At 37.7% G+C, this 287547-nt stretch overlaps 1 protein-coding gene, 1 long non-coding RNA gene and 1 other non-coding gene across 8 annotated transcripts; 2 read left to right on the forward strand and 1 right to left on the reverse strand.

Annotated features, from left to right (window-relative positions):
* Positions 1-81993: 81993 nt before the first annotated feature.
* On the reverse strand, positions 81994-177961 carry ACVR1C (activin A receptor type 1C). 2 transcript variants are annotated; one of them, XM_053597724.1, is made up of 9 exons: positions 177547-177961; positions 137607-137837; positions 109684-109923; positions 104640-104870; positions 101875-102042; positions 100497-100653; positions 98203-98327; positions 94147-94277; positions 81994-89687 (listed from the first exon to the last, which is right to left on the reverse strand). In XM_053597724.1, the coding sequence occupies exons 1-9, from the start codon at positions 177617-177619 to the stop codon at positions 89562-89564; spliced, it is 1482 nt and encodes a 493-aa protein (XP_053453699.1). In that variant the 5' UTR covers positions 177620-177961; the 3' UTR covers positions 81994-89561. The 2 variants fall into 2 exon arrangements, with proteins under 2 accessions (XP_053453699.1, XP_053453700.1); XM_053597725.1 differs by lacking the exon at positions 101875-102042.
* LOC128591011 (U6 spliceosomal RNA) lies at positions 108655-108759 on the forward strand. The gene has a single exon (XR_008381463.1). It is a non-coding gene; the product is annotated as a U6 spliceosomal RNA (small nuclear RNA).
* Positions 177904-224599, forward strand: LOC128590372 (uncharacterized). Of its 5 annotated transcripts, XR_008381264.1 has the most exons (6): positions 177904-178013; positions 179454-179526; positions 181708-181779; positions 189248-189359; positions 210957-211053; positions 216991-217065. It is a non-coding gene; the product is annotated as an uncharacterized LOC128590372 (long non-coding RNA). The 5 variants fall into 5 exon arrangements; XR_008381263.1 differs by lacking the exons at positions 189248-189359; positions 216991-217065 and adding an exon at positions 224257-224599; XR_008381262.1 differs by lacking the exon at positions 189248-189359.
* The last annotated feature ends 62948 nt before the right edge of the window (positions 224600-287547 follow it).

Genomic DNA, 287547 nt, shown 5'->3' on the forward strand with positions numbered 1-287547 from the left:
ATTATTTATCCTACATATAAAAATTCTTCAATAAATGGTAATTATAAGAAAAGGGGATAAGTAGCAGATATTGAACACAATGAATAAAACAATATTGTTCTGAAGCGTCAGTAAAGAAAAGCCAAACTGGCAGGAAATAGACACACTATAAGCTCATATTCCAAAGGGCTACACTATTCCCTTACTAGTTATCTGAGAGGTAAGGACAGAATCTCTTCAAAAATATATTTTTATGTGCTCCAAAACTAATATTCCATTGTTGGAAGGGGAGAAAATTCCTCTTATTTGGAACATTTTGTTCATAAATATGTAAATACTCTTGGAAGGAATCAATCTTTAGTACAAATGAGATAAACTGTGATTTTAAGACAGTTTTCGAGTTTTTTATTTGTTTTATTTTTGCAGCTTGCCTTTATTTGCACAAGAAGACTTTATTTGGTTCCTGGAATATCATAGGATATTGTTTTGATTTGATTTGATTTGGTTTGCTTATTAGTTTTATTTTGGCCTTTTGCGGGATAGGAAGCCTTTATTTAGTTTCCTGGACTGATGTAGGACATGTGTTCAAGTCTCACAGACAATATTTGAACACTGAGTTTATATAAGGTAAATTTAGTTTAATAAGGTTATACTCAGATAGAAGGGCTCACTAACTGTAGCAACTATTTTCTCCTATTTATTACCTTATTTGAGTGATGGAGCTCAGTAGATAGATGCTCCCATCTTACCCAGTCTGTAGTCTGAGTCATTGAGACCATGAGCACCATCCTCCAAAGAGGAGTGGCCTTCTTCAGCAAAGGGTAAAAGAAAGCTCTATGACAGGATTGGTTTTTAAAATTAGCTAGCTCAGGAGAGGGAAGTAGAATAACAGCAGCAAACATCATAAAAGTCCTATACGTGTATTAGAAATCTTAGCAGAAATACAAATCAAATAGTACGTATTGCCTTGGAATTGTGAAAGATATATTTAAAGCAGTACAAAAAAAAAACTTCAAACCTAATATAGATGATAGTTTAACAATAGATCATATCCATGATGTTTTTATTCCAAGTACAAGGAAACAATTTTTCAGACCTAATTCAAGTTTAATTCAATCAAAGCATGAAGCTGTGGGTAGATTACAGCATCATCCAAGGGATTATGCCCCTAGATTTATTGAGGGCTTTAAATAGATTATCTAGATCAGATAATTTTAAACTTTCTTCTCAGTGTAACAGTAGACGTCTGTCTTTACACATTCATTTGTTACACTTACCACACTAAAACATCATTAACTGCATTTTTTTAAAATTCCATTTGCTTCTTTGACTACTTTAGACTTGGGTATAGGACTAAGCATGGCAGCATACGGTAGATACGGGTCTCTAAGAGACTCCACATTGAAGGTACAAAGAAATATATGGGCCACTTGCAGACAATTAGGGTATGTGTAGGTTCTAAAAGGCAGCTGCACCTATGGACATATCCATGTATGTGTACAAAATGCTCTGTGAGTGCACTGGAGTTGTATGAGTCTCAATGGGCAGACCGTGAAATGACTTTAAACTTCATGTGGGAATGTCAGGAGATTCTTCCAATTGCCTGGGAAAGGGAGGGAAGAGGAGGAGAAAGAAGATGCCAGGAGAAGAGCATCCTGACGTTCCCACAGGAATCCCACCACAGTAGCTTTCCTTTGAATTCCTTTGTATTGTGTTCCTAGTCATGCCACAAGATTCACTTGGGTTAAAAAATAAAAATGGAATAAAACAGAAGAGAAAAAATAGTCTGCATATGGTATGTGAAGACCAGTAGCTTACTGAATCCTTCCACAAAAAAAGTGTCTGTCCTCTCATGACCTCCCCTGATTCTCATTCATGGTCCTTTTTAAAGAGATAAAACCCTAACAGTAAAAATTCCCTTTAAAAATAAATACAAAAAAAAAAAATTAAAAAAATAAAATAAAATAAAAATAAATACAAAGTGGTTGGTGTAACCACTGGATAAAGGATCTCTAATCCTGGGTTTGTGGAAAACTCTTTTAAAATATTATGTATCTATTTAGACAAAAGTAAAGAAGGTTTAAGTCAACTGAACAACATTGACAACCCAAGATAAATGTCCTATAATAAGGAGATGCCTTTCTGAGAAAGATTAAGGCACTATGACAAATATGATTGGTTGACCACTTATTCCCGGAATACTTTTCTTGCTTGAGGACAATACCCTACCCCTCCCCAACCAAAGTAGCTGTTTTTCTTTTAAGGTTACTTGATTAATGAAATATTTAGTAATATTTTCAATCGAGTATAAATCTAAAGATTAAGATTACACACACACACACACACACACACACACACACACACACACACACACACACTCTGCCATAACAACCATTAAATAAATGTATTACTATCAGCCACACCTAATAAAAATTACTTTAGTAAAGTGCTATTTTTGCCTTTGAATACAGGAATAATTTATTGAAATGAGTTCATTCATTTGAAAACCCATTTGAGTCAAAGAGCAGGAACTTAGAAAGAAAATAAAATATATAAAAATAAATGTGTAGATAGGAGTGTTCGTGTGTGTGCATCATGAGATAGATATCTTGAATATATTAAAATTATAGAAAATATTATAAAAAGTAATCAAATCTCTATCCTTTAAAAAATTATAAGATCCAGCTTATTTTACCAGTGTTATACCAAATTTTTAAGATACAAATAAGTCTTTCATAAATTATTCCAGAGCATAAAACTAGTTCTTTATAAAGTAAATAACCTGATCCCAAATTGGTCAAAAATGGTGAAAAAGAAGGCAGAAAGGGAGGGTAAGAGAGAGAGAAGAAAGGAGGATATTAAGCCAATCTCACTTAGTACTACTGATACAAACGTTTTAATTAAAGTATCAAATTGAATCTATCAGTGTATTAAAAATAACACCTTTCAACCAAATAGGATGTCTTCCAGGAATTCAAGAACAGCTCAACATTAGAATATAAAATATTAATAGAAATCACTAAGTTTCTGTTTTGAAGAAGTTCTATGCAACAGATGTCAAAGTTATCCATATTTATTTTTGCTTTTAAAAATCCCAAGTAAGCTAGGGATAGAAGGAGAACTGTGTTAGCACAGTGAAGCATAGCTACCAGAAATACCTATCAAATATCACCCTTAATATTGAAACATGTTTCTTTTATTATAAGAAGGAAGACTGTGATGATGACCACAACCATCCTACTTTTCATTATTATACTCCATATCACAAATGAGAGGTGTAGATTTTCTAAAGAAACAGAAAGAACTGTAAAGTCTGTTGATTATATGGTTTTACACTAGACAATTCACAAAGAACAGACTCAGCAAGAATTTTTCAAAGTGGATTCAAAAGACAACACACAAAAATAGATAAATTTTGTATGCAACAGAGAGGATTATATTTTGTTGATTAATACAATAATTAATAAACACATTGTATTATAATAATAGCATGATGTTATTATGAAAGGACATAATAATGGGGGGGGGGAAACATTGAAATAGTCAAAAAGCCTCAGGAATGAACCTAGCAAGCATTTTTAAGACTTAGAAGAAGAAATAATAAGTCCACACTAAAGGAAAGGCATGCCATGTTCTAGTACAAAAATGTCTTTTCTTATAAAAATGTTTATTATCCCCAGAGGTTGTAAAATATTCAATGTACTGCAACTCAAAATACTTATAGGTTTTGCTTGTTTGTTACTAAATTTGGCGCACATACTTATACTCATCTGAAAGAGCAAGTTCACAAGACTAGGCCAGATGAACTTGAAAATAATAATGATAGAGAATGGAGGTGAGGATGAGCACCAGCAAGACTGTTTTTGCTAAAAATATGATATGTGTTGGAACTGTACTCTTAAGTAGAAGAGGTCAGCAAAATGGTTGGCAAATACAGCGTTGTCAGATGAATAGAGAATCCAAAAAAACCCATGAATAGGAGTTTCTTTTAAGATGAAATTATTTCAATTTATTAGGAAAAGATTAGATGTTCTAATCAATGAGGCTTGATCCTTTCTGGACCAAAAAGAAAAAAATTTTTAGCCTTTTATCACAATGTAATAGGAAATATTACCTTTAAAAGTTAAATGTAAAAATGATTAAAATATATAAAAGAGAACAGAACAGAAACTGTAAGCATTCTCAAAAAATTGTTGGAAAACTCTTATAGACATTGGCATAAGTAAAGAATTTATGAAGGAGACCCCAAAAGCAGTAACAGCAACAAAGTAAATAAAAGGGACCTGATCAAATTAAAAAGCTTCTGAGATGCATCTGGGGACACAATGAATACAGGCAACCTGCAGAATAGGAAAACACAGCTGCATGCTGTATACCTAATGAAGGGCTGACAACCAGAATCTACAAAGAACTCAAGCAAATCAGCAAGAAAAAAATCAAACAACCCCATAAATAAGTGGACAAAAATACATGAACAGAAAGTTTTCAAATGAAGATACTAATGACCAACAAATACATGAAAAAATGCTCAGCATTTCTGTCTAATCATCAGGTAAATGTAAATCAAAGCCTCAAGGAGGTATCATCCAAGTCCAGATGCTGGCTGGCATGGATGTCCCTCGGAGAGAAAGGAACTCTTCCATGCTGTTGGTGGGGCTGCAAACTAGTACAACCTATATGGAAAGTTGTATGGAGACACCTCAAAGAACTAAAAGTACAGCTACCATTTGATCCAGCAATCTCACTATTGGGCATTTATCAAAAGGAAAAGAAATCATTTTATCGGGCGGTGCCTGTGGCTCAAGGAGTAGGGCGCAGGTCCCATATGCCAGAGGTGGCGGGTTCAAACCCAGCCCCGGCCAAAAAAAAAAAAAAAAAAAGAAATCATTCTATCAAAAAGATGTGAAACATGTGAACGTTTACAGCAGCACAGTTCACAATTGCAAAGATGTGAAAACAGCCCAAGTGCCCATTAACACAAGAGTAGATTAGTAAAATGTGGTACATTGGTAGAATATTACTCATCCATACAAAAATGGTGATCTAGTACCTTTGTAACAACCTAAATGGAACGGGAGACCATTCTTCTAAGTGAAGTTATCACAAGAATGGAAAAACAAACACCACCTGTATTCAATACTAAATTGGAACTAGTCCATCAGTACTTACACAGACTGGATGCAGTGGCTTACACCTATAATCCTGCCACTCTGGGAGGCCAAAGGGGTGGTTGCTTGGGCTCAGGATTTCGAGACCAGCCTGAGCAAGAGTAAGACCCCCATCTCTATTAAAAATAGAAAAAATTAACTGGGCATTTTGGTGGGCATCTGTAGTGACAGCTACTCAGGAGGCTGAGGCAAGAGGACTGCTTGAGCCCCCGAGTTTGAGATTGCTACTGCTATGATGCCACAGCACACTACTCAGAGTGACAGAGTGGGACTCTGTCAAACAAAAAAAAAAAAAGAAAGAAAGAAAAGAAAAGAAAAAACACTAATGTGTACATATGGAAGTAAAACTCAATGAAAATCAAGCATATGGGGGGTGGAGGGGGGAGAGTGGATGGGTAAATTAACACCTAACAGGTATATACACTCTATCTAGAGTGAAGGGCACTCTTACAATTTTGACTCAGTCTGTACAAAACCTAATTATGTAACCAAAACATGTGTATCCCTATAATGTTCTAAAAATTTTTTAAGCAGAAAATATATAATATTTCAATAAGGTTAGGTCGGATGCTATAAATATATGATACATATAATAAATAGCAACACATAATAGCCTAGAGAGTATTAGTAACATTGAGATGAGTAACTTCTACTCCATAAAAGCTAAAATGTGTATAGTTGAAGCTCAGTGACAAATAGTAAGAAATTATTTGTGATAGACAACTGCTTAATGGCTGTAATATTCAGCATGCTGAAAACTTTACTTCTCAGAACAGTATTTTTAAATAAGAAAATGCTATAAACAGATAATTTACAGAAGAAATACAAATCAACAAAACATTTATTAAAGTAGTTCAACCTCATTAGTAATCAGGAAGATAAAAATCAAAATAGTTAGATACTGTTTTTTGCCCACCAAAAGGACAAAAAATAAAGGTTGGTGATACACAGTATGTGTGATATTGCAAGAGAATGGGCATTAAATACTTTTGGCAGGAATAGAAATCAATAAAGACTTATTAGTGGGAAAACTTTGATAGTACCAAAACACAGACCACAAAACACATAGCATGTTGCACTTCTAGTGCTTAAAAGCAGCAATTGTCCTTTGAAGAACTGACCCTACAGAAGCATTCCTGCCTGTGCAGAACATGACACAAGCATGATTCCCGTGGCATTGTAATTTCCCAAAACTGGGGGTTTAAATGAATATAAACTGGAAGATAGTTAAACAACTTATAAAATGTATTTCATTTAATTCTGTGAATTATTGTGTACTCATTTTTACACTTTTTGTGTAAAACAAAGATCTGAAAACAAGAAGTGGAGGGGAAGGTAGACGGCAGCATGTGTAGTGTGATTGCACTGGGGCTTTATTCTCAAAGAAAGATCACACGCACACACGCAGAACCCCACACTGACAGGTGCAACCTCTTAATGGATAGTGGGAACCTCTGGAGGAACTGTGAGAGAAGGCCCCAGAGAGAGTGAGGGAAGACTTTCCGAGTTTATACCATTCATGACTTGAACCTTTTACAATAGGTATATATTCATACGTTATTTGGTACCACCAACAATAATTCACAGAGAATTTTTAAAAGCCCATCACAATGTGTTGACAATAATATCTTCCAGTTTTGCAGGCCTCGTGCTTCTGTTTATGCTTACTAAGACAATTACTGATTGATGTACTGGATGTTTGTTATTTGCTGACAGGCTAAGATTTTGTTTGGCTTAATAGGATTTCTTTCATATTTCTTTTCCATTTTCTTCCGACCAAGTAAAGGGACTCCTCAGAGAGGTTTGCTGAAGCCTCCACAAAATAATACAGTGAAGTTGAGGAACACAACCACGGGCCGTTAATTTTTGTGGAAAGACCATTGGTCTGTCCTCTCGAAGTCCACTGTTTTTCTTCGGGTCTCTACTGTCAAATTCGTTCCTCATGAGTCGCATTCCCTTCTCCACCACACACACGTCGTTCCATGTCAAAAACCAAACCTTTTATCAAAATTCAGAGTAAACAATGACAGTGCTCCTTCCTCTTCCCTTAACTCACACCCTGTGTCACCATCGGCGCTCGGCCTTTACTTCATCTAACCCTTACCCAATAGGTGTGGGCAGGCAGCTCCCCAGAACCGGGAAGGGCTTCCGGGCTTTAGAAAGTAACTTCTTAGAAAGCAAGAAACCTCTTCAATGACTGGAATTTCGTGTAATACTTGGAGGAGCAAAACATGCACACAAAATCTAGGTGATTTCCCCCTGGCCTTTGAATAAAATTCAAACTTCTTAGCCTGTCTTTCGAGGTCTTGTCTGTTCTAGCACAGCCTATGACCTCCTATACCACACCCTGGTCATGCAAACACACCCTCTGTCCCTTCAACAGAAAGCAGTCGCTCCTCAGAGCTTTTGCACTCGCTATTTCTTCAGCCCAAACACTGCTCCCTTTGACCTGGTTCACTTGCCTGTTTCTCTCTCTCTCTCTCCCCGCCTTCCAAATCTCAACTCAGACAGTACCCACTAGAGAGGCCCCAACTCAACTAACTGAATGAATAGGGTGCCAAGCCACATTCACTGGAACAGCTGCGGGAGTAGCTTTCCCTTCAGGATTCCCCCAGGGCCCCTCTCTATTCTAGTCATCATCTTGTAACAGGCCCCTGAACAAACACGGAATGAACCCATATACATGTTTTCCCTATATCTCTCTCATGCTTTGGATTCCCAAGACAGTAGAGCTTGCTGACCAGAACCCTGTTACTTCTATCTACTTGACCTTTTGTGTTGTTTCCCAGAAATGGCAAAATTTCTGCAAGAGAAAGGAGTTGAGATTCCTGCAGCCCCTGCAACAGACTTCCTGGGGCCAAGACTTTCCATTCCTCACTGACTTGGAACTTCTGAATCAAACTACCTGCCTGCATTAATTGCAACACAACCTGCCCTGACGCATGTAGTTCCTCAATAATTTCCACATTCTGTAACCCTTTATAAAAGCATTAGTCTGTTAGTTGGGGAGAGAGATTTGAGCCTGCTTCTCTGTCTCCTGGCCGATGTCAATTGTATCAAAATTTCCTTTCTTTCTTGGCAATCCTTGATGTCTCGGTAATTGGCTTTCTGTGCAGCAAGCAACTAAACCTAGGCCAGACCCTCCTTGTGATGTGATTTCAGTAACAATCTGGAGCTGCCTGGATTAGCTCTGCCACCTGGAGAGGACTTGCCTTCAGTAACAGTAAGTGAATCAGCAGAGAAGGGCCAGCAGGGAGCGGCTGAGGATGTCACGTTCCTCACCTTCTTCGTTTTTGTTTTTAGAGTCTAGAAAGGGGGTGGGGGGGTGGCAGAAGGAACTACAGAGGAGCAAGGAAATAACTTCTTATAAAACCAGAATTTTCTATTTTTTACATATCTGCTTTAAAAAGATATAAATGTTCAACTGCTTCAATATGAAAATGTACCCTGTTTCCCCGAAAATAAGACAGTGTCTTGTTTTAAGGTGTGCTCCCAAAGATGCGCTAGGTCTTATTTTCAGGGGACATCTTATCTTTCCTGTAAGTAGGTCTTATTTTCAGAGGATGTCTTATTTTCGGGGAAACAGGGTACTACAGAAGAGAATACTGTAATATTCATTTCTTCATGCCCATAACCTAGCATAGAGCCCCATCTACAATAGGCAGCAATAAGTAGTTCCCAAATTATATTTAATTAACATAATAAGTCAAACAGATACAGTGAAATAGGGCAAGCACAAGAAAGAAACCAATAACCAGGGTGGCACCTGTGGCTCAAAGGAGTAGGGCACTGGCCCCATATACCGCAGGTGGTGGGTTCAAACCCAGCCCCAGCCAAAACTACAAAAAAAAAGAAAAAAACCAATAACCAATCCTCTTGATAAATCCATGCTATTCATTAGAATCCTTACAGAATCAACTGTACATAGAACTAATTTTCTCTCTCAGTATATATACAGAGAGAGAGAATCATTTCTCAATATCCATGGCCCCAGGATCCCCCCTGACACCAAAGTCCATGGATGCTCAAGTCCTTTATATAAGGTGGTGCAGTGTCTGTATGTAACTTACACACATCCTCCTACATACTTTAAGTCAACTCAAGATTACTTATAATACCTAACACAATGTAAATGGTTGTCATACTATGTTATTCAGGGAATAATGACAAAAAAAAAAACTGTACATTTTCAATACTGACACAATCATCCGTTTTTTTCCCCAAATATTTTCAATCCATGGTTGGTTGAATCCATAGCTGTGGAATCCAATGATACAACCAATTACATATATTCTTGAAATCATAAGAAGATACTAACTGAGTTTACAAATGTCAGACTGGAGGAACCTCAGAGTCATCTCACTTAACTCTTTCAATTTTCGTTTATAAAAACTAAGGTCCAGAAAACATAGCAGTCTTGCCCAAAGAGGCAGAGTGATTTAATAGCAGAGCTATGACTAGAGGGCTTGGTCTTCTTCAGGTCAATTCCACAAGCATTTACTGAGCGTATAGTCATAATAAGAGTTAGGCAGTATGCTAAATGTGTCTAATTACATACAAACCGTAGAATAATAAGATGTTTATCATTCTTCTCCAAATGAGGTTACTTCAGCTAACACATTTGCACAAGGTTATGTAGCTACTTGCTTGGACAGCCAGGATTAGAATCCACACCATCCATCTCCACTGACAACAAGGTCATTTCCTCCCCCAGCTTCACAAACTGCCAGCCATGGGGCTTTCATAAGGTCAATGCCTGTTTGGGGTATTTTTCCCCATATACCCAATGCAGGATGAAGAGCCACATCATTCATTATGAGGATCAAAATAAATGAAATAGAAAATGGAAAAGAACTTCAAATGCTAAGTCTTATAATAAACACTTACAGGTTTAAAAGTTCCCCAGAGAATGCCAGAATTTGGCATACAATCTGCACTTTACTGGTAACATATTACTAAAGACCATTATGGTCCCCACCTCACACATCACAATGATGGTGACTTAGTGGTCCAGATCCAGAGAATTCTGTCACTACAGCTATGGAATAAACTTCAAATTCCTTCACATAGCAGGTAACACCTCTCACCGGTGTCCAACATCCTTTCATAGCTACATGAAAGGGGCACGTACACACACCTATGTGAGTCCTGCTTAGTAGAGGAGTATGTCTAACTGGTTACGTTTGGGCTCCTACACCCTTGAACTTAACTGATCTGTGCATCAGTGTCCTCAGCTATAAAGCAGAACCAATCATATTACACATCAGCAAGTCTTATGAAGCTTATAACCCCATCCCTATTTTTGTTTTTCCTTTCCTCTATCTTATTATTTATTTAATTGACCAAATAATAATTGTGTGTATTTATGGTGTATCACATGATATTTTAAAATACGTCTCCAGTGCCTCACACATAGTAATTGCTCAGCAAATACTTCCTCCAATCATCATCATTATTATTTTTATTATTATGACACACATCATAATAATAGTGCAGACTCCAGCTACTCTGGGCTGCTATGTTCTCTGAACCCCGATGGCCCTTTCAAGTTTTTACCTTGGCTCACAACACATCGTTCTCCTAGATCCACCCACTTTACCTCTACCTGTAGAAATCCTACCCACTCAACCATGGCAACCTAAATGCCCCATTTTCCTTGAAGCCTTGACTGATATTCACAAGTTCCTCCTCCTCAAATCATTCAAAGCAGACCTTGGAGATCTCTCTTAAGACTATTTACATTTTGCCTCATTAAAATTATGTACACCTATCTTTTCTTCTTGTGAGCTCCACTGCCCCTCTCCCAATCCAAGACAGAATTCTTTTCTCATTTATTTCATATCCCTCTAGCACATAGAAGAGTGACTTTTTTTATAAGCGCTACTTGGTAAGCATTTGGTGAATACATTCATCACCCCAAAGCTCTGGCAGTTGATTTATTTTCTCAGTGATTCTTTACTTTGGGTAATGTAGGTGTTTGTTGAATAATATTTACTGTGTTTTTAATATTTAAATGGAATTTGTGCATACCAGGGTGTTTGGTTTAATTGCAATGAGTATGGAATAATTTTGTTTTGAAAGCAAAACCTAAAATGATAATTTTGTTTTGAAAGCAAAACCCAAATACAGTGATAATACACATTTTACTATATTTCTTTGATGATAACGTGCCATCAATTAAAATATGCACCATTGATTTACTAACTGCTTTTCAAGAAAACTTTCTACATGAATTGTACCTGCAGATGGTAAGAGGCATCTGATTTCAGAAATGTGAAGTTGGGGGAGATGCATCAGAATTGAGAAAGGCAGCGCGGGCTCTTCTCTCTAAGCACAGCCCCCTCCACAGCCCGAGATGCACATGACGCATGAGAAAGAGCGAGACAGACAATCCCGCAGGGAAGAACAGATGTTCTATCTACAAACCTTCTCCCCATCCCTATTTTTGTTTTTTCTTTCCTCCATCTTATTATTTATTTTATTGACCAAATAATAATTGTGTGTATTTATGGTGTATCACATGATGTTTTAAAATACGTCTCCATTGTGAATGGCTATGTGAAGCTGATCACCATGTACATTATCTCACACACGTGGTGAGAACACGTACTACCGCTTCTCTTAGCATTTTGCAAGTATACAGTACCTTGTTATTAATTATAGGCATCATGTTGTATGATAGCTCTCTCGAACTAATTCCTCTAGAATTAGTTATATATATTTTAGCCAATATATCACCACCCTCACCTCTATTCCTTGTAATTCTATACACTGTTGGGATCTGCGCTCAAATGCTACTTCCTCTGTGGAGCTTTCCCTGATGACAGCAGCTACAATCATTACATCTCCTGAATGCCAATAAGATACAGGATCTGTGCTACTCTCATATCCCTGAGACGTCTCCATACTACCCAGGCATTTGTTTGTATGGCCAAGCTCCCAGGAGGACAAGAACCCATTTTACACACATATATATTGTGATCCCATAGGTTTAAACCATGTCCTGGTTTAGGAGACTGGACAAACATGTAAAATAAATAAAGCATTTGTTACTAATCATTCAGTTATCGCATGTCATATGGAGATTTCTGAGGTGACCTGGGGGAGGTCAGTGCAGATAAAAATGACTGAAATTAAAAATTTTATTTTAAGCTATTTCACACGCTTATTCACTGAAACACCTGAAGCTTGGTGGAGGAATGCTGGGCAGATTTAAGAGTGCACTGGGAGACAAATCAGCCACTCCCCTACAAATCGTTTTCTTTAGACCACATGGAACAAATGCAAAGGGGAAATGACAAAATGTCCACTATTCTTAGGGCCAAGGAGAGGTAGACTAGAGTCCAAGCAATCACCCAAATACCAGTGTTTTAGGTTGGCAGTATCAAAAAAACTATCTCCTCACCCATTTTACAGGAGGAAAGAACAAAACATCTTATGACTTTTCTGCTGGGGGAAAATCTTCAACGAAAAAGCTCTCTAACAGGGAGAATTTCAGCACCCCTCTTCTCCATAACACAGAATAAAAATGAAGCATGTGTAAGCAATGCATCTGGAAAGAGACAGTGATTACTGGCCAGGACTGATTAAAATTCTTACTAGGATTTCAAAGAAGTGCGCTGATCATGGCCATGCAATGAAAGGAAAACACAACAGCTGCTTCCCAGAGCACGTGTGCAGTGAGGAACAAAGACAGCAAAATATATCCCTGGCTTCCAGCGACAGGCTAAGGAACTGAACGAAGGAAAAGCCAGATTTTATCGATCTGTGACTCCTGTCTATGAGATACTCAACTCCATGATCAGCAGCGTGTAGGATGATGCTTTACCCACTGAGAAGGAAATTGTTGATATTCCTTAGTCTTTCACATGCTGCTGTATTTTAGCCTCCGAAATAATAGTTATCTCAAGGGCAAAGTGAGTTTGCCCTTTTTTGTCTCTCTCAGAACACTTTGCAAAAAATTCTGTTTTACACACAGTCCATAACCACAGAGGGAATGTTTCCTTTCCTCTTCACTCTGGGAAACAGACCTATTGCCTTAGCCCCAGAACCAGGGGTTGTAAAGTGTTTTTTTCTGCCAACTCATTGACTCTAATCTTTCACTGGTGTAAGACAGTAAGTTTACTAGCTGGCTTTTAGGGATTTTAAAAAAACAAATTCTTTTGAAATCCTTTCTAAAAATGTAAGGGTAACATTATCAATAATGTTCACTACAATTAACTTTGTTTTCCAATTACCACTGACTGATGAATTTACTGTATTTATGTCTTTGAATTGTTCAAAGGGCAAAAATTCCCTTAAATAGTAAATAGTTTCCAAGCGTATATACTTGTGTGGAATGTTGGGAATGTTTAGGGACACACTCCCAACAAGTAAATAGCTTTTGCCATTTTTCAGGTGACAAGTCTGAACTTCCCCTTTTCCCACTTTTGAAATGCACATTCCCTGAAGGCAGGAATAATATCCTGGTACCTTTGGACTACGGGAGAGGTCGAAGATCATCTGGTGCTTAACAAACCCTGAGGCCCTCTGTGTCACTCTCCCAGTGAGTAGTAGTTAATTATTTCCTTGCCTTCCTGGGCTCCTGAAGGACTTGGACACAGAGGGGAATTTTTTGTTATTCTGTTTTGAAGTACTGGTAGTCTGTTAGTTTTATATAGTTTTGTCATTCTTATTCGTTTCCTTTTCTTTTTATAACTTTTTTTTTCAAAACCCTAACAAGATTTTCAGAGAAACACAACAAATTGGCACGCAAGCCAGGTTTGCGAAAAAGTAGGGCAGGCTTAGAGGAAACCAGTGGACTCTCCAGACGACCTTGGACTTGCATTAATTTTTCTATGTTCATTTGTTTTTAGAGTTGGTATTTGAACTCTGCTAAAAATAAACAAGACACAATGGGCTTTGCAAAGGGAAGGAAGAAAAGATAAGCACAGAACCCAAACACCAACATTATGAAATTTGGAACAAAATTTGTCAAATCCTGTGAGTGTTTCACTTCCTAGCTTTAACATGCTGTACGTTTTTCTTTTTCTTAACGAAGCTCATTCAGTACACCCTGAACATTTTTTTTTCTTGTTTTGTGTTCCCCGTAGATGAGAAGCCATTATGAAATCTGAGCTAGGAACTTTAAAAGTCACAAGACAATGTCCTCATTTTACTACCCTGTTTCCCCGAAAATAAGACATCCTCTGAAATTAAGACCTACTTACAGGAAAGATAAGATGTCCCCTGAAAATAAGACCTAGTGCATCTTTGGGAGCACACCTTAAAATAAGACACTGTCTTATTTTCGGGGAAATGGGGTAGTAGGAAAGCTTGGATACCAGCAGTGAAGCAACCAGCAGGAAGAGAGAGGGATCACGGAGCATAGCAGTGTGATTACGCTCCAGCCTTCTGGTTTCCACATTATTGACCCTCCCTCCAAACCACATTATCTTTCACTGAAAGTTCATCATTAGAATTTGGCCTTGTTCTCATCTTTCCTCATAAATCTCGACTTTCAGACTTACAATCATTTTTATTCTCTTTTAACTGATTGCTAAGATTCCACATGGCATAAGAGAGAACTTTTCAATTAAAAAAAATCAGTTCACCATGATCATATCAATGTACACAGCTATGATTTAGTAAAAAAAAAAAAAATCAGTTCATTTACTCATAAATGGTATCAAGTATTCCAAATTTTAAGCTTTGTTTCTTTAAAAATTTTTCTAGTAAAAATAATTCTTCACTGCTATTTTCTGAATAGAGACCTAATTCTCATTCGTATTTTCGTTTTTACTTTTTTCCTCTATCTTTTCACGTACAGCAATCAGATTGCTAAGATTTCTGAAGCCTAACGCAAGAATCCTTCAATATTCCATCTGCTGCCCACTGCCTGTCATCTGTCCATCAATTCAAAAATGAATGTGTGGAAGTGTATTTCATAGTCTAGATAGGACAACTGTTTTTTTTTTTTCTTTTGGATTGCAGTTGTCATTGTTGTTTTAGCTGCCCAGGTCGGGCTCAAACCTGCCAGCTTCGGTGTATGTGGGCTGACACTCTACTCACTGAGCTACAAGGCACTGAACCGATAGGATAAATTTTTTAAAGACTGATGAATTTTATAACATTTACCAACTTGCTGGAAATTTACTCTGACAGATAAACAAAGAACCCTCAATACAAAAACAGAACCCTCCGCCCCCCCAGAAAAATAGGTCATTGTTCTTCACATACGTGGAAAAATCCTTCCTCGGGTACATGGAAAAGATCCAAGTGAAAACAGCACTAAATGAAATACTAATTTCCTTTTTCCTGTTCTTTGAAATTAAATAAACCTAAGACACATTTTTGTGGTCAGTTATTTAGGATGGGTAGGAAAAGAGATAGAACATAGGTTTAATCATGGTGGCTGGAATTTCATTGGAAAGTGAGATAAATATATCAAAGCAATAAAAATCCATTGTACTCAATGTGCACACTTGAATTAGCATGTCCTTTTTCATGAGAAGTAGTAATTACATGGATATGGAAGGGATCTCACACTCTAATAAACATTCTCCTCGTAATCTCTTACTATCAAAATGGAAAACTGGGAAATACAAAGTTAATTTAATACAATAATAGTAAAATTTTAAAAGCACACAAGGATATAGTCTTTTTGCTCAACATCAATCAGTCTGTAAAAGAGCAGGAATTTGGGAAAGTCATTACAAAAACTAAGTGTGTAGGCTAGGAAAATGTTGCCTTCCCCACCCCAAGAACAAAGAAGAAGGAGGAGAATAGGGGGAAAAAGAGAAAAAAAGGAGAAAAGAAAGAAGGAACAGCACTAGGATGGGGAGAAGGCTGAAGGCTCTTTCTATGTGGTGCAAAATCCTCCCTCAAAAGAGGATCCATTTTGACTCCCAATTATAATTCATGTCTTTTTGTTCAAGTGTCCCTTCTAATCATCTTTCTACTCACACTGAAGTTAGAATCAGAAAATCAAAAACTATGATTAAGGCCAGACACAGTGGATCACGCCTGTAATCCTAGCACTCTGGGAGGCCGAGGCAGGTGGATTGCCTGAGCTCAGGAGTTTGAGACCAGCCTGGGCAAGAGTGAGATCCATCTCTTAAAAAATAGCTGGGCATTGTGGCGGGTGCCTGTAGTGCCAGCTACTCGGGGGGCTGAGGCAAGAGAATCACTTGAGCCCAGGATAATTTTACCCAATAATTTTAGGGTACCCCCCCAGTTTTAGCCTTTTATAGGTTGTGGAGATCTGGAAGATAATTCAGAGAAGGGAGTCAGGAAAAAGCTAGGGCTTCCAATACAGTATCTGGACTGGCCAGGTGGGTGTGAAGACTGCTGAATGAAAGTCCCTGGATTGATTATTGAGGATCTTGAGGTTGAGAGCTATGACACGATGGCACTCTACCAGAGACTATGAGTGAGACTATGTCTAAAAACAAACTATGATTAGTGTTAAGAACATCCTTGGAACAATCAGCCTCCTCTGCTTCATTTTACAGACAAGGAAACTTAGGTAGCAATAGGGCATTCAAATTGCACAAGAAAACATGGAAAATTTTCCTAAGTAAATTAGAAAACATAAATTTATTCCAAAACAAATTATTCTTGGTAATAGTGTGTGTTAGGTAGAGGGATGTTCCTTTAAATTAGTTTGATAGTAATTGTAATTTACATTTGAATATTTAGAAAACATTAATTTCTTGTCCTCAGGTTTCAGAATCCCATGCATATGAAAACACGCACATGGGGAAACTAATAATTCCCTTTAGTTAAAGCTGTCACAGGAGCATCCCTTCCAGAGTCTTGAATTTCTTAACTGGGAGAGCTGGAGCTGAGCTGGCTGGTGAAAAGCAAACATCCCCCACTCAGTTTATTTCTTGTGGGTGAAACTTAAATATAAACAATTTTAGGGTAACCCCCCAGATTTAGCCTTTTCTAGGTTGTGGAGATCTGGAAGATAATTCAGAGAATGGAGTCAGGAAAAGTCCAAGGCTTTCAATACAGTATCTGAACTGGCCAGGTCGCTTGAAGATATGCTGAATGACAGTCTTGGATTGATTATTGAAAGGACATGACCAGCCTGGACTCCTCCGGCCTGCAGATAAGAACAAGCTGTTTATTATGCCTCACATGACCTCTGAGAGCCACTTTCCTGAATGGGAAGACAGTTCAACATCAGTGAGGATTGCCAAGGGAATTGATGGAGCGTCTTCTCCTGAAGTTTTACGAAGTTAACCAAGACACCTGGCCAAGAGGAAAGGATAAAATCCAGTGGCTCTGCCTAAGATCTGAGTAGAAGCATCAAGAACCCATCTAGCTCTAATAAATTAAGCAAAGGAGCAAAAATGTAGAAGGAAAATACAGCCTCTTCTTTCCTTTTGTTTCTTTTTTTTTTTTTTTTTTTTAAGACAAAGAGGAAATTGTCTTTGTCTGTCTCCAGCATTGGCAGGCGCAAACAAGCTGGAACACACTATCAAAACTCATCAGTTTGTGGGGCCACAGTTCCTGCCAGAGTAACCTAATTGTCTTTGACTCACTTTTAATCTGGGTGGATGTGGTGAGAATGGCTGATGTTGCTTAACAGCGTTTAGCCTTGGTGTTAAATATAGAAAATTTACAAAAAGATTCTTATCTAAGGAGGAGTGGAAAATATTGTCAAACAGAGATGAAAAAGTGCAAGAGAGGAAGGTGGGAAAAATCCCCTTCCTGCCACATTTCATCTGGCACAAAGCTCCCACCAGCTTCAAAGGAGGATATACACCCAAAAGAAACAGCTAAGTTCACGGTGGGGATAGAAGAGGTGCTGGTGATGAATAGCGTTACAACCCCCCACACAGACGCATATACACATGACCTGCAGGTACTGATGGAATAATGACAAACTATTCAAAACTGAACAGAGGATACTAAAACATCATTCCAAGGTGCAAGGATAATCAGTTCTGAACACTCTAACCTTCAACACAATTGAGAAAAGATTTGGAATAACAAATCTTAAGAAAGAGCGTTTCTTTAAGAAGTCATAAGGCCAGTTTTAGAACTTTCATATACAATTTTCTGTGGCCCTAGTTTGCACATCAGTTGGATCTTGTTAGTACATTGAAGATGGAAAGAAGCATTGTTGGTTTTAAAACTGCCTTTTATAAAATTAATAAAGGGCCACAATGTGGGAGCTGTGGTAGGGAAAATAAAAAATGTATACATATTTTAAGAGAAAGGACTATCCTATTCATGCCTGGCCATATGGTAAAATGGTAAAATTCATTTAAATAATGCCATCTTTTTTTTTTTTGAGACAGTCTCACTTTGACACCCTTGCTAGATTGCTATGGCATCATAGCTCACAGCAACCTCAAACTCTTGGGCTCAAGTGATCCTCTTGCCTCAACCTCCTGAGTAACTGGGACTACAGGTTCCCACCATAAGACCCAGCTATTTTTTAATGACTGGCATACGACACATTGCTACCATAATTCAATTAAACTTTAAAAAGTAGGTCTGGGCATGGTGGCTCACACCTGTAATTCTAGCACGCTGGAAGGCTGAGGTGGATGGATTGCCTGAGTTCATGAGTTTGAGACCAGCCTGAGCCAGAGCAAGACCTCCTCTCTAAAAAGAGCCGGGTGTTGTGGCTGGCGCCTGTAGTCCCAGCTACTTGGGAGGCTGAGGCAAGTGAATGTCTTAGTCCCAAGAGTTTGAGGTTGCTGTGAACTGTGATGCCACAGTACTCTACCGAGAGTGACAAAGTGAGACTGTCTCAAAAGCAAACAAACAAACAACAATAACAAAAAACTTCAAAAAGTAATACATGGATAATATCTCTCAAAATGCGTATACAGTTTTGGCACCCCCAATGTATGCATATGTGTGTGTGTTTATGTGTATATATGTATGTATAGCTCTAGCCATTGTCTCCAGCTTGTTTTTCTATAATTCCCTGCTACTCAGGAGTCACATAGCTGATGGCCATACAGATTCTTAGCTTTCTTCTTTCTTCATTGCTCCCAGAGATAACATCACCCTTGTGAAACTTAAGTCTAGTTTGTGAGATATCTTCCAGGCCCTGCATTCCAGCTGAATGGCTGACCCATTCATATTAGTCACCCATACCAAGGAACTGACTCAACTGTTCTTGTAACCCCCACCCAAGAAGCAACTCAGCAGAGAATTTCCACATCCCCATGGTTCTGCCCTAATCTAGCCCATTAGGAGACCTGATTGCCTAGCCTTTTGCCTGCCAAACTATCTTTTTTTTTTTTTTTTTTGTAGAGACAGAGTCTCACTTTATGGCCCTCGGTAGAGTGCCATGGCATCACACAGCTCACAGCAACCTCCAACTCCTGGGCTTAAGCGATTCTCTTGCCTCAGCCTCCCAAGTAGCTGGGACAACAGGCGCCCGCCACAACGCCCGGCTATTTTTTGGTTGCAGTTCAGCCGGGGCCGGGTTTGAACCCGCCACCCTCGGTATATGGGGCCGGCGCCTTACCGACTGAGCCACAGGCGCCTCCCCCCTGCCAAACTATCTTTAAAAACCCTTTCTCCCAAATTCTTAGGGATAAGGGTTTGAGAACCTCCTTCCTTCTCCTCATATGGCACCTGCGATATTAAACTCTTTCTCTGCTGTAACACCTGCTGTCTCAGTGTACTGGCTTCCTCTTGACAGCAGGCAATGAACCTGGTAAGGCTATAACAGTTTCTCTTCTCATAAATGTACCACATTACAGAGCTCACTTCTAAAAAGAGATGAACAAAATAAAGGCAGAAGATGTACATACCAAAATATTTAAAGACTTTCCATGCCAGCACATTGGGTAAACAACCACTGGCATTACTATGTATTTGTAGCTTGTATCCACATGTATAAGAATCACTAGAGCTGTTAAGCTCTAGCATGTGAAAAGAATCAAATTTCAGATATCAAAATTTTGAGGAAACCATCCTATTGTCCTTTGACAATTAGATGTTTTAAATATACTTTATAAACTCACATTTTAATTTTTAATTTAGAAAACATGATCAGAGTAATCAAATACAAAATCAATGATACACTTTTGACCGCATTTGCTTTATACATTTTATATACAGAAAAACGAGTTGGTCTAGATCAAACTTAACTTTTTCCCACAGAGAATCTGTGAAAATACAATTTAAATCAACATTGCTTTACAATTTAAATCAACAAAGGCCGACTACATGCTTGCCTCTGAGTGTGGTGGACTTAGTAAAACCTGATCTCTGCCCTGCATGGGCCTCCAGCCTAGAAAAGAACTCAGCATGCTCACCTCTACAGAGCACAGGAGCGAAAACAACACAAAGAACTTCAAAGGACAGAATGGAAAGGTTAATTTCTTCATTTTTTTTTTCCTTTTATTAAGTCATATACACATAGATCATGAATGCATTTATGCCTTTGTGGGGTTCAATGTGTTGATTTTTTGTACAAATTGGAGTGCTTACATCCTGCTAATTAACATAGCTTTCGCCTCATTTACTTAATCAATGGGTTAAGACATTTGTGTTCTATACTTGATAGATTTGACTTGTACCCTTGCAATATGCTCCATAGGTATGATCCCACTGTTTACCCTCCCTCTATCAAGCCACCCCCCCACTTCCATCCTTCTTCCCTTCCATTTCCCTCCCCTTCCCCCCTTCATCCTGGGCTATAGTTGTGATTTATCTTTCATATGAAAGATAAATGATTATAAATCATTTGAAAGATAAGTGATTATAAATTGGTTTCACATGGATAATTTCTTCTTTGAATGAGGGCAGAGGTTGCTTTGGAAAATACAAGGCAAGTTTAAAGAATTAGTACAATTTCAACAGTTAGAAATGGTGAGTGTGAGGAGCGGGGAGACCAGAATTTTACATGTGAATGAATTTTACAGGTGGCATAAGGAAAGCCATCAAGAGGAAAGGAAATTTTCACAAATCGGTTAAAGAGGCTGATGTGCCAGAAGTGTGGGCAGCTTGGTAAAAGATAACTACCAAGCATCTTACTGGGGCTGCATGAGTGAGGGCCCCTCTTGTCTACTATGATAAATACTTTGAACTTGATTCAGTCGTAAAAAAGCAACCACCAATTTTTTGAGCACAGGCATAAAAGTTAACTAAATGAAATTCAGGAAAATTGACGAGGCAATGGTTAATAAGATAATTGGAGGGGAGAGAGAAGTCCAATTAGTGCAATCATCTAAGACAGTGGTTCTCAACCTTCCTAATGCCATGATGTGTTTTCATTGTTACAAAAGGGTCGCGACTCACAGGTTGAGAACCGCTGATCTAAGAAATAGGTATAAAAGCTTGTACCTGAGACATGTCCATAGGGAAGAAAGGGAGAGAAAGGGAAGGAAGAAACACTGTGGAGAGACAAGCAAGTTGTGACTCCAAGGCCTAAGGAGCTGTGGAAGAGGGACTTGAGGACTCTGAACCATCCTGGGAAGCAGGAAGGATGATGCTATCATGAGCAATGATCGGAGGGAATTTAAGAAATTTCCTCAGGGTGATGCCTGTGGCTCAAAGGAGTAGGGCGCTGGCCCCATATGCCAGAGGTGGTTGGTTCAAACCCAGCCCTGCCCAAAAACTGCAAAAAAAAAGAAATTTCCTCTGCTGTCTGACCCTAATTTTATTGGGTTAAGCTCCAGCGTATCGTGCTCAAGCTCTGGGCTCCAAAATTTAAGTCACAAAAGCCTTGCCACATTGGGAAATATAATTTTTCTCTTTAACACTGAAGAAGCCATTGGCAATGGAAGGTCAACAAATATCAAGATCTTGTAGCTTTCCAAAAACAGTAATTCTGAAAGTACACTGAATACAAATTCTGACTCAACTAGAAAATTGAATGTCTGACCATCCCTTCAGACCCATGTCCCACTGAGGCACTTGATCTGACATGAAAATGTTGTCATAAAATTCATGTTTTAGTCACCTTCCTCTTCCTACATCAGACAGCCTCCAGTGTTCCCCATTTTGGGGGCCAAGGGAAAGCTTCTCCTTTGCCCTCTGAAATTTCAGTGAAAATCACTGATTAATAAGAGGCAAATTTAGTAGTTGAAAAGAAATACAAATGAACTTAAAGTGTGTGTAGGGATCTTTAAAAAGAAGATCCAAAGATTTAGGGGAAATTGTCCTTTTTTTTGAGACAAAGTCTCAAGCTGTCACCCTGGGTAGAGTACCGTAGCATCACAGCTCACAGCAACCTTAAACTCTTGGGCTTTAAGTGATTCTCTTGCCTCAGCCTCTGAATTAGCTGGGACTACAGACACCTGCCACAATGCCTGGCTATTTTTGTTGTTGTTGTTATTGTTGTTGCAGTTGTCATTGTTGTTTTAGCTGGCCCAGGCCGGGTTCAAACCCACCAGCCTCAGTGTAAGTGACCAGCACCCTACCCACTGAGCTACGAAATTGTCCAGTTTTATGTTTAGGTTTAACAAAGTATGAACAGCTCTGTATGAATAGGATTGGGCCAAAAGGTTTATGATCTAACTGAATGGAGAAATCCAGCAAGGTCTAGACTTTTCCTAGCCTCTCTGAACATGTATTCCTTCCTATGGGCATAGGGAATGACCCTCTCTAGAATGAAGGCATTATGACCTACTAAGAGAGGATACCAGGAAAAAATAAGGTCTAAAAAAAAGTCTTCTCATGGGAGCCCAAGGACACTCCTACAAAGTCCTCTCTGTGGTGACTCAGCTTTTCAGAATTTGTAGAAACCTAACTTTCTGGGACCTTGAAACAAATGCTTGCTTCCGCTTCTGTAAAAACCTTCACTGGTCTTCTCCAGCTCAATTCAAATCAAACAATGAGAAGGGTACCCATGGACAAGGAACCTTTGACTAGAGATAAAAGGAAAATAACAGAGCCAGTTAGCGAGCCAGACATTTTTGGACTTGAGTCTACCATGGCTCCACCAGCTGAAATAAAGCCCTTTCTCCTTTAAACATGGGTGTTGAGGTGTTTCTTTCTCTCCATTGTGCCTCTTCTTCCTGTAACACTACGGTCAATCAAGACAGGTCAGACAGCTTTTTTTCTATGGCCAGTTTTTATAGAGAGAGACAGAGGGAAAGTTAGAGCAATATGTTTTTTATTATAACGGCTGGCTTTGAATAAAAGGGGGTCTGGTCTCTATGACCCTCCTTGGGAAAGAAGATTCTAGTTTCTATGAGCTAGCCTCAGTTGAGAGTGGGACTGAGAGATGGGAGAGAAAAATTTTTGCTATGGAGGCTGCTTCTGAGGCCTTATGATGGGTATTCTTTTCTGAGTCCCAGCACCATAAGTCAAATGTTGCTAGTGAATCATATCAGAAGGGGAAGTGAATGGACAGCAATGGGTAGGCAGCAGGAAGTCAGCCTGTAAGGACCTCCTCAAATAAATGGTTTAGAATAACTTACATTATTTAAATACCCATAAATTATATTAATAGGAAAATGGAGGTAGTCAGTACTAGAGATACCTACTTGAGCAGAGAAACCAGTGTAGGCAGCATGGAAGATATCTCTTACAAGGAGCCAAAAATATTTAGCAAAAGATAATAGGCCTTGGCCCTCCAATAGATGTTTTCCAAGTACATTTACATATAAACATAACCATTGCTTTTTCAGTTGTGTCTCTGATTCTAAACCTTTGTAAACACAGCATTACAGAACATAATGATTGTTTGCTCTGATGCTATGGGGGCCAAACTGGGATGGGGAGCAGAGCCCTGGGATTTGAATATCCAACTGAGGACCCCTGAGGGAAGACCTCTGAGGAAATATGTGGGAGTGGGAGCAGGGATGGGGCTATTCCCAGGGCCTCAGTTCAAGGGATATGGTGCCAGGAGAGATCAAGTGTATCAATCCCCAGAGAGGAGAGGTTGAGAGTTGACCAGGAAACCAAGTGTGACACTACAAAGGACAGTGCACTGGAGAAGACAAAAGAGTAAAAAAAAGACAAAACAAAACATATCGGAGATGAGTTCTGAGACAAATTCTCAGCCTTCCTTCCTGCCTCGGCATCATTCTCACACACAGCCTCTTTTGCTCTGCTAGGACAGGAGATGTGTTCTTCAGCATCAGACCTCATCTGGTGGTGCAGACGTAGTGTGAGCACCAGGAAGCCAACATCGATGCCATCAGTCATTCAGGACCTGCTCCGATAAACCCTATAACACTTATCAACATCAAGTCTGAGAGCAAACAAGATGCACACTGCACACGCAGCCCTCATTTTTTCTACCCAGAGTTTCACCTTCATAATAATTTACTGACTGTCAAATATGGGCAGCTACTGAGCCATTCTGGAGAGCTTCCCTAGAAAGGGGCAAGGCTTCACACACTGGCTGAGGCTCCCAGAGGAAACACAGTCTCACCAACCTGTTCACGGGAAGCTCAGCTTAGCACCAGCCCCTGACTCCCCTTCATAATCAAAAGGTCACTTTCCAGAAGGTCCCTGGATAAAGAAAACAGCTCAAAAAATCCACCAGTTACCACAGAAGAATATTTTTATGAGCACCTTTCTAGCAACTATTCCTGGTAGGATTGTACTCCCTGAATCCTACTCTTGAACCATTTTTCCTCCCCTGTTAAGTCACTCACTGCAGAAAGCTGCCTTCTCTTAACTCTGATTCAGCAATTCATTTTCCTGGACATTAATTGACCACCTACTGTACACAAACTGTATGACAAAGGTCTGAAATGAAAAGATACTTGTGACAGCTTGACTTTTCCAAAATTATTCTCATCAATATATCCTATCCCATGTGGTCTGCTCACAGTGTAATTTTTGAGAGGTAGAATATGTATTCTCTTTCTTTCATTCTGGGTACACCTGTGGACACTGCAGAAATGATACTATACATTGTCCAAGTGAAGTTAAATTAAGGTTGATGCAAAAGTAACTGCGTTTTTTTTTACATTGTTGAAATTTGCTGTTTGATACTGGAATACATTCTTACACAAATGTGGTTATGTTATATATCATTTTTTGTATTAAATCATAACTGTATACATTGATGCATTTATGGGGTTCAGGGTACTGATTTGATACAATGTGAAATGTTTCAATGAACTAACTAACACATCCATCACAATTATACTCTTTTCTTCATAGTTTTGAAATGTACCATTGCATCATGCACATTAGGTGAGGTCCCCCCAAATACCTTCCCTCCTCCCACCTTTCACCTCCCCTCCCCTCTCTCTCTTCTTCCCTTCTACTTTCTGGGCTATAGATATGTCTTACCATTCATGTGAATGTGTAGGTGATTATATATTGATTTCATAGTAGTATTGCGTACATTGGATACTTTTTTTCCATTCTTGAGATACTTCACCAAGAAGAATATTTCACATTTCTCATTTTACTTTTTTTACTAATGACTTAATTCTTGCTGTTTATTTTATATTTATTTTGATGATGTTAGACAAAAAGCAATTTTCTTATTCAAGTTCAAAATGGGTCTCCAAGCAGAGGAGACAACTTGCAACAGCAACAGTGCATTTGGCCCAGGAACTGTTAATGAATGTACAGTGCTGTGGTGGTTCAAGAAGTTTTGCAAAGAAGAGGAGGGCCTTGAAGATGAAAAGTGTTGTGGCCAGCCATCAGAAGTTGACAACAACTGTTGAGAGCAATCACCAAAGCTGATCCTCTGACAACTACACAGGAAGTTGCCTCAGAACTCAACATCCACTATTCCATGGTTGTTACGCATTTGAAGCAAATTGGAAAGGTGAAAAAGCTTGATAAGTGAGTGCCTCATGAGCTGATTGAAAATCAGAGCGATGGTTATTTTCAAGCATCTTCTTCTCTTATTCTACTCAATAACAAAGAACCATTCCTCACTCAGATTCTGGTGTGCAATGAAAAGTGGATTTTAGACAACAGCTGGTGACAACCAGCTCAGTAGTTGCACCAAGAAGAACCTCCAGAGCACTTCCCAAAGCCAATTGGCACCCACAACAGGTCACAGTCATTGTTTGGTGTTGTGCTGCTGGTCTGACCCACTGCAGTTTTCTAAATCCCAGTGAAATCATTACAAGTCTGCTCAGAAAATCAATGAGATGCCTGAAAATGGCAATGCCTGCAGCCAGCATTCACCACCAGAAAGGGCCCAATTCTTCTCCTTCACAACGCCTGACCACATATTGCACAGCCAGTGCTTCAGAAGTTGAACAAATGGGGCTACAAAGTTTGCCTCATCCGCCATACTCACCTGACCTCCTACCAACTGACTACCACTTCTTCAAGCATCTCACAACTTTTTGTGGGGAAAACACTTCCACAACCAGCAAGGTGCAGAAAATACTTTCCAAGAGTTTGTCGAATCCTGAAACACAGATTTATACACTACAGGAAGAAACAATTTATTTCTCTTTGGTGACAATATATTGATTGCAATGGTTCCTATTTTGATTAATAAAGATGTCTGATTGATAATGATGTTTGGACCATGATTTACAATTCATAGTCCAAAGCCGCAATTAATTTTGCATCAACCTGAATAAAAGGCAATACAGTTTCTGCCCCATTCTCTCAGGATGCTTGGTACTCAGCAGCCATGCTCTGCGAAAGACAAGCAGTTCCATGGAAAGATCAACTTCAGTGAAAAGACTTTTCCAGCCTCAGTCTTACTCAAAAAACCAACTGAGAGCTAGCATCAAACTGTGAGCAACTGAGACTACTTATGATTCCTGCCCCCAACTGCTCAGCCACCGTAGCTGACACTAAGCGGAAAAAAAGGCAAGGTGTTCTTGCTAAGTTCTGCCCAAATTGCACATCTCTGGACAAAATAAACATTGTTGGCGGTGGGTGTTTTAGGCCAGTAAATCTTGCCCGGTAAGTCTTGTTACTTACCAGTAGGTAACCAAGACAGTATACATAACCTGACTTCCAAGAGCTTACAATCAATTCAGAGAAACAAGCATGTTCACAGATGATTTCAGCACGTCAAGGTGTAACACAAGTATCTTAAGAAATCCACAAGCGAAAAAGAATGTTGATGCGCATGTGTGTATATCCTCATTTAGGCACAGAAAATCTCTAAATACATAGGGAAGTTAATAACCGCTCCCTCCCTAAAGTAGCCCCGTGTGTTAGGGGAAGAAGACTTCTTTTTGGTTGTCTATCTCCTTGGATATTTTAATCCTTACTTTGTACATGAACTTCTGTAATTTCAAAAAGTTTAAATTTTCTAGATAATAATCTAAAAAGAAAAAAGTTGGAAAGGGCTACAGGTACCAGAGAAGGACTATATTAAAGATGTCCTTTTAGGATAGCATGCAACCAAGCTATTGGTTGCTTTCTCTCTACTCCTCAGTGTTCACATCTACCTAAAAACAGCCCCCACCTCATAGCGATTGGAGGAACAATAAAATGCTATCGAACTACCTGACACAATTGTAAGCACTCAATTATATTAGTAAAAATACCTAAGCTGCTGAGCTGCTGAGCGCTGGCATGGCATGTGGACATACAACCCCAAGTGGCAAAATTAGATTGTTACTTTGGAGAGAAAGATATTCTTACTCCTCCTTATAGAAAAGGATTGAAAGGAATCCACATTTTAGGTGCAATTGCAAGGGAGGATATATGATGGGTTCAATAACAATGTGAAAACTTCTGCAAATGCTACATTGACTTATATTTTCCAGAATGCTAAAAGACCACTAACCTTAAACCTGCCATCCCACTTCCCCTTTCTGCTTCCCCTTCTTCAAGGTTTTCTTGGGGTGTGACAAGCTGTCTGCGTATTACAAATGACTGCCATCTGGGCAGCTGAAGAGATGTTTAGAATAGTTTTGCATCTAATGTTAATCTTCTCTCTGTATTTTAAGAAACTGAGCACTGTGGCACTTATGTCAAAGGGACACTGATCTTCCGTACGTTTTCATATGTAGTTTTCCCATTCACATTATATAGGGTGGTACAGGTCATTTCGACAGATTGAGCAGGGTAATTCATCTTCTCCCACAAAGTGCCTCATGTTCTAAAAATGTTTGCAAAAACTTGATCTAGTTCCAGAGGCAAGAAGAGTTGCAGCACTGGTTGGAGAAGTTTGAATTACCCACAAGATTACATGACATGAGAGCATAATCATAGTATTTTCATAATTGATAATGCATTATCTTAGATTTTGTAGATTTCAGATTAACAGCATCATCATTGCCTTGCAAAGTCAAATGAGTAATGAATAGTTCCTCTCTGACTCAAGAACTATGTTGTAGTTTCCTGTTTGGTTTAACTTAACCAAGTATCTTAGAGACAGATGAAATATTATTTCATGCTGTCTGGACTCATTTTTTTTTTCGTTTGTTGTTGTTTGTTTGTTTTGTTTTTGTTTTTTTCCTTATGAACCAGGTGTTTTACCTCATGCAAATTTCTGGCATTTCAGGAAAAATTTTACATCTGTTTTTCTTTCTTTACATCTCTTTAGAGATGATACTTGCAATATAAGAGTATCCTTACAATGAATTTTTTGAAAAAGGGAAATTATGCTAAGTATGGTCAAGTGATATCTTGTTGAATATCATTAATTAGTTAATATTATTAATTTAGCCACTTTAAATTCCTCTTGGTATAAACTGGGATGAGAATAAATAAACCAAGAGATTGACTAAAAAACAAAATCTTTCTGATGCCATCCCTGTGCAGTGAATGTGAAATTCTCAGTGACACACTGGATTAAATCATGCAGGGACATGAAGAGTCCCTTATTAGTTCTATACGAAATTTTAGGGTTTTTTTTTATTTGTTTTTTGTTTTTGTTTTTGTTTTGAGATGAGAGTCTCACTCTGTCACCCTGGGTAGAGTGCCACTGCATCATAGCTCACAGCAACCTCAAACTCCTGGGCTTAAGCAATCCACTTGCCTCAGCCTCCCGAGTAGCTGGTGAATATTGGCACCCACCACAATGTCCAACTAGTTTTTCTATTTTTTAGTAAAGACAGGATCTCACTCTAGCTCAGGCTGGACTTGGACTCCTGAGCTCAAACAATCCAACTGCCTTGAGCTCTCAGAGTGCTAGGATCACAGGGGTGAGCCACAGCACCCATGCTATGTGAAGTTCTTGAAAAGAGAAAAATCATCCACAAGTATTTTGTGACAACCCTTAGCTGAGACTTTTGCATGCTGGTTCAAATCATCAGCAAAAGCAAACTGATACACAGGATTTATGTAGTACAACACTGTCAATTTATGTTAATAAAAAATAGTCAGCCTTAGGTCTTTTAGACCATTTCCCCTAATTTTGGAAAAGGAAACCAACCTCAATAAGCAATGAGCCAAGGACTCTCTTTGATACTTTCTAAGTACACTTTTATCATACGTTATTAGCACAAGGGTTGCTTCAACAGGAAGGCTACTAAGGTTCTCATTACTTCAAGACAAGCTAGACAGCTCCACTACCCCAGAGCCTGTGGCTAACCACTCCTGCTGCACTTGGCCTCCAAGGCCCTCTCTCTTTCTCTGCTATTTAGTGTGCCTCAGTGCTCTGACCTGGAACAGTGGGACACTTGCTCCAACTTCATCTCCTCTACGTAAGAAATTTCAACACTATTTTACTCATCTGTAAAAACACACAAACAGACCATACAGTCTGTTTCCTAACATAGAGAGTAAAACTTTTAAGTTGTTTCTTCTGTGCCATTTCTTACCCATCTGTGCGGGTCATGCATGTTTATCAACTCCGTGTGCTGTCCACAGCAGTGATTGTCAACTGGTGTGCCGCCAGAGGATTTTAGGGGTGCTGAGAAAATTTTCAAAGATTAATAGTTAAATTATTTTGGAACGAAGTTCAAAGTACAGTAAGTATATTATTTTTAATTTTTTTTCTTTGATCAACATAGTTTTAGTGTGCCACAGAAGTTTAACTACAGGTTCATGTGTGCTGTGAGATTAAAAAAAAAAAAAAAGGGTTGAAAAACACTCTTCTAGAGCCTGGAATGCAATGGAAAACTTGAGAGGTCTTCTCTAACTCACTTTAAATAATGATACTTGCCCACACAATGGAAGTTTATTAGTACATGCAAACTCTACTTACTCAGGACTCAAATAATTGAAACACTAGAATAAACAATTCTAATGCTGTGGCAAGGAGAGAAATAATAAGAAATATTTTTAACATAAACATTTTTGTTCTGATACTAAATCTTCTAGAGCATGCCAAAGGGTCAGTGTATTTGCAGCGTCATGTAGGGATTGCTGATGTTAATTTTGACCTGATAATCCAAGCACTTTTTTTCCCTCTCTCCAAGAGAGGTGTTTGCAACTATAGGACTTCAGACAATTTTTTGCCAAGAATTAACAGCCCTAAGCCCATAACAACCAACACCCAGCAGTCAGTACAAACAAAAACAGAACAAAAGAGAACACCAGTACCTAGTGACTCTCTGCCCCAGGATGCCAAGGCCAGGCCTCCCTGCAGCTGTTGACTCTGGAGTCTGGCACACTGAGTTTCCCCTCCAGCAGGGCCTGCCGCCCTCAAGAGCACCCTTTGCTTGCCTTGAAACCTGCACTAGCTGTCGAAGCCTCCAGGCCCTTTTGACTATTACAGCCACATTGCTGGCCGCTGGAATGGACCGACTGAACCCAGAAAACTGTAAACACAGCACGGTGCAGTTTGGTGTTGAAGATGGTACATTAATTTTTGAATGTTTTCCATGTGCTGGGCATACCATTCAATGAACCAAAGTTTCTTAAATTCTTTGAGCCTCAGTAACTTCAACCACAAAATGAAGATAATAACATTTATTGTTTTGCAGGGCTGTTCTGAAGGCAAGGAAAAATGTTTAGGATAGGGCCTAGCAGGTAAACACTTAGAAACAAAAAGCCTCCACAGTGGCAGCAACCAAAAATGCAGCCACGAGTAAACCATAGCATCAACCCAGATACTCCTCATGCTATTAGAACCACAAGGAGAGGGGAAACAAGCTGAGACCAGGACTTTACGGACTGGCCAAGCTAAAGAACAAGCACAGCAAGCAGCAGGCTGCTAAAATGCAACATATTTGAGTTAGTGGAGTCTGTTTCAAGGAGAGCAGAGAAGCAGCTACAGAAGGTGTCCTGGAGAAATGCAGGATCACTTCAGCCTTCCCCATACAGATCGTCTCTAATGAAGCTATTCAGGATTGGGTCTATTCTAAGAGGTCATTCTACTGGCCTCAAGCCCACCTCCAGGGAAGCTAGACTTGAGGACTGACCTGAGAGGGGTCCTTAGATCCAATGAGTCCCATTAAAGATTTTTGTTCATGAAAAGAAATCACTGTTTATGTGTATGGTTGTAAAAAATTTTAATTTTTTTTAATTTCAGATTAATATGAGATAAAAGATTAGGTTACAGTGTTTGCATTTGTTAGACAGAGTCACTATTATAGTTGGATCCCACACCCAGGAAGTGTGCCATATACCCTTACATTGTGCCCATTAGGTGGGAGCACAGCAATCCTCCTCCTCCCTCCCCTCACCCCCCCTCCTCCTTCCTACCTCTAACTTGAATTGAATTGGGTTTTTCTGTCATGGTCGTGTATAATTTTTCTTTTTCTTTTTTTTTTTTCAGACTGGGTCTCACTCTGTTTCCCAGAACAGAGTGTCAGGGTGCAGTGGTGTCATCACAGTTCATAGCTACCTCAAATTCATGGCTCAAGTGATCCTCCTGAATATATAGGACTACGGGCATGCCCCACCACACCTGGCTAATCTTTATATTTTTTTGTACGGATGGAGTCCCGCTCTTGCTGGGGCTGGCCTCAAATTCTTGACCTCTATCAATCCTGCCGTAGCTTCCTAAGGTGCTATGGAATATAGGCAGGCCCCCACACCTGCCTTATATATTTTTCTTTTTAATACATATTAAATAACATCGAGAAAACATGCCTCAAATTTGAACAATGCCATTATCACCAAGAGCAAACAGAGAATAAAGATTGAAGATTTGTACTTCTCCGGGCCAAGCCTGGTGTGGATGATTCACTGCTCTGTCCTCCGGTATTTCTGGAGTCACGGTGCATCCGATGAAGGAGGACCTGGGAGCGTCAGACCTACCGAGCTTTAAGCTTTTCTCCTTGAGGTTTGAAATTAATTCTGCAGGAAACTTTCCCTGATCACCTTCCCCAAAAGCCAACACAAGTGTCCCTCCTATGTATTATGTCCTGCCACAGCATAAGGGATTTCCTTAACACACGGCCTTGTAGTTAGCTATCGTTCCTCTATTTGCTCTAGACTCTAAGCTCTGTTACGGTAGAGTCTCTTTCTTCTTTGTCACTTTCCATCTCCAGCACCTAGCAGAGTGTCTGCAATGGTTGGTACTCTCTCTAGGTATTTGCTAAACAAATAGACGAATGACAGAGCTAGTGACAAGGGTGGCAGAATATACATCAGAGGTTAATGGCAACAAGGATTCCAAGAGGGAGCAGGGAGGCTATGTGACCTGTAGTGAAATCCTAGGCTGATACAGCCCCGTGCATCTGAGCCTCCCTGTAGACCTTCTAGTTTCATATTAACGCTTTACCCTTCTGCTTGTGACTTTTATACTTACAAAGCAGCCACCAAAAGCATACCTATACTACATTGGGTGTGTACTCACTGAGAAGTGAACTGGCCTAAGTGACAAGATGTTCCTGTAAATAGGCAGGACACTATTTGCATTTGAAAATGTGGCACTTGGGGTAGAGTATTTGGTGGCAGCCAGCACTGCCTTTGGGGAGAAAGTGGAGATGGAAGGAGAAAGAAGGTGAGAGTGGGCGAGTGTGAATGCAAACGCATTATCTCCTTGGCTCAGCAGAGCAAAGTGGCAAAATAATACATATGCCTCGGACTCAGTGACAGGTGCTTGGGACATCAAACAACCCCTATCTCATCTCACATCCTGGGCTGTTGGAGAACCTAATGTAATCCTACTGAGACAAGGTGGGAGGAAATTCTCGTCTTTATAAGACAACTCAGCAACAGCACAATGGGAAATACGATTTTAAATATATTTCATCTCTGTAAAAGTTTATTAGGCATAAGTATTTATGTTTATGTTTTAACCAAAATATATCGATACCTCCTAAAAAGAAGGAAAACAGCATTATTTGCCACCAGGTCTACATAAGCGGAATATGGGATTAGGTAGTGCGACCCCAGGATAGTTTGAGGAGACAGGTAAAAAGTCAAAGAATGAACTTGAGTGAATGGACCAAGGATCCAATATGCTGAGAACAAGTACATAAAGGTCTGACTCTAAGAGGGTTTGCTTAGGACCAAGAAACCCAAATGAGAATTAAAAATAATGTATAGGCTGGGCACCATGGCTCACACCTGTAATCCTAGCACTCTGGGAGGCAGAGGCAGGAAGATTGCTTGAGTTCAGGAATTTGAGACCAGCAAGAGTGAGACCCTGTCTCTACTAAAATAGAAAAAAAAAAAAAAATATATATATATATATATATATATATAGCTGGGTGGTAGGAGCTTGGAGTCCCAGTTATTCAGGAGGCTGAGGCAGGAGGATCACTTGAACCCAGAATTGTGAGGTTGCTATGAGCTAGGCTGATACCACAGCCTGGGCAACAGACTCTGTCTCATCAAAAGAGGGTGGGGGGGAAATGGAGGACATGAATCCTACTGGCCATGAAGCAGATACCATAGGCCAGAAGTAAATACATCCAGCTTCCAGAGGGAGAAAATAGTTGAAGAACTATAATTAGACTGTCAAACACTTGTAAGACATCTGGGGAAGTCCAACTGAAATGAGGGTAAGGAAAGTTGGAAACTTCCATATATTCAAACGACAGAAAATTAAAGCAATAGCTAATAAACGAATTACATCACCATTTGCTGCCCTTCCCTGCAAAATTTATACCACAGCATGACTGGCAAGGTCATGGACTTAAACGAAATAAAGTGTTGGAGACTGAATTCCAGGACTCATTCTTTTGAAAACATTTTAACAAACGTTTCAGAAATACATTTGAAAAGCCATCTAATGCCTATTTAAATGTTAACTAGAACAGAGAACTGATTTTTTTTTTTTTTTTTAAGAAAAACACTGGCATTTCTCAGCATATTTCAAGACAGAGAAGCACAGGTCTCACTTTGCAGTTGTTCTGTGCGCTCCAGAGCTTTGAAGGCACTAGACAAAAGCATGAATTATTGGAATATTTGTATCTGCTCGGAACTCCATCCCAACTCTGCACCACTTCAGATTTGAGAAAAACCACCAGGGATGCTGGTCATAACCCCTCTCATCTTTTTTTATTATTAATTTTAACTAGATAAAATGATTATGCATAATTTTGCGTCCTGTGACTCTTAGAACACTATCTCAAAACATTATTTTGCTATTATTTAAACATCAGCATTATCAACTGTCATTCATTTTCATCACTAAGAACTATTCCAAAAATGATTTTAATTGCAGTACGATAGCTCATCCCAGCTATTCCGTAATTTTCCAAGTATCGCTTACAAATCTCATTGTATTAAATATTAAGTTATTTTCTAACATTTCGCTGTTAGAAATAATAATGTGATAATATTTGAACATAAATCTTCACCCAGATAACTATGTTCTTAGGAAAAATCCTGACATGAAAAAATATTGATTTGAAGATATAGCTGTTTTTAAAACTTGAAGGATATTGCTAAATTGTTGGCAGGAAAATTGTACATGAAATCGCCCATCTTGCAGAACTCCTGACAACCTTAATTATATCAGATAAAAATATTTGCTAAAATCTTCTCTGTAGAAAATGCTACCTAATAATTGCTTTAATTTGAATCTTTGAAATTTTGCCTTTCTTATATTCCCAAAGAAATTATTTTTCATAGTTTGTTCATATTTTATTAATTGCTTTTGCTTTCTCTTCTTGTGAAAAAAAATCACAGTTTTCTGAATGAGTTCGTTGTTATTTGTCTTTTCATTTTGTTTATAATATACAAATATTTTTTATTTTATCATCAGTCTTTTCCTCTGTGATTTACTTAATTGATTTTAAGTTTGGAAAATTCTTTTCCATTCAGATATCAGATAAATATTCAACTATATTTCTTCCAAGTTTTTTGGTTTAAGTAATTACATTTAACTCTATTATCCATTTGGAATAAAATGAGTAATTATTTTGGGGGGAAGCTAAACTGAATTTTTTAATTCAAAGAACTTATTTCTCCAAACAGTATCATAAAATTACTCAACCCCTGTCTCACTGATTTATGGTGCTTTATTTATAATATTAAATTTGCCTTATTCCAGTTTCTATTTCCAGCCCATTTATTTTTATTACATTGAAATGAAAAACCAGTGCAATGTTGTTTTTACTATTGTGGCTTTTTGTAACCCAAGAGGATGATTAAGTATCCAACTCTGAAGCCAGGGGGCTGATACTCAGATCTCAACTTCCTACCCCTTATTAGCTATCGAACATTGGGTTGTTATAGCCTCTCTCTGACTTAGTTTCCTTATCTGTAAAATGGGCATACAAATATAACTTCCCTTGTGAGGTTGTCATGAAGATTAACAACTATTAAGATTAGATCGTTGTATAAAACCTCGTACTTTTATAGAGGAAATTCTAAAAGACCAAGACACAGAATTGGTGTCTGCAGCTAAAGAATAACATAATGGGAAAATATCAGTTTTGTGGAAGTGGTTACATTTCTTCCAACTATACCATGTTCAACTTCAATTTTATCTTTCTTTGCTTCTTAAACCTGGTTTAAAAACCAACTAAAGTTGTGAACAGAAAAGAGTGTCCTAAGAAAACAGAGTCCCAGCTTTCAGGGACTCCTGTTTTTCCCCTAATTAATAGTCACTATAGCGTTACATCACTCTGAACAGTATCTGTGATGGACAGCTCTCTGCGGCTTTGAAAGTAGATTCACTATCAAAGATAAGGCTTTTAGCAAGAGGTGGCCTCTCCCCACCCACCTGTGAGGCTCGCTAGTCATCTCAGCATCAATATTTGTGAGTATAAAATACAGAAAGAAGGGAGAAGATTGAACTGTGTACACAATTTGCTAAACATTCTCTGACCAAGGAACGACATCATAAAACAAAACAAAATCCATACAAAAGTGAAGAAATCTGCTATTTATTTAGAAAGCAGATTTCTCTGCTTTGCTTACCTGTGATTCTTTAGAATAATAATTTTACTATAATAATGGTTTATTCTTAGAGTAGTTTTAGGTTCACAGCAAAATAGAGTGCAAAGTGCAGAGTTCCCATGCCCACATATGCACAGCCTCCCGTAACATTCAGCACCAGAGTGACCCATTTGATACAACTGGTGAACCCAAAACTCTGTCCATAGTTTACATCAGAGTTCACTCTTGGCAAGGCATAGTCTAGGGGTTTTGACAAATGTGCAATGACACGGATCCAATGTTATAGCATCATGTGGGGTAGTTTCATGGTCCACAAAGCCCCCATGCTGCAGGCATTCATCTTGTCCCCTCCCTTAATCACTGATCTTCTCACTGTCTCCAGAGCTTTGCCTTTACCAGAACATCGTATAATTGGAATCATATAGTATAAAGCCTCTTCAGATTGTCTTCCTTCATGTAATAATAAACACTTAAGATCCCATTATGTCTTTCCATAAATCTTTTGATGGATCATTTCTTTTTAGCACTGAATAATGTTTTGTTGTATAAATGTACCCCGGTTTCTTTCTCCATTCACCTACTGAAGGACATCTTGGTTGCTTCCAGGTTTTTCCAATTATGAGAAAAACTGTTTTATAAATATCCATATGTAAGTTTGCGTGAGGACAAAAGTTTTCAACTTATTTGGGAAAATACCAAGCAAAGTGATTTCTGGATCCTTTGCTAGGAGTGTGTTTACTTTTGTATAAAACTTCCAAACTGTCTTCACAGTGGCAATACCATTTTGCATTCCCACCAGCAATGAATGAGCTGCCCTCATGCTCAGTCTACAGCAGGCATCCTCAAACTTTTTAAACAGGGAGTCAATTCACTGTCCCTCAGACCATTGGAGGACCGGACTACAGTTAAAAAAAAAAAAAACAACTATGAACAAATTCCTATGCACACCGCACATATCTTATTTTGAAGTAAAAAACAAAACGGGAACAAATACAATTCACATGGCTTCATGTGGCCCGTGGGCCACAGTTTGAGGATGCCCGATCTACATCCTTGCCTGTATGTGGCGTTGTCAGTGTTTGAGTCTTGGCCATTCTAATAGCTGTGTCATGGTATCTTGTTTTAATTTGCATTTCCCTGACGACATATGATGTGGAGTGTCTTTTGATGTGTCTGTTTGTCATCTCTCACTCACTTTGATGAGGGGGGTGTTCAGATCTTTGCACATGTATTAATTTGGTTGTTTTGTTCATAGTGTTGAGATGTATAAGTTCTTTATGTAGTTTGGACTAATAGTACTTTATCAACTACTTTCTGGCAGTCTGTGACTTGCCTTTTCAGTCTCTTGACATTGTCTCTCACAGATCACTTTTAATTTGATATCTATTGTTGCCCTTCAAAGGGCACAAATCTAACACGCTATTGAGCGTAAGTATCCTGTTACCCTAGAAGTGGCCTTTGGGGCCCCAATATGGAGTTGAAGAAGCTGTATAATGGCAAATAACCAAACCCACCCATCTTCTTTAAGGCTTACCAAGAGACAGGCAAGAGGTTCTGCTACTCTCAACTGTCACCCCGAACTGCACCTTCCTCTTCTCTAATCAAGTCTAAAAGGAAGACGTGGTGGGAAAAGAGAAGACTCAAAGGTGTGAGGTGGCCTTATGAGAAGCTGTAGTTTTCATCTGCTCCCCAAGGACAGTACTCTCATCACTGAGCTGAGTGCAGGGGCTACCAGGAGATCCATTCCTAAAACCGTGGGGGGCAGGTGCCTACAAGAGGGGAAAGCTAGCCTTTCATTTCTAGATTTGACATCTATGCCTGCAGTGGCCTTGCGCATCCACTCCCTGTACCTACTGAACTGAGTGGGGAAACAATGCAGAGAAGAATAAAAAAACAACCCTGGGCCAACCCATATCTGCATGTCCATGGACCATCTCGGGGGGGGGGGAGTAGCTGGGTTTGTGTTATCCCCCCATGAGTGCTAGCTGCTAAGCAAGCGGACCCCAGCAGCAGGAGGCTGAGGTAGTTTACACCCTTGAGACTTGACTAGAGCTGGAGCTGCCAAATGAATGATGATGCAGTGAGGCCCCCACAGAGCCCTTCTGAAAACTCCCAGTCCTCATTCACCAGAGAAAGTCAAAAACTTGCAGAGGACAAACGACCATTGCATAATTAAATGTAAAAAGCTCATCCTTTTTATCTCCTCCAAATTATTCCAAACCATGAAGGCCTAGAAGAGGGCCAAGGAAATGGTATCCCAGAGGTAGACCACATGCCTATCTTGCACTCCTGAAACCTCATATCTGACCTAGGATGTCAGAGGAGATACCTTTAAATTAGATTGAGATTGAAGATTATGTAATAGTAAATTGTTGCATTTTTGTTTTTTCAAAAGGTAATAATAAAACTGACCAAAAGATAATGGTCTCTGCTGAGGGAAAGGGGAAATTTGTCAGGCATTAAGTAATTAGAGGAAAAAATATTGTTACTTTCACATATATGCCCCAGGCAAATTCAGACTATTCAATAAACTCATTGTTCAAAGTAAACAAAAAAATAAGACATTGCCATTAGGAAGAGAAGCACTCAGTGGAAACAAGTGGAAGTTAAAGGAGAAGGGCACTAAATATGCACTCCACAATGTATTCTTTTTTTAATCAAAATTAGGATACTCCAAGTCAAAAAGCAAACTAGACAGAATTAATAATGATGGCACTCAGCATAGCATATTTGTAGTATATCATAGTAGTAGAATATACTATGGATATACTATAGAATATAACATATATGGATATATACTCATGATAAATTGGGACAATAAGGTAACGACATGATTCAGATAATATACAAAGGCCATTATGATGTTTAGTATCATCAGAAAAGATTAATTGAACAGGCAGAATTGGAGATAGGCTTTGCAAGACAGGGGAAACATTGCTAAGTGGGGAAGTCGAAACTTTACCAAGAGTCTGAGCTAGGAATATATTGGAAGTAAGAATACACTAGATGGTATGAAGATGCTAACATGATATTACCCAGCAGATTCTTAAATCCTTTCACAAATATCTTATTACATTCTAAAAATATTACTGTGATGCGGTTGTCATTATCTTCCTTTCATTAATGAAATTAATTGAGACATAAAGGAATAATTTTTACTAGATCATTCATTCTGAACAGCATTTGAAGTCATATTCAGATTATTTGTGTTTATAATTTTATTGTCTTTTCTTTTTTTTTCTAGTTCAGTATGAGGGTACAGACAATTAGGTTACATTGTTTGGGTTTGTTAGGGAAAGTCCAAGTTGTAGTTGTGTCCCTCACCCATGACATGTGCCATATACTCGTATATTGCACCTGTTAGGTGACAGCACACCATAATTTTATTGTCTTTTCATTATATTTTTAGGATTTTCTAGCATTAACTTGATATAAATTGGTGAAGCAATAAAAAATTAGTGCAGTTTTAAAAATTCTGGTGTAATTGTTACCTCTGTGATCTCTCAGAATCCATGTGGAAAACAGCCAATTACCCACAACAATTCTCCCTAAAGGTTACTGAAAGGATAGTGATGAAATGCATCCTAGGAGCTGGTAGGTGCTCAACAAGTGGCAGCTACTATTTTCAGTGTTTCTTCATCATTTCTTCATCGTCACCATCTGTCATCATAGTTGTTTACTGAGATGATAGCAGTAACATCCAAAGATGTAAATATATTTAAATTGAAATTGTGATTTATGGAAAAAAACAAAAAAATATATAGTTCCGGCTAAACACCTTCAAACTAGCTGGCATTTGGGGAGAACTTAGGTACCCTCATTCGTACATGTTGGGTTTTGCGCCACTCTCTGGGCCTTATCACAGAGCATCAGTACTGAATGGCATAGGGAAGACTATGGCCCAAAGAGGCTAATTGATTTCCCCCCAGACAGTCTCATCACACCTCACCCCTATCTGTCTGGAATATCCCCTTTCTATTAACTTGTTGTCCATCTCCATCTTATTATACACTTATGGGGCACTAAATTTCATCTTTGCCTAAGAGCTCTCTGCCCTTAGTGCTTCCTTCTGGGGGGCACTTGGCCTCACCACATGCGAGCCAGCCATCTAGCTCAGTTTGACTTAGCATTGCACTGAATGACTTGTCAAGTATTTAACTTATTCCAGTCTATTTGATTTGTGACACCTGTTCTCTTCCTTTCTTCAACCATTTTTCTCTTCATTCATTGTTCCTTCCAAGCAGGATGGGTGGCAGATAGGAGCAAATCATACCATTTGATACATTTCACTTTGTTCTCCTTTAGAAGTTCTCATAATGGTTTGTCTGACAAAAATCAATTAAATGATTAACTTTAATACTATTGTGACATCAGTCATAATTCAATTAACTATGCCATCTAGGTTGCTCATTACCGGTCTTAGAAAAAACTTGTAATGATGATAAAGTGTGTCTGCTATTCTCGTGTTTACCTGTCTTCAGGTCTAGGATTCACTTTTAGACCCTGGCCCTAGAGCCTCAAGATCCAAGAACTTACCTCTTGCTTAGTGATGCCCTGGTCTGCCTACCCCAGAGCATTTTCCAGGCCATAGGAGACTTATCCCTGACAGGCTCTTCTCTCCCTATTGCTACTGTTAACTTTACTAATTTATTACGTGCCACTCACTCTGCTAATGCACTTTGGATGCATCACTTCTTCAAATCTCTTGAAGTAAGAAGTATTGTTTTTCTCTTTCAAGAAAGAGGAATCTGAATTTCAGAAAGAAAAAGCCCCTTTTGGAGGTTGAGGCTGGAAGATCACTTGAGCCCAAGAGTTCAAAACCAGCCTGGGCAAATATAGGAAGAACTTGTCTCTTCAAAACGTAAGAAAATAAAAAGTTATCTGGGCGTGATGGTGCACTCCTATAGTCCAGGCTACACAGTAGGCTGAGGCAGGAGGATTGCATAAGCCCAGGAGTGCAGTGAGCTATGATAGTGCCTAAGCAACAGAGCAAGACCCCATCGCTACAAAAAGAGAGTTGCCCAAAGCTCCAGAGTTTTCAAACTCAGATTTCTATGACACAGCCTTTTCATCTAAGCTGCCCTAAGTCTCTCTCAGACCCAGATTCCTGGTATGTTCTACACTCAAAAGCTTCAATAAACAGGCTAGGGAAAACCCAGAAGTTTTTCTCAAAAGTAAAATCCTCCAATACTAGCATCTTCTACAAAATAAAGATTCCCAGAGACACACATCTCACCACCTTAGACTTACTAAATCAGCTCGCTAGAAGCAAGATCCAGGAACCAACACGGAATACTCTCCAGGGGGGTTTACATATATTAAAGTTGGAAATCCCCTCTCAGGGTCTATCTTATTACACACCAAGTATACTTACCAAGGGCTTTCCAGAGACAATGCCCTGACTGACTCATGGTGGTCTAACCCCAAAGTATAACTCAGCTGTGATGAGGATTTGAGGGAATACTCTGTGATACATTCAGAGCTTATCTGAAGGCTGGCAACTTATTTGATTACGTTTCAGCAGCCTCTGGCTGGGCTTTGAGACCTATCTCAACCTAAAGCACACAAAAGCAGTGAGGTTCTGACCATTTTTGTGGCAGCCACAAAAATGTTCTATCAAAATGTTTATTGGTTGTCTATTATTTGTAGAGATATAGGGTTCCTGTCCTTAGAAAGACTAGAGTGGATACAGATAAGAAAACAAACTATCTCTCTCTCTCTCTCACACACACACACACACACGTGCACAAGCACACACACTCAGAAAATGTCCATGAACTGCCTTACCCTATCTTCATAATTAGAATATCATGTTTGAGCTCTAGTTCTCAACTAGTTTAAACTTGGCTTCTCACCAACTCCCTACTGGTCTTTTCTCAACTTTTTGAACCTTCAACTTTCTAGACTAACCTCCTGTCTTTTCTTTTCTCCTTGAAATGACATTATACTCCTTATTTCTTGGACTTCTATTACTAAAAAATTATCTAGATGCCATGAATTCAACATCTGCCTTGACAGAAAACATCCCTACAGCAAATCCACTGACTATATGAGCTAAGAAAAACAAGAAGAAACCCAGTACCCACCAGTGGGAGTCCAACATGCTTAGGAAACAAAAACACCCATGAGCCGACCAGCTTAGTGATTAAACACTTGAATAAAGAATTTCCAGTATATTTATCTTAATATATAACACCTCATTAAAATGTGTTCACTTCCTCCCCTCCCCCAGATCAAAGAAAACAATGCATAATGAGAACCAACTCACACATTTCAAAGTCAAACTCGCCATAGAACTTTAGCTGGCCAACCTCAGTCAGCAATTCCTCCTGGTTTCCAAGCCAGAGCATCTAAGGTTTTGTTTGCTCAGCCCCCTACAACGCAACAGGTCACTAATATACTAAAAAGGAAACAAGGAAACAACGTCTCACCCAAATGCATATGGCCCATCTTATCTTTGCTGAAGCAAGCTCCCATCTATTTATTGCAGGACATGAACAAACTGTCTAGTACCAGATACTCACAAAGAGGGAAAAAATAAAAATTCAGTGATGCCTATATGATTCCCAAGCCCTACGCAAATAGAAAATTCATGCGCTAATGAATCAAGTAGAAAAAGAAACCATTTTTTATCTGGAGTCACTCCCAAATAATTGTTTCATATGTAGTTTTTATGTGAACTCTAAGCTTTCAGCGTTTCAAATGCTACTTAGTATAATCTCACACAAATTTTACTTCTCTTGTTTTTATTGTCAGGGAAATAATGAATGCAATTTAGTTAAGAGAAATTTTCCGACTAGAATTTTTTCAAACAAAACATAAGGCTTACTTTTGGTTCGCTTCATGCTGTTCAACAAAAGCTGGACTTACCTTAGTTTTTGTTGTTGTTTTTTTCCTTGAAGCAGAACAGATATCATTTACACAGGCTATCTTTTTAACAGAATACCATGTTGGCTTTTTTCCACATGACATTCATTTCTAGTCCCTAGAAACAATTTGTAGAGAGAGTAAATCTGCCACATGTACAGCAACTAGCTTATAAATATGTATCGTGGAAACTTTTCCACACACTCAGAAAACCTTGTGCTCTGGTTCAGAAAACAAGTTGCTCCCAAGCTGTGGGAAGTAGGAGCTGTTTTTGCCTTTAAGGCAAGATCTGCTAGCGATAGTCATTCTAGTTCTGAACCTGTCACTGGCTCTCCCTGGAATACTTTGAGATACTCATTGTGTGTAATCAGTTTTAAGTTAACAAGCCATAAGCTCAAAAAAGAAGGAAAAATCTCTTATTTGAATTCGTTCGTAAAGGACAACTATTCTTATTAGACAGAAAACATAGCTTTTGTTTTCCAAGTCACAAATTAACTATTTAATTATGGAGTTCCTAAAATAGAGGGAATTTTAAATAGCAACGAATACATGGAAACCATCGCAGCCTCCGCCAACCATAGGTGAGAGGGCACCCCTGTGTTTGCTATCATCAAAACATTAAAAAACTTATGGAGAAAGAAATCATGAGCGTTGAAAGTTTTTCCCCTGTAAAAGAAATCTGGTCTGTCTTATGGGTTCCTTCTAACAGAACTGTAATATACACCTAAGCCACATAAAATTGAGAAAGCAGCTGCTTTGCACATATCCCTGATCACCTGCAGGACACTTCTGTGTCCCCTTTTAGGATCTATCTTGATGTGTCCTCATGGATGGGTCTGTCTTTCCAATAGCTTCTTCCCCGGCTGGCCACGCACCCGCACCCCTCTATATAGCAACCTCTCTAAGAATGATTATTATCGACCTAAATTCCATTTCCCCAGAGTCTCCTCAGAGGCCTTAAAGAAATGCCAGTGTTTGCTGTTTCCCTACCTGTCCTGTAGTGCTGGAGCTGACTGCAGAAAGGCGGGAGAGGCTGCCCTGTGGGGGATCCTGGTCCTGCAGAGGAGCTGGGGGAGGGCACAGTGTAGGCAGCTAGAGGAAGAGGAGGAGGAGGAACTCATGTGAGCCACTGCAAACAATGATGGTGCCAACAAAAACACCATTCTTTTTCCCAAGAAGTTCAAAGCGCTTTGCAAACATTAACTCCTGAGCTCAAGTATAAGTTATGGAGCATTTATTACTTTACAATACCCTTAAGATAACCACTGCGAGCAAAGTCACTTGCAAAGAAAAGGGAGTCTATTCCTTGTTCAATTATTCTGCATCTACTATTGAGCACCTACTACGCGCTGGGCACCAGAGGTGGAGAAGCTCCTTCCAGGGCTCTTCACACCATTCCTGCCCTTTTGCTTGACCAGTCAGGGCTCTAAGCACCTGGTTACAGTACTTATTATGCTTACTTACACTTTATCTTTGCCCAAATTGTTTAATGGAACATATTCCAGTCTTCAAAATGCCGGTAAAGTACTAAGTGCTGAGCAAACACACAAAAGAAAAAACTTTTAAGTAACCTATAAATCTCATCACAATTATAGGGACTGAGAGGATATCAATTCAAAGTGCTTTCTTTTAAGATGTCATAAACAAAGCTATAATTTGAGCGCTCCTTGTCACTTTCTATGTTGGTGAGAATGGGGAACAAGGAGAGCAGAGATTAGTAAAATCATGCCAAGCAGTTTATATACATAATCTGCATTTTTAAAATCATTAATCAGATGAGCAAACATGTTTGGTGGAGCAAAGAGTCTTCATCCATGTATCCTTTTTATGATTTCTTCTTTATTTTATTTGACAAAATGGCAGGTAAGATATGGAAAGTGATTAATGTCGTTTCTAAATCCTTTTCCTCAGGCAATGAACTCCAGAAAGTCTGAGTATATGGTTATCTAAGAATAACTGGACAAAAGAGGCTGGTGGCTGCGTTTTAAAAATACATGACTTTCTGATAAATCAAAAGGACTCAAGCTGTTGTCTTTTGAAAAGGCAAACTTAAGATTCTAGTCTGTTTAGGGAGTCACTAACTCAACCCAGTTTAGACTAAATGTTGCAAGTTATTGAAGTGCTCATAAACTCACACATATTTAAAAATTCATGGAATTATAATACCACTTAAAACCCAACTTTCCATCCTAAAAAACATTTCACTAAAAAACAAAAAATGGAGATATAATATTGATCCACCATTCAAATGTATGGATTAATACACAGGCTAATGAAATTCAAACCCCACATCTTACCAATTAAATAGCATTTTCATGTGGCCTCAAAGTACCTTTCCAGCTTCAGCCTCACCCTCCTTATCAATCTAGCCACAGCACAAATTTTCACAGTAGTGTATAATGCTCATCTGGTATCTCCATCTCGAATTCTGACCCTGCCCAACTCTAACAGACACACACACACACACACACTTTGTCCACCTGTAACACTTAATTCTTCTTGATCAGATGACACAGAGAAATACAAATCAAAACTACACTGGAATATCATCTCACTCCAGCTAAAATGTCTTTTACCACAAACAATAACAAACGCTGGTGGGGATGCAGAAAAAGAGGAAGCCTTGTGCACTGTTGGTTGGGAATGTAAATTAGTGCAATCAGTGCAGAGAACAGTATAGAGGTTCTTCAAAAAACTAAAAATATAACTACCATATGACCAAGCAATCCCATGGCCGGGTATGTGAGGTCAGATTCATTCTAGTTCACAAACTCATTCTAGTCAAGGTGCTACCGACCTCACTGCTGGATAGTAATGGGATGGCCCACAGGAGTACTTCAGAGGTGACTGCAATGGGGTGTGTAGCATTTTTTATTTGGATGAGTTCACAAACTTAATGTTACACTTCAGACAACGACAGTTCTGATGGCCATTCCAGAAAAAGAGTTCCAAGATTGCTTGAAGAGTGGACTAGGTGCTGGAATCAGTACATAACTTCCCAAGGGGAGTGCCTCAAGTGGTGACCACAAGATGAGTTGGCGAAATTATTCAGCCTCATATATCCAAAGGATGGGACTCTGCATATCGGAAAGATATCTCTACTTCCCTGTTTATTGCATCACTATTTACAATAGCCAAGATGGGAAAGCAGCCTAAGTGTCTATCAGTGGATAAATGGGTAAAGAAATTGTGGTAAATACACACAATGGACTATTACATAGCTACAAGAAACAATGAAGTCCTGCCATTTGCAACATGTATGGGATGTGAGAACATTGTGTTAGGTGGAATAACCCATGCACAGAAAGTCACCTCTCACGTGTTCTCACGCACATGTGGGAATTAAATATTAAAAACAATTGTTCTCGTGGAGACACAGATAAGATGATGTTCCCATACTAGAGGATGGGAAGCGTAGCAAGGAGGGAAATAGAACGTAGGGAAGGTTAATGGGTGCAAAATATGGTCAGGTAGAGAGAATAAACAGTATTTGATAGCACAACAAAGTGACTATAATCAACAATAAGTTAGGGTATACTTTAAAATAACTGGAAGAGTGGAATTAGACTGCTCCTAGCACAAAGAAGCGATAAATGCCTGAGGTGATGGATATCTCAATTACCCTAACTTAATTGATTCACATTGTATGCCTGTATCTAAACATCACATGTCCTCTATAAATAGACAATTATTATGTACCCATAATAACTAAACATTTTAAAAATTTTCAAAAAGATTACATGACATCTTCTCATTATTTCCTCCCCAATTCCTACGCCACTGTCTTATTATATAATAATTAATTTAGTTATATAGGTAACTAACTAAAGCCTAAATATCATATCTTATTTCTTTGTATCTTCAGCAACCAATATTACATCTTTGTCAAATGTGAATTTTCTAGAATGCATCCATGTAGCACTTCTGGAGGCCAGCAAGGTGATCAATTAGATTTGGGTTTACTCTTCAACTGGTTACACATATGGAATTTTTAAAAACCTTTTAATTAAGAAGAGTTGCTAATGAAGAGAATAAAATCAGTTAAGTGAATTATTAAGTTAAAAACGGATCTATCATTCTTGATTTAAGAGCTGTACCTTAATGCCAACACCACTGTCGCTCAGCTTCTCACTGCTCAGATGGCCAGTAGCATAAGAGCCGGGACCATGTTCCATCTACTCCAACTAGCAGTCAGGAGGAAATGGTATCCCTGTGAAATTGCTCTAGGATGCAAGAAGTGGCGAAACAGCAACAGTGGCGAAACTACTTATATCTGGTTTCAAGTTAAATGAAGAATGGAAAAGAAAGAAGCCTAGGGAAAGGCCCAGAACAAAAGGGGAAAGGAAAGAAGGATTGGCTGCTGCAAAAGATTATCCTTAGAATTAATTTTTTTCCATTTTCCTCCTTCTAAAAATGAGAAATAGAGACATTTGTATAAGTTGTACAGAACATAATGACAGGCAGTTGAAGATAAATACTACTTAGTAAAAAATGTGTTCTGTCTCCAGAGGCTCTGGCAAAAAAGTATTTTTAGAGTATCCTGCTTTCTTTTAATATGTTTAGGAAGATTCGTTCATTATCTAGATGTGAGACATTGAAGTCTGTTTTCCAGTTTTATCCAACATAAATTTCAGGAACTCATTCATTCTGCAGTGTTGCTAATGGGGAGCCCTCTGCACTCTGGTGGGACTCTGTGCATGGCCTGTGTGTGTAAACTCCCCACTTTTAAAGGGCACAGTAAATTTCTCTCACATACATTACTAGTTCACTTGATCCACACAGCAATCTTTTAATGATGATGTGGCATCCTTTTACACATAAAGAGACTGCGTCTCAGAGACATTTAGTATCTTGAAGAATTAATACATATGTAAACCCAAGCCTTCTAATGGTACTCGTGGGACAGTCATATCACAATACTGTGTGATACTATGAAAATTATTATTGACAAAGTTTTGATTCTTTTTTTTAAAAATACGTATAAGCTCAGACAATTAAGTTAACGATTTCATCCAAGAATCACGATGGTGACCTTCAAAGTACTCCCCTTGGCCATCTGGTGACTGGAGTGATATTTAGCCATGACATATGCAGCAATTTTGCTACGATGAGTTCATGGACTTAATTGTCCAATCCCATATATATTTGTTGTACCTCAGTTTACTGAGCAAGAGGTATGCATGGAATAATACTCATGATTATTTTCCTTGATATCTGGAAACCCCCTCAGAATCCACATGTTATTCAACAAATGTATTCTCTGGTTAATTAATCCTCATCAAGATGCAAACAAATATTTATTTTCAGATAAAACTGAAAACTTTTAACTTTAATTCTTCAGCAGACAATGCAAATTCACGTTTCTCATCAAATCCAGCAGAGGGCAGGCTGCTCCCAGCAACGGCCAGCTGGCTCGTTCCTCTGGTGAAGTCAGGGCGGTTACTTGGTGGAGAATATTTCCACCATGAGAGCAGTCATCCTTTCTCACCTGGATCTGAAAAGGAGCGCATAGACTTGAGTTCAGTGTCGGGGCTGTGGGACATGGCCTTGGAAGAGTCAGGAAAAGTTTTGCTTTTGAGGTTGCCCACATTTTGTTCGAGATTTGATCTTCAAGATAACTGGAAAGCAGCCAGTTCCAGTTATCTTCCTGGAATATCTTGCTGAGTAAACTACACGTGGGAATTAATTTAAGAAGTACCACGTACTATGATCATTTCTGTTTCTGACCTTAGGCCATCTCAGCTCCTAGCTGGGCTGTCCACTCTTGGGCCCCACACCGTACCCACACATGTTCTCTCTGTATCCTTCAAAACTCTTCATAGCTCCCCCAGTACACGACCTCCTCTGTCTGCCATCACTGCACAGCCCCACTAGTAGGGGATCATGAGCTCTTGCACACCAATTCAAATTCTTCCCAAGCCCAACTCAGTGGCCACCCCCTCCAAGAAGTTTCTGCACATCTTGGCCCCACTGCTCATCATCAAGAAACATTTGCCAAGTGTCAAAGTCAAATAAGATATAAAGATGAATCTCTAAATTGACATTTTATGTGAGAATCACAGACTGCATTTCAAGACATACACCACACATGCTGCGGTGGTCTACAGAACAAAGAGAAGATTGGGAGTTTTTTTCTTTTTCTTTTTTTCTCAGAGAGATAGGGTCTCTCTCTGATGTTCAGGCCACAATCACAGCTCACTGAAGTCTTGAACTCCTGGGCTCACATAATCCTCCCACCTCAGCCTCTCAAATAGTTGGGTCTACAAGTGCACACCACCATACTTGACCAGTTTTTCTTATTTTTTTTCAGAGATGGGGTCTCAAACACCTGGCTTCAAGGGATCCTTGGCCTCCTCAAGTGCTAGGATTATAAGTATGAGCCACCATTTGAAAGAGAAATTTATTATTTTGAAAGAAAACTCATTGGCACAGCAAAGTTTTGGGGAACTGGCCAGTTCTTATTGGTGAATGACAGTGGGAAGTAAAATTAGTCTCCGATTCACAGCACATCATTTCAGTAGCTGGGCTTGCACATAATTCTTGAAGCTGTTGTTATAGGTACCTAGTGCTTTTCCCTGACTCCTTGACCCTCATTTAGTTGGATAAGATATAAGAATAACCCTATTTGTGTAATTAGCCTTTACACCAAGTAAGCTTCTATGTGAAAGGTTTATACCAGACTGTGGTATGTCCACAATCTTTCTAAAAGGTATGCCCCATTCTTTCTATTCCAGATAGTAGCATGGGAAATGCAAAATGGAAGAACAAGGATAAATGCCATAGTTCACAGGTGAGAACAGTGATTCTGGCAGTGGAAGAATGAATGTGACAATTTTCTAGCCTACAGTTTTCAAACGGTGGGCTAGAAGTTTTTCATCAGTACCTCAAAGGCTCCCAGAAGGAGGGGTAAGGATGGGTGGTTGGCTTTGCCCTAGTTCCAACTCACTTTCCTTCTCTTATTTCTCCCAACCAGATGACAGCAATGCCATTTTAATGTGTATTATTGTCTATATCTCTAGGTAGTACATAAAGATTTCCTTCAAAGGAGGGGGGAGAGTGGTGAATGAGATAGATGCAACACTTTTGTGTTCACAGAACGTACATGAACATAGAGAAGGAGAAAAAGACATATAATTATAACTTGATAAATACTACACTAGAGAGTTACAGGATAGTATGAGAGAGTCTTATACTCTATGACCAGCACCAACCCCCGATTATTTATTTGGCCATGTCTAATTAATTATTCAAATACTCAATTGTCCCAATAGCATAAAATCCAGGCTGGTTCTCCTGGGGCTCTCCAGGATCTAATCCAGTATCTCACATTGATTTTATTTATCATGTATCCTTAATCTGCAATCTGGAAGAGTTCCTCAGTTTTACTTTTTCTTTTTCATGACCTTGACACAATTGAAGAGTCAGTTTCACAGAATGTTCTTCAATTTCCGTTTGTCTGATATTTCCTATTGATCAAGTCAAATGTGTATTTTTGGCAAGAGTATTCACAGAAATGATGTCAGACCCTTCTTAGCACCTCATATCAGAAATTGCGTGTTGTCAATATGTTACATTTTTGATGATGTTAACTTCGATCCCTTGGTTAAGTTAGTGTCTGTCAACTATCTCCAAAATAAAGACACTACTTTGCCTGTATAGTTAGTGAGATGAGATAGTCTGAGGTTATACAAATATCTTGTTTCTAATTATATTTTTGCACACTAGTTTTAGCATCAAATGATGGCACAATTATTACTGTGGCATTTACCAAATGGTGACTTTATTATTCAAATACTCAATTGTCCCAGTAGTCCCACTCCAGAGGTTCCAACATGTGTTTTGGTCATTCCTTTTACATCTACTGCTTGGAATTCTCCTATAAAAAAGACTTGTTATTTCTCCCTCATTTATTTACTTATTCAATTGTCTGTTTTTGTCAGTATGAACTCATGGATATTTGTTTTATTCTATAAATTATAACCCAATGTTGTCATTCTTTGTTTTGTTGCTCAAATTGCCCCAGCTCTGCCTTTAGGAGCTCCTTTAGGTCGGCTTCCTTTCAATTTGCTCCCATCGTTGGTGAACATTTACTTTCTGGCACCATGAGATGATACAGGCTTAGCTTGTACTTTCTGCATTCCAGCAAATGGTGCTTACAAACCACGTTCTGGGTGCTGACTACACTTGTTGCTGCGAGGGCATCATTGCTTCTAGTCATTCTAAGTGAACAGCTAAGAAACATATGTAACAGCAGTCAGCCTCCGTACCTATGGATTCCGTATCTGTGGGTTCCACATCCCCACATTCAACCGAGAAGGACTGAAAATATTTTAAAACAATAAAAATGCAACAATAAAACAAAATACACATTTTAAAACAATATGGTATAATAACTATTTACATAGTATTAGATTACATTGTAGTAGGAATTATAAGTAATCTAGAGATGATTTAACCTACAAGAAGTCTGTAAATACTACACCATTTTACATAAGAGACTTGAACTTGATGGTCCCCTACATATACAAAAGGACTACTATATACATACACATAGACATGCACATTTATGTATCTATGTCTATATCTATTTATATAACCACCTCTCTCTATATATGTATACACACACATAATTTATATAAATATTCCCATTTGTGCATTGACAAACGGTGGTCCAATGAATAACACTGTGCATATGTATTTGTATTGCCGGAGATATGACTTCAGAATGCATTCCTAGAAATAGGATTAGTGGGTCAAAAGATTAATGCATGTGTACCCTTATTAGATATTGCTAAATTTTCTGAGGGAGCCTTAGAACCTCTCCATGTCCAAGTCCCACTCCAGAGGTTCCAGTAAATTGGCAAAAGGTGGGGACCAAGCATTGGTATCATTTTTTTAAACGTTTATTCCTTTATTGAGGTATAATTTACATATTGTAAATTAACACACTCCAAGTTTACAATTCAATAATTTTAAAGTAAATTTATATAGCTATGCAGACATCAGCAGTACTGGTATCTTTTCAAAACTCTCCGAGTCTAATGACAATTAAGGGTTTAAGATGACTAAAGTGGTCCACTATTGCTGACGCTTTTTGCTACCATCTGGTGTCACTATTCTTCTGCTGGGAGGCACAGAGTTTTCCTACATTGCAGTGTACCTGCTGTTTTCCATCCAGTGGAAACTTTCACATTGAACAAAAGCATACAGCTCAAAATCTGTCTCTTTTCTTCAAAGTCACTTCAGAACCACTGGGCTCTAAAGGCTGCATGTGAGCAGGTGTCCAGCATAGGACATATACTTGTCCAGTGCAGCTCTCTTTCACCAGCCCTTCATGCTGAAACTATGTCATTAAACCAGCCTTTATTTGTGACCTCTTTCAGGGTACGCTCTTCATTGTGTCAATTCACTTCTTCTGTCCCAAAAGCCCAGCTGAGCACATTCCTAGAAAGGAGAAGCCAACATAAATTTTAAATCTCTCCTAGAGGAGATAGGCTTTTGAATGACTCCCTTAGGAAGCACTCAGACTCTTCCATGTATAAATCAGAGACCCAGTCTGGGAAGTGCTGGGAATGGTTTCCATAGGCAGGTAATACTTGAGATGAGCTTTCACTGTTGACAGATTAACCTGTGAAAGCCAGGGGGTAGAGGATGGCACATTCCCAGCAAAGCAAGTAGCATAGACAAAAACCCTGAAGGACCCTGAAGGAGAAGAGAATAGGAAGGCTAATGTGCCTGGTGCACATACAGATGAAGGTGGAATATGCTGCTAGATAAGTCTAGAAAGGTAGAGCTGAGACCAAGTTCCAAGTTCTTTTACACCTGAAGAATTTTGGTCTTAATTTTACAAGCACTAGAAACCCACTGAAAGTGCTCAATTCAATACATAGGCTTGTATGACATAATCAGATTTATTAAGAAAAGTTCTGTGAGGGTGCAGCAAAGAAAATAGACTGGCAAAAGTGACTCCTGGAAGACTAATTAGAAAACCAGTACACGGAAACAGGGAGACATGAGTTTTTAAATCCTACTGGTGACTGGAACGGTGCTAATATCCAGAAAAGCAGTAGCCTAATAGGATTTACTAGCTGCTCGATCTGGGCGGGGGGGGGGGGGGGAGGGATGAGATAAAGAAATATATCCCAGATGACCCACAGTAACAGACTAAACTCACTTCTCTCTGCAGTGACCTAAGGCCCTCTCTTCTTTATCCTCCCCATTCTTTTGGAGAGCCCTTGGATCTCTGTCAGTCTCCATACCCTGACATAAATCCTAATTATTTCAATATATATGCAAGATGTTTATATATATGTGTGTGTGTGTATATATATAATTATTCCATTATCCTAGTTGCTCAGTGCCTTGATTTCCTCACCTTTAGGCCCTGACTCCTGCAGATATACCCTTGATCTTTTATTACCATTAACTGAAATTCCATAATCTCATTGCAAATACCTCTTCTAGTAGCCTCATTCCAACAATCTTTTGACCCTAGCAGGTGCTAAATTCCATTGATTCTACCACAATTACACTGTCCCTCGTTCTATCATATTTCATTTTCATCAATAGACAGTTAAATTACAGAAATCAATCATTACAATCACTCTTTCATACATCCTCAACTCATGTGGAATCTCTTGACCAGGCCACCATTGTTACAACTAAATGGCGCCCTGTGTAGTTGAGTAAAAGTAAGATGTATGCCAGATATATTTTATTTTCCTCTGAAGATCCACTTTCCTGCCTCCCCCGCTCCCTGCCCCCCATGCTTTGGGAAGCTGACATATAAGGACAATATCTACAGAGCCCCCAAGCCTTCTGGTTCTCAATGGTTCCAACCAATGGAGAACTCTAGCAGGAAATAAGAGGATAGAGGAGAATTCCAATCAATATATTAAGCATTTCCATCAGACCAGAAACTTGTCTCATGCTCTTTTATTTCATTGCTTTCATTGAAATAATTTTCATTGGTTCCAATTCTTACAAGTTCATCAAGGATTGTCTGTGTCCCTAACTGAATTCAGTTCACTGGCCTGATGAAGCCGCCTCACTCTTGTTCTGCATTTTGGAAATTTCTTCTCCCACACAGGCTCCACTGGTAGTAAACCTGGGTTCTCGCATTATCCCTGTAGTTTGGCTGCATCCACAGTGAAAGGTATGTGAGCCAGTTACCTTTAACAAATGTATATACCTGAAAAATCCCACATTCCAATCAACATTTCCATTAAACCAGAAACTTTTCCCATGCCCCTTTCCAAAGAGTACATTCTTGACCAAGGTAAGCAATATTATGATTTCTGGCACCACCAATCAGTTTTCCTGCATGGAACGTCTACGAATTGAACCATATAGTTTTTATTCTTTTGCATCTTACTTTTTGCTCTCAACATTATGTCTCTGAGATTCATGATACAGTTATATATCATTATAGGAGTGTACTATAATTTATCTGTTCTCCTACTCATGGACATTTGGCTAGCTTTTATACAAAAAGATGTATATATATTCTTGTACACTCTTTTTGTGGGCATATATTTTCATTTTTTTGGATAATTAGAGAGGAGCAGAATTGATGGATTATAAAGAAAATGTACTTTTATCTTTGCAAGAAACTGCCAGTTTTTCAAAGTGGCCGAGTAGTTTTATTTTCTATAAGTAAAGCATGATAGTTCCCATAGCTTTGCAATTTTGCCAACATTTGGTGTTGTTAAAATGCCTTTATAATTGTAGACTGTGTAGTAGTATCTCATTGTGGTTTCCACTTGCATTTGTACTACTGAGCACATCCTCATGTGTTTATGGACCATTTGTCAGTCTTCTTTTATGAGGTGACCTAGTCTTTGGTCCAATGAGGAGGAGGGTATTTATCTTCTTATAATTGAATTATCAGATATTGTTATTGTTAGGCTCGAAATACATCTTTGCCAATGTATATTTTGCCAGTGTTTTCTCTCTTTTGGTATCTTGTCTTTCCATTTTCTGTGGATTAGATTGTACTGCATCGGTGTTAACGTCTTATTTGATCATTGTATTATGTTTATCTAGGAGAATGTCCCTATGTTTAGAAGATACATACTGAAGTAGGAGAGAAGTAAAGAAGCATCATGTCTGATATATATACATACATACATACATACATGCATATATACATATATATGGGGAGAGAATGGTATAGCAAATGTGGTAAAATGTTAACATATGGGGAATCTGAGTGAAGGGTAATTAGGAATTCTTTATACTAGCAACTTTTCTATAAGTCTGAAATTATTTCAACATAATTTTTTTAAAAGAATGTATGATTATCAAAGAAATCATAGGAAGAAGGCACGTTAATCAGAAAGAAAGTCTTATGGACTGAATTTTTTTGGCCCTCCCAAATTTATATGTTGAAGCCCTAACCCTGTAATGGTATTAGGAAGTGGGTATTTTGAAAGGTAATTAAGCTTAGATGAGATCTTGAAGGTGGAGCCCCCAGGATAAGATTAGTCCCGTTAAAAAGAGGAAGAGACAACAGAGCTTCCTTTCTCTGCCATGTCGGGGTACAATAAGGAGGCTGCTGTCTGCAAACCAGGCAGGGCTCTCTTCAGAGACTGAATCTTCTGATACCTGAATCTTGCACTTCCCAGACTCCAGAACTATGAGGAATAAATGTTTTCTGTTCAAGCCACCTAGTCTATGGTCTTCTGTTTTAGCAGCCCTAACTGATTAAGATGGAAGGGTTCATTGGACTTATGTGCTAGTAAGAAGTCAAATCAGGTGAAAACAGAAGTACATTCACAAAGTATGAAGAGGCTAGATTGCAGAAGTCTGAAATGCCTCACTAAGGGGTAACTGACAGTTTTCCTGAGGACAATAGGGATACACTTCCAGTTAGTGAATACTGAGACATGTGTGATGTATTACTTTAGAAAGATTAATCTGGCAAAGGCATTCTTGGGAAGTTGAGAGATTACTTAGAGACACCAATTAATAGATAATTGCAGAAGCCCAGAAATTAAGATCTAGACCTGGGTGGTGGTAATGAGAATGACAGGGGACAGAAATGGTGACTATTATGGCACCGTAGCTCTAGATGGGCCTTCAACTCTGTAATTTTCAAAAGCTACTCACAAAACCCTGATTGACAGCCAGACGTGGAAACTTTTTGAGAATAGAGTGGCATTGGCATCATATGTTGACATTAATGGAGACGTGACTCAGGGACAGAGAGATTAGTGGCAGTCTTAGTTTGTTTTCATTGCTATAGAAAATACCTGGGGCTGGGTAATTTATAAAGAGAGGTGATTTATTTGGCTCATGTTTCCGCAGGCTGTAAAAGAAGCATGGCATCTGCTTCTGGTAACAGCTTCAGGGAGAATCCTCTTATGGCAGAAGGGGAGGAGAAGCAGACATGTGCAGATCACGTGACAAGAAAATAAGAGAGAGGAAGGAAATGACAGACTCTTTTAAACAAGCAGTCTCATGACAACTAAAAGTGAGAACTTACCTGTTACCATAAGGATAGCACCAAGTCATTCATGAGGAATCCACTCCCATGACCCAGACACTCCTCTAGGTATCACCTCCAACATTGGGGATCAAGTTTCAGCATGAGATTTGGAGGAGACAAATACCCAAACTATATCAGAGATCAAAGGGAACTAGATCGAGGCTTAAGAAAATGGAAGGTTAGTATGGTAAATTGTAGGTTTAATTATTCTAAGATAGAACAGCTGAACAAAAGGAAAATTTGATATAATACATCTAAAGGGAATATAACAACTTAGATTGGGTTAATGACTGAAATTAACCAGAGATTTGGATAGGGGTTCTTCAATATCATTTAGTAAAAATATGTTTATATCTTTATTAAATTATAATACATTTTAAGTTTTATTTCATGTATTTGTGGACATTACAAAAATATGTAATACAACATGAGCTCTATCCAATCCTGTTCAACTCCCTCATTATCCTGAGATATAAAAATCCCCCATGTGTATTTCTTAGAGTGAATCAAAGACCCTTCAGTTAAATACTTATTCTATGAAATTTCTGCCTCATGATCCCCCACAGCACAAGGTAGAGAAATGCTATGTGCTTCAATGTCAAACAAACTGGAGTGAAGTTTCTGCCATAGTCAAACGAACAACAGAATTATCTTTTTCTCTCCCTCCTCCTTCTCAGATAGAATTTAACTATTTGTAATCAACAATAGTGAATATACTTTTAACAAGATAAAATTTAGCTAACACAGGGTCAGATGATGGCATTAAATAAGAATTGCATTCTGGGCTTGTTGCGTCAAGGTGGTCAGTAAATGGAAGCATCTCCTTCAGCAACGCCATCCACCATTCAAGGAGGGCGTGGTGTAGGAGACAAGTTGTCACGATGTCAAAATAAAGTTCATTTGTGTTCTCCTGCCCACCTCAATTTCCTTGCCACAGGTAAAAATTCATTACTTCTCTGTCCTGTCAGGGTACAGAGTATTTCCTAAAAGGGGTATAGAGAGGTCATAAAGTAGCTTTCAAGAATATTTTTTGCTTATTGTGGGAGGAGAGAGAAAGTGTAGGCAAGGAACTCTGGGAACAAAATTGTCTCTCCCACTAATTCTATCAATTAGAGATTCAAAGTTGCTAATGAGCTGTTCTTTCAAAGTATAAAGGTCTCATAGGGTTACGCCTCATTTGCACTCAAGTGTCATTAAACAAATAATCAGGGTTGGTGAAATTCCTAGGTAGAAAAGTTTGTGGTAGAAGAAGGAGATGTGCAGAGCCTTTTTGAACTATAGAGGAACAGCTGAATTCAGGTAAATAGAGGCTCTGAGAGCAGTGAGCATCTGAAGGCAGGGGAGATGTGGAGGTTGGTGAGCATCAGAAGACAGCGGGGACATGGCGTATGGTGAGCTAATGAAGGCAGGGGAGGCATGGAGGACAGTGAGCATCTGAAGGCAGGGAAGGCGTGGAGGGCTGTGAGTATCTGAAGGCAGGGGAGATGTGGGGGGCAGTGAGTATCTGAAGGCAGGGCAGACATGGAGGGTGGTGAGTATCTGATGGCAGGAGCGACCTGGGAGGTAGTGAGTATCTGAAGGCAAGGGAGATGTGGGGGGCGGTGAGTATCTGAAGGCAGGGCAGACATGGAGGGTGGTGAGTATCTGAAGGCAGGGGAGATGTGGAGGGCAGTGAGTATCTGAAGGCAGGGGAGATGTGGGGGGTGGTGAGTATCTGATGGCAGGAGCGACCTGGGAGGTAGTGAGTATCTGAAGGCAAGGGAGATGTGGGGGGCAGTGAGTATCTGAAGGCAGGGGAGATGTGGGGGGCGGTGAGTATCTGAAGGCAGGGGAGATGTGGGGGGGTGGAGAGTATCTGAAGGCAGGGAAGATGTGGAGGGCAGTGAGTATCTGAAGGCAGAGGAGATGTGGGGGGCGGTGAGTATCTGAAGGCAGGGGAGATATGGGGGGTGGTGAGTATCTGAAGGCAGGAGAGATGTGGAGGGCAGTGAGTATCTGAAGGCAGGGGAGATGTGGGGGGTGGTGAGTATCTGATGGCAGGAGCGACCTGGGAGGTAGTGAGTATCTGAAGGCAAGGGAGATGTGGGGGGTGGTGAGTATCTGAAGGCAGGGGAGATGTGGGGGGCGGTGAGTATCTGAAGGCAGGGGAGATGTGGGGGGTGGTAAATATCTGAAGGCAGGGGAGATGTGGGGGGTGCTGAGTATCTGAAGGCAGGGGAGATGTGGGGGGTGGTGAGTATCTGAAGGCAGGGGAGATGTGGAGGGTGGTGAGTATCTGAAGGCAGGGGAGACGTGGGGGCGGTGAGTATCTGAAGGCAGGGGAGATGTGGGGGGTGGTGAGTATCTGAAGGCAGGAGCAACCTGGGAGGTGGTGAGTATCTGAAGGCAAGGGAGAAGTGGGGGGTGGTGAGTATCTGTAGGCAGGGGAGATGTGGCGGGTGGTGAGTATCTGAAGGCAGGGTAGATGTGGGGGGTGGTGAGTATCTGATGGCAGGAGCGACCTGGGAGGCAGTGAGTATCTGAAGGCAAGGGAGATGTGGGGGGTGGTGAGTATCTGAAGGCAGGGGAGACGTGGAGGTTGGTGAGTATTTGAAGGCAGGGGAGATGTGGGGGTGGTGAGTATCTGAGGGCAGGGTGATGTGGTGGGTGGTGAGTATCTGAAGGCAGGGAAGATGTGGGGGGTGGTGAGTATCTGAAGGCAGGGGCGACCTTGGGGGTGGTGAGTAACTGAAGGCAGTGAACATGTGGAGAGCGGTGAGTATCTGAAGGCAGGGAAGATGTGGAGGGCGGTGAGTATCTGAAGGCAGGGGAGATGTGGGGGCTGGTGAGTATCTGAAGGCAGGGGAGATGTGGGGGGTGGTGAGTATCTGAAGGCAGGGGAGATGTGGGGGGTGGTGAGTATCTGAAGGCAGGGGAGATGTGGCAGGAGGCAGCAGCATTTCAAAAGGGAAAAGGGCAATGGCCAAGCTTAGTGTTGACACCGTTTCAGAGGTCAGAGAACAGTGAGTGTGTGCCACACACATTCCAGCATAACTTTCACGTGACTACTTTAAGAAATTCAGACATAATAGTACTATAGTTTCCCTTATTTCTATATCAAGGTTATAAACCTAAGTCTTCAAAAGATATTATATCCTCATTTCACCACTAAAAAAATTTACACACAGAGAAAGTATATTGCATGCTCAAGGTCCCACAAAGACTCATAAAAATACATGCACAACATTTGACCATTAAATTTCTTAGGGCGGTGCCTGTGGCTCAAGGAATAGGGCTCCAGTCCCATATGCCAGAGGTGGCAGGTTCAAACCTAGCCCCGGCCAAAAACCATAAAATTTCTTAAACCACAAAACATCCCTTGTATTCAAGGAAGACCTCTGCTGGTTACAGGCTACAGATTCCATCTTTGTTATACTGGGCTCAGTCTTCTCAGGCTAGACCTGGATGCACTTTCTAGTTCAACTCAATGTCTTTCTGGTCAACATATGCCCTCATACAAGAGTGTGTCAAAGAGTAGAAAGAACACAAACTTTGAATTCAGACACACTGGTTCATAGCTCAGTTCTGCCCCTTACATGTTTTGTAATTGTCAACATCTCTTTTTATTTGTAAAATAGAGGACTGTACTTACCTTACAGTACTCTTGGTGGGTTATTTATTGCTACATAAAAAACTATCTCATAATTCAGTGGCTTAAAAAATAATATTTGTTTTGCTCATAAATTTGTAATATGATCAAGGTCCATGAGGGACACCTCATGTCTGCTCCACCCAGTGTCTGGGGCAGCTTGAAGGCTAGAAACAGCATCCTCTGAAGGCACAGTTACAAGTCAGGCAATTGATTGCAGCTGTTGTTTATCAGCAGCTCTTAGCTGATGGTGTCTTCCAGAATAGCTACATGTGGTTATCCCTATAGCTTGGGTTTCCTCACAACATGGGGCCTGGATTCCAAAGGCAAGTTTTCCAAGAGAAAGAGCAGTTAGGTGGAAACTCTATTCTTTTTTATGATTTGTCCTCAGAAGTCACACAGCATCACTTTGCAGCATTCTGTTCATTGAGACAGTCACAAAGACCCACTCAGGTTTCACAGGGTGAAAAATACAAAGAGTTTGACAATTAAGTTCATGAATTCGCCACCATGCCCTTAAGTTGGAAGCATCATACACACAGTTCAGTAAAGTTTCATAACCTTGGTATATCAGTGTCTCCCAGTTGTGTTCACGTCGACATGTGGCAGTATCTTACAAAATGGTGTTCATTATTGTTGTTGCGTGTTTCTGTGTGCCATTCCAAGAGTGATGGAGCTTGAATTAGAACAATGAATAAACATCAAATTTCTTGTTAAATTTGGCAAGAGTGGAAGTAAAATCAGGGAAGTGTTAGTCTTAGTTTATGGGGATAATGCCATGAAGAAAATGAGAGTGTACAAATGGATTAAATGTTTTTCTGAGGGGAGAGAAAGCACCACTTACGAAGAAAGAGCAGTGTGTCCACAACAAGCATTACTGACAAAATCATTACAAAAATTCATCAGATTGTCAGCTGACTATGAGAACACAGAGAAACAGTCAGGAAAATCTTAACTGAAAATCTTGACCTAGAACTCATGGCTCTTGCATCATGAAAATGTACCAGCTCACATGGCACTGTCTGTGAGAGAGATTTTAGCGAGTAAACAAATAAGTATATTGGAATACCCTCCCTTCTAATGGGTATATAAATAAGTGTATTAGAATACCCTCCCGACTAACACCCTCCCCGATCTGGTCCCTAATGACTTTTTTTTCTCTACCCAAAGATAAAGGAAATATTAAAAGGAAGACATCTTGATGAAATTCAGTACATCAAGGGTAATCCAATGACAGCTTTTTTTTTTTAGACAAAGTCTGACTTTGCTGGTGTCATAGCTCACAGCAACCTCAAACTCTTAGGCTTAAGTGATTCTCTTGCCTCAGTCTCCCAAGTAGCTGGGACTATAGGCTATTTTTTAGAGATGGGGTCTTGCTCTTGCTTAGGCTGGTCTCAAACCTGTGAGCTCAGGCAATCCACCTGCCTCAGCCTCCCAAGTGCTGGGATTATAGGCGTGAGCCACCATGCCTGGCTGCAATGATAACTTTAATGTTCATTCCAGAAAAACAGTTCCAAAATTGCTTTAAAGGATGGACTAGGTGCTGGCATCAGGGCATAGTTTCCCAAGGGGAGTGCTTCAAAGGTGACTGTAGTGATATTCAGCAATGAGGTATGTATCACTTTTTCTAGGATGAGCTCACAAACTTAATTGTCAGACTTTATATATTCCATAAATAGAAAGGGCAAAGGTTCTGGAAGAACATGTGGGACAAAAAATATTGTGGAGGTTGTTACTGGAAACTTAAATCTGCCACAATCAACTTTTAGGCCACAAAAATTCATATCTCTTCCACATGCAAAATACATTCAACCTTCTCCCCCAAAACCCCACACCCAAGCTCATTAGGCTTAGGCCTGAGGTCTGGTCCATTATCATCTAAGTCAGTTGAAGTTCCTTGAGTGTAATCCTTTAGGTTTAGCATCTTGAGTGCCGTTTCTCTTTATCTGGAGACCTGTGAACAAAGAGGATGATTCACCTACTCCACACGTCACTGACATACAAGGATGTGATCCACAGAGAGAAAATACCTCATGGCTGTTAAGTTACACACATTCCAAAAGGGAAAAATGGACGAAACAGCTACTGGTCTATAAAAGTTCTGAAATATAGCCAGGTACATAATATGAATTCCTTGATTAAGGATCAGTGACATGAATTCTCCATGGCTCTTTCTTTGTCTCTTGGGCTGATTTGACTTACTGAGTTACCTTTCCTATTCTATAAAATGTAGGTCATCCTGGTAGCTGGGTATTCTGCCTATAGAAATTTGGGCACTGAAAGGCCTCTTTTATTTTGTGCTGCCTCTATCTCTTTCAGTACAAGGTGATAAAATTCCTTTAAACACTTTGTGGGTTACTTATGAATCAATTTATAATCCACTCCATTAGACAAAAGCCACATGCCCAAGTCTCAGAGAGATAAGCCTTTTTCTAACCTGGATACTCTTTAAGAATATCTCCTTTAAGATTCTTAGAAACCTTATTGTTTTTATGGAAGGAATCTCTGAGGCACCCCTTGGGTGCTTAGAGGGCCCTTTGTTCATTTAAAATGGTCTATAAGGCACTGTCTCAAAACTTTATGAGGCCTTAACAAAAGGTTTTATCTTTAGACCATGTTTTCCTGACAGCACCCTGGATTTGATCTCTGCTCAGAAGCCACATCTTAATTTTAGCATCATTTGCCATCTGGAGAGGCTGGGAATGAGAAACAGTTTTCTTTTCCAACCCAGAAAGTCCTGGAGACTTTATATTTAACAGCGCTTTCTTTAGCTCATCTCTCTTCCTTGCATTTTACTACAGGCAGCTAGAAGCAGACAGAAGGCATAGCACTTTCAACCTTCTTTCTGCAAAACTCCTTAGCTAGAAAATAGGTATATTTCTTATTTTCCACCTTACTGCAGGAGACATTGTTGCTAAGCTTTCTGCCACTACATAACAAGAGTCCCTTTTTCTCCAGCTTCCAGTAAATTCCTCCCTTTCCTTTGAGTCCTCTCCAACAGTCTTTTCAAGGGCCATAAGGCTTCCTCTGATAGTTTCCTTGAATTCCTTTAGACTTTCAGTAACACTCTTGTGAAGACACTTCCCATTTCCACCTGCCTCTAATCCTAAAGCTATTGTCACATATATTGGATTTAGTTTTGGCTACACTTTACATATTGTAACCAGAATGTGTTCTAGCTATCTACTACTACTATAAACCTATAAACCACCTTAAAACTTAATGGCTTGAAAGAATGACATTTATTTTGCTCAGAAGTCTGCAATTTGAGAGGGATTCTGTGGGGATTGCTCTCTTCAGCTCAGTCTTAGAAGAAGTAGATCAAAAGTTGGACCCTGAGTGAACATTGTGTCTGTGCTTCAGCGTGTTTAAGACCTTAGCTGGTAGACAAAGTCTATGGATAACTTGTAGGCTGGGGTCTGAAATCATCTGAGTGCTTGTTTACACTCATGTCTAATGGTCTATACTGAATTTTGGATAAGATCTTTACTAGGGTTGTTGGCTGGAATGCCTACATGTAATATTTCTATGTGTTCTGGGCTTCCAAACAACATGGTGGCTGAATTCCAAGAGTGAACATTTTGAGAGAAATAGTGAGCCAGAAAGATGTACTGCCTTTCATGACTTAGCCTCAAAAGTCATGTATGTCACTTCTGATGTATTTTTTTCATTGAGACAGTCACATATGTCCCATAAGTTCAAGTAGAGAGAAAGCAGATCTCACAGGTGGGGTAGAGATAACATAGTAAGATTCCGGAAGAGTGTGCAAAACCAAAAATGTTATTGCTGCTATATTTGGAAAACACAATCCACCTCAAAAGGGTTAAATAAAATAATTCACATTAAAAAATAAATGCTCAACATATGTCAGTTCCTTGCCTCAAGCAAAATATACATTTTTACTCCATCTCAATCCAAAATTTTGCCTTAACATGAGGTGTATGAATGGTCTTTAAAGACACCTTGTATTGAATGTAAAATATTGTGAGTATATATGTGCATAATTTTTTTAATGTTGAGATAACTCATCAGATTCTTAAAATATAGTGACCAAGAAAAAAAAGCTATTACTGTGACCTGTAATATTGACAACAATATTTTTAAAATATATTTTTGGGGAAAAGACCTGTTTTCTGTAATGCCGAAGGGCAACTTCTTCAGAAAAAAGGGCCATTAATACAAAAAAGTTAAATTTTATATCTTTTCTATCATCCAATAGATACACACTGCATATATTTAAGCAAACACATGGTTTCTTTGCCCCATCTTTTCCCTAAATAAGCTCCCAATGGAAACAGAAATCAATTTGCAATAATTCAGCATTCTTATTTTCTTAGAGTAGGCATCAAAGAAGGTACTTTGTGACAAAAACTGGAAGACACTGGTGATTGTGTCAAACTGCCCCTAGAGGTTTTCTATCTCAAATTTCAATAAACCAGCTCTGGTTTCATGGAGGTAAGTTCAAAAGAGCCTAAATTTAGCTCGATACCAGATTTATATGGGTCATAATTCAGAGGTGACTGAGGAGGAAATAATGAAGCAAACCACCTTTCCCTTCTAAACCCATCCCATCCACTAGTTTCCTCATTATCTACTGCTTCTTGAGTAACGAAGACTGGGGAGTGGAAGAATACACAAATTCACAAAGAAAAAGAAGAAAAGGTGGGAGGAAGAGAAGGGAGTGTAAGTGTCACCTTAGGGGGCATGTCAGGCACCTGCCACTCCAACCCCTAAAATTCCAGAGGGGGGAAAAGTGTAACTGTCAGAAATAAGATAAAAATGTCAAAAGTATATATAATTACCTACATTCATTTAGAATAATAATCAATGGTTTTGTTCTAGAGTTCTGTAAAAGTTGCTAATTTCATAGAGAAGTAACACTAAAGATCCAAGTATAATAATATAAGCACCATACAAAAGATTAGGTGCAGGGCGGCGCCTGTGGCTCAGCGGGTAGGGCGCCGGTCCCATATGCCGGAGGTGGCGGGTTCAAACCCAGCCCCGGCCAAATTAAAAAAAAATATTAGGTGCAATCTATACCTACAGTAAGATTGAACGTTGTAGGAATAATTTTGGAGACTGGTGCACTGCTTACAAGTAGTCCATATGTTAAAAGTTATTACCGTTCACCACCACTTACTATCTGTCGATATGAACAAATAATTACAAAACTCTAATGATACTTCTTTCTCTTTCTCTCTGTGTGTGTAATAGAAACACATCTTAATGAACTGAATATGCCCCAATTTTTATGTTAATTATTTATTATTCTGTTGCATTTGATTTGATTCGGTCTCAAAAGACCCAGTCCACAGAATGAACAAGTTTTTAAATAAATAGCTGAAGAAACAAATATAACACACTAAAAGCCTTAAAAATTAAAAAAAGGGACTTTTGCTTCCATTTGTGACAGACTATCTGATACTAAAATTGCCCTCCTGCCATAAACAGCTAAAAATCATGGGGAAAAGAGATATATACATATGAATGAAACGTATATATATGTGCAACATATGTGTGAAATATATGTGTGAAATATATATATAACTATATATAAAAAATAAAACTCAAGCATTCAACAACAGGTGGCAGCATAGGATTATAATCTCTAAAATAATGGAAACACGTGAAACAAGCCCCACTATTACCCATTACCCAGGATCTTTCTCTTCTTTGGAAGCACTTCATGAGGGTTCCTGAGGAGACAAGCAGAATCAAGCCAGGTATAACAGTCTCGCTGAGTGAAGGAGACAGATACTGAAGTTTGAGAAGGTTAAGACAACTGGTATTTGCAGAACAGGAGAAAGAATCACAAACAAACAGCTTCAAAAGCCTGCAGTGAGGTACCCTGGAGTCATATTCTGAATACCATACAGTACCTACTTCAGTGAATATTCATGAGACAAAGTAAAGAATAATTTTTGAGACGCTATGAAGAGAACAATTTCTATAGTTCACAAAGGGCTGGAAGATGTTTGTGCACTGACCAGGAAGAGTGTAGAGAAATCTGGGGAATTCAGTGAAATCCCAGGAAGGTCACACCTTTGTAGTGTGATTAAACTAGCCCTACCACTGGTTTAAGGTTACTCTAAACCAGTGACTTTCAACTGGTGTGCCCTGAGATGATCTTAGGTGCACTGTGAAAATTTTTAAAGATCATTATATTATTTTTGAAAGAAGTTCAAAGCACAGTAAATATGTTCATTTTTTATTCCTTTCCTTTTTTTTTTTTTTTTGATCAACATAATTTAAGTATGGACAGCAGTTTACCTATAGGTTCAAGTGTGCTGTGAGATAAAATAAAAAAAGGTTGAAAAACACTGCTCTAGACCTTCCCTAATAAAAGTCAAAAACAAGACTTGAAAGAATCAAACAATTCTTTAAGCTCCTTAAATGCCTTCCTAATCAGATTTAAACTGTCTTAACAGAATGACAATAAAATCTAGGCATTCAATAATGTAGTCTTTAAGATATCTAGTATCTAATAATAAATTCCTGGGTATACCAAGAAGTGAAATATGATCCATAAATAAAAGAGCAATTAAAAAAGCAGATTCAGAGGAAGACAAATTTTAAAACAGCTATTGTAAATAAGCTCAAGCACTAAAGCAAATATGAAAATAATGAGATAACAAATGGAATGTATAAGAAAAAGACAAGTAATACTTCTAGAGCTGAAAAATACAATATCTGAAATGAAAATTTCATTGGAAGGATGTATCAGGAGATTAAAAATTTCAAAATAGGGGGCGGCGCCTGTGGCTCAGTCGGTAAGGCGCCGGCCCCATATACCGAGGGTGGAGGGTTCAAACCCGCCCCAGCTGAACTGCAACCAAAAAATAGCTGGGCGTTGTGGCGGGCGTCTGTTGTCCCAGCTACTCGGGAGGCTGAGACAAGAGAATCGCTTAAGCCCAGGAGTTGGAGGTTGCTGTGAGCTGTGTGATGCCACAGCACTCTACTGAGGGCCATAAAGTGAGACTCTGTCTCTACAAAAAAAAAAAAAATTTCAAAATAGGTCAGGCTTGGCATCCTAGCACTCGGAGAGGCAAGGTGGGAGGATCCTTTGAGATCAGGAGTTCAAGATCAGACTGAGCATCAGCAAGACCCTATCTCTACTAAAAATAAAAAGAAAAAAAATGGCTGGACATTATAGTGGGTGTTTACAATCCCAATTACTCCAGAAGCTAAGGCAGGAAGCTAACCCAGGAATTTGAGGTTGCTATGAGCTAGACTGAGGCCAAGGCATTCTAACCTGGGGCAACAATGATGCTCTGCATGAAAAAAAAAAAAAAAAGAAAAGAAAAATGAAAAAGAAAAAGAAAAGGACAATGCAAAATAAGGGAGTGTAAACTTGAAGAAATTAGCAATAGAAATTAATCAAATTAAAACACAGAGAAAAGAAGTTGCAGAAAAGTGAGTAGAACCTCACTTACATATGGAACAATATTGAGTTTCTCAGTATATGTGTATTTTAATCACCCAAGAAAATGGAAGGTAGTGCATGGAATAGAAAAAAAAATGAAGACATAGTAGGTGGTCACAACCATATACATAGGGACCACAAATTTTTCAGACTTGACGCAAAAAAGAATTCATGAAACAAATGTAAGGTAAAAACAAACAAACACAACTAAGCCATCATAATCACATTGCTAAAAACCTGTGAACAAAATAATATTTGAAAAGGATAAGAAGACAGAAAATAGAGAAAGATAATTATCACTGATCTGGTCCAAAATAATGCAAACTAGAAGATAAAACAATATCTTTAAAGTACTGACAAAAAAAAATGAAAACAAAAACTAAACCCCCCAAACAACTGCTGACTTAGAATTCTATGTTCACTGAAAATATCCTTCAACAATGAAGACTATTTTCAGATTAACAAAAGCCAAGAGAATTCAGTGCTCTATAACAAAATTAAGAAAAACCTTCTGACTGAAGAAAATAATATCAGATCAAACACAGAGATAATGAGCATCAGATGTGGTAAATATAAGGAAAAACTACTTCTCATTTAAAAAATTATCAGTGTAATTTAATTATTTTAAATATAATTGAGTGGCTAAAGCAAAAACTTACATTTATGTACTAGGAAATCTATAATAGATAGAGAAGTAAAAGGTATAACAACCAAAACAAAAAGGACAGGACAGAGAAAATTAAAAATACTTTGGAAGATTCTTACATATATGTAGACTGGTACAGCAGTATTTGATGGTAGATTAAGATAAGTTAGAGGTATATGTGATGTATAAATTATATAGCAAATCCTAAAAAGAGACATCACTAATTAGTTATAGAGAAAATATTTGGAATGCTAAAAATAATAAACTAATCCAAAATAAGAAAGAAAAAAGTGAAAGACAAGTAGATGAGAAAAATTGGAAAAAATTAGCAAAGTAATAAAATTAAAATCAATTTTATTGATAACTATAGTAAATATAAATGTTCTACACACTCCGATTTTTTAAAGTGAGAGTTTGTCAAACTGGATAAAACACATAACCCCATCATATGCTGTCTGTAAGAAATCTACTTTAAATATAAAGACACAGATAAATTGCAGTGAAGGTATGGAAAAATATATACTATGCAAATACCATAAGATTCAGTGCTTACATCAATATCAGACAAAATAGCCTTTAAAACAAGGAATTCTGTAGGACATAAAAAAGGATATCTCATATTAATAAAGGGATTCATTCATCAAGAAGACATAACAGGGCGGCTCCTGTGGCTCTGTGGGGAGGGCGCCGGCCCCAGATACTGAGAGTTGTGGGTTGGAACCTGGCCTGGCCAAACTGCAAAACAAAAAAATAGGTGGGCGCCTGTAGTCCCAGCTACTCCGGAGGCTGAGGCAAGAGAATCGCCTTCCTAAGCCCAGGAACTGGAGGTTGCTGTGAACTGTAACGCCATGGCACTCTACGGAGGGCAATAAAGTGAAACTGTCTGTAAAAAAAAAAAAAGACAACATAATAATCTAGACATATATTCACCTAAAAACATAGTTTCGAAATACCAGGACAAAAACCCGACAGAGTACAAGGAGAAATCAAAAAATACACAACATCTTTCTCACAATAATCAATACAATAATTAGACTGGAATCAGGCAAGATAAAAAGATAAAAAATATTTGAACAACACTTGCAAGCAACTTGACTTTGTATTTTTAGAATAATATTCACAAAACTATAGAATGCATATTCTTCTCAAGTGCACACAGACTACACAGCAAGATAAACCATATTCCAGACCATGAAATCTATCTCAATCAATTCATGTAGATAGAAGCCATTAAGAGTATGGGTGACTCCGGACAAAACTATTAGTAAGTAGGAGAACTAGGTATTGGCTCAGAAGACTGATTGCAGTAGCCAGGACCACTTTAACATACTCTCCGCAAATGGGTAACTTTGCCAATTTGTGGGAAGATGTTCTTTTGTTCAGGGATTTATTGGTCAAAGTATATATGCAGCAGAACGCAGACATGCAGAAATAACTCATCCCTATTTAATAAGTAGTAAAAGGGAAAATGAATTTTACCCCCTATCCATACCCTATTTTTCTTCACTGAAGTTTTCTATGTAGAATAGCTTCTCTGGTTTTAAACTTCATCTCTGGGGTACTTGGCAACCTACAGCAAACAGCCAAATGTGAAAGTTAAATCATAGCATGTCATTTTTCTCCATTCTATTCAGATTTCTTAGCTCATAGCTACGACGATTGCCACACGCGGCAAGTTACTTAGTATCTGTGCCTTCATTTTCTCACCTATAAATGAAAGGCTGTTGTTGATTTCATTATTTCATTACTTGTCCAAAAAGTCACTTCAAGATTTTAAAAGTTTACAAAGAATACATGGCATCCCTAGTTTTCTGGGAATTAAAACTTTAATGCTTTACTGGCTAAATTTAGACTTTGAGCTAAAATAATTCTCAAACATAAATTCCTTAAATTCAGCAGATGTTTACCAAGTGCTTAAAATGTCTAAGCCGGGTCCTCAGTACTGTGGGTACATGAGAGAATAAGGTCAAGCGTAAGTCCTGGAGGAATTAATGCAGTGAGAGCAACTGTATTCCCAAATATTAACACAGTGGGAAGCCTAAAATATGAAAATTTCAGAAACATATTTTGTATTATCTTAAAAGCATGTTAATACTTAGGGATACATTAAACAAATAGGGAGGAAAACCCCAAAACATTTCTGAAAGAAATTGAAGAAAACATAAACAAATAGAGGACTATGTAATGTTCATAGATTGGAAGGCTTAATATTTTTAAGGAAATGATTAACCTCTAAATTGATCTGTGATATCAATGGAATCAAAGTCCAAACCTTTGTAGGCTTCTTTTTTATATAGAAAATTACAATTTGGTTCTAAAATTTATATAAAAATGGAAGGACTTAGAATAGCACAAAATAATTTCAAAAACAGAACAAGGAAGGTGAAAGATTTACACTGTATCATTTCAAGCTTACTGTAAAGTGTAATTAATCCAAGTCGTGCACCACTGACAAAGCATAGACGTAGAGAGAAAAGAAACAGACAGAAAATATAGAAATAGACCCCCAAATATATGCCAAATCAAACTTTGACAAAGGTGACAAAGGTGCCATTTAAGTGTGAAAAAATATTCTTTTTAACAAAGTATGATGAAACAACTGAACATCTAATCAGTTAGGACCATCTGTATGTCATACCCTACACAAAAATTAAATCATAATGTATTATAGAGGAAAACTTAAAGCCAAAACAGTAAAACTTCTAGAAGAAAATACTGGATTGGACTCTTCTTTAAGAATTTTATTAGGTAGAACACATTAGCAAAACCACGAAAATATTCAGTAAACTGGTCTTTTTAAAATGTCTGCTCTTCAAAAAACTCCACTAACTAAAATAAAAGGCAAATCACTAACTGGAAGAAAAATATTTGCTATGCAGACACTTGGTAAAAGAACATATTGTGTAATTACATTCAGATGAAGTTGATTTTTGCACATCAATCTTGTACTTTTGTGACCTTTCTAAATTAAAGTATTTGTTCTAGTAGCTTTTTAGTAGATTTGGTAGTCTTTTCCATGTACACAATCAGGGGACAAGGCCATTTACTTCTTCATTTCTGATCTGTATGTCTTTTATTTCTTTCTCTTCCCTTATTTCACAGGATAGATTTCTAATATAATGTCGAATAGCAGTTGTAAGAATGAATATGCAATTTATTCTTGACTTTACAAGAAAACTATTTTTTCTTAGATTTGCTGTGATTAACAGAAAGTAATGTGGAATTCAAATACACACACACACACACACACACATTTATTTATCCCAATTATTCTTCTGCATTTAAAAGAAATAACCAGAGCTGAAGGGCACTCCCTTTGGCTGCTGGCTGCACTAGCTCTGCACCTACAAAGTAAACCATCAACAGCTTAGCACCTTCCAAGAATGTATGAGTGAGGCCTGGAGCAGTGGCTCTTGCCCCAGATCTTAGCACTCTGGGAGGCTAAGGCTAGAGGATTCCTTGAGCTCAGCAATTTGAGACCAGCCTGAGTAAGAGTGGGACACCATCTCTATTAAAAATAGAGAAGCTAGCCAGGCATGGTGGCATGTGCCTACAGTCCCAGATACTTGTGAGACTGAGGCAGGAGGATCACTTGAACCCAGGAGTTTAATGTTGCTGTGAGCTGGGCTAAAGCCATCGCACTCTAGCCTGGGTGAATGAGTTTCTGTCTCAAAAAAAAATTTTTTTTTGCATGAGTGAGAAAATATCCAAAAGAAAATGAGATTTAAACTGAGTCTTATCAGAAAAATAGAATCAATCATGTGAATTACACAGAGACAGAGAAATTTCAGAAAGATGAAAGAATGATTAAGTGAAATCCCAGAATCATAGGTAAGCATGCAGTGTTTGTATCATTGCCAGTAGTTTCGGTTGATAAATGCATTAGAGGGGCAGCACCTGTGACTCAAGGAGTGGGGTGCCAGCCCCAGATACCAGAGGTGGCGGGTTCAAACCCAGCCCCAGACAAAAACTGCAACAACAAAAAGACGGATGCATTACAGAAGTAGGTGAGAGATGAGTCTAGGGAAGAAAAAAAGAAATTGAGTTGGTATTAAATTGTAATTTTGTCCAGTAGTGAATGGGGAGCTTTTAAATAACTTTTTAAAGAAGATTTTAAGTAGAAAAATAATGTGATAACACTTACAATTTAGAAGCACTCTGCTCACTATTTAGACCAGTCACTTGTAATTATCCAAAAGGGAATAAATTTATAGGAGTGGAAATGATACAATATGAGAAAAGTCCATGGCAGACACTAACATAAGATCTAGTAAGGGCCCCAGATAAGACAGTGTGGTGGACACACATACAGACGGAGTGGAGGGACAGCTACGCCAAGGAGGAAGGGAGGGTAAGGCTTGCTTGTTGGATTGAACGAGAAGGATCCAGGTAGGGCGAACAGGTTTGTCATGAAAGAGCATGAGCTCATCTTTCATAAAATACTTGTATTCAGAATATATAAAGGATACTTATGACTCAGTAATAAGAAATAACCAATAAAAAAGCAGGGAGAGCAGCGCTGTAGCCACCAGGGTACCTCACATTGGAAAATTGTGAAACAGAGAAAGAAGATGAAGGAAAAAAGATCCTGTAAGGATCCAATCCAAAAAGGCTCAGACCCTAGTGAAAAGGTAAGGGGGGACCCAGCTTACCCTTCCATGAGTCTTCAACGACAAGTGGGTGACTAAGTTTCTTGGAGCTTTTTCTATCCCCCAAAGCCCAGGCAAACTTCTGTGATCCTGTGGAGGCTTTAGGAAGTTGGCTGCATTCTCAGTTCTTGGGTGTGCTCCTGGCTGAAGAATGGCCAGATCCACCAAAAGCAAGGCAAGCATGAAAGAACGAGAAAGAGAGAAATGGCTTACAGAGCAAGAGCAAGATCTAAGTGTACAGAACAGGATATGTTGGCCATAGACAAGGAGCAGGCCCCTTGCTGTGGCAAAAAGGCTCTGCTAACAGTCTGAGGTCCTGTTTAATATTGTCTGGATTGGACCCTCCTCATGGTTCAGGCATCACTGTGGAATCGTTCTGATAGACAGTTAATGACACGATAGCTGTGTGGATTTAGGTCATTTTCCAAAACTTATTGCGCACGGGCTGCCTAGCCTTCAGGATGGGGGATTCCTTGCATTCTTTTGTAGATACTCAGGGATTCCTCCTTCCCCTAAGTGTGGCAGTTGCTCAGAATAGGATTAAGGTAGAGCAGCACAAAGACAACCTGCCCTTGTCCTCCTTTCTCCATGTGAGCAATCACTTGAAGCACCATCAAGACAGAGCACCTATTTCTCCCTTAGGAGAGTTTTGGAGGTGCCTTTCCATCTACCTAACAATCCCAGAGTTTGGACAGTTCCCTTCCAAGGATAGTGTCACGTGGGGCTGGATAGTTGGCTTTCTTCCATTGAGATGCTTTCTTCCTTGCCCCTCCCCCACTCACTCCTACCAGGAAAGCAGTTTGAACCAAGACTTTGGTGACCCCACCCATATTTCCTCAGTGTGTGTGTGCTACAGACTGAGGTTTCTATGGAGAGTAGGACCCATGCTTTTTCCTTTGGGGATCTGCAGTGGACCTGTATGGCCCAATTTGGGAGCTCTTTGCCTACAGGCGTTTTGCAGAGTTGCATGCAAACAAGCCAGATCCTGTTCCACCTAGATTCTGCAGGACATTGGGTAGGTGTGGTCTACGAGCTGGACTTGGGTAGCAAGACAGCCTACCTGGTCAGGAGAATACTGTGGGGTTCTGAGACACAACAAGCTGAGAGAGCACCCATCCTCCCCCAGGAAAACCACACTGTTGGATCAGGATGGTCCTAAGGCTAGGAAGAGCCACCCCTGGGAGCCCATAGTAATTCAGGTCCTCAGGCTGACAGGGAGCTATCTACCCTCTCCTATCCATTCCAACCAGGAGAGCAGTTTAAACTGAGCATTTGGTGAGGAGCTGCCTCTGTCCAGAGAATGGGGCCCATTAATCTTCCCTTGAGGATTTTTAGTGGGCCCAGGGTACCCAATTTGGGACCTTGGTGCCTACCAGAATTTCATGGAGATGCACACTAGTGGGCCAGACATATAGGCCAAGGGGAGGTTTTGATGCAGGGTTCCCCATTTTCTAGGCCCGAGTGAGCTCAGAAATCAGTCTCATCACAGATCCCTATCTCTAGGCATAAAAAGGCCACTCTTTCTGGGAGGTTCCTCTTTAAGGAGGGAGCATGCACCCTAGTTCCTTGCCTGGGCCAAAAACTGCAAGTATCACATTCCTGTGCTAATTTTAGGATTATTTTATGCCCATAGATCTCTGGCAAATTATAACACACTTCCTCAAGAACGCCCAGCCTGCAGAATAGGAGAAGCAGCATTTAAACCCCTTAGACTAAAGATTAGGGGGGCTTCCCATTTGGGTTCTCCCCCTCCACTGTTGGAGGTTCTGTTTCCCCTCTTTTGCTTATCAATTTTTCCATCAGTAAATGCTATCTTGTTGCTTATCCACATGGTCTGTGGTTTCATTCTTTGAACCTAGAGACCAAGGCCTTGTCATAGTGAGAAATTCTGGCAGCAGTTAAAAAGCTGAACAGTCAGACTGCGGATCTCAGAATGGCCAGTTTCCACAAGCCACTTCCTTCCCTCCCTGATGGCTTTCCTTAGAAGCTGGGAGCAGACCTGTGAACTCTGCTAAAACCTTACCAGCTGCTGTTGAGCCTAAGGGCAGGCTCACGCCACCCAGCCACACTCCCCAACTTGCCTCTCTGCTGTGGCAGAGAATTAGGACTCACCTGGAAGTTCTAGGGCCCCACCCAGCACCTGGAACATCTAAGTGCTCCTCTTGAGGGACTAGAGCTGGTCACAGGTCTCAAAAACACTAGAGCTTGTTCCTGCCAACAAGCTCCACCTACTGACAAGAGGTGAATTTGCACAGCCCTTTTCAGTGGTTACTGATTCAATAAGGAGAGTGTGGTCAATTCTTACCCACACCACCACCTACTTACTATCTCAGAAATTAAGCTGGGCATGCCAATAAAATTCACACTGCCAGGAAGACCATAAGAGATTGTCATGCTATGTATTGAAGAACGAAACGGAATTTTTCATTCCGGAAATGAAAAATTCATTTAAAGAAACACAGTGGAAAGTTTTAAGAATAAACTAGACCAGGCAGAAGAAATAACCTCAGAGCTTGAAGACAGCCCATTTGAGTTAACTTTTTAGTCACAAATAATGAACAGACAATTAAAAATGAGCAAAGCCTACAAGAAATACAGGATTACATAAACTGGCCAAATATAAGACTCAGAGGCATCCCTGAGGGTGAAGAAATCAACGATTCTCATTGATTGATAGAATTGATATGTGGGATTCTGTTCATTCTGTTGGGTACTACCTATTCCTTTGCCTTACCTCTTTTTTTTTATTGTTAAATCATAGCTGTGTACATTAGTGCAATCAAGGGGTACAACGTGCTGGTTACATATGCAATCTGAAATATTCTCATCAAACTGTTCAACGTAGCCTTCATGGCATTTTCTTAGTTATCGTATGTAGACATTTGTATTCTGCCTTTAGTAAGTTTCACCTGTACCCATCCTAAGATGCACCGTAGGTGTGGCCCCACCCAGTATCCTCCCTCCACCCTAACCTCCCCCTTCCCTTCCCCTTCCTTGGCCCTGCCTTATCTCTTGTACTATTGTATTATATGAGCTCTAAGGTTTAGCTGCTGGGTCATTTTATACTAAAAATCCTATTTGGAATAATTGGCCAAGAGAAAGAAATTAAGAGTATCCAGATCAGAAAAAAGGAGGGCAAACTATTATTTTCTGCTGATGATAAAATCTTACAGTGAGGAAACCCCATAGATTCCATTTACACTCCTAAGTATTTACCCAATTACACTCCTAGATATTTAACCACGAGAAATGAAAACATATATCCAAAAAAAGGCCTAAACATGAATGTTCACAGTAGATTTATTCATGATAGCCCCAAACAGGAAACAACCCAACTGTTCAACAAGTGAATGGATGAAAAAATTGTGTTATGTTAATAGAATAGAATTGTACCCAGAAATATAAAAGAACAAGCTGCTCACTCTTCTAACAACATGGTTGAATGTCAAAAACAGTATGCTAAGGCAAAGAAGTCAGACATGGAAAAAAATTACATTTTGACATTTGAGTTTTGAAGTAACTGTGTCAAATACAAGTGAATACATCAGAAAGCAGCTGGACATTAGGGCCTGCGTTTTAGAGAAGTCTGGAGCAAATGCGCAGTTTGGAAGTCACCAGACTGTTGAAGACAAGAGTAAATGAAATCATCAAAGAGGAGTGATTAGGAGGTCAGGAGAGCCAAAACCAGAAACCTGGGTAAATATTAGCAACTTAGGGATACACAGAAAAAGAAAAATATGAGAAGAGCACAGAGAAAGAGGAAAGGTGGTAGGAGGAGACCAGAAGAAAATGATATTCCGGAAATAAAGGAAAACAATCCAGAAGGGGATTTTCTATTGTAAAGGCCTTAAAGGGACCAAGAAAGAAAAGGGTAAGTGTTGTTTTCACTGAACTACTATAAAGTCATTAAAGAGTGCAGAGAAGCAGTGTGAGAGGGAGAGTGAGACCAAAAGTTCTATTGCAATGGCTCAAGGAGTGACTAGGCAGAGAGGAGATGGGGGCAGAGAACGGACCCTATTCCTACAAAAGTTCACCTTGGAAGGGAAAGAAGAAATGCGAAGTCTATGTGCTTCTTAATAGCATCTTTCCTAGATTGTAAATTTTTGGTATTTTATAAATACTTCACAGAGACTAGATTCTCAGTAAGATGTTTATGACAGCACCCATATATTTCTGATAAAGGAAAAGCTGACATAAAGGAAAGTGCATTTTATGAACCAGTTCCCGTGTTAGTAAAGGAAAAGATTCAGATTGCAGTATACAATTGAAGAGTGCTTTGCAAATTCTTGCTTTGCTCTGTACAGGGAACCTAGGCTGTATTTCCCCATTCCGGTTCACTTCTATCTTACATGATTGTGTCACCTTGTATTTCTCCATTAAAAAAATAAAAGGCAAACTCAGCAGTTCCTTTTTCTTAAACTGCTTCAGTAACCAGCAGTTGCCACATTAAAAGCTTTAACTGCAAGACTATAAAAATAGTCTAATGCTCCCTAGCAAGTAACTACATTTGAGCCAATTCTCTTTTCAAGGACGTAGCAAGGTCAAATCAAATAGCCGGAGAAGGATGGGCTAGGAGAGAGAAGGGAAAGCCAGTTGACATTCAAAGGGCAAAAGTACATTGTGCTTGGAATGCTTTGTGTAAATGTTAAACAGTGCCCACACATAACCACCTGCTTCTTGTTTAGAAGGGTTCAAATGAACAATTTCAAGCACAATTGAGTAACACTCAAAAGAGAATCAAGTGTAATTTCCTAAGTTGCTGAAGCAAGGGTTCTTCTAAGAAATTGCCATTAGTGTGTCTCAACCTGATTTGATTAAATTTGAAATTTAATGCACACAGTTCTGTGGCACCTAGAAATTTCTTCATGCAAAGATGGAATTACAAACTAGACCTTTATAAATGATTGTGTATGTGTGTATTTTTTTAATTCTCCGGGTCATATTGTAATAAACTAAATTATTTATTTATTTATTTATATTTTTTTAGAGACAGAGTCTCACTTTGTCACCCTTGGTAGAGTGCTGTGGCATCACAGGTCACAGCAACCTCCAGCTCTTGGACTTAGGTGATTCTCCTGCCTCAGCCTCCTGAGTAGCTGGGACTACAGGCACCTGCCACAAAGCTCAGCTATCTTTTTGTTGTTGTTGTTGCAGTCGGCCAGGGCCAGGTTCGAACCTGCCACCCTCGGTATATGGGGCCGGTAAGATAATAATCTTTATCATTATATTAAAGATAAAATGTTCATTTTTTTCTATCCCTTATGACAATATTTTGCTTTATTTTTAAGACACTTTAAAAAGTAGTGGGGGGAAACACGACATAAGACATCAACATACATCACACTAATTGTATAGCTCACCTTGAAATTTATCACCTGTCTGCTAATCCTTAAGTATTTATCAAGTGGTTAAAAGGGGTATGGTAGAATCCTCAGGGTACTTTGATAAATCTCTTAAGAAGGTATTTCTTTTACTGCCTTTACGAATTACCAACTTTACGTGATCACTGCTCTTGAAAACTTTCAGAGTCTCCCTCAGTGACAGGATCAAGTTTAAACACTATGATTTGATCCTTACATGCACCCTCCCGTCCAGCTCTGTGGGTTATTACCAGGAGCATTCCTACTTTCATCATGGACATTTTTCTACCAAAGACCTCCCTTCTTTATGTTCTACTCATACAAATATTCCCCATTCTACAAGCCTCAATACATCAATCTCCTTGACTCTTCCAAGTTAGTTGATACTTGATTTCAGTGTCTTCATTAACAAATAATATTTGTACCCATACTAGACCTTAGGCCTGAATAATTGTTTTCTTTATAATATCCCTATATAATTTATCTTCTTTTGTTGTTGTTGTTTTGTTTGTTTATTTTTTGAGACTGTTGCTGCTTTGGGCTAAAGTGCCATGGCATCAGCTCACAGTGACCTCAAATTCCTGGGTTCAAGCATCCTCCTGCTTCAGCTTCCCAAGTAGCTGAGATAACAGGTGCCCACCACAAGGCCTAATTTTGACTAATTTTCTATTTTTTGTAGACACAAAGTCTTTCCTTGCTCAGGCTGATCTCGAGCTCTTGAGCTCAAGCAATCCTTCCACCTCAGCCTCCTAGTGTGCTAGGATTGTAGGTGTGAGCCACTGCACCTGGCCTATATTACTATCTTCTAAGATCAGATAACTTTCTTTGTGTGTGCCTTGTCTTCCTAAATAGATTATTTTCTTAATGCATAAGTTTATTATTTTAATAATTATAATGATGGTTATGATACTATGTACTTATCAGAAATGTTTGATAATGACTTGTTGACTAATATTTGAAGGGAAAAGTATATTAACCTATTTTAATGATAAAAGTGATTGTAATTATAAGTTGTTAGATACAGCATTAAAAACACCAAAACTCCCTATTGGAAAAACGTTTCTAATGAATAGATATTAAAGAAACTATTCAAATCAAGTTTGTAATAACTCCTTAATCTCAACATATGCCTAATTTCCCATAAAAGTCATGGAGCAATTCTTGAAAATCTCACTTCCAGAACACTCCGTGAACAGCTTAGATTATTGATTCCCCAATCTCCAAGGATTTATCCGGATTGAAAAAAGTAACTATCCAATTTTAAGTTCACACTTTAGGTAAACTATTTAATCAATGTTAATATTCACCAGTGTTTGCACACATTAGTGTTTAAAAATTAAAATACTGAAGACTGGGTGTGGTGGCTCATGCCTGTAATCCTAGCACTCTGGAAGGACAAGGTGGGTGGATCGCCTGACCTCAGGAGTTCGAGATCATCCTGAACAAGAGCAAGACCCCATCTCTACTAAAAATAGAAAAAAACTGAGTGTTTAGGGCGGGCACCAGTAGCCCCAGCTATCAGGGAAGTTGAGGTAATGTTGTACGCATTTGCCACCTGTAAGAAAGACTCGGCCCCACTTCAGGTATAAATCAGTTGGTTATTTATTACACCTGTACAGGTGGCCAGCCGCCCAAAGGCAAATGATCCTGAAGAGAAAAGCAGGCTGTCTTTTATACCTTTTTTGTGCTATGTTGGCAGGCAAGCTGGCAACCACAGAAGCAGAACATGGCGGTTGGTTAGCTCAGGGGTGGGGTTACAGAGTTGGCTTGGGGTGGGGCTACAGCATGGAGGTTGGCATGAGGGTGGAGTTACAGCGAGTCAGGAGGTTTGGCACTAGTTACAGTGAGTCAGGGGGTTACATCATGGCAGCTGGCATGGGGACAAACTTGGCTTGGGAAATTTTGCTTGAGTGAGCTTTCCAGCATTGTTTAGCCATTGCTAGAGGGTTGGGGTAAGTTCTACCATGGTTTTACCTATTGCTAGGGAGTTCTTGGGAACTCAGAGAACTTCCTTGTTCTATTCTGAAACCTGTTTGAGGAATTAACCCAAGGGGTAGGGGGTTGAGACATGTGGGGACTCAGGCTGAGACAGGGGCCTTTAGGGGTCCCTTTGCTGGGTATGACAGCAAGAGAATCACTTTGCACCCAAGACTTTGAGGTTTCTGTGAGCTATGATGCCACAGAACTCTACTAAGGGTGACAAAGTGAGACCCTGTCTCAAAAAAAAAAAAAATTAAAATGCTGAAATTCCATATCACAAGTGAGGAAGAAAAACCTATGCTACTGCTGCTGAGACTAGGACATTTATTTTATTTCCTGCATGGGTTTCACAATCCACATTTATGCAAGATACATGCATAAATATTTTGCCTTTTTCTACAACTCCAAAAAGAAGCTAATGATGAAAGCCAGTTGAGGGGCTGACTTAATGATAATCAAGAACATTTGGCTTGTGAATCTGGCCAGTACCAACTTAATGCAAGATAATCAGTACACTTACTATTAAAACTTCTCCCAAAGTGGAAAAAAAAATAGAGAAACAAAAGAACTTAAGAATCTATACCAAAAGTAAAACCAGTACAGTGTTTTGCCTCTCTCATGGTAAGTCCCAGAAAACAATTTTACAGAATTTATATTTAGAAATATAAACCAAACACCTCATCTAATGTTTAGCCAAGAATTAGGATAAACTGTTCTTGATGGAGTTATAAGCGCAGTATTAAGGTTTATTACAGATATGGGGGAAGTAAGTGGGTAAGGAGTTTCATAGAGTATTTTTCACTATCCAAAACAATATATTACTCTTAATGAATGTTTTTAAACTACATCTTCAAACATTACATAACCCCTAATTCCAGTGCTCAAGGATTTACTCATTGTGATGCAATATACTATTAGATGTAAGATACACTATAATGCCAATTAATGCTAAGCGCCATAAAGAAAAATAAAACAGGCTAAGTGAGTAGTGAATGACAAAGGGTGTTGCTTTGGAAAGGGGGGCAAGAAAGGCTCATTTGGGACAATAGCATTCTAACAGAGAACTGCATTATATAAATATCTGAAGGAACGGCAGGCATTCCCAGCAGAGAGAATAGCCAGGACGAAGCCCTTGGGACAGGCATGTGTTTGGCACGTTCAAGAAGCAACAGGAGGTGGCGCCTGTAGCTCAAGGAGTAGGGCGCCAGTCCCATATGCCAGAGGTGGCGGGTTCAAACCCAGCCCAGCCCTGGCCAATAACCACAAAAAAAAAAAAAAAAAAAAAGACTGTGAAAAGAAAAAAAAAAAAAGCAGCAGCAGGAAGTCCGAGTCTGGAGAAGAGTTGGAAATGGAGATGGGGATACTGGAAATGAAGTTAAACAGGCATCAGGTTCCACGTCCTAAAATGGCTTGTAGACCATGTGAGTGTTTATGATTTTATTTTAAGTGTAATGGAAGCCATAGAAGGCTTGAGAGCAGGTCAGTCCAGTAGTTTTTCAGTAAATGCCTAAAGAAGTGCAACCAACAGTTGTTCTGCTAGAAAAATAAAAGCGAAACCTATTGTCTTGAGTAGCATGCAGAGAAGTGACTGCTGAAGAAGGGTTCCTTCCAGCTCTGAAATTTTAGAATCCTGTAACTCCCAGGTAGGAAGGAAGTAAAATTCCGTTACCCACTGCCGCCAGCAATTTGCATACAAATATAGACACCATTTAACAATAATAGAACATAATTGTATAGAAACCAAAATATGGCACATTCTCTTTTATTTAAAATAGAGCTCTATATGCTTCACAAAAACAAGTTCAAGAAATGCTTAATTTATTATCTTTGCTACTTTACAAAACAATACATTTTCAGAAAATGCATACATAAAAATATAACATTTAGGCAGATAAATATTTACATTTGAAGACAGATGAAAGTTATGCAATAATATTAAAAAGCTTTAAAATAAATAATTTTTAAGACTTGCTGTTGGTAAAATTAAACATTTTGGTATAAAGGATTATCATTGACTTTTTACTAAATCCTAAAATACTATCATTTTAAAATAAAATATGTATTTATATATTACTATAAAAATGCATATTTTCACAGACTAGAAATCAATGAAACATCTGAATATCACTCATTTCTCAGAAACTGGAATTCTATTCCCCTTCCACCATTAAATTGCAACTACTAAAATCCTCATCTTCATATTTTGATACAATTTGTTATCTAATTCTCCTTTTTTTAAAACCTAATTTGCTTTTTCATATTTCTTATATACATTCATTTGGGCCTGAATGTTGAAAAGCAGTATCTTTTTAACATACTTAAGAGTATTAGCTAGCTTACAAAAAAGTCTTTACAACGGTGATTCTTTTCACAGTAGTTCAAGAGTTCAAGGCATGTTTTGCAATGTCAAAATGCAATGGTTTTGACATTTGTAATATGTTCTTAGGTGTAAGAAGAGTCACGCTACCAAAAGAAAAGTATAATTAGTATTAGTACTTTGAAAGTCAATCCAAAATTCCTCTTTTGAGATCTGAATATAATTTTCTGTTTTTAGGGCATTTTAAGACCTTAAACACAGATCAAGTTTGAATAGTCTTCACCAGTCAAGGATCAGAAGAGTACATGAGTTTGATACTAGTCATTGTGAAAATGAACTAGAATTTAATATTTTGGCTCAGATGCCTTCACTTTGTATAAAGAGAGAAGAGCTGGATCTTTAAAAATATATCATTACTATTACGTAGCCTGTGAAGGAAATATATTATTGGTATTGATACGATATCGGTAAATGTCATTCTATTGCATTTGTTTGACAGAATTTAGGAAAGTAATCCTCTCTTTATAAGCAAAGTCAATAAATAGCTTCATGCATGGAAGGAAAACTCTGTGAGGATATCAAATTTAGGGTCCACGGGTTTTGCTACAGATTGTGTGGAAAAATTAAATCAACAGCACAAACATACAACCTTTCTTCTTTTGGGAATGCCAACATGAAAAGCTAAAGCATTTTTCTTCTAAATTCTCTATTTAATTTGCAGATTTCTGAGACTATTTTGAGTTTTCAAATTTCCCTTTCTGATGGTGTATAAACTGGGCCATTATCTGAAGATATGTAAGCATGTAAGGTGCTTTACTCCAAAATATATATAAAATTTTGTCTAGATAGAGGAGCAGATTGCAGTTTGAATTTTAGCCCTGAACTGCCCTTCCCTGGGAATATTTAGGTAGAGCACAACAAGCCCAACTGGATGTGGTGACAGCAGGTGTAAGGTTAATTAATTTCCTAATGCACTCAGATTCACGGTGGCCCTATCAACATTCAGATTTATGTAGCCCATAGTAAAAATTTTGCAGTTAAAACTTCTAGGTCTAGAGGGAAAACCTCTTATAGGATAACATGGACCAATGATCAGGAAATACAGTCACACTTAAAAATATTAAAATCCAAGATGAGATAGAGACCATATTTTCCCAAGCACTGTGGTCATCTACAACTGAAATAGAAAAATATGTCCTGATGGTACTTAATAAGGGAGATTTTAAATGGGGACTATTACCTAATTTCAATATATTATATTCCACAAGGATTTAGTTTAAAAAGATGACAAAAGTAAAACAAAGCAAAGGTATAAAATAACAAAAAGAAATTTAGCAATCACAGTATGGGATATATGGTTCATATTGTCTTTCCAAATCACTGTCTCTCAAGTGGAAGCTAGTATTAAAGCAAAAGTAGACATTCTTTGTAGATTACCTAAAAGCTAAACTATAACCAGACAGCTAGTCTTTTTAAGGTTTAAAAGAAAGTCACCTCTGCCATTCCAAATCCCCTTTTTAGGATGTCAAGTGAAGAATTACTAGAGAAGTCAAGAAGTGAGACCTTTTATATTGAGGTGGAGAAATTAAATTCTCCTTAAGTAGTTCAGTCCATAGAAATTCAGATAGGGGTACAATATAACTAAAGAAAGAAAGGACTTGGAGAGTGATTTGGGATTGATGAAATAGGACAAACAGATTTTTAATGCTGTGAAAGAAGATAAAAACTGAAAATAAACTAATGAGAAACTAATAAAAGAACAAAAAAGTCAGATAATACATCACTAGATACAATCCCAGATTCAACTACCAGATCATCTGTCATTCCCCGTTCCAATGCAAAAAGAGAAAGCACAATTCTTACAGAAAGAGGGGAGGACATCATGAAACTTCTTGAATCATTACTTGAACCAACAAATACTATCCTTTCACAGTTCAAAATGTTACTCCTCAATTTTATCAGCACCCCAATGGTAGCCCACTTAGTTTTACACCTGTATTGTACCTCTTTCTTAGCCTATTTTAAATTTTCTCACTGCCTTCACCCTGAGCAAGCAAATAATTTTGGTAGAAATACAAAGAGAAGTGGGATTTGATCATCGCCAAGTGGCACATATGTTAATGTCCATTCAAGGCAGGTTTGGATGAATGCTAATTTATTTTTTAATTAATAAGAGTTGGGGATATGGGAAGGCACAATGCTGGATGTCACCACTGGGTTTTCATATCAGTTCTGCTAATACATAGAAGTCATTTAATCTCTGATCCTTAGTTTCTTCATCCATAAAATATCGGAATCAAGTTGCAAAATGTCTTACATTCTTCCTAAGTCCTAAATCTGATTTTCGTTTTGACACATCTGAAATAATTTAGACCACTAAGGAATTCCCTTTCACTAGAAGGCTATATTCCAGAATGATTAAGTAACAGTTACTTTTTTTTTTTTCAATTAGATACTAACCAGAGTTTTAGATGACAGTGAGGGAATACTAAAACAATTTTTAAAAGGTGAGAAAAATAATGAAACATAAAGTAAGAGTATACAGAAAAAAAGAAAATCAGATATGTGAATATTTGCATTAAAACACTTTTTTAAATGCCTATGCTATAAAAATTCTACTTAATATCAAAATTTTAATGAAAACTTTACGGTCCAACCTAGTTTTTTGTTGTTTATAAGAAGCTCTAAAGTTCAAAGGGATTATTCTCTTCACTAGAGAATAAAGTCCAGGTAGGCAGTAGCATATGGATCTAGAACAAAGCAGGGTCAAACACAGAAGTGGTATGTTTCATGAGAGAAAAAGTGTTTAGAGTATCTTTGAAAACCATGATGGCACCATTTTATGATACCAGTACTAAACATTTCTAAGTAGAATGTAATCTACTTAGATTATATTAATTTATTATATAAATAAACATTAATAAACATCTGCCAATGTTTATTCTTTTGTAACTATTACTTAATTTCTTAGTGGAAAATAAAATCTCCACATTGAGATAATTTTTTTTAATCAGACACATTTCCAAATTTATTTTAATCAATCAAAAACTATCCCCTCACAAAGTCGTTCACTCCAATTTTGTATATAATGACAAATGTCCTGGCCCTGCTTTCAGGTTATCTGCTAAGTAGATACCCTGGTACTTTTGCGTAGTCTCCAAGATAGCCCTGAGTTTTCTCTGCCCCAGTAACTCGCATGGTGGCAAAATTCCAGGATAACAGAAGTAGTTTTGTTTTGTTTTTGTTGAGTGATTCTACAATAGTAGAAGTACTCAAATCATAAATTATTGTAGGATTTTGAACCTAATGAATCTATTGTAGATTTTCATTTTTAAATAAAAGCTGATCTTGAATTTTTCAGACACTGCAACCAGGTTACTATTTTCATACAATCATGGAAATTTAAAATGCAAAGTTAATTGAAAGTATAACGATGAAAAGCAAGTGCTATGCCTAAAATAGTGCACGACAGTCATGTTTCACTTAGCTCTCAAGTCAGAACATAAATTAAGAATTCTAGATGTGACATGCCAAATATTTTAGACATAGAAGAAAGCACACAACAGGATCTGTACCAATTACAAACTTAAACGCATAACTTACAAGGCAACAAGTTCATGCTCAAATATTGACAACAAATAATGTTTCTTTTATTTTCAGCAAGTGATGCTGCATACAAACCCCATCACCCCTTCATACAGTACTGAAAATTCGTAGTAGCATTTTCCCAAGTCTTATATTATGCCCAAATGCCAAAATATCTGAAAGGAGCAAAGAACACTGATACTTTGAGGCTAACCTAAGAAGAATATTTTTCACTCCTAACAAAATTGAAAAGAGTAAATATTGCACAATGGGACTCCATTAAAAACAAATAATATAAAATATAACAGCATAGGTATATACAGAAAATCTGCCTGATACGCTCAACTTCATCCTATTTTTATATGTGAGCATTTTCTATGTATAATCCTGTTGAGAGTTTAGGAAAAATTACAGCTTTTAACATTTTCCTTATCGTTTTTGTTGCTCTACCCCCTTTCCTAAAAAATGTATTTTGTAATTAGAAATATAAGACTATTCCGTTAGGAGTTATGGTTAACCAACACAAGAAAAAGATATACCAAAATTTACAAACGTCAGATTTCTCCAGAGTGAAAGGCGAACCAATAACATATGAAATTATATTTAGACACTCTCAAATAAACTATAAAACATAACAACCAGGAAAATGGAGATAGTAAAACACCTCTCTTAAAAATTAAATAATTATAATGTGAATAAGTATTTCAGGGAATAAAACAGAAAATAGTATTTTCATTTATTTGAGACTGGAGTACAACCACAGTAAATAAATAACCTTGTTCTCAGGTATGCAGAAACAATCTATGACAGATCAAGGTAGCAAGCACAAGCAAGATTATCCATTTTTAAATGAAGTCTTTTAAAAATCCCTTCAATAGGCACTTTTTAAAACCGATGATATATTTAGATTGTCTCTAATATCCAAATAAAGATACTTTCTAAATGTGTTTCAAATTGAAAGTGATTTTCAGACCTATTCTAGAATCCCACTGTCATACAGAACTCAAGACATCCCACTTTGTATTTTATCTGTCAATTTACTTTTTTCCCCCACACACGCACATCCCTATTCCTGTTCCCAAATTAGACTTTAAAATCCCTGAGGGCAGGACCTCTCTATTTTTTTATTCTCCCTCTTGCACCCAATATTGTGGCAAGCAAAATACAGGGTGCTCCAAAATTATTTAAGAAATGAATGGATGCATGAATGAGAATGGACGTGTATGTAAAACTGTCCCTTTTTTTTTGCCTTATTTTCAACTTAGTCAAACAAAGATGGGTTCAGTAACATACTCACATAACAAAATGAAGTATAATCACTAAATCATACTCTATTATGTGAAAATACATAGGTATATCCTTCAGAGAACACTAACTCAAGTTGCACTGTTTAGAACACTTAAACATGGGACAGTGAAAAAGCTTTTCCTCCTCCTAATAAAAGGATTTCACCATGGTGAAATAATTGGAGAAATCCAGTTGTAAAAAATCAAGTAACATTTCTTTACTGTTAACATTTACTTTACTCCTCAAAGTAGTACATTATATGCTAATGTGCAGTACCACTTTTTTTTTTTTGCAGTTTTTGGCCAGGGCTGGGTTTGAACCTGCCACCTCTGGCATATGGGACCGGCACCCTACTCCTTTGAGCCACAAGCACCACCATGTGCAGTATCACTTTTTAAGAACCTATCAAAGAATACTTTTGATCTTGGATTATCTCAGCAGAAGAATAACTCTGCTCTAAGGAACAGAGTTTGGGAAAAAAAAATGTTTTAGAACAATAAAAGATATCATGTTAAATTCCTTCACCAAGGCAGTATTACAGATTTGAAGGGCATGTTTAATGTCCCCACAAATATTCATCCCTCTGTCTCCACAGAAGGAAGAATGAAGGCAAAACTATCATGAGCACGTTTCTGTAATTTTGAAATACCTAGTTATTGTTGCTGATATACTTCGTAGAGTTTGGTTTGTTACACTTCATTGAAGCGTTTTCATTTTTCTCAAAATATGTTCTTGCTTCCTCCTTTTTTTCTGTCCTTTTCTTTCTCAATGTGTATATACAAAAGTAATAGGGAGCTCTGAATTACATCTTAAGATATCTTGACATAATAGATAGTTGGTCTGATTAATCTCTGGAGTTATTTTAAGAATGTTAATACTCATTAACAAATGGGGTAACAGATACTTCTATGAGGAAACTGTCAACAGATATGGTCTAAGGTCTCATGCAGGTGTATTGTGAACCTGCAAAATAATTCTATGACTTTTGAATGACAAAACTACAAATATCACAGTAAAAAATGCTTTTTCGGGCGGCGCCTGTGGCTCAGTCGGTAAGGCGCCGGCCCCATATACTGAGGGTGACGGGTTCAAACCTGGCCCTGGCCAAACTGCAACCAAAAAATAGCCGGGCATTGTGGAGGGCGCCTGTAGTCCCAGCTACTCGGGAGGCTGAGGCCCCTAAGAGAATCGCTTAAACCCAGGAGTTGGAGGTTGCTGTGAGCCGTGTGAGGCCACGGCACTCTACCGAGGGCCATAAAGTTAGACTCTGTCTCTACAGAAAAAAAAAATGCTTTTTCACAGGGAGAGAAGTATTCTAGGAATTGAAAAAAAAGCAGACTAGCTGACTCTATCAGTGTTGATTATCATAAGATTTAGTGCCAGCTCCACCATTAGGTGTGCAACTTTAAGACATTTCTCAGTGTCCCAGCCTATCAGGTGTCTCTTTTATAAATGAGAGGAAGTCACAAGGTCAGTGGCTTTCAAACCACCTGCCCCAGGGATGGCTGCAGCAGTGGATTATGAACAGCATGGGAATAGCGGAGGAGAGACCAAGCAAGTGGGACTGTGACCTTGCTTACATCTTCCACTGAGCAGCTCCACTTTCATGTGTTTTATATTTTAGAATTCAGAGCAATATTTACTATTTTTAAAAGGTCCTGTTAATCTAAAAAGGGAAAGCCATTGATTGCATGACCCAAAGTTCTGTTTAAACATAACATGCTCTAGTTCACATCAATGAATGTATTTTCTTCTTCAGAAAAAAATAGTTTTTATATTTGTTGTCTATTCATTCATGTGTTCTTGGTTCAAGTAAAATAAAACCTTAATGACTTCATTATTTTTATACAGCTTATTTTATGCTTTGTAATGTCGTTCCTTCTCATTAAATGAAAAGATGAATTGATGTGTTGCTTTTCAAAATAAAATTAAACACGACATGGAGACTGGATGAAGTCAACTCCTGCTCATGCTTAGAGTTACCTTTTCACGCTGCCGGTGGGCACTTAAATACTGTACTGCATTATGTTTGAGGTAGAACCAAAAAAGAAAAAGGACAAAACATTCACATAAAGAGGGAAAATGGGAAAGAAAGTTGAAAGAGATTTCTTCTTAACACGATCATCATCATCAGGCTTTGCAGTCTTCTTTGACACAAAGTTGAGAAATAGTCTTCTTAATACGAAGGGCAGTTAGGCGGGCTGCCCCGTTGGCATACCAACACTCACGCATTATTCTTCCCATGACTCGGAGTGCCTTTAAGAAAGAGAAAAATATCAAAGACTTCAGCTACTCGCTGAAAACAAAGTGAAAAAGAAGCGAAAGCACAAACCCAGGAATTGATTCTAAGCTTTTTTTGTATTAAAAGATCTCGCTGTGTTGCCCAGGCTAGAGGGCAGGAGCTATTAATAGGCACAATTATTGCGTACTTCACACTAAACTCCTAGGCTCAAAAAATCCTTCTGTCTCAGCCTCCTGAGTAGCTGAGACTTTAGGCACGTGCCACTGGGCCTGGTATTAATGCTAAACTTTGATGAAGAAATAGTAAATTTAAAATAATAAAAGAAAGAGATTAGAGTCAAACTCCTTCAGAAATCCTATCAAAACACAAACATCAACTTTGTAGACTAACTTAACTGAAAATTCAATGCACTGGTTTCTGGGAATATAGTAGAATAGCTATCTTTTAAAATCCTCTAAGAAAGAACAGGAAAGAGATGAGGGGACATGGGAAAGGTTGGAAATCACCTGTATCTTCATCTGGGGGATGAGTACACACAAGAACTTCATCAAGTTGTTTACTAAGACTTGTGCCTTTACCATATGTAAACTATACAATACAAATAATGATCCAAGTATAAATTTCAAAAATTCTGAATTTAAAAAAATCAGCAAAAATGAAGTAGCAAAGAAGTAAGATAACTACTCAGAGGAGAAAACAATGAGAATTCATGAAACCAGAAAAATACAGAAAATCACTGAAGTAGGTGGCTGCTGTAGCAACATTTCTTGATCTTGTGGTCTAGAACTTCCGAATTGATGTACCACATTTAAAAGACAGGAAACACAGCCCAAAGCACACAGAAAGTATTAGATAAAGATCTTTACAAAGCCTTGAATTTAACAATGAATGTGTTCCAGAAAGGGACAATTGCCCATGTTTTGGCTCTTGGTGAAGAAAAAAAAAAATTGAATCCATGCCTTTAGACACTGCAGTAAATCTGATCTGATAGTGAAAATCCACAAACACATAAGGGAACTGGGTGCCATTGCAAGAATCGGCTAAAAACAATAACAGTAGAATCCAGGATCCCTAAAAACAATAAATGCTAAAATTAAATTATAGAAAATAAGTATATATAAATTAAAATTTAAAAACAAAATGAAAATATAAAATATGAGTAAAAAGGTATTTTAAAAATAAAAAAGTACCAATAAAAAGCCTTGGTATGAGTAATATAACATTTAAAATAAGGAACTCAGTGGATGAATTCAATGATGGCAGATGACACATCTGAAGACAGAATTAAAGAAATGAAAGATAAATCGGAGAGAGAGCATTAAGACACAAATATAGAAAATATGAGTGAATAAAAGACAAGCACAGAAGAATGCAAAGTCTACTGTGCATATGATGAGCTTTTCAATAATAGGTAATGAAGATAGTGAAAGGGGGGAATTATTCAAGAAATGTTTCAGAATTGTTCAGAACTGAACAATTTCAGAACAGATTTCACAAATCATTATAATTATAAAGTCCAAAAATTCCAAGCAAGATTAACCAAGAGGCATATACATCAAGTACATCACAGAGAAACTGCAGAACGCTAAAAACATGGAGAAGTTCTTCACAAAAGAAGTCAGAAAGAAAAGGTGAATTGCCTAAAAAGAAACAAAATTTTGATTACCCAATGACTTCCCAGCATTGATAATGGAAGCTAGATGGCAGGCAGTGGAATAGTAACTTTAAGGTGTTTAGAGAAATTAGCTGTTAACCTATATTTGTGTGCCTATAAATACTATTCAATACTGAGGACAAAATAGACATTTTCAGGCATTCTAAAACTGAAAAAACTCACAAGCACTAGGCCCTCACTAAAAAACAAAACATTTTAAAGGATCAAGCCAAGAAGTCTGATCATAATGTGAGGAGGAAGCTCTGAGAGACAAGAAGAAATATTGAACAAAAAATTTGATTAACATGTGAATTAATCTAAAGAAACAATGATGGTATAACATCAGGCCAATATCTAATACGTGGGATTAGATAAAATAAAGATGTAAGAAAATTACTGAAGAAAAATTGCAAATGTCTGCAATGTACAAAATTGATCACATATAAAATGACTACAGCGAGTTTATTTTAGGAATGCAAGATTGGTTTAACAGTAGGAAATCTATAAATGCAATTGGTTGCATTAAGAGACTAGACCAGAAATGCCATCTCATCACCTTAGAGAGAATAAGCTTTTATTGAACCAAAGTCGGCTTTTATTAAGTTTTTGCCCCCCAAAACAAACAAACAAACAAAACCTATAGCAGATATCATACTCAAAGTTAATAATAAAAAGTGTTGAAGAACAAAACAACCACACCACTATCAATCCGCTTCCAGGCACCATTGTACTAGAAGTCCTAAAAACTGCAATAAAAAAGAAAGAAAAGGCAGGATGAACGGGTCCCATACGTCTTGTTATTTGAAGACTTTCATGGCCTGTGTGAAGATCTCAAAAGATTCCCCAGATCTATATCCTAAAGAATCTTTTACACACATATGTTTATAGACCAACATTGTTTTAAAGAATTAACTAAAAGTCACATCTATGACAAGCAACAGTAGAGTAGACAAAGGACTTGAGCTGTACCCATGCAACAGTATACTACACAGTCAGGAAAATGGACAGACCTACAGATCCATGTGTATGTGTATACAACAGAGAGTGAAGAAATCGGAAAAAATATCTACATTACGTTTCAATCATATAAGTTTCACAAATATGCAGAAGTAAACATTATATTTTTCTTCAGAATATGTATATATGTCCTGAAGTATGTGTGTGTGTGTGTGTGTGTGTGTGTACAGTAAAATTCTAAAAGAAAAGCAAGGCAATTATGAAAAAGTAATTATGTTAGTAATTAATATAGGCTTTCATGTCCATAAAATTATTTATTTATATATATATTTATACACACACGTATGTTTATTAGGTTTCCACTTTTTGCCTTCACAAAATTAAAGAAGCTTAAAATTTAACAATAACAATGTTTAAGATAAGGACTAGAAACAAAAACCTTGTAAAGAATAAATGAAGATAAATACATTCAGAAAAGAAATCAGACGATTGCTGCAATGAAGTATTAAGCAATAATAATAGTAATGCAAAGAAAGTAAGATTCCCATTGTCAAATAAGAGTATGTCTATTATAGAATGCTTTGACTCTGAGGTTCAGTATGGAGTCATCAATTAACTTCTTCTTTTTTTTTTTATGCACCCAATTTAAATGCTCCCAGATTCTTGAAACAGACCTTACTTAGTCCATACAATTATTAATACTAAAAGTTTAACTTAATTTCAATTAGGTTATAAATGCCACCAAATCTGCTTTCAGATAAGTATGGAGGCAAAATACAAAACACAGAAATACCAAGACAGAGATGACTCTTGCCTTAAACAGAAAGAGTTTAGAAGCGTGAAGTGGGGGAAAAGATAAGCAAAAAGACAATTATATAAAATAGTCCCTATAATAAAGCCGAGCTAAACAATGTCACCCCAAAAGGACTTTATTTGTTACATTATTATATGGCAGAAAATAAACAGCAATAACTAGAATGAAGTAGATGAAAGCATCAGAACAGCTCTAGAACTAGTTACATACGGTCTTTCCCTCGCCTGCCTCTCTTTTTCCGTGTGGGAGCTACAAAAAAACCTGTCTTTATGTAAGGCAGAACAAGCACTGCAGCAGCTTTATTATTTATTTATTGTGTGTCCACTATGTTACAGTGAAGTACTGGGCGGCTGGGGATGACAAGACAAAGAACAATGGTCTCTGCCACGAGGCACCTTTTCTGATGAGGGACCCTAAGTTCAAACTTCTGCAGGTTAGCCATTAGGAATACTTTCTTGAATACAAGGCTGATGGGAATTGCAATATTCATTGGGCAGAGATATTAACTACCCACTGGGTGTGCCTGTGCTCCCCAGAGTTCCAGCTCCCTTGCAGTTAAATTGGACATGTGACAGGTTCTAGTATAAGCTGTGAGTGGAAGTGGTGTGCACCACATGGCGCCAGACCCTTAAAAAGCCAGTGTGATCCTCCATATCCTCTTCTCCTGATCTAGCAACCTGAAAACTGTATTGAGATGGCAGCATCCAAGGATCAAAGTCACCTGGAATACTGAGTCGCCATGGTGACAGCAGATGCCATGGAGCGTTGTCTAACCTGTAGAGGACTTTGTGTAATCAAGGAATGAAGTCTTGTTGTATAAAGTCACTGACAGTACAGGATTTATCATTGTCACATAACCTAGCATTATGCATACATACTGCTGAAGGGGATAAAAATTCATCTGAAGACTTATGAAAAGACGTATACCTAAATATGGAATGAATTGGATGCTTATATTAAGGAAGAAAACTATGCAATCTCTGAAAATCCTCCCTGATACTCACCTCAAAATATAATAAGAAAAATACACATAAAAACATAGCCTTACTTCACAGCTTTGCCACTGGTTTGGGATATTTGGTCGGAGCTTCTGGTCACAAACAACCTTCCTCATTTCCTCTATCGAGGGATCTGAAGGCACCATGTCATAATAAGGCAGCTGGTACTCCTCCACAATTCCTATAAGAAACATGCGTGATTAATTATGTAAATAGTGAACAAAGATGTCTATTTTGAAATAATACCAATTAAATCTTCCAGGCAGAAATGACATCCCAGAAAGCTGAAAAGTCAGGTTTATGAAAATGATATCACACTGTAAAACTAAGGATGTACGTTTAAAAGCATTCAGTTGAATAGTTATGTAAAGTTATAAAAATTAAACTATAAAAATGTTCATAATGGTAGAAAGGTTATACCATATTTAGATAATAAATAATGCATAAATTCTAAAATATATAATATAAAATATTATATAAATTTTTGATGTTATTGCTTTATGAATAATTTCATAATTTTAGTTATATAAAATAAAATTTATATTTTTTCTATTATAAAAATTATGTAAATTTTTATTTGATGAAAATGCCATTTATGCAATTTAAAAGTAATGTATGATTTTTCCTAATTATAAAATTTATAGCACGGTCTTATTTCTTGGTGAAAGAAGTATGTACATTTCCCTATCAGATAGCTTTTTTGTAATAAAACAACTTTCTCTCTTTTAAAACTTTTAGGCAATTTTTGAAAGTTGAGTTTCTTACATTTAGAATTTAGAAATACTACACCTGAGAATTTTCTGGAGAAGTAACTGAAGTTAGTCGGTGATGGACAGCTCCACATGTAGGTTAATGTTTAAAGAGCGTCACATACAAAGATGACCTTAATTATCAGACTGTTAACTTCAATTCCAAGAAATTCATGACAAAAATTTTTTATCAGCTGTAGCCCTTTCACAATATGTAAGTCATGCCATATTATTGAAAAATTAACTATAAATCATATTAACTAAATTACTACTTTTATAGTTGAGGTAAATTTGAGGAAAAAAACCTTAAAGCAAATCTGGAGAAATATCAGCATGAAATTTTTACAAAAATAATGAACATTTGAAATTTTGCTACTTAACCAAGAATTGTCTTAAGCTCAAATTTTAAGTAATTTATCTCTCAAAACCAGTGAATAAAGAAGGTACCATATTATTTCCATTTTACAGAGAAGGAAATTGAACCACAGAGTGATTTGAATTTGCTCAAGAACACGTGGCTAGTTAGTGGCAGATCTGAATGCAAATCCAGGTTCAGGGGCTCTGGTGTACATTCCGGTTCTATTGTTTCTATGAATACTTTCAGTTCCTGAAAGTTTTCTATATCATATGTAAATAAAAAAGTATATTTTCTCATTCAAACATAATATTAACCTTACAAACTTTTCACAGAATTTTCAAGTTAAAAAAAAAAAAGCATAATATAATACAAAATAACATTAATACAAAATGCAAACTTTTTTTTTTTTCTTTTGAGACAGAGTCTCAAGGTGTTGCCCTGGGTAGAGTGCCATGGCGTCACAGCTCACAGGAACCTCAAACTCTTGGGCTTAAGTGATTCTCTTGCCTCAGCCTCCCAAGTAGCTGAGACTACAGACATCCACCACAAGGCCCGGCTATTTTTTTTTTTTTTTTTTTTTGGCAGTTGTCATTGTTGTTTTAGCAGGTTCAGGCTGGGTTCAAACCTGCCAGACTCAGTGTATGTGGCCAGCGCCCTACCCCTGAGCTATGGGCACCACCCAAAATGCAAACTTTTTAATATAGAAAATTTTAATATTATTAGTGTTTAATAATGACAGCTCTTTAATTAAATGTTTGCTAAGAGCAGGCTCTATACTAAAAGCTTCCTAAGGATTAATTCATTAAATCTTCAAAGCCCAAGGGGTCAGTTTTATTATTACATTCACTTTACAGATGAGGAAAACACAAATAAGTAACTTGCTTAAAGTCTAACAGTAAAGGAGTTGCTAAACCAAGGCTTAGTTCTAACTTTCTCTTGCTTAAAGGTGAAAACTCTGAACAAGTTTCTACTTGCATTTAACTTTTTCACTGCTGATAAAGCAGTTTCATCAGACTGCATTTGTAGGGTTTCACCTTCCCAATTCTTCCTCTCATTATTAAGTTCTAAACTTCTGAGAGTAGGAGAGATAGGAAGTTTGTCTTGATCACCTTCCTCCACCTCTTTATCCTCCCTCATTCATATCATAGGAAAGAAAAGACCAAGAAAAGCCTAAGAAACAGAAGACTTCAAGTCCTGTGGCTTTGAAAGTCATTTAACTTCTTTGGGATATAAAGTATGAATACCTGCTGTGAACTCAAATATAATCTTAAGGCTCCCCCAGCAACCAACTGACTGAATCCCCTATTGGCCAAGGGGATCCCTAAAATTGAGTTGCTGGCCATGAGAAAGGAGATCAGACATGCCTCAACATGCCCCCACAACCTTCCTAGAGTTGTCCCTGTGACTCGTTAACGGGACTAAAGTTACATAAGACAAAACAGTGGGTCCTCAATATACAGAATAAACGTAAAGTTGTGAGTCTGGGCATATGTCCAGAACTTTGTCTCTTATTAACAGACCCTTTATCTTAACTCAAGAATTCCTTTTCACTGTTTTTTAGATAAAACCCAACTCTTTCAGTCGGTTGTCAGCTAAAGAATCTTTAAACTCACCAATAACCTGTAATCACCACCCCCTTCCAGATGTCCCATCTTTTAGGGCCAAACCAATGTATGTTTTCCACATATTGATTTAATGACTTTACCTATAATTCCTGTCTCCCTATAATGTACAAAACCAAACTGTAACCCCCGCCCCCACTAAAACCACCCTCCCAAATAATAAAGGGGTACAAGGTAAAAAGAAGAGCCAGGGCCCCCAAAGCTCTGTGAAGGAACAGGCCTAGCTAAAATAATGATAATAATCAGCCACTGCCCCCTTGCTTGTTTAATAATAGTTATCACTGTCTCTTTGCTTGTTCATAATTGCTACTCTAGAGGGCACAGAAGGCAGCTGTAAAGATTTTTAACTTTTCTACATAAAGAACATCACCCGTTTGGAACCTAGGGCTAGTGTTTGAGCTATCTACCACATCCCGTGGATCAGCTGACGCACCCAGACAGCAGCCCTTACCAAAGGACTGCTGATTCCGCCCCAAACCAGCCAATTAACAGGCCCTGATTGCCTAACCCTCTGTCCACTAAACTCTCGGAAAGCACATGTGGTGAGAACAAGATGGAGTCATTCAGGCTAGGGCTGAGATGACACAGCTGGCCTGGCTGGTGTAGGCCCTACCTGACCTCCACCTCAGGTCTCCCATTCTCACTGTTTTGTAAATTCAGCTTTAACCTAAAAGTATATATTTTTAGTAGTTTAGGGCAATTGATTTAGGAGATTAACATTTGAATTGGAATATTGTTTTGGGTAATGGGTTATGCTGATTATTGTTTATTATGGGACATGGGTTATGCCAATTATTGTTGTATAAGAAAAAGATCAACATGATTTTTACTTTGAACTTTTATGTATAACACTGTGATTTTGGAAATGGAAGAACAGAACAGTCTTGGTGAGGCCATTCTCCTTTTTCTCCAGAATCTCTGGCCTTCTGATGACATAAAGTGTGGTGGCCCTATCCCTGTCTCTGCATATTGACTGACAGTGACAGGTGGCCGGACCCTCTTCAGCCAGGAACATTTCCACTTGCTCAAGGCTTCTTTGGGATGGCTCCAGGTCACCGGTACTCAAATTTGGCTCAGAATAAACCTCTTTAAATTGTTTTACAGAGTATGGCTTCTTTTCCATCAACATAGCTAACTCCTTACAAACTCAAGTAAGAGAATTTTCAAGTGCTTCACAAAATATCATTATGGAAATTAGAATTATCAGAAGAGCTGTCACCGCCCATCTAAGCAGTAGTCATAATATAAAATCTCCATTCATGCAGGATGTCCCCACTTTTACCCACTAGAAAAATATCACCAAAAGATGTTCTCTCAAGTATTTAGAAATGATTTAAGATGGAAAGACAGACACAAAGAATATTTCCAAAATCTTACCTCCAACTGAACATCTGCGGGCTATTTCCCAGTAAACCAGACCAACAGAGTAGATGTCTGCTCGTTTAAAGGAGTCAAAGATACTCACATTCATTGTGTCATCAAGTATTTCAGGAGCCATATACCTTCAAAAACAGGTACATGTCAGGTTCTGTGTATGACTTTATAGCAGTTCAGTAAAATACAACCTTAATAATCCTGATATAAAATATAAGTGAAGATAGCTTATATCGATTGTAAAGGTAAATCTAAGGCACTATAACAGAATAAAATTAAATAATGGGGTTATTGATTCAAATAATTAAAAGACATTTTAAACAGAACTTGGACTCATTGTTAGAGCAGGTGTGCCAGGAGCTCAGTTCTTGCAAAGTACAAGTTGGGGGGAAATGCAGGGACCAAAGCGCTCAGTAAAGAGAGAAGGAACTCAATTTCCACCAATAGTGTGTGGCATGGAAAGCTCCCTGAGGGTGGACTGTGTTTCATTCCTGGTGGTGGGCCCAAGCCTCCTGCAGTGCTCAACAGTATTCCACAAATAATTTCTCTGCATGAACAACCCTATTATACACTGGCTCCATGAAAATTATAGCCTTATTTGAATGGAACCAATTAAAAGAAACCTATAGTCCATGGAATCTGACTAAGCCTAGCTGTCATGGGGAGATTCTGGAGATTTCCTAGAATTGAAATGAGGATGCAATATCCTCCCAAACTTTTGGAAAGTGGTAAATCCTCTTAAGCAATCCAGCATCTGAACCTTCCTTGAAGGTCCTTGATGCAGAGACACTCAGATAAGCAGAGGAGCACCTTAGGCTTTTTTTTTTATGGGGAAGAAGAAAAGTTCCCCTACCAGCTGCCCAGTCTGAATAAACTGCCCTGAGGTGTCCTGTGGCCTCATTAAGATCTCCTAGGGTGGGCGGCACCTGTGGCTCAAGGAGTAGGGCGCCGGTCCCATATGCCAGAGGTGGTGGGTTCAAACCTAGCCCCAGCAAAAAAAAAAAAAAAGATCTCCTAGGGAGCCAAGCCAAGGATTCCCAGACACAGGTCCCAGTATCTCAAATACGGCTTGGAGGCCGGCTCTGTCACCTTAGAAATTCTCTACTCTCAAGGGTCTTTAACAACCCCAGGGACATATTTTGGCTGTTTCTGATTTCAAGGTTAAGAACCCTGAAATTATACTAAAGTAACATAGGCAATAAATGCAAATAAAAGGAATTAGAAGTAGGCTGGCCACGTGGCCACAGGATGGCCATAACAGGAAAAACACCAGAAACCCCATTACTAACAGGCCCATCCTGACGTGTGTGGTATGCCCTGCTTGTTCCTTGAAAGTGGGAATTATATCCAAACATATTATCTTTACACATGTCAATGTAGGAGACTGAAGGGCAAGTACACCTATCAATAATACATAAATTGTTATATAGTATCTTCAAATATTAAAATAATATAATAGCACATAAGTGTAGTTAGTGATCTATTCTAGTATATTGATTCTGTATCTGTGAAACCTTCCTTACAAATGAAGGGGTACAAAGCTAATGCTAGAGTAAGGGCCCCAAAATTCTGAATTTAGCTAAAACAATAATAATCAGCCACTGTCACCTCAGTTGCTTGGTAATAAACAAGGTTCCTTCTGTTTGCTTCTTTACCCTGGAGTCATGCATGGTTAGTGGTTATAACGTTTCTTAAGTTTCTCCATATAGAACATCACCTGTTTGGAACTTAGGGTTAGTTTTTGAGATGTCTTCTGGGTCCCGCATTTCAGTGATGGACCCACCTAGACCTAGTAACGAAGTCAACTGTTCTTGGACTCCCACCCAAGGTCCTGCATTCCAGTAACTGACCCATCCAGACAGCAATCCATATCAAGGGACTGATGGTTCTACCCTAAAACAGCCGATTAGCAAACCCTGATCGCCTAATTCTCTCTCCAAACTGTCTTTAAAAATCCTGTCTCCCCAGTTCTGGAAGGAGAGGCAGACTTGAAGAATTTCTCCCATCTTTCTGCATAGCACTATACAGAAAAAATTCTTTTTCTGCTGTAAACTCTGCTGACTCTGGATATTGGCTTTCTCTTGGGCAGTGGGCAGATGAACCTGGCTGGGCAGTAACTCTTGCTTTATAACCATTGTGCCCACTGAGTCCTCAGGGCCCTGAAGAAGACATCTAGCTTTCTAGGGCCCAATAATTTCCTATTTGGTCCAGATCAACCCTTCCACCATATAACAGGCATTCATGTTTATTGGGGAATCTTATAAGTCTTTGTTTGCTACCAAAATAAGTCTTCTTACCTCTTCGTTCCTACTTTAGGATTCTGAGGTATGTCAATAGTGTTCAGTATTGAATCGTGCTTCACAGCCAACCCCAAATCTGCTATAGCACAAGTTTCACATTTTTTCACTAAAATATTCTTTGATTTTATATCTCGATGAGCAATAGCAGGTTTCCCTATGAAACATAAGAAGATTATATTCATTTTGTTCTTTGCTGAAGATCAAAAAGAGCTAATTTGTTTCCTTCATAGCTTGTACCACTATCTAATGTCTTGTTTATTCATGTGCACATTTAATCATCTGTTCTCTTAACCAAACTATAAAGCTGAAGGAGGGCAGTGTCCCTGTCTTGTTCATCACGTGCCTCTAATACTTAAAACACGAGGTGACATTTGGTACCCATCAATAAATATTTTTAATACATGCAGAAAAAATTAGTGTTGCCATGTCCATATAAGAACATGGCAAATACTCTCTTACAAAACAAGTCTCAAAACATCTACTACCCTAGACGTCCAGTTCTGAAATATGGCCAGAATATCTCTGGGACTTTTCCAGCTATATATCTCTCTGATGCCACTTTTTCTTCCCATACTTAAACAGAAACAACATACAGAAACAAACTGAAGAAAAAGTGTGAAAATCCAGGCATTAAACCATACATTGAAGAGATTAATACCAATGTAAAACAAAACGACTATTTTCACTAGATAAGTTTTCTATTTAAAAAAAACATAATATTTTAAAGCTATGTTGTCTGCGTTAACATTTAACTGATTTTTTGAAGTAAACTAATAAATATTTTTTAAATTTCTCAATTTTAACTTTTAATACGGTAAGTAGTCGTAAATATATTCCAGGTACACAAAAATGTGGGGGTCTTCAATAATTTTAAGAATGTAAAAATATCATGAGTCCAAATTTGACAACCCACCACCCACTAATGACTTTCGAAGCCAATTCTATATTAACACAATTAATAGAAAAGGCAGTGGATATTATTTGCCCTGCAAATAAATGATACACAATTTTTTTCAAAATTATCCTTTTTGATTATTTTGTAATTATCATAGGTAAACATTGAAATTATTTGTATTCTTTGAATATAGACCATTTGCCACCGGAGTAAGATCTCCTAGTGTATATATTGAGATAAAACAATCAGAAAATGAATTTTTTAAATATTATATGCATGATATACAAAATGGTGAGTATATAGATGAGAATTGGCTATCTAATGCCAAAACCTTTGGCTTTATAAAGTCCATAGTGTTTCTTTACATTAACTAATTATTTGTAATAAACTAAAATACAAACTAAACACTACTGTTTAGTTAAATACCACTGTTTCTAGTCTCATATTCAAAGAGAAAACACATTAAAAGAATATATATACCTTGTGTACCAACAATCTCCATATGAAGGTGAGCTAGACCGCTAGCTATTGAAAGTGCCAGTTTGATCATTCCAGCCACTGTCACTATATTTCTATTCAAATAGTCATATAAGGAGCCCTGTTCATGATATTCAGATACAAGCCAAAGTTGAGTCCAAGTTCCATTATCTAATAAGAGAACATAATTTTATTATCGTAAACATGCATTGAGAAAGAAGCCAAAAGCTTTTAACAAATGTCAGTTTAAAGTTAATCTGTATTGTTAGCAAAGCAAAGTTAATTATTTCAGTGGAAAGGCTTACACTCAAGTTAAAAAAGGAAACAGTCTCGAATTCCTAAAGATGTTGGCATATTAGAACCTATTACACGTACCCACCACAGAAATAGGAAGTTGTGAGACCACAGATTCTAATGATGAACAGCACCTTTCTTATTCCCTCCGTCGCTATACCACATTACAAAAGATACTCCTAAGAAATGCACTGAGGTCCCCAGTGTTGGGTTGTAAAGAACTCCAAACTTTTAAGAAAGATTGTACCAATAAAGATCGTAAATACAACAAATCTACAGAACATATTATTACTATCAAAAAGCTGACAGTCTAAAACAGTTCATGTTATTCATCCTTCAAAATATGAAGTTGATTTTCCTCAAAAGCATATGGTAAGAGCCAAACAGGATTTGTTCTGTCAAATTTGAATTCAGTCCAAAGGCCACACTCAAGCATCCAGAGGCCACATGTGGCCCCAAGGCCAAAGTTCCCCACCCCTGTGGTAGACATTTTCAAATAATTTACCTAATTTAGCCAAAGCTGATCCAGCTTATAAAAGACTTTTAGCAGAAGAGAAATTAGCCTAAAACTTCTCTAGGTACACAGTATTTGATACCCTTGAATTAGCTTTAACTTCCAGAATGAAATGTCTGCAGTAACCCTGGTGGTCCTCACTAGTTCTGACACTCGGGGCAAGCATCTTGACTGAATATTTGCTGAGAACCTCTTTGTTATCCAAATATTTAATTTCCAAATCCAGGTAGTGATAAAATGTTTTAGGAATGCAAAAGTCAACATAACATGATAAAGTTCATTAATAAGCTGACCACACATAAAACTGACCTTCCTCACACCTCTCTCCCTGACTGACATCAGTGGCTGTCCTTGCCCTCCCACATCAATGCTTAAAGCTATAAATGTTGCAAAAGAGAAACAAATTCCTGAAGATGAAAGTGATGTTAGAATGTCTGCATTGGAATCATGCAAATAAACAGCTGATGAGTAAAGATACAGCAGAGGTAGAGCAGTTACACTGAAGAGGAGAAAACCCAGGATAATCTCTCTTGCACATATTGCTGAATAAACACCATGATTAAACCCGTCCCATCAAGATGATCCATGTAGTCATTACTGCTTTGACAGCATTACTAATTAATCTAACCAGCAGGTAGTTCAGCTCAAGATTAGGAGCAAAAGAAAACTGTTCTCAACAGCTGAATGAAAAATGTCTCATTCTCAATAGCCTGGCTATAGTTTTAAAATATATGTAGTTTTGAATTTGGAGAAAACTTTTTGCTTTAGCTCATTTTGCATTAACTCAGTTTCTCTTTGGCAAATCAAAACAGCAAAGCACCAACAAACATAATTACGGCCAAAATGTGCAATCAATGCTAAGGCCCTCTTTTTCCATCTAAATAATAATAAATACTTTTATAATTAAGTTTATATTAGATTAAAATAACCATAAGGTTTTTAATTATCACAGGCAATGATGGATCCTTGACATCCCCCGATAACCTGTTTTAACTTATTTTGAGCTAGTGTTCATAACTTTGACATAGCGTTAAAATTTAAAAACTGACCAGATCAAGTTTTTCTGCCTTTTGTTTCCTGTTCCCTTTGTTAGGGGCAATAAAGAATAGTTAAAGAATAAACGCTTTGTAAAAAAGAAGAAAGAGACCATAGGTGATCCATAAACTTTATATCTAGCCTCTGATTATACAAGCATTGCTAACATTTTATGAATACTTATTTTAAATACAAAAAAGTGGATTCTCTGTCTTGCTCTATGAAATTTCAAAAATGACACTGTTTGGCACTGTTTATGTTACACATCAAGATATAAATCACGTTTAAAGTAACATTAATAGAAAATCGCACTAAAGGTGTCTTGCTTGCCACCATTCTGACACAATCTAAAGAGCTACTATTCATAAAAAAACTTGAGTCCTGAGGATGAAGCCTTTTATAAAGAAGAAAAAAATGTAGTTCTAGCAAAGGTGAACATTCGGCTAGTATTTGCTGATTCTCTGTACCAGTTATTAAAATATTGACATTTTTCTGTCCTGGTTGGTAAATAACTGCTATTCAGGACTCCCCCCCAGTGACACTCCTTTGCTCCAGACCTCCGAATGTCCCTGCCCTCAAAAGACGCAGCAGTAACTGGCGTGAAGACCTTGCAAGGCAGGGCTCTGCAGAACTCTGGCCCCGCAGGAGCTTCTCTTCTGATTGGTTAGTTCCTGCACCACCCACTCAACACACATTTTTCATCCTGACCTGACTGCAGGGACGTCCTGCTTTCCTATCACTCATTTGCCCTACTTCATTGTATGGCTATGTACATTTATCTAAGGAAAAGAGGAAAAAATTCTTTCCTCAATAAAGAAATTCGACTTTTAAGTAGATTTCATTAAAACAAAGAAATGGATTTATTTATTCTCAGCTTATAATAGAAACTACTTTTACTTGCTGAACCCAGTTAGGTTGGAAATACCTTTGTTATCAGCAGCAATGAAACCCAGGATGTTTTCATGTCGCAGCATGACCGTCTGATAAATTTCTGCCTCTCGAAACCATGATCGCTCGTCTCTGGAGGAGAATATTTTCACAGCCACATCTTCCCCACACCATCTTCCATGCCACACCTCACCAAATCTACCTTTCCCTACTATTTCCTGAAGTACAATCGTTCTCGCAATTGTTCTTTGAACCAACAGAGGCAGACCTAACCAAAGAAGAGACGGAATTGATGGTTAAAAACAAGTGCCAGAGAGAAAACTGCCATGATGGTGGCTATTTTTACCTAAGAAAGCAAAACATTTAAGCACTTTAATAATTTTATTGACTGTGAAGAAGTAAGCATCATTCTATAAAACTTTAATATCACTTTAATATCAAAGCATGCTCAAAAATACTTTAAATTATTAATATGAATTTCTCCGTATATTCACAAGTAAAAATTTTTTGAACCTGCTGCTGCACTATCTAATTTCTAAGAATTGCTGCAAATCTTCATTTGCCCATCAAAGCCAGTCAAGTTACTAAATACACAGAGTGAAAGAAAAAAAAATTGTTAGCCTTTAAAATAAAATGTATGGCTCCTGGGACAGCTGGGAAAGCAAAAGAATTCTTTGTGAATTTTTTTAAAACCAAGTTAAAAATTAGAAAGCATGAAGAGTCAAATTTCAATGATCAAAAGAGGTAATGATGTTACACTAAAAACAAAATACAATATCCATTTAATATTTTCTATGGGACAAAAAACTTTCAGTAAAAATATATTCTGAGTGTATGTATAATACTTATGTTCTTTGAATCAGTTAAGTCCACTACAAGAATTCTATCCTGAAGATTTAATTAAAATGTAGGAAAGTTTATGTCAAAATGTTGAATGCATTATTATTTTTATGTATAGGAAAAAATAAGGAAAAGTATCAGGTAAGAGAAAAATTGTGAAATATAATACAGATATTATAAAGAGGACCCAGTTAAGAAAGACCTGGGTTCAAATTTGAGCTGCACCACCAAGCAACCATGGGCAAGTTATCTTTTCTGAGCTTCCACTTCCTCTTCTAAAGAACTGGGGCTAGTAAATATTACCCATCTCGTAGAGATGATAAGAGAATCAATAGGCATTTAAGCATCTAGTGTAGTATCTGGTGTATTACATGTTAAGTAATGGTTAATATTATGTTTCTTAGGATGGATTAATTAAAGCCAATAAGGACAATGTTGATACTTATAAAGAGGTATTTCTTAATGACATCTTTTGCTATAATGTTAAATGAAAATGGCATAGTAAATTTTATCCATATAAATAAGTGTGCCTGGCTATTAAAATATGCACAGGAAAAAAACACTAAAAAAGGAAATATGCTAAATGCTATGATGGTTATTTCTATTTGGTGGAATTGGGATGAGTTGTGATATTCTTCTTCCTAATGCCCTACATTTTCTTAATTTCCACAATGAGTATTTCATGTGGAAACTTGTATTTTATGTCAGAGGAAAAATAATTTACACGGTTGCAGTATAAATTTATTCTGGAAAGTCATGTTTAGTTCTTGTACTCAGATGGCTGGGAAACCTTCAGAGCAGCAACCCTGCATGCAGCTCGCGAAGGCTTTGGCCCCTGCTCCTAAAACGACCCAGTGTTTATTCAGATGTTCTCATGTTCGTGAGAACCACCCACTATTGCTAAATAAGCACAGACTATAAATTTGCTGTTAAGGGTTCCAAAAATTAGTCACAAAGTCCCTGAGCCAGAAAGTTCTTTTGAAATCATCTGGTTCAACTCCATCATTTCAGAGATGGGAGAACTGGGGCCCCTTGGTAATCCAAGACTTACCCAGGGTTATGCTGCTAGTAAGAGGGAGACTTAGAACTAAAACACTGATCTTCAAACTCTTGCTCTCTCAGCATTCAATGAATGATTGTAGTTCTCCTCTATAGGGAAGACTTATAGCAGCAAATTATAAGGCGACAGCCAATTTTACTATATGACCACAACGAAGAGTTATATTAACAAGTATATATATATAATTAGTATAACTTGTTAGTTATACTAACAAGCCAGATTTCAGTCTCAGACTCTCCCTTTTTGCTACCCCATGATCTTACATTACCAATAATAACCAGCACCACCAACACAACAACAAAAGGATAGAGAATTAGATAAGCCAATTTCAACTGATCAAGAGCACAAACAAAGGCACAAATCAGGACAAAGACAGCAACATGTAAGGGGGTCAATACAGCAATAAGTTGAGACAGTAAAACTCTATGTAAGTTGCTTCAGTATCTTTGAAACAAGCACCAAAATGAAACTGACTGTTCCCTTACATGCCTAAGCAATTTCATTTTGAGATACACGGCCTTTGCCTCTTTATGTAGGATGGAGTTCATTTTAATCTTTTCACCAGGAAGTGTAGAAGCTGATCCCTGTCTTATGAAAAGGCACCTTTTAGTAATGTCACTATCAGTCACAATTGTTATTTCATCAAAGGAAAGCAGCAATCTACCCAGGCTCCTGGAAGCCACCGGAGACACAGTCCACTCTCAAGATAGTCCAAGAAAACATTGGTCCATTTTCCTCTCTTGCAGGTAGTATAAGTCTTTGAAATTTGCCCCGACCAGATCAAGAACAAGCTCCACAATTTTTGTTTCTCAACATCAGATGGAAATGCCTTAGCACAGCTGGCCACATACACTGAGACTGGCAGGCAAAAAAAAAATAGACAGGTGATGTGGCAGGCACCTGTAGTCCTAGCTACTCAGGGGGGCTGAGGCAAGAGAATCACTTAAGCCCAAGAGTTTGGAGATCACTGTGAGCTGTGACAACACAGCACTCTACCAACAACAAAGTCGCAACATAGCAATATAATGCGACTCTGTCTCAAAAAAAAAAAGGTCACTGGCCAATTAAAAGCAGAGGGAAGCAGAACTGCCCAATTCCCTCCCTAGGAAATTTTTGTGACTGAGGTCTTGCTACATATAGACTCGTTCTCTGGTTATCCAAAGCCAAGGGTTATAGACAAACCCATGCAACTGACTTTGACGGAAAAAAATGCTTAATACTCTTTCAAATTGATCTTTAAATCATCTGTGCTTAGGTATATTTACTGCTTTTTTTAATGACAGTTCTTAGAATAATATGAAAAAGGAGAGAGTCCAGAAATAGATAAATCTAGACTTAGGTTTTAAGATGCACGACAAACACCACAAAACTTAACAATAATTTATGATTTTATGTTCTGGTTTATGATTACTTTCTTAAACTAAATATCCAATCTCCAGTCTTTAAATCTGTGTTACTTTTATTTGAAAGGAAAATCCTTGGTCATCTTAAATATATTTAAAGAGTACCTCCAAAATATACATGTATTTCTACCTAACATCTTCAGATGAACTGAGATGTATTGGTGAGAATTAAGTAAATGGTTATTTCACTGCCTAATCTTTATCATGAAATCATGTAAGTTTTCAAGAAATAGCGTAAATCAGAGAGCACTGTGCCTAGAATGTTGCCAGTATGCAAGAAATTAGAACACAGTGGGCCTCCAAATGTAATATTCAAAGAAAGAGTATTGAATCCTAACAAGTTTTACTTTTAAAGAAAGAATGTCAGTCTTCTTGCCAATTTAATTTGGATTCCAGTTTTATAAACTTTGGAGGTGGAGATTTTCTTTTCAGCATGTCTCCTTTGGAAAACATGCCACTTAATTTATATAGTGATGGTGTAAAAATTTAGACTTTGGTCAATGATAATTGGCTATCACCTGAAGCCCCTCCTCCCCTCTAAGAAAATCTTCAAATACTTTGTGCTATAAAAAAGGCTTATTTGAATAGATAGATACGTAGATACCTGATACTTTGAATTGCTTCACCAAGGGTTCTGGAGTTCCATTAAAGAGGAGGAGAATTCTACAACATTCAGCAGCTAAAGCCAGCAAAGGAATGCTGTGCTGCTCTTTTTATTCTGTTTCTGTGCATTAAGAGCATAACTCTTGGTGCTTTCTTCAGTGGCATATATGCTAAAAATTGGACTAATACAGAGATTAGCACGGCCCCTGAGCAAGAAAGACACTCAAATTTGTAAAGTGTTCTGTATTTCTCTACTTGGACTTTACCTAACAAATGCAAACAATGTAACCTAATTTGTACCCACGTATTACTCTGAAATTAAAAACAAAAGAACATACTCTTGATTTAATTTCAGGTCAGCTCCCTATTAATTCACCCACACTTCCCCAGAGTGCCCAGAGATTCTAAAGACCTGCATAACCACAAGCAAAAGAGCTCAAAGAACATGACTTTGGGAAACTAGCATCTTTTCCCCAGAGCAACACCTTCAATATGATACCCCTAGCTATTTTGAGTCTGTAAAACTTTACCAAGATAGCAACAATGATTATTACTAACCATCATGAGGGAAGGGAAGGAGGAGAGGAGAGAAACTGCTTTCTTCCTTCAGAAATAAATTCTGATGGAACGTGAAGAGTAGAGTCTGAACATCTAACACTGGAAACAGCGATTGAGAAGACTTAATTCTTTAAGCCATGACAATTTTTCTCTGTATCAATTCCTAAAAGAAGTTTCTATGCCAGACCTTACCGTGTAGCCCATCAAGAACTCTGCACAATGAAGTTCATAATTTGGGGCTCTTTTTTGTCAAAAATTTATTTATTTTTTTATTTTGGAGACAAGAGTTTCACTCGTCACCAGGCTAGAGTACAGTGGCTTCATCATAGCTCACAGCAGCCTCCAACTTCTGGCCTCAAGTGATCCTCTTGCTTCAGCCTCCTGAGTAGGTGGGACTCCAGGTGCCTGCTACCACACCTGGCTAACTTTGTAAAAAATTTTTTTTGTACAGATGGAGTCTGGCTATGTTGCCCAAGCTGGTCTTGAACACCTGACCTCAAGCAATTCTCCCACCTCGGCCTGCCAAAGTGGTGGGATTACAGGTGGGAGCCCCTCTCCTGGACTATTAACTTTTAAATAAGAGCTTTCTTACTGAGAAATGAATTACAGGCACATACCAGAGCCAGAACCAGAGGCAGTCACATCATAGATCAGGTCTTTCAGGGTCTTTCCAGCGTTTGCGAGGTTGCACTCAGAGAGCGGTTCCTCGACATTCGATCTCTTTTTCTTCCTGTAGGTGCACCGCCGCCCTTGGCAGGCCCATGCTGTCAGCATGGCAGCTATGGACACAAGGCAAACAGGCACAGTAATGACAACAGCCAGTTCCATGGGTCCAAGTTTTCGAGCATTTGGTGAGGCTGCAGTTTAAAAAAGAAAGAGCATGATCAGAAACCAACCCGTTTTAAATATTTTAGAAATTGGAGATGCAATCATGGAAATTTCACATTTAAAATACAAAGCTGTACAGTATGCACTTGTGTTCACTGGTAAAGGCTATGGTATAAGCATAGATGGGGGACGAAGTAGGAGATTAGATCTCAGCTAGGAACGGTTATATCCTGTCCCCACCAGACACAGGATTCAGATCATAGGAAATACTCGCACATGAAATCATTTTTCAACCTTCAAAGCCTCTGACGCTTTTCCACCTACTAGTCCCCACGGCTGCATTCAGCAGTTCATTTTTAGAGCATATGCATTCAGTCATGCCACAATTACTGGGCTCCTGCAATGGGCCACCATGATTCCAGGTGCTAGAGACTCAATGGCGAGTTAAGAGCCGGAATCTCTGCTCTGAGGCTCATATGTTCCCAGACGTCAACTGAACAGATTTTTAGCACAAAGACAAGAGAGAATAAGTACCACGAGCAAAAATGAAGCAGGGAAAGGGGGAGAGTGATGGTGGGATGCCACTTAATTGGGATGGTCACAGAAGGCTGGTCTGAAGAGGTGTGAGGCAGCCCAAATGCAGCAAGGGAGCCCCAACCAAAGGTACGGTAGGGAAGCGTCACAGCAAAGCCAGCATGAGAGGCCCCGAGATGGAGACCTTGTATCATATGAGTTCAGGGAAAAGTACCCACAGTGCAGTAAATGAGGAAAAGGAAAAAAATAAGGTCAGAGGGGCAAAAAGGGGAAAGATCATGTGGAGTAATCTCTTAAGCCAAGAGGACTATGAATTTCATTCTAAGCAGAGGCTGCTGCAGGGTTGCACTAGATGAGAAATATGATGTAACTCTTATTCTGAGTGGCTGCTGTGTGACTAGTAACTAGGGCAGCAAGGATAAATGCAAAGAGATCAATTAGAAACCTAATGCAAGAAGCCAGGTGGGAGATGAGGGTGTTGGCTGACAACTGTACCTAAAATAGCACTTCCTTCCCAGCCCTCATTCACTCTCCAGACACCTTGTCCCCTTTGATTTTAATTCCTGGCTCTTATCACACCTGACACAATATATACTCATCTATTTATTGTCTGATTCTCTTCAAAGCACATACGTTTTTTGAGAAGAAGTCTGCCTGTTTTGTTCCGACCACATACTTACCGTTGACGTGGTGCCTGACACCGAGTAGGCACCACTAGATGGCTCTTAAGTGGCAGAATCACCAACAGTTCTATGAGCTTTGTTCCTAATAAGTAAAGGATGAGGCTTTTTGTTTAAGGAAACAAATATGGTCATTGAAACCAAATAAGGACATAATTAAATTCACAACTCTAATTTTAAAAACACATACAGCCAATGTTTTTTTTTTACTTTAACTTCATCTTGCATTTAAGAAATCTTTTTCTAATTTAGAAAAAAAGCGATACATGAAAAGTCTATGATGACAGATTTTCCTGTGTTTTTCAAATCAGGTATTTTTACACTTGAAGCTGCCACATTGTTCATTTCCTTTTTGTTCACTAAAGACAGCCTCGGCATCAATTACATCCCCATGTCCTACCTTTGAGATGTTGACTTTTGTTTTCAGTAAACCTCAAGGTGTATTTGATATGGGAATAGAACTGAGGACACATGTTCTCCAACATCAAAGAGAAGTAGAATTATCAGGTTTTGGAGCGAGAGAAGCCCAGCTCCAGCTGGGCTGCCACCTTCTCACCCTGCTCACTGAGCAAACTGACTCTGCAGAGGGCAGAGACAGGGTTAGAGACCAGGCTTGGAAGCAACAGCGTAACACCTGCACATTAGAGTCAAAATTAATGACCATGATTGATGGGCCATGTGAATTACACCATGCCTCAGACTTCCTTCTTTGCATTGATAACGCTAGAAAATTTAATATTTTAAATGTATTTGCATTTTACTAACAATGTGTCAAAAATACATCATTTGAAAACAAATGTTTAATTCCAAAGGAAAAAGAATCAAATTATCAAAAAATATGTTTATAGCAGTTTCTCTATAATCCTTGAAATCATTATCTGTATACTATCACTAAGTAAAAGATTTAAATCTGCTAAGTGAACTTCAGAAACCAACATATTCCACGCTGTTCTACTACTTTTGCCTGGTGAATTTTCCTTCCCCTGAGTGTTTTAGGATTCATTAGAAGTTGTACAGGTGCATATGAGGAGAGGTTGGCCTGGAGCAATTTTACAACAGGTGCTAAAAGAACGCTCTGCTTTGACTTTGCTTTAGAAATTATTAACTATGAAGTACTTGCTACTTCTAAAGTTTGTTGCTATAAAAGAATTTTGTCGTCTATTTTACAATGATCTTTCAAACTGTATCTCTATTTGTATGATTTGTATGTCCTCACGAAGGTATTCTAGGTTTTCTAAGAAAGCCACAGAATGCATCTAATCTCCTGCAACTTCCGTAAACATCTATGTAAACATCTTTTTCAAAAAAAAATTCCACTATTGAATATATTTATAGGACTAAATTTTATTTTGATATGTGTTATTTGGAACCATCAATATATATGTTAGCGGTAAAAAGCTTATTGTCTTCATTTTAGTAAAGCTCTATTAAGCAGAGCTCAGATCATCACTATAGCAACTAATAAAGAGATAAAAGGTCAGCAACCCTGAAAATAGAATAATCTCCATCAAAGTGCACTGCTCCAGAGGCAGCTACTGCTCTCAGGGATGTTTATTACAGATAGGCAATGTTTCTACTCCTGTGAACAAATTTCCTGGTACACGTTAGTAAGAAAAAAAGATTACTCAGCTAGAAAGAGGCTAGCAACACCATTCAGAAAGAACTCCTTAAACACTGACCAATTTCAAAATCAAACATTCGTAAAACTATGCTTTAAAATAAATGTTGATTATAATCTCCAAAAGAGATAAGTGAAGAAAACTATAGTCTGCATAATTGTGCAGCTAAGAATACATTTTAATGATAGTTACCTTTGATGAAAATATTAATTTTTCTATTAAGTTTTATATTCTTTTCTTTTGAGACAGAGCCTTACTGTGTCACCTTGGGTAGAGTGCCATGGAGTCATAGGTCACAGAAACCTCAAACTCCTGGACTCAAGTGATCCCCTTGCCTCAGCCTCCCAAGTAGCTGGCAGTACAGGTGGCCACCACAACACCCAGCTATTTTTAGAGGGGGGGAATCTCACTCTTGCTCAGGCTGGTCTTGAACTCATGAGTTCAGGCAATCCACCCGCCTCAGATTATAGGTGTGAGCCACAGCACCTGGCCCAGATTTTATATTCTCAATGACAGGAGAACTCTCGTTATTTGATAATTTTCAATATGGGGGATTTTCAGTGCCAAGAGAGATGTATTCTCCATGGAATAAGCACCTCCATGGGGGGATATGTTAAATCCCAAAAGTGAGGTGTGGGGAGTGCTACTTTGCTAATTCAAGTTATTTCACTCATTAGGAAATTAAATGAAGAGGATGGGGAAAGTGAGAGAAAAGCATTAGTTCAGATAGGTGAGAGCCTTGTATATCTCCCCTGTATAAGCTCTACAATATGTTAAACTGAGAAAACACAAAGAAAGAACTAGCAAGGTAGAGAGAAGGAAGGGATGAAAGAAAAAAGACATGAAGGTAAGAAGGAAGAAATAAAGAAGGAAGAAAAAAAGAGAAAAAAAGTTAATGTTTTCTTGTGAATTTTGTAACTTTCCTTAGAGACCTGGGTGGAATTGATGATGGTGAAAGTCACTGGTGGTTGCCACTGCCCAATTAAGTTTGAAACTAGTTTAGATGCATCAGCTCCTCCTAGGACAGTTTATGACTCTGATGACCTACTCATCCCTTCTTCTTTTTTTTTAAAATAGTTTTTATAATCTGTTTTTGTTGTTATTGTTGTTGTTTTGAGATAGAGTCTCGTTCAGTCGCCCTGGGGTTGAGTGCCGTGGTGTTATTGCTCCCAGAAACCTCAAACTCTTGGGCTCAAGTGATTCTCTTGCCCCAGCGTCCCAAGTAGCTGAGAGTACAGGCACCTGCCACAACACCTGGCTATTTTTAGAGATGGGGTCTTGATCTTGCTCAGAGCTGGGCTCAAACTCGTGAGCTCAAGCGATCTGCCTGCCTCAGCCTCCCAGAATGCTAGGATTACAGCCGTGAGCCAACACACCTGACCCTCATCCCTTCGTATTACTTGCTCTAGGTAAGCAAACCCTTAAGAAGAAAAACAAACAAACAAAAAAAATGATGAAACAAAGTGGGCATGGTGGCCAGGCTTACTCCCATGCTCCTTCTTTATCAAAAATAGAAAAACTATTGATGTTTATGAGATTTATATGACCTTCAAATTAATTGATTTATATTTCCTTAGTTTATGCTATTAGGAGGAGATGATTCAGAATTAAGTGTACTTGATCAGTTCTTTCATATAATTCATATTGACCATTGGCATGACAGTCTTACAGAATAATATTAATATATACATTTGATTTATAGGCACATTTCTCAGTATGTGTATGGGGAAAGACTAGAAATGAAGGCATTATAGTGAATGACACATAGTAATTGAGAACTGGCTAATAGCTATTTAGAAACAACTTCGGACAAAGAAAACAGAGATCTGGAAGGCACCTGTGGCTCAGTGAGTAGGGCACCACCCCATATACCGAGGGTGATGGGTTCAAGCCCAGCCCCAGCCAAACTGCAACCAAAAAAAAAAATGGCAGGCTCCTGTAGTCCCAGCTACTTGGGAGGCTAAGGCAAGAGAATCAACAAGGGATGAAGGTTGCTGTGAGCTGTGACACCATGGCACTCTGCCCAGGGCAACAAAGTGAGACTCTGTCTCTAAAAAAAAAAGAAGAAGAAGAAGAAGAAAAGAAAAAAAAGAAAACAGAGATTTTCATCCAGACAAAGTGGATTTTTGTGAAATTTTTAAAGGTTAGTGCTTCCTTCCCAAATGTCACTATAGCAAGTCACTACAGAAGTCCAAAGGGCCCAAAATACCTCTAAAACCCCATAAACTAATTCAGCATTAAAAACCACTCCTCTTTTCATTAAAGTTTTTTTTTCCCCAAGTGAAAAGATACCATTTTGCAATATTTAATTTGTGATGGTATCAATAATAAGTCTTCAACTGCTTTCTCACCCCACCTTCCCAGTATAAAAGAAAGCATTTCTTTGTCCAGATTATGTCTTTGAAATGTTCTCAGGGAATCTCACCCAACCAACAGACAACATTGCTAGAGATGCTTTCTGATGGGTCTGCTCCTATGCTGGCACCTGGTAGAAAGGCCACCACAGTTGACTGAACGACATGATGCAGTTCTGTCCTTGCACCTACCCTATAAATATTCTGTGACACAGGCCTGTAACTTCAATTAAAGTGGCTTTGTTTAGCTCACAGGTTTCTGAAGGGGGAAATGGAAATAATACGTACAGCTGAAACAGAAGAGAGAATACATTACTGCTAAGACATTCAAAGCTAGCTTGTTAATTAGCTCAATCAGAATAATTTCTTTTGTCAAACACAGAGTGACCTCCTAAGCAATAAGAAATTTCTCAAGTCGTTGTGATCAACCTCCGTTAACCTGCCACTTCTCAGCATCCTTAAATGTAAGTACCATCATTTCTAATTTGCTAGATTGGTTTCTTGTTGCTTTACCAGACTGGTTCAAAGATTAGATCCAATTGGATTGCTTTGCCTAGCACTGACTGAGAACAACTCTCCAGCAGGGACAGCAGAGGAACAGGGCACGATCCACATCCAGGTGGAATTAAAGATCCATATTCAACCCATCTGGAGAGCAATTTCAAAGCAACTTCACAAGTTAAAAACATAAAGAAAAATTTATGTAGGAGTAGGGAAGGAGGGAGATAAGAAAAAGATCATCGTGAGCTAATCTGTTCCTGATAAATCAGTACAACATGAGAGAATATATAACTGCATTTTGATGGGAACGTGAACTAAAACAGGCTTAGGAGCTAAGTAAACAAACCCCAATTTTGTTTACTGCACCCATGTCACTCTGCACTCACTGACAACAGGCAGATGCCCCCTCCACCCTTCAACTCCCTGACTCCTTCCTGGAGCATATTCTAGCCTACTATTTCTTCACAGTGACCATTAAAAGTTTCATCGGAAATAATCCAAGTACAAGTTAATTTGATGAGATCTTTCCAGCAGGCTCCACTATAGGTAACAGCAAATGGCCTCCCTTCTGTTCACAGCAAGAATAGTCATGTCAAAGGAAGTGTTTGTGATCAACATTAACCTCAGGTATTGAATGAAGGGAGAAGATTTTCGAATCTAGAAATTCACCCAAACAGGGGCAGAAATAACGTGACAATTATTTCTGCCATTTAACTAATTCAGACAAACTATTGACTAGTTATTCCATTGCTTGGTACTCAATCTACAAATGGCAGTTTGCATACACGATCTTCACCTGGCTGGACTTCATAATTTTGTAGCAAACAGCAAGTACACATAAAAATACATTCTGGGTGGGTTCTCCTTGTGCTGCTGGTTTTCTGGGAGTGTGTAAGGAACATCAAAAGACTATAAAACGTTTATCCATTAGCATCTGAATTTAATAATAACTTTTTATGCTTCAAAGAAACAGGAAAGTTGGATTGAAGAATATAATCATTGACATCAATGTTGAATGAAGAACTTTCACTCAAGCAGAAGTTAAATTAATAAAACATAGGAAGGAAAATTTAAATGGGTTCCACAAATAGTTTTCCTTAATCTCAGGGCATGTACTAAGCAAAAAATGATAGTCACTTAATATCTGTTATCAAAACATGTATTTTCAAATGATGCATGTTTGTAAAAAATTAGTTAATTATTCAAGAAATATTTTAGGGTTTTGTTATTGTTTAGGATCATTGAGGGTACAAAGAATTAGGTTATGCTGATTGCAGTTAGGTAAAGGCCCTCTTGTAATTGTGTCCTGTCCCCAAGAGCTGTGTCATACCTGTGACTCCCCATCTGGCTCTCTCCTCCCCTCTCCCCAATTCCCCTACCTACCCTTTGTATTAGATCATCTATTGCCTTCATATTAGAATTGAGTACATTGAATTCTTGCTTCTCCATAATTGTGATGCTTTACTAAAAAGACTGTGTTCCACCTCCATCCAGGTTAATACAAAAGATGTAAAGTCTCCATATTTTTTAATAGCTGAATAGTATTCCATGGTATACATATACCACAGCTTGTTAATCCACTCCTGGGTTGGTGGGCATTTAGGTTATTTCCACGTTTTGGTGATTGTAAATTGAGCTGCGATTAACAGTCTAGTGCAAATGTCCTTATGATAAAAGGATTTTTTTTTCTTCTAGATGCCTAGTAATAGGATTGCAGGATCAAATGGGATGTCTAATTTGAGTTCTTTGAGGATTCCCCATACTTCCTTCCAAAAAGGTTGTATTAGTTTGCAGTCCCCTCAGCAGTGTGAAAGTGTTCCCTTCTCTCCACATCCACACCAGCTTGAGACTTTGTGACATGGGCTGTTCTCACTGGGGTTAGGTGATATTTCAGGGTAGTTTTAATTTGCATTTGTCTGATGATCAGGGACGATGAGCATTTTTTCAAATGTTTGTTAGCCATTTGTCTGTCTTGTCAGAAAAGGTTCTATTCATATCTCTTGCCCAGGGGGAGATGGGATTGTTTACATTTTTTCTGTTGATTAATTTGAGTTCTCTGTAGATTTTAGATACCCTTTGTCAAATTGTTACCCTACAAATATCTTTTCCCATTCTAAAGGCTTTCTTTTTGCTTTACTTACTGTGTCCTTAACTGTCAGAAGCTTTTCAGCTTGATTAAGTCCCATTTGTTAATTTTTGTTATTGTTGCAATGGCCACTGAAGTCTTTGTCATAAAATATTTCCCCCGTCCGACATCATCAAGAGTTTTCCCCACACTTTCTTCTAAGATTTTTATAGTTCATGCCTTAGATTTAAGTCTCTTATCTATCTTGAGTCAATTTTTGTAAGGGGTGAAAGGTAAGGAAAGAGATTCAGTCTTTTACATGTGTTATCCAGGTCTCCCAGCACCATTTGTGGACTAGAGATTCTTTTCTCCACTGTATACTTTTGTTTGGTTTATCAAAGATCAGATGGCAAGTGTAGACTGGTTTCATCTCTTGGTTTTCTATTCTGTTTCATATGTCTAGGTCTCTATTTTTGTGCTAATACCATGCTGTTTTGATTACTATGGACTTGTAAGATAACTTAAAGTCTGTTAGGGTGATGCCTCCAACTTTGTTTTTATTACTAAGAATAGCCTTAGGTGTACAGGGTTTTTTCTGATTCCATACAAAGCAAAGTACTATTCTTTCCAGTTCTTCAAAATATGATGTTGGTACTTCAATGGGGATTGCATTGAATCTGTAGATTGCTTTAGGTAGAATAGGCATTTTGACGATGTTGATTCTTCCCAGACAAAAGCATGGTATGTTCTTTCACTTGTTAGTGTCTTCTGTAATTTCTTTTCTTAGGATTTCATAATTCTCTTTGAAAAGATCTTTCACCTCTTTTGTTAGGTATATTCCTAAGTATTCATTTTCTTTGAAGCTGCTGTGAAGAGAATTGTGCCCTTGATTTGCTTCTCATCTTGTGTAACAAAGGCTACTGATTTGTGGACATTGATTTTATACTCTGAGACATTACTGTATTTTCTAATGACTTTCATGAGTTTTGTGCTTGAGTCTCTGGGGTTTTCTAAGTATAAGATCATATCATCAGCAAAGAGCAAGAGTTTGACCTCCTCTGTCCCCATTTGGATGCTCTTTATATCTTCCTCTTGCCTGATTGCATTGGCTAGAACTTCCAGAACTATATTGAATAATAGTGGTGATAGTCTACATCCTTGTCTGCTTCCAGTTCTAAGTGAAAAAGCTTTCGGTTTTACACTATTCAGTATGATGTTAGCTATAGGTCTGTCATAGATGGCTTCAATCAGCTCAAGAAATTTGCCACCTATGCCTATTTTTTATTTTTTTATTATTTTTTTTTGTGTGTGTGTGGTTTTTGGCTGGGGCTGGGTTTGAACCCGCCACCTCTGGCATATGGGACCAGCGCCCTACTCCTTGAGCCACAGGCGCCACCCATATGTCTATTTTTTAAAGTGTTCTTGTTAGAAAAGGATGCTGAATTCTGTCAAATACTTTTTCTGCATCTTTGAAAGGATCATATGGTCTTTGTTTTTGCTTCTATTGATATGGTGTATTACATTTATGGGTTTGTGTATGTTAAACCAAACTTCCATCCATTGGATGAAGCCTACTTGATTCTGATGTATAATATTTTTGATGAGTAGCTGCAAACTATTAGCCAAGATTTTGCTGAATATTTTTGCGTCAATATTCAGTAGTGAAATGGGTCTATAGTTCTCTTTTTTTAGTTAGGTCCTTTCTTGGTTTTGGAATCAAGGCAATATGTGCTTCATAGAACACGTTAGGGGAAGGTTCTATGGTTTAGAGGTTTTATTTTTCTTTTGGGGATTGTATTGCTCTTCCCTTTCCATTTCTTTAATATAATTCATTAGGTTGTTGATGTGTTCTCTTTCTGTTTTTTGGATGTAGGCATCTACTGAGATAAATTTCCTTCTTAGGACTGTTTATACAGTGTCCCACAGGTTTTGGTAGCTTGTGTCTTCATTGTTGTTATGCTCAAGGAAGTTAATGATTTCCTTTATTAATCTCTTCCTTGTCATTCAACACAAAATGGTTTAATTTCCATGCCTTTGTGTGGGGATGAAAATTTTTGTTGGAATTGAATTCCACCATTATTGCCTTATGGTCTGAGAAGATACAAGGTAAAATTTCAATTCCTTTGATTTTGTTGAGATTTGATTTGTGTCTTGAGATAGGATATATTTTGGAGAATGTTCCATAAACCAATGAGAAGAATATATATTCTTTAGCTTTGGGATGAAGTGTCCTATATGTGTCTATCAATTACAGTTGTTCTAGGGTCACATTTAAGTCCCTTATATCTTTGTTTAGTCTCTGTTTAGAGGATCTTCCCAGCTCTTTAAAAGGAGCATTAAAGTCCCAGCTATTATGGTGTTATGGCATATTATACTGCTCAGACTAATTAAGGTCTGTTTCAAGAACTTTGGTTTAATTTGGGTGCATAAATATTGAGAATTGAAAAGCCGCCTTGTTGTATATTTCCCTTGACCAACATGAAGTGTCCATCTTTGTCTTTTTTTACTTTAGTTGCTTTAAATCCACTTGTATCTAAAAATAAGATTACAATCCCTCTTTTTTTCTGATTTCCATTTGCCTGAAAAATTGTATTCCATCTTTTAACTCTGAATTTTACTTTGTCCTTCAAGGCTAGGTGTTTCCTGCAGACATCAAATAGATGGTTTGTGCTTTTTTATCCAATCAGCCAGCCTATGCCTCTTCAGTGGGGAGTTCAAGCCAGTAACATTTATTGAGATAATGGATAAGTGTGGTGGAGTTCTATTCATCTTAATTTGTGAAAATCCATTGCTTAGTTTTACTTTTGCATCATTGTGGAAGCTAGGTTTTCTCCTTTAGTTTCTGGGTGTTTACTTTGCTGGTGGCCCATTGTGATGGTCAATGTAGAATAGGTCTAAGTATTTCCTACAGACCTGGTCCTGTTGTGGAAAACTTCCTCAGTGTTTGCATATCAGTAAATTATTTGATTTCTCCGTCAATTTTAAAGCTTAGCTTAGCAGGATATATTATTCTGTGCTAAAAATTGTTTTGTTTAAATAGATTAAAGGTAGATAGCCATTGTCTTCTGGCATGAAAAGTTTCATTTGAAAAGTTCACAGTCACCTTGATGGATTTGCCCCAATAGGTCACCTTGATGGATTTGCCCCAACTGGCGCTTACTTCTGGCAGCTTGCAGAATATTCTCTTTTGTCTTGACTTGGGCAGATTCATGACAATATGTCTTGGAGAAGCTCTTTTTGAGTTGAGACAACCTGGAATCCGATATCCCTCTGAAAGTGTGTCAGAATCTTTGGTAATATTTGTGAAATCTTCATTTATGATATTCTCTAGTAGGGCTTCCATTCCTCTGGGGGGTTCTTCTTCCCAATAGCTCATATGGTTGACACTTCATGAAGTCCCATAACTCTGTCAGTGAACATTCTGCTTTCTCTTTCTTTTATTTCTGCCTCTTTAACTGCCTGAATTAGTTCACGAGTTTTATCCTCTACCTCTGAGATTCTTTCTTCTGCATGATCTAATCTGTTACTGCATCTTTAAATTCCCTGATGACTGCTTAAATTCCTTAAGTGCCACTATATCGCTATATCCTTTCTATATTCTTCATATCGTTCATCTCTGTTTTTGGATTTCCTTTTGGTTATTTTCCACTCTCAGCAATTTCCTTCATTGTTTTTACCATCCATATTTTAAATTCCCCTTCTTCAATTTCTTTCTTTTTTTTTTTATAGTTGACTGTTGTTTTTTAATCTATTCAGCCATTCTAGGTCTTTTTGCATTTTGATTTTTTTTTATTAAATCATAACTATATATTGATATGATCATGGGGCATCATACACACTTCATAGACCATTTGACACATTTTCATCACAATGGTTAACATAGCCTTCCTGGCATTATCTCAGTTACTGTGCCAAAACATTTACATTCTACATTTACCAAGTTTCGCAAATACCCCTGTAAGATGCACCACAGGTATGATCCCACCGATCCCGCTCCCTCTACCCACCACCCTCCTCCCTCCCCGCCCTCTCCCACTTCCTCCTATTGTTAGGTTGTAACTGGGTTATAGCTTTCATTTGAGAGCCCCAAATTAGTTTCATAGTAGGGCTGAGTACATTGGGTACTTTTTCTTCCATTCTCGAGATACTTTACTAAGAAGAATATGTTCCAGCTCCATCCATGTAAACATGAAAGAGGTAAAGTCTCCATCTTTCTTTAAGGCTGCATAATATTCCATGGTGTACATATACCACAATTTATTAATCCATTCGTGGATCGATGGGCACTTGGGCTTTTTCCATGACTTAGCAATTATGAATTGGGCTGCAATAAACATTCTGGTACAAATATCTTTGTTATGTTGTGATTTTTGGTCTCCCTTCTACAATTTCTAACATTTCTTTAGAGGTGGAATCCTCTGCAGTAGGTATCTCATGATCCCTTGGGGGGTTGGTCTGTTCTGGTTTTTCATGTTGCCAGGATTTTTCTGCGGTTTCTTCCTCATGAGTGTTTTCTTTTTGTCTATTTCTTTGTCTTACTTTTTACTTTCACTCCCTCCATCTCTTTAAGTTACCATGCCTCTGACCTAAGGTGTTGAAAGATCTTTTTGGTAGAGGACTAAAAGGACATAAAGAGTGAAGAGCAAGAAGGGATAAAAGATTAAAAAAGAAAAAAGTGAAAGCAAAATGGGTGAGTAAAAGGGAAGATTGACAAAAAGAAGAGAGGAACAGAAAGAGAGAGACAGGAGTATTAGTGGTGTACAGTAGGCTACTTCGACCCACACCCACAAATCTCAACCTCTGGAAGAGCTGGGTTGGGTGGGTCCCTTGATGTCTGCAGCTCTTTGACAGCCTCAGAAGACACAGGACCCCACCTCCACTAAATAGAGAAGAAAAACAAAAATACCATAAATCAAACCAAACAAACAAGAAACCCTTATTAAGGGATAAAATCGGGGGGGGGGAGGATAAATAACAGGGGTAGAAAACCTAGCAAAAATGAAGCCTTTATTATTAAAGAAGGCAATAATGAAAAATGATATTTACATGGGAAAATGAAGAAAAAAAGAAAAAGAAAAATCTAGGTGGAAACAAGTTGAAAAAATTGTAAAAAAAATCATGTATATATATTTTCAAGATATATATTCAACAATATATATCTTGCTTAATATTGCCTAGGCAATAAGTGATCTTCTGGTAAGAGATACTAATCACAATGCTGATACAGCTGTATAAGATGGAGACTGGAAGCCTCTGCTGATTTCTTTGCCCTCAAACCCCATAGGCTGGGGAGCCTGACTCTCTCCTCAGCCTGCTTAATAGACATGCATCGACCTTTCAAACTATGTCCCTTTGGCTAGGCAGTGTCTTTCTCAGGAAAGCATGTGCCACTCAGATTTCTCCAGGAGAGAGACCAGAAACCCCTCCCCCTGTTCTAGGACTCTGAGGGCTGAGCCTACAAGGCAGCTCTCCCATAATGGCTGCACCCAGCCTGCAGCCAAACAACAAAAGCTCCATTCTGCCCTGGCAGTTTAGTCCCAGCTTCTGGGCGCTGTTCAGTTACTTGCTCACTTGCCCAAGATCTCCCAAGGTAACTCAACTCAACTCAACCAAGTGCTCAAGTCCAAAAGAAAGAAAAAAAAAAAAAAAAAAACAGGGAACGCCTTCCTTGACTGCAAAGTCTTGCCACTGCTGTAGCTACTGCCACTGCAGCTGCCACAGCCAGCCGGTCTCTGACCAATAGCAAACACTTGCTGCTACTCCACTGTTTGCGTCCTCCTTTTGGGGTCCTGAAGTCTTCCACTGACTTCCTGTGCCCCCAAAGGGATGTCACTGGGTAGAGCATAGAACCCAGAAGTACCTGGAGTCTTCTCTCCCCAATCTCACCACCCAGTTGCAAAGAAGCTGTCTCTAGACTGCCATCTTGCTCCGCCTCCCTAGGTTTTATTTTTCTTAAATCAATACTTTACATGGGGTGGATGGGGGGGGGAATTCAAGTTTCCAGGAACCAGCACCTGCATCTTATCCCTTTGTGTTCTTAACACATACCAGAGAGCCTTGTTCAGAGAAGGTGCCTAAAATAATGATGAGAAGGGAAAAGTTTCACTTCCCTATCCTAAAGTCTATGTTAGTGTAACTTCTCCCAGGGCTAATATATTCATACAAACCAGCTTGTTCACTTGGAAAAATACTATTGTGGGATAATCACATTTTGACCTAGCCCAACTTATAATACATAATTATACCCAAAAAATTTTGAGTAAAAAGATAATGATATTTACATGACTGAGAGTGCAGACCTTATATAATGTAGAATCCTTAATTAAGAATTGGTTATAAATTATGCTTTAAATTTTCTATTACATCCTTATGTACAAAATTTCATAATTTAAATTACTTCACTTGTTTCTGGAGATAAGAAATGGTTCCTATATTAAACTACTAAAACATAAGTCTGACTTTGAGAATGCTTATATTTTAGAGCGATTTCCAAAAAATAAAAATCAGAGCACCTTTTACTTTATGGGAGAAAAAAAAAAAAAGGCCTGTCTGGCACACCTGTCAGATGTGCACTGAATCCTCAGAGGGTGAGCTATAAATGGATTTGTTCTTGTGATAGCAGAACAATTCCACAAGAGGTCCCGTGAGTATTTCTCTGCATACACATGTCACCTCATGTCCTGATGATAGCAGTGAATTTGTCTCAAGTAGAAAATCATACGAATCCTATGTACTCAATTTTGATATGAGGACAATTAATGACAATTAAGATTATGGGGGGGGGAGCAGAAAGAGGGACGGAGGGAGGGGGGTGTGGCCTTGGTGTGTGTCACACTTTATGGGGGCAAGACATGATTGCAAGAGGGACTTTGCCTAACAATTGCAATCAGTGTAACCTGGCTTATTGTACCCTCAATGAATCCCCAACAATAAAAAAAAAAAAAAGAAAATCATACGAAAATTAAGAAATAACAATGGATTTTTCAAAAAGACTGAAATAACAAGGCTTTTAAATTCTCAAAAGAATAACATTCGCATCTTGAATCTGTAATTTTTATAATTAAAGCATGCTTTAAAATGATTAATTTTTGATAAATTTGATTCTAATGTTTTCACAGTTTATCTTCCTTCAGATGCAAACTTCGGTATAGTTTAAATTGAAGTCTAATTTAGAGAGGTACCTAATCAACATGCTTTATACACCTACCACAACTGATATAAATAATCAATTTTCCTTTTTTCTTTAGACAATTGAGAACAGAACAAGAAGGCAGAAATTGTACTGAAGTTAATTAAGCACCCACATTTTAATGCTGTACCTGTATTTTCTTAATTAAAACTAATTATTTGAATTAGTGAAAAGCATAATAGCATTATTAAAATAGCATATTGAAATCCAAAAGAAAAAACTGAGAAATTATTACTACACTTACCCTTTTAAGAATTGTATGCTTTGGTAGCAAAATGAGAATAAAGATACCTGGAACTTCAAAGTTTTTTGTTGAATTGTCTATTTCCATATGAAGGGTTGTAGTTAGTGCAGCATGAACTAAATAGCAATTCTTATCAAAAGGAACCCTATAAACACTCAGCTTCTCTAACCCAGATTTCCTGAGCTGATCCTGGATGAATTTTCATGTCCAATTTCAAAGTGCTCTTGATGCTATTTGACATCACCATGATTTCTCAGAGCCAGTGAGACTCTGATGTCACCCAGAGTCATCAGAAATCATTTCTTTTTTTTTTCTTTTCTTTTTTATTGTTGGGGATTCATTGAGGGTACAATAAGCCAGGTTACACTGATTGCAATTGTTAGGTAAAGCCGTCACAAACTAAGATGCAACTCAGCCATGAAAGAACCAAACAACAAAATGCAATTATTCTTTCCCGCAGCAAAAGATATTTGTTTTAATATAAAGGATGTAATATATAAAATAGTATTAAGCAGAACTGAACTATGTTAAAATAGGAAGCATAATGAAGTAATGAGTGTGGAAATTCTAGGCTAGTAGAAATATGCTCAATTCATCTGGGATGAATGAAATGAGTAAGAAAAGCCCATGTCTGGAAGAATCGGTCATTATTCAGCTTCAGCAACATTAACAGGATGAGGGAGACTTCAGGAATGATACACCTTCTGAATTTCTAAGACAGGGCAGGAATCTTGATTTTTGTATTAAGATACTGCTTTAGTCCATTCAGGCTGCCATAACAAAACACCATGAACTGGGAAGCTTACAAACAACAGAAATTTATTTCTCCCAGTTCTGAAGGCTAGAAAGTCCAAGATCAAAGCACCAACAGATCCCATGTCTGGCAAGGGCCTGCTTTCTGCATAGATGGCACCCTTTCATTGTGTCCTCAGATGGTGGAGGGTGCAAAGGAGCTCTCTTGGGCTTTTTTAAATAGGGATGTTAACCTCATTCATGAAAGCTCCATCTTCATGACCTAAACATGTCCCAGAAATACTCTACCTCTTAGCACCATTATCTTCATAGGATTTTATATCTTAGCACCATTATCTTCATAGGATTTTAACATACGAATTTGAGCAGGGGAAGAGGAGCACAAAGATTCAGACCATGTCAAGCTCCACTTTTTAATATTATAAATTCATTTTTCTTTTCAAGAGATTACGCAGAACAAACAAAACTTGTCTGTGGGCCAGATACAACCCATAGGCAGGCAGAATTCTGTGTGCCTTGTTCTGCTGATTCTATGTCAATTAAAATTGGATAAAACTACAAAAAACAGAGGAAACCAAATAAATCAACTTTTTCTTTCTCTTACATAACAGAAACTTGAAGATGGGTAGTCCAACGTTAACAGAGTTGTACCACAAAGCTTTCAGAGTCAGGCTCCCTCTGGCTCCCTTTGCCTTCCTATGTAGTAAGGCTATCATCCTCATGGCCCAACGCAGCTGCTAAAGCTCCAACCTTTACATCCAAGCTATAGGTTGGAGGGCAGCTTACTAGTTCTCATGTAATAAATCTTCTCAAAAGTTCTCCAGAACACTGCCACTCATCTCATTATCCGGAACTCAGTCACACTGACAAACTTAGCTGCAAGAGTAGCTGAAAATACTGTCTGGTAGGTGGACAGCTATACAACCCACCGAAAGTCCAGGTTCTGCTAGGAAATGGGCAATCAAGAAAACCAGATGTTTTTAAAATACTTCTGTAGTAGTCATATGAACTTTTGATTCACTAGATTTTCATCATTAAAAGAATGTAAGTGCAACAGAACAATCTGAATTTACTAGGAAAAAGTAGAATAATGTCCTCTTATCAGCACTCTCCACCCCCAACACCAAATGTTAAAGAATGTGTAACCTTAACTCAAATACCACTTTGAAACCCGATGTTCTGTTCTTGTGTTGTGAAACATAATGAATATGCAGAAAAATGCATACGATATATACGTAGAAAATAACGAGCCATTATTTTCCTCCTCCTCTCAACCTTCTCTCCCACTCTGAGAAACCCCTGCATGATCACAATTTTATCCCTTTCCCCAGGGCAACCATTATCTTGATTTAATAAACAATCATTTCTTTGCCTTTTAAGAAATAGTTTTAACATCCTGCTTGATCATTTTGTGGATTGGGAAACCTGAACTGTGCTTTCCAGAATCTCACTTCCTATCTGGCTCCAGGACAAGGTTGGGATAATTACATGCATGCTCCTGGATGACAATGGCTTGTCATTTTCCTTTCTTTGTACTGTCTTTGGGGGTCTGATATGAAGTTTATGCATAAAACAAGTTTCCTCCTCATCTAGGCTTTGGAAGGGTTTGTGTGAGAATTATCTGTTCCCAGAGATTTAGCAGAATTTTCTAGTAGAACCTCTTGTGCTTGAAATTTTCTTTATTGGAGTGTTTTACTGCCTATTTTAGAACCACCGATTCAAGTTCTTTGATGTCACAAGACTGTTCGGTTGTGGTAAATTATAACTTCCTAGAAATTAGGTTGTTCATACATCGTATTATTTCAATTTTGTATATTTTAATTATTTTTTAATCTACTGTTTTATTAATTACCAAGACAGCAGTATATTGAAACCTCCCTCTGAGATTGTGGACTTCTCTGTTTATCCTTATATGCATAGGTCTATGTGTTTGTGTGTGTGTGTATGGGTTCTGGGGTTTTTTTAGGCAGAGTCTCACTGTGTTGCCCTCAGTAGAGTGCCATACTATCATTGCTCACAGCAACCTCAAACTCTTGGACTCAAGTGATCCTCTTTCCTCAGCCTCCCAAGTAGCTGGGACTACAGGTGCCTGCCACGATGCCCAGCTATCCCAGCTATTTTTAAAGATGGAGTCTCACTCTAGCTCAGGCTGGTCTCGAACTCCTGAGGTCAAGTGATCTACCCACCTCAGCCTCCTAGAGTGCTATGATTAAAAAAAAATTTTTTTTTAGACCATGTTCTAAGCAGGGGTTCTCAAACTACGGCCCCCGGGCCACATGAGGTGTATTATATTCGTTCCCGTTTTGTTTTTTTACTTCAAAATAAGATATGTGCAGTGTGCATAGGAATTTGTTCATAGTTGTTTTTTTTTAAACTATAGTCCAGCCCTCCAACGGTGTGAGGGACAGTGAACTGACCCCCTGTTTAAAAAATTTTGAGGACCCCTGTCAGAAATTTAAATGTATTATGAATTCCTGGTAGATTGAAACTTGAATCATTATAAAGTGACCCTTTTAAGTTCTAGTAATATTTTTGCATTAAATTTTATTTTGTTTTCTATTACTTCAAGTAATCTAACACTTTCATTTAATATATGCATGGTATCTTTTCCATCACAATAATTTCAACAGTTCTCCCTATTGGAGATTAGAAAGAATATACTCACTTTCTATTCTTTTTGAACTAACGTAGAAATGATAATAGGCACATTTTAAAGTGTAATACTTACCAATATCTTTACCTTGTCCTAGACAGAATAAGGCCCTTAGAACATTTTAAGTTCATTCATCCCTTTCCTGACACATACTGTACTACAATTGCAATGAATGCTGATTTTATGTTGGTTTTTAAAGCCCTGCAAGCTGATGGCTGTTGTTGTGGCAATCTACTTCTTTAGAATTAGTCACATATTTATCACTTTCCTTGCTTCTCATTCCTTCTTGTATATCAGAACATTGCCGTTACCCTCTTTTGGCTTAAAGTACACTGTTTAGAATTTCCACTATCAATGGGTTACTAATAACAAACTCACTCTATTTCTGTTACTCCAAACATGTTTTCCTTATTCTTATTCTTCAAAGATATTTTTGCTGGATATAAAATTCTGTGTTACCAATTATTTTCCTTCAGAATACTAAACATATAATCCTACTTTTTATCATTTCATTGTTTTGCTCTTGAGAAGACAATATTGTTCCCACCATAGCTTCTTTGAAGCTAATTTATCTTTTTTCTCTGTCAACTTTTAGGATTTCTCTTTATTTTGAGTGTTCTGTAGTTTTACTATGATGTCTCAAGATTTAGATTTTCTTTCATTTGTCTTCTTGATGTTCATTGAATTTTTTGGATTTGTAGACTGATGTCCTTCCTCAATTCTTGAAAATTTTGAGCTATTATTTCTGCAGACACTTGTTTAGCCTGATTTTTTCTCTTTTGGACCACTTTATAAAGACACATGCTAACCCTTTTTATACTTTTCTCTACTTGCCACCCTCTCTTTCACATTTCCCATTTGTATTCTCTATGTACTAAACATTAAATAATTTCTTCTGATCTATATTTATGATCCCTAATTCTCTCTACTATTTTTATATCAATTGTTCTTAAACCTATACCTAAAGCTTTTTTAATTTAGTTACCATATTTTTAATTTTAAAAACTTCTTCTGTTATTGTTCAAATCTGCTAAGTCACTTTTTTATGGTTTCCAATTTTCTAAAAATATTTTCAAACTTGCCTGTTATTTTTCTGCCTCATAAATCTAACATACGAAACCTCCTGTTTCTGGCACCTGCTCTTTTCTGTCATTCTTACTCATGCTGTCTTGCATCCTTAATGCTCGGTGTCCCTCCCTATAAACTCACCATGTCCTTGAAAAAGCATTTATTGTGTATGTTTGAGGCCCAAAATTAAGGTGCCTTCCCAAGAGAGAGTCTATACCTCTTTCTAGCAGGAATCTGCCATCACTAATAGTGAAAAAAGTTTTAGTCTGGAGAGTCCTGCACTAGGCAAGCAGTGGAAACTCAATCCTAAAACTTGCAGGACAGTTAGGTCATGTCACAGCTTCTCAGGAACAAATGGTTGTGGTTGTTTATCATTGTTTTTCTTTCTTTTTTTTTTTCTGATTTGTTTAGTAGTAAGTTAGAAGAAGATGGGTTTATAGCTGGTTTAAACTTGCAATAAAGAAAGAGGCATTTGGTATCTCAGGTAAACACATGGGGTTTCTATTAGATGACCTAACCTGAGAAAACTGTGTTTCTTGACTTTTATCTCCCTTGGAACTGAAGCCTCATAAGAACAAAACCCAGCATTTGACTCACTGGGAAAAACAGATATACATGAGGAAACATGTATCCGATAAGAAGTATCCTATCAGAAAGTTAATAATGTCTTAAATAACACAAATAATAAGAAGATCAGTGATACTGATGAGTTCCTTTATTAAGAAACAATAGAACCTGACTATTTCCAGATTTCCTTTTATATGAGTCAGTGAATTGCCTTATGGTTTAAGATACTATTATCAGCATTTCTCTTACTTTTATTTGAAAACATCCTGACTGATGCATCACTCTTAACTTTCACCAATAGGTGGGGGAAAACTGGTATGCTAGCTCTTATTGAGGTGGAACATCTTTTTAATATTTGATTATTTTGGATTTTTCTCTTCTGGAAAATTTTTGTGCCTTTTGCCCATTTTTTGTTTAGGACCTCCACTTTTCTTCTCTCTCCCCCTTTACCCCTCTCTTGCCATACACACACACACACACACACACACACACACACACAGGAGCTGTTTATCCTTTAAATAGTTACCTTTTTCCAGTCACATATGCTACAAATATTTCTACCCAATGTTTAATTTTGCTTTTGGTTTTATTTATGTTATCTTTTATCATTCATTTTTATTTTAGACTTCATGAAGTCAATTATATTTGTCTTTTCTTTTTATAGCAGCTGGGTTTCCTGTCTTATTTAAGCACAGCTTCCATACTATAAAATCGTAAAAAATCTTTTTTTCTAAATTTTCCTCTGACATTTTAAATTGTTTTATATTTCACAATTAGATATTTAATCAAGCTGTAATTTATTTTTGTGTATGGTATGACACTGTGGTACTGCCTTGTTTTCTTCCAGATGGATAGATAATTATGCCAGCATCATTTCAAAAATAAACTCTCCTAGAATTTCCAGTTTTGCCAAGTTATACTTTAGATGTCCACAGAAACCCATCTTGGTATAGTACACATAAAAATGCTGAATAAAATATAAATTTTAAAACTTTTTTTTCTATTTTATGATTAAGCTGGTTGGAAAATAAATTAATTGCTCAGCAGCCAAAAATAAAGCACAAATTCAGACAAGCACTTGAGTACCGGGGCCGCTGGGGCCCTGGAGGTACATGGCATTCTTGGTGGTGAATTGCTTAGCTTACCAGACACAAGGTCAGAAATTGAAACATGGTTCTGAAAATAGTAAAAGGTCAGATCAGAGATCCTTGCATAAATCAGGCAACTAGGAATGATGTTACCATGGGGGGTGGGGGGAACAACAAGACAAAACAAAACAAAAAAATGGTTCCCCAGAGAGAGGTAGTGTATGTAATTTATTTGTCTGAACCTGGACTTTGGGTGGAGCAGAAAAAAGAAGGAAAATTTTTGAGAATTCCTGACCGAAAGTGTGTACCACTATAGGCAGGCTTAGAGTCAAAAATCACTGTATATGTTGCCAAAAAACCTAATCAAATAAATGGGTTTGAGTTCACAATCAAAACTCACAAAATACAGAAGAAAAGAAGCCACCAAGAATATAAGTCAGCAGGATTAAAAACAGCAGAATCAAACCCTCAGTATCTACAGATACTGAAATTATCAGACTCAAAGATTAGAAAATATGGAAAAGAGAGGTTTGAAAAGATATATTACATTGAAACAGAAAGCCACACTTACACCAACTCAGTGAAGGAACTGTAAGAAAAATCAGTGAGTACTGATGAGAGGACTCACAGACAGACCCATTGTAAGGACACACACCTACTGGAGGGGGGAGTCATGAGCTCTATTCAAGACAGAAATTTTGTCACAAAGAAACAAAGCAAATGTCCAATTATGACAAACAGAATATGAGGACAGGAGACGACCATCTGAAAAATGGCCCTATCATCTGGGGCTACAGATTAAAGAGCTGGAGGGGCAAAGATCCACTTGGCTTTTAGCTAGAATCATATAGGGAAGTCCCAGATTTTGTCTAATCTCTTCTATGCACCTCCCAACCTTTCTTCTAGTGTTTTGCCTACAAACATAATGCAGACTATTAAATACTGTAAAAATGTTACACTGTCTGCTTCTCAAGAGTGTATTTATCTATTTCATATTTTGTGACCACATTTGAAATTGACAAATTCCTAATAAGCAGAGCAGGGCATACCAAAGACACTCACTGATGACATAGGAAGAGTGGAGTTGTTGGCACTGGCTGTGACAGCACTCAGCCTGGAGGTCCCCAACCCTTTTCCAAACAGCTACTATGCCAAATATGGCTAATAATCATTTAGTGCTGCCTCACAGAGGGAGCAACCCCACACAAGATGACTATGTGTACACTCCTACTCAATTTAGTGTCCATTTACTATACAAAGTCATAAAAAAAATAAATTCTTAGGTTTAATAAGGAAGTTTGAATTCAATGAAATGTCAACATAGCATTTCTTGTAGACATATGAATTAGTGGCCAGACAATGCTTATGTTACCTATCATAAGTAAATTTAAAAACTTATGAGTGCAAACTGTCCTATTAATAGACTAAAGAAGAAAAATCATACAATAATCTCCATAAATTCATAAAACTATTTAAAAATGTAATATCCATCCATGATTTAAAAAAAATTTTCATCAATCTGGTAACGAAAGTAACTTCCCTCAGTTGATAACAGGAATCTACAAAAAATTCATAGTTAACATCATATTCCTCCTGGAACCAGGGACCTAGTCAAGGATCTTCACTCTCACCAATACTATTTATCATCACCTCAGTGGTTCCAGAAAGTATAAAAAGGCAAGAATAAAAAATAAAATGCATACAGATCAGAATGGAAGAATTATTTTTATTCACAGGCAAAATGATTATATATATATAGAAAATGACAAATAATCTTTTTTAAAAAGCTACTAAAACTAATACAAATTATTTTTCCAAGATGTAGGATATAAGGTCAAGATACAAAATTAATTTTATTTTCACATCCTAGTAATAACATTTAAAAATTGAAATATCATACAGACTATTCACAATAGCATCCAAAACTATGCAATATAGTCAGAGATAAATTCAACAAAGTATGTATTAAAGTGCTCTCTGATACCTACAAAATACTGCTAAGAGTAATGGAAGAATAGCTAAATAAGTGGAAAAACATACTATGTTCATGGATTTATCATTCAATATTGTTAAGATGACCATTCTCTCCAAATTATTCTGTATGTTCAACTCAATCTAATGAAAACCTCAGTGTGTGTTTTTGTAGATAAAGTCAAGCTGATTTTAAAACTTCAATTAAAATGCAAAGGACTTATACTAGGCAAATCAATTTTGTTTTTTGTTTTTTTTTTTGAAATAGAGGTTTCTTTTTTTTTTTTTTTTTATTGTTGGGGATTCATTGAGGGTACAATAAGCCAGGTTACACTGATTGCAATTGTTAGGTAAAGTCCCTCTTGCAATCATGTCTTGCCCCCATAAAGGCAAATCAATTTTGTAAAAGAATAAGATTGTAGGGATCACCAGTCTGATTTTAATAATTGATATAAAGCTACATTAATCAAGACAATTTGAAGGTAGCATAAGACATATAAAACAACTGTAAAATAATAGAGGCCAGAAATATACCATATGTATGTCAGCAGGATTAAAAACAGCAGAATCGAACCCACAGTATCTACAGATACTTTATATTCAATCAAAGTGCCAAGGCAATTCAATAAGTAAAGGATAAACTTCTCAACAAATGGTGTTGAAACAACTTTATATCCATATGGAAAAAACAAAACTCTATCTCAACCTCACATAGTAACATAAATTAAACTGAAACTGAAGGCAGACCTAAATATTGGAACTGAAATGATAAAAATTCTAGAAAAAAATATGTATAACTTTGGGATAGATAAAAATTTCTCAGGACTTGGCTGGGTGTGGTAGTTCACATCCATAATCCTAGTGCTTTGGGAAGCCAAGATGGGAGGATCATTTGAGCTCAGGAGTTAGAGACAAGCCTGAACAAAACAAGACCCCATCTCTACTGAAAATAAAAAAATTAGCCAGGCATTGTGGTGCCAGCTACTTGGGAGGTTGAGGCAGGACGAATGCTTGAACCCAGGAGTTCAAGGTTGTTATGAGCTAGAAGGATGCCACAGCACTCTACCCAGGGCAAAAGAGTGAGACTTTGTCTCAAAAAGAACAATCTCAGGACATGAAACTAGTAAACCTAATAATAATAATAATTATTATTATTATAAAAGATAAATAAGACAAAATTTGATAAAGTTTTTAAGCTCCTGCTGTGCAAAAAACATCTTAAAGAAAACAAAATGACCATCCACAGAATGGAAAAAACAGTCACAATACATATATCTGATAATGGACTTACATTCAGAATATATGGAAAAACTCTTACAATTCAACCACAAGAAGTTAAGCAAACCAATTTTTAATAGACATGTGAAAAGACAGTTTACAAAGGTAGACAAATAACAAATGTACACATAAAAAATAATTTAATACCATTAGTCATTGGGAAATGCAAATTAAAACCACAATAAAATACCATTATACAACCACTTTAATGGCTAAAATTAAAGGAATTGATTATATCAAGTGTTGGCAAGAATACAGAATAACTGAAACTCATATATTTTTGTTTGGGATGTAAAATAATGCAAGCAATCTAAAAATTTTTAGGAAATTATATTCAAGTTAAACAGACACTTACTATATGACATTGCAATTCTACTCTTGGGTATTTTCAACACAAATGAAAACATATATCCAAAGACTTACACATGAATGTTCGTAACAGCTTTGTTAATGGTAGTTCCCAAATGGAAGCAAGTGATTGCACATCAATGAATAAATGAATTTTTAAAAACTACAGTATATTGATACACTGGGATATCATTCAGCAATAAGAAAGCAAATTACTGATACACTCAACAATATGAATGAATAAATGAATGTTGAGTTAAGGAAACCAACCCCCACACCAAATGTGCTCCATGACTTTTAAATGTGAAAGTCTACAAAAATAAATCTAACCTGCAGGGATAGAAAACAGATGAGTCTTTTAGCCCTAGTGGAAATGGAGACTGAGTGAAGACATTTTGAGACAATAGAAACATGATGATGGTTGCATGAGATGTGTACATATCAAAACTCATCAAGCTGCTTACTTAAAATGTGTGCGTTCTGAAATGATCGATGAAATAATGGTTATACTCATCACTCTGATCTGAACATTATATATTGCATGTGTCAAAATATCACTATTTATCCCATAAATATGTCCTATTATTATGTGTCAATTAAATATAAAATTTAAATAGAAATAAAATTTAAAAGAGAATGTCTCCAGATCTTACCAGATGTCATGGAGGAAAAAATTACCCCCGGTTGAAAACTACTATATACTTTACCGGAGTATTTTGGTTGCACATGTTACAGAATATAGAGAGAAACCTAACAGTCTGGGATTGTAAGGAGGGAGCTGGAAGAAATAAAGGAGCCCTGTGCCCTGGAAATTTACTATGGAACCTCAGGACAGTCTCTCGGGTCCAATCCCAGCTCCCTGTGTTTTGTTCCATCTTCCTGACTAGGGTTTCACCTGCTATGCTACAACTGTATAGCACAGATATTTCCAAGAAAGCTACTATTTTCTTGTAAAAATAAAATGTGTGCATTTATATCTAATGAAGGTACAATCAACTTAATAAAGTTGATTTTTTAAAAAAGAAAAACTAGTTCGTTCCTGACTGAACTTAAAGGGAGAACACAGGCTTTTCAGTACTTTGGCAGAGTTTGCAGTGGGTGCTAGCTACACTAAGTGCCTTTAATTTGCCCACTGCACATGAAGCATCTTGTCCTTTAAGACCTATTGGTACAGTCAAAGAATGTGGTCTTGTGGATAATTCCCTATTGAGAAGACACGTTAAAGAGGCCACTGCTATAGCTAATGAGGAGACTTCTCTCTCCCTCTCACTAATCTTTTGTCTTTGGCCATGGATAAGACCAGCATCCAATACAAGGAGCCTGCACTTTAAGGTGTCTCTGGTACACAAACTTGGAGGGGAAAATGTGAAGGAAGAAAGGTGTCCATAGAAGATCTCACCTTACGGCCAAAGCAAGGAAGTCAACCGAATTGGGGCTAGAACAAATGGTCTAAAAACCAAGGCTGTAAGTAGCTTCAGGGGATGAAATACAGCAGGTACAACCTTTGAACTTCTACTACATAAGATAATGCCTTAGAATTGTATTTTTCAAAGAGTAAGACAAGGATTTGCAGTGGGACATGGAGTGATTTGAAAGATTTTTGAGATGAACTGGGTGGTAAACAAACATGATATTACATAACATTGAATCATATAATGACTCCTCTAATGCTCTTAGTTTTTCTGGTTTTGTATCAAAAAGCATCATTTTTGGCTACTATGCCTTTAACACCTCTTTCCTCTCTCTTCTAAACAAAGAGAAAACACAAAATACCTAATTGGTATGTAGTAGTATAGCTTTCTTGTTTGTTTACATCATTATCTTCTCTTTAGGGCAAGTAAACCTTTTTAAATTTGTGGTAGTGATACTAAGTTTCTATAAAATAAATGTTTTTCAGGTACAAAGAGCAGTCAGTTTATTAAAATATAAGTAAAAAAAATAAGTAAAAAGATACTCCAGTGGTATAATGATAGGATGATATATCTAGTTTGAATACCTAAGATTGGATAACAATGCCTTGAAAAGTTAATGGCCATATACATATGTGAATTTTACTTTTAAAAAAGGTTTAAAAAAATGAAGGTTAATTTATAAGGAAGAGTATGCATCTGTATAATTAGAAATGTTAAATAAAATTCAATAGCAGGAGGATTTGCATATCATAAACTAGTTAGTAATTCAGAATTATATGCCGCTTAATATCTCTCAAAGTTTCAGATCCAATTGCAGATTAAGATATGGAGTATTTCGTGAATTGGGATAAAGCACTATAAAATTGGGCTATGAACAGAAATAACAAAGGGTCAAATTCCATTCCATTATCTATCTCTGATGAGTGTTTCCACTTGGATGTGGGTATATGAAGCAGCTCTGCAGAAGGTGATCACAGAGAAAAGACCCTGAAAAAAAAAAAAAAATCTGTCCCCATAAAAGTTGGCAATCTCCTATTTTTTGTTGTGCTCTTTTTTTCCTGGTACCCATTCTACTTTCTTTCCTTTAAAAGAATGCAGAAAAATTTACATTTTACTTTAGGTTCATTAATCACATCAAAGACTACAGTTCACATGGACAAATTTCTTCAAAATGGTTATGCTAAAGTCAATGTTTTGACAGGGATGTGCAATTTTTTAAAAAATCAACCTCAGCTAGACTCTAAAGCTTTCTACCCATCAAAATGAAAAAAAGAACTGTAAAACAGATTTTCTTATTTAAAGAAACATAAGACAGTTTGGTTTCTACCATGCTTACAGTTTCCCAAGAGCAAAATTACATTGGGAAGGAACAAAGATAAACCCCTTACCTGTTGGAAGGTGCAGTGTTATGTTGTTGCAAAAATCTGTGAAGCAGCACTCAGTTTTGGTAACATTATTGGAACTATGACAGAAGACTTGGGCATTTAATTCTGGGAGGGAGACACAGGATTTGATCACCTGTTCTTTTCCATTAGTTAGCATAACTGATGCCCAACAAGCTCCTTCTGTTTGGCAGGTAAAGTTTGAAGAATCACACAAAAGACATACACATTTCAGTCCTGGAAAGAGTAAGGCAAAAAAGCTTTAAAATACAAACGATATCATGAGAATTTATTTCATAATACTTGAGAATAGAAATTAATCTTAATGAAAATTGGAAAAGGGTTTAACTAAACACCATTTGATAAATGCATGCTAATCCTCTTACTCCGTCTCAGTCATGTGTTTTATGAAATAGGCTGCCTAATTATCATTTACTATTGCTAGTATTTTTGTGAATTTATTCAGTTGCTACCTATATTTTAAAATATTTTTCTCACCCACACTCCAAATCCCTCCTTCTTAAGCTCAGTCAGCTCATTCATCATTTAATAGCTCCTATGAGATGATAGGAATGAGTATCATAGCAACCAGGCGGAGCTGTCCAGCATCACTTGTAGAACATTAAGGTTATGGCAGGTGTGTAACCAAACAATCGACCATGTTCTGTTCATGCAACCTTCTGCCTTTAAACCTTAAAGTAACCATGCTAAATAAACAAACAAAAAAAAATAGGTATTTATGTCTATAAAATTTAGTTGTGACTCTTGATATTTATTTTCTGTGATATTGTAACACTATTGTCAAAGTTCCTTTGAGGCATTCATGAGCCACTGTATTCCCTCCTTTCACTAAGGAACATAGAATGAGAGTCATTGGAATATGGACCATGACCTTCTGACAATTTTCTTTAGAGCACACATCTATTCCATAAAGCAAAGCACACCAATAATAGAACATAATATACATAGCTACACCAATAAAACTTTGACTGGGAGCTAGATATACAGAGCTAGATATACACAATCTAGGGATTTAGAAAATGTTTTAGGGGCAGCACCTGTGGCTCAAAGGAGTAGGTCGCTGGCCCCATTTGCTGGAGGTGGCGGGTTCAAACCCAGCCCTGGCCAAAAACAGCAAAAAAAAAAAAAAAAAATGTTTTAGGATATTTTCCCTGCATAAAAGAGAATTCATATATTGAGCATCCATTCCCCCAGGTGTCTTCTGACAAAGGGATCTCGGTAGCATTTTCCAATTCCAACCTGACAAAGGCCTTCAAGTCCCGGTTATAATAGTTTTTTAATCTTAGGTGCTACTTGATCCTTCTGTGCCTCCATTTTCTTATGTTAAGGGAAGACTAATAATAATATACCTCCTCATAGTGTTATAGAGAATTAATTAGTTAATCTTTGACCAATCAATGCCTGGCACATAGGAAATACTATATAAATTAGGAACTATCTCTTTTACTACTGGAGGAGGGAAAGCTAGTTGCCTTATGCAAACAATTGAAATATACTTGTTATCCATAGAGGAATAGCCAAATGACAAAACACAACTACAGCCCAGAATGAAGGAGGGAAGAGGAGGGTGAGGGGAGGGGAGGGGAGAGGAGGGGGGAGGCCAGGTGGAGGGAAGATAATCCGTGGAACCTCACCTATTGTGCGTAATGCAAGGGTCCATGTCTTATCTACTAAGAGTTATAAATGACTTAATGCAACAATTAAGTAACAGAGGTGAAGGCTATGTTAACCAGTTTGATGTGAGCATTCCAAATTGTATATAAAATCAGCACATTGTACCCCATAAATGCATTGTTGTACACAGTTATGATTTAATAAAAAATAAAAAAAGAACTACAGTGCAGATACCATTTAAAAGGTATAACAAAAAAATGCACCTCTTTCTGCCCTGACAAGAGTGATATGCATGCCCTCATAATTTTAATGGTCCAGACTAGGGCCTACACAGTCAGTCACACAGCAGGAGGTATCTGGAGAAAGAATTCAGGAAAAGATGAAGATCCCAGCCCTTGCTTTGTCCCTAACTTGCTGATTGACTTTGAAGAAGACATTTAACCTTACAGAGCTTCACTGTTTCCCTCTGAAAATGGAAAATGAATTGGCAGAGTAGTAGTGGGTCCAGAAATCTTAAAGTCTCATATACCACCAATATTTTTTATGACTCTATACATTTATAACTTATAGCAATCTACAATTAAAAAATATAGAAAATCCACTTAACAATAAAAAAAAAAAAACTTATCCCATTATGGCTAATCTTTACCTTGTATTTTTCAGGGGCTAAATGTGAGAAGAAGAGTAACTCTCCTCACACAAAATCTCAAACCATTTGTCCCTAGACTTCTCACCAGAGTCTCTTCAAATGTTCTATTTCTAAGAGAAGCTTGGCCAGGAAATCAAAGCAACTAAAGAATGTGGATTCACTGAGTGGAGAGAACCATAAAGTGCTCAACAATCAAAAGCACATTAATTTCATGTGCACATATAATTTCATCAGCACATATAATTCCCAGCACAACTGTAAAAATTAGTTGTCACTAGATCTATTTTATAGATAATGAAATGAGGCTCAAGACGTCAAAGCCTCACGTCATTGACTTAATATAATACCCTCCAGACTACCCAAGAAACATTGTATCTATCCCACCAAAGCCACCATTAAAATACAGTAGAACCTCCATAGTCAACCAACTCCCTACATTGACCACCTCCTTAAGTTGATCTAATTTTCAAAGACTGGACATGTGCCACGTGTACGTGTCAGCACAGTAAGACTCGTTCCTAACGTCGACCCTCTCCATGTGTTGACCAGTTTGTTACAGTCAACAAATTGCATAGTCAACTTACAGAGGTGGTCAACATAAGGAACTAGGCCTACTATACTGATATGTACATGTGGTGCATGTCCAGTCCATGAAAATTACAGAAGTTCCACTGTTATAAATGTAGATAGATAAACAGACAGACACACACACATAGGTACAGAAGCCATTCTGCTACCCCACCAATTTCTAGAGATTGTGAATAAAATATAATTCTAATACAGAAAGAGAAATTAATAATTAACAATTGAGATTAATATCTGTATTGTCCTAATAAGCTTTAAAACACAGTTACTATTTTTTTTTTTGTAGAGACAGAGTTTCACTTTATTGCCCTCAGTAGAGTGCCGTGGCGTCACACGGCTCACAGCAACCTCCAACTCCTGGGCTTAGGCGATTCTCCTGCCACAGTTACTATTTTTTAAACAAATTCTACCTATTTTCTGAGGAGACAAGTGGTGAAATAAAAGTCAATGTCATATGCCTTGCATCTAGAATAAACAATGTTATGTTTCAGCTTATCTAAATCCTGTATTAAGTAAGCTTCTAAGTACCTAACCTGATACTTTCCCTGTGAAACACTACTGGCTACTTATAAAAATGATTACATAATAGCTCTTAACAAGGAATAATGTGGATATTCACTGAATGTGTAACATGCTATAAAAATTCCTTTCAGTTTAAAGTAAAACACACCAGTCAGAAGAATAATATAGATCTAGGTGATACAGTTAAGATAGAAAATGACACCTTACTTTAACTCTTGCATGATGAAAAACACTAACAAAATGGAAGATTTGTTAATGGTAATGGCTTTAAACATCTGCTAAATGTTCCCAGTTATTCCAGGTCAACTGGCCCTTCCATAGCACTGACAGAGAACAAACAGCAAGCTAAACAAGACCTAAGATGTATAAGTAACATATGACATATTCGGTATCTCATTTTTCATTTCCCACCGGTCCACTATATCATCAGGTTTGATATATAATTAAACTACATTTATATCAACTGTCCTCAACATAGAACCTTTGCACTGCCAATTAAAATACAAGTTGCCATTCGTGACTTATGCTTTATATTCTGGGTTAAAAAAAAAAAGCCTGATGTTAATTGAGTCAATTATACTAGAATATTCCACGACAGGATAAATCTGGTTGTTAGCAGACAGTAGTCCTGCCTTATGTTTCTTTATTTTACACTTTCCCCTTACAGTGTACTTGAGTGATATAGGAAAGGGACAGCAAACAAGGTTGAAGAGGGAGTCAAATACCCATCATCAGAAGGTCTATTAGATTTTTCCCCACAAGGAACACTGCACTTTTCTGCTGTCCCCTCCTACCTCTTTAATTATCCCCCTCCCCTGCCTTTGCCAATTAGTCTGTAAAAGGCAAGACATCTGTTACCCACAAGACATCTATTACCTATATCCACCAAAGGATGTGCACGTTCCTAACCAACCAGAAAATAAATTGCTATCCATATATTTACATGTGATGGCTAGCACACCCTGGTGTCCACAAATGTAAAACTCATCAGACTATAAAAAAATAAAAGAAAATTATGGCTGTGCATTTATGTGCTATTCTTATTTAACAGCCAAATATTTGCTTGGCAAATATTAGTTGTTTTGAATTAGACACTATTTTCAATAGGTTGGTTCCATATTACCTAGATTTCCTATAGTCTGGATCCATATGCTAAAACGGGCCAGTGCTTAACTTAATCATCTGACACACGCCCTTATTTCCACCACCACCCCCCAGTCGGATAATAGTTCACTCCATTCAATTTCTCCAATTTTAGAACAGGCTATTAAACACATTTTTTTTTAAATTCAGAAAACTGTCTCAGATTTGACCTGCTGAATATGTAATCTTTTCCGCATTTGCAGGCTTGTGCGTTAACAAAGAAAACAATTCAAGCTTTGCAGCATGTTGAATATGAAAAGTATGGCAACAGGAAAGAAGCCAGGAAAACTAGCACTAGTGATTCTGAAGGAAAGCAAGACAGGGTCAAAGAAAACCAGACAAAGATCTGTCTTCCCCTTCCATTCCTTGTCAAAATTTCATTTTCTTGTCATGTGGTCCTTTCAAAGCATCTGTCGTTCCTAATGGAAAGGAAAAATAGAATAAAGGAAGAAAATAGCATGAATGAAATATAGGCAATATAACTGCAACCTTTATGGACAACACAGCTTTCAGTAAAGACTGTTGAAAGGTGGTACCCAAGAAAATTCAGAACTCCAAAGATACGGAAATATGCCCAGCACAAAGGAAAACTGTTCCTTTGTGCAAAGCGGCAATAACATTCCCTGCTCAGGAAGGCCTCACCCTTACAGCTGAGAAGGAATGGAACCAGCCTCTCAGCAGGAATTTCATCCGGGAGAACTGTTCTTTCACTTCAGCTGCACTGCTCAAGGTAGGGAGAGTCCAGCGCATTCTAAACTATCGTGTGAACCATTGGGAATTTCCTCAATCCAAAAGCAGTGAAACTGAAAGTGAAAATTTTGGCTCACCTCTGCCACAAACCACCTAAGACTTTCAGACCCATTCCTTGAAATCTCCGAATCTTACATTTCTCATCTGAAAAATGACGAGGTCAGAAAGGAGATAGAAGATTTCCAAGGTCTCTTCCAGTTTCATAGCCTTCTGGCTCTGAGCTTGTCTCACAATTCTCTGTATAAACAACTTAAGGACGGCATATGATAGATGAAAAGAAAGAGCTAGAGTTGGAAATATAAGCACCCATAGGACATGTCTTGTACCCCCAACTTCGCATACTGATATTTCAGTGGGTGAGAGAATCTTACTGGTTCATAAACCAGCACAACTGCTCCAGTCCACAGGAAAGATCACTTGTCTTTACCATATGAGCATGAAAGATCAATATCAGCATTAAATCTGGGGCAAATGGAGGGAAATTGGTAGAAGTCTGAAAATGTCCCCGGCCTCTCTAAGTCTAATCCCTCAAACGCAGTAGATAGGATCACAGAAACAGCATGCAAGACCAAAAATGACTCAGAAGAGCACCATAGTATACAATGTCATTTCAAAGTAGAAATTAAAATGTTTCCCATTAATCTTTTTTTTTTGTCTGAGACAGAGTCACACTATGTCACCCTCTGTAGAGTGCTGTAGCATCACAGCTCACAGCAACCTCAAACCTTAAGCAATTCTCTTGCCTCAGTCTCCCAAGTAACTGGGACTTCAGGAGCCCACCACAACACTCGGCCATTTTTTGTTGCCATTGTCATTGTTGCTCAGCCAGCCTGGGCCAGGTTCGAACCCAGTGCCCTCGCTGCATGTGGCCGGCGCTATAACCACAGTGCTACCAGCGCTGAGCCATCCCATTAATCTTTAAATGGCTGACAAAACATTAGAGTTTAAAATTGGCTAAACTGGTGTTATTTATTTACATATAGCTTTGAGATTGTAAATAAAAAAAGGTGTAGATAGAACAATATAATAAAGCTTTTAGTGCAATTCAAAACTTTTTAACTGAGAATAATTATCAGTTTAACATTTTTGCTTAACAGCATAGTTATCAACTGAAAGTTTCACTTGTCAAAGTTTCACACTTTTCCAAAAATACTATTAATAATGTTAGCTCCTAAGCTCTTATAGTATGGAAAAAATACAAACCATAGAGGGATACAGCTTAATCTAAATGGTTGTTGGCAAAACCATTTGCGTGGATCCTCTTAAAATAGCCCCTTGAAAAGGTAAAAATGCAGAAGAATTCTTAGATGGCAAAATTACAGCCTTCTCTTTTCCTGCCTTTGGAAGTCAAGGCAATAGCAGGGATGGCTATTGTGTGTTGAGAGCACACAATAATCTCCTAATCCAGTGTCCTCATGTTTTTGGCACCAGGTTTCATGGAAGATAATTTTTCTGCAGACTAGGGGTTGAGCTGGGGATGATTTCAGAATGATTCAAGTGCATATGTCTCCACCTCAGATCATCAGGCATTAGATTCTCGTAAGGAGCGTACAACCTAGATCCCCGCGTGCAAAGTTTACAGTAGGGTCAGTGCTCCTGTGAGAATCTAAGGCCGTAGCTTAGCGGACAGGAGGCAGAGCTCAGGTGGTGACGCAGCAATGTAGAGCAGCTGCAAATACAGATGAAGCCTCCCTAGCTTACTCTGCCACTCACCTCCTGCTGTGCAACCAGTTCACATGGGCTGCAGCCCCAAGGTTGGGGACCCAGTCCTAGTCTAAATCTTTGTTGTGTTAGGAAGGACACAGACTGCCTGGAGGGCCCTGGTCAAATTTAAGTTTTGTAGCTCTATAAAGAAGGAAGGGGCCGTATCTGAAGTCTCCCATCTGAAAGCATCATGTCAAAGAAAAGAGTACTCCTAATCACATTTCCTCTGCCACTTTCCCATAAAATTCTTAACTTGAGAAGTTAATTTCTTAACAGTTGGCAGCCTAAATGGTCCCTCATGTTTGTTTTTTGTTGTTGTTGTTGTTGCTTGGTTTGGTTTGGTTTGGTTTTGAGAAAAGGTCTTACTCTATTGTTCAAGCTAGACTGCAGTGGTGTCACCATATCTCACTGCACCCTCCAACTCCTAGGCTGAAGTGATCCTCCCACTGTAGCCTTCCCAAGTTCTAGGATTACAGGTGTAAGCCGCTGGGCCCAGCCAAAGCATTCTTTTAATTTAATGTCTTCTGCTTAGAAGAATAACAATGTTCAAAGGATTCTGATAACATTTAGGATAAAATAAAATCCACAATCATTATTACAACCTGATAGGCTAATAATCTGGGCTCTTGCTATGGGTGGAATCTTGTCTTTCTTAACAGCCCTCCAGACCACTGGTCTCCTTTTTATAGTTTAATATACTCAATAGCAACTTCTTTCTCACTTCACGGCCTTTGCCTTTCTCTTTCTTTCAATTCTTTGGGTCTCAGCTCAAATACCAACACTTCAGAGAAATCTTCACTGACTCCCCTTCGTCAGGGACCTGCTCTCCAACCTGCCTGGTGTATATAACAATCTGTAATTAGCTTTTTTATTGTATTAGCCCTACTGGAATGAAAACTTCACAAGGCCGAGAACTTTCTCCTGCTTTAACTACTATCATCCCCAACACCTAAAGCAGTCTGGTAAAAACCCTATTAAAGATGTAATGAATTAAAATTTGTAGAAGACTGAAAAGTACAGAAGAATTCCAAATAGACAAACACCTAAAAGACTGACAACTCTACGAGTGTTCTCATGTGGTGTATTTTCTCATAGTCTTTTTTTCAACGTAGGTTTTTCATAGTTGAATTCAACCTGTCTTTACAATCTTCAGTGCCACTATTTTATTGTCAGCATTATCTCATTAGCTTTATATGTCTTCTTTAAAAACACATCATAGCATTTATAGGCCCACCATCAATGTAAATGAACAGCAAATAGCATTTACTTACTTTTAGGCATCTCAGTTGTTTCCAATTTTTGCAATTAACACTGCATTGACTATAATTATAATCTTATCTAAATTTCATTTCCTAAAGTCCTATATGTAGAATTAAACATCAGACATTCTTAACGCCATCAAACAATTTCCAGAAAAGTTATACCAATTGGCCCCGCACGGAAGTACCCATTTAACAATACACTTGTCAACGTTAGGTATTCTCACTAAAATCTTAAAAATATAACAGAAAAAAGTAGTATCCTATTTTAATTTCTATTTCCTTACTAATGGCCTTGAACTTTTTCCCAAACATTTCCTCTGAAATGCTTTTTGGGTAAATTTTTTTTGTATATTCTATTAATCTCTTGGATGAATCCTAAAGTTTTTTGTCTAAGAGTCTTTTATAAAGTAAAGGTAGAAATTCTTTGTCATGTGTTTTAAACATAACTTTTGCTACTTTTTTATCTGTTTGCTTTTTCCTAACACATTACCTTCACTGGTTTTGAAAAAAATTATTCTTACTCCTTATCAAAAGGAATTAAGGTAATGCACATAATATAAAGAAGGAAATAAGATAAATTGCTCCTCATCCCATACCCCAAAAAGGAGTACTGTTAACAGTCTCTCCAAATATCCCTCTGTGTTTTACATATAGATACCCGCAGAGATGTTCTCATTAAAATCCTAATAGTATGATAAATTAACTGTATCAATCTTTTACTCTGAAATTTCTCCCTTTGCCTTAAAGCTTAGCAAGTCTCATCCATATATTTTCTAGATGGTTAATATTTTCTTTCAGTTTATGATTTGATTGTTTTTGTACACTCAGCTCTTAAATTTATGTGGAATTTGGGTGTGGATCATCCAAATCATTGGCAATACACTAATCTCTTTGACAGCTGGTAAGTGGATTACTTTATGGCAAGTCCTTAGATGTTAAAAAGGCTTTAAAATCATTATTTAAGGCGTATTTTACTATATGGCTTACCACAGGTGGTAAGGGAGAGAAAAAGGTCAGAGAGAGAGAAGACATCAGTAAAGGCACCTGGCCGAGTGGGTTCAAGGAGCTGAGGACAACGCAGTGAACCGAACCACAGATGGAGAGGCCCAGCTGGGACACAGGCGGCGCGCTACTGACTCCCTCTGGGGCTGGGACGGGGGCGCGGGGGGACGGGAAGGCTTTTGAGGAGCTCCCCGCTCCTCACCCCTGCCCATTCTGAGCACCAGTCCCACCCTACCCTCTCTGTCCTCCCAGGCCATCCAGCTTAGGGAAAACGGGCAGCCTCCGCCCCACTCCGGGAGTGTGCAAGTCCTCAGGCCCCCACTTTGTCAGTGGGTTCTGTCACACTTCAGCAGGAAACTGATGTCGGGGCCCCACCTGCTTTCCATCCAACAGGCACCCAGCCCGCCCTTGCGGGCCTCCTTGACTGTGTCCATAGGGTCAGGCCACCGCGCCTAGACGCGCAAGTTGGGGGTTGGAGCCCTCCCCAGATCCGCGGCTGGGGGCTTCCTCTTCGCCAGATGGGTTTGCAGGCCCTCCCCGGGGCCCCCGGGACGCCCAGACTCTCCGCCCGGCTTCGGTAGCAGCGATTTCCCCGACAGCTCCCGGCTGGGCTCGGCCGGGGGCAGCAGCGCAAACTAGAGGGAGAATTTCCGGGACCGATTCCCGGCGCACCCGGGTACCATCTAGTGGCCGCAAAGACGGGGCGCAGGCTATTTTTTACAAAATGACCTCCTCTTCACATTAGCATTTCTCGAGCATTTTTAAAACCCGCGTCTCCTTAAACAAAAATCTAACACCCTCGTTTTCTATTACTTGAAATTTCTTAATAAAATGCCTTGTCTAGAAACAAATTGATGCAGCGAAGCTTTGATGGGGCTTTTTCATTTGGAAAAGTGGCCCTCTGCGCTCTAACGGCCTTAAAGATCACCGCTCTACCCTGAGAAAATTGGCTAGACCGGTATTTATTATGAGAAAATCTCTCGTTTGCACCAAAAGATTCCAACTATCCAAATACTGCTAGTGAAGTTTTTCTAAATTAGAAGAAGAAATGAAAAGTCTATGATTAAGTCCTTAAATTGTATTTCAATTTGCATATTCATTTAGGTCCTGTAGGTCCTATAATTGTTAAATATATATTTATGTTCACATAAAATCATACCTCATAATGTTGGTTACCAAATTTGGAGATATAACTATATGGCTTACGGTAAAATTTCAAAAGTAATTTGGGGATTCAACCAAGGGTTTCACCAAATTTTTCTTTGTCAAGGAAGAATATTACTATTATCTCAAAGAAGTTATGTAGCATGATTAAGTCACAACATATTTTATACATATAAAAATAGCACATTGTATTCCATAAATGCATACAATTATTATTTCTAAATTAAATTAATATTACTTAAAAGAATCAAAAATAAAAGAGTTTGCTTAAAAAGCACATCATAATACAAACCAAGGATGCAAATCTCAGAATTAAGGGCTAACTTTACCAAGATTAAGGATATCTTTTTAAAATTTCAAATTTTGAAAAACATAATTGTATTTTGTGATGTTACATTTCTCTTATTTCTCAATTGCCTTTTTTCAATACAAATCATTGATCTGGAGAGAACTGTATCAGAAAGTGGTGCTTAAGTGTCCAGCTTGTTCTTGTTCCAACCTGTGTTTATAAACCACCAATGGCCACGTTCCACAGAGTGATGCTGCTTAAGTGAAAGCACCAATCTTCTGTAGCACTGTTTTTATTCAACCTGGAACATTTTGGAAACTGAAAAAGCTGAATAATAATAGCCACTTATCCCTAGTGGCAACGCTAGCAGGAGCAGACCAGGTGTCTGCTAATGAGGGCCTTCTTCGCTCAGAGTACAGAGCTGCTGAGCCTTCCTGGTTCAACACACTCACTCTAGGCAGATGTTCATCCACTAAAAATTCCCCTGGCAATGTCTCCCTCAGTACTGGGGCACAAGTCTTAACATTATATTTGATCCACTTGCATGTTTAGGTCTTTTTTACAGGGCTTGGGGACTGGTACACATTTTTTGAATTATTACAGTCTTGTGTTCAATGTCGCTCATCAAATCTCCAATTTATTTGATGGTAAGCTCCTGATTAAGAATATATCACACAGTTTTAATATTGTTTCCATGGAAAATGATTACCAATTATAACCATCTCCTGAAGGATACAATTTCCACCAACACTTTGTGATAAGCAGGGACCACTGCTCCCGGGCAGGGGGAAGTGAACCTGGATAAAGAAGAAAATATCAACAGGAGCCCTGATCCAGTCCAGAGGATTTAGGAGCAAAGCTAGACTGGGAGTTCTAATCCTGCTTCCAGTAATGTGGCTTTTGTCCTCAACTAATCTGTCCAAGAAAGAATTCAATTCAATGACCGATAACGTCCCTCCAGGTTCTAAAGTTTTACAACAGTAAGAGCTGAATGCATCAATGGCCCAGAAAGGGAACTGGGAGTGACCCAGAGAACCAAGAAGCTGCTGTCCTAGAACCACAGTTCAGGAAGAAAAACATTCAGAATAATTTGTTCTGATAAAGCTCAAAGTGAATAATCGTAGTTTATACTTTGAAGGTTGATTAAATCACAGAAATCTAGTTTTGAGGTTTCCATCTCCATTGAAGTAGGAAAAACAGAAGCCAATTAAGAAAGTTCTTCTTGGTGATGAAAGAAGAACAGGACCACAGGGTATATTCAATCCACTTGGGAAAGGTGGCATAAAATACCAAAGAAGTTAATGGTGGAAACGTCAAGGTTTTAAAAGCTAAGAGAGCTCTGACTTGTTTAAAGGAAGCAATTAAAATTAACCAGTAAAAACAAAAAAGAGTAATCAATAATTAACAAACTATAGGGCTGAAAGAATATAGAGAAGAAAAAGACCATTTCAAGTTTATAATAAAAAGTAGCAAAAAATTTTTGAAAAGTTCAGTTCTCAAGAGTTCTCAAGGGCTCCCTTATCAGAAATTTTTATCACAATCCACAGTTATACATTTCTATGATAAGATATGGTAATTTTCAATCTAGAAATAAAATGAAACTATCCAAAGTAAGAAGATGATCTATCTAAAAATAGAGTGGCAAGTGAGGAATTGAAAGGGGAAGAGGAGGGTAAGTGATTTGAAAGGAACTTTTTTCTGAAGGCTGATCCCAACTGGGTCTCTTTCCAACATGGGCCCCAAAGCTCAAAAGTTTAGGTTGGATATTAAGAAGAACTCATATTGCCCAAGCACAAAAAGGGCAGCACCGTCTGCCCTTCTTTTTAAAGGAGATGGGTGGGAGCAGAAACTGATGAGTGGGAGGCAACTTTTTTAAATCCATAATTCTTTTTAAATATAATTTTCAGACTTCTAGGAATCATCACAAGCTGCTTTAGAAGGTGCGTTACTTGGCTTCTCCTGGCTCCTTCTATCTATCAAAGTATTATTAAACAGAACAACAGCCTTTTTCTCTTTCTCTCTCTCTCATTTTGTTTTCATTTTGCTGCTACACAAATGTATATATTTGCTGTTACACAAATTATATATATATAATATACCAATTATATATATACCAATATATATATAATATACCAATTATATATATATACCAATATATATATAATATACCAAATATATAATATATTTGCATCCTTGGTTTGTATTATATATATATATAATTTGTGTAACAGCAAAAAAAAGTATATATATATATATAATTTGTGTAAATTATACACAAATATAATATATACTTTTCTTTTTTTTTTTTTTTTTTTTTTTTTTACAGTTTGTGGCCAGGGCTGGGTTTGAACCCACCACCTCTGGTATATGGGGCTAGCGTCCTACTCCTTTGAGCCACAGGTGCCTCCCTATACAAATATATTTTTAAGACATAAAAGTGAAGAAACATAAAAAAGAAATTATAGGATTTCTAAGAAGTCTCAAAGAATTCCTATTAAAACTAAAGGAATTACAATTGTAAGGAAACTGTTCTACAATAAAGCACAATGAATTTAAAAAAAATAAATAAATAAAACAAAAGGAATGACTGTGGTAGGTTGTCATGGGTTTTGCTGCTTCTTTTGTGATAAGTCAATATAAAACAAAATAAAACAAAACTACAGGGTCAGACAATTAAGTTTGTGAACTCATCGTAGAAAAAGTGCTACATACTTCATTGCTGAATATGACAACAGTCACCAGATGACAAAGGGGAGTACTTTGAAGGTGACTGTAGTGATATGAAGGTGACATAGCCAAGAGGTATGTAGCACTTTTTCTAGGATGAGTTTGGGGACTTAATCGTCAGACCTCATATAACTGTAACAAAGCAAAAAACAAAAACCTTTCTTTGTGGCTATGTTTATTTGAGTTTAACATTGTTGGAATTCAGCAAGGTACATTTAAAGATGCTGAGCTTTGGAAAATGGATATCTGTAGCTGAAATCTTGAGCTACCCATAGCCCAGCCATGAGGCTGGGAAGTTACTATGCCTCTCTACATGGAGTCCCAAAAGTCACCCTTAAGTCACCATGCGTAGGAAAAATGAAAAATTGTAGCTAAACGTACCTTTATTTACAAAATATTCGTTACAAATTTCACAAAATATTTACAAAATATTGTCAATGTAAAATTTATAATGAACAGTTAGTAAATACAGGAACATTTAGCTATAATTTCCCATTTTCCCTATGCATGGCAACTTTAGGGGTGACTTTGGGGACACCCTGTCTGCACCAGTGAAGTAGGGATAACAATTCCTAGCCTTATCTCACAGGGTTATTATGAAAATTACAAAAGAGATATTCTGGATAGTACATTTGACTACCACCGATGTTCAAAAGCTCCTATATCACAAGTTAAGAGCTATTCAGAGCTCAACATTTAAGGAACAAACTACATTATATAAAAGTTACTTCACATGTTTCTCATAACTCTTTCTGGTTTTGATTTGCATTTTCCTTGATAGTGACACTGCACACTGAGGTGATAAGATCAGCAGCTCCAAAACAAGATAAACATTTTTGTTAAAATAAAAAAAAAAATTGGCATTTGAGCATAATCAAAGGGTATGTATCTGTAATGTTAACTCTCATATTGGTTACTATACTAATATGTATTTTTCCCTTTTCAATAAATTATTTTTGGGGTCTGACAAATATTTCAATGGAAGATGAACAAAGCAGATAAATGGAAAAACTGTTAATAAACATGAAAATATTTAATCTTGTTAATAATCAAAATAAAAATTAATACAAAGACAATTTTCATTTGACAAGTTGGAAATTATAACACCCAAAGTACCATGTGACAGAGCAGTCAATAAAATTTATTCTTCACAAACAGTTGGTCTCCATTAGTACCAACTTTTAAATGTATAATCTGAAAATATCTCAAAAGTCCTAAAAATATTTATGATATTTGTGATTGTACTTCCACTTCATCTAGCAAAAATAATCAAAAAAGCTTTTTAAAATTTCCATTGCAGAGTTATGAAACACATTTTTTTTACAAAAGTAAAAAAACAAATTAGACTAAATATCCCAAATCAAAATTCTTAAATAAATGTTGGTAGTAAATATGATTGTATAAAATTTTCCTTTTTAGTAATATTTACTGAGAGTGAAACTTGCTCTCTAGAAGTATTAAATTAAAAAATAAAATCATAAAACATATGATCTCAATTGCTGTAATATACATTGAAGTGAAAATTAGAAAAAGATACATCAAAACATTAATAGTAGTTATCTCTGTGGTATGAGATGAAAAGATTTTTCAATAATGAAAAATTTCTATATTTTCTATATTTCTATATTTCTAATTTTCTATAATGAATACATATTAATGCTATGATTAGGAATGAACATTATTTTGTTAAAGTCATTTCTTGTTCTATCAAAGCATTTAGTTCACAGGGAGTAGCTGATGATATCATCAGTCAGCTTTTCTGCAAAGTTCTCTAAAATAACACTGGTCTTGAGGTCTGGGTGAACCCTTTAGCAGAAATACCATGCTATGCCACACAGCTAAAGGAACTGTTTTCTAGTCCCCAAATTGGAATTTGTAGTCTGAAAATAGGCTAATATATTTGAAAGCAGGGATGTCTCTAAAAATCCAGATATGAAATCGTCACAAAATACTCTCATGCTACATGGAAACTTACCAGATCTCTGGGGCATAGACTGAAATGAGCCCAGTCTGATAAATCTTTCCTTGACTTTTCCGCACTCCTTTTAATTGTGGAGAGAGGTTTAGCGACTTTCCCTGATTGACGAAAATCATCAAGAAAATGCTGACTGCCCACTGTGTGCATGGTACTGTACTCAACAAGGGGTACCTCGAATCTGACTCAGCAAAATGAGGTTTGTGAACGCATTAATGAGGCTATGTGGAGACTGCAAACGCAAGCAAAATTCTCCATAAGCAAGCTTAATTCTATGGTAAACCCAGACAAGGAGCCCAAGGAGGCCATAAGTGTTCCCTTGTAGGTGATAAATGACCTTTCAAGACCAGCTAAATGCTTTCACCTAAAAGAGCAGGTGAGCAATGCTGCATTTACAATGAGCTTTATCTATATATGGATGATGTCCATGAGTTGCCATTTCCTTTCCTAAGAGAAGAAATCACTATTCCCTGTTAACAAATCAAACAACCTAATTTGATTTCATTTCTATCTGCTTTATGCCATTTTACAGACTGATGGTACAGACAAGAAATCATTTTAATATGTACAAAAAATTCCTTACTTTCAAAGAAGTTTTATAAAAGTAAATCAATTATTTATAATTTGAAAAATATTTGTTTGGTTAATTAACGTTATAAATGTACATGGCAAAAAAAAGAAGAAGAAATAGGAAGAACTAAAAGGAAAAAGTCTGTCTAGTTACCTATATCTCCCCAATCTCGCTTGCAGAGGCACACGCTTTTAATTATTTTTATTGTTATTCTGTAGGGCATTATGTTAGGGCTTTAGTTTACTAAACTAAAATGATACTGCTGTTCTTGAATAGCCAACTTGAAACACTATCTGCTGAATTCCTGATTTATATGACTTCTTAGTTTACATTCAGGTTTTCTGATTTGGGGAGACAAGTCAGGTTTATTGAGGTATAATTTACATATAGTAATTATTATAGTAAGCCTTTCACTGTAGTTTTATGAGTGTTGATAACTTGCAATTCCATCATCCCTCTTGACAAGTTCATACTAACTTTTAGACAATTTCTCTGCCCACCCCCGCTGCTGGCAAGCAGTGATGTTTTCTGTTCCTATACTTCTGCCTTCTTCAGAATGTCAAATGAATGTAGCCTTTTCAGTCTGGCTTTTTTCACTTCAGGTGTCTGAGTTGCAGTCACACTGCTGTGTACATCAGTCTTTTTTTGAAGGCATGTACAACAGTAAATTTATTTGTTCACTGGTTAAAGGACTTTTGTTTTTTCCCCAGTTTTTACTGATTAGAAATAAACATTAATATACTGATTTTTATGTGACATCAGTTTTATCTTACTTTTCTAAGTAGGAATCAGATTACAGTATGATATAGAAAGAATAAATTTAACTTTATATAAAGTTGCCGAAGTGTTTTCCAAAGGAAACCAGCAAAGTATGAGATTAGCCTGTCTTCTCTTTTATTTCTGTCAACAGCATCTTTCAAGGAACAGACATTTTTAATTTTGATAAAGTCTAACATATTATTTTTCTTTTATGGATCATGCTTTTGGTGTTCTCATCTAAGAAATGTTGCTTAATTTAAATCAAATGATTTCCTTTTATGTTTTCTTTTAGAATTTTTATAGTTTTAGATTTTATTCTTAGGTATGTGATCCATTCTAGTTAATACTTCTAGATATACATATTTCCATATAACCTAGGCACATCTTCTCCTGTGTTTTATTCTTATTTAAATGTTTTATTAATACATAATATTTTACATATTTACAGGATACATGTGTTTGTTGCCTGTATAAAATGTGTAATACTCAAGTCAGGTCAGGACATCTGAGGTGTCCAGTCACCTTGAGTATTTACTATTTCTATGTGTTGGTAACATTTCAGGTCCTCTCTTCTAGCTATTATACTTTGAAATACACAAAATACTGTTGCTAATTATTGTCATACTAGTCTGATATGAAGCATTAAAATTTAGTCCTTCTATCTCACTATATATCTGTACCCACTGACAAACTTCTCTTCATCCTCCTTCTCACCCACCCCCAACCCTTCACAGTCTCAGTGTCCAACCCTTTATTCCCTACGTCCATGACATCAAGCTTTTACCTCCCCCATAGGAGGTAGAAAATGTGCTATTTGCCTTTCTGTGACTGGTTTATTTCACTTAATAGAATGACCCCCAGTTCCATCACATTTCTGCAAATGACAGGACTTCTTTCTTATGGCTGAATGACATTCTATTGTGAGCATATACCACATTTCCTCATGCATTCATCCAGTGATCAACTTAGGTTGATCCCACGTCTTTGCTATTCTGAATAGTGCTAGTGCAGCTATCTCTTTGATATAGTGATTTCTTTCCCTTTGGATAAATATTCAGCAGTGGGATTGCTAGATTGTATGGTTTTTTAGCTTTTAAAAAAATCTAAATAATGTTTTCCACAGTGAATTGTACTAACTTATATTTCCACTACCAGTGTGTAAGAGTTCTCTTTTCTCCATATCCTCACCAGCATCTGTTATTTTTTTGTCTTTTACTAATAGCCATTCTAACTGGGGTGACATGATATCTTGTGGTTTTTGTTTTCATTTCCCTGATGATTAGGAATGTTGAGTATCTTTTCATGTACTTCTTGGCTATTTCTATGTCTTCTATTAAGAAATGTATTTTCATCTCCTTTGCTCTATTTTTAATTGGGTTATTTGGCTTTTTTACTGTTGAGTTCCTTGTATATTGTGGATATTAATCCCAGGTCAGATGAGTAGTTTATAAATATTTTCTTCCATGCAAGATGTTGTTTCTTCACTTTGTTCACTGTTACTTTTACTAGACAGAAGTTTTTCAGGGTAAGATAATTCCATTTGTCTATTTTTGTTGCCTCTGCTTTTTAAGTCATAGTCATAAAGTCTTTGCCTAGATTAATATTCTCAAGAGTTGTCCCTATATTTTCTTCCAGAAATTTTATAATTTCTAGTCTTATATTTAAATCTTGGGTGGAGTTTCGTTGGTGATGAGAAACAGATTTTCTATTTCATTCTTCTGAAATATGGTTAGCCAGTTTACCCAGAACCATTATTGAACAGGGTATCATTTATTTTTATTTTTTTCTCTTGCCTGATTGCTCTGCTTAGGACTTCAGTACTATGTTGAATAGAAGTGGTGGCAGTGGAAAGCCTTGAATTGTTCCAGTTCTTAGAGGAAACACTTTCAATTTCTCCCTATTCATGATTATGTTAGCTATGAGTTTGTCATATTTGGCCTTTATTTTGAGGTATGTTCTTTCTATGCCTAGTTTGTTCAGAATTTTTATCATAAAGGGATGTTAAATTTTATCAAATAGTTTCTCAGTGTCTATTGAGGTATCCTACAGTTTTTGACCTTCAGTTTGTTGATGTGACATACCACATTTATTGATTTGCATAGGTTGAACCACCCTTTCATCATGGGTTAAACCCCACTTGATCACAGTGTATTACATTTTTGATGAGCTAGTGGATTCACTTTGTTAGCATTGTATTAACAGTTTTTGCATGGGGCTGGGCGCAGTGGCTCACACCTATAATCCCAGCACATGGGAGACCGGGATGGGTGAATTGCCTGAGCTCAGAAGTTCAAGACCAGTCTGAGCAAGAGTGAGACCTCATCTCTAAAAAATAGCTGGGCATAGTGGTAGGCACCTGTAGTCCCAGCTACTTGGAAGACTGAGGCAAGAGGATTGCTTGAGCCCAAGAGTTTGAGTTGCTATGAGCTATGACACCAAGGTACTCTACCAGGAGGATAAAGGAAGATTCTGTCCCAAAACAAAAAAAATTTTTTTTGCATGATGTTCATCAAGGATATTAGCCTTTAGTTTTCTTGGTGTGATATTGTTTGATTTTAGTTATGGGGTAATTCTGGCCTTGTAGAATGAGTTAGGAAGAATTGTCTCCTTTAGAATAGTTGAGGAGAATTGATGTTAATTTTTTTATGAAATTTTGATGGTGTTTAGCGGTGAAGCTATGTAGTCTTTGGCCTTTCTTTGTAAGGAGACTTTTTAATTACCAATTAATCTCATTACTTGTTATTGGTGTGTTCCTGTTTTCTCTTTCTTCCTTATTTAATCTTGGTAAACTGTATGCAGTCTCCCACGATCTTTTGTATTTCTGTGGTCTCAGATGTAATGTCTCCTTTTTCATTTCTGATTTTGTTTATTGGGGTCTTTTCTCTTCTTTTATGATGGTTTATCAATTTTATTTATCTTTTCAAAGAACCAACATTTTTAAAAGTTTTTTTAATTTATTTAATTTCAGAATATTAGGGAGTAAATGTTTTGTTTGCATACTTTGTTTTTGTACAGATCAAGTCAAAGTTATAAGTATGCCTTTCACCTGGATAGTGTGCCCTGTACCCAACAGGTATGAATTTACCCACTCCTTCCTCCCCCATTCTCCCAGTTTGATTTTCATTGAGATTTACTTCCATATGAGCATTAAAGTGTTGATCGATTACTTCCAATTTGGTACTGAGTATATGTGTCTGTTTCTCTATTCTTGTGACATTTCACTTAGAAGAATGGTTTCCAGTTCCATGCAGGTTGTCATAAAGGTACTAGATTACCCTTTTTTATGACTATTACTCCATAGTTGGCATATACTACATTTTATTAATCCATTCGTGTATTGGCAGGTACTTGGGTTGTTTCCACATCTTATGATAATGAATTGTGCTGCTATAAATATTTGGGCGCAGGTGTCTTTTTTATAAAATGACCTGTCTTTCCTTTGGGTATATACCCAGCAGTAGGATTCCTGAAGCAAATGGTAGGTCTACTTTAATTTGTTTGAGGTATCACCATATAATTTTCCATGGAGGTTGTACTAGTTTGCAGTCCCATCAAGAGTGTATAAGAGTTTCTTTCTCTTTGCATCCAGGCCAGCATCTGTTTTGAGGGAACTATTTAACTATCTCATGCTGATTTTGATTTTCATTTCCCTAATGATTAAGATACTGAGCATTTTTTTTCATGAGTTTATTGGCCATTAATACATCTCCATTTGAAAAGTTTCCATTCACATCTTTTGCCTACTTTTTAATGGGTTATTTGCTTTTTCCTTGCTGATTTGTTTGAGTTCTTTGTAAATTCTGGTTATCAGTGCTTTATCAGATGTATAGCATGTGAGTATTTTCTCCCATCCTGTGAATTGTCTATTTGCTATTTTGATGGTGTCCTTGGTAGTATAGAAGGTTTTTAATGGTTCAGGTCCCATTTATTTATTCTTGTTGTTGCTGTGATTGCTTTTGGGGTCTTCTTGAATTCTTTGCCTAGGATGATAGCTATAAGAGTTTTTCCAACATTTTTGTCTAGGATTCTTATAGATTCCTGCCTTAGGTTTAAGTCTTTCATCCATCATGAGTTAATTTTAGGGAGCGGTGAGAGATGCAGATCCTTTTCAGTCTTTTACATGTGGTTATCCAGTTTTCCTAGCATTATTTATTGAACAAGTATTCCTTTACCAGTGTATGTTTTTGTCTGTTTTGTCAAAAATCAGATGGGAATATGAGGATGATCATCTCTGGATTCTCTGTACTGATCTATAGGTCTATGTCTCTGTTTTTGTGTATCAGCACTGTACTGTTTTGGTTACTATATCCTTGTAGTATAGCTTCAAGTCTGATAAAGTGATGTCTCCTGCTTTGTTCTTATTATGTAAGATTGCATAGGCTACCCGGGGTCTTTTCTGGTTCCATAACAAGCATAGAACTATTTTTTCTACATCTGCAAAAAATGGCATTGGTATTTTAGTGGGATTTGCATTGAATCTATAAATCACTTTGGGTAGTAAAGCTAATTTTAACAATGTTGATTCTGCCAATCCATTACAGAGGATGTAAACAGATGGAAGAACCAACTTTTTATTTTGTTTTTCTTCATTTTTTTAATCTCTACTTTGTTTAGTTTTACTCTAATCTTTATTATTTCTTTTCATCTGCTAATTCTGGCTTTGGTTTACTCTTGCTTTTCTGGTTCCTCATAGTGCCTCACTAAATTGTTTATTTAAAATCCTGTGTTTTTTATTTTTGTTTTTTGATGTAAGTGTTTACTGCTACAGACTTCTCTCTTAGCTCTGCTTTCACTTTATCCCATAGGTTTTGGTATATCACATGTTCATTTAAATTTGTTTGAAAAGATTTTTTGGTTTTCTTCTTAATATTTTCATTGACTTACTGGTCATTCTGGAGAAAGTTGTTTAATTTCCATGTATTTGTACTATTTTTAAAGTGCCTCTTGGTATTGATTTATAATTTTATCCCATTGTGATCTGAGAGGATAATTGATATGATTTCTAATTTTTTTTAATTTCTTGAGACTTGTTTTGTGACTTAACATATGGTCTACCCTGGAAAATGTTCCATATGCTGATGAAGAGAATATATATTCTGTAGTTGTTGGATAGAATGCTCCGTAAATGTCTATTAGATCCACTTGGTCTAAAGTCCAATTTAAATTCAATGTTTCTTTATTTTTTTTTTATATAGATGATCTGTGTAATGCTGACAGTGAGGTATTGAAGTACCCCATTATTATTATATTGAGATCTAACTCTCTCTTTAGATCTAGTGATTATTTGCTTTGTGAATCTGAATGTTCTAATGTTGACTGCATATATGACAATTAAGTTGGCAAGCTAGAAAAAGTGCTACATACCTCATTGCTGAGTATCACTTTGATCATCTTTGAGGTACTCCCTTTAGGAAGCCATGCACCAATGCCAGTGGTTAGACCACCCTTCAAAGCAAGATTGGAACACTTTTTCTGCTGCTTCTTATTTTTTAAATTTGCTTTCGTAGGTGAGGGCTTCAATGGGCATGGGCTATGATGTTGGTCGGGTAGGGCCCTTTGGATTGATTCTTGATGCATTCAATAATATATTATTTCTTTGGCTATAAACAGCATCAGTTGTACCTATGATTTGCTCAGTGGATGAGGTTATGGTTATTAATGGAGGCTCTGGTGAAGTTTTGCTGAGAACAAGGATGCTGATTGGGCCAGTCTTCAAGGCCTCAATGGTGACAGGGGTAGGCTGAATATATCTGTCCTTGGGCCCCAGGGTGGCATATGCTAACACCAATGTTAGTGGATCCAGGTGGGCCAATTCTTAGGCCTCCAGGTGACTTGCATGGATGCCAGTAATGGCAGCAGTAAGCTGGGTGAGTTGTGGAGTCCTTGGCCCCCTGGACATGGCATAAGCAATGATAGCAACAGTGGCAGGATGACTCTCTAGGTCTCAAGTGGTACATGTTGGAAGCAGCTGTGATACTCTGGGAAGATTGGTCCCTAGGATTATATGTGGACTGTGTGCTATTGGTGGTGTTGGTGGCAGGCTGAGTGGGCCAGTCTTCAAGTGCCTGGTGGCAGGACAGTGCACAAATGCCAGAAGTGGTAAAATCGGCAGAGTGATTCTCAAGTTCTTGGGTGGCATGTTCAAACCCTGGGGTGTTGGCACCAGAGTGGCAGGTCTGACCTCAGTCCCCCAATAGCAAACAGCAATGTATATTCTAGTAGGGAGGATGGGGAAATCTGTGGTGGTAGGTATGGAAAACTTGACTCCAGGACTCATGCTACACACAGCATTCCCCACTGGGGTAGGCACAACTGCTTTCAGCAGTCCTTTACAGGTATCTTTCAGAGTCTAGGGAATTCAATATTCATTTTTGAAAGCAGCAGTGTCTAAAACAGTATGCTTGGGGAGCCTGTATTCAGGACACACACTAGGGCACAGAGGCTCCTGGAACGGGCAGGATTAGCACCTGTAATCCCAAATAGGGAGCTCCCAGATTCTGGATAGCACTTACTTTACCTCATGGCTACTGCTGTGACTGCAGTATTGCACAGAGGCTGAGGAAGAATCCTGACCTCTGTGCATGGCCTGAAGACAGAGGCCATACCACCAGTGGGGGGTTGGTCTCATGCACAGCCCCAGACAGGCAGCCATCAAGCTTACCTACTCCAGCTTCTGATAACAGCAACAGCAACAGCAACTGCAGCCATGGTGGTGTACATGGGGTGGGGAGGATCCTGCTCTCTACATGCCAGCCTAAGTGGGAACAGGGCTGCTAATCCCAACCCCAGACAATCCATTCTCAGGCTCACCCATTTTGGTTCCCACAGGCAGCAGCTGCTTGCACACTGTGTGGAGTGAGGGTGGTGTCTCACTCTGCAATTGTGAACCCAAGCACAGAGTCACAGCCCCAGATAAGGAGGTTTCAGGTTCTGGGAAGTGCATGCTTTGATTTTCTTTGTCCCAGTATCTGCCCCCTTGTTGTGCCATACTATCCTTTCTCTAAAGAGTAGTCTTCTGTGTGAGCTAGAGTACTGGGGACACCACCTTCGAGTCCAGCCAGCACTGTGTGCTATAGCCTTCCATATGGACACTAAGGAATGTCAGTGGGAGGTCCAGGATGTGTCTCTAGACCACCACCCCTGCTAGTCTCAGGGTTCATGTGAAGCTTTCCTCCCATAGTTAAGGATTATAACAGTCCATAGTGAGGATGTGGACTGCTAAGGATCTTTCACTTACCCCTCAGGGCTCCCAGCTGATCTCCCAGAGCTGGCCACAGCTCATTGTGTGACTCTGGTGTTTCCTGTGACCTCTCTCTTGATCTCTAGTGATGTCTCCTATATGTTCTATTCAACACACGATTTTCTATTCCCAATTTTGCTCTTCTTTCCAGGGAAGGCAAACGTCTGATGTCTCTAATTAAGCATCTTGTCTTTCTCTATACTCTAAATTATCTTTAGATTACTTATAAAACCTAATACAATATAAACAATTGTTATACTATGTTGAGTTTTTTATTTGTATTATTTTTTATTGTTGAACTAGTATTTGGGTTGCTTTTTACCCCAATTTTTTTCCATCTGCAGTTGGTTGAATCTACATGTGCAGAATCTGTAGATATAGAGAGCAAAATGTATATTATTCATTTCCTTTAGGTTTACTATAAATTTTTAAACTGTATTTTGTAGTTGACTTGTCATCTGATTTTTATGCATCTATCAATATTACCAAATGGTTTTTCTTCTTTAGCCTGCTGAAATGGCAAAACAGAGATTAGACTTTTGAACACTGAACCAGCTTTTCATTCCCAGGATAAACTCCCCATGAACATGATGCATTATCCTGCTATTTATTATATTGCTGTTCAATTTGATAACATTTTTTGATGATTTTTTGCATTGCCATGAATATACTGATCTGTAGTTTTCTTTCACTGTGATGTCTTTACCTAGTTTGAGTTTCAGGGTAATATTGATCTTACAAAATGATCTGGAAGATAATCCCTCCATGTGCACATTCTGGAAGAGTTTGTGCAAAATGGATATAATTTCTTCCTAAAATTTTGATAGAATTCACCAGTAAGTCCTCTTTGTTACAAGTTTTCAAGCTTTGAGTCATCAAATGAATGTTTTTAATCTCTATAGGACTATTCAAATTATCTATTACTTCTTGATTGGTCTTTAATAGTTTGTACCTTTCAAAGAATTTGTCCATTCTACCTAAAAAAATTTTTAATTGTGGATATAAAGATGTTTGCAATATTCCCTTTAGCTTTATGTCTGCAGGGTGTATAGTGATATCACCCCTTTCATTCTGACATTGGTAATTTGAGTATTCCATCTTTTTCTCTGGTAAATCTAAGGTATGTGTGGGTGTGACACACACACATATATGTATGTATACATACACACACACACATATATATATATGGTTGGGGGCTTTTTTGAGACAGAGTCTCATTTTGTCACCCTTGGTAGTGACACTATAGGTCACAGAAACCTCAAATTCCTGGGCTCAAGAGATCCTTCTGCCTCAGCTTCCCAAGTAGCTGAGAGTACAGGCACTCACCACAATTCTAGGCTTTTCTTTTTTTTGCTCAGACTGGTCTCAAACTCCTGAGGTCAAGCAATCCACCCTCCTCAGCCTTCTAGAGAGATAGGATTACAGGCGTGAGCCACCACACCCAGCCCTGTTTTTATATTTTCAATTTCATTGATTTCTCTTTTTTTTTTAATTATTTTTTATTGTTAAATTGTAGCTGTGTACATTAGTGAAATCAAGGGATACAATGTGCTGGTTTCATATACAATCTGAAATATTCTTATCAAACTGTTCTGTGTAGCCTTCATGGCATTTTCTTAGTTATTGTATGTAGACATTTGTATTCTGCATTTAGTAAGTTTCACCTATACCCATGAGTTTATTTCCTATTCATGTAAATTTTACTTCAAGCGCAACTTCAGGTGCATCCCACAATTTTTGATATGTTGTATTTTTATCTTTGTTCAATTCAAGATATTTTTCTAATTTTTCTTTTGACTTCCACTTTGACACATTAGTATTTAGAAATTTTTGCTTAATTTGCAAATATTTAGGGATTTTTGAGATTAGTTCCTGTTATTGATTTCTATTTTATTTCCATTATGTTCAGAGTACATACTCTGTATACTTCAAATTTTTAAACATTTGTTAGGTTTCTTTTAAGCCCCACAATATGGGGGCATATTGGTTATGGTTAACGTTTTATGTCTATTATGTTGTTTTTAGTTGAAATGTTAGTTACATAAATGTCAACTGGGTGAAGATGGTTAAAGTATTTTTCAGATTTTATATATCCTTGCTCAATTTTGTTTTACTTTTTCTATCAGTTAGGAGAGAGGAGTTTAAAGACTGAAAATATAATTATAGATTTGCCTACTTATCTTTCAGTTCTATCAATTCTTCATACATTTTATAGCCCTGTGATTAAAGACATATACATTTAAGATTATTTTATCTTCTTGGGAAAATTATCCCTTTTTCATTATGGAGTTTCTCTTGCAATATCTCATTTTTTGAAGTCTTCTTTGTTTGGTGTTGATATAGCTACTCCAGCTTTTTTACGATTAGTGTTTGTACGGTGTAACTTTTCCATAGGTTTGCTTCTCACCTATTTCTCTCTTTATATTTAAAATTCATTTCTTATATCAAAAGTGGATTTTTCTATGATAGCATACAGTTTGATCTTGCTTTTTTACCCAATCTGACAATATCAGTCTTTTAATTGCTATATTTAAACCATTTATATTTTACATAATTATTGACATGGTGGAACTGAAATCTACCATACTATTAGTTGTTTTCTATTTGTTCCATCTGTTTTTGGTCCCTTTGATATTTAACATCATGGTTTTGGATTAATTGAATATTTTGAATATTTTTATTCCATTTCATTTACATTATTATTTATACTTTTAGAAAATATTTTCAAGAGTTGCCTTTGGGTGTACAATACACATCTTTAATTAATCACAGTATACCAAAGATGCCTTCAAATAATACTATAATACTTCACATGTAATATAAGAAACTTCTAATTATATACTCCCATCCTTTCTAATCCTTAGCATACATTTTTACAAATATATGTTATAAATCCAAACAGCCTTGCTATTATTTTTGTTTAAAGAACAATGTATCTTTTACACTGGTTTAAATTAAGGAGAAATGTATTTTCTATCATTTTAGCCATTTCCAGAAATCTTTTTTTTGCAGTTTTTGGCCAGGGCTGGGTTTGAACCCGCCACCTCCAGCATATGGGGCCAGCGCCCTACCCCTTTGAGCCACAGGTGCTGCCCCTTCCAGAAATCTTTATTTCTCTGTGTGGATACAAGTCTCTGTCTAATATATTCATCTGTATGAAAAAGCTCCTTAATGCTTCTTGCAGTGAAGGTCTAAGGATAATAAATTCTCTAATTTTTATCTGTCTGAAAAAAAATCTATTTTTCCTTCATTTTAAAAGGTAAATTCATGTGATATGGATAGTGTTTTACTTGCTGCACTTTAATGTTGTCACTTCGTTGGTTTCTGTTCTGCATAGTTTCTGATAAGAAGTTTGCTACAATTCTTTTTTTTTTTTCTTTATTGTTGGGGATTCATTGAGGGTACAATAAGCCAGGTTACACTGATTGCAATTGTTAGGTAAAGTCCCTCTTGCAATCATGTCTTGCCCCCAATAAAGTGTGACACACACCAAGGCCCCACCCCACTCCCTTGGTCCTTTGCTCTTCTTTGTGTAAGAAATATGTTTTATTCAAGCTGCCTTCAAGATTTTCTAGTCTCATTAGTTAGATTATGATGACTATGGTTTAGGGTTTAGAAGAAATTTTTGAGTCTCATCAGTTAGATTATGATGACTATGATTTAGGATTTAGAAGAAATGTTTATCTGTTTGGACTATCTCAGCTTCTATAATGTGTGATTTGATGTCTTTCATTATATTTGGAAAATTATTAACTAAGATCTCGTTAACTATTTCTTCCATTTCATTCTTGCTTTTTGATCTAGGATTCTATGTATGCAAATGTTGATACTGTCTCATGCCATCTGAATGCTCTGTTTGGGTCTCTTTCACACTTGACGCTCCCTACGTTACATTAATGGCTTTATAATAGTATAACTACAATATTACTAGGTAATTTCTACTCATCCATCTTCAAATTCATGATTTTTTCTTTGGCTGTGTCAAGTCTACTGAAAGGCATTCCTCATCTCACGTTTTTCATATCTAGCATTTCCATTTAACATTTCTTATACTCTTTTTGATGAATGCTACATGTGTTCATGCATGTTTTCCACCTTTTTTCATTAATCATAGATATTTTAAATTCAATACATGATAGTTCTAACTAGATATGCATCATGTCTAAATCAGGTTCTATTGAGTGCCCTATGTATTGAGAGTAAGGTTTTCATCTTGATTGTTTATGGGCTTCATAAATATTGGGTAATGTAACTATAACGATATTATTAGTAAATTTAATCATATATTATAAGGTCTTTACACTAAAGTCAGAGGTGTCAGGGAAAAGAGGGAAGTGTGAAGTAGGACAATTGAAGAGTCAGGTGTAAAGAGTGAAATATGAAATGGCACAGCAGTAACCTGAACATAAAGTTGAAAAAGAATACAATTAGGCCTACAGTAACCACTTAAAAATAATTAAGAGAGAGTTAAGAAATCAATAAAAAAATAAAATTTAAAGTCAAGAAAAGTGACTAGCCAAAATAAGGGGACGAAAACAGGGAAATAGAGGAACAATAAAAAGAAAAATAAATAGCAAGACAGTAAGCTTAAACCATACCAATTATTACACTAAATATTAATGGGCTAAACACTTGAATTAAAAGCAGATATTTGTATGTTGTTAAAAGATAAAAAAACTGTATGTTGTGTACAAAGGATGTACTTGCAATACAAGTTGTGATAGGTTGTGAACAAAACAGATAGGTTGTGAACAAAACAGTGGGGAAATACACATGCAAATACGAAACATAAGAAATTTAGCATGATTATATTAATACTAGACAGAGTAGACTCCAAGAAAAAGAGTATTCCTTAGGTAAAGAAGGGCATCTTATGTTAATAAAACAGTCATTGCCCCAGGAAGATATGACAACTGTAAATGTGTATATACCTAATAAGACAGTTTCCAAATACATAAACTAGAAACTGACGGAACTAATGGGAAAAATAGACAAATACACAAGTACAGTTGCACATTTCTCTCGCTAAAAATACAGATGATCTGAACAAAACTATCAATAAACGTCACCTAATAGGCATTTATAAGACAATACACCCAATAACCAAAACTGATCTATGGTGGAAGAATAGCAAGATGCCTTTGGGAATAACATACAGAGAAATGACTGGGTAGAAATATGAGGAGGCTGTGCTGAGATTTTTCTTGAAAAAGACTAAGTGAATGCATTTCTCAAAATTGTCTGAATATGCATATAAGACTTGTGAATGTCATCATATACAAATGTTTCATCAAAGAGAAAACATTTTGAACTCTGATAATATGAATACTGAGGTCTTTAAAAGGAAGTATAGTACTATCTGTAATTTATTTAAAAATGCATAAAAATAATATGCATTAATAGACAGAAGGATGGATACATGGATATGTATGTCATAAGGCAAACAAAATGATAATGCTATAATCTACTTCGTGGGTATATGAGTGATAACTAAAATTCTTTTAGCTCTGAGGTATGTTTGAAGATTTTAAAAGTAAAATTTTGGAGAAAAATGAAATTGAAATAAAACTTTTGGAAAACAAAAATGAATTAGAATTTGTTGCCATCAGAACTGAATCACAAGTAATGATGAAGGAAGTTCTTCAGGCTGAAAGAAAGTGATGCCAGAAGTAAACTCAGATATATACAAAACAATGAAGAGCACTGAGCACAGGAAATGATGAAAAGATGGGTAAATATAACATACTATATTCATTTTTTACTTAAAGATAAAAATATTAAAGCAAAAATAATAACTGTATTTCAAGGTTTATAAAATAAAACATATAAGATTAATAACACAAAGGACAAACAGAAAGAAATGGAGGCATCTGATGGTAAGTTTTGTAAATAAACTATGATAATTTAAACATGAATATTATATATTTTGGATAAATCACTAAAAATAAAATAAAGAAGCAATGGCTTAGAAACTAATAGTGAAAATAATATGTAATATTATATTTCAGCAGTTATACCAAATGAAAACAAGAGGGGGAAATGAATGATATAGAAATAATAAGATAACAGATTTACACACAACCATACTGATAAATATATTAAATGGATTATGTTCTAAATGTTCCAGTTAAAAGACAGGTAAGTAAGACAGGATAAAAAAGCAGGACTCAAACATAGCTCTCTATAAGAAACCCATTTAAATATAAAGATACATATAAGTTTTAAGATTACAAAAGGTGGGCTGGTTATACTGACAAAGTAGATCTCAAGGCAAGGAATATTATCAATGAGAAAGAAAAGCATGTCATAATAACAAATATTATCCCAGACAAAGTAGGAGGCTTCCCAATAAGTATAAACAAGAGGATATAAAAGTCCTAAATGTGCATGTACCCCACCAAATTTTCAAATACATGAAGCTAACATTGGGAAAAACAGGTAAATGAACAAGTAAATGAGAAACATCAATAATCTCCTCTCAATAATTGATATAACAAGAAAACAGAAAACCAGTAAAGATATAAAAGTTTTCAATAACACTGTCAAGCAACTTGACCTAACTGACATTTATACAACACTCCACTCATCGAAAATAAAATACATATTATTTTCAAGTGCATATAAAATATATTCAGACACATGCCAGCCTATAAAACAAAGACAAATGAATTCAAAATATCAAATATCATACAGATTAGGTTATAGATTATTTCATCCCCAGTAGTTTTAAAGCAGAATACAATTACACAATTTCAACAAAATGTTTGGTAGTTAAACAACACACCCCCAAGTAACACACATGTTCAAAAAAATTACATAGAATATAAGACAATATTTTAAACTCAATATAAATGAAAACATACCACAATTTATGGATAAGCTGAAGCAGTTGCCAAGAGGGAAATTTACAGGTTAATGTTACAAGCTTAATTATATTAGAAAGAAGAAAGGTCTTAAATGTATGAACCATGGCCAACTGGCTGGCCCACTTATAAATAAAGTTTTATTGAAACTTTATTTCGATTGAAATAAAGCAACACCTATTTGTTGATATTTAACCTATAGCTGCTTTCATACTACACAGGCAGAATTATACGGCTCACAAGCCTAAAATATGTACTGTCTGACCCTATAAGAAAATGTTGCCTTATTGTACCCTCAATGAATCCCCAACAATAAAAAAGAAAAAAAAAAAAGAAAGAAAGAAAATGTTGCCAATAGTTGATATAAGGTACCACATAAAGAAGTGAGAATTAAAAATAATAAATTACACCCAAAAAGTAGCTATAGGAAGAAAAAAGTGAAAAGCAGAAAAAACTGTAAAACAAAGAAAATTAATAAAACCAAAGCCAAAATCAATAAAATTGATAAGTCTCCAGCTAAACTGAACAAAGTAAAAAAAAGCCGGCAGGGGGATTGAAGTTCCTAATGTTAGAAATATGAAAGGGGTCATCACTATGAATCCTATAAAATATTCAAAGGAAAATAAAGAAATACAATGAAAACCTTCATGGTTGAGTAAAAGACATTCTAAAGGAGCATCTTCATCTTGATTTGGCACAATAACTCTCAAATCGTTTTAAAGGAGTCAATTTCTTCCCCCTGAAAAAGCAATTCTTCTCACTCTGTCACCCTGGGTACAGTGCTCTGGTGTCATAGCTCATAGCAACCACAAACTCTTGGGCTCAAGTGACCTTCATGCCTCAGCTTCTGGAGTAGCTGGGACTACAGGCACCTGCCACAATGCCCAACTAATTTTTCTAATTTTAGTAGAGACGGGGTCTCACACTGGCTCAGGGTGGTCTCAAACTCCTGAGCTCAAGCAATCCACCTGCCTCAGCCTCCCAAAGTGCTGGGATCCCAGACGTGAGCCACTGCGCCCAGCCTAAGGGAACACTTTTACACTGCTGGTGGGACTGCAAACTAGTACAACCTTTCTGGAAGGAAGTATGGAGAAACCTCAAAGCACTCAAGCTAGACCTCCCATTTGATCCTGCAATCCCATTACTGGGCATCTACCCAGAAGGAAAAAATCCTTTTATCATAAGGACACTTGTACTAGACTGTTTATTGCAGCTCAATTTACAATCGCCAAAATGCCCACCAACCCAGGAATGGATTAACAAGCTGTGGTATATGTATACCATGGAATACTATTCAGCCATTAAAAAAAATGGAGACTTCACATCCTTCGTATTAACCTGGATGGAAGTGGAAGACATTATCCTTAGTAAAGCATCACAAGAATGGAGAAGCATGAATCCTATGTACTCAATTTTGATATGAGGACAATTAATGACAATTAAGGTTATGGGGGGGGAGTAGAAAGAGGGACGGAGGGAGGGGGGGTGGGGCCTCGGTGTGTGTCACACTTTATGGGGGCAAGACATGATTGCAAGAGGGACTTTGCCTAACAATTGCAATCAGTGTAACCTGGCTTATTGTACCCTCAATGAATCCCCAACAATGAAAAAAAAAAAAAAATTACTGAGGGCTCCGCACCCGTAACACAGTGGTTATGAAGCTGGTGACATCCACCAAGGGTGGTGGGTTCAAACCCGGCCTCAGCCTGCTAAACAACAATGACGACTGCAACAAAAAAATACAGCTGGGCGTTGTGGCTGGTGCCTGTAGTCCCAGCTACTTGGGAGGCTGAGGCAAAAGAATCGCTTAAGCCCAAGAGTTTGAGGTTGCTGTGAGCTGTGATGTCTATAGAGAGTGACATAATGAGACTCTGTCTCAAAAAAAAAAAAAAAAAACCTCCCCCAAACAAAATATTTGGGGCCACTGTATAGTAAAATTTTGGGGTAAGAGGAGAATATCCAAAAATATATTTTGTTGTGATGTAGAGTGTAAGCCTTGCCTCTTCATTCCTGAAAAATTTTCAATAAATTTCTACACATTCTCTAATGATAAAAAATAAATAAATAAAGTTCCATTCAGTTATACTTTTATTATCCTATAAGGAATCCTCTGATAATTACATAATTTTTTTAATTAAATCATAGCCATGTACATTAATGCAATCATGGGGCACCATACATACATAATTATTCTTTATTTAGTCTTTCAATTTTTATTTTATTTTATTATTTTTTTTTTTTGTGGTTTTTGGCCGGGGCTGGGTTTGAACCTGCCACCTCTGGTATATGGGGCTGGTGCCCTACTCCTTTGAGCCACAGGCTCCACCCTGAGTCTTTCAAATTTTGTATATTGCCTATTTCCTGGAAATACAAACTACAGTTGTCAGTAGAAATTAAGTGGGAATGCAACCTCACTATGACTATCAGAGTAGGCAAATATTCACAGGGTGAAATTTTATTCTTGGAGAGCAATAATCAGGATGGTAGAGAAGAAGAAAATATACACTTCTAGTGGAGCAAGCCAGGAAAATGTCATCAGATGAAATTGTGAGATGTGATGAGTTAGTATTTTTTAATACATTTGGCTCTGTTTTAAAACAATCTGGTTTTTAAAAATTGTGTTCATCTGGATTGCCACATTAACATCTCTGGGATAAGCATACATTTATAAAAGTAAACATTTTGTTGTTTTTACTTCCTATTATTTTTAAATTGACACAGAATTGTATATATTTATAGGGTATAAAGTGATGTTTTGATACATGTATACAATGCACAATTATCAAATCAGGGTAATTAGCTTATCCATTATCTCAAACACTTACCTTTCTTTGTGTAGAAAACATTAAATATTTGCTCTTCTAGCTATAGTACAACCTCTGTAAGTTGACCACCCATGGGACTGTAAAAAACTGGTCCACATAAGGAACTAGGCCTACTGTACTGATATATATGTGTGGTTCATGTCCAATCTAGGAAAATTAGGTCAACTTAAGAAGATGGTCAATGTAGGGAGGTAATCAACTATGGAGGTTCTACTGAAAATATCCAGATCCTGATGGATTACATGTCTTTCTAATACTGTTTTTGACTATAGAGTCTTTATTTTAATCAGTTATAGAGTTGCACAAAATGTATAAGCTATTTAACATGCAGAGATGGGGCATCTATCCCTATCCTTTTACTAACCATAAGAAGCGAGTGACAAAATGGACTGGGAGAATGTGTATGTTTCTTTCAAAATTTGAGCATCCTAATGATTTTCCCTATGTGAAAAGTTTAATGAAAAAGTAGATTGATCTAACTTGGGATGTTTAAGTCCTTGGCAAGTATAAATTGTTTTAAAAAATAATAATAAGTCAAGTTCTTGAGTCATACTGAATGATTCACCCATGAATTCTTAAGAAGATTAATTTAAAACAGTTCCAAAGAAATAGTATCATTGCATGCCTACTCTCTTAAAAGACAGAGAACAACAGAAAGGGAAAGTTATTGCAGAAGAGAAAAAGTAAAGCACCAGGACAAAGCAGAACCTTCTTATCCTGGCTGGCCAATCAGAATTCAAGAGGCACCTGATGAGCCAGGTTCTCTCTGGGGAGGGTCTTCCTGGTCTGGTTCACATTCCTACTCCCCACCCCCAAAACACCTGCTTTATTTCTTATTGGATCCCTAAGTAAGAGGAATAGTGACTTACAGTGTTCAAATTTCAGGGAACCAAATGGCCTACATGCTCTAGGAGTGCAGCTTTCAAAAAACAAGAAAGCCACAGGGTTCAAGGTCATGGCCCTGTCCTCTACCACTTTTCTATAGCAAGTGTGGAAGAAAAGGTCCAGCCTCCTCTCTCATGGACTCTCTTCCACATTTTCCTCACTTAGCAGTTGCCCCTGAAATTATTACTGGAACTCTTGCCAAAGTTTACAAGAGAGCTGGGCTCATGTGAAGTACTGGAAATAGCATGCCTTTGCCCCGCTGCCTCTCTGGCTTCATTTTGCTAGGTATTGGATGGTATTTCAATGGTATCATAGCATCAAGATCCAGGATTCTGGTTTATCACAGGCCCCTTTTCTTTATCCTTCAGCTATTTAGTTGTTAATAGTTTAGAAAAGAAGATCATATTAGAATTATGCCATGCAATTTGGAAAGAAAGTTTTTCCCAAGTAACAGGAAAAAATTATTTTGCTTTGTGCCTCCTCCTTTTTCTAGATATCCCCTCTTGACTGCCTAGTGATAGGGCAGAGCTGAGGCAAGACAGTATTTGGGTATTCCTAGGTCCCTCTAGCATGACTGTCACTTCTATGTCAATCACCTAAAAACATATCTAAATTTCTTAAACAATGTAAGGATAACCTGGGAGATTTTGACTATTGACTAAAAAATGTAAGACCTAGAAGGTCAAAGCAATGTGAAAATCAAGAAGAAACCTCACAGATGTAAATGATAAAGTATGATACACAGCATACTCTGTGCTTAGAATTTTTCCTTTGTTTTCTTGTTCACTTTATATTTGAAAATTAATTTTCCCATTTCATTATATAGTCAAACAAACTCTTTATATACATATGACCATGTCCGTTTGAGCTTTTTAATGATCCACACCTACTGCTGTCTGTTTAGAGGGCACTTTCCGCTACAAATCTCAAAATGAAAATAACACTAATCATTTGGTCGCCACCCTTGTAGGTCAAGAGTAAGCTAGAGCAAGAACTAAAAAACTTCTAGCTGGTATTTGTGTATCTATTTCCCTTTCCCAAAGGATTTGCCATCACTCTCTTAGGAAAAAGCTCTAAAACCTCAAACCACATCAGATTACCAGGTCCTATACAGTTCAATGCCCTCCCTAAGCCCATCTCCTCTACTCTTAACCTTCTTATCTACAGCAAGAGACACAAGCACTGCCAAGAAAAATTCAACAAACTGGATCTCAAATACTGCCTGGAAGCATTTCCCCTAAAAAAGAAACACATGAAAGTCTTACAAAGGAAAATACTCTAAAAATGTATCTGAAAATCACAACCACTTTCAAAAGACAGTACACTTGGGGGAAAAAAATTGCTTTCATATAACAATCACTTCTAGGGTGTTAAGAGAATTATCCTCTTTTTCACACATACTTTCATTTGTCAATATTTCATGAAAGACTGGGAAAGACTAGGTACCCTCTGGTTATCACAGAAGCAGTGGGTCACCCTGTGCAAAGAACTGGGAATGATCCATTCAGAGATGCCCATGGCATTAGTACTAGCAAAGATAGTAGGAGAAGTTTTAAGGGACAAGGAATAGAAAATAGTTTTTCACTTCTCTTTTTAATAAAGAAGCAGGAATATATGTATCAGGGACAATTCATTGTACACCAGTATTTTTGTTTATTTTTTTATTGATTTTTTTTTTTTTTTTGAGACAGAGTCTCACTTTGTCACCCTCAGTAGAGTGCCGAGGCATTACAGCTCACAACAACTTCAAACTCTTGGGCTTATGCGATTCTCTTGCCTGAGCCTCCAGAGTAGCTGGGATTACAGCTGTATACCACTATTTTTGTGTGTGTTGGTTTGCTAGACGAAAATACAGAACACCCACTTTAATTGGAATTAAACAATTAATATTTAATATATGTGTCCCATGTCATATTTGTGACACACTTAAGCTAAAAAATCATTGTGCATGTGAAATTCAATTTAACTGGGTGTTCCATGCTTTATTTGTGAAGTCTGTAGCCCTATTTAATGTATCTTTCAAAAATTATCTGTTACATGCCATTGGCTCTCAATTTTTTATTCTCAGCTCAAACTTGTCCCTGAATTCCAGACCCATAAACCTAATTGCTTACTTGACATCTCCATTTCAGTGTCTAACAGGCATTTTAAACTCAACATATCCAAAACTGAGTTCCTGCTATCTGCCACCATCCCTTTCCTATCCCCAGACCAGCTTCTTCATCAGCCTGCCCTACCCCAGTTAAGGGTACATTCTTCCATCCCTTGGGTAAAAAATTTAGTGTCATCCTTAGCTCCTCACTTTTTCTCACACCTCAAAATCCTTTATTTTTGTATAAGTTTAGTAATTTAGAGGAAATCTCTATTTTATATTCCTGTAAGTTTAAGACTAGCTAACAGGTTTAGGCAGTGCAATGCAAGAAGTAAGTCACCAAGGGCTTCTGCACAGAGTTTCTCCTGGGCCACAGATGCCTTTTCCTTGGAAGCAGAGAGCCTCTTGGCATGTCAATTAACAAACAAATCACTGTGCTTAAAGAAGGGCAAAGGTGGCAGAAATCTTTTGCACTCATAGACTCAGTCAGCCCCAGGCTTTCGCTTTCACTTGCAGAGGTCCTGCTGAGAACCCTTACTGCGAACTGCTAACTGTTGTTGGGGTGGGAGGGAGATTCCCACTACCTGAAACCCCCACCCCCAACCTCCCTTTTCACTTTTAGAGTAAGAGCTTATAGCTTTCCAGACTCTCAGTAATGCTTTCTGGACCAAAAGACAATGTTCATGAACTTGAAAGAGAATCCAGTGTGTAAATCTACATAACATCCAAATCACGGCATCAAAGTGGAGCACTATAGGGCATTTTCTGCCAATCATTTGTTTAGTACACATGATAAATGTTGTGAGACCATGTTAGATTTTTTTATCAGACATCAAGGAATCTAGAACATAGACAATCAGAGCAACTCAGAGCTGCCTCATTTAAAAAAAAAAAATGTCCCGTCCAGACTAGTATATAGCTTTCCTAAGTTTCCACCAGCTATTGGGATGTGCAAAAAGGAACATGGGTCCCTTCTCTACTGTCAATGTATGACATCTCTAAGGTGACATTAAAAAACTGGATAGGAACAGCCAAAGCAAAAACGGTTTATTGACTTCTCATGTTTTCAGATATTTAAGATCCTAGGCCAACTGGAAGGTGGTGTTTTCTGCCATGGTGTTTCGCTATGTCATCATGTTGAAAACGACTTTTCATGTAACTTTCTGACAATAGCAAGTACCTGTTCATAAATGGCTAGTATGATTAACAATGGAATTTACAAAAATGACCAGGTCAAAAAATGGGTAACCATGTGAGAAACCCAACTTAAAAAATAATGAAAAACAAAACTTGAATCTGCACTGAATAATCAAAGATTTACAAAAAAATAAGAATAAATAATGCAAATACTAATAGACATTGCTTATGTGTGGCACAAAGAGGGTAAAAGTTTTTTAAGGAGCTTTAAAAATGCTTGCATTTAACATAGAAAAGTTTGTAGAAAATGTTAGACTTAACTCAATATGTCTCTACTATATAAACACATTACTCCATATCATGCATTTTTCTTAGACTTCAGAATTTAAGGCAACAATCAAATTCGTATGGAATTTTTTTTTTTTTCGCACATTTCAATGTCAAAATTTTCTATGCCTTTTCAAGGACATAATGAGGTATGTTTTCTCATGTTGCTATCCTCAGGGTCTCTGAAATTTTCTAAAGATAGTGTCACATAACAAAATATACCTTTTAAGCTAGATTTTAAAATAATTTAGTCTGTTAAAATATCTGCAGCTAAGAGTGGCACCCATGGCTCAAGGAGTAGGGCACCCACCGGCCCCATATGCCAGAGGTAGCAGGTTCAAACCCAGCCCTGGCCAAAAACTGCAACAACCAAAAAAAAAAAGTGTCTGCAGCCAAATTATCAGCTCCCCCAAATAAAAAGTGTTGTACAAAAAGCTTGCAGAAACATTTTCACAGGTGCCCAGTCAAAACTGTGATATCTGGAAGACTTTTTTTTTTTTTTGTAAATTCTGTTAAATTGTCAAGAGCACTTTCAGTATCCCAAATTAACAGAGTTAGACCTTCCCATAGTTGGCTTTCATCCCACTGATGAATTTACTAACTCCAAATGCAAATATTCAATTTTATCCCATCATCTTTCTTGAGAGTCGTGGGTAACTAAAAGATAACTAAAAGATAACTGGAATGCTTTAATCTTCAGAATTTATCAATTATTCCTTTTCCAATCATCATATTTCTTCTTGAATAATGGATTTGGTAATTCTCTCAGGCCATCTGAAATCTGTACATGACAGCAATCATACTATTCAAAACATTCTCTTGCACATGTCACTAAGAGGAAAACTACCCACCCTGAGTATAGCTATTAATGTCAAACAGATTGTCATCTTGGAAAACAAAACTGCATCAAAATTTAGCTTCGGACTAAGTACAACTCTACAGAAAAACACCAGGTTTTTATATGCAAATGTCTTCAACGTCTGATTGAAATGTTTAAAGAATGAGTTAGTTAAGGAATCTGCTCCTCCTCTACATAATCCAGGACGATGTAATGAAAATAGTTAAAGGGTTTTTAGTCCTAGCACATTATGATTTTTCCAAGGATACATGTGCCCCAGTTTCTAGAAAACAGTCTAAAGAAACGTTTGGTTTCTAGCTTAGGTCGAGGGCTCTATTTAGCCTATCAAGGCACAGACCTGTTATAAATGCTGGGACGCTTGCCAGAATTTTTTCTTCCCTAGAGTAAAGATCGTACCTCGAAAGCAATGTGCGTTGCAAACCACACAGATTTAAGCTCCCACTCTTGCCTCCCTATCTTGGCACCAGTGGCTTTTGGTGTATCCCTGGACTCTTAAAACTCAAAACTAAGTCGTCACCTCCCAACACCACGCCACCATCCTTGAGCAGCTCTTAGGGGCTCAGCAAAGAGAGTGCCCGAAGAGCACCTGCAGACCTCCCGGTCCCTGCAGGGTGAACTCCCTGGTGCCACCCATCTCCCAGCTGGGCGCGCACCCACAAACGCTCTCCTACTCTCTGCGCTGCAAACTGCCCACAAATTAGTCACCCATCTCACCCCTCCTACTTCTACCCCCCACGTCCCTGCCGCTTTACCCCGCCTCCTGGTGGCTTTGTCCCCAACACACCTGTCTACCCTATAGCTGCCAGACGTCAGGTGCCCACGCTGAGCCCTATCCCACGTCCCTTCGATTGGACTGGCGCTTCCCCTTCGCCCAGCAGGTCAGCCTGCTCAGATCGCCTGCTTTACCCGCTCCCGTGCCCACCCACGGACTGCCCCCAACTTCCACCCTCGCGGGCCCCGGGGAAAAATCACCCTCCGTACCTGCCGAGAGCTCGGCGGCCGCGGTGAGCAGCAGGAGAGCCTGGCGGAGCACGGAGCGGAGCGCCCGGGTCATGGCCACCAGGCGGCCACGCCGGGGCTGCAGGCCCCAGAGCGGAGCGCGGCAGCCGGGGCAGCACGGGTCGCTTCGAAGTTCCCGGGCCGCGAGAGGGGAGCGCAGCCTGACACCCTTTTGAAGTGTGCAGTTGGCTCTAGTCGGTGCGGGCGCCCCCCTCCCCTACCTCCCCCATCCCACGCCCCCTGCGGCTGGTGGTGCGCGGCGCTCCTGCCACTGGCCCCAGTGGCGGGCTGGGAGGGGGTGGGGGGCGACAGAGCCCGCCCCTGCCGCGCCTCCGCCCCCTGCGCCCTCCCGCGCCGCCCGGGCCTGGCACTGCGGGGCGAGCGGGCAAAGGCGGCCGGGCGTCTGGGCGCTGAGCTCGCCCAGAGCTGGGGAGAAGAGCGAGCGAGCGGTGGGGAGCAGTGCGGAGCCCCTAAGAAGAAATACTCCGGAAGGGGAGTCGGGACGGGAGGGACTTTGGGAAAACTTAAACCACGCAGTTCCTTCCTGGCGATCCGCTCTCTAGTCTCTCGCGGAAGATCCACCCTTCCAGCTCTCTTGATATTCTTTTATTGTCCAGTGTTCTTGAGTCTAATTAGACTTCGTCGCGAGTAACCCCCAGTATTCCCACACGCTTGTCCCACCACCGCACCGGGGTTATGTGCGCGTCTGTGGAAGGGCGCCCTCTCTGTCCGTCCCTGGAAATAACTAGTTGCCCGACTGCCTTCCGACGTGGGTATTTGGGCTTGACAAACTTTAACTTTTACCCAATGCCTTCTGGGGACCCTGCCTTCTGGGGACCCTGCCCTCTAAGAATGGCGACCAAAGCTGGACCATCTGCGCCAGGTGATGTGGCCGTCTACAATGTGTAATCCAGGTTGGTGGTAAAGGACCTGACCTACGGAAGGTCTCCCAGCAGCTACAATTTCAGAAATTGAAAAACTGTGTGGGGGGTGGGGGGGTGGGAGGGGGAGTGAGGCGATTTATATACATGGATTAAGGGGAAGGAAAGAATTGTTTAAAATAATATATTAGAAACTTGTTCGAGTATTGGTAAAATCCCTGACGGCTTACTATCAAATGGGTATGCTTCCCGTGCAGATAGTGACCAAAAATGTAAGAGCAATATTACCAATTAATGGAAATTAGTCTAAATTCAATTCATCTATGTAGCCTGTACAATAATTTGAATAGGATTATTTTAACCTGAACAACAAAAAAAGAACAACAAAATAACCCAGAAGACAATACTGGTGTTACTACTGCTGTTGGGGGGGGGTCCCTTGAAAAGTGACATTGTCATATAAATTAATTGCTTTGAAGTAAGAGATTACTTTCTTATTCACCTAGCTCAGCACTAAAATAATTAGCTGAGTGTTCTGAGTTCTGTGAAAGATCTATAGTGAAATGTTGTATATAATTGATTTTACAATTCCAAAGTGGGAGGGGGATCTTTCCCACCTCCACCTTGGATGAATCAAAATATTGGAAAGCATAAAACACTTTATTCTGTTTTTATCCTGATCTAAACAAACAAACAAATCAAAAACTGGAGATTTGGGACTAGTCTGAGCACTTCTGGACACTCACAAAACAGATGCTTACCAAAAAAAAAAAAAAAGAGGCAAGAAAATTCCAGGACACATAATAGTTTGACGGGCTTGGCTTGCTCATTATTAGTAACTGAACCCTACATTGTTATCTGCCATTGGATCATGAGGCTTGGAGCCTAAAAAGCAGGATTTCATGTGCTTTCTGGGGCAGGTTCTTCAAAAGTAAATGGATTTTTTACTTATTTCTTTACTTACTTTTTACTTATTTACTTTACTTACTTAATTCTCCTTATTTGCAGAACCATGACCAGGATGGAAAAGAGTAGTATACACCAGAGCACTCTTAAACCATTGGCATTACACTATCATCAGGTATTTACTCCCCACATATTTATTTTGTCTGGAAGCAACATATACTGCAGCTTGGAAGCTTCTTGTATTCTAAAAAAGCAAGATAACCCTAAGTCTGATACTGAATAATTTCAATATTTCAACATTTTTAAAAACAAACTCAGTGTTTTCCAGTGTCTAGTGGTGCATTGTCAGTCTGGTATCCATTGAGCTGCAGTGAATGCTGAGTACTCAAAATATGTCCTGATCCAATTCACATGTGCTGTAAAGAAAATACGTGCTAGATTTCAAAGACTTAGAATAAGAATCATTACTGATAATGTATTATCAATAATTTTATGTTGCTTACATGTTGAAATGATAGTATTTTAGACATATTGGGTTAAATAAAATGTATTATTAAAATTAATTTCTCCTATTCCTTTTTGCTTTTTAATGTGACTACTAGAAGTTTTTAAATAATAGATATAGCTCACATTATATGTCTATTGGATAGTACTATTGTAAAGAATCCTTGTCATATGGCAAGGATCCCTACCTTGTCTTAAGAATGGTATAAAAAAACAAGAGTTGTTAGGTGACTTGTCAGTCAATACATAGCCAGCCAATAAAGAAATCAGAATCATTTGAATTCTTGGAGCAGAATCTATGAACATCCTGAACACACCTGATCTTATCTGAATTCTGTATGCAGAGTTCCATGATACAGCAAAAAAGGTCACTATAACAAAAATCTAAGGACTTTATTTATAAGAGAATTTAAAGAAGGTCTTCAAATGCCATTTTCCCCCTCCTCTCCTGCGTGTTCCAATGTCAATACTATAAAAGCTTTGAAGTAAGGTGTTACCCACTCTCAGCATTTTGAATTCTATTAGCTGGAAAAGTATAGCCTTAGACAATAATAAATATTTCTAGTATGCTTTCATCTTTAATATCACCTTCATGGAAACCAAGAAAAGACCTTTATCCTTACAAATGTATCCCAACTTGACTGCAAACTAGTACAACCTTTCTGGAAGGAAGTATGGAGAAACCTCAAAGCACTCAAGCTAGACCTCCCATTTGATCCTGCAATCCCGTTACTGGGCATCTACCCAGAAGGAAAGAAATCCTTTTATCATAAGGACACTTGTACTAGACTGTTTATTGCAGCTCAATTTACCATCACCAAAATGTGGAAAGAGCCTAAATGCCCACCAACCCAGGAATGGATTAACAAGCTGTGGTATATGTATACCATGGAATACTATTCAGCCATTAAAAAAAATGGAGACTTTACATCCTTCGTATTAACCTGGATGGACGTGGAAGACATTATTCTTAGTAAAGCATCATAAGAATGGAGAAGCATGAATCCTATGTACTCAATTTTGATATGAGGACAATTAATGACAATTATGGTTATGGGGGGGGAAACAGAAAGAGGGAAGGAGGGAGGTGGGTGGGGCCTTGGTGTGTGTCACACTTTATGGGGGCAAGACATGATTGCAAGAGGGACTTTACCTAACAATTGCAATCAGTGTAACCTGGCTTATTGTACCCTCAATGAATCCCCAACAATAAAAAAAAAAAAATGTATCCCAACTTAAATTTTATTTACATACACTCAAACACACACCTATGGAAATTAATCCAATCTTAATCCAATGTCTTTTTAAATAAATTATTATTAAGAAAATACCCTTTGGAGCATATTTAGCACTCTTGTTATTTAACATAAACAATATAAATGCATCATTCAAGATGTGATATAACAAGTCTTTCTTTCAAATCTTATATATAACAGAAAAAAATTACATGCAAGATTTTTTTTTTATTTCACTAGAAAGAAATTTATGTGCGAATGTGTTTCTCAAGATTTAACATTCACCCCCACCCTTAATCATCTATTTGTACATATTCATTGCCATAGCAACATTACATCATCACTGTTAGATTCTTATAACCAAAGAATACAACAACAACAACTAGTTGAGGGGTTCATAACCCATTAGCAAAACAGACTATGTGAATAAATCTTATATAAGCAGGAGAAGCAGGTATAGAAACTTTAAATTGTAAAGATTTGATACATTTTCAGAACATTCCCCATTAAGGGAGATAAATGTGTATAATAACTAAACTTTGAAAAAGACTATCTGTTGGTTTTGGTTGTTTGGGATTTTTTCTCATGTAGGTTTCTTTCGTTATTACCCTTTCCAGACTCTCCAATGCCATGCATCTTAATTTCTCATTGCATCTTGGAACATGAATTTATCATGGAATGAGCATATGGTGAGGAGGCATGCTACAATAATTTGCTATGCACTATCAAGGTCTAATCTTTTCTCATTTTGCTGCATTTTTCCTTCTCCAAACTAACATTGCCCCTAAAAAAGTGTGTGGAATACTCATCTCCACTCATCTCATCTCATCTCTTAATCCCAGACAACTCTGCATTGGGAAACCTTAGTTTCTCTTCTAATCTTTTTTTTTTTTAATTATTAATTTCCATTCCATGATAATACTCGAGTTTTGGGATCTTTATTGAGATTTCATAATATGTATCCTCAATGTGTCTACCTTATTGGGACAGCTGAGGTTTCATAAAGATGAAAAATAATGACTCCTCTGTGAACATGGATAATGGGGAGATATCAGTTTCTTAGCTCAACTGCCACTGCTTACATTATATGTCTATTGGACAGTACTGTTGCAAAGAATACTTGTCAAATGTCAAGGCTCCTTAGCTTGTATTATATTTTCAGTACATTATCTGGTTTGTTTGTTTGTTTTCAGTTTTTGGCCAGGGCTGGGTTTGAACCCGCCACCTCCAGTATATGGGGCCGGCACCCTACTCCTTTGAGCCACAGGCACCGCCCTACATTATCTGTTTTCACAGCTTTCCAAGATGGCTATACTCATTCACTAATTGTCATATCTTTTTAATACTATTGATAGAGTCTTTTCATACAACTCAAATTTTGTCTGTTTTCCCTTCCACTGCCAGTGTCACAATGCTGGGTTGATTAGCTGCATTCAATACAGGCCCCTTAGTGTCAGGTCAGACCCTAAGTTCCAAGCAAGCAAGCTACCATGACTTGGATGATTTCCTTAGAATGGGCTCATAGTTACTCTCTACCAGAGTGAAGTCACAAGGAAGTAAGACAGTGTGAGATGACTCAATAAAAATCTATCCCTTCCTGGGAAAATAGCTCAAAAAAGACATAATTATGTAAGAAACCTAGACAAAAACAACATTAGGGTTCTGATAATCTTAACTCAAGTAAAAGACTACTTTAGAGCTGGTATGTCAAAGGTAATTACCACTAGCTAATTGTGGCTGTTAAGTACTTGAAATGTGACTAGTCTGATTCAATGTGTGTTGAAGGGTAAAATAGACAATGGATTTCAAAGATTTAATACCAAAAAAAGGAATTGCAAGTATTTCATTAATATTTTTTATATTAATTACATGTTGGAATGATATTTTTTAAAATACTGGGTTAAATAAAATATATTATTAAAATTAATTTCACCCTTTTACTTTCTAATATAGCTACAAAGATATTAGATTATATGTGTGGCTGTCATATTTCTACTGGGTAATGCTTCAACTAATGAATCCTTATCAGTTATTAAGGATCATTCTTTTCTGTGCTTGAACTGTAGCAGCAGCAAGACCTTTCTTCCAATCACATTGTTCCAATTCCAGTTATTTTTTACTTTTTCCCCTTCTTCAACAGTAACCTATATTCAGTCAATAATCAAGTTACATTTAGTTTTTCTTTTGTGTCATCCACTATCTTTCTAGCTGTTATTTTCATAGTCCAAGCTCCAGTAATTTCATAGTTGAATCATAATTATGAGCTAAATTGCATCTGTAACTTCATGCTATTCCTGTCTTAATGTATCTTCAAGGCCACCATCAGCACATCTTTCTGTTAGCTTGACTCTTAATACATTCTTCCCTGCCCTCAAATCTTTAGTGACAGAATCAAGGTGAAATTCTCCAACACACTTGTTCTCAAACTTTCTGATATCATGACCTTGTTACACTCTTCAAAATTTTAAGGACCCCAAAAAGCTTATGTTCAAATGGATTATGCTTATCAGTATTTACCATATTAAAAATTAAAGTTGGAAATTCTTAAAACACAGGGATATGCAAGGACATATATAACACTGGCCTAACATTGCCCCTCCTGTAGTCTCTGCAAAACTCCCGTGTACACTTGTATGAGACTAAGAGGGGAAAAGGCAAATAATATCTGTAGACCCCCCCAAAGGTGTCAGGCACCCCCAGGGGTAGCTGGGCCACACCTTGGGAATGCTACCAAGGAGCTATTTACATATAATCCTCCCACATGATCTCCCCCGTTCCTAGGACTGCAACTTTGATTTCTATTATGTGTTCTCCCAAATCTCTGTTGCCAGCCCTATTCTTGCTTCTGAAGTCCAAATCTGAGTATCCTACCATCATCTCCACCTAAATAGCTCCAAGAAGTCCAAGTGAATGTGCCAAGAAAGCCCTTCTCCCCAAACCTTCTCCTCCTCCTGACTCTCGTCTCACTGATTATCACCACACAAACAAGTCATCTTGCTTTTCCCTTCCCTTCCGTCCCTTCACACTACAGTTAATCAGTAGTTTCTATGGATTCTAATCTTTATAAAAATCTCCCAAATTTTTCACTTCTTTTCACCTCCCTTCCACCAGCCTATGTCAGAATGCCACTTACTTTTTCTTGAAATGTCAGAAAAGCCTCCCAACGGCTCTCCCTTTCTCAAGGTTCACTCCCCTCCCATCCACTCTATTCACATAAGCCAGAAGGATCTTGTTACAACACAAATGTGATCATATCTCTAAAAGGCATACAAGACATAATGCCGTATCTAACATCAACATTATTTATAATTTCACTTTTCTAAACCCCTATTTCCTTATCCATAAAATGAAGGTAATATTTGTAGCTCTTCCGGAGTGCTGTTAGGATTATATGGCCTACTTGGAAGTCCCGGGGAGTGTCTGGCTCATAATGAGTGACAATAAACTTTAGTGTGTTAGATTATAAGGGTGATTTTCATGATCTTAATGCCACTATTCCCCACTTTAAAAAACTTCTTATGGTTTTCCATTATCTTCAGGTTAAATTCCAGACCTCCTTCTTTGGCTTAAAGGTCCTAAAACATCCAGCCACTGCTCATCAGTCCAACATCGTTTAATTTTCCCACCCTTCTTTTGTATGCCTCCTCATCTCTGAGTAAGTGACCCATGTTTTCCTATTTGAACTTCCTGCCACACTCTCTTTCTCACAGCTGGATTCTCTTCATTCCATAGTTCTTGGCTTAGTGGTCATGAAAGGTCCGATTTGACATCTCCGAGGTCACTTACAACAATGTATTACAACTGCCTTGCTTCATTTGTCTGCCACTTTCGCCTACAAGCTTCCAGGGCAGGAACTTTGTCGTCTTCACTCTTCTAAGTTTGACGCCTGAAATCAGCTTGGCTCATAATAGACACTCAATAAACATGTGTTGAATGAATAAGTAGCATTGTAAACTTTCACCCATGTTTCTTTAAACCTACTTTTCCAAATACTTTTCCATCTTTCCCTTTACTCCCTCCACACCATCATTATATTTGTTCAATAAATGAGTAAGCTAAACGATAGCAGTATTTTTATAGCCAAAGAGTCATCCATTTTATAACTATATCGCCAAGCCTGAGACAGTAGCTTGAGTAAAGAAGTATAGAAAATGAAAGGGAATGCCGAAGCTAACAATGGATAAATCTTAAAAGTGATGAGACGTGATCAAAAGTATTCATTAGCTTGGAGGCTAAGTCGCCTAAGTAAAACAAACAAACAAAAACATACTTTACCTCTTTATCAGTTGAGGTTTTCAGTTGCAAACAAAAGAAACCTACTTTAATAAGCTGAAGAAAATATTGAATGTATTAAAGAATATGAGGTAGCTCCTATCTTCTCCAGAAAGGCCAAAGAAGCAGGCTTGGGAGTTATACAACTAAGGACAACATGTCATGTTCTGCCACAAACTTGGCTGCTGCCCCTCCCCTCCCTGAGGATGGATGGTGGCTGGTTCTGCCAACTCTCTAACAGCTACTATGGAAGACTGAATGTAGCTTTGTTCACCCTTGTTGTAGCTCAAAGGAGGCCTGGGAACTGAGTGTCAGGCTTTTACGGGGACACTCAGAAAGAGGTATGGATTCTTTTATTTATTTATTTATTTATTTTTATTTTATCATAACTGTATACAATGATATGATTATGGGGCATCATACACTCACTTCATAAACCATTTGACACATTTTTATCACAGTGGTTAACATAGCCTTTCCGGCGTTATCTCAGTTACTGTGCCAAAACATTTACATTCTACATTTACCAAGTTTCGCAAATACTCCTGTAATATGCACCACAGGTGTGATCCCACCGATTCCCCTCCCTCTACCCATCCCCCCCCTTTCCCACTTCCCCCTATTGTTAAGTTGTAGCTGGGTTATAGCTTTCATGTGAGAGTCCCAAATTAGTTTCATAGTAGGGCTGTGTACATTGGGTATTTTTTCTTCCATCCTTGGGATACTTTACTAAGAAGAATATGTTCCAGCTCCATCCATGTAAACATGAAAGAGGTAAAGTCTCCATCTTTCTTTTCTTAAAGTAGAAAATTCTCCCCAGGTAGGATAAATGTGCAAAGGTGCCATTAATCCAAAAGAAATTACAAGCTGGGATCCAAAGGCCCAAGAATGTAATCTGACTTTTCCAGAATTTAGGCAAAATAACTTGATTTTTCCAGAGTTAATAGAAACTGAGGCTTCAAACCTCTTAGACCCCTCTTTAGCCACAACTTTACTACATTTTATATTCTTTATCTGTAAAATGGGGGAAGTGTACCTCCAAGGTTTGTTTTATAAATGGGACGTTTTCAGACTATTAAAAAAATACAATGCATTACTGTGATTATTATCACAAAATGGGGATAATAATATTTTCCATGCATAAAACCTTTGAAAATGAGATAAGATTATGGGGAAGTCTTTTTGTTTATTTTTTTTGTTTGTTTTTTTAAATTTTTTTATTGTTAAATCATAGCTGTGTACATTAGTGCAATCGCCTGTACCCACTCTAAGATGCACCATAGATGTGGCCCCACCCATTACCCTCCCTCCACCAAAACCTCCCCCCTCCCTTCCCCTTCCTTGGCCCTTTCCCCATAGTCTTGTGCTATAGTTGGGTTATAGTCTTCAGGTGAAAGCTAAAATTTAGCTTCATAGTAGGGCTGAGTACATTGGATACTTTTTCTTCCATTCCCGAGATACTTTGCTAAGAAGAATATGTTCCAGCTCCATCCATGTAAACATGAAAGAGGTAAAGTCTCCATCTTTCTTTAAGGCTGCATAGTATTCCATGGTATACATGTACCACAATTTGCTAGTCCATTCATGGGTCGATGGGCACTTGGGCTTCTTCCATGACTTAGCAATTACGAATTGGGCTGCAATAAACATTCTAGTACAGATGTCTTTGTTATATTGTGACTTTTGGTCTTCTGAGTATAAACCTAGTAAAGGAATTATAGGATCAAATGGCAGGTCTATTCTTAGGTCTCTAAGTATTCTCCAAACATCCTTCCAGAAGGAACATATTAGTGGGCATTCCCACCAGCAGTGTAGAAGTGTGCCCTTTCCTCCACAGCCACGCCAACATTTCTGGTTTTGGAATTTTATTACGTGGGCTACTCTTACTGTGGTTAGGTGATATCTCAAAGTAGTTTTGATTTGCATTTCTCTGATGATTAAGGATGATGATCTTTTTTTCATGTGTTTGTAGATCTTGCGTCAGTCTTCTTTAGAGAAGTTTCTCTTCAAGTCCCTTGCCCACCCTGAGATGGGGTCATGTGTTCTTTTCTTGTTAATACGTTTGAGTTCTCTGTGGATTCTGGTTATTAGACCTTTATCAGAGGTATAACCTGCAAATATGTTCTCCCATTCTGAGGGCTGCCTGCTTGCTTTACTTACTATCTTGTTGGCTGTGCAGAAGCTTTTTAGTTTGATCAGGTCCCAGTAGTGTATTTTTGATATTGCTTCAATTGCCTGGGGAGTCCTCCTCATAAAATATTCACCCCGGCCGATTCCTTCAAGAGTTTTCCCTGCACTTTCTTCAAGTATTTTTATAGTTTCATGTCTTAAGTTTAAATCTTTTATCCAGTGAGAGTCTATCTTAGTTAATGGTAAAAGGTATGGGTCCAGTTTCAATCTTCTACAGGTTGCCAGCCAGTTTACCCAGCACCATTTGTTAAATAGGGAATCTTTTCCCCACTGAATGTTTTTAATTGGCTTGTCAAAGATCAAATAACGGTAAGTAGCTGGATCCCTCTCTTGATTCTCTATTCTGTTCCAGACATCTACTTCTCTGTTTTTGTGCCAGTACCATGCTGTTTTGATCACTATGGATTTATAGTACAGTCTCAGGTCTGGTAGCATGATTCCTCCTGCTTTGTTTTTATTGCTCAGTAATGTTTTGGCTATTTGAGGTTTTTTCTGATTCCATATAAAATGAACTATTTTTTTTTTCAAGATCTTTAAAGTATGACAATGGAGCTTTAATAGGAATTGCATTAAAATTATATATTGCTTTGGGCAGTATGGACATTTTAACAATGTTGATTCTTCCCAGCCATGAGCATGGTATGTTTTTCCATCTGTTAACATCTTTGGCTATTTCTTTTCTTAGAGTTTCATAGTTCTCTTTGTAGAGATCTTTCACGCCCTTTGTTAGGTATACTCCCAAATATTTCATCTTCTTTGGCACTACTATGAAAGGAATAGAGTTCTTGACTGTTTGTTTGGCTTGGTTATTGTTGGTATATATAAAGGCTACAGATTTATGGGTGTTCATTTTGTAGCCTGAGACATTGCTATATTCCTTGATCACTTCTAAAAGTTTTGTAGTAGAATCCCTAGTGTTTTCCAGATACGATCATATCATCTGCGAAGAGTGAAAGTTTGATCTCTTCTGACCCTAGGTGGATACCCTTGATCGCCTTTTCTTCCCTAATTGCAATGGCTAAAACTTCCAGTACAATGTTAAAGAGCAATGGAGACAATGGGCAACCTTGCCTGGTTCCTGATCTAAGTGGAAATGATTTCAATTTAACTCTATTCAATACGATATTGGCTGTGGGTTTGCTGTAGATGGCCTCTATTAGTTTAAGAAATGTCCCTTCTATACCAATTTTCTTACATGCTCTGATCATGAAGGGATGCTGGATATTATCAAAAGCTTTTTCTGCATCAATTGAAAGAATCATATGGTCTTTATTTTTAAGTTTGTTTATGTGTTGAATTACATTTATAGATTTACGTATATTGAACCAGCCTTGAGACCCTGGGATAAATCCGACTTGGTCATGGTGTATAATTTTTTTTGATGTGTTGTTGGATTGGGGAAGTCTTTTTGAATTAAAAAAAAAAAAAGGAAAAATACAAGGAATAGATTCTTAATTACTGACATGAAGAAAAAAGTGTAGAATATTAAACATAAGTAAAATTTACAAATCTTTGGTGATGTGGTTGTTAAGAATCTTTTAAAAAGGACTAGATTTTTGTTTTCGTTTTCTGCTATGATGACAAATGAACTTTATGTACTGGCAGTGTTGCTTGCCATGAGTGACCTGTTTCCAAATGAAAGGAACCACATGATTGGGTTTGTTCCCTTATTTTTGCCTATGTTTTTCTCTACAGTTTTCAAAACAAAATTTAAAAAATGAAAAAGGTTACACACGTGGAATAGCAGAAAAAGAAACTGGAAAGAAAAGAACAATGATAGAAATCTCTACTGCCTGAGGCTCCAAAGGTACAAATTTGAGAGTGATGAGAAAGATGCTAGGAGATTGCAATAAAATCCAAACTCAATCTTTTTGGATTGTGCACGTGACCCAGTAGCTTTTCCCTTTCTCTGCCAAGTAGGGTACTTGCCTATTAATAAGGGCCCCAAACTGTGTCTCTACTCTTAGAAATACATAATCGATCATTATTGAACTACTAATTTCTTAGATGACTCCTGTATTACAATTATTGACTATTGTATATAGAAAACTATGTCATTTTGGAAGATGGGGTGTTATTTCCTTGGTGCTCCTCTTATCCTTATCTATGGTGTAGAGATGAAGGGTACACTGATACCTCTAGTCATAAATTCTCTGAGAATCAAGTTCATCTGAAGAAAGTGCTGTGGGTAACGTCACCCAATACTTGGTCCATCATTCAAAGCCAAGTTGGTCATAGCTTACCATTCCCTTCCTCTTAGCTATGCAGGCCCAAAGGACTTGCAACAGGCCTGTTGGCCCACATCCAGTTGAAAGAAACTATGCCTCACCCCAAGCAAAACAAATAAATAAACCTAGCTTATCTTTGCTATCTCCAGCCTCTAATTTCCAACCCAGTTGCTCCTTTCTCCCACACAATGGCCTCCTACTCTCCCACCCATTCCTCCTATTCAAACAAGAGAGATTATGAAACCATATCGTTATTGGTTGATCAGTTATATTTCAGAATAAACAAGATTCTATTGTGCAATTACTATAGCCAGGTATTTGTACATTATGCTTATAAGCTTGTTTTAAAGAAAGAACATTTATTTTTGAAGAACTTTCAGGAAACAGCAATCTCATAAAGGAGAAATTTGAGGGCTATAGCAAAACTTGAAACCTCACTTTTAAGAAGATCCTGAAGGTATTCCTAAAGGTAATCTGCTTTCATGAAGTTTAATATCATCCAACGTATCTATTGAGAGGTCATTGACCTATGGAAAGAGGTAGATAGAAAGATTCTCAATAATCTGTTCTGCCACTACCACATGGGGCCAGAGTGGGAACATGAGGGACCACAAGTAGAAGAAAACGTTCACCCTCTAAAGCTCCCACTCAAATGTGGAACACAACTGTTCTCTAAATTCTCAGTACTAGAGTTGACATGGCATTGGAACATTTAAACAAACTCCACTTAAAGCTCAGAGATAATAAAGCGGGAAATAAAATCAGAAGAGAACACATAACCAGGCAATAAGGTTCATAAAACCCAATTTACTCACATTCTATCTTTTCTTTTCCTACCGAAGCATTTCCTCCCTGAGGGACAGGCTCATTTCCCTGTGGCTCATGCTGCCAAAGCCATCCCTAGCATGCGGAGAGGCTGATTCCAGATAGCAGCGGGCATTCATTCCCCTCTTGCCTTTCTAAAACCCACCTTCTAAAGGTTCATTCTTTTTCAAAAATCCAATATCCAGCTCTTCCAAATGAGACCCTTCCCTCTCCTCCCCCCAATATTTGTGGCCTTCCCACTTCACAGGAGAACCATGATAGGATACAAAGAAAAAAGCACCAAAGGAGTCACAGGTATAGACATTCACCCTGACCCCTCCCACCTCCCACTGTATAAGAAGGGACCCAATTCATTGCAGAGTCAGATTTCTGTCTTTGTAGATGACTGATGGTGAAATCTGTAATCAAAAGCACAGAAGATGTGTTTCCCCTGAAGAGAGTGGCCTATCCCATTACCCCACTGTAGTTGTCTATTAACAGACCAAGCCCAGAAAATAAGGTAGGAGCAGAGATGTGGACAACCAGTTGCTTTTCTGCATCTTGAAGTTCCCGAAACATATCATGTATATCACAGACACATCTGGAAAGCTCTATGTCCTTAGGAAAAATGAAGTGGAGAATGAGAATTTTCCATATTTTTTCATAAACCTCAGAGATCAAAGTATCTGCCAGCTCATGGCATAGAAACAGACAGAAAACTTGCTATTTTCTATCTTGATTTAAGACTATTTCCACAAAGCCCCACATTCTTATGTAAGTTGTAAGTTTGGGGGGCCATTAATAGATCTTTAGAGTGTATCAAAGCATCATGGCTAATATCTTTCTTTTTTCACTTATTTCATAAATGAAGAAATATAATTACATGATGAGAATAGTTTCTTGACACATGGGTCAAACAGATCTGGATCCCAGCATCCTCATTTGTTAACAAAATGTGGATAAATCGACAAAATTTTTCAGAAGGATTTGTTGAATATCTACCACATGGAAGGTGGTATCATAGCCCTATGATACAGAAGGAAACAAATTTGGTCCTGGTATTTCAAGAGAATGGGCTTATTTTAACAAAACCATTGAATTATTGCCATTTCTATCATGTGACAGCTGTATAATCATCGTTAATTTATGCTTGGGATCTCTTTCCATTTCCATGAATTCACACTGGGATATTGTGAGAATTACATAAGTGTTGGTAATCTTTGAATTATTTAAAGACCTTGTGCATTTTAAGTATTCCGTGAACGTAAACACTTACCCTTTTCTGTCCTAGTTCTTACTAATATTTGTGCTTAGAATTAATTTTATCAAATTAAATAGGATTAGTTAGAAAATTAATTTTTAATAATTTTCATAAGGTAAAATTATGTAACTATAATAGAACTTCTGTAAGTTGACCAACTAAGGAACTGTAACAAATTAGTCAATGTACAGAGATGGTCAACATAAGGAACTTCCATATGGTACATGTCTAGTCTATGAAAATTAGGTTAAGGAAATGGTCAATGTAAGGAGGTGGTCAACTATGGAGGTTCTAGTGTATTTACAGTAGGATTTTCTAACTCAGTCAGATGGCTCATCATTTATTACTTAACTCATTTATTAATTCCTTCAAAAACCTACTGTGTGGAATGTAACACGCCGGACACTGGGTATATAGTGTGAAAAAGAAAGTTGTATCTACTATCCATGGAATTTATGTCCAACAAAAGAGAAAAATTTTAAACAAGCAGTTACATGATTTATTAACTTATAACAAGTATAAACAAAAGGCAATGCAGGATACTATAAAAACCATAATGGGTGAATCTGTCGGAGGTGGCAAGAAGATTTTTCTTAGGAGATGAGTATTGAGCAGATTTTGAGAATAAATTAGAAATTAGGCATCAGATGTATATATATATGTCTGTACCTGTAAACGACTCAGGGAAAGAATGCAGTTGAATAAGGCCAATGTGGTAAGATATGGAAAGTTCTAAAGATGAGTCTGAAGAAATATTCGATCACACTGAGGATTTGAGTCTTATTTTTTTTTTTTTTATTTCAGGTTAATATGAGGGCACATACAATTAAGTTACATTATTTGCATTTGTAAGATGAAGTCCAAAGTCTGAGATCCTTTATCCAGGAAGTGTGCCATATAACCCTACACTCAATAGGTGGGAACTATCAAGCCCCCTCTCCCACTTCTTGAATTTAATTGTGTGTTGTTGTTTTCATTTTTGTTTTTTTTTGTTTTTTTTTAGTAACGAGAGGTCACTGAGAAATTTCTAGCAAAGGAATAATATGTTGAAATGTTGAAAATGTCACCTTAGCTTCTAGTGTTGAGAGTGGGCTGAGGCTAGGCAAGAGTGAAATCTAGGGCACGAGATGGGAGGATTACGCAGTCATCTGGATTAAAAAAAGATATTGGCAGGAACAAGCAGGGGTGATGGGAAAAATAGAATTGTGTTGAGGGAGGAGGAGACAGGAAAGGACTGGAATGATTCAAGGTATCTCCCTGGGGTTCTGATGTCTATGCAGGGTGGACAGAGATACCATTCACTCAGAGGGGGTACACCGAGAAAAGTCAGGTTGGATGTGTAGAATTCCATTTCAGACCATAGGTGTGAAATGGCTGTGGGATTCCCAAGTGGAATTGAGGGGTCTGTATAGACACATAGGTTTAGGACTCAAAGGATTGGTCTTAGCTGGAAATTTGAGCCATTTCTTATGTGGGGAGTAATTAAAGACAAGACAGTGGGTAAGATTTTCTGGGTAAATGTTTTTAGATCAGACATCCAGTGAAACTGTCTTGAGGTGCTCCCTGATTTTTAATACTCTCCAGCAAAGCTCACCATTGGTTCAACCTAACTTAAAACATTTTCAAGGCTCATACTATATGGCACCAAGGCTTGAACTCTTAATTAATTTCTTACTATAACCACTTTGAGAAAATCCAAAGTTCTTCCTTAGAAAACTGTTGCCTCTACATGTAGATACCACTATATTGACTAGTGCCTGTGCTTATCTGTTGATCTTTTGAATGGGATAGACTTTAAATTCATGTTCTCAAGTGTACACAACTAAAAAAGAACTTTGTCCCTTCAAACCTGAGGTTTAACCCATAGGACTTTCATTCTATTCACAACACAAAATTGCCATAAAACAGCCACTTCCTAGAAAATTCAATTATGAATGAAAAATCATTTTTGACTGGGGAAAGTAGTAGGGGAGGAAGGAAGAAAGAGTCCTCTATTAGTTAAAAATCAGCAAGAAAAGTAGTTGTCATTGAAGGCTTTTGTGTTATTTCAGAGTGCTATATTTGCCATAACCAGGAATCATTTCCTTGTATTTGAAAGTTCAGATACTAAAGAACACATTTGTACAAGATTTCAAAGCTCTGCTTCTTTTGAAGAATGAGTGGTAGAAGAGGGAGAAGGAGAAAAAAGTTAAATTTTTAATTTACATTCCTCTTTGTTCCACAAAGAATTTGAGATGCCTTACCAAGAATACATGGAATGAAATATATGTATATATATTCAGAACAGAGAAAAATACAAATTGGAGTACATGGCTATGACTGAGGGGGAAGTTAAAATGCAAATAATGTAGACCAAAGACTCCTACATAGGTACTAAAGTTGGATTGCAGATTTGAGTCTGAAATTTTGGCTTTTGAGTAAAGAGAAACACCATTATATTTTTTATTCTACATAAGGAAAATATTTTCTTTCATCTAAAAGTAGTTTATTAATTGGAATTTTACTTCAAAGACACTGAAAGAAATATTAGAAAATACTCAAAAATGTTCCTGAAGTAAATGAGGGCATAGATTGTGTACAGCATCTTCTGGTGGTGTTTCTCAACTCCAGATGGAAACTCAGTTCCAAAACAATAACAGTAACTCCTGTGAGGTGACAGGAGCAGAAGGAAGATCATCTGTGTGACCCTGGGATATGACAGCCTAACCTGATGCAGCGCTGAATCCTGGCTAATCCCCTGCTGTTTTAGGTGGGTCTTCCTAGGGAATCTTATGAAAGCTGTGGACCCTCAGGAAAACAAACATTGTGTGCACACACACACACAGCATGTAAATTCAGATGATTCACAAATCCTTTAGAGCTCAGGTTGAAGTATGAGACGTCAAGTTGACTATTAAAAAATTACAGGTAAAAACAAAAATTACAGGTAGTATAAGGGAGTCTTTAAGAGCACATGCTCTGGCATCAAACAGACTCAGTTTGATTAATGGCTCAGCCACTTGGTAGCTATAGAGATTTAAGCAAACTACTTAACTTCCCTAAGCCTCGGTTTTTTCATTTACAAAATAGCGTCAATAATATTGGCTATATAGGATAGAGGTGAGGATTGAATGAGGGAATGCAGATGAAGGGCTTAGCACAATGTCTTTAACAGTCTAAGAACTTAAGAGTAGCTACTAGTTATTATTAGCTTAATTAACCAAAACTATTGTTACTGGCTATTAGTTATGCTGTTTTCATCTCCTGACATGACCAAAAACATTAGAGAAGGGGTGATCGATCCACAAAATATCATGTGTATATGTAAATGGAAACTACTTTTCTAGGAAGAATATGGGTAGTCTGTATCTGACTCTCAATGATCAAAAATTGTGAAGACCCACTGGAAGGACACGAGTGTGAGTGGGCTCTGTCCTCTGTGAAGGCATCGACTTGCAGCCTCTACTCCCCACTCTAAATTATGGGAGGATATTCATGAGTTCAGGGAATGTGGTATTTATCCTAAATGTTGTTTCTCAAAGAAACAATAGTGGCCTCACAGGTTGTTAAATGCCACTAAGCTTTAATTGATCTGATTCCATGCTGGACACGCACTGTTGACTTTAATGCTCCTAACTTTCCCCAGTAGGTCCTTAGTCAGGTCCAAGATGTAGTCACACTGGAAGAGATGGCATATCTTCCAGGAAAGTTACTGACCTATGCAAAATTACTTTAAAATCCCTGCCAAAGGCTTGGCATCCGTAGCACAGTGGCTACGGCGCCAGCCATACACACCGAGGCTGGTGGGTTCGAACCCAGCCCAGGCCAGCTGATGAACAATGACAACTGCACCAAAAAAATAGCCAGGTGTTGTGGTGGGCACCTGTAGTCCAGCTACTTGGGAGGCTGAGGCAAAAGAATCACTTAAGCCCAAGAGTTTGAGGTTGCTGTGAGCTACGACGCTACAGCACTCTACCAAGGGTGACATAGTGAGACTGTCTCAAAAAAGAAAAAGAAAAAGAAAAGAAAAAGTAATATCCCTGCCAAAATGCTACAAAATGCTAGCAATCATCACTGCTTCCTGGTTTTTGTCCACTATTTCTTTCCTTTATTCCCTGAGTTATTTTACTCTCATGCCTCTACTCTCCTTTCTTTGCCTAACCCAGACTCCCCATTTTTGTCCCTTTTCAAGGAGGCATTTACAGTAAGAATATTCTTTTTTGACCAACGCAAAATCTACAAACACATGAAAAAAAGCTCATCATCCTTAATCATCAGAGAAATGCAAATCAAAACTACTCTGAGATATCACCTAACCCCAGTAAGAGTAGCCCACATAACAAAATCCCAAAACCAGAGATGTTGGCGTGAATGTGGAAAAAAGGGCACACTTCTACACTGCTGGTGGGAATGCACACTAATACGTTCCTTCTGGAAGGATGTTTGGAGAATACTTAGAGACCTAAGAATAGACCTGCCATTCGATCCTATAATTCCTTTACTAGGTTTATACTCAGAAGACCAAAAGTCACAATATAACAAAGACATCTGTACCAGAATGTTTATTGCAGCCCAATTCATAATTGCTAAGTCATGGAAGAAGCCCAAGTGCCCATTGACCCACGAATGGACTAACAAATTGTGGTACATGTATACCATGGAATACTATGCAGCCTTAAAGAAAGATGGAGACTTTACCTCTTTCATGTTTACATGGATGGAGCTGGAACATATTCTTCTTAGCAAAGTATCTCGGGAATGGAAGAAAAAGTATCCAATGTACTCAGCCCTACTATGAAGCTAAATTTTAGCTTTCACCTGAAGACTATAACCCAACTATAGCACAAGACTATGGGGAAAGGGCCAAGGAAGGGGAAGGGAGGGGGGAGGTTTTGGTGGAGGGAGGGGAATGGGTGGGGCCACATCTATGGTGCATCTTAGAATGGGTGCAGGCGATTGCACTAATGTACACAGCTATAATTTAACAATAAAAAAAAAACTGGAAAAAAAAGAATATTCTTTTTTGTTGAGCAAACATAAAAAGACTAAATCTTCACATTTTTGCTCTTCACAGAGTCCACTGCATCATGCTGAAATATAGTTTTCACTTGTTACTGGACATGTGGTAGGGTTTCTTTTATTCTTTTCCCAGCTCAGAACATTTGGAGCTCTCATAAGAGTCTTCTTCCATATAACCAAGAATTTACTGAATTGACATGAAAATGTAAAAGCTTTAGGAATTGGAAAACTCCCCAAAGCCTTGCAAAATTAGGTTTAGAATAAAGATGAGACTTGGGGACCTAGGGTCAGTCAGCTCTGTTTCCTGAAATTTTGTTTTGCTAATATATTTCTATATTATACGGTTCAAATAAAAGCCATCTCCAAATCATGCCATTGCTATTTTCTCTTTATTTTAGTACCATAATTTCTGTTTTCAACTTTGGGCATAACTTTACCATGACCTTCTTGGCTCAATTTTTGTATTAGTATTTGGTTAATACCCTCATTGCAAACAAATCAGGTCCTTTATGAGTACCTACAAAAAAAGAATAAATACTACGCATGCTACATACTTGGGGTATGCTCCTACACTGTCATGCATTATTTCATTTTATCTTTTCCAAGTCTTGTGAGGACAGATACTCTTCCCTTTTCTCAAGTAATATACACTAAGATTAGAAGGCTGAGTTGACTTGCCTTTGCTCAGTGAGTATACTTTCCATTTTTAACTCAAGTTTGTCTCCCTCTAACACCCTTGCTTCACTGACTAATCAGGAAGGATCCAATTAATTTCATCAGAAACAACAAAGGAACTTTATAAAAGTATGTATTTTTGAGTCCTTGAAACTTCCAGTTCAGTAAATCTGGGTAGAACCTAGAAACCTTGGAAGGACTCAATTAATGGTATCTATTGTTAGTTATTAGTTATGCTGCTTTAGTTTTTCTAATAAGACCAAGAACATTAGAGAAGAGATTATTAATATTCAAAGCATCGGGTGAGTATGCAAATGCGCGTCTCTCTGGGAAGCGTTCCATAACCTTGTTCAAATTCTCAATGAGGGCCTTAAACCCAGAAGGTTAAAAACCACTGGATAGAGGCAAACACAAGTTGATTTGCTCTATTTTTCAATGAAGATTTCTGCTCATATCTGACTATACCTCCCTTGCCATTTAAGAACAGCCTTGTACTCAGGACAGGTAGGTTTATTTTATACATTGTTACTCTAAGCTCTAAATATACATCACTGAACTGTCTCTAAGCTTTTTCATTGTTCAAATTTCAAAGACCTTGGGCCATTCAATTTTTGCATTCATGTTGTTCATCTATTCCATAGATCCTTGGAATTTCTAAAGCTCACGTGATTCAGATTCATGGCCAGGTTTGGGAATAACTAGAATTTATTGAACATCTTGGTGTAATGCTAATCCTGTTTATTAACTAGAACCTCCTTTTAACTAGTACCAGTTGTTGGTCTAAAATAATGGAAGTGTTCTGAAATACATCTCATTTGTACACAGACACTAGAACAATCTTTAAACAGGCTACATCTTACCACCACAGCTAAAGTAATAAAATCACTTTTGTGCCCTTCTATCCTCCAAGTTGTTTATGAACACAAATCTCTTCTTAGGAATGCCATCCTTGATATGAGATGGTACTCAGCATTCGAGTATGAGAGCCTGCTCTTTGAATTGATTTTTAGGTGTGATGTAGCACACGCTGTCGGCTATTTCTCCACCATTTAGTATTCTCTTTATTCTGATCTGGAATAAAATGGTTACAATGTGTCCAGCACCATAGGATGAATTGCCATTTGGTCCAACTCATTCCCTTTGTCAATGATGGGTCTAGTGGTGGGCTTAGAACACAGTCTGTCCATTGATTAAAAAAAAAAAAAAAAGAAAGAAAAAGGCAGCAGGGGCTTTAGGGAGAGTAGCTCCTGCATGACATGAGAATAGTGCTCAGGAAAGTTTCCCTTTGCCCTCACTCTCTGCCTTCCTGCTAGGCACACTCTCATGTGAAAAACTAATTCTTGGAACTCAGCAGGCATCCTGAGACCCTAAAGAGAAACAGTGCTGAACCACTGAGTATGGCAGAGCAAAAGGAGAAGAACATTGGGTCTTTATGGCAATGTTAATCTACAAAACCAACCCTGAGACTGCCCACCTCCAGGATGATACACTTTAAACTGCTTACTTTTAAACAAAAGCCTCCTGATGAAAATAATGATGAACTATTTTCAACTACACATATAGCTATTCACAGACATGCCACTTCTCCCCAAAAAGTGTGACCAAAAAGAGAGGCTAAATAAAGAATGCAGAAGAGCCAGTGGATAGATCAGAATGAACAGGTCTTTTTAGGAATAGAATTGGCAGCCCAAGGGAATGGTGTTTTGCTTCCTAGCCAAAGATTTAATTAGACAAATTTCTAGTAAATGAAAAGCGAAGTTAATAAATTCTGGAAACTTTCTGGAAATCCAAGTTTAGAAACCTAGGAGTAATGGTTCTGTGTCCTGATTCCAAACCTACTTTCTCTCCCTCTCTGTCAAAACACACACAAACTTCTTGGGGAAGAAGATGAAGTCTCATCATGGAGGGATTTAAATATTATTTTAAAAAGCATAGCTCCTTACAGTCATGGCTAGAAAAGAATGTGTGTGTGTGTACCACCTCCTCCACGTGCCTGTGCCCAAAGTAGACGTTAAAGATCACCAATCTTACACCACTAAACCTGGTCACACTCTGACAGTCCTCCTAAAATTCCACCATTAAAGGAGTGGAATTAGCATTCAAGATGGATCCCATCAACCATTCCAATTATGGCTGATTGGAAGTTAGCCCAAAGTGTTGTTGCACTAACTATACACAGTCAATGGGGGAGCTTGTTAAAAATATAGCTTTAAATGTAGTGCATTCGAGTGGAGCCTCAGAGTCTGGGTTTTAAATGACTTCCACAGGTGATAAAGTGGTGGCCCACAAGCTAAATTTGGTTCTCAGATAAATTTTATGGAGTTGACTACATGATTGTTATATTTTACATTTTTTGTTTATATTTCCAACTATTTAAAACTTGGGGGAATGCCGTAAGATCAGGATTTTTGTATTGCTTCTCCGTAAAACTTCTATCAAGTCCTCTTCACTCCCTGATGCATCCCTGTCCCTGCAGATGAATAATACTGCTGTATACCATTGTGTTTTCACTGCTGTTTTGTTTATACAGACAGCTGCCAAAAGGAGGAAAACACATGACAGACTCAAAAAGGCCACTCTCAGAGGCAGAAAATTAGTGATATTAGGGCCTCTATCTCTTTCTCATGAAACTTCAAGAAAGAAGATCAAGAGTGTCTTTGTACCACAGCTTTGCCAAACTATTACAAGCCAATTTCACAATGTTAATGATACCAGGGAAGCTTTATTCTGCCATTGTTTTTCTTACATGTTAAAGAGCAAAAATTCAGTAGGATTGCAGCAGAGGAAGAAAGTCCATCCCAGAATGTGACACTACTTGCTACAGAGCCAGAATTTTGCACGAGGGAGCTGGATGCAGTTTGTCGGTAGAATCACCTCATTATAACCCGGCTCCCATTCTAATGAGGACCTAGGCATTATCTTAAAACATGCACTTTGGAGCAGCCAGTCTTATGGTTAGTGTTTTGTGAACAATACAGTTATATGCCCTGAATATTTGTGATCTCATTAATTAGTTTTCCAATTGTATTCTGAAAATATAAATTATCTTAGGCTAGATTTTAGAAGTCATCACTCATGACACTTCATTGGAAGCAGTATTGTGTAAGATAACCATGATATCTTTTTAAAAATTTTATTCACTGAAGTACACATAAATACATTTTAGTCCTGAACATTTTAGTTTGTTTTTTTTTTTTGTAGAGACAGAGTCTCACTTTAAGGCCCTCGGTAGAGTGCTGTGGCCTCACACAGCTCAAAGCAAGCTCCAACTCCTGGGCTTAGGCCATTCTCTTGCCTCAGCCTCCCGAGTAGCTGGGACTACAGGCGCCTGCCACAAGGCCTGGCTATTTTTTGGTTGCAGTTTGGCCGGGGCCTGGTTTGAACCCGCCACCCTTGGTATATGGGGCCGGCACCCTACCAACTGAGCCACAGGCGCCGCCCAGTCCTAAACATTTTAAACAACAATGAGATACAGGAAATACAAAGTGAAAATCTTCCTCACTCTCTCTTTTGCCTTCCCAGAAGCATTCTTAATTAACCCTTAGGTGTGCACTTTCTCAGACGTATTTCTGCATAGTGATAGATGGGATAGATTCTTTTGTCTGGAGGATTTCTTATCAGTTATGGAATTACACTATACATTTCTGTCTGCAACTTGCTTGTTCGTGGTTGAGAAATTTTTCCATATCAGAATTTACTACATGATTTTTAGCTATTAAATATTATATAGCATTTCATATTCCTCGGTACATAGACACTTAGATTGTTCCCACTTTTTTATGATGTTACAATTCATTCCCTTAATCATAAGTCGTATATCTTAGCACACACACGAGTATGTAGAAGAGTTATCTAGAAGTGACATTCATAAATTGAAAGGATATGTATAATATAATTTATTAGGTACTCCCAAATTTTATTCTATCACAATGTATGCATACCTAATTTCCCATGGCCTTGGCTATTATAAATATTTTAAGTGTTTGCCTATTTAAATGCCAAAAATATATCTCTTTTAATTTACATGTGAACATTTGTTATTATTTTTATAACACATTATTTTTATTAGTCATTTGGTAATTCTTTGAATTTTCATTAGTTTGTCTCTTCTTAATTTGCGTGAAATCTTTAGATATTACACTCATTATCTTATTATGTATATTATTATGTATATGTCGCAAAGTTTTTTAACAAGGTTGACAGCTGTCTTTTAACTTTGCTTTAAGGGATCTGTTGCACAGAAATTCTGAACCTTTAAATATAAAAATCCGTTGATGCTTTCCTTTATGACTTCTGAATTTTGTGAATTCCCAGTAAGGTTTTTCCCTACCTCAGGGTTGTAAATATATTTTCTGTATCTGTTACCATCAGATACTGGGTATTAATTTGAATCCTATAATTAGATGGATATGAGTCAGCAGGCTTCTTGAAAAGCTTGGTGGAAACTGAGCATAAGCAAGACCCTCCAGGGCTAATTGGCAGTGTTTGATGCATAATCAAGGAACAGGCCCTATATTCACCTTTAACATAATCCAGCTCAAAATTTTGAGGCTTTGGTAGTATGACATGCCTAGAGATAACACCTTAGATGATGACATTCCCCTAAGTGCACCTCTGACATTCCTGGGCTCCTCTCTAGATTAGCAGAGAGAGCTAGCTTATTGTCACTCTACTCACTTCAATGATAACAATAACAGCACTGGGAGGTGGAGCAAGATGGCGGCCAAGTAATAGCTTCCTTGCATCTGGGCACCATGAGTCTGGGGAGATAGGACTCCAGGCATCTCTGGCTGGTGGGATCTGCCTATCATCACCCTGTGAAGATACAGGGAGTCAGCGAGAGACTTCTGGACCCCAAGAGGAGGACTCAAACAGTGGAAAAACGGCAAGTGGTCACGTGTGTTCAATCCATCTAAACCCACCCGCAACTGTAAGTTCAGTAGCAGCGAGACTGCAAACCAGAAAGGCCTTACCTGTGAACTGTTTTGGTGTCTTTGGACTTGGCACTCACTTGAACTGCCTTGGGGAGAGCCTGAGCGGGAGTGCAAAGAACTTTGGCCGTTGTCTAGGGCCCCAGTCTGAGCCGCTGAGCCAGATGGAGCTAATAGTGTTTGGCTGTGGGTCACAGGGAGCCATTGTGAGCGATCTGCCCCAGCAAGCTCCACCCTCAGGGTCGCAGAGCTAGAATTGGGTGGGAGCTGGTAACCCAGTGACCAAGTAGCTGAAGGGTGGGGTCTGAGCCGCCTTGCAGCCCTAACCCTCAGGGGCAGAGTGAGACCAGTTTTGGCACACTGGGTAAGTGGATAGCCACTTCAGCAGTGATTGCAGCAACAACCACTTTCCTGGGAAAGCTTCTGCTCAGCAAGTTTACAAATTCAAAGTGCCTTTTAAGTGGGCTGAAGAGAGATTTAGGGTGTCTACCCGCTGGCGTTTGAGAAATCAGCAGCCTCCAGTTGTATCAGAACTGTGATTAACATCTCATACCCCAGAAGACCACGTGTTGCCCAGACAATATTCAATAACATATACATACTGCTTTGTTTTTGGTTATGTTTACTTTGTTTTTTGGTTTGGTTGTTATTTTTGTTTATTTTGATGTTGTTGATGTTGTTTTGTTTTTTAATTTCAACCTTTTCCATACAGATCCTTTTTCTTTCTCAATTTTTCTAGTTTAATTATTATTTCCATTGCTGCCTTTTTCAATAACTAGAACTTCATTTTTGCTAGTGTTTCTACCGCTATTATTTGGTTTTTCACTCAATTTTCTCCCGTAAAGTTTTCTGTTTGCTTGTTTTGGTTTGATTTATAGCATTTCTGTCTTTCCTCTCTACTTGGTGAAGGTGGGGTACTGTGTCTGATCAGGTTAGCAAAGAGCTGCTGACCTCAAGGGAACCACCCAACTGGGCACCCCGAGAAGGTGGGGTTTTTTTTAAGGTTGTGTCAAAGTACCCTACTGTACACCTATATTGCTCTGTCTCCCTCTTTCTGTGCTTCTCTTCTTTTTGTCAATATTCCTTTTACCCACTCCCTCTCCTTACCCTATTTTTCTTTTTTTTTCTTATCACTCGGTCCTGCTTTCTTTCATCCCTTTTTTGCTCTTCATCCTTCTCACTCTTCTGGTCCTGTAACCCTTAGTCCACAGGCACGAGAATGTAAAGAGCAAGAGGAAGTGAAAGGAAAATTAGGGCAAGGAAACAGATAAAACAAATCACTCATGAGGAAGAATCAGCAGAAAACTCCAGGCAACATGAAGAACCAGTCCAGAACAACCCCGCCAAGGGACCATGAAGTAGCTACTGCAGAGGATTCCACCAATAAAGACACATTAGGAATGACAGAAAGGAAATTTAGAATACACATGATGAAAACAATGAAGAAAACAATGGAAACAATGAAGGAAACTGCTAATAAAGTGGAAAATAACCAAAAGGAAATCCAAAAACAGAATCAAATCAGAGATGAACGATATGAAGAATACAAAAAGCATATAGCAGAGCTGAAGGAACTGAAACAGTCAATTAGGGAACTTAAAGATGCAAGGGAAAGTATCAGCAACAGGTTAGACAATGCAGAAGAAAGAATTTCAGAGGCAGAAGACAAAGTTCTTGAGATAACTCAGTAAAAGAGGCAGAAAAGAAGAGAGAGAAAGCAGAACGTTCACTGTCAGAATTATGGGACTTTATGAAGCATTCCAACATACGAGTTATAGGAATTCCAGAAGGGGAAGAAGAATGCCCCAGAGGAATGGAAGCCATACTAGAGAATATTATAAAAGAAAATTTCCCAAATATCACCAAACACTCTGACACACTGCTTTCAGAGGGATATCGGACCCCAGGTCACCTCAACTCTAACTGAGCTTCTTCAAGACACATTGTGATGAACCTGTCCAAAGTCAAGACAAAAGAAAAGATTCTGCAAGCTGCCAGGAGTAAGCGCCAGTTGACCTACAGGGGCAAATCCATCAGAGTGACCGCAGGCTTCTCTAATGAAACTTTCCAAGCAAGAAGACAATGGTCATCTACCTTTAATCTACTTAAACAGAACAATTTCCAGCCCAGAATTCTGTACCCTGCTAAGCTAAGCTTAAAAATTGACGGAGAAATCAAATCATTTACGGATATACAAACATTGAGGAAATTCGCCACAACAAGACCAGCTGTACAGGAAATACTTCAACCTGTTCTGCACACTGACCACCACAATGGATCAGCAGCAAAGTAAGAACTCAGAAATTAAAGGACAGAACCTAACCTCCACACTGATGCAAAAGATGAAAACAAGCAACGGACTCTCACAAAATAAGACGAATAGAATACTACCACACTTATCAATTATCCCAATAAATGTTATTGGCTTAAATTTCCCACTGAAGAGACATAGATAGGCTGACTGGATTAAAAAACACAAGCCATCCATTTGCTGTCTGCAAGAAACACACCTGGCTTCAAAAGACAAATTAAAACTCCGAGTCAAGGATTGGAAGACAATTTTTCAGGCAAATGGAATTCAGAAGAAAAGAGGAGTTGCAATCCTATTTTCAGATACATGTGGATTTAAAGCAACTAAAGTCAAAAAAGACAAAGATGGTGACTTTATATTGGTCAAGGGAAAATTACAACAAGAAGACATTTCAATTCTAAATATTTATGCACCCAATTTAAATGCTCCCAGATTCTTGAAACAGACCTTTCTCAGTCTGAGCAATATGATATCTGATAATACCATAATAACAGGGGACTTTAACAGTCCTCTTACAGAGCTGGACATATCCTCTAAATAGAAATTAAACAAAGATATAAGAGATTTAAATGAGACCCTAGAACAACTGTGCTTGATAGACGCATATACAACACTCCACCACAAAGATAAAGAATATACATTCTTCTCATCACCCCATGGAACATTCTGCAAAATTGATCATATCCTGGGACACAAAACAAACATCAACAGAATCAAAAGAATTGAAATTTTACCTTGTATCTTCTTTAGTGCCACACCATAAGGCACTAAAGGTGGAACTCAACTCTAACAAAAATGCTAGACCCCACAAAAAGGCATGGAAATTAAACAATCTTCTGTTGAATAATAGATGGGTGCAGGAAGAAATAAAAGGAAATCATTAACTTCCTTGAGCATAACAACAATGAAGACACAAGCTACCAAAACCTGTGGGATACTGCAAAAGCAGTTTAGAGAGGAAAATTCATCGCTTTAGATGCCTACATTCAAAAAACAGAAAGAGAGCTCAACAACAATCTCACAAGAGATTTTATGGAATTGGAAAAAGAAGAACAATCTAAGCCTAAACAATCTAAGCCTAAGCCAGTAGAAGAAAAGAAATATCCAAAATCAAATCAGAGATCAATGAAATTGAAAACACAAGAATCATTCAGAAAATTAATAAAACAAGGAGTTGGTTTTTTGAAAAAATAAATAAAATAGTTAAACCATTGGCCAGACTAACGAGGAATAGAAAAGTAAAATCTCTAGTAACCTCAATCAGAAATGCTAAAGGGGAAATAACAACTAATCCCACAGAGATACAAGAGATCATCTCTGAATACTACCAGAAACTCTATGCCCAGAAATTTGACAATGTGAAGGAAATGGAAAAATATTTGGAATCACACCCTCTCCCTAGACTCAGCCAGGAAGAAATAGAGCTCCTGAACAGACCAATTTCAAGCACTGAGATCAAAGAAATAATAAAAAATCTTCCAACCAAAAAAATGCCCTGGTACAGATGGCTTCACTCCAGAATTCTATCAAACCTTCAAGGAAGAGCTTATTCCTGTACTGCAGAAATTATTCCCAAAAATTGAGGAAGAAGGACTCTTCCCCAACACATTCTATGAAGCAAACATCACCCTGATACCAAAACCAGGAAAAGACCCAAACAAAAAGGAGAATTTCAGACCAATCTCACTCATGAATATAGATGCAAAAATTCTCAACAAAATCCTAGCCAATAGATTACAGCTTATCATCAAAAAAGTCATTCATCATGATCAAGTAGGCTTCATCCCAGGGATGCAAGGCTGGTTTAACATACGCAAGTCCATAAACATTATCCACCATATTAACAGAGGCAAAAATAAAGATCACATGATCCTCTCAATAGATGCAGAAAAAGCATTTGATAAAATCCAGCATCCTTTTCTAATTAGAACACTGAAGAGTATAGGCATAGGTGGCACATTTCTAAAACTGATTGAAGCTATCTATGACAAACCCACAGCCAATATTTTACTGAATGGAGTAAAACTGAAAGCTTTTCCTCTTAGAACTGGAACCAGACAAGGTTGTCCTCTGTCACCTTTACTGTTCAACATAGTGCTGGAAGTTCTAGCCAATACAATTAGGCAAGACAAGGAAATAAAGGGAATCCAAATGGGAGCAGAGGAAGTCAAACTCTCCCTCTTTGCTGACGACATGATCTTATACTTAGAGAACCCCAAAGACTCAACCACAAGACTCCTAGAAGTCATCAAAAAATACAGTAATGTTTCAGGATATAAAATCAATGTCCACAAGTCAGTAGCCTTTGTGTACACCAGTAACAGTCAAGATGAGAAGCTAATTAAGGACACAACTCCCTTCACCATAGTTTCAAAGAAAATGAAATACCTAGGAATATACCTAACGAAGGAGGTGAAGGACCTCTATAAAGAGAACTATGAAATCCTCAGAAAGGAAATAGCAGAGGATATTAACAAATGGAAGAACATACCATGCTCATGGACGGGAAGAATCAACATTGTTAAAATGTCTATACTTCCCAAAGCAATCTACCTATTCAATGCCATTCCTATCAAAATACCAACATCGTACTTTCAAGATTTGGAAAAAATAATTCTGTGTTTTGTATGGAACCGGAAAAAACCCTGTATAGCTAAGGCAGTACTTTGTAAGAAAAATAAAGCTGGGGGCATCAGCATACCAGATTTTAGACTGTACTACAAAGCCATAGTGGTTAAGACAGCATGGTACTGGCACAAAAACAGAGACATAAACACTTGGAATCGAATTGAAAACCAAGAAATGAAACTAACATCTTACAACCACCTAATCTTCGATAAACCAAACAAGAACATACCTTGGGGGAAAGACTCCCTATTCAATAAATGGTGTTGGGAGAACTGGATGTCTACATGTAAAAGACTGAAACTGGACCCACACCTTTCCCCACTCACAAAAATTGATTCAAGATGGATAAAGGACTTAAATTTAAGGCATGAAACAATAAAAATCCTCCAAGAAAGCATAGGAAAAACACTGGAAGATATTGGCCTGGGGAAACACTTCATGAAGAAGACTGCCATGGCAATTGCAACAACAACAAAAATAAACAAATGGGACCTCATTAAACTGAAAAGCTTCTGTACAGCTAAGGAGACAATAACCAAAGCAAAGAGACAACCTACACAATGGGAAAGGATATTTGCAAATTTTCAATCAGACAAAAGCTTGATAACTAGGATCTATAGAGAACTCAAATTAATCCACATGAAAAAAGCCAACAATCCCACATATCAATAGGCAAAAGACATGAATAGAACTTTCTCTAAAGATGACAGACGAATGGCTAACAAACACATGAAAAAGTGTTCATCATCTCTATGTATTAGAGAAATGCAAATCAAAACAACCCTGAGATATCATCTAACCCCAGTGAGAATGGCCCACATCACAAAATCTCAAAACTGCAGATGCTGGCGTGGATGTGGAGAGAAGGGAACACTTTTACACTGCTGGTGGGACTGCAAATTAGTACAACCTTTCTGGAAGGAAGTATGGAGAAACCTCAAAGCACTCAAGCTAGACCTCCCATTTGATCCTGTAATCCCATTACTGGGCATCTACCCAGAAGGAAAAAAATCCTTTTATCATAAGGACACTTGTACTAGACTGTTCATTGCAGTTCAATTTATAATCACCAAAATGTGGAAACAGCCTAAATGCCCACCAACCCAGGAATGGATTAACAAGCTGTGGTATATGTATACCATGGAATACTATTCAGCCATTAAAAAAATGGAGACTTTACATCCTTCGTATTAACCTGGATGGAAGTGGAAGACATTATTCTTAGTAAAGCATCACAAGAATGGAGAAGCATGAATCCTATGTACTCAATTTTGATATGAGAACAATTAATGACAATTAAGGTTATGGGGGGGAAAGCAGAAAGAGGGACGGAGGGAGGGGAATGGGGCCTTGGTGTGTGTCACACTTTATGGGGGCAAGACATGATTGCAAGAGGGACTTTGCCTAACAATTGCAATCAGTGTAACCTGGCTTATTGTACCCTCAATGAATCCCCAACAATAAAAAAGAAAAAAAAACAATAACAGCACTACTATTATTACTAACAATATTAATAATGATAATGATATTACCAAGTACTTACTGTGTGCCAGGCACTAGACATGTATGTACGGATCATCCCATTAATCTTCACAGCAACCTTAGGATGGAGGCATTACCACTAGTATGGCTGATGGCATCTACTGGCATTTTCTAAAGGTACTAGGGCTAGTAAAAAAGGCCAGAATTTAAACCAAAGTCTGCCTGATTACAGAAATGACAATTATAACCAAGGAGTTATCCTGCTTCATACTCACATAGTTCATGAAATAACGAGTGAGCAAGACTAATGTGATGGTGGATATCCTCAAATCTAGTAAGCAGGACTTTGGGTCATGTTAAGTTAAACATGAAATCAATATAAGTAGATTTTAAACTTGATATATAAAATAAGTTTCAGAAGGATATGAGACCTAAACACAGAAATAAGCAAGCCATAGAGGCACTGAAAAAAGTGACTCTTTTAAAAAACAACTTGTAGGAGGAAATGAACTTTCTAAATATTAAAAAAAAAAAAAACACTCAGAAACCATTAAAAATAGATAAGAAATCCTACAATGTAAACATTAAAACTTTAGTGACCACAAAGCCAAATGACAAATGACAAACTTTGGTGGAAGTTAGAGGGAAGACAGATTTGTTACTTATATCACTAAGAAAAGGCCAAGAATTGACATAATTTAGTAAAAAAAGTCCAAAAATTAAACTAAGAAGAAGTAAAAAATCAACATTCATAGGAAAGATAATACAAATGGTTATTAAACATATGAATTAACAAAATTATAATGTGGTACCATTTTCATCTATAATGTTAGCCATGAGTAAAAAAAAAAAAAAGAAAGAGAGAAATTATGTTGGACGTCGGTAGGGAAAATGCTTTCTTATGTATTGTTGGTAGAAAAATATATTGTTATAACTTGAAATTTAACACTTTTCGAAATAAAATTGCACATACTATTCAATTCAGCAATTCTACACTTAAGAAGGCAAAGGCAAAGAAGGTAATAGCAAAAATGGGAAACAAATTAATAAGGGACTATTTAATAGGTTATAAATTATACTGTATTAATAGAGGGAATACTTTGTAGTCAAGGAAAAGAAATAGGAAGCATAAACAGACTGTCAACTATTAAAGAGCAAGGTACAGAGGCGTGTATAGATTATGGCAGCAGACACAGGGAAATGCTATATGCACATACACTCCTCTCGGGGGAAACTCTTTTAAAAGGAAGGAAACAGAATGATCACAAAATAGGAATGGGAGGGAGATTTATTTTTCTTCATATACCTGTGTATAACTTTTGAATTTTGACTCCAGTATAGATATTACCTAAAAAAATTACAATTATTAATACCACTTGGAAATCTCTAAGTATGTTCTCACCAGGAAAGGTTTTATAGAAAAAAAGACTTTATAGAAAAAAGCATTGTTTGAAGACATCCTCAATATCTATCAATAAGAAAATGATTTTTTAAAAAGTGATGCATGGAATATTGTACAGCTGCTAAAAAATTAATCTTTCTACAAGGTGTGTTCACTTTTAATATTTTTTAAAAAGGCTCTCATAAAATAAGCATAATCTGATCCTAAAGTTTATAAAACAAAAAAGTATCTATGTGTATGTTTACCCACAAATGTACATGTGTTTATGAAGGAGGTCCTAGAATTTTACACGTATGGATACCTGGAAAATAGGGAGTTGGGAGAGGATCTTTTTTTTTTTTTTTTAATTAAATCATAGCTGTGTACATTAATGCGATCATGGGGCACCATACACTGGTTTTATAGACCGTTTGACACATTTTCATCACAGTGGTTAACATAGCCTTCCTGGCATTTTCTTAGTTATTGTGTTAAGACATTTACATTCTACATTTACTAAGTTTCACATATACCCTTGTAAGATGCACCGCAGGTGTAATCCCACCAATCACCCTCCCTCTGCCCACCTCCCCCCTCCCTCCCCTCCCTTTCCCCCTTTGGGAAGAGGATCTTTATTCACTTCCTTGTTGCTTGAATTTTACAAGGCCATGTGTTACATTGATGTGTTGGTTTTTTTTTTCTCAGTGTAACAGAGAGAAATTTTATTTAGGAAGAACAAAGAAAAGGTTTAGAGCACTTCCAAACAGAGTTGGAAGTGAGTCCCTCTCACGACAGACTGAAGGTGAGTCAGACCATTACATTCATGTTTAAAAATATATATTCTTCATAATGTAAGTCATTGAGACTTTATTTGTATTTGGAGGATGGAGATGTCAGGGACCCAGCATTTATGTAATATTATTTCATTATTTTTGTCTGAGTTTTCCAGAGATGCATATTTTCCACTGTGTTTTCTATTTTATATATTCCATATGCTCAAACATTAGGAAATGCATATCAAATCACTGAGAAATATTTACTTGTTTACCATATGTTAAAATTTATACGCTGAAATTAACCTATAGTCAACATAAAGACCTCAGTGAAATGTTTGATAAAGAGCTTAAAATAAAAGGCACTTGATTGGTTCTCAAAACAACTGGGATTTTAAATTAAGAAAACAGCCTCAATACTAACTCTGAATTTTTTATTATGTATTTATTCTTTTGAAGCCCTGTGTCAGGCCAATTTACAGATGGTCTGGTGAGCTACAGGAAAATAACCATGCTTAGCTCATGAATCATAAACAGTTATTCTAAATAGTTATTAATGCAGCTTCTCAAGGCGTCTGCCTTAACCCCAGGGAATGTTTTACGCATAAGTTTAAATCATGCTCAAAAGCAAAAATCGGCAGACTTATGCGCTGCTATAAGTGAAACTGCCTCATAATGAAGTCCTTTGGGTACTTCATAATCTAAGTTTCTCATCATAAAGAAGGATTAAAATTAATTCATTCAAACCAAATTCTGTTCTGTAATTAGCAGAACTTATAATAAGAACCATGTTCCTTAGTTTTCACAGTTCAATACCACTGGGTACCCTGAAATACCAGAAGACCTTCACTTCCACATTTTATAGAATGCCTGCCACTAATATCAGGAAAGTATGCTTCCCACATATTCTTTAGAGTACTCAACTCTTGGATTGCATTCAACAGATACTAACCAATAATAAATTTAAAAATTTCAAAAGAAATTTATTTTTCAAAAGAAAATTTTTTTTTCTTGCATATGACTGAGGAACTAATCACGTAGGAATGGACTCCTCTAAGGACTGAAGAAGGAAAATCCAATGCTGTTCAAAGTTACTCAAGTACTATTCAATTTTGTTCCAGAAAGGTGGATACTTAAATTTATTATTAGATACTAGAAATGTATACTAAGCGTTTTTGCAATATAATGCAACATGGCTAATTTACAAATATTATTAAGACATAGGTATAAGACCACCATCCTTCATAATTAAGGACATTGGAGATAACAGGGCTTCCCTAAACTGCTAAAGATGCACAATTATCTTATGCCATTTATGACATATCCAGGTGAACAGGGCCTCACGAGGCAGCAATGAATAGAAATGCTCCTAAAGTCCAATTCCACCAACAAGAGAAATCTTCACTCACCAAATATTTTACTTATGGGAGAATGTAAGGCTTTGGTTTCTACATTTTTTCCCCCTCAAGAGGACATTCTGCTGAAGATTGCATTACCTCAAATATAAGGAACAAGTATAATAATATTAGAAATACCTTTTTAAATCACTGGACTGGAAGTGAGGAAATGTGCCTTCTAATCATAATTCTGTCAAGACTTGGCCAAGTACCAAAGGAAAGTCTGTTCTCACTAAGCCTTAGTTCATTCATTTTATAAAATGAAGACCTGAAATACTCAAGATCTTAACCATGTCTATGACAATATAACATGGTGTTTAAGAGCATGTCCTCAGTGATATATACCAGCTATGTAAATTGGGGGAAATTGTTAACTTTTTATGCCTCAGTTGCATCAGAAAATTATGATAATGATAGTAGTTACCACTCTGGCTTATGGAGGCACCAATGAGTTAATATGTGTCAAGAGATTAACACATGCTCAAAGATAGTATGGTGTCTTGGTCCATCTTGTGCTTCCATAACAGAATACCTGATTTATAATAAATGTAAATGTATTGGCTCATAGTTCTAGATGCTGGGAAGTCCAGTTTCAACGTGCCTGCACCAGGTGAGGGCCTTCTTGCTGCACCATAATATGGTGGAAAGTGAGAGGATGAGAGAAAGCAAGAAGGAGCCAAATTCACCCTTTTGTGATGGCACTCATCTCATCTGTAAGGTTTAAGCCCTCAAGGTCTAATCACCTCTTAAAGATCCTTTTATGTTATTACACTAACAATTAAATTTCAACATAAGTTTTGAAGGGGACGATGTTGGAGATGGTGGTGATGGTTGTGCTGATGATGACAATTTTACCAACTGAGTCTTACGATTACAAGACCATAAAGAAAAAAACATTTGGATACTCTACAAACTATATAAAATTCTAGAAGAATACAAAATGTGATTAAATATAGTGTTCACACCCTAGTAATACAGTGACTCACTCCTGCAATTCCAGTATTTTAGCAGGCCAAGGCAGGAGGATCATTTGAGGCCAGGAGTTGAGACCAGCCTGGACAAAATAGCAAGACCCTCACCAAAAAAATTATCTGGGCATGGGCATGGGTATGGTGGTCCATACCTGTAGTATCAGATACTTGGGAGCCTGAGGAGGGAGAATCACTTAAGTTCAGAAGTTCTTGGCTATAATGAGCTATGCACGCTAGTCTGAACAACAGAATGAGACCCTGTCTCAGAAAAAAAGAAAAAATTATACACATATAAAGTGGGCAAGGGGAGAAATTCAGTTGAGAAACTTTGTCTGTAAGTCCCATGTAGATTTACCCTTTTTAAGGCAACTTGTGCCAATTTGCAATTTGGGTAAATACATCTCCAAATCTATGAGCTGCTTTAAATACAAAACTACATCAAATTTCAACATTCGATTTCTTTTATGGGCATTGAACAACACTCAAATGTAAGGTTTTTTTAATTAGAAAACAGAGACTTGGATGAAGGAGAGAAATGGAATGGGAAGGGAGAGGACGGGGGAGGTTTGATAGAGGGAGGGTAAAGGGTGGAACACACCTATGGAGCATATTGCAAGGGTACAAGTCAAATCTTTCAACTGTAGAATATAAATGTCTTAACACAATAATCAAGTAAATGAGGCGAAAGCTATGTTGATTGGTTTGATGTAACCGCATCAGATTGTATAAAAAAAAATCAACAGGGCGGCGCCTGTGGCTCAAAGGGGTAGGGTGCTGGCCCCATATGCTGGAGGTGGCAGGTTCAAACCCAGCCCTGGCCAGAAACTGCAAAAAAAACCCAACACGTTGTACCCCACATATGCATAAATGTATTCATGATCTATGTGTATTTGCCTTAATAAAAAAATAAATAAATAGAAACAGAGATTCGCTGAGAGTGAAACCAAATATAGTATTCCTTGTACTTGCTCTCATCTAGTGGTGCTTGTCACCGTGTGCTTCCATCACCATCCTAACTACAGATGGATTTCTCTCAGTCATTTAGTCATAAAATGCTATCTGGGCCACTTATCTAAGTGTGTGACAGAAATACGAGACTAGCGCAAAGAATATGTCAATGCAAATCAGGAGATCTGCATGGTGTGTGTAGCTCACCCTATTTTGTTTTACTCTACTCCTTTCGATCAAGACGCTGAATTGTTTTGTGTCCACATATAGGATTCTGAAAAGTGACAAAAGCACTATACATCCCTTTTTTACATCAAAGAAAAACAAGAATAGTTGATCCCATCTTTAGATTCAAAGATCCACTTTTCCTTAAGTAACTAACATGACAGTTCTTCCAACTGTCAAAATGAAGTCCTTCTGGTCCGCTCAGGAATAGAGGTATTTAGATACCGCTTTACAAATCTATTCCCAGAAACATTTAGCTACATACTCCCACACTAAAACTCCTTCATGAGTCAGTGTAACTGTAGACCACCTGGAAATGGAAGTTCTTAATGCTAACACCCACAGTCCCTCTGCGCAGATGGTCAGCAGTTTGACCTCTGAGCTAAGCATGCCCGTTGGCTCCCATTCTGATTCACAGGGCCGGATTTAGTGCTGCAGTTCCCTGGAGAAACTGAGGCTAGTGACTACATGATGCAGCTTGGGCAGGCTCCAGGAAGCGCAGCTTTGCCAAAAGATAGTGAAACTCCAGCTCGAGGTTTCCCACCTCAAGTCCAGGTCCCTGTGAAACTGCAGGGATATGAGACTAAAAGCCACTCTCTTCTGGTTTGCGGGAACTCTGTAAGTCACCTGACTGGATCCATTACCAGTGTTACCAGAGCCACGGTCAGCACACACATCAACAAGAGAGGAGAGGGGATGGAGCAAAGAGTAACAGATGCAGTTATTGTCTTTTTTTTTTTCAAATACGAATATACTATTTTATTCTAGGGGAATATTTCTGTGGTTTCTGCAAGGGAAAAACTAAATAGTGGTTAAAAACAAAAAATTAACAGAAAGGATGATTTAGATGTTTCTCTTTTTTTGTTGTTGTTGTTGTGTCAGTTTGGTGGGGGCTGGGTTTGAACCCGCCACCCTCCATATATGGGACCGGTGCCCTACCCACTGAGCCACAGGCACTGCCCCATGTTTCTCTCTTTTATTAGAGGTTTTTTCCTCCCCTGGAAAAAAAAGTCATTTTACACAATTTTAGTAAAATTCAAAAAGCAAATAACTGGACACACACATCAACAGCTATACTGATGAGGAACAACAAATAATAAATCAATATTTTCTCTCATGAATTAGTTTAGGGTTCTGGTCAACTGTGAGGACTAACATGTAGTTGAAATCCTGATACAGGATTTGGTTGTTCTCAGTTAAAAGATACAGATTTTTTCCTGATATTTTATAACAATTTATCTACTATGCCAATAATATTCGTTGTACACGCAACTACAGAAGGGGAAAACGTTAATGTTTATAAAAACCATAAAATTCATATATGGGGACTATTACACCTGATGTTTCTGGATAGTTTATTGGCAGATATATCAGACAATACAATTGTTTTTTTCCTCCATATAAAACAAGATATGGAGGTAAGAAGTTTGTCAGAAATGACCAGCACAGATGGAATTAATCATACAGAATTGGGGCAGATTTACTTCTTTTACAGTTCTTTATAACAAAATTGAGATTTGTCGGGTGGCACCTGTGGCTCAGTGAGCAGGGTGCTGGCCCCATATACCAAGGGTGGCGGGTTCAAACCCAGCCCCGGCCAAACTGCAACAAAAAAACAGCCGGGCGTTGTGGCGGGCGCCTGTAGTCCCAGCTATTCGGGAGGCTGAGGCAGGAGAATCGCCTAAGCCCAGGAGTTGGAGGTTGCTGTGAGCTGTGTGACGCCACGGCACTCTACCCGAGGGCAATAAAGTGAAACTCTGTCTCTACAAAAAAAAAAACAAAAAAAAAAAAAACAAAATTGAGATTTGTTACAGGCAGAGGGACAGAACAATCAAAGGCAAAATGTCAAAAAGCCTCCTTTGTAATTTTTATTTTACCTAAGTGACTTTCATTTATTAAAAAGAAAATACCTGGGATGCAGTCATTTTCAATGAGAGGTGGAGTGGCTTTGAAACCAGACTTAACCTCAATCACATGCTTCATGGGAAATGCAAATCAACTGTGTTCGTTTTAAACTTTTTGTGTTTCTGAACACATTTTCAATGCTATTTCCCAGTTCAGGTGAACAGAACCAGCCCTCAGCAAAATTATTAATAAAGATTTTGGGGAAAGCTACTCTCTTCTTTCGACCAATGCCTAAGGATAATCTGGTTCCTGTTTAAATTTTTTGTAAGCTACAGGTAGATGTTCAACCAGGTGAAAATTTGGTGTAAGATAAGGGTAAATTGGCTCAAACTGAGGGCCTCAATTGTTTCCCTGCAAATTAAGCTTTAGTTTCGCTTAAACAGACTCAGTGACTTCTGTTTTGAGTGCTTGGACACTTACTGGATTTTTACTTGTAGGATTGATGTTGTTTTTCATATTTGGAGATTCTTGAACTAGTGAGCTATTGTAGCTAATGAGCAAATCTGTCATCACCGTATAGATGATGGAGTTTTCCAGTCGTCTCCACAAGTCTATCATGTCTGTCATGACAGTATGCACATGCAAAGCGCAAGGCACTCATCCTCACAGGTCTGTGTAGCAAATGCACTCTTAATACTAAGCAAAAGCAATAAACAAGATTTTTTTAAAAATTAGTTTGTAAGAAAAAATGCTGGCAGAGTCCCATGAGAGCAAAAGTAGTGACGTTCATATACCCAACATTGAATATAGTACCTGACATGTAGGAGTTCATTACCTTAACCATTATTTGTTGACAATAAATAAATAAATGAGGCCTTTTTAACGCACTCATAAAACAATCCAGCATGGCTCAGCAGCTAGAATAGCTAGCGGCTGTGAGTCCCATCTTTACATCTGCAAATCGAGTAGAATAACACCTATTACACAGGTACTGGTAAGGAGTAAGTGAGACGTGTGCTGATGCAGGAGAATTTGGCCCATAAAAGGTACTCTGGGGCCATTTGCTAAACTAGAATCTTAAATACTTTTAAATGAGTTAATAGGCAAGAAAAGAGCATGAATGCCACCCACTCACAGAGTTTATTTGGATCAGAACAGCCCACTACAGGAGGGGGAGTTGAACTTCCACTCTTTACGGAGAACGTTTACAGATAGTCTTCCTTTCCTACATATGTAGACTACATTTATAACAGGGAAGGATTTGGCCAAGAGCAGCTTGCAACTACCTAGAATCTTAAGTCTGTATAATTAACCCCTTCACATGTGCTCCTGAGTTACGGGGCACAAGTCACCTAGGACTACTAGGGAGTACGGGTGGACTTCAGGACTATAAACCCCCTCGGACCAGCAACTCTAGACGTGCTCAGCAGAGAGACTACTTCAATGAATCCCCACAACGAGCTTCATATTTCAAGGGCGTGAATATCCATTTTGGAGTAAACGATTCTCTTTTCTTTCTTTCTTTTAGCCACTATTTTTATTTTAGTTCATTCATTTCCCCCTGCATCAGGGAAATGGTAAAGTGAAGTAAAGAAAATTATCAAACTCAATCAAAATTATTATTTATTAGCTGCAGAAATGATTTTAGCAAGGACAGGAAAAGATGACATCAAAATCACTGCCATCTCCTATTACAGTGGTAAATTAGGGAGTGAGTAGACTGTTGTCATTCTCAGGTTCTGAAATACACAAAGTATGCTTTTACCCAAATTAATAGGGTAATACATTTAGAGGGATCTTTCTTCTTTGATAAAAGAGTCTTACCACAAGGTTAATGAAATAAAAGTCTTGAGTAAAGCAATAGCAACAAAAATAGACAAAATCAACTATGTCTTCCTCACTGTGACAAATTATTATGGTGACAGAGGTAACATTGAGATTTATTAAATTTCCCAGATGGACACAGGAGTCACCACACAAGAGAGCACACTGTGTCCTTGACTTTGGGTTTTATTTTGGATTGTTTTGGAAGGTAAGCACATCACCTGCTTTAGAGGGGCACCGTGTGCTATTGGAGACACTCTCTGCCTTACCACCTAAGCAACTTACTGAATATTCCACAGCCCTTCCTGGCATAGACACGGAAGCTTTGTTTGGTGGTAATCAACTTATTTCTTGTGTAGTGCACAATCATGCTGGTCCATGATTCAGTACGAATCGTGCAGAGTTCCAGGAATTGTCCCTGGTGTGATGTCTCCTGAGCGATAAAAAAAGGCTTATTTTGCATGACCTTTTTTCAAAGAACCACCAAAACAAATTATGGATAGCAAATGACTATATCTTATATCTATTTGAGTTTCTTTAAAAAACTCAACAAGCCCCTCTTCATCAAAGCTGTTAGTACCAACTGCAGCTTTAGAAGAAAAGAAATCAAAAATAGTGGGGTGGATAAAGAGAGAGGGGGCATATTTTTGTCATTGCAATAAAATAGACCACTGTGACTATTTTATTGACTGTGGCTATTTATTGACACCCAGGTTACTGCTTCTCCAACTTTGATGTGCACATGAATTACCTGGGGATCTTATAGATTCTGATTCATTAGGCCTGACGGGGGTTGGGTCCAAGATTTCTAGGGTTGGGTCCAAAATTTCTACATTAATGTATAATGAGGCAGCAACTGCTTCTGATCAGCATCACCAATCTAATCTGCCATAGTCACTCTTGAGTTCAAAAACAATGCACGGGGTTGGCCTCCTTCATAGGCAAAGTACATGACTGCCTAAAGATGTGATGTGGGAAGTACTTGGAGTCTCTCTACCACTCAAAATATTCACCAGGTCAGTTTCCATAATCCAAAGATTCCATTGTTAAGGCTTTATTACCTGGGGTTATGAAAGATAGCCTGTTAACACAGTGGTGCTCCTGAAACCCATAAATTTAAGCCACCATCCAAACTTTCTGCACATCCTGGAGGCAATGTGTTATGTGTTCTTACGAGTGAGCTCCTTTGGGGGAGCTCATGAGACCCCTACTTGGTCTCTGGAGACACCTAGGTTACTGCTTCTCCAACTTTGATGTGCACATGAATTACCTGGGGATCTTGTTTAAAATGTAGATTCTGATTCATTAGGTCTGACGGGGGTTGAGTCCAAGATTTCTAGGGTTGGGTCCAAAATTTGTACATTAATAACACATTTCTTGGCCAGGCACTGTAGCTCATGCCTAAAATTCTAGCACTTTAAGAGGCTAAGACCAGAGGATCACCTGAGGTCAGGAGTTGGAGACCAGCCTGAGCAAGAGCGACACCTCATCTCTACTAAAAATAGAAAAACTAGCTAGATGTTGTGGCGGGCACCTGTGGGCCCATCTACTCGGGAGGCTGAGGCAGGAGGATCACTTGAGCCAAGGAGTTTGAGGTTGTTAGGAGCTCAAGTGACACCACAGCACTCTAGCCTGTCTCAAAAAATAATAAATAAGTAAATATATATATATAAATTTATTAATTCTGATGCTGCTGATCAACAGACTTTGCTTAAAGTAGCATGCTCCTGCACTCTTCCCAAGGCCTTCTAGACCAGGGGTCAGCAAAGTTTTATTGTAAAGGGCTAGATCGTAAATATTTTAGGTTTTGCAGGCCTCCAGGTCTTTGTCACAATCACTCAGCTCTGCCATCATAGCAAAAAAGTATCCATAGACAGTATGTAAGGAATAGATAGGGTGTGTTCCAGTAAAACTTTATTTACATATACAGGCAATGGGCCGGGTTTAGTTCATAGGTCACAGTTTGCCAACCACTGCTCTACTTATGTTCTAATAAAGGCAAAGAAAAATATGTTCACACCCAACCATGTATGAAATCAGAAAGAAAGCTCAGATCTGAATATCCTTATAGAAAATTTGGAATTCCCCTAGAAGCCTACCTTGGTGCCCCAGACAGACAGGATATTAAGAAGTGAAGGTGCAAAAGCACCAACTACGTATCCCACTTCAAAATTTTACATACAACTTGTCTGTGCTTATCTTGGGTTTTCCCTAGGAACCTAGGAATGGGACAGGAATAAGGCAAGTTTTCATCTGTAACCTCATGTTCCAACCATGAGCCTTTTGTTGAAATCACACTTAAATTTATTTTTTCGGCAGCCAGAAGGAAAAAACACTTCCTTGAAGGGCACTAGGAGTTCCATTGTACAAAGAACACAGATGGCCCATCCTTTTGTCTTAAATCCCCTGTATCTACCAATTCCATTTTTGAGAGCCTGTATGTGTCAGTACTCTGCAAGGCATTCTCATATGCCCTTATTTATTCATTTATTCATAAAATATTTACTGAGCATCTATTTTTTAATTGGAATAGCAGTAATTCCTAGGGGAATCATAACAAAACATTTCCAATCTCTAGCCTCAAAGTTTATGGTATGGTGGTGGCTTCAGGCAAATAAATGAATAGTTAAGCCTCCATGTGGTAAAAACGTGAGGATAGAAATACCAACTCTGAGTGATGATAGAACTGACACTGCAACTGGACTAAGTTGTGTCTTGAAGAGTGACTTGCCATGAGCCAGGGTTAAGAGAAGATGAAAGGTGACTTAGGAAAAGAGAAGAGAATGGGCAATAGTCTGGAGTGTGTCAGAACAACTAAAAGGTACTCAGTCAAACTGAAGCAGAATTTAAGTAGGGAATGGGGAGAAAGAAGGCTAGAAAAGAATGCAAAACCCAGATATTGAGAGGCCTTATAGGTAGGTTAGCTCTATAATCTATTAACCAAAGCAGGACACTTGTGAGAATGAAGGCAGGGCTGTTGATAATTACACTGAAAGAGCAAGCATACACTCAGTCTATTCTAGGAAAGTGGAACATAAGATGAGTTGCAATGAGAAGCAGTTAAATATTCAGGAGGAGGGGTGACATGACCAAACTCGTGCCTCAGAGTCATCATTCTGGCTGCGTGGTAGCAAAGCTGGAGGTAGAAAGCTCATTAGACTACTAATGCAATATCCAGATGGGCGAGAATGGTGGTCTCAACTAGGGCTGTGACGGCAGAGATGGAAGGAGTGGACAGACCCAAGAGTTCCTAGGGACCTAGGCTCGCAGAACTTGGTAATCAGTTAGGTTGACTGTCAGAATGGAGTGGCAAGGAGAAAGAGAAAGCAAGGAGTCGAGGGTGAAATCTAGTTCTCTACCGTAAGCAGATGGATCTATAGTAGATCCATTAATAAGATGAAGAGGCACAGTGTTTGTTGGGAGGTGGAATAATTAGGAATAAGCTTGAGAAGTTATGGAATATCCAGGGGGAAATACCCATCAGCAATTAGCCTCAAATGTGGATCTGAAGCACATGAGAAAAGGTCAGATTGGATACATGATTGGATGGTCATTGCTATGTAGATGGTAATTGCCCATGAAACCATAAATTGCCCCTGGAGAATATGCAGTATGAGAAGAGAAAGTGGCCTACAATAAGAATTTCATGGAATATATAAATTGTATAGGCCCTAGATAAAGGTATGCAAAAATATTAACTTTATTTTTGGAGGCATTGTGTTATATTTTTACTGCCTCTCAGATAAAGCATCCTTGGTTGCATAAGTTCCTTCATTAATGGTTATGATTTATTCAGTGTATGTTCTATACCAAGCATTTACAGAGGCTAGCCCCTAGTAGGCTTTTGTTTTTTTTATCGTATTTCTAATGCTAACCAATGTTCAGACCATGTATTATTCCCAGCAGTGGACTTGGCCATGCTTGAATTAAAACTTTTGCTGAGACAGTGATGTAAAATGGATGTTCTTACAGAAATGAGGCAAAAGGTATAATCTCTGACACTGCCAGGGCAAGATCAGCAACTTTTCTCCTTCCCCACAGTTCGCACTAAGTGTTCACAATGCAACACAAACTTAATTCCATCAGAGAGCCTGCCACTCTATATTGCATCCTTTGTTTTCTTGCCATCTTCCCCCAATAAACTGGAGGCCCATTGGCAGCAAGTCCTGCATCTTGCTCTCTGCTGCAGCTCAGTGCTAAGCATAGTGCCTCTTGGGTAACAGATTCCTTAAATACTTAAATGAGATGCATGTGGTATTTTTCCCACCACTATTCTACCTAGTATGCTTTTACTCATATTAACTTTCTCCTCGTTACTGTTAGAAAATAATGGTTTTGCTAGATCAAAGGAGCCTATGTATCCATAGCGTTGTGCTTTAGTTATAATACTGCGTATCAGGAACTCTGAAAACCTTTAATTGTACAGAAACAAGTCAACCATTCAGAAAACCAGGCCCTACTTCTACTGAATATTAAGTCCTACCAAGAACAAAAAGCCTCAAACCACAAAATTCCTCCTTTGATGTATCAGATCTCATAGGCAGGGACTCACAGTCATGTTTCTGCCATCGCCAGTTTGTGATTTTGGCAAGTTAAATAACCTTCCAATGCCTCAACTTCCCTAATTGTAAAATGAAGTATGAAAGTCTCTTTCTGGATGGTAAGAGTTCTGTGCAAAGAGTTCTAGCTGCAAGAGTTCTGTGCAAAGCCTATTAAATGATGATGTGAGCTGACTCACGCAAGACCATGTCAAGAGTTTATGCAAACCAGGCACGTGATAAATAATAAGTATCAGTGTGGATTATGTTTTAAAGTGTGAGTCATTGCACACCATGTTTTATTGGTTTGGACAATAATGGCAAGTTGCTTGGGGTTGATGAAATGTGTTTGACTTTGCCAAACTTTGATCCAAAAAAAGAATAAGAAAAGAGGGAACTAAAAGTAAAAGTGAAAAAAAAGACGGTGAATAAGCTCCAAGTAGATTACTAACATCACAAAATTAATTATCAGTGGCTCCCCACTTCAAAAACTTAGGTTCCAAAAGGGTAGCAGATTTTCTAAGGATAAACAAAGCATATAACTTGAGGATGAGAAACTAGAGTTTGGTTTTCATTCTTTGTCCATTAAGATCTTCTCATCAAGAATGGACAAAATAAGACTGTGTGTTTGACATGAGAACATCTGGGTGTTTGCCTTTACAAATCCATTCCATTAAATCATGTGTAACCATTGACAGACTTCCATAGACTAGGGAACAGATGACAGATTCTGGAGGCAATTAAAGTAGCAATTTACTAGGCACAGAATACTAGAACTTGAAATGGAAACAACAGCTGTGATACTGCTGCTAAAGAATTTGGCCTACCTTTTTCTTCACTAATTATGCACATTTCAGAAGGAAAGGGAGATGCATCCAAACTACTTCAATCCACCTAATCAGCAAGCTTCATTCCAAGCAGCCCTCCCCCAACCACTCACATAGGCTCCTTCACTGTGCTCAGGGAGTGGTGATCTCCCAAAAAGGTAACTTCACTGATAAAAAGGCAAAATAGGCCCCATTCCAAATGTATCCCCCCCATATTCTTTGGGGATCCTAACAGATCCATCATGTATTCAACTTTGTAAGGACCTTTTTAAGAAAACAATCAGAACAAGGCAGAGTTGGTACTTAAACATATTGAACAAATGAACAGTTGACTGACCACTTCCATGATGAATGAGAGAATAAAGTATTTTGTGGCCAGAGAAAAGATAAGATAGTAAGGGAAGACATTGACTTTCTTAAGATCCATTTTACTCCCCTTCCAGTACACATGGCCAAGAAGCTAGACAATATATTTCCCAGTCTCTTTGATCACAGCTAGATGTGACCCTGTGACTGAGTTTGGGCCAACCTCCGTGACATGTGCTACTTCCAGGTGATTTTTAACCTAAAGATAAACTTCTTTTTTGGTTTTTGATTTTTCATTTTGTTCATTGGCTGGAACTCTCACATAACAATGACTATGTTTCAATCATGCAGATAAGGACATGTCCAATAGGCTGGCAGAGCTGCAAATAAAAGAAACCTGGATCTCTGAATGTCTTCATGGAACAGAGCTGCTTAGTCAACTTTGACCAACCATGAAGACTAGTCTATGACAGGAGAGTCAACTAATATTCTGTTCAACCCACTGTATTCTGGGGATCTCTTACTCTAGCTAAGTCTTCACAACTAATTCAGTCAGCAACAGTATTGATAAACACATGGAAGGGGTTGAGAAGCATTGATGGCAATTTTAATCTTCTTTGCAAGTAGGCACCTTTCTAAAGTTCAAGATCAAAAAAATAAATAAATAAAAATAAAGTTCAAGTTCTAAAAATAATTGATTATAATCCTTTCTTTCAAGTATTTTAAATCTTTGATGAGAAATAGAATGGATGAGGGCATAAAATGGTGTTAAAATCATTTTGAGGAATTTTGAGGAATTTTGAAGACAGTAATATTTTTATAAGAGATTTTATATAAGGAATGAAACAGAGGTTCAAGAGTTGAACCTGGAGAATTGAGGACAAAATTTCAAAATTGGGAAAAGAAGGCAGCCAGTTTGTGGAACAGAGGAATGAGCGCAGTTGTCCAAATGTTAGAGATAGGATTAAAAACAACAAAAAAAGGCATTTTGAGGCTGAGTTCCTCGGATGACATTTGATTAACAGGTTTCTTTGTCACAGGGCTTCTCAGGACCATTAATACAGTAATATGCAAGAGGGATTCTAAGAAGGGAGACACAGCATGGTACCAAACTCAGTTGAGCATGGACCATCTCCTCAGAGAAACTGAGTTAAATGTTCTCTTACTATGTGCTATGGCCTTTACCAAAGTTCAAATTTCAGATTCCATAGCAATGCCACAGAACGTGAAGTGTGAGGCCTAGCTTTGCAAGAAGCTGGATAGATTTTAACACCATTATATATTAGGAGACTACTCTAGCATTTCAGAGTCTGAGATGCAGTTGCAGATATGAGACTCCTGAAATAAAAACCAAGAAAAAGCAAGCTCCTTGGTAGCCCAGCTATTAATATTGTGATACAATAGCTAAGGATGGCCTTGGATATATTCTACACCCTGATATGGGTGATGGACACATAGACACATACATAGGTTAAAAACACAGCCATCAAGCTGTACACCTATTAGCAATTAAATTAAAGCCCATTGGTGAATCGAGGAAACTTTGGACATTTACCTAACCCTAGGCCTATTTCAAATCCTCTGAAAGAATTTCTAAATCCTGAGGCATGATGAATCTCTCCTTGCTCTCTGTGGCATGAGTTGTGCGGGCATTTTTTGTTTGTTTGTTTTGTTTTATTGTTTGGGATTCATTGAAAGTACAAAGAATTAGGTTACACTGATTGCTGTTGTTAGGTAAAGTCCCTCTTGTAATTGTATCCTACCCCCAAGAGTGTGCCATACACTGTGACCCCACATCACTCTCCCCGATCCTACATTCCCCTACCTACACCTTATATTAGATCATCTACTGCCTTCATATTAGAATTGAATACATTGGATTCTTGCTTCTCCATTCTTATGATGCTTTACTAAGAATGTGTTCCACCTCCATCCAGGTTAATACAAAAGATGTAAAGTCTCCATCTTTTTTAAAGACTGAATAGTATTCCATGTTATACATATACCACAGCTTGTTAATCCATTCCTGGTTGGTGGTCATTTAGGTTGTTTCCACGTTTTGGTGATTCTAAATCGAGCTGCAATAAACAATCTAATGCAAATGTCCTTATGATAAAAAGATTTTTTTTCTTCTGGGTAGAGGCCTAGAAATGGGATTGCAGAATCAAATGAGATGTCTAATTTGAGTTCTTTGAGGATTCCCCATACTTCCTTCCAAAAAGGTTGTATTAGTTTGTAGTCCCCCCAGCAGTGTGAAAGTGTTCCCTTCTCTCCACATCCATACCAGCTTGAGACTTTGTGACATGGGCTGTTCTCACTGGGGTTAGGTGATATCTCAGGGTAGTTTTGATTTGCATTTGTCTGATGATCAGAGACAATGAGCATTTTTTCAATATTTGATAACCATTCGTCTGTCTTTGTCAGAGAAGGTTCTGTTCATGTCTCTTGCCCAGAGGTAGATGGGATTGTTTATTCTTTTTCTGTTGATTAATCTGAGTTCTCTGTAGATTCTAGTTATCAACCCTTTGTCATATTCATATCCTGCAAATATCTTTTCCCATTCTGAAGGTTTTCTTTTTGCTTTACTTATTGTGTCCTTAGCTGTGCAGAAGTTTTTAGCTTCATTAAGTCCCATTTGTTAATTTTTGTTACTGTTGTGGTGGCCGCTGAATTCTTTGTTATAAAATCTTTCCCCAGTCCAAAATCATCAAGAGTTTTCCCCATACTTTCTTCTAAGACTTTTATTGTTTTACGTCTTAGATTTAGGTCTCTTATCCTTCTTGAGTCAATTTTTGTAAGGGGTGAAAAGTATGGGTTGAGTTTCAGTCTTTTACATGTTGTGGGAGCATTTTGGTGCACTACTTTTTTTTTTTGAGGAATGGTTAATACACACTTATTTCACATGGGGAGAAAATGGGTCACAACCAGTCTGGTATTCCAGAGCCCAACAGACAAAACACCTGCCGTATAGTAGATCCTCAATAAACATTTGATTACTGAATGGAGGTAAATACTTTTGGAGGTGTTTGGAAATATTGTACTATTTCATATTACAAAGTAGTATTCTTAAATTAATACAGTAACAACTGAAACTGACAAACATAGATATTTGGCAGTGCCTAATTGCTATTTTTCAGTCTGCTCTAACAGACTTTGTGTTTATTTGGTTACAGAGCTCAAATTATTTTCAGAGCACAAATGATTTTTGAAGCCATTGATATAATTCTTTCTATATATTTCTCTTTCACTCCTTCCATACTCTACCTCCCAACCAACCATCTTGAGCAATCTATTCATTTTATTTTAATTCCTATAGTACTTGACAGAGTGAAGCATTTTGTAATTCTGATTTCATGTTCCATGCAGCAATCTAAACATTTGTGTTTATATTTCAGTTCTGAATATCTTCTTAGAACATTCAATAAAATGTCCTTGGGAGACTCACTGAAGTTGTATATCTGCTGCCACCTGCAAAGCCCAGGATGACACTTTGAACTGATTACAGCCTTCTTCCCTGCACCTCCTGAATCCAGCTCAACACTTCGCTTAAGGCAGTCTCTACTCTCAGTTCAAGCCTATGCTGTACTTCTGATGTCCAAGATTTATCTGTCTATACTGCCAGTGGACAGTCACGATTTCCCAGTCATTGCCTCTTTCTGTCTCCCATTCTTTCATATATATGCAAATTACCTAAAAAACCCTGAGTCTGTAAACTTGCCACAGTTACTAAACTTGTCATTGTCTGAGAGGCTTAAAGTTCTCCCCACCCTTCTAGTCCTGTCAGTTATTAAGGCTTTGGTCGTCTGCCTCGACTTTGAACCTCTTGTACTCCCCTCTGAGTGTTTTTTCCCTTCTGAAGCAAGAACTAGATTTGTTTCTTAAACTCATGTCACCAGGTCTTAGATTGGTATTGAACATGAGTAGATGTAATTCTCTATGCTTCTGAATCGCCCAGAAAAAAAGCAGGGTGTGTGTGTGTGTGTGTGTGTGCGCACGCACACACAAATGCTCAGAAGAATCTTAAAAAATAAGAATGAAAGAAAACCAATAGAATTCTGAAGTAAATGTTATATGTTCTACTGAACATATAACATATAGTCTTCACTCTCTTCCTTAGCAAATGATCATTGTGAGTGTGAAATTTGTTAATGGTCATAGATAGAACTAGTGTGACAATTAGCAACATGTTCTCATAAGAGGACTCATTTACGATAGAAAATGCCTAGGAGACAGGATAATTCATATCTAAGATGTGTAGTATCCCCAAATGCAGCCCTCTACCCTTTCACCTATGTCAAAGGTCTTACAACGTATAACCTGAAAGTCAAGGAACAAATACTTCTGCTTATTGGCATAAATCAAGCCACAATGAGTTACTCCAAGTCTGTAACAACACTGGTTTCTCCCTTCCCCATGCAACCTTTCACTGAGAAACTGCTCCATCCTTCAAAGGATGACTGATGAAAAGAGGCTCATCAGTCATCCTTTGTCCCTTGTAATTGGTCCACAAAGTAGGCAGTCAGGGTACCTCCCAGAGACTTCTTAGGTAAAGATGCTAAGACTGAAGGTTCTCTAACCTTTTAGATAGGAGGCTGTATGGGTCACAGAAGATTCAAGCTAAACATAATTCCCACCACCTGGAGAAAGTCTGCCTAAAAATCAAGTCAATGTACAGGACAGCAGAGCCAAAAGATAAGGAAATTTCTGCTGAGATTATCTAAGCAACTTGGTCCATTAATACCTGACCCATTTTACCCTTGACCCTGCCAATCACAGAGGTCAAAACTTCTTTTTGGTTTGTTTTTGTTTTTTTCTTATTGTTAGACATCTTTCTGCCACCAGAATAAACTGATTAATAAAACACATATATCAATTATACTTGGGAAATCCAAACTGTAAGCTAATATACTCTGGCACTACCACTATATTTCAACCTGCTGCATCTAAACTACTCCCTGGAGTTTCTACCACCTAAGACCAAAGGATGAGCTAAGTAAGAAGCAAGCAAAATGACTTTAATTAATTCCGCCTCCAGTTTGGTGTCTCCACTTTCCTCTTGTGGTAGGTAGGAGGCTCTTCCTACCTCTTCTATATTATTTCTAAAGCCATTAATATCCCTACTGCTAATATAGCAGGCACTTCACACTTTATTCTTACATTTGTATTTAAGGTAGCCCCCCTTTATGCTCAGGGGATTCATATTGAGTTTCCTAGTGGATGTCTGAAACCATGGACGGTATCACACCCTATATGTACTATGTTTTTTCCTATACATACACACCTATGATAAAATTTAATTTATAAGTTACAGTAGGAGATTAACAATAACCGATAATAAAATAGAAAAATTATAACAATATGCTGCAACAAAAATTATCTGAATAAAGTCCCTCTGTCTCAAAAATATCTTATTATACTATACTTCTTCTTGTTGTGATGATGTGAGATGATAAAGAACCTACATCAAGAGATGGAGTGAGGTGAAAGACGTAGACCTTGTGAGGTAGTTAGTGTTAGGCTATTACTGATCTTCTGATATACATCAGGAGGTTTATCTGCCTTGGGTGATCCCGGAACGTGGAGCCTTGACATGGCAGTGGCTGGATGTCAGGGGCAGACAGTCTCAAAGACTAACACGCAGCATATGGCTACACTAAACAAAGGGAGGATGTCCATCCAGGGTGGGCCAGAGAGGTACAGTATGAGCTTTCATCATGCTATCCAAGAGGGCATGCACTTTAAAACCTATGAATTATTTCTCGAATTTTCCATTTAATATATTCAGACTGCAGTTGAACACAAGTAACTGAAGCCACAGAAAGCAAAACCATGGAGAAGAAGAAACTACTCCAATGTCTTTCTCCCTGACTAAATTGTAAGACCCTCAAGGAAAAAGACGATTTAATACTTCTTTGGATCTCCCAGAGCTCAGAGTGGAAGCTTTAATGTTTAATCAAGATTTTTTTGAGTTGTCATGTGAAGTATTAATTTTCCATAGCAGATTGCTTCAATGATTCATTGTCATTCTGGAGTTTCATTAGAGGCACTGACTGCAAAGCAATTACTTAAACAGATTCTGGGAGAAAAAATAGTTTTTTGTGTTGAATGTGGGCTCAAGCCTACAATTCTGTAGACTCAGCTACTTCTGACTAAGCACACTCCCTGGTTAAATATTCTGGACAATTTTTTGTTTATTTTCTTTTGTGCCATAAAACTAGAATAACCTTGAGGAATGGAGCATTCTGGTAATTGGGTTACAGCTAACCTGAAATACCCTCATGTTCCCCTCTCATTAAATGTTTTCTGAAATGCCTGTGGTTCCACTTTTCTAAGTAACAATAGAACATTTATTCAATACAGTATATTTTGGTGTCATAAGGTCATCATTTAGAACAATAATTCTTTTCGTCACTTAGATATAGAAAGTATACATCTCTTCAACCCCAGGATACATATACGAAGATTTGTTTTTCATTTTAGTTAAATTATTGACCGCTTATTAATTTTGAAGTTGTTTTTCTCATCTAGAACCTGAGTGCAGTTGGGATCAAGTCATTTGAAAGATTTGTACTTCTACTATACTATATTTGGATGAAGTAGAAATTCATGAACAAGGTTTCCTTTTATATACTATACTAATCTATAGTCTTTTGTAACCCCCAGTAAGCCAGAATTGACATGTTAAGAAACACAAATTCTATTATGGTATACACACATGGAGGGGACCTAAATTTTTCAAGCCTCAGGAGTAGTGGAATTCCCACTAGACTTAATTTGGTCAACATCTATATTTGTTAGAGTGGGAGAAAGAGCAGACCTTCAAGTATATGTTTACAGTCCATGAAAAATAGACTTGGAAGAAGATACCACGAAGAGAACAGAAGAGATCCCAGCCACAGACTTTTGGAATCTGGAAAGCAGATGGATGACTTAGCAGACCAAGAAGCTAAATCTTGAACTGGCAGTGAGAAGAGCCGAGCAACAGCTTACTTTACACTGCAGAACCCCCGAGGACTTGAGAAGTGCCTCAAGAGGCTGAAGATAAAGTTAAAATCAGAATGGTTGGTTCCAGACTCTTCCAGCTTCCAAGAGTCTCTCCCCTTCTCAGGAGAATAGTGGAGTTCAGTCTCTAGGGAAAGTGAATTACAGGGTCTCTGGCTGAAGGACCCCCAAACACAATTGACAGTGTGTGTTCTAACCAAAAAAAAAAAATGTGTCAAAGTTTGCATAGTAAATGTGACCCCCTCCTAGTCTTTACCCCACTTGGATTCCTTAACATTGGCAGCCTTGGCATATTCCCATCAGGTCAAAGATTGTAGAATTTTCTCTAAGGAATGTGGCCAGCAGTTTTCAAGATAATGATGTTGGAAGCTCATACACAGAGAGCTTTTAATCAACTTCTCAGAGCCCCACTCTTATGTCTAATCAGCAAACATCTGCAGAGCAACTCTAATATGAAGACAAAAGTCAAAACTAATAAGAAAACCTCAAAGAGGAAACAAAGAACTTATTTTCATGAAGAAGAAAAATCACACGTGAGCTATAATTAATATCTAGAGAATTCAAAAACAAACATCACAACCATTGAACAAGAACAGGAATGTGTGTGTGTGTGTGCGCACGTGTGTGTGTATACATACATATACATGTATAAATATATTCAGAAACAGCAATAATACAAAAATCGGGGGCCGACACCTGTGACTCAAAGGAGTAGGGTGCCGGCCCCATATGCCGGAGGTGGCGGGTTCAAACCCAGCCCTGGCCAAAAACTGCAAAAAAAAAAATTTGGAAATTTAAATGCTAGTAGAGATTTTAAAAAATCCAAAGAATCAGAAGGTAGAGTTGAGCCAATCTCCCCCGAAAGTAGGGCAATATGACATAGTACGGAAATAAGGGAGAAAACATAAGATTGCAGAAAGAGTCCAGATGGTCTAAAATCTGATTAACAGGTGTTTCTGCAAGAGAAAAACAGAGAAAATGAGGGGAGGGAATCATCAAAGAAATAATTCAAGAAAATTTTCCAAAACTAAACAACATAATTTTCCAGACTGAAAAGGCTCATCAAAAGCTCAGTATGATAGAAGCAAAAAAGACCCTCACTGAATCAGACACCTCTTCTGTCTCACCTCAGAGCCTCCTGATCTTCCTTGTCTCTCTTTTTAGTCACTGTGATGGCAACCAGACCTGCCAGCCTCTGCCAAGCAGTGCATATGTCTCACCTCATACCACACCACATGCCCCTTGACTCTCACCCTGAGGCTCTTCTGTTGGCACCAAGGAGTGGGATGCCCCAGAACTCTATTTGACGCTCCCATGTGTACCCACCCTGCATACCTTTGGCCAGGAGGAATGCAGAGCTGATGGATAAACTTCTTTCTCCTCCCCTTTTTTACAAAATTTCATCTCAGATGAGTGATTCTCAGATGCAGTCTATACTGGAGGGGGTTCAGACCTTTAGTAATTTATCTTCATATTGCTCTACTTCTTTTCTGCTTCACTCCAATGTCTGTTACTCTTGATTTCTGGATTTGCACTCTCAATAAAGTGGTAGCCAATAAGCTTTTACCTCAAGTTGACTTTCTGGGAAACTAGTAGCTAAAATATACCAAAATATATCATTATGAAATTTTAGAACACCAGGGATAGAGAAAAAAAATCTTAGAAGCTTCTGGAAGGAAAAATAAATAGGTTCACACTGAGAGGCAAGTGTGACAACTGCAACACTGGAGAGATAGAAGAAAATGATGAAAAGCCTTTCATGTTCTGAAGAAAAAAATTCCAAACTCTGCATGTATAACCAGAGGCAGAAAAGGCATTTGATCAAATTAAACACTCATTTATGGAAAAGACACTTAGCCAACATGGAAAAAGAGGAAATATCTTTAATTAAATATAAAATATTTATGAACATATAACCAACCAAACAATTAATTAACTATGCAAGTAAAATAAAGGCACACAAAAAGCAAACAAATAATAAAAACAAAACAAAACAGCTACTATCGTATTTTTTTCTTGTGTTGTTACCAGAGGTTTTACTCCACCAAAAATGAGGTATTAAACCAAGAAGGAGGCATAGAATATAAAAAATGGGGAGTCTAACCCAAAAGGCAGGCAGAAGTAATCCCTAGGATGATGATAAAGGGAGATGCCACAAAAAAAAAAAAATGTTGCACTTCTGACAAGACTAGATTAGAGTGGGTCAAAAGGCTTTAAAATCTTCTTCAATAAGATAAGAGTAAGAGAACATCTGACTTGTTTGCACATAATGAAAGGAGAAATAAATCATTAGAAGATATTTAGAAATGAACATTCTAGACCCAGAAAATTAGGCAAATGAAAAAAGCAAGGTAGTTAACTCCAGGGAAACTAAAAAATTGCAAGCAATAAATAAAAATAATCACAGCATACTAGAAGGCCTAGATATCATAAATATCCACATACCATAATAATGAAAATACTACTTATCCAACCAAAATGAGATATAATAATACTATTGGGAGGATGGAGGAATGGGAAAGGTGTATGTATTGGGTAAGTTTGAAAAATATAATGGAGAGTCAACTGTATGTTCTCTGGTGGGAAGTTGATGTTTAAAAGCTAAAGACTCAAGAAATTGCATCATAAACAAAATGAAGAAAAATATGAAAATAAAAGATTGAAAAATGGTGCCCTCTGAGCAATAGAGTTAAGGACAAAGCAATGCCACTGCATTGTTTGTTCTGTTTTTATCATACCTTTGTCACTATTCAACTCTTTAAATTATGTGCATGTATTACCTTGGATAAAAATTAAAATTATGACTTCTGCTTCTGTCTATTAGGAAGAAATCACGCTTGTTCATACTGTCAGAACATATTCAACAAGAAAACTGAACAAAACATATGAAATCAGACTTTTTAAATACAGATCGATAGGCAGCAGGGGACCTTGATGCCTGAGAGATAGGAAACAAATTAGGCCAGCCGTATGAGTGCCTATGAGTTCTGCCTGGAGGTAATTTACAAAATTTAATGCAGAAAAGAGGGACCCTAGAAAGACTCCAACAGTCTTATTGAGTTGAAGAGACAGAGTTCAGAGTTTAAGGAGGCTGACAGAATTAGAGGATGCAAGGAAGAGTAAAGGAAAAGAGAAAGAGAAAGCAATTCAGAACTACAGAGGTCTGACCAAGTATTTGACCAAACATCAATCTGCGCTTGCATTGGGTGAAATTCTACAAATCTGTGCAGAAAATACAAACAAAAACACAGCTTCTGAAGGGAGAACAATTGCCATAGAACTGTAACAAGACAGTCCCAGAGTTTACATATAACTGGGAATATTTTTAATTCACATCAGCCAAAGTGAAAAGTCCTCATTAAATAGAGAGGGCATTCGGAAGAGACCACAAAAGGGTCACTCCTTAATAGTGGCACTTAACTAGCCATAAAGTTAAATCCTACTATAATTACTTCCCAATAAAGACTCAAAAAAACTAAACTTTGAAAAATTAACCAAAACAGGGCGGTGCCTGTGGCTCAGTTGGTAGGGCGCCGGCCCCATATACCGAGGGTGGCGGGTTCAAACCCGGCCCCGGCCAAACTGCAACCAAAAAATAGCTGGGTGTTGTGGCGGGCGCCTGTAGTCCCAGCTACTCGGGAGGCTGAGGCAAGAGAATCGCTTAGGCCCAGGAGTTGGAGGTTGCTGTGAGCTGTGTGAGGCCACAGCACTCTGCTGAGGGCCATAAAGTGAGACTCTGTCTCTACAAAAAAAAAAAAAAAGAGAAAAAAAAAAAAAAAAGAAAAATTAACCAAAACAAAGCCCAACAATGCTTTTTAAAGAAATATAAAATCTAACGCTCAACATAAGATTTACAAAGTTCAGAATCCAGTAAAATACTTACTATGCATGTATTAAAAAAATAGAAAATACAAAAATTAAACAAGAGGAATGTCAATCTATAGTAACAGATCTAGAAAATACAGAGATGTGAAATTAGTAGACAAGAGCTTTAAAACAGCTATGATCATTATGCTTTATAATTAAGGAAAAATAAGTACAAAAAAAAAAAACCCAAGGAAATGTAAAATATAAAAAAAATATATAAAAAATACAGACCAAAAAAATCTGAAATAAAAATTTAAGTAGATAGGATTAACAATAGATGAGAAACTACAAAAAATATTGGACCTGAATACAATATATTATAAATCTCCAAAGTGAATCATAGAGAAGAAGAAGAAAAGAAGAAGAAATAGAAAGAGGAAGAAAGGAAGGAGGAGAAGATGATAATACTTGGTAATATGTAGAACACCATCAAGGTATCTAACATAATATACATGTAATTAGAATCCCAAGAAAAGATAAGCAGGAAAGGGAAGAAAAATTATATCAAAACATAAGTGCCAAAATGTTTCCAGACTTGAAGAAGACTATAAATCAAGGTCAAGAAGCATGCTGATCCCCAAACAGGTCAAGAAAACGAAAACCACAGCACATGATAATTAAATTGTTGAAAACTGATGATTAAGCCAGCCGGAAAGGGTAAAATGTCACTTTATAAAGTGGAACAAAGATTAAAAGTATAGCAAGTTTCTCATCAAAAACTATGAAAGCTGAAAGACAATGTTATACTTACGTGCTGGAGAAAAATTTCAATCTAGACTTTTATACCCAAAGAGAATATCTTTCAAAAATGAAAGCATTTTCATATAAGCAAAAGCTGAATGAATGCATTGTCAGCTAAACAAGAGAAAATACATATCAAATGACAACTTAAATTTACATGTAGAAATTAGGAGTACCAGTAATGAATGGTAACTGGGAAAATTTTTTTTTTTTTTTTTTTTTTTTTGTAGAGACAGAGTCTCACTTTATGGCCCTTGGTAGAGTGCCATGGCCTCACACAGCTCACAGCAACCTCCAACTCCTGGGCTTAAGCGATTCTCTTGCCTCAGCCTCCCAAGTAGCTGGGACTACAGGCGCCCGCCACAACACCCGGCTATTTTTTATTTTTTGGTTGCAGTTTGGCCGCAGCCGGGCTCGAACCCGTCACCCTCGGCATATGGGGCTAGCGCCCCACCGACTGAGCCACAGGCGCCGCCCGGGAAAATTTTAAAGATATATATTTTTAAGTTTTTTAAAAGATAGTTAACCATTTAAGGCAAAAATAAAAACAATATATTTGGAGGAAAATTTTAAAGATATATATTTTTAAGTTTTTTAAAAGATAGTTAACCATTTAAGGCAAAAATAAAAACAATATATTTGGAGGGGGGTTATTTATTCATTTATTTATTTATTTAGAGACAGAGTCTCACTATGTCGCCCTTGGTTGAGTGCTGTGGCATCACAGTTCACAGCAACCTCAAATTCTTGGGCTTAAGCGATTCTCTTGCCTCAGCCTCTCGAGTAGTTGCACCCACCACAACACCCAGCTATTATTTTTTGTTGTTGTTGTTGCAGCTGTCATTGTTGTTTAGCAGGCCTGGGCCAAGTTCAAACCTGCCAGCCTTGGTTTATGTGGCTGGTGCCCTAACCACTGAACTACAGGTACCAAGCTAAAAAACACTTTTTTTTTTTTTTTTTGAGACAGAGTCTCACTACGTTGCCTTTGGTAGAGTGCCGTGGTATCACAGCAACCTCAAACTCTTGGGCTTAAGCAATTCCCTTTCCTCAGCCTCCCAAGTAGCTGGGACTACAGCTGCCCACCACAACGCCCAGCTATTTTTTTGTTGCAGTTGTCATTGTTGTTTAGCAGGACCAGGCCAAGTTCAAACCTCCAGCCTTGGTTGCCAGCCTCTATGCATATGGCCAGCGCCATAACCACTGTGCTATGGGTGCCAAGCTGGAGGGTTTTATTTATATAAGTAAAATATATGTCAATGAAGCCAAAGAGATGGGAAAGAGGAAATAAATTGTATTGTTGCAAATGTTTTCTATTATGTGTGATGTTTTTCAATATTTGAAGACAGACTGCGCTAAGTTTAAAATATATATTGTACATCTTACACAAACACTTTAAAAAATAAAACACAGATGTATAGTTAGTAAGCCAACAATGCAAATAAAATGGAAGAGTTTAAGTAGTGAATTGATCTTACAGAAGGAAAAGAAGAAATAAACAAGGAATAGATAGAAAAAATAGAACACAAATTGCAAAGTTTGGATTTTAACTCAAACATATAAATAAATACACTAAATGTAAATAGTCTAAACTCTACAGCTTAAATGTAATTTAACTCTACAATTAAAACTGTGCAATTGAAGTATTATTGGACTGGATAAAATGAAAGGTTCACCTATACGCTATCTTCAACAAACTCACCTTAAATATGAAGATATTAATACATTAATAATAAAAGCATGGCAAAGATATATATTGCAAATAATAATCAAAAGAAAGGTTGAGTGGCTAAATTAAAACCAGAAAATATAGACTTCCAGATTAGAATTATTGCAATGGAGAAAGAGGTTCATTTTATAATAATAAAGGAGTCAATTCTTTAAGACAATGTATATACAGGCAGAACGTCAAAATACATGCAGCAAAAACTTGAAGAACTAAAAAGAGAAATAGAAAAACCCACAATTACAATTAGAATTTTAAGAATCCTCTCTTAATAAATGATAAAACATGTAGACTGAAAATTATTAGAGAAATAAAGTACTTCAACAATACCATGAAGCAAATAAATGATTGACATGAATAGAGAACATTTAACCCAAAACTAAAGAATACACCTTCTTGAGTGTACATGGCAAATTCACTCTGTGCCAAGCAATAAGATAAATCTCAATATCTTTTAAAAGGATTGAAACCATATTTTCTGTTAATAAAATACTATTAAATTAGAAATTAATAATAAAATGTCAAATATTTGGAAATGATATGAAACATTTATAAGTAATCCATGAGTTTAAGGAAATGTCACAAGGGAAATTAGAAAATATTTTGAAATAAATGTAAATGAAAATATCCATATAAAAATTTGTACTATGTAGTGGTACTTAAAGATGTGCTGTCCAATACAGTACCAATAGCCATGTGTGACTACTTAATATTTTAATTTCAATTATATAAAACTGAAAAATAAAAATATATTCTCTTTGTCACACTAGCCATATTTCAAGCATTCAATAGCCATATCAGACTAGTGACCACCTTACTGAACAGTACACTGTTACAGAAAGGTCTGTTAAGAAATTATCAATCATTAAATAATGATTTAAGGGGAAAGTGTTCAAGATTAGTTATATAAGTTTACCCTTTAAAGAGGTTAGCGGGGGTGAAAGCAAATTAAATTTAAAATAAGTAGAAGAAAGAATATAATGGAGATAAGAGTGGGAAAAAATGAAATGAACACAAAACAACAAATAAAACTCAATGAATCAAAAACTAGTACTTTGAAATTTTCAGTACAATTGGTAAGCTTCTGGGCAAATTGAATAAATAAAAAGGAAAAAAGACACAGCTTACCAACACCAGAAATGTAAGGGAATTTTACTCATAGAGCCTGCAGATGTTAAAAGAATAATAAGATAACACTATAAACAAATTTTGTAGATAATTTGATAACCTAGAAGAAATGGAAAAATTCCTTGAAAGGCACAAAACCAACTCAAGATGAAATTCAAAAACTTAAATAGTCCTATATAATGTAAAGCAATTGAATTCCTAATTTAAAACCTTCCCAGGTAGAAAACTCTAGGACTGAAGAGTTTCACCATTAAATTCTATCAAACAGTTAGTGAAGAAAAAGTACCAATCCTATACACATTTTTTCAGAAAATAAAGACAAGAAACTTTACAACTAATTTTACAAGCCAGCATTATCCTGATAGGAAAACTAGATCCACTGAAAAATTGTTAATAAGCATAAATGACAAATTTCTTTTTTTATAAATGAAAATTTTCTTAGTAAAATATTATCAAATTAAATCCAGCAACATATAAATGGGATAATGCACCATGACCAAGTGGTATTATTTCAGAAATGCAGGTTTAGTTTAACATTTTAATTATCAATTGATATAAATCATTATATTAAGAACATAAAGTGAAAAAGTATATGATCATATAAATAGATGTAGAAAAAAACATTTGGGAAATCTTTTTTTTTTTTTTAGTTTTTTTATTTTATTTATTTATTTATTTTTGTGTGTGTGGTTTTTGGCTGGGGCTGGGTTTGAACCCGCCACCTCCGGCATATGGGACCAGTGCCCTTCCCCTTTGAGCCACAGGCGCCGACCACTTGAGATTGAAACTCAGCAGCCAGAAACAGTGAAAAACTTCTGCAGCCTAATAAAAGATATTTACAAAAAAACCTCAGCTAATTTAATGGTGAGAAACTGAATGCTTTCTCTCTAAGATAAGAAATAAGAAAGAATATCCACTCCTATCAGTTCTCTTCAATTGTTGTACTAGAAATCCTAGCTTGTGAAATAAAGGAAAAAAAGAAGGAAAAGAAACGAAAGCACACATATTAAAAAACAGAAACTAAAACTGTATTTGCAGTTGATATATTTGTCTATGTATGTATACAAAAAAACTATATGTATATCAAAAAAACTATATAAAAATCTCCTGTAAATAGTAAGCGTATTTAGCAAGGTTTTAAGAAGCAGTATTAATACACCAAAATCAGTCATATTTCTGCATACTAGAAATAAGCAACTGAGATGTGAAAAAATTTTAAAAACATTTAAAATAAAATATTTACCAGTAGTTTGTAGAGAGATATGCAAAATATCTACATTAAAGACTAAATTACATTATTAAGAAAAATTAAGACAAATAAATAAAGAGAAACACCATGTTCATAGATAGAAGATTCAATATTTTTAAGATACCAATGCTCTCCAGATAGATTCAATGCATCCAATCGAAATCACAGCAGACATTTTTGTAGAAATCGGATAGAAGATCACAAAATTTCAGTGGAAATACAATGGACCTACAGTAGCCAAAATAGCGTACTAGAAAAGGGAAAAAGAAGTTTGAAGGCTTCCACACCTGATTCTAAGACTTATTATAAAACTGTAACAATCAAGAGAGTTTATTATTGGCATAAGGATAGACATACATGCACAGATAATGGAACAGATAATAGACCACATAAATAAGGACAGATGACTTTGACGAAGATGTCAAAATAATTCAACAGGACAAAAGAAAGACTTGTAACAGATGGTACTGGAAGTGGGTATGTTTATTTAAAAAAAAAAATAAGACTTGTATTTACGTCCTTTGAAAAAAATTAACTCAAAATGAACTATAGGCCTAAATGTGAAAACTAAAACTAAAACACTTTTAGGCAACAAAAAATATGAGGAAGTATTTGCAATCTTAAAGTTAGCAAAGATTCTCAGGACACAACGAGCATAAATATTGGGGAAAAAATAATAAATTGGTCTTCATCAAATTTTAAAACTTTTCTTCGAAAAATGAGCTAAACAAAATAAGGCAAGACACCAATAAGGAGAAAATATTCACAGCACATGAACCTAGGAAAGAATCTGCATCTAACATACAGTAGAACCTCTGTTAGTTGACTACCCAAAGGACTGTAAAGACCTGGTCGACATATGGAGGTGGTCAACATAAGGAACTAGGCCTTCTGAACTAATGTGTACATGTAGTGCCTGTCCTGTCTATGAAAATGAGGTCAACTTAAGGAGGCCTGTATTAACCACCTCCCCTAGGTACTGTATATACCAAATTTACGCAATTCAATAATGAGAAAACAAACAACCCAATTAAAATTATAAAAGTTTCACTAAAGGTCATTAAAGCATGAAATGGCACTCAACATCATTAGTCATCAAGGAAATGAAAATTAAAATCACAGTAAGATACTTTCCACTTCCCACCTATTAGAATATTTAAATTAAAAAGATTTTCAATGACAAGTGTTGGAAAGGATGTGGAGCCACTGAAGCATGCATACTTTTTGGTGGAATGTAACATGATATTGGCATTTTTGTATAAAGTCTAACATATACTTAACATATGACTCAATCATTCTACTCCTACATATTTACCCAAAAGAAGTGAAGACATATATTCACATGAAAACTAGTACATAAATGTTCATTTCAGATTTATTCATAATAACCCCAATTGGAAACAACCAAATGTCCAACACCTGGTAAGGAGAAGCAAACTATAATATTCATACAATAAAATACTGTGCAGAGATAAAAAGGTGCTGGTTCACACCACAACCTGGATGATCTCAGAAACTTTATGTTGAGACCAAAAAGAAAAAAAAAAAAAGCTAGACAGAAAAGAATATATACAGTAGGATTAAATTCATGTGGAACTCTAAAAAAGACATTCTAATTGATAGAAAGAGGACCAAAAGGTAAAACTTAACAATACTATGTCTTTATATTGACTATAAAATTTATATACTAAAATTTTTTACATTATGTTCTTTTCAATATAATTAAAGCAACTATATTTTAATAGTCAAAAAAAAGAAAGAAGATCAATGGTTACCTATGCTGGGTGGGGTTGCAGAATGGGAATTGAATGGGAAGAGGTACAGGCTACATTTTGTGGTGATGGAAATGTTCTGTATCCTGATTGTAATGGTGGATCCTCACATGTACAGATTTTTCAAAATTCATCATCTTCACCATTAAAATGTGTGCATTTTATGTATGTAAATTATATCTCCACATTGATTAAAGGACTAAATTAAAATTAAAAAGAAGCAACAAATGGAGAGATGGGAAAGGAATAGAGAAAGGAACTTGTGAAATAAGAGAAAATAAAATTATGAACCAGTTAGGAAAAGAAAATCAAAGAAAACAAGAAATGGAGAGCATCTCAAGTCAAATCCTATAGGGCTCATTACTAGGGGCTTGGCACATTGCTATTTTCTCTAACCCTCACAACAACCTTACAAATTAAAGATAATTTCCTCCATTTCATCAAGGTGGAAACTGAGCCACTGAGAGATCAAATAATTTTCTCTGCATCAAATAAATTTCTCTGACATCCTTGGGAAATCTTTTTCACTGATTTCCTGATGTGCCAAGATGGAGTTTGTACACAGAGTATGTATCAGTGATCGGCCTCTGTGGGGTGAAGTCAGAGAAGCAGAATTGGGCATAGGGGAAAGTCAGACTTTGTAGCAGGCCCACAAAGGCTCTACCAACGCCAAGGGGTCACAGAAAGGTATATGGACCCTCAAAGGTCCCATGTTGGGACTCTGTTATACCAGATCCTTGATCAGTGATTAAATACGGGGTTCCCCAGGAAGAGCATAGCCTTTGAAGAGAAGGTCCCTTGCAGCTGACAGCTGACAGCAAGAGGCTGTCTTCTTACAGCGAGGGTGACAAGTCCTTCTTTGAAGAAGGATCTGATGGCTCATCTCTGTGTCTGCCACAACACCAAAGATAGAGAAAAAAGGCATGAAAAGGGACATAGTCAGCTTTTCCTAGCAGAAAAAGATCTGGAGGTACATTTGCAACCTTGCCTTTCCCTACCTATCCATGCACTGTGGTGTCTGCTGCCATGCAGTTCTGGTGGGGGAAGGGGGGTCCTCACCCAGAGACCACCCACTTTTCACAGACGTGATTCCAAGAAAGGAAGGAGAAGAAATTATATCCACAACTATGACAAAAACAATTGCTAATATATTTTATGTGCCAGGTTCAAAGCACCATATATGTTTTAACTCATTCAAAGCTCACAGAAAAACTCAAGGTAGATTTTTTCATCTCCATTTGACATCATGAAACTAGGCAGAGATTTAGCTCCTAGCTGAAGGCCACGTAGCCAGTAACTGGAGATGTGAGGATGAGATTCCACTGTCTGGCTCCAGGAGGACCCACCTATTTAAGCCTCACACTCTGGTATCAAAGACATCTAGTAGTGTTGGTAGTATAGTGGTGAGCATAGCTGACTTCCAAAAAGTCATCTCGTCTGTCTTAGTGACATACTCTTGATGCACTTGATTAAGTGTCACCTGCAGTCCCACAGCTCTTTCTCAAAGAAAAGCCACCCACTGAAGTCCTCAGGCTGCTCTTCCACTTGAAATAAGAACCTTCTGATTAAACACGTTTTTTTCCTTCAGGCAATCTGTTTTGACCCACTTGGCCTTGAACCAATAGCTTTGCACATAGGAGCCTCCTACAGTGGCTTTAAGCTGTGAAGGAAAGGCTCTAACTAAAGCGAAGAGCCACCTGGAGGGAAAACATGAGTGAATTTACTTTGAATTTGAAATGAAGGGTTCTTGGGTGCTGATACCCAGCCTCCACCAAGCCCAGATTGGTCTGTAACACAATCTGACTCTTGAATACTTAAAAATAGAGATAATTGAACACCCCACGCTGTGATGTGGGGCCTTGAAATTCAGTACTGAATTCAGTGGTGGGAGGGCTAATTTGCATTAACTTAGTCATGCCCACCTCGTCAACTTAGATAACTGATGTTAGGTCCCTAGAGTTTCCTAGGTACCTAAGTGTGCTTAGGAACACATTAGACTAGGAATCAGACCAGGGTTTTATTCCCAGTTCTGCATTTAACTAGTTCTGTGATCTTAGATCATTAACCCAGTCTTGGGATTTCCATTTCTTCACCCATATACTTTAGGACTTGGATTGATTAAGGCCGCTTCCAGCTAATTTTGTCAGTGTCAGAAATCAGTCAGGAAATGTAAAGAAGACAAGCATGTGTGTAGGAGCTAAAGGACTTTAAAGCAGGAGCACATTTTCTTCTTTCACCCCATCATAAGCCTCTGAAAGTAAACAGTATTCTGAAACACTCCTATTCTGAAATGAATGAGGGAACAGACAAGCCACAAAGGGATCAACCCATGCTCAGGAGGCAGCATGATTTGTGGGAAGAGCCGAGGTTGGGAGAGAACTCTAGTGTACCTCTCCATTACTCATCCTACCTTCCTCTTTGCTAAACAGGCTTCACGATGACTGTGTCCTCTTGGGAGAAAGGATCAGAGAACATGAAGAAAAAAAGAGATAAAGAAAGTAAATTTTGCCTAGGAAATAAACTGAACTCAAGAATAAAGAAAACAGAATTACTTCACTGAGTTATAAGAAGCATTTTGAGATCACTAGATTTTATTTGCCTAAACCAGGAGGCATGCATTGAGTATGGCTACTGTCACTTCAAAAGAACATTAGAAGGATCAAAGAGAAAGCTGAAATGGGCCTTGAATATACCAGGTTCTCCCATTTTACTGTTAGGAAAATTGATGGCCAGAGAGAAAAACTGACATATCCAGAGTTACATAGAAAATTATTTGCAGATCTGTTGATAGAACCTGTGTCTCTATTCATTTATTCACTGGAAAATATTTATTAAGTACCTTGATAGAAAAACACCACCTTATCTTTGTGGGTGGACAATCAAATAATCTCATAAATAAATATAGAATGATAGCTGTGACAAGTGACAAGTAAAGTACACAAGGCTGTGGGAATGCAAAACAGCAAGAGAGAAAACTGGAGAGGGATATTGAAGGGAGACCATAAACAACCTTTAGGTCATGTTCATTGACTTATCCGTTTCCTCAGTCATTCTTACATCATTTACTCATTCAACATATTTCTTGAGTATTAACTAAGAAACAAGTATTGTGGGCAAGATGGCTGACAGAAGCCAGCTTTCCACAGAGGCTCCCATCCAGAAAGAGAGTTAAAGGACAGAAATTTAGCAAGTAACCTGGCGGATTAGAGCTGTGCCAAGAGAGAAGGTTGAAGAACGCACAACCCTGCTGAGGCAAGCTGTGACCCCAAGGATACAAACAAAAGGTACAAAATTCATCACCAAGCAGATGGGAGTCCCCTCCCCTTTGAGAACCGCTCAAAGTAACAAGCAGAGTTCAAAAGTCCTCCCATTATATCCCACAGAAGAGACCTTCTAAAAACTGGACCTACTTCCCCTACTGGGGTTCCATGGTACTCTCCTGCCAGGCATAAAACTGTATAAAACTGTATATATTCTCTACTTACAATTCTGAGCTTCCAGCACTCCCCTCCGCTCTCACTCTGAGGTCTGGAAGCCTGTCCCCCAGGAGTCCAGATTCTTGGGCATTATCTCAAGAGGTGTAGACAGAGCATGGACTGCTGCTGGCCACTTCTGATTCTGCAGCATGGGAGTGAGGAAAGGATGGTCAGCTAAGAGGGAACCACACCAGAGCAGCAGTGCCCCAAGGCGCAGAGCAGCAGCCATTTTTGGCAACAATAGGGCTCGCCCCTGGATATTCTGGAGCCACACACCCTGTCTCTCTGGGCAACCAGAGGAGGCCAGGCATCTTCTCCAGTTGCAGCCACTGGCAGAAAAGAACTGGGATGGAAATGCAGGCCCCGTGAGTAAAGGGTTTGCCTGAGGCGGTACCAGCTTGGGTGGAGTGCGGGGATTAGAAAATGCACATGCAGAGCTGGCAGATTTCCAGGGCATGGCTGACCAAGAGGACCGCTTTACTGAGCCTAAGACACACCTGGCCCTCAGGGGATCATCAGCCTAGACAAAGGAAGGCAGGAGGCTAGAACTGACAGCTAATTGTGCTGCAAATACAAACTACCAGGCAGCAGCAAAGACAGGGCCTGAGGCGCAGGTTCTGTGAAGTCAAAACAGCTTCTCCTCTGCAGGGGAATTTAGCCAGGACAGAAACAAATTCCACAAAGTTGTTCTGTTCTGTCAGTAACATCAATCAGGGGCAGGGCTAGAACTGAGTGAACAGCCCCAGCCTCCATCAAGCACTGAGGTTGTCAGGCCTGCTGGATAGTGGGAGAGAGCAGTGGCCTGGCTGAGGAGACATAGATCTTCCTGTGATCCAGGCAGGTGCAAACCCCTGGAGTATCTGCTCATTGGAGGCAACTGGGTTACAGCTCTGCGGGGTTATCAGTGACTGGGTGTGACAGAGGTGCAGGGTGGGGAAGGAGGCATCAACCTTCCCAGACTAATCTATTTACTGGGAGGGTCCTCCTGACCTCATGGAGCACTGAAGCAAGTCATATTTAAGTTGAATTGTCAGCAGACCCCTGAGATCTAGTTGCCAGAGACCTTTTAAACTCTTCCACCTGAGACAGGTGCTGACTGAGACAATTGATTTGGACCTCTTGAACTGGGCCAATCACCTGAGGACTATCCAAGTGGTAACCCGGGTGTGTGTTTGTAGGAAGGTTTGATTTTCCTTTTCTAATTCTTGCCTGTGGGGGGGGGCAGAGTGACTTAATTGCTAGTATTTCTCCACACCTGAGACTTCAACCCAGAGTAACTGATTCACTAGGGTCAGACAGAGACCAGCTGAAAACAAGACAGAGCCACTTAGCCCCACCACACAAAGCAGGCCCCAGTTTCTCAGGTTGTAGCACCGTACAGATCCTGGGCAAAGCTCCAGGGGAAAAGGTACAAACACAAGTCCCAGCTTTTGGGCAAAGGACTGGTTAATCACTACCCCTGCAGCCCTGAACCCAACTTTTCCTTATCCACTCATCTAGTCAAATGGTATTAAATAAGCATGGGGTGAAATCAGCAGAAAAACTCTGGTAACATGAATAACCAGAGTAGAGCAACTCCCTGCCCAAGGAAAGATATGGCAGACATAACTGAAGATTCCATTCACAAACAGATGGCCGAGATGTCAGAAATTGAGTTCAGAGCTTGGATGGCAAACAAGATTAATAGAATGGAGGAAAAGTTGGAATTGGAAATTCGAGGAGAAATTCAAAAGTTGTCTCAAGAATTCAACAATTTTAAAGATAAGATTACCAAAGATTTTGACACATTGAAGCAAGAATTTGCAACCCTCAAAGATCTGAAAAATACAGCAGAATCTCTCAGTAACAGAGTGGAGTAAGCAGAAGAAAGGGTTTCTGACACTGAAGGCAAAGTATTTGAATGTTCCCAAACTCTCAAAGAGGAAGAGAAATGGAGAGCAAAATGGATCATTCTCTCAGAGAGCTCTGGGATAATTCGAAGAAAGATAATATTCGCCTCATTGGAATCCCTGAAAGCAATGAAGTGGCTTCACAAAGCACAGAGGCTCTTCTCCATGAAATTATGAAAGAGAATTTTCCAGACATTCCTAGAGATTCTGAAATTCAGATAGCAGACAGTTTCAGAAACCCAGCAAAACTCAACCCGAATAAGACATCCCCCAGGCACATCATAATTAACTTCATTAAAGTTAATATGAAGGAGAAAATTCTGAAAGCAGCCAGACATAAGAAATCCATTACCTACAAAGGGAAGAATATTAGAATGACTGCAAATCTCTCTGCTGAAACTTTCCAAGCCAGAAGAGGGTGGTCATCAACTTTTAATCTCCTAAATCAAAATAACTTTCAACTCCAGATCCTGTATCCAGATAAACTGAGCTTCATTTATGATGGAGAAAAATGACATTCATATGTTGAAGAAATTTGCCATAACCAAACCAGCTCTTTAGGATATTCCCAGACCTATCCTCCATAATGACCAGCCCAATCCTCTACCACAAAAGTAAACTCACTCAGAAACTTTTGATCAATCTCCAACTTCCACAGTGGTGAAAGGATTAAAAATGTCCACAGGACTTTCGAAAAACTCAATACCCAAAATTTTACCAGTCTTATCAATATTCTCCATTAATTGAATGACCTAAACTGTCCTCTAAAGAGCCACAGGTTGGCTGACTGGATACAAAAACTCGGGCAGATATTTGCTGCATACAAGAATCTCATCTTACCTTAAAAGATAAATATAGACTCAGGGTGAAAGGATGGTCACCCATATTTCAGGCAAATGGTAATCAGAAAAAAGCAGGTGTTGCCATTCTATTTGCAGATACAAAAGGCTTTAAACCAACAAAAGTAAGGAAGGATAGAATGGTCACTTCATATTTGTTAAGGGTAATACTCAATATGATGAGATTTCAATTATTAATATTTATGCACTCAACCAAAATGCACCTCAATTTACAAGAGAAACTCTAACAAACATGAGTAACTTGATTTCCTCCATCTGCATAATAGTTGGAGATTTTAACACTCATTTGGCAGTGCTGGATAGATCCTCCAGTAAGAAGCTGAACAAAGAAATTTTAGATTTAAACCTAACCATCCAACATTTGGATTTAGCAGACATCTACAGAACATTTCATCCCAGCAAAACTGAATACACATATTCTCATCAGCCCACGGAACATACTCCAAAGTCGATCACATCCTAGGTCACAAGTCTAACCTCAGTAAATTTAAAGGAATAGAAATTATACCTTGCATCTTCTCAGACAACCATGGAATAAAATTTGAACTCAGTAACAACAGGAATCTGCATACCCATACAAAAACATGGAAGTTAAATAACCTTATGCTGAATGATAGCTGGGTCATAGATGAGATTAAGAAGGAAATTTCCAAATTTTTGGAACAAAACGACAATGAAGACACAAATTATCAGAACCTCTGGGATACTGCAAAGGCAGTCCTAAGAGGGAAATTTATAGCACTGCAAGCCTTCCTCAAAAGAATGGAAAAAGAGGAATTTGAAAACCTAATGGGACATCTCAAGAACTGGAAAAGGAAGAACATTCCAAATCCAAACCCAGTAGAAGAAAAGAAATAACCAAAATTAGAGCAGAATTAAATGCAATTGAGAACAAAAGGATTATACAACAGTTCAATAAATCAAAAAGTTGGTTTTGTGAAAAGGTCAATAAAATAGATAAACCTTTGGCTAACCTAACCAGGAAAAAAAGAGTAAAATCTTTAATTTCATAAATCAGAAATGACAAAGATGAAATAACAACAGACTCCTCAGAAATTCAAAAAATCCTTAATGAATATTATAAGAAAATTTATTCTCAGAAATATGAAAATCTGAAGGAAATTGACCAATAGTTGGAAGCACGTCACCTTCCAAGACTTAGCCAGAAACAAGTGGAAATGTTCAAAAGGCCTATATCATGTTCTGAAACAGCATCAACCATACAAAATCTCCCTATAAAGAAAAGACCAGGACCAGATGGCTTCACGTCAGAATTCTACCAAATCTTTAAAGAGGAACTAGTACCTATATTACTCAACCTGTTCCAAAATATAGAAAAAGAAGGAATACTACCTAACATGTTCTATGAAGCAAACATCGCCTTTATCCCCAAACAAGGAAAAGACCCAACAAGAAAAGAAAATTATAGACGAATATCACTAATTAATATAGATGCAAAAATATTCAACAAGATCCTAACAAACAGAATCCAGCAACACATCAAACAAATTATACATCATGACCAAGTCAGTTTTATCCCAGGGTCTCAAGGCTGGTTCAATATACATAAATCTATAAATATAATCAGCACATAAAAAAATTAAAAAACAAAGACCGTATGATTCTCTCAATTGATGCAGAAAAAGCTTTTGATAATATCCAGCCACCTTTTGTGAGCAGAACACTTAAGAAAAAAGAATATTAAGAAGGGACATTTCTTAAACTGATAGAGGCCATCTATACCAAACCCACAGCCCATATCCTATTGAATGGCGTTAAATTGAAATTATTTCCACTCAGATCAGGAACCAGGCAAGGTTGCCCATTGTCTTCACTGCTTTTTAACATTGTAATGGAAGTTTTAGCCATCGCAGTTAGGGAAGAAAAGGTGATCAAGGGTATCCATATAGGGTCAGAAGGGATCAAACTTTCACTCTTCACAGATGATATGTTTGTATATTTGGAAAACACCAGGGATTCAACTACAAAACTCTTAGAAGTGATCAAGGAATACAGCAGCATCTCAGGTTACAAAATCAACATTCATAAATAAGTAACCTTTATATGTACCAACAATAGTCAAGTTGAAAAAACAGTTAAGGACTCTATTCCATTCACAATAGTGCCAAAGAAGATGAAATATTTGGGAGTTTATCTAACAAAAGACGAGAAAGATCTCTGTAAAGAGAACTATGAAACTCTAAGAAAAGAAATAGCTGAAAATGTTAACAAATGGAAAAACATACCATGCTCATGGCTGGAAAGAATCAACATTGTTAAAATGTCCATACTGCCCAAAGCAATATATAATTTTAATGCAATCCCTATTAAAGCTCCACTGTCATACTTTAAAGGTCTTGAAAAAACAATGCTCCGTTTTATATGGAATCAGAAAAAAACTCGAATAGCCAAGACATTACTCAGAAATAAAAACAAAGCTGGAGGAATCATGCTACCAGATCTCAGACTATACTACAAATCGATAGTGATCAAAACAGCATGGTACTGGCACAAAAACAGAGAAGTGGATGTCTGGAACAGAATAGAGAACCAAGAGATGAATCCAGCTACTTACCGTTATTTAATCTTTGACAAGCCAATTAAAAACATTCAGTGGGGAAAAGATTCCCTATTTAACAAATGGTGCTGGGTGAACTGGCTGGCACCCTGCAGAAGACTGAAACTGGACCCACACCTTTCACCATTAACTAAGATAGACTCTCACTGGATTAAAGATTTAAACTTAACACATGAAACTATAAAGATACTAGAGGAGAGTACAGGGAAAACCCTTGAAGAAATTGGTCTGGGCAAGTATTTTATGAGGAGGACCCCCCGGGCAATTGAAGCAGCTTCAAAAATACACTACTGGGACTTGATCAAACTAAAAAGCTTCTGCACAGGCAAGAACACAGTAAGTAAAGCAAGCAAACAGCCCTCAGAATGGGAGAAGATATTTGCAGGTTATTTATCCAACAAAGGTTTATTAACAAGAATCCACAGAGAACTCAAACATATAAGCAAAAAAAGAACAAGTGATCCCATCGCAGGCTGGGCAAGGGATCTGATGAGAAACTTCTCTGAAGAAGACAGGCATGCGGCCTACAGACACATGAAAAAATGCTCATGATCTTTAGGCATCAGAGAAATGCAAATCAAAACTACTTTGAGATATCATCTAACTCCAGTAAGATTAGCCTATATCACAAAATCCCAAGACCAGAGATGTTGGTGTGGATGTGGAGAAAAGGGAACACTTCTACACTGCTGGTGGGAATGCAGATTAATACATTCCTTTTGGAAAGATATATGGAGAACACTTAGAGATCTAAAAATAGACCTGCCATTCAATCCTATAATTCCCTCTTAGGCATATACCCAGAAGACCAAAAATCACATCATAACAAAGATATTTGTACCAGAATGTTTATTGCAGCCCTATTCATAGTTGCTAAGTCATGGAAAAAGCCCAAGTGCCCATCGATCTATGAATGGACTAATAAATTGTGGAATATGTACACCATGGAATATTATGCAGCCTTAAAGAAAGATGGAGACTTTACCTCTTTCATGTTTATGTGGATGGAGCTAGAACATATTCTTCTTAGTAAAGTATCTCAAGAATGCAAGAAAAAGTATCCAATGTACTCAGCCCTACTATGAAACTAATTTATGGCTTTCACATGAAAGCTATAACCCAGTTACAACCTAAGAATAGGGGGAAGGGGGAAAAGGAGGGGAGGGAGGAGGGAGGTGGGCAGAGGGAGGGGGATTGGTGGGATTACACCCGCAGTGCATCTTACAAGGGCATATGTGAAACTTAGTAAATGTGGAATGTAAATGTCTTAGCACAATAACTAAGAAAATGCCAGGAAGGCTATGCTAACCAGTGTGATGAAAATGTGTCAAACGGTCTATGAAACTAGTGTGTGCTGCCCCATGACCACATTAATGTACACAGCTATGATTTAATTTAAAAAAAAAAGAAAGAAAAGAAATATTTGGGAGTTTATCTAACAAAGGACATAAAAGATCCCTATAAAGAGAACTATGAAACTCTAACAAAAGAAATAGCTGAAAAATGTTAACAAATGGAAAAACATACCATGCTCATGGCTGGGAAGAATCAACATTGTTAAAATGTCCATACTACCCAAAGCAATATACACTTTTAAAGCAATCCATATTAAAGCTCCACTGTCATAGTTTAAAGGTCTTGAAAAAATAATACTTCGTTTTATATGGAATCAGAAAAAACCTCGAATAGCCAAGACATTACTCAGAAATAAAAACAAAGCAGGAGGAATCATGCTACCAGACCTGAGACTGTACTATAAATCGATAGTAATCAAAACAGCATGGTACTGGCACAAAAACAGAGAGGTAGATGTATGGAATAGAATAGAGAACCAAGAGATGAACCCAGCTACTTACCATTATTTGATCTTTGACAAGCCAATAAAAACATTCACTGGGGAAAAGATTCCCTATTTAACAAATGGTGCGGGGTGAACAGGCTGGCGACGTGTAGAAGACTGAAACTGGACCCACATGTTCACCATTAACTAAGATAGACTCTCACTGGATTAAAGATTTAAACTTAAGACATGAAACTATAAAAATACTAGAAGAAAGTGCAGGGAAAACTCTTGAAGAAATCTGTCTGGGTGAATATTTTATGAGGAGGACCCCCTGGGCAATTGAAGCAGCTTCAAAAATACACTACTGGGACCTGATCAAACTAAAAAGCTTCTACACAGTAGTTCTCAATTGATACAGAAAAAGCTTGTGATAATATCCAGAACACAGTAAGTAAAGGAAGTAGACAGCCCACAGAATGGGAGAAGATATTTGCAGGTTATGTCTCTGACAAAGGTTTAATAACCAGAATCCACAGAGAACTCAAACATATAAGCAAGACAAGAACAAGTGATCCCATCGCAGGCTGGGCAAGGGACTTGAAGAGAAACTTCTCTGAAGAAGACAGGTACACAGCCTACAGACATATGAAAAAATGCTCATCACCCTTAATCATCAGAGAAATGCAAATCAAAACTACTTTGAGATATCATCTAACTCCAATGAGATTAGCCCATATCACAAAATCCAAAGACCAGAGATGTTGGTGTGGATGTGGAGAAAAGGGAACACTTCTACACTGCTGGTGGGAATGCAGATTAATACATTCCTTTTGGAAAGATGTTTGGAGAACACTTACAAATTTAAAAATAGATCTGCCATTCAATCCTATAATTTCTCTACTAGGTATATACCCAGAAGACCAAAAATCACATTATAACAAAGATATTTGTACCAGAATGTTTATTGCAGCCCAATTCATAATTGCTAAGTCACGGAAAAAGCCCAAGTGCCCATCGATCCATGAATGGACTAATAAATTGTGGTATATGTACACCATGGAATATTATGCAGCCTTAAAGAAAGATGGAGACTTTACCTCTTTCATGTTTACATGGATGGAGTTGGAAAATATTCTGCTTAGTAAGTATCTCAAGAATGGAAGAAAAAGTATCCAATGTACTCAGTGCTACTATGAAAGCTATAACCCAGTTATAACCTAAGAATAGGGGAAAGGGAGAGAGGAAGGGGATGGGACGGGGGAGGATGGGCAGAGGGAGAGTGATTGGTGAGATCATACCTACGGTGCATCTTACAAGGGTACATGTGAAACTTACTAAGTGTAGAATATAAATGTCTTAACACAATAACTAAGAAAATGCCAGGAAAGCTATGTTAACCAGTGTGATGAAAATATGTCAAATAGTCTATAAAACCAGTGTATGGTGCCCCATGATTGCATTAATGTACACAGCTATGATTTAATAATAATTTAAAAAAGAAACAAGTATTGTACTGAGCCCCAAAGATTGGACAATCATTAAAATAGTCCCTGCCAAAAAAATAAAAAGTAAAAAGAAAATAATATAAAATAGTCTCTGCCTTCATAGACATTACATTCTAGTGGTAGGGAGAAAGAATAATAAAGAAATGAGTAAAAAAAATACAATGTGTCAGGTGGTAAAGGGCACCATGAGGACTAATGAAGCAAGGGAAGAGGAACAGAGAGTGGTGATGAAGCATTACTTTAGAAAAAGTGACTGGGAAAATCCCATTGTTAAGAAGCATTTTGAGCAGAGATAGAAGTGAGATAGAAGTCCAAGTGCCCATCAACTCATGGATGTATTAACAAATGGTAGTATTTGTATATCATGGAATACTATTCAGCCATGAAAAGGATAGAGACCTTACAACTTTTACATTTGCCTGGATGGAGTTGAAAGATGTTCTTCTTAGTAAAGTATCATAAAAATGGAAAAGCAAGTATCTAATGTACTCAATACTAATACGAAACCAATAGATAAACAACTACAAACCCACACAAAAGAAAAACACAGGTAAATTCTAGTGAGGGAGAGGTGCGAGGAGGGAATGGGAAAAGGAAAGGAGGGTGATTGGCAAGTGGTCTCACCTAATGTGCACAGTGTAAGGGTATACAGCCTATCCCCTGAGTGAAGGGCTCAACTACACCTTAAACTTTACTTTAGAAACAAAAACAGTGTAAGCTAAACATGTGTACCCTCATATCAATCTGAAATTTAAAAAATACAGTTTGATTTAAAAAAAGAAGTGAGAGAGAAAGCCACTTAGGTATAAGAAGGAAGAGTGCTCCAAGTAGATGGAACAGTGTGGGCAAAAGTCCTGAGATGAAAACATGCTTAGAACATTTGAGAAATAGCAAAGAAGCCAATGTTCCTGGGACCCAGCTAGCAAGGGCAAGAATAAGGATTGGGGTGGAGACCTTAGAAGAAGAAGGTTATGGAGCCTTGAGATCAAACTTTGACTTATGAGATGGTGATTGGAATTTCCTTTTTTTTTTTTTTTTTTTGAGACAGAGTCTCAAGCTGTCACCCTGGGTAGAGTGCTGTGGCATCATAGCTCACAGAAATCTCCAGCTGTTGGACTCAAGTGATCCTCTTGCCTCAGTTTTTCTACTTTTAGTAGAGAAGGGATCTTGCCCTTTTCTCAGGCTGGTCTTGCACTCATGAACTCAAGCAATCCACCTGCCTCGGCCTCCCAGAGTGATAGGATTACAGGCATGAGCCACAGCACCTGGCCATAATTGGAATGTTTTGAGCATGAGAATAAGATATTCTGATTTATGTTTTAGAACAGAGGTCCTCAAACTTTTTAAACAGGGGGCCAGTTCACTGTCCCTCAAACCATTGGAGGGCCAGACTATAGTTTTAAAAAAAAACTATGAACAAATTCCTATGCACACTGAACATATCTTATTTTGAAGTAAAAAAACAAAACGGGAACAAATACAATATTTAAAATGAAGAACAAGTAAAGTTAAATCAACAAACTTACCAGTATTTCAATGGGAACTATGAACCTGCTTTTGGCTAATGAGATGGTCAATGTCCGGTTCCATGTTTGTCACTGCAAGTCGTAAGAAGTGATGCAAGTGTGCATCAGTTAGTCTAGATCTGGTTGAAGATTTCAGATGTTTCATTCTGGAAAACATCTGTTCACAGACATAAGCGCTGCCAAAGGTGGTTGCCATTTTAAGTGCATGGTTCCTGAGATTAGGATATGTCTCAGAGGGGAGAGATGCATAGAAATTAGGAAGGCTGCTTGACTTGAATGCGTCTTTCAGAGAGACACAATTCTGCAGTTCAGCCAGTTCCATTTGGTAAATCATATCCACATTTTTAATGTCGATAGAAAATGGGTTATGGAAAAGCTATATGTCCTATTCATGGAGATGAAGCTCTTTAAATCTAAATTGGAACTCCTTTTGCAACTTTCCAGTGAATCCACACAAGTTTTATTTAGGGATGCAACCAATGGATTTTCCACTAACAGATTTTGAGTTGTGGGGAGATGGCAGAAATTTTCTTCCTTCACTTACTTGATGAGGAGGCCAAATTTTACTTCAAATTCTTTCACATGTGATTGCATATCACAGATGAGCTTCCCCTTTCCTTGAAGTTCAAATTGTATTCTTTGAACACATTGAAACTGTTGAGTAGCTCTGTTACATCTGTCAGAAAGGCAAGGGGCCATTTCCATTCTGCATCATTGAGCTCTGGTACTTCTTTGATTTTTGAAAGCAGAAAAGCTGTAATCTGTGGAAGTAAGTCATAGAAATGTGTCAAAACTCTCCCTCGACTCAGCCAATGGACTTCTGTGTGGTACGTAACATCTTCACAGGCAACATTTAGCTCAGACAGAAATTCCTAAAATTGTGTGTGGTTTAGTGCATTACCTCTAATGAAGTTAACACAAGGTACCACAGTTTTCATAACAGAGTCCCACTTCAGTGATTTACTACACAGTGCTTGTTGGTGGATGAGGAAGTGTATGGCTAGTGGATGAGAATGGTTATGTTTGTCCAGCTCTTGAATTAATGAGAGCAATTACTCCTTTCTTACACCCCACCATGCTAGGAGCACCATCAGTTGTCACACTGGCTAGTTTTGTCCAGTCCAGCTCCAAACTATTCACAATTTGGCAAACCTTTTCATAAATATCCTCTCCTGTAGTTGTTCCTTTGATGTTTTGCAGTGCAGCAAGCTCTTCTGTGACTTTGAAATAGTCATTCATCCCACGAATAAAAATTAGAAGTTGTGCAGAATCATGAACATCATTACTTTTGTCAAGTGCCAAGGAAAAATAGGAAAGTTTTTTTGTGGAGTTTTGCAAATGCTGATGCAAATTGTCTCCCATTTCTTCAATCCTTTGTGTAATTGAGGGTCCTGAAAGACTCATTGTACTAAATAAATCGGCCTTCTCTGGACACATCTCTTTGGCAACAGAAAGAAGGCATTCTTTAACAAATTCTCCCCCCACGAATGGTCTGTCAGTGCATGCTATTAGCTTGGCAACTTGAAAACTTGCTCACAGTGATGAAGTATTTAGCTGTTTCTGCTTCACAAAAGTATTTTGCTGAGTTGTCAATGTATATTTCAGTTTTAATATTTTATCTTTTCTCACTTCTCTGACCAAATAATCATATTTATCTTTATGTTGAGTTTGATAGTGTTGATGCAAATTGTATTCTTTGAACACAGATACTATATTCTGGCATATCAAACACATAGCTCTTTCCTTGTACAGCATGAAAAGGTAATCATAAGTCCACTGTTCTTTGAATATCCTACACTCCAAGTCAATTTTTCTCTTTCTTGATATCATTGTTTCCTAGGGATTCAAAATTGCTATTAGTAAAATACCAATAGATATATATAGTGCTCCAAAAACAATATACCAGCAATAACTTTGCCCACACAGAGACACATAGACTGCACTGCCCATCAATGTAGTATGATCAGTGCCCATCAATGCAGCCTTGTCAGTCCACACCATTTCAGTCTTGCCAGTGCCCATATGGTGGAACTCTGCTTTTACCTCAGGCTCACACTGGTGCAGTGCGGGAACAGGCATGATTACAGAACTGGTTCCTCCACCACCTTTCCAGTTCACACTACCCTGTGTGAACCGCACTGCAATCTGTGAACTCGCACAGGAATCTGATCACATGGCTGAGAAGACCCATATGATCAGATTCCACTGCAGGAAAAAAGAAGGCACGTATCCCTTTTTTCTTCTGAATATAACACTGACTACTGACCATTTGCATTAATACTGAGCACTAACAATTTGCATTAACACTGAGCACTTAAATTATCATTACCACTGAGCACTGACTATTTGCGTTACCTCTGAGCTCTGACAATTTGCATTAGCACTGAGCACTGACTATTTGCATTATCACTGTGATGAAACCCCCCTAGAAACCACCCCCAAACAACTAACCAACTTAAAAAAAAAAAGGCTCTCCTAACTTCAAAAAAAAGGCTCTTCTAACTTCAAAAAAAAAAAAAGGCGCCCCCCATCTGAAAAAAAAAAAAGACCTCCTAACTTCAGGGGGGAAAAAAGGCCCCCTTAACTGCAAAAAAAAAAAAAAAGGCCTTAATAACTGCAAAATAAAAAAAAAAAAGATAGACCTCCTAACTTCAAAAAAAAAAATAAAGCCTAGCTTGTTCTTACCTTGGTCCTTGGGCAGCAGCAGGCTCTGCACAGGCAACCTGGTGACTCCTCCGATTACACCAGAGACTGAGAGGAGGAGTCGAGAGACAGAGAGAAGGAGGGGAGTCAGAGAGAAGGAGGGGAGTCGGAGAGTTGGTGCACATTCCACACATGCACACTGTGGCCCAGGATGAGTCGGCTGCTAAGCAGGACAGGCAGCTGTGGCAAAAACACCCAGCGGGCTGGATAAATGTCCTCGGCAGGCTGCATGTGGCCCGCGGGCCATAGTTTGAGGCCCCCTGTTTTAGGAGGATCTCCCTGGTTGCTCCAGGAGGATGTAGACTGTAGGAAGATAAGGGCAGAAAGAGAAAATGGATAGAAATCTATTATAATCAGGTAAAAAATGATGGTGGCTTGGATGAGGGTGGTGGTGGAAGTGGCAAGAAGTGGTCAGATACTGCATACATTCCATCAGTAGAGACTTCATGAAGTATAAATGAGATGATTGAAGGGTATTAGAGAAAAAGAAGTCAAGAGTGATGCCAACCTGTGGCTCAGTGAGTAGGGCGCCGGCCCCATATACCGAGGGTAGTGGGTTCAAACCCAGCCTCGGCCAAACTGCAACCAAAAAATAGCTGGGCGTTGTGGCGGGCGCCTGTAGTCCCAGCTGCTCGGGAGGCTGAGGCAAGAGAATCGCGTAAGCCCCAAAGCTGGAGGTTGCTGTGAGCCGTGTGATGTCATGGCACTCTACCGAGGGCGGTAAAGTGAGACTCTGTCTCTACAAAAAAAAAAAAAAAGAGCGATGCCAAGGTTCCGTCCTGAACCCTGGTTGAATGGAGTTGCCATTCACTGAACAAACAGAAACCACTTTAGGTTGAGGAGAAGGGTGACATGATCATATTTGTATGTCTAAAAGACCACTCTGGCTGCAATTTGGGGAATGGATTGGAGATGACCAAGGGGGTGAAAATGAAGAGGTTAGTTAGAAGGCTATGTAGTAGATTGTCCAGGTAAGATACCCATTAATGGACCATTTATTAACTTTTTTCTCTTATTTTAACAGCTTCATCTAGTAGTTACAGGTATATATTAATGAGTATTAGAAAAATAAAACACATCAAAACTGCAACTTCAGGAAATTGCTTAAGAAGCAGACTAATATAGTGCCCAAAGTTTGATTAAAGAAATATATTTACTAAATGACAGGATGGTTGGTACTTGAAAATGGGAAGGAAATTGTGATGGTGGTATGCAGATACTAAAATTTCAAAGAAATATACTATATTACATGGCCCATTTGATGAGTCTCACTGTTTGAGACTTCGTTCAGTGTGACCCAGCCACCTGGCTATGGAAAATTAGATCAGGCAGGAACGGATCTCATGCTTTCATCTCATGTGGACTTTTGACAATGACAGCAAGCTAGTTTTGGTGGATGGGTAGAATGATAATCTGTCAACTCAGGACCTAGGGGTAATCATTACCTCTTCTGTGGTCTGGAGTAGAAAGCTGGCTGCAAAGGGAAAGAAGTATGGATGTGCATAGAGAGATGCTAAGACAAGACAGAAAGGACTGGCAGATTTTCAGTATTCACTTCTGGTTCCTTACAGAGGCCCAGTGGTCTTTCTATGTTGGGTACCTAAGACATTCTTCTGTGGTAATAATAAATACAATTTTTTGATTTAGCTTTTTCCATAGCTTTTCTTACTTACCATTCAAGGGTAATACCTAATGGTGATTTTCACAGAAAAAAAAGTTTTATCTGTGTGACCACCTAGGGAACTCTTGAATTTCCTACATCCAAACTCATTGCTCCAACAAAACATGTTCTAGGTTGCCCAGTTAGGGGCTAAAGGACTCATATGGCTTTAAACTGGTATATAGAAGTAGTAAAAAGAGAGTGACTAGTTACATCCACCAACTTTATTGAATGATAATTTATTTATTGTAATACCTCACAGACAATGTACCAGATCCACGTATAAGAAAAAAGAGGGAAAGAGACTAATGAATAAAAGTAAACCAACATTAGTTGAGAGAAAAATTAGGAGACGATGCAGCAATAATCCCACTTAGGAAGAAGGAACAAGAGACCCTTAGAAAGATCTGAGTAATGAGATTTCAAAGGGATTATTATTTTCTTGTTTTCTGTTTTATTTTCTTTTTAATTGACAAGTAATTGTATATACACATTTTAAGAAAGGAAAAAAATTATAATAATAAATAACAGAAGATGAATATAAGTCATGTTGAGTCCTTCTTGTAATTATAGAAGTCAAATATGGCTGAAGTGTGAACATTTTAGTGTAGTTATATACATTTTTTGGCACCCTCTGTATTTATGGGGTACAATGTGATGCTTTGATAGATGAATGATCAAATGTATGCACATGGATACATGGATACAGGTATATTTAGATACATGAATGATCAAATCAGGCAAATTAACTTGTCTATAACCTTAAATATTTATCATTTCTTTGTGGTGAGAATATTTAAAATCTTAAATTCCTTTAGCTATTTTGAAATATATAATAAATTATTATTAATTATAGTCAGGAAGTTGTGCAATAGATACACCAGAACTTATTCCTCTTTACTAAAACTTTGTACCTCTAACCAAGCTTCCCCTTTCTGCATCCAACGTAGAGGATGCCAAGAGCCAGGTGACCTGTGAGCAAGATGATTTGCAGCTGGGAGGCAGACCCTCAGGTGATTCGACCACAGGTGCTCCTTGCAGAGAAACAACCCAAGCCCATGGCGATCCTTAGGCACGCAGTCATTGTCTAACACTCCCCTCACCTGTCTTGTGCTGTGTCAATAAAAGGCTACTGCAGAGGTTGCTCGGGGCTATCCTGCAAGCAAGGTTAGCCTGCCTCCCGCAAGCTTGTACTTCTAATCCCCGTCACTCCTGGTTCCTTCCTGCAGCGATGGAGTCCAGGGCCATAGGGGCCACTAGGGGCTGCAACAATCCACCCACCTCCCAGACAGAATTCTACTCTCCACTTCTAAAAGGTCAACTCATTTAGACTCCATGTAGAAGTGAGATTACAGCATTTGCCTCTCTCTGTGTATGTTTCACTTAGCATAATGTCCTCTAGATTCACCAATGCTGTTGCAAATGACAGCAACAGCAATTTCCCTGATAATTAAAGATATTGAACATTTTTTCCTTTTTTTTTGTTTTTTTGCCATTTGTATGTCATCTTTGAGAAATGTCTATTCAGGTCCTTTGCCCATTTTTTAAATAGATAACTGTTTTCTTGTTATTGAGTAATTTGAGTTCCTTATATATTTTGGATATTAGCCCTTTCTATTATATATGGTTTGCAAATATTCTGTGGGTTGTCTTTTCGATCTGTAATCATTTCTTTTGCTGTACAGAAGCTTTTAAGTTTGATGAAATCCCATTTATCTCTTTTTGCCTTCTTTGCCTGAGCTTTTGGGGTCTTATCCAAGAAATCACTGCTGAGGCCAATGTCGCAGAGCTTTTTGCCTATGGTTTCTTCTAATACTTTTACAGCTTCCAGTCTTAAATTTTTATTCTTTAATATATTTTGAGTTTATTCCTGTATAAGGGATAAGATAAAGGTTATATCTCATTCTTTGTCTGGTAGATATTCAGTTTTCCCAACACTATTTATTGCAGAGATTATCCTTTACTCATTGTGTGTTTTTGGCATCAAAAGAATAATTTTAAATAAATAATTTTATTAAAATATGTTTAAAAATTAATTGCTAATATTTTTTAAAAATCACAATACTTCACATAAAAATTACTGTTTGAATTCCGATGTCATAACAGAGTAAGGCACAGTAGATCAAATTGAGAAGTCTATTCTCAAATGAAGCAACATTTTGATGTGGCATGAAAGTCAAAACTTTTTGCTTAAAAAAATTATTATAAAGCATTGTGTAACTAGATTTGCTCACCTCATCCTTGACCCAACCTTATCCTCCTCAGCCATGACAATTTTCTCTATTCCTCACAACAAATATCAAAAGGATAAAAAAAAATGTGGCTAACAGAACTATGACAGAGCCCACCAGAGGATGTGAAACTACCACAGGTCATGAAATGTAACTCACTGATCATTTGTCTACTACAGATAAACTCACACATTATATTTTGCTTTATTTTGTTTATTAAGATGAAAATAGAAATGAAAGAAAAACAATGAACCATGTTATTCTATAGTTATAATGGGATTTAATAGGTTATGCAGAATTTTGAAATTTTTACATTTTATAAAATAATCCATTTGAGATATATTGACAAGGAAATTTTTTAATAAAATGTGCCTATTTAGTGAAATTAAACTTGGAGAGAGATCTACACAACTGCATCTAATGCTTGTGTATCACTCTGTGAGGAGGCTTCAGGGGTTGGAGTAGAAGAAAAGAAGGAACAGAATGGTTTGCACTGCAATGAAGCTGAAGTGGTGTAAGACTCAAGAATGAGATAAGATGGGCTGTGGAGTATATTACTTGATAACTTTTTTGAAGCTGAAAGTTCAATGTTTTATTTTGAGGGGTTTCCAAATGAGTAGATGTGAACATATCAAAATGGCCATGTTGTCAAAATGGCTGCCTCAAAATGTCTCCTGCCCATTGCATACTTGATTATTTCATAGATCATGCAGTTTGCAGCCTAGAAGGCAGTAAGGTAGAATGCCTCTCACATATGTTTTGCTTTGCTCATACACCATTTTGGTCAAAAACTGTGATCATTATAGTTTAAAAATGAAAAGACTTCAATACAAAATTTAGATTTTAAATTTCTCTTATAAAACAGGATACTGAAAGTCTGGGCCCCTCTCAGATGACATTAATTGGATCTGTGTGTAGACTGACCAGTTTGGGTGGGGCAATCTCCCTTCAGCACACCAGTTGTCAGGGCTTCTTTAGACTCTCTTCACTCATTTCTGTATCTGTGTGGCTCTTTCGAGCACCTGATCTTGCAAGCCCCTGCCCCAACAGCCCTATAATGAGGAACATCAATATACCTTAAAGCTTGGTATTTCAAGCCAAGTTGGAAATTTGTAAATTTTTTTTGTAAATCTTTCCACTTTCAAATGTTAACTATCAATTCTTTTTTTTTAAGTGCTCTGACAACCAAAAAAAAAAAAAAACAAACATGAATATCAGCCAGTGCCTGCCAGTTATCATTCTTCCCTGAACTGTAAGGAAGAAGTCTATAGCAGCAAGTCTTAGATATATAAGCAGCCTTACCAAAGCTCCATTGCTAGAAATGCCAGTATAGAAGTGAACTCATGATTTACCCAAAGCAAAGTCTGATTGAATTTGACAGGCACATTTACCAAACATTGACTATGTCCATGGCTCTGAGCTTAGAACTATGAAGGGGACAAAACCACACTCCTGTCTTTAAAGAGTTAACAATCAATCACATCTTTGGCATCACTGACAAGCAAGTAGAGTTTATGTCCAGCTACCTGGATCCCCAATTCCAGTGTTTCCTTTTCCTTTAAGAGAACCCAGAAGGATCTTCTCTGTTGCTCAGGTGCTTTCTTAGTAATACTTCCACTGGTACTACTACTGCTACTATGACTGGCAGCAGTCTCACTAGTGCTAGTATTCCTACAACTGTTATCACTACATAATATGTATTTTCTGTGAATAATTTCTTTCTTTTTTTTTTTTTTTGAGACAGAGTCTTACTCTATTGCCCCAGGATAGAGTGCTGTGGTGTCATAGCTCACAGCATCTCAAACTCCTGTGCTTAAGTGATCCTCTTGCCTGCCTCAGGCTCCCAAGAAGCGGGGACTACAGACATCCACCAAAACCAGCTAGTTTTTCTATTTTTAGAAGAAACGGTGTTGCTCTTGCTCAGGCTAATCTTGAACTCCTGAGCTCAATGGATCCTCCCACTTCAGCTTCCCAGAGTGCTAGGATTACGAGCATGAGCCACCGTGCCCGGCCTGAATGAATAATTTCTAATGTTCACAGCAATTCTAGAAGATAGGTCCTATTTTACCCATTTTGCATATGGCTCAATTAAGTTAATCAACTTTTTTGAGACCACAGGTTAGTAATTATCACTTTCAAATTCCACTTTCAAAAATGGGACTGAATACGGGATTGTTGGAGTCTTTCCTTTATACCATGTTGCTACAGATGACATCAACTCTGCTAGCAAAACTTTCTACCTCATGGTCCATCCATGTAGGACACGTTGCTCTTTGGTTAACGAATAAATCAATTAGGTTTATTTGGTAGAATGTTATAGACTGATAAAGACTTGCCATTTTTCCCTAGATAGTATCTTAAATAAGAACTTCTGTGCCTGAAGCCCTAGTAGTAATTAATGACAGGAATGTTAAGCCATCACTGCAGTTCTATTTTGGTATAATGTTTGCACCAGAATCATGTAACACTCTGCTAATGTCGTGCCGAGTCTGTGGTCCTCTACTCTACTGGCATCAGGCTGACTCAGCTTGCACAATTGGATCTGAAATATAAAGGTGGTGTCAGCATATAATTTTCTATGTGGAGACAGATTGCTGAGAATTTTTGGCTTTGTGGGCCATGGGTGTCTGTTGAGACTTCTCTATCATGACTAATTAACTCTCTTATTGAAGGGTAAAAGCAGCCATAGAAAATGGTATACAATTGAACATGGCTGTGTTCCAATAAAACTTTATTTATAAAAAGAGACAGTGGGTTATATTTGGTCTGTAAACTGAAGGCTGTCTACCCTTGTTTTAAGCTGTTCACAGACCATTTATGTGGTCCTGGGGGTAGATACTCAAACTTTCTGAACTTCACTGTCTTTATCAGTAAATATGAGTATATGGTAAGATTGTATTGGGGATGAAACTAGATAATTTATATAAAATACTTTGTAAACTTCCTAGTGCTAGTGTAATTGTTTAGTACACAATATGCTGAGGCTTAACCAGAAATATTGGCCTCCTGGCAAACTATCAGCTTTGTTTTCCTTCTATTCCTCTGCCCAATTCTCCACCTATTAATCCCTGTTCACACTTTCTCCTACACACACATACACATGCATGCATACACATACACAGGTACTTCATCCCTAGCTCTATATTCTTATCTACCCCACTGTATTCTAGGGTGCTCTTTTCCACTCTCTCCACTCTCTCTCCCTCTTCAGATTAGACCACTAATGGCACAACATATATCATGACTGGACCAACTTTCTTTCTAAATAGAGTGATTTGCAGATAAATGGCTTATTCCAAGATGCCCTTGGAACATCTCACAAGAAAAATATATAATTCAAGTAGAGTGTGTAATTCTTTGTAGAGTACATTAGATTACTTCCAAGAAACTCACTTGTAGCTAAAAATGGCAACTCAATTCTAGCAAACCAGAAGAAATATGGGCTTAGAGAATGCTCATGTGAAGCTGCTTCCACATATAGAGTTGCATTTACAGAGTGGGGACCATGAACATTGTGCAAAGGCAGGTGCAGCTATGGGGAAAGTCTGAGTCTGGGCTCATTTACCAATTGCTGAAATGAACATATTAAAAAAAAAAATGGGTTCGTGGTAGTGATGTGCTGGTAAAACAATTCCCTGGGGGAAAGACAAGGGAGGGAGGGAGGGAGGAAGGAAGGAAGGAAGGAAGGAAGGAAGGAAGGAAGGAAGGAAGGAAGGAAGGAAGGAAGGAAGGAAGGAAGGAAGGAAGGAAGGAAGGAAGGAAGGGTCTAACATGCACTACCTTTTAGAAAGACTGCTCTAGGCTCCAATCAATTTACACTGAAGAGCTAGACAAACACCCTGATGAAATTTGCTATTTCCCATACCATAAAAACAAATAACATCAGTCTCATCCCTTTTGGATGACAATTTTTTAAATTCTATATAGATTTTTTTTTCACTTAAGACTTAAAAATATTCCAGAATAGTCTAATTTGTAGTGTTGATCAATTTCCATGGTGTAAATACTCCCATGGAAATTTTCAGACTAAGTCAAGCTACCAAGCTACCATTAACTCACAGAATTGCTGAATATTTCACAATCACTTGTTCCTGCTAGGTCTGGTACATCACTGGCTCCATCCATCACTGGCTTTATGACTGGGCAGTTTAGATCAGTTTAGATAATATAAAACTATTTGCTTCTGATAGTCCCTAGAGGAATGAAAGCCCTCAAATTTCCTAACCCACACCAAATAAGTTCACATTCATAGCACTTTCTATGTATCTTGATCCTTGATCGCAAGCAAATATATAGATATTGGGCTGTTCTTCTGAATAAAATAGTATTACTAGTTAATAGAGTATTTCATCTCTACACACACACATCTTACTATATTCTTCATAGACTGATGATTGTTTTTCTTCCTCCAGTTATAGACTCTTCATGTTCTTTTGTACATGGTAGAAGAATTTTTTGGCAATTAGCAATTGGGTTTTTGACACTTAAAGTGTGGTCTTAAGAGAAAGCACAACATCTACTGAGAGCATTTTAGAAAGGTGAAATTTCAGGTTGTACCCTTGGTGTAATGAATTAAAACATGCACTACCTTTTGGAAAGGCTGCTCTAGGCTCCAGTCAATTTACACTGAAGAGCGACACAAACACCCTGATGAAATTTGCTATTTCTCATACCACAAAAACAAATAACATGAGTCTCATCCCTTTTGGGTGACAATTTTTTAAATTCTACATAGATTTTTTTTTTCTTAAGACTTAAAAATATTCCAGAAATAGTCTGATTTGAAACTTATAGCCAACTGTCCCTTGAAGAATCATGACAGTGTACTCTCAGGTCTAACTACCAACAAATAAGGCAAATTAGAGAAATAGTCTCATCTCAGTTCCAACCTTCCTCTTCAACAGCCTTATGTCTATCATTTGATTATAAACAATCAATTTACAAGCTGTGATAAAAAGAATAGTACTCTAATCCCCTAAGCCTGTGAATATGTAACCTTACATGACAAAAGAAACTTTACAGATATGATTAAGTCAGGGATCTTGCGATGGGAAGATTATCCTGGTTTATCCAGGTAGGCCAATGAAATCTCAAGGTTTCTCAAAGGGAAGGAACAAGTCAAGAGAGTCAGGGATGTGACCATGGAAGCACAGGAGATGTGATGCAGCAACACAAGCCAAGGGCTATGGTCAGCCTCTGGAAGCTGGAAAAGAAAAATAAATGTAAACCCTGATTTTTCCCTGGACCTGGCAGAAGGAATGAGATCATGCCAACACCTTGATTTTAGGCCAGTGAAACCTGCTTCAGATTTATGGCCTCCAGAATTGTAAGATAACAAATGTGTGTCGTTTCAGGCAATAAAATTTATGGTAATTTGTTACAGCAGTAATGGGACACTGAATGCCTTTCTCTCCAATTAGACTAGGGACATTTCAAAGGACTTTATTCCAGGTTTTGATTGACTTTGTGGTTCTGAATAAAGATTTGGAGAAGAAATGAGTGAATAGGTAGCAATGCCTTCTCCTGTACGGCAGCTAAACCTGCTATCCTTGTTTAAATGCCTATAACTCTTTAGTAGGTGTTCCTTACTCTTAGAATCAACGAAAGACTTAACATGCTACAAGGGTCTGCATGGCCAAACTCAAGCCCGCTGGTCTAGCCTGGCCTCTAGTACTCAGCTACCACAGCCACTTGTCATGTTTTAATTCAACATAACAAGAGTTCTTTCCCCCCATTTCCTCTTCCAGCTCCTTTGTATTAATACTTATTTCCTTCTTCAGCTATCCCTCAAACATGACTTCCTTAGGGAAGCTAGCTAATCCTGTTTTGCTTTAGAGATTGTATTCCTTTCTTTTACAGCACTTGCCTCTAATCAGAAATAGAAAAAGTTCTTTCTCCTGTACAAGATTCCAAGCTGTAGGAGAGCAGAGAACATACCTATTTTTTTCAGCACTTACGTTTCAGTGTGGCCTAGAGCAGAGACCCAGTAATTATTTGTTCAATGAAAAATATTTGCCAAATAAAAAAGTAGTCATTGCACATATAAAAGAAAAGGAAACATGTTTTAGTGATTTCCAAGTTTCTAACTCATAAAGAATGATGAGGTAGAAAAACAATTTTAAGAAAAGCTGAACTTTCTGGTGTCCTCATAGTACACAGCATCATTTTTAGATTTCACTTGCTAACCCCAATTTAGAAGCTTCCACATTGAGCTACTGCCCACATTTAACTGTAGTTGTCATCTTTCTGTTAGGGAGCTGTTAATGACTCCCCAAACTGGTTAAAGTCCTTCAATCAACATTCCCTTCTAGGGTTGTTACTCAGAGCCAGGGTTGTGCTAGAGTCAACTGGATGCAGCTCTTCCTGATTTTTCACTCTGTCATTTCACTTTGGTATTTTGAGATCTGCTTTGGTAGGAGTATTTACACCATGGAAATGAGCAAATCCTACAAATCAGGCTCTTTTCTCTTAGACAGCCAGTGGTTAAACATATACCTACACACTGCTCACTGGAGAGCCTTTAATTTCAGAGATTTATTAAGCGGTATAGAGCCTGATATATGAAGCTTTGAAACATTGCCAGGAAATAATAATATTGGGGCAATGATTCTAAATTAACTACGTCATGTCAGGCACTCAGAAAGTCATCTTCCCTCAAGCCTCATTCTACCAGGAAGCTTCAACTCTTCCCCAATCAAAATCAGCTAAGTTTGAATAACCCTTTGTTTCTCTTAATATTAAAGGTTCTTCAAATGCATACAGAGCCCTCTTCCTTGACGGAGCTGGGCATCAGGTCCTCCTGGGCTTTGAGGATGTCAGAGGAGAAAGAAAAGGGATGACAAATCCCAAAGACATTACATTTACAACTTGTGTATTTCCATTATTTAATGTTATAATCTCACAGATGCATGATTACGTATGGGCTCGAAGCATTTAGACCGTATAATAAAAACTGTGCTTAAGTATCCCAGCCTACATTTCTAGAGGCCCTCTGGTTTTGGACATAAAGGTCTTGAATACTCATAGAAAGACAGACAAGACCCTTGCAGTGACCACCAGTGGAGCCATAGTTTTAAGCAGTTATCTTCTTTCAATGTAAAAAAGCTCCTGTCAGTAAGTGGTATTTTAGGGAATCAGTTTATGAATGATTCAGATCTCACTTAACAAATGCTTAATGGACTGGTAAAACCCCTTGAATGTCTGTCTATCTGTGTTCTGCACATAGGAAGATTTCACTACGTGACAAGGAATGATTTTAACCAATATCTTATCATTGCAAATGCCCATTAGCATCCATTAATATAAAAGTTAATTATACTTTGTTTTTACCATTCCAATCTAGTTGAAAATCTTGTTCTTTCAGCGAGCATATTTTGGATAATGCTTAGCTCTTAGCAATGTTTAGATACAGAAAAGAGAATCTAATTCTTAATGACATAAGATAAAGGAAAAACTGCACTAGTATGAAGTAAAGTTAATCAGTAGATAAGATAGAACATTTCTTTAAAGAGAGAATAAGGATAAAATAAAAATCAAGAAAATGAATTCTACTACTAGTCCCGCTTGGATCACTTACACCATTTGAAAAAAATAAATGGTCTCCCAGGTATTTCTAAACTTTTGGACCAAGAAATACTCAGTAAATAACCTCTGCAAATGATAATTAATTTTCAAAACTCAGATCCTAAACCTAAAACTACTATGAAGCTGATGTTGTGTTTCCCCAGATTTCTCTAATTCAGCTGAAAACAGAAGAAGAAACTTTCTCTCAACTGAGCAATGAAGGATAAAAATGTATTTGCTTATGCATTATTCAGTTTTAAAGTAACTTTTTAATAATGCTGTGGATAGATGTGTACCTTGGAAAAATATTTAAGGAGGACAATTAGCCAGTAGCTATTACAATTCAAATTTTCATTTCTGAGAATTAATTGTAAAGAACGATTTATAACACTAGTAGCCTAATTGTCTACTAATAGGTAACCTGTTAAGTAAATTATAGTATCATCATCAGCTGTTATAAAAGATAAGCTACTAACATGGATAATGTCCATGCAACATAATGCTTTGATGAAGCAGCGTGTATAATTTTTATAGTTTTATGTGCTTATTTATGCACTGAAAAGTCCAGAATGACATATGACAAACTATTAACACTGAATATATCTAGGATTGGAATTGGGGAGGGTGATAAGATTTTCACTTCTATGTCCTTTAGGTTTTACTGTTCTGCTACATATACTAGTGTAAAAGTCTTTTGTACTACTTGCATCTGCATATATGTTTCTATTTCTTTGGGGGTTAATACCTAAGAGTGAATTTGTGGCTTGTTACCTTCCATTAGCAATATTCAAATTTGATGGCATTTGATGCAATTGCTAATGGCATTATTTTTAGTTCTATTTCCAACTGTTTGCTGTTAGTATGTGGAAGTACTATAATTGATTTTTTTAAACTTATCTTACTAAACTCATTCATTAGTTCTACTGGGCTATTCATATATTCCTTAGAATTTTCCATCTATATTATGTCATTACATCCATGACCATGTTGTCTAGAAGTAAATACAGTTTTATTATTTTCCTTCCAATCTCTGTGATTTTTTTTTTTATTAAATCATAGCTGTGTACATTAATGCGATCATGGGGCACCATACACTGGTTTTATAGACCGTTTGACACGTTTTCATCACACTGGTTAACATAGCCTTCCTGGCATTTTCTTAGTTATTGTGTTAAGACATTTACATTCTACATTTACAAAGTTTTGCATATACCCTTGTAAGATGCACTGCAGGTGTAATCCCACCAATCACCCTCCCTCCGCCCATCTCCCCCCTCCGTCCTCTCCCTTTCCCCCTACTGTGCTTTCTATTTCTTTTCTTGCCTTATTGCCTGGCTCGGGTCTTTTAATATATTGTCAAATAGGAGGGGTGAAGGGGTGCTTTCTTGTCTTGTTTTTAATCTTAGGGGGTAAGAAAGTTACTATTTTACCATTAAGTATGATGTTAGCTGTGGGTTCTTTATATTAATAGATGCCTTTTATCAGGTTTTAGAAATTCCTCTCTATTCCTAGTTGGACAGGTTTTTTCTTTTTTTTTTTTATTGTGAATGGGTATTAAGTTGTGTCAAATATGTCTTTTGTATCTTCTGAAATTATCATATGGTATTTTTCTTTTATACTATTAATACGGTGAAATACATTGATGTTTGAATGGTATACCAACTTTGCATTCCTGGAATGCACCCTGCTTTTTTTATATGGCTAGATTCAAAGAATATATGATTACTGGATTCCTTTTCACTTACCTTTTGAGAATCTTCCTGTGAGAACTTTTCTTATAGTTTGTAAGATCTTTGATTATGGTGTCAGGATGATGCTGACCTCATAAGATAGATGGACAGTATTTTTTTTCTTCTCTTTTTTTGAGAGTTTTCATAGGATTGGTATGGGTTTGTTTTTGTTTTTGTTTTTGAGATGGAGTCTCACTCTGTCACCCTGGGTAGAATGCCATGGCATCATAGCTCACAGCAACCTCAAACTCTTGGGCTTGAGCAATTCTCAGCCTTCTAAGTAGCTGGGACTATAGGCATGTGCCACTATGCCCAGCTAGTTTTTCTGTTTTTAGTAGAGATAGGGTCTTGCTCTTCCTCAGGCTGGTCTCCAACTCCTGAGTTCAAGCAATCCTCCTGATTCAGCCTCTCACAGTACAAGGATTACAGGCATGAATCACCATGCCCGGACAGGATTGCTATTATTTCTTCCTTAAATATTTGATAAATTCACCAGTGGTTTGTATATCTGTTCCTAAATTTTCTTCCTACCAAGGTTTTTAAATGTATCATTTAACTTCTTTAAATGACAAGACATTGTTTAGGTTTTATATTTCTTCCTTAATCAGTTTCCATAATTCGAGTCTTTCAAGAAATTCATTCATTTCACCTTGGTTGTCAAATTTATTGGTAAAAATTTGTTCCTATTTTCTCCCTCCTGCACTTTTTTTTTTTTTTTGAGACAGTCTCACTTTGTTGCCCTTGGTAGACTGCTGTGACATCACAGTTCACAGCAACCTCAAACTCTTGGGCTCAAGCAATTGTCTTGTCTTTGCCTCCCAAGTAGCTGGGACTACAGGTGCCTGCCACAACACCCGGCTATTTTTAGAGACAAAGTCTTGCTCTGGCTCAGGCTGGTCTCGAACCTGTGAGCTCAGGCAATTAACCCACCTCGGCCTCCCAGAGTGCTAGGATTATAGGCGTGAGCCATCACGCTGGGACCATCCTGCATTCTTGACACTGATAATTTGTGTCTTCTATTTTTCTTTTTTCCTTTTCTTTTTTTTTATTGTTGGGGATTCATTGAGGGTACAATAAGCCAGGTTACACTGATTGCATTTGTCAGGCAAAGTCCCTCCTGCAATCACGTCTTGTCCCCAGAAGGTGTGGCACACACCAAGGCCCCACGCCTCTTCCTCCTTCCCTCTCTCTGCTTTTCCTTCCCTCCCATGACCTCAATTGTCATTAATTGTCCTCATATCAAAATTGAGTACATAGGATTCATACTTCTCCATTCTTGTGATGCTTTACTAAGAATAATGTCTTCCACTTCCATCCAGGTTAATACAAAGGATGTAAAGTCTCCATTTTTTTTAATAGCTGAATAGTATTCCATGGTATACATATACCACAGCTTGTTAATCCATTCCTGGGTTGGTGGGCATTTAGGCTGTTTCCACACTTTGGGGATTGTAAATTGAGCTGCAATAAACAGTCTAGTACAAACAGTCTAGTAGTATTCTTATGATAAAAGGATTTTTTTCCTTCTGGGTAGATGCCCAGTAATGGGATTACAGGATCAAATGGGAGGTCTAGCTTGAGTGCTTTGAGGTTTTTCCATACTTCCTTCCAGAAAGGTTGTACTAGTTTGCAGTCCCACCAGCAGTGTAAAAGTGTTCCCTTCTCTCCACATCCACGCCAGCATCTGCAGTTTTGAGATTTTGTGATGTGGGCCATTCTCACTGGGGTTAGATGGGATCTCATGGTGGCTTTGATTTGCATTTCTCTAATAGATAGGGATGATGAACATTTTTTCATATGCTTGTTAGCCATTCATCTGTCTTCTTTACAGAATGTTCTATTCATGTCTCTTGCCCATTGATATATGGGATTGTTGGCTTTTTTCATGTGGATTAATTTGAGTTCTCTATAGATCCTAGTTATCAAGCTTTTCTCTAATTCAAAATATGCAAATATCCTTTCCCATTGTGTAGGTTGTCTCTTTGCTTTGGTTGTTGTCTCCTTAGCTGTACAGAAGCTTTTCAGTTTAATGAAGTCCCATTTGTTTATTTGTGTTGCTGTTGCAATTGCCATGGCAGTCTTCTTCATGAAGTCTTTCCCCAGGCCAGTATCTTCCAGTGTTTTTCCTATGCTTTCTTGGAGGATTTTTATTGTTTCATGCCTTAAATTTAAGTCCTTTATCCATCTTGAATCAATTTTTGTGAGTGGGGAAAGGTGTGGGTCCAGTTTCAGTCTTTTACATGTGGATATCCAGTTCTCCCAACACCATTTATTGAATAGGGAGTCTTTCCCCCAAGGTATGTTCTTGTTTGGTTTATTGAAGATTAGGTGGTTGTAAGATGTTAGTTTCATTTCTTGGTTTTCTATTCAGTTCCAAGTGTCTATGTCTCTATTTTTGTGCCAGTACCATGCTGTCTTGACCACTATGGCTTTGTAGTATAGACTAAAATCTGGTATGCTGATGCCCCCAGCTTTATTTTTATTACTAAGAACTGCCTTAGCTATACGGGATTTTTTCTGGTTCCATACAAAACGCAGGATCATTTTTTCCAAATCTTGAAAGTACGATGTTGGTATTTTGATAGGAATGGCATTGAATAGGTAGGTTGCTTTGGGAAGTATAGACATTTTAACAATGTTGATTCTGCCCATCCATGAGCATGGTGTGTTCTTCCATTTGTTAAAATCCTCTGCTATTGGGCGGCGCCTGTGGCTCAGTCGGTAAGGCACCAGCCCCATATACCCAGGGTGGTGGGTTCAAGCCCGGCCCCGGCCGAACTGCAACCAAAAAAAATAGCCGGGCGTTGTGGCGGGCGCCTGTAGTCCCAGCTACTCAGGAGGCTGAGGCAAGAGAATCGCTTGGGCCCAGGAGTTGGAGGTTGCTGTGAGCTGTGTGAGGCCACGGCACTCTACCGAGGGCCATAAAGTGAGACTCTGTCTCTACAAAAAAAAAAAAAAATGAAAAAAAAAATCCTCTGCTATTTCCTTTCTGAGGATTTCATAATTTTCTTTATAGGGGTCCTTCACCTCCTTCGTTACGTATATTCCTAGGTATTTCATTTTCTTTGAAACTGTGGTGAAGGGAGTTGTGTCCTTAATTAGCTTCTCATCTTCACTGTTATTGGCGTATACAAAGGCTACTGACTTGTGGACTTGATTTTATATCCTGAAACATTACTGTATTTTTTGATGACTTCTAGGAGTCTTGTGGTTGAGTCTTTGGGATTCCCTAAGTATAAGATCATGTCATCAGCAAAGAGGGAGAGTTTGACCTCCTCTGCTTCCATTTGGATTCCCTTTATTTCCTTGTCTTGCCTAATTGTATTGGCCAGAACTTCCAGCACTATGTTGAATAGTAAAGGTCACAGAGGACAACCTTGTCTGGTTCCAGTTCTAAGAGGAAAAGCTTTCAGTTTTACTCCATTTAGTAAAATATTAGCTGTGGGTTTGTCATAGATAGCTTCAATCAGTTTTAGAAATGTGCCACCTATGCCTATACTCTTCAGTGTTCTAATTAGAAAAGGATACTGGATTTTATCAAATGCTTTTTCTGCAGCTATTTAGAGGATCATATGATCTTTATTTTTGCCTCTGTTAATATGGTGGATAACGTTTATGGACTTGCGTATGTTAAACCAGCCTTGCATCCCTGGGATGAAACCTACTTGATCATGATGTATGACTTTTTGATGATAAGCTGTAATCTATTGGCTAGGATTTTGTTGAGAATTTTTGCATCTATATTCATGAGTGAGATTGGTCTGAAATTCTCCTTTTTGTTTGGGTCTTTTCCTGGTTTTGGTATCAGGGTGATGTTTGCTTCATAGAATGTGTTGGGGAAGATTCCTTCTTCCTCAATTTTTTGGAATAATTTCTGCAGTACAGGAATAAGCTCTTCTTTGAAGGTTTGATAGAATTCTGGTGTGAAGCCATCTGGACAGGGCATTTTTTGGTTGGAAGATTTTTTTATTGTTTTTTTGATCTCAATTTTTGAAATTGGTCTGTTCAGGAGCTCTATTTCTTCCTGGCTGAGTCTAGGGAGAGGGTGTGATTCCCAATATTGATCCATTTCCTTCACATTGTCAAATTTCTGAGCATAGAGTTTCTGGTAGTATTCAGAGATGATCTCTTGTATCTCTGTGGGATTAGTTGTTATTTCCCCTTTAGCATTTCTGATTGAGGTTACTAGAGATTTTACTTTTCTATTTCTCATTAGTCTGGCCAATGGTTTATCTATTTTATTTATTTTTTCAAAAAACCAACTCTTTGTTTAATTAATTTTCTGAATGATTCTTTTGTTTTCAATTTCATTGATCTCTGATTTGATTTTGGAGATTTCTTTTCTTCTACTGACATTAGGCTTAGATTGTTCTTCTTTTTCCAAGTCCGTAAGATGACTTGTGAGTTTGTTGATGTGCTCTCTTTCTGTTTTACGAATGTAGGCATCTAAAGCGATGAATTTTCCTCTCAAAACTGCTTTTGCAGTATCCCACAGGTTTTGGTAGCTTGTGTCTTCATTGTTGTTATGCTCAAGGAAGTTAATCATTTCCTGTTTTATTTCTTCCTGCACCCATCTGTTATTCAACAGAAGATTGTTTAATTTTTATGTCTTTGTGTGGGGTGGAACGTTTTTGTTAGAGTTGAGTGCCACCGTTACTGTCTTATGGTCTGAGAAGACACAAGGTAAAATTTCAATTCTTTTAATTCTGTTGATATTTGTTTTATGTCCCAGGATATGATCAATTTTGGAGAATGTTCCATGAGGTGATGAGAAGAATGTATATTCTTTATCTTTGGGATGGAGTGTTCTATATGTGTCTATCAAGCATAGTTGTTCTAGGGTCTCATTTAAATCTCTTATATCTTTAATTTCTGTTTAGAGGATCTGTCCAGCTCTGTAAGAGGAGTGTTAAAGTCCCCTGTTATTATGGTATTATTGGATATCTTATTACTCAGACTGAGTAAGGTCTGTTTCAAGAATCTTGGAGCATTTAAATTGGGTGCATAAATATTTAGAATTGAAACGTCTTCTTGTTGTATTTTTCCCTTGACCAATATATAAAGTGACCTCTTTGTCTTTTTCACTTTAGTTGCTTTAAATCCACATGTATCTGAAAATAAGATCACAACTCCTCTTTTCTTCTGAATTCCATTTGCCTGAAAAATTGTCTTCCAACCCTTGACTTGGAGTTTTAATTTGTCTTTTGAAGCCAGGTCTGTTTCTTGCAGGCAGCAAATGGATGGCTTGTGTTTTTTAATCCAGTCAGCCAATCTATGTCTCTTCAGTGGGGAATTCAAGCCATTAACATTTATTGAGATAATTGATAAGTGTGGTAGTGTTCTATTCATCTTATTTTGTGAGAGTCCATTGCTTAGTTTTATCTTTTGCATCAGTGTGGAGGTTAGGTTCTGTCCTTTAATTTCTGAGTTTCTACTTTGTTGCTGATTCATTGTGTTGGTCAGTGTGTAGAAGAGGTTGAAGTATTTCCTGTAGAGCTGGTCTTGTTGTGGCGAATTTCCTTAATGTTTGTATATCTGTAAATGATTTGATTTCTCTGTCAATTTTAAAGCTTAGCTTAGCAGGGTACAAAATTCTGGGCTGGAAATTGTTCTGTTTAAGTAGATTAAAGGTAGATGACCATTTTCTTCTTGCTTGGAAAGTTCATTAGAGAAGTCTGTAGTCACTCTGATGGATTTGCCCCTGTAGGTCAACTGGCGCTTACTTCTGGCAGCTTGCAGAATCTTTTCTTTTGTCTTGACTTTGGACAGGTTCATCACAATGTGTCTTGGAGAAGCTCGGTTAGAGTTGAGGCGACCTGGGGTCCAATATCCCTCTGAAAGCAGTGTGTCAGAATCTTTGGTGATATTTGGGAAATTTTCTTTTCTAATATTCTCCAGTATGGCTTCCATTCCTCTGGGGCATTCTTTTTCCCCTTCTGGGATCCTATAACTCGTATGTTAGAACACTTCATAAGATCCCATAGTTCTGACAGTGAACATTTTGCTTTCTCTTTCTTCTTTTCTGCCTCTTTTACTATCTGAGTTATCTCAAGAACTTTGTCTTCTACCTCTGAAATTCTTTCTTCTGCATGGTCTAACCTATTGCTGATACTTTCCATTGCATCTTTAAGTTCCCTAATTGACTGTTTCAGTTCCTTCAGCTCTGCTATATGCTTTTTATATTCTTCATATCGTTCATCTCTGATTTGATTCTGTTTTTGGATTTCCTTTTGGTTATTTTCCACTTTATTAGCAGTTTCCTTCATTGTTTCCATTGTTTTCTTCATTGTTTTCATCATGTGTATTCTAAATTCCCTTTCTGTCATTCCTAATGTGTCTTTATTGGTGGAATCCTCTGCAGTAGCTACTTCATGGTCCCTTGGCGGGGTTGTTCTGGACTGGTTCTTCATGTTGCCTGGAGTTTTCTGCTGATTCTTCCTCATGAGTGATTTGTTTTATCTGTTTCCTTGCCCTAATTTTCCTTTCACTTCCTCTTGCTCTTTAAATTCCCCTGCCTGTGGACTAAGGTTTCGATGAGTCCTTTTGGTATAGGAGCAGAAGGATGAGAAGGTTGAAAAGCAAGAATGGATGAAAGAAATAAGGAAAGAACGAAAAGAAAATAAAGAAAGGAGAGGGGGTGGATAAAAGGAATATTGACAAGAAGAAGAGAGGCACAGAAAGAGGGAGACAGAGCAATATGGGTGTATTGTAGTGTACTTTGAAACAACCTTAAAAAACCCCAACCTCTGGGGGTGCCCAGTTGGGTGGTTTTCTTGAGGTCAGCAATTCTTTGCTAACCTGATCAGATACAGTACCCCAACTCCACCAAGTAGAGAGGAAAGACAAAAATGCTACAAATCAAACCAAAACAAGCAAACAGAAAACTTTATGGGATAAAATTGGGTGAAAAACCAAATAATAGGGGTAGAAGCACTAGCAAAAATGAAATTCTAGTTATTGAAAAAGGCAGCAATGGGAAATTGCATTTATACTAGAAAACTCGAGAAAGAAAAGAAAAATCTGTATGGAAAAGGTTGAAATTAAAAAACAAAACAACAATAACATCAAAATAAAAAACAAAGAAAACAAAAACAAAGCAGTATATATATCTTCTTGAATATTGTCTGGGCAACAGGTGGTCTTCTGGGGTATGAGATGTTAATTACATTGCTGATATGACTGGAGGCCTCCGCTGATTTCTCAAACCCCACAGGATAGTCACCTTAAGTCTCTCTTCAGCCCTCTTAGAAGGCACTTTAAGCTTCTAAACTTGCTAAACAGAAGCTTTCCCGGGAAAGTGCTTGTTGCTGGAATCACTGGTGAAGTGGCTATCCACTTACCCAGTGTGCCAAAACCGGTCTCACTCTGCCCCTGAGGGTCAGGGCTGTAAGGTGGCTCAGACACTGCCTTTAGGCTGCTCAGTCTCTAGGTTACTAGTTCCCGCCCAATCCTTGCTCTGCAACTGTTAGGGCAGACCTTGTTGGTGCAGTTCTCTCACAATGGCTCCCTGTGGCCCACAGCCAAACACTATTAGCTCCGGCTGGCTGGCTCAGCGGCTCAGTCTGGGGTCCCAGACAATGCCCAAAGTTCTCTGCACTCCCGCTCAAGCTCTCCTGAAGGCAGTTCAGCTGAGTGCCAAGTCCAAAAACACCAAAACAGTTCACAGGTAAGGCCTTTCCAGTTTGCAGTCTCGCTGCTACTGCACTTACAGCTGTCGGCGGGATTAGACTGATTGAACACACGCAATTACTTGCCAGTTTTCCACTGTTTTTGTCCTCCTCTTGGAGTCCAGAAGTCTCTTGCTGACTCCCTGTATCCTCAAAGGGATAATTATAGGCAGATTCCACCAGCCAGAGATGCCTGGAGTCTTATCTCCCCAGATTCATGGTGCCCAGATGCAAGGAAGCTGTTACTTGGCTGCCATCTTGCTCTCCACCTTCTGTGTCTTCTATTTTTCTTAATCAGTTTTATACATTCTATTGAGTTTTTCAAAGAAGAAATATTTTCATTCAATTTTTCATTTTATATTTTATTAATTTCCACTCTTATATATATTTTCCTCACTTTTTTTATTTTGGAGTAATTTGCTTTTCTTTTCTAACTTCTTAAGGAGAAAGTTTAGGCCATTTACTTGAGCCGTTGTTTCTTTTCTAACTCAAGCTTCTGATGTTATAATTTCCTCCTTGAAACACTGATTTAGCTGCACCCCACAAAATTTTCATGCTGTTCACAACATTGTTTACTCTCCTTTATGATTTCTTCTTTGACCTATGGTCAGTTAAATTTAATTCCAAATTTGGGTAATATTCTCAGGTCCTGTTTGGTTTTGATTCCTACTTTAACTCTGTGGCTGGTCAAAGAACATAATTCATATTATTATTGTTTTTTTGTTTGTTTGTTTTGTTTGTTTTTGAGACAGAGTTTCACTATGTCACCCTCAGCAGAGCGCTGTGGCATCACAGCTCACAGCAACCTCAAACTCTTGGGCTTAAGTGATTCTCTTGCCTCAGCCTCCCAAGTAGTTGGGACTATAGGCACCCGCCACAACGCTCAGCTATTTTTTGGTTGTAGCTGTCATTGTTGTTTGGCAGGCTGGAACCAGCCAGCTCCAGTGTATGTGGCTGGCACCCTAGCCACTGAGCTACAGATACCAAGCCATACATTATTTCAATTAAGTTTAACATATTGAGACCTTTTTTTAATGGCACAGGATATCCCTTTTGGTGATAATGGCACAGGATATTCCTTTTGGTGAATGTTCCATGTACTCTTGAAAAGAATATGTGTTCTATAATTAATGATTGAAGATTTCTATACTATCAAGTTGGGTCAAGTTTATTCATAAAATTGTTTAAATCATGTAAATCTCTATTTGTTCTCCAATAGAATGTAATTGAAAATCTACAATTATAACTATAGATTTGTCATTTTTTCTTTCAATTTTTTTAACCTCTGTTTTTAGGTATATACACATTTATGGTATTTTTATGTCTTAATGAATTGACCCCTTGTGAAAATTCTTGTTTACCTCTGGACATACTCTTTGTCCTAAAATCCACTTTGTCTGATATCAATAAAACAATACCAGGATGCTTCTAATTAGAATTTGGATGTTATATTTTTTTCTATCTTTTACTTTTACATGATCTGTATCTTTATATTTAAAGTTTCTTATAGCTAGCATAGAGTTGGAGCTTGCCTTTTAATGGGAATGTATAAACCAATTAAATTATTTACATTTAATGTAATTATTGATATAAATATACCATTTTACTATTTTTCTATTATATTTGTTTCATTTGTTCTTGTTCTTTTTTCCTCTTTTCCTGATCTCTTTTGTACTTTTTTTAATTTTGAGACTGAGTTTCACTTTGTCACCCTCAGTAGAGTGCTGTGGTGTCATAGCTCATCTGTGGTGTCATAGCTCACAGCAACTTCAAACTACGGGTCAGAGCAATCCTCTTGCCTCAGTCTCCCCAGTAGATTACAGGCAACCACCACAACACCCAGCTATTTTTTTAGAGACAGGGTCTTGCTCTGGCTCAGGCAACCACCACAACACCCAGCTATTTTTTTAGAGACAGGATCTTGCTCTGGCTCAGGCTGGTTTCCAACTCCTGATCTCCAGCTATTCATCACCTTGATCTTCCAGAGTGCTAGGATTACAGGACTGAGCCACTGCTCCCAACCCTCTTTTGTGTTATTTTTTTGAATTTCATTTTAGCTCTACCATAGCTCTACTTTTAAGCTGTCCTTCTGGGCTTTGTGGAGACTTTTTAGAGGTTACTATAGCTTACTGTGTGCATTTTAACTTAAGATATACTACCCTTAAATAATACTAATATTGCACAGGACATGATGGTTCACATCTGTAATCCCAGCCTCTGGGTGGTTGGAGCAAGTGGATTGCTTGAACTCAGGAGTTTAAGACCAGCTTGAGTAAGAAAGAGACCCCATTTCTAAAAAATAATAATAACAACAACAGCATGAATTCTTCCATGCATATGTACACTTATAAGAATTTACTGCCATTTCTCCTTTGCCATTTCTCCTTTCCTGGTGTGTCATATATTTTATTTCTATATTTGTAACATATATATGCATAGATATGTTTGAAGGAACAAATTATTATTATTATGCATATATATGTTACAAATATAGAAATATGTTGACATATACAAGTGTATATGTGAACTATACATTACTGTTATTTTGCTATAGGTAATTGCTTATAAAGAAAATTTTAAATGAGAAAAAATCTTTTGTATTTATCAACATATTTACTTTTCCCGTGCTCTTCATTCCTTTGTAATCTAAGCTTCTATCAGGTATCCTTATCTTTGGCCTAAAGAACTTCTTTTAATGTTTTCTTGTAATGTGAGCCTCTGCCAATAAATTGCTTAAAGTCTTATTTTAACTTACTTTTTGAAGAACACTGTCAGTGGGTATAGAATTCTAGGTTAACATAGTTTTTCTTTTGGCACTTCAAAGAAGTCACTCCAGCAACTTCTGGCTTGCACAGTTTCTAAACAGAAGCCTTCATTTGTTCTTATCTTTATTTTCCTGTATATGCTATATATACTTTTAATTCTCTAACCACTTTTAAAATGTTTTATGACTGGGGCGGCGCCTGTGGCTCAGTCGGTAAGGCGCCGGCCCCATATACCGAGGGTGATGGGTTCAAACCCAGCCCCGGCCAAACTGCAACCAAAAAATAGCCGGGCATTGTGGTGGGCACCTGTAGTCCCAGGTACTCGGGAGGCTGAGGCAGGAGAATCGCTTAAGCCCAGGAGTTAGAGCTTGCTGTGATCTGTGTGAGGCCACAGCACTCTACTGAGGGCTATAAAGTGAGACTCTGTCTCTACAAAAAAAAAAAAAAAATGTTTTATGACTGAATTTCAGCAATCTTGGCATGTGGGTTTATTAGTGTTTATTGGGAATTTGTTTTATTTGATTTGGGGGATTTTCACTGAGCTTCTTAGATATGTGTATATATAGCATTTATTATATTTGTAAAATTTTTAGACTTTAATCCTTCAAATACTTCTCTTTCTCCTCCTTGCTTTCTGGAACTTCAATTACATGTATGTTAGACATACACTTAATATGTTCCAAAATCATTGAGCCTCTCTTCAGTTCTTTTAGATTTTTTTTTCCTTTCTGGCCTTCATTTGGTGAAATTTTATTGCTATGACTTCGAAATAACTGTACTTTTGATTTTTATTGTTTAATCTGCTGCTATCTGAGCTTGTGAATTTTCATTGCAGATATTGTAGTTTTCATCTTCAGATGTTCCATTTGGTTCTTTTTATATCTTTCCTCTCTCCTCTCATTATGTTCATATTTTCTTTTAAATTCATGAACATATCAGACATATTTAGCATCCTTGCCTCATAATTCCATCATCTCTGCCATTTCTGGGTCTATATAGATGTTGGATTTTTCTCTTGGCAATGGATCACATTTTCATGTTTCCTTGTATGTGTAATAATTTTTTATTTTATGTTAAACATTATCAATTTTACATTTTTGAGCGCAGGATTTTATTACATGGATAATTATTTGTGAATCAGTTTGATATTAGAGTGCTTGTTTTTATTCTTTTTTAATGTAGGACTATAACAGCCTTTATTCTCAGCCCCACCACCAAGATGTAGCCCCTCTCAAGTCTCTATGGAATGTTCCATGTATTCAATGAAGATTTTTTACTCTGGCTATTGTGAACAAGTCCTATCCCTGCATGGGTTTAGGGAATTATTTGGCTTATAGCTCTTCTATAATCATTTGTTCCTTCAAACTTTTTGTTGTCTAGCCTCATGCAATTTTAACCTAGACATGTGAAATTTGTTATTAAGCCAAAGTTTCAAGCCCATCCCTATAAATATTATGGTTTTGGTCCTCTTTCTCTGCATAGATCTTTCCTCTCCATTACTCTGCCTCACAAATTCTAGCTGCCTTGATTTGTCCAATCTCAACTCAGCAACACTGTATTTTGTGGTCCTCCATCTCTACAGTATAGAATCTAATGTATGTGAGCTTACATGATTTGTAAGGCTTATCTCCTCTCATTTGGTATTTTGCTTTCTACAGCAGGAAGTGGGAATGATTTAGGGCTTAATTCATTCGTTTTCCTTCTCTGGAGTGTCACAGTCCTGTGATGCCTATTGTCAGTTCAAACTGTTTTTTCATATATTTCTTCCAGTTTTCTATTTATGGCCAAAGGGCAATTGTGAACTTTGTTACCGTGTCAGCAGCATTGCAGTCCTTTCTGGAAACTCCAGAAGATCTGTTCCCTTGCATTTTACAGCCTCTAAAAGATCCCTCTCCTTCATCTACAGAGCCTGAAACACTGCGTCTCTTATGCCTTTCTTCCATAGTTACATCTCCCTGTGATTCTCTCCTCTGCCTCCCTTTCCCAACTTTAAGGACCTTTGTGATTACATAGGGCCCTCCTGAATAATCCAGAATCAGCTCCCTATTTTAAATTAAATTCAGCTGATGAGTAGTCTTAATTCTATTTTCACCCTTAATCCCCCTTTGCCATGTAACCTAACACAGTCACCATTCTGAGAATTAGACTGAGGAAGTCTTTGAGGGGTTCTTAGTTTGCTTACCATGAAGGGCAAATAAATAATCCTCTATAACACTCTCTGATTTTGATCCTAGACTTGATCTAAAACTTGAATCTAAATAAAGTAACTTCTCATGCAACTTTAAAACCCTGCTCATCACAGTCTTAAAAATCCATTGACAATAAACTTTCAAAAGTATAAAAAATTTTCATGTGTATTTTTGTAAATTAGAATGGAACATAGATAGGAAAATGAATTAAAATTTCTCATTACAGATTTCAATATTGATTACTTTTCTTAATACATATCAACAAGTTGTAGTAAATACATAGAAGGATGTAGATACAGAGTCATTATCGCTCATCTCCTATACAGTAGCTACAGACTTTACTGTAAAGCCATGTGCTCATATGAATGCATATCTCCTTTTCTAAGATGTGAGATATTTCTGATTTTTCTTGGGTATGAGTCCCTCAAAGACATCCTTATTCTAATTCTCAGAACTATAAATACGTTAGGTTGCATGGCAAAGGAGGATTAAGGGTGCAAATGGAATTAAGACTAGTCATTTTTATGTATGCCGACATCTAATCTCTTGACTTTAGGTACAACATTCACAGTTGGGACCATGATCTGAGAATAATGCTACTTGAGGCCATATTAAGTTCTCACAGCAGTTGTTAAAAGCTAATAAGGCTGAGACCTTGCTGAGTATTAAAACAAGGGGGGATCTGACTTTATATTTTGCAATGTTACAGATTGCAATAGGGCGCAAAGTAAATAAGTCTTCATATGTGAGGGAAATTGGCAGAGATTGTCAGTCAAAAGTCAGAATGCTTGCTCCCTTCTCTCATTTCTCTCTTCTCCTCCTCCACGTTTTGCAACTTCTTGAATTTGCTCCCCTGTGACTGGCTTCGTATTTTTCCCAAGCCAATTGTATATTTCTAAAAAGATGGACATCGCTTTTATTTCTTCCTAAACCATCCCACAGTAGAAGTTCCTGGAGACCACACCCGGTGCATAATAGGTATCAAGGAAACCCTCATAAAATCAGCAGATGCCTCTCACTCTCCTGAAGATGGTGCCATCCCCCAGAAAATTCTGAATACATTTCATATGAATGTAGGATTATTTTTTAAATCATCTTTTTGTGAAAAAGTATTCTTCCAGAACTCTTGTGATTGGATGGGCTCATAGTAAACAGTAATAATAATTATGATTGTGATTACTGACGGAAGGAATTTCTAGAAAACACTTGCACAAAGTAGCAGGTTCCCCAACAAGCAACTGAGCAAAGACATTCCTTATAACTCCAAAATTCATGAAGTCCCCACCTGTTGTTGGACACCACAATGATAAAGCATCAGAACCCCATAGGCTGTTCGCATATCCTCTGAATAGCCATTTTGGTGGAGAAAGAATAGATTTAATAAAAGCCCTGTTTGGACAGTGTTGAGATTTTCTAGTCATTTTGTTATCCCGGACCTTTTCTCTTTGGTCTCCATCTCCTCCACCTCTGTTCTCCTTTTGAAATCCTTGCCGGTGCCTGTTCACTTATTTGAAGGTATCCCATCCACTGGCTTTATGATTGCTAATCTGGTCTGTTACTAGATATCATCATAAACTACTGTTTTCTGGAGTACTCATGTGTTTGTGTGTGTCTGTGCACCAAACCATCTAAAAAAAAAATCAATGTAACCTAATCATATATAGCCTCACATTAATCTGAAATTTAAAAAAAATAAAGAAAATAAAAGTAAAATAAACAAGCAGTGCCAACAAAACAAAACAAAACTACCACTCTTATAAAAGTAAAACATGTAGAAATCATGTAGAAAATTTAGACCTCAGATTTTCTGGAGTTAGTACAGTGTTTTACATAATAATCCAGAATCCCGACTTATCTTGAAAACTATAAAATCTGATAACACGGGGTCATCATTACTGTGTGACAGCAATTAGCCAAAGAGGAACAGCAGTCACTTCCACTGATTGCGCATGTTCTCTCGAGTATGTCCCAGTTCCCACCACTCCTTCAGCCTGCCTGATTCATTTAAATGTAAGAGTCCTGGGACAGACAGAGCTGCCAACAAAGGCTGGTACGACAGGAAGGTCCCGCATGTTCATGATACCTCTCTTCAGTATCTACTAGGAAGGGGGTTAAAAGGAGTATTTATTAGATATCGAGTATGTGCAAATGATCCTTGCTATTAAGTAGCTCGCATTCTAGAAGGAGACAAATCCAAGAAAACAAATAGCCTATGTACAGTAAGATACACTCCAGGACCTAGGAAAGGAACAGCTTTGTGTCTGCAACTAGCATTTCTCCAGGCAGGCACTGACAAGAGTCCTTCTAGAAGCAGGAAGTATAAATTCAGACATGGGAATCTACACGGAGGACAAAACTTCAGAAACTAGAGGATGCTGGCACCGCAAGGCAGGAACGAGGATTCTGCATACCTTAATTTCTTCATGTGCAAATGGGGATAATAAAAGCCTCTTATTAGGTTGATGTGAGAGTTAAATGAGTTGATGCATTAGATGAGTTAATTTTAAGCCTTTAGAGGCTTTTGGCACATATAAAATGGCTTATAAATGCTAGTTATTATTTTGATTCAATAACTATTATAATAACTTTTAGCCGGGCTTTAAGGTAAAAACTTGATTATGGGGGTGGTGAGACCAAGCCTGGTTTGGTTACAGGGAACATGCTCAGAGTCCAGTGGTGCACCCAGATAAGGGACCGTGTATGCAGAGCAGGAGGGAAAGAGCTCCTGGCCTCAGACTCCAGTGGTGCTGAGAGCACCCTTTGTATTTCTGAATAGCTATCTCCTTGGAAGACAGGGAGAATACTTCTTTGGCATCTCTTAGCACTTTCTACAAGTTTAGCTCTTAGTAGATTATCATAAAAGGTTATTTTTTAAAAAAGAAGTATATGAGCAAATGAGGAAACTTGAAACTAGACTGACACCAGAGGCTTAGGAATGGCCAGAGGAAAGAGGAATGGGCCCCAGCCAGGGCAGTAAACAGTTCTGTGAGCAAAGAATATATGGTATCTATTGAAATTATTCCTGAGTACTCACTACCTTGGGGCAATCGTATCCACTGTGTATATATCATCCAGCCATTAGCAAAATCAGCTTCATTTTCTTTTTATTAATAAAAAGAAAGATAGATCACTGTTTTGTAGTATGCCAGGTGTCCCTCAGTCTGCCTTTCTTTCCCAAATTACGGTCTGTTCTGAAAATGCCTGATTATTCAAAGTTGAATAATTTTACCCTGTGGCAAGAAGAAAACAAACACTTAGAAAAACAAAGAGAGAGCACTTGTGTCTTCTCTTCTCTGTTTCCCTGGTCTCACCCCTGAATGGCAAAGAAGAGAGGCAAGACCATAATTTGGCCAATGAAGACAGATCAAGAGGCCAGTGTAAGTCCTTTTGGAAAAATCTGCCTGTCCTGGAACTTAGCCCACTGCTGTTAAATGGCCATTTTTCTAAGAAAAATGCCTTTGCCCAACATTTTTGCAACTCTTGTCCAATGCACACTGTGGCATGAACTCCTCTCCCCTTTATCCACGCTGCCAACTTCCCTCTGTGGAGCCAATAGCCTGTTTACCAGATATGGCATCAGGGACCAAGAAATCCCCAAAGCTTGGGACATGGTCCCTGGGCACAGTCCCTCAGCTGGTTGGCCTTGAATACACAATAGAACTAGTTATTGTCCGTGCCAAACTTTCTCTCACCTCCCAAACCCCCTCATCTGTGAGGGAAGAGAGAATTGGAAAGAATGTTTCTAACCAAGAAACTTTTCTCAAAGAAATACCTTTCTCTTCAGCTTGAGCAACCCCTTTCTTCAACTCTCTGCCTGATTAGAGCCAACCTGTATGCAGGTGAGACTGGCAGCTGCCCAATTATAGGGGTTCAAGAGCACTGAAATATTTTGTAAGACTCCTTCCCTCACTACTCAAATGGTGAATTCTAAGGCAACAGTTCAAACGTAAGCACCTGACTATATGGCTTGTTTATACAGATCACTGATATAAAGGAAAAATAAAAAATGCCAGGACTTCCCCCGCGCCCCCTCAA

Source organism: Nycticebus coucang, chromosome 7 (genome assembly GCF_027406575.1).
Source record: "Nycticebus coucang isolate mNycCou1 chromosome 7, mNycCou1.pri, whole genome shotgun sequence".
Classification (NCBI taxonomy): Eukaryota; Metazoa; Chordata; class Mammalia; order Primates; family Lorisidae; genus Nycticebus; species Nycticebus coucang.

What these genes read in the sequence shown, in the direction of transcription:
- ACVR1C (XM_053597724.1), bottom strand. Translation starts at nt 177,619, where the DNA reads ATGACCCGGGCGCTCCGCTCCGTGCTCCGCCAGGCTCTCCTGCTGCTC. An exon ending in AACACTGCACCTTCCAACAG is followed by an intron (nt 109,924 to 137,606) that starts GTAAGGGGTTTA and finishes TTTAAACTGCAG; the next exon opens with CCTCACCAAATGCTCGAAAA. An exon ending in ACCAGTGGCAAAGCTGTGAA is followed by an intron (nt 89,688 to 94,146) that starts GTAAGGCTATGT and finishes TCTTTCTTAAAG; the next exon opens with GCACTCCGAGTCATGGGAAG.